General features: G+C 41.1%; 8 protein-coding genes across 14 annotated transcripts in view; 5 read left to right on the top strand and 3 right to left on the bottom strand.

Annotated features, from left to right (window-relative positions):
- The first annotated feature begins 10122 nt into the window (after positions 1 to 10122).
- On the top strand, positions 10123 to 16623 carry LOC117828374 (receptor-type tyrosine-protein phosphatase C-like). The gene is made up of 15 exons (XM_034705478.1): positions 10123 to 10129; positions 10234 to 10413; positions 10557 to 10703; positions 10869 to 10907; positions 11894 to 12163; positions 12260 to 12499; positions 12593 to 12706; positions 12913 to 13047; positions 13187 to 13333; positions 14820 to 14969; positions 15428 to 15636; positions 15744 to 15804; positions 15895 to 16003; positions 16184 to 16215; positions 16326 to 16623. Exons 1-15 carry the CDS (start codon positions 10123 to 10125, stop codon positions 16349 to 16351), a joined length of 1866 nt encoding a protein of 621 aa, XP_034561369.1. The 3' UTR covers positions 16352 to 16623.
- Positions 16624 to 37598: 20975 nt separating this feature from the next.
- LOC117831066 (receptor-type tyrosine-protein phosphatase C-like) lies at positions 37599 to 54067 on the top strand. The gene is made up of 10 exons (XM_034709547.1): positions 37599 to 37632; positions 50509 to 50628; positions 50836 to 50970; positions 51095 to 51241; positions 52381 to 52530; positions 53022 to 53230; positions 53338 to 53398; positions 53491 to 53599; positions 53780 to 53811; positions 53922 to 54067. The coding sequence occupies exons 2-10, from the start codon at positions 50547 to 50549 to the stop codon at positions 53945 to 53947; spliced, it is 951 nt and encodes a 316-aa protein (XP_034565438.1). The 5' UTR covers positions 37599 to 37632; positions 50509 to 50546; the 3' UTR covers positions 53948 to 54067.
- Positions 54068 to 60868: 6801 nt separating this feature from the next.
- On the top strand, positions 60869 to 91919 carry LOC117828370 (receptor-type tyrosine-protein phosphatase C-like). Its single transcript, XM_034705449.1, has 13 exons — positions 60869 to 61049; positions 61215 to 61253; positions 62240 to 62509; positions 62606 to 62845; positions 62939 to 63052; positions 63260 to 63394; positions 63519 to 63665; positions 65062 to 65211; positions 65719 to 65927; positions 66035 to 66095; positions 90973 to 91081; positions 91262 to 91293; positions 91404 to 91919. The coding sequence occupies exons 1-13, from the start codon at positions 60869 to 60871 to the stop codon at positions 91427 to 91429; spliced, it is 1713 nt and encodes a 570-aa protein (XP_034561340.1). The 3' UTR covers positions 91430 to 91919.
- Positions 68149 to 80484, top strand: LOC117831040. Of its 2 annotated transcripts, XM_034709506.1 has the most exons (11): positions 68149 to 68285; positions 71122 to 71139; positions 73168 to 73443; positions 73526 to 73765; positions 73852 to 73965; positions 75774 to 75914; positions 76035 to 76187; positions 76954 to 77097; positions 78411 to 78522; positions 79685 to 79722; positions 79863 to 80484. In XM_034709506.1, exons 1-11 carry the CDS (start codon positions 68189 to 68191, stop codon positions 79886 to 79888), a joined length of 1359 nt encoding a protein of 452 aa, XP_034565397.1. In that variant the 5' UTR covers positions 68149 to 68188; the 3' UTR covers positions 79889 to 80484. The 2 variants fall into 2 exon arrangements, with proteins under 2 accessions (XP_034565397.1, XP_034565406.1); XM_034709515.1 differs by lacking the exon at positions 71122 to 71139.
- A 5559-nt stretch (positions 91920 to 97478) lies between the features above and the next one.
- On the bottom strand, positions 97479 to 197161 carry nek7 (NIMA-related kinase 7). Of its 2 annotated transcripts, none has more exons than XM_034709536.1 (10): positions 196747 to 197161; positions 168178 to 168265; positions 154226 to 154366; positions 151496 to 151558; positions 146049 to 146159; positions 135974 to 136082; positions 133737 to 133844; positions 119098 to 119192; positions 103604 to 103717; positions 97479 to 98561 (listed from the first exon to the last, which is right to left on the bottom strand). In XM_034709536.1, the coding sequence occupies exons 2-10, from the start codon at positions 168235 to 168237 to the stop codon at positions 98451 to 98453; spliced, it is 912 nt and encodes a 303-aa protein (XP_034565427.1). In that variant the 5' UTR covers positions 168238 to 168265; positions 196747 to 197161; the 3' UTR covers positions 97479 to 98450. The 2 variants fall into 2 exon arrangements, with proteins under 2 accessions (XP_034565427.1, XP_034565419.1); XM_034709528.1 differs by lacking the exon at positions 97479 to 98561 and adding an exon at positions 100155 to 100389.
- A 9145-nt stretch (positions 197162 to 206306) lies between these two features.
- lhx9 (LIM homeobox 9) lies at positions 206307 to 217094 on the bottom strand. 4 transcript variants are annotated; one of them, XM_034677477.1, is made up of 5 exons: positions 216400 to 217094; positions 215388 to 215590; positions 214064 to 214419; positions 210356 to 210558; positions 206307 to 207271 (listed from the first exon to the last, which is right to left on the bottom strand). In XM_034677477.1, the coding sequence occupies exons 1-5, from the start codon at positions 216577 to 216579 to the stop codon at positions 207215 to 207217; spliced, it is 999 nt and encodes a 332-aa protein (XP_034533368.1). In that variant the 5' UTR covers positions 216580 to 217094; the 3' UTR covers positions 206307 to 207214. The 4 variants fall into 4 exon arrangements, with proteins under 4 accessions (XP_034533368.1, XP_034533376.1, XP_034533351.1 ...); XM_034677485.1 differs by having other exon boundaries at positions 214064 to 214416; XM_034677460.1 differs by lacking the exon at positions 206307 to 207271 and adding an exon at positions 207693 to 209805.
- A 10313-nt stretch (positions 217095 to 227407) lies between these two features.
- On the bottom strand, positions 227408 to 237379 carry c2h1orf53 (chromosome 2 C1orf53 homolog). The gene is made up of 3 exons (XM_034700093.1): positions 236904 to 237379; positions 231919 to 232020; positions 227408 to 227780 (listed from the first exon to the last, which is right to left on the bottom strand). The coding sequence occupies exons 1-3, from the start codon at positions 237144 to 237146 to the stop codon at positions 227709 to 227711; spliced, it is 417 nt and encodes a 138-aa protein (XP_034555984.1). The 5' UTR covers positions 237147 to 237379; the 3' UTR covers positions 227408 to 227708.
- A 5519-nt stretch (positions 237380 to 242898) lies between these two features.
- dennd1b (DENN/MADD domain containing 1B) overlaps positions 242899 to 288358 on the top strand; it is a 182549-nt gene continuing 137089 nt past the window's right edge. The window contains exons 1-2 of one of the 2 annotated variants that reach the window (XM_034675968.1): positions 242899 to 243217; positions 243753 to 243817. In XM_034675968.1, the coding sequence (XP_034531859.1) occupies positions 243201 to 243217; positions 243753 to 243817 (82 nt within the window). In that variant the 5' untranslated portion in view covers positions 242899 to 243200. The remainder of the gene's footprint in view (positions 243218 to 243752; positions 243818 to 288358) is intronic. The other variant, XM_034675967.1, reaches the window with a different exon arrangement.

Below are 288358 nucleotides of genomic sequence, written 5' to 3'. Positions count from 1 at the left end.
TACCTGAACTCACCCATCATGAATTGGTTATGAATTATCATGTAATAATTCCCAAGTGTCATGTCCAGTGTTGTGGTGTCTCCTATTATATTGTATCTTTTCTTTCCTATGTCTGTTATTGTTTTGTCTTGTGTCTCTGTGTGCTCTGTGCATTTCTGAAAAATCTAAATATAACTTAATGACCCTTTACAGTTTTTTTTTGTTATGCAGATATGTGTCTGATGTATAAACTAAATCATGATCAGGCCCCACCACCACTTAAACAACGTGTGTTACCCTGCAGGAACAATCTTAGGGAGACCAGGGCATCAGCAAGAGGAGACTGTTCAGCTAAACGTAGGAAGACTGCATTTGGACAGTCTGCATTTTCAGTCAGAGCAGCAGGAAAATGGAACTCAATCCCAACTCACATAAGAGACTGTGCAAGCCTCAGTGTTTTTAAAAGTACACTGAAATTATGGCTCAAGGAAAAACAATCATGTGATCATCTGAATGCATCAAACTAGAGACAATGAAATGTAATTTTAAATGTGTTGTTATTAGTGATGGACTGTGTTGAGTAGCCTATGTATTGTTTTAAATGCTATATGTTTTTTATCATTTGTATTGTACATTCATTTACATCTTCCTGCACAGGGACCACAGATTAAAATTAGCTTATAGCTAACTCTGGCTTGACAGTTTTTTGTTTTGCATGGCCCCTGTCAAATAAAGTACTAAATAAAAAAAAATAAAAAAAATAAAAACTCTATTTATCCATATGACTTCTAACCATATCTGATGTATATTCATAATTTCCACCTGCTGCTAAATCATTTCATCCACACGCTTCAGAAAGCTCCTGTCTGCTGCAGAGCGTCTTTTTTAAGGACTGCTGGGAAAACAAACTGCAGTGAAGACTTTCCACCACAAGATGGACTAAGGGATGCATGGATTTGAGATTTAAAGCAAACAAAAGGGAAAAGCTGCACTCTTTCAAATCCTATATCTCATCCTATAACCCAAAATGCAGGCCCTGTTCACGGCCGTGTGTAAAAATCTACACACCCTAAACAGAGAGGAGTCCACGGGAGAGGTGGAGCCCTAGCCAAACAACTTGTATATTAATTCCAGATATTTACTTTTGTTTGTTTTCACTGTGTTCAGGGCTCCATGGGAGCAATTTCAGCTGTGATGAAACTGAACAACAGTCCCTGTGGAGTTCATTACAGGGAGAGAGCCAGTGCCCACCCCCACTGCTCCCCGGCCAACAGGGATTTGGAGGACCCAGAGGGATGTTCTCAGTTTGGTGGTTGGAGTGGAGGGTGTAGCAGGAGGAAGAGAGGGAGGGGTACTCAAGGGAAGGAGACCATAAACACTCAGCTAATGACCTGAAACACACTAACAAGTCAGGAGAAATTAATGGAAGTGTACAAATGAAGAGATTCCCTCCTGGAGCAGAAGGAAGAGTGTTTTCTTTCTTTACGCTGGGAGAGAGAAGGAGAGAGGAGAAATCATCTCTCTTACACCTTCATTAAATGGGGCTCTACTCGAGTACATGGTCTGGTGTTCGTACTGTTTGTTGGCCTGTCAGGAGAGAGAGGGGGAGAGAGAGAGAGAGAGAGAGAGAGAGAGAGAGAGAGAGAGAGAGAGAGAGAGAGAGAGAGAGAGAGAGAGAGAGAGAAGTAAGTTGTGCTCTCGTTTCTGAGTCTGTTCAATCTCAGAGCCAAAAAAAAACCAGAACAAACATTGGTGCTAAATTAAACATTAAAGTGGAGCCTCGAAGTGTGCCAAGATCACCAAAACTTCCACTTCTTCAACTTTTTTTATTCTGTTTTTGTTTTTTTCTTATTAAAGTTTGATTTTTGAGTCTTTATTGGACAGAAAAGCTGAAGCTGTGAATACGGCACACGCTTAAACTGCTCAGCCAATGGCACTGCTTTCAGTCAGTTATTAACCAGCAGTTTACAGAGCAAGTCCAAAAATAAAAGCCAGTTATGGTGAGGACAAGATGTTTCACACTGATAGCACATGAGATTATTTGAGGACTCTTTATTTGAGGGTGAAGCTGAGCAGTAAAAAGAGGAATTAAAGGTTTCTTCATCTGTGAGTTAAAATCTTCTCATGGTCTCAAACATGAGATGAAGCTGCTGGAAAATATGTAACAGGGAGTTACTATTACCCAAAAAAGTAGACCACATCACTCCAGTTCTTAGATCTCTACACTGGCTTCCTGTCTGTCAGAGAATAGACTTTAAAATCCTGCTGATGGTTTATAAAGCACTGAATGGTTTAGGCCCAAAATACATTGCTGATCTGCTGCTGCTTTATAAACCACCTCGACCTCTGAGGTCCTCAGGTACTGGTCTGCTTTCAGTCCCAAGAGTCAGAATGAAACATGGTGAAGCAGCGTTTAGTCATTATGCTCCACATATCTGGAACACACTCCCTGAAAGCTGCAGGTCTGCTCCAACTCTCACCTCTTTTAAATCAATCACTAAGACTTTTTTTATCTGTTACTGCCTTCCTATCTTAGATTATTTTAACCCACTTTAAATTAAAATTGTAATGTCATTTTTAATATATTTCTAATTTTCCTTTTCGTTTCTGTTTTATTATATTTGTCATTTTAATCATGTTCTTTTTATGCCTGTCTGAATGTTTCCAAGGCTTTTAATGTTTTAATGTAAAGCACATTGAGTTGCCCTCATGTATGACATGTGCTATACAAATAAAGCTGCCTTGCCTTACTATTCACTATGCAGCCACTTATCTCTACAATGTCATGTAACAGGTCTAAACTCTGCAGGCCAGACACTGCAGTACCTTCAATGACCACTTGAGGCCGACTCCAAAAGTGAGCCAAAGATAGATATGTGACAACCTGAGGAGCTGCTGGACCCAAACCACCTCTGATGGGGGAAAGTGGGCTGCAGAGGCTGCTGGTGAGTTCCTCTCTAACGGCCAAATAGTGTCCGGTCCATCTCTGATCCGTCACAGCACCAGATCTGATAGGTTTCTATTCTAGTCAATGTGTTAACTTCCACTGGATTCACTCTGCTGCGTTCTGGCTGCGTCTCTGATCCGGCACAGTGTTACGCACACATGGCTGCGGTCACTGCAAAGCTCATCATAACTTTACAACATGCCCGCAACAGCGGGGCTTACAAGCATTACTACATTTTTTAGTCAATCAAACCAAGAGAACAAAAAAATAATAATAATAAAACAACACAAATTCAAAGCAGTTCAGCACCACGGATAGCAACCGCATCATTCTGACACCCACTTTAACTTTTTCAACTAATGTTGAATCCTCACTGTATCAACAGATATAACGTTTAGTAAAATTGGCACAGCGGCCCACATCTTCACATACAAACACAAAATCTATATGAAGTACTCGGCCTACTCACCACTGTCTGGACGAGCCTTAAGCTCCGCGGACTTGTCCACGATGCACTGTATGTCCTTTTTCTTTGATCTGTCATTCTCAATAAATAACATGACATGTCCACTCAGTCTCTCCTGTCCCATCGTGCTCATCAAGGGGTTTTTAGTTCGTTTTAACTTGGAGAATGAGCGCTCACTAAGCCGCCAGGCAGCTTGGTGTAACTCCTCATCTCGTGCTTGCAGCAGTGTGTTGGGGTGAATTGCCTCAAACATGTTCCCAGTTCCATTTAAGCTGGTGAATCTTTGGGACAGTTGCTGGATGATGATATCAGGAATTAAAAACGTTCACCCGAAAGTTGCTCTCTGGGACAGTGAGGCGACTGTCTTCATCCAAGTGACGCCTAACTTTTCTGGCCCTGGTTGTTTCAAAACTGCAGCTGACTTCCCAATTGAGAAGCTAGAGCAAGAGTGGCAGACTTAGCCTGATCAAAATGCTCTCTAAACTCCATCAAAACACTGATTGAGTTTTGAAGTAGAGTAGATGTGTTTATTTCATCGGCAGATCTTCTGTTTTTTCTCATAGCATTCACCTTTTCACAGATGGCCTCCCAGATGTCTCTGCTGGAGTTCATCGATACGTTTATTTCCCTCCTCCACAAAGATCTCCAACTCGATGGCTTCAAACTTCATTTATCGCTTAAAGGTGACATATCATGCTTTTTTCATCAATATATATTGGTCTAAGAGGTCCCCAAAACATGTCTTTAAAGTTTATGCTCAAAAAAACACTTTGAAATCAGATTTTGGTCTGCCTGAAAAACCCTCTTCTTCAGTCCTCCTCAGAACACTCTGTTTTCTCTCTGACCACGCCCCCTCAGGAAGTGGATGTGCCCTCGGCTCTCCAGCACGTTGATCTAATGTTTTCATGTTGGCTGAATATACACGGCTGCTCAGAGATCACGTTACTTCAACCCTCTGAATCTGATCCAGAATCTGATCCTGACGGAGAGGCGCCTGTAGCAGGACCTTTCTGAAGGATTGGTCACAGATTTAGTGTTTCTTGTTGTTTTATTTATCAGTATGTTGACGTGTGTCTTGGTACACAGCTACGAACATGTAGCTATGTGGCTATGCTAACTAGCGCTAGCACTCATCCATGATAAATAAAAATCATCCACTAGATCTTCAAATCTGCAGACGTGGGGAGCAAAACCGACCTTTGTGTTTATTAATACAGCCTACAACTAGCATGCCTCCCTCCTAAGCTCCTTGTTAGCACACATGTGTGCAGGTAATGAAAAACGGAGGAGGGATTCAGTATTATTTTATACAGTCTATGGGCTGAACAAGCTCCGAGCTCTGACTCCGTGACAGACCGGATATTGTTGTTACGTAACAAAAACACGGAAGTCTGAAACGGCTCGTTTCACACACATTTACAGAAAGGTGGAGAAATCAGAACAGGGGCAGAATGGATTTTTTTCATTCTCGGGGGGTTTGTAGACAGGGACACATATTTCAGGTAGAGAACCATTAAAAAGTCCATTTTGCATGATATGTCACCTTTAAGGCCACTCTGTTCTCTAAAACTCTCCATGGGGACAGCCGATAGCACATGCAAAATCCACGTAAAATAGGGCGGTCCGTTCCACTTTTGCACTTGTTATCATTTGCTCACGCAGTCTTAGTAGATCACCCGCAACACGCTCAGAAATAGCACGTGGAAAATTATTATTTTCACACACAAATTAGAGCTCGTTATTTGGGATCTTAGTAGATCCGGCCCTAAGTCTGCTAAACCATCACCCCTCAGAAACCAGCTCCAGTCTCTTCTTTTTGTTTACTTCATCCGAATGCCACACCGGAGAAACAAAAATGGCTGACATGAAACCAAGTAAAAACCTCCTGGGTTGATAAATGAAGCTAAGGAGGAAGAGTGAAAAACTTACAGCTTCTTGAGCGTCTGCTTAAGGTTCAAGGCAAAAATCCTGTGAAGTTCTCCAAGACACAAAAAAGAACAACAGATGTGTAGCTTGAGGATTTCCTGTTTGCAGAATCACACGAGCTTTGTGGTTTGGGTATAAATCAGCCATGTATATTAACTGCAAACACACACACACACACACACACACACTCTGTGAGATACGGCAGGTATGTGTGCTCTCAGGATCCTGCTGCTCTGCGTTGGAGTCATCACTTTGGCTGACTGTAAGTGTCTTTAACATCAGAGTCATGGTCTTTAAATTAATCAAAGTTAGTGTAGAGATGAAAAGGGGATTTTTAAACCCTGTCTTTAAGTCTGCCGTCTGCTTCTTTCTGTTTTTCCTAAAATATATCAGAAAACTTGGTTTGGTTGCAGCATATTGGTAATGAACCATTTGTTTTAGTATTTTAGTTTTGAACATTTAAAATCATTGTTTGAGATCAACTTAGTTTTCTTTTCTTTTTCTTGATCATTTTAATTTGTATTTATTTAAAGACACAGACGGTATTAATACTGTGAATTAAAAAATACCCAAGGGCCTGATTTAGATTTATCATTCAGAGAAAAAAACAACAAATATTTAGAGTTCAAGTATTTCAACTAGGTCCTCACAGTGTCGCAGCAATGCTATGGGACAGAGAGCGGATCAATGACCTCTTAAAGATCTCCTCTCATGATGCTGTTTCCAACACAAATTCAAATCATGTTTTTCTTGAGAGAAATTTCCATCAGAGGATCTCTCGGACAGATGTAACCGTTATCACTGCAGTGTCATGTTTTAAAATATTGTGCAGATCTGTCTGGTGTCTACGGAAGCATGCTGTATTCACATGAGAAAAGAAAATCTGCTCCGTGGGGACCAGTATTTATAGAGATTGTTGTATTTATTTTAATTATTGTAAACACTGTAGATTAATACCAAAGACATCAAACATATGAAAGAACATATATGGAATTATTTAATTTTTAAAAAAGTGTTAAACAAAGCAGAATATGTTTTATATTTTAGATTCTGTAAAGTAGCCCCCTTTTTCCTTCATGACAGCTTTGCACACTCTTGGTATTCTCTCAGTCTGCTTCATGAAGTGGTCTCCTGGAATGGTTTCTAATTAACATGAGCCTTGTCAAGAGTTCATTTGTAGAATGACTTGCCTTCTTAATGTGTTTGAGACCATCAGTTGTGTTGTTCAGAGGTAGGGTTAGTACACAATGGATAGTCCTATTTCACTACTGTTGTAATCCAGATTATGGCAAAACCAGATTATTTCATAGTTTAGATGTCTTCAGTATTAATCTACAATGTTGAAAATAATTAAGATAAATAAAAAACATTGAATGAGAAGGTGTGTCCAAACTTTTGACTGGTAGTGTAGATAAATAATAACAATACCATGTCTGTTACTTAAAGACACGAATATCTCCTAATGTCTTCAACCCAAAGTGAATAAAACTGGATCAAACTGAACAACCGGGGCATGTTTATGATACTTCCTCATGTGGCCTTGAGGTGCTGTTAGGTCTTAACTGTAGCCGTATGTCGTTAATTCAGAAAAACAGAGCCGAATGTTTTTGTAACAGGAAATATTTTCTTGGAATTCTGAAGTAATTTAGTCATTAATTCAGAAAAACTGATTTTTTTTTCTTCTTCCGCAGGTCTCCAGGTTTAGTTTTCAGTTTAACATTTCTGTGCAAAGTTTAGTAATTTGCATCGACTTTCATCCGAGCACATCAGTCCTGCACAATAAAATAAAACAATGAGCTGGAGATTAAAAATGAAACACTATTTTCCTGTGACGTATTTACACGCATGAGAAATCTAAAGAGGTGAAATTATAAAACTACTGAAAATGAAAAAAGTGACAAAAAAATGTTAAATTTTCATTAAAACTGTCAGAGGAATCCATCAAAAAACAAAAAGGACTTCAGGAGTTTAATAAAAACAAGTGAGTAAAAAGATGAATCAGCCTGATGTCTACTACTACTCTGAATACTCAGAGAAAAAAGGCTTGACTGATACTACGCTAAGTTTAACATTTCAAATAGTAATCTTCAAGTTGTTTTACCACAAACTTTATTTTTAAATGACCACAATCTTTAAAAAATAAAAAAATAAACCACAGAATAAATTATATGAAAGAAGTTTAATAATACGTGAAAAAGTGATTTTAAAATGACAGAAGAAATTCAAGCAAGTGCGTATCATTGATAAAGTGCTTCAAGTTGATTGGCCGCAGGTTCTGCCATCTAGTGTCAGAAGAAGTGCCAGGTTTGCTTTTTATAAGATAATGTAGCCACAGCTAATCACAACAAACAATTCAAGTCAACAATATAGTTCGACATTCATCAGCATTCAATATTCAGTGCTAAAGATTCAATAAGAGCTGGGTTTTAGTCCTTCTGATTCATTCTACCCCTGAGGACAAAGAGGAGAAGGGTCAGGTGAAGTGTCTAAGAGTTCCCTGAACAGTTGAGTCTTCAGACATCTCTTAAAAGTAGAAAGGGACTCTTACCTTTACAAATAAACAGATAAATAAATACATAAAAAATGCTGAATTAATTCTGTTATAATAAAAATAGTTTTAACAAACTCAAACAAATTAAAGTTAGTCTAAAAATGACTAAATATGTTTAATAATGCAGAATTTAACAGGAATCAATGCAAAGAAGCTCGTTTTTTCTCTGCCTTCAAACATCCCTGAAAAAATTAACTTTTAAATTACCTTGAGATGAGATAATAATAATTTAAGAGTAGCTACTGCACAACTGGACAACTTTTCTATACTTTTATTAATGTAGATTATATAACATAAAGGATCAGACGAGAAGGAAAAATAAATAGGGTGTCAGAAATAAGAAATCTGAAGCTGCAATGATTCACACTTTTTCTCTCTTGTGCTTTCCAGGTCAAGATGCATCAAGTGAGTAGAAATACACATTTATTCAACATTCATTATGATTTTCATTATTGGGATAAAAGAAATGTTTTGCGCTCAGCTGTACATTATTCTGTCTCTTAACATCTTAACCTCTGTAGCTTTGAGCTTGAAAACCAGCAACATGTCATGATGTGAGCTCCAGTGTTCTGTGCACAAATAAAACTGTCATATCTGTTTAATCTCTGAAGAAGATAAGCTAGTTAGCCAACGGTGCAACATAACTCTAACACCTCAACTCTGCAGCACCGCTACAATCTTGAGTTTGTGATCTTAATGCAAACTTGAAAAATGTACGCCAAAGAAATCAAACACTAGGATCTAACACAGGAAGTATTTGAGCTCATAGTGAGATGTAAAGCTCAACTTCTGTCCTTGTCATGTGAGTTAGCTCAATGCTGCTGAAGTAGTCATAGTTTGACAGTGTAGGGGCGGTGGTAGACAGACTGGTAGTGATGTTTGGTTTGACATGACTAATGATTTCTTGTAACGCAGATGATATAGCCACCTCACCTCCACTCAACACCATACACACTGCTCCACCTTCAGTCACCAGCTTACCTAGCACCGCCTCACCTCCACGCACCATGACAGCAGCTCCTGTCGCGTCTCCAGGCACCTCAGTTATTGCCACCGAACCTCCACTCACCCCACTCAACACAACCACCAAGCCTGGTAATGTAATCTGTTTACATCTGTGTCGGGAACATTAGCACAGATCAATATTCCTGTACTCTTTAAAGTGCAGTTTTTGAACTCACTAATGTCGGCTGATGTTCAACCACACCTTTTCATGTATTTAGCCTGTTGCTAATCTACGTCATATTCACACAGCGACCATTTTCCTGTGACGTCACACTCAGGGTGGGAAGCTCAAGTGTTGTTATCTGACATATTTTGATCCACTGCTCTTTAAGAAACCTGAGAGATAACGGATAAGAAAAAGAATACAGATAGACATCAGGACATTCAAGTTTAAAAACAGATTTTATAACTCATTAGCTACACTTGGACCATCGTTGCGCGCACGAGGCAGCTGGTCAGGTCTGTGTCTGGACTGACAATGCCCTGGCAACAGTCGGGAGGTCATTCAGTGGCAGTGATCCTCCAACTGAGCCACCGGCGAATGAAGAGGGAGGGGAGAGCACAGGAGATAAACGTTCATTACGCACAGGTGGACACGCCGGCACTAACTGCGATGGTGCGCTGGAATCATCCAGACGCAAGAAAATGCAGTGTTGTAATGAGTTTTTCAATAGGAGATATTGCATGGCTCCTTTTTGTGACTGGCTCCAAATCAGCCCTTACTTAGGTCATCCAGCAGCTCAAAAATGGCATTGCTGAATAGATGATATGTCTCTATTATTTTTATTTCTGACAGTCCAAATATGCTGACACGTGCACAGAAGATTCTCTCGCTCCATCGTCTGTCATTGCATTTATCCCTCCTTCTCAGGTGACCGCAGACATTTGTGCATAACGCTGTGCCAGTTTGCACCTGCCTTTCAAACGTGCAAAATACAGACGCAAAAACACCGCCCGCTATCTGCTTCAGGTTTGATAAATCACATTGCATGTGCTAAATGATTACACTTGCATCTCCTCCTCCCAGTGTTTTGCATGTTCTGATAATCTGTATATATTCTGCATATTCATGACGGCAAGCACGCTAAATGGATTGCGCGTACTATTTTGCTCATTTGACAGACGCATATCCTTGGTTTACCCAGTTAGTACATCAACTTTCGAGTTTGCACATGTTTTTATACACGCAAACCTTTAGTAGATCAGGCCCTGAGTTTGACATCACCAGAAAATAAAGGCCATATGAATATGATCCGTAGAGTCCATCCATCACTCTGAGTAGAAAAGAGCTACGTTTAACTACTGTCAGAACTGTAGTGACATTGTGTTTAGCTTGACTAATGCTTTCTCTTAATGCAGATGATAAATCCGACTTACTTCAAGGCAACACCACACACACTGCTCCACCTTCAGTCACCAGCTTACCTAGCACCACTTCACCTCCACGCACCGTGACAGCAGCTCCTTTCACGTCTTCAGGTACCTCAGTTATTACCACCAAACCTCCACTTATCACACCCATCACAACCATCAAGCCTGGTAATGTAATCTGTTTACATCTGTGTTGGGAACATTAACAGTGAAGTCATCCTGAAACTGTTCTTAGACGTTATATCAGGTAAGACTGTTGGCAGAAAAATGTGTCCATATGAAGGTGACTCCTTCTGCTCTCCATCCTGCAGCCATTCCTCCTGCAAACACCTGGCCCACACTCAATCCAACCACCAAGAGCACTGACCCTAAGACAAGCACCTCTCTCAATGAGACCTTACCAACAAGCTACAATCCCATAGTCACCAAAGGTTGGAATTACTACTACTACTACTATGGTAAGACTGTATTTCTCTTGTGTGAGTATAAACAGAGGCACCAACACTGGAGGAAACTAATAAGTCCAGTAGCTTTCTCTTCTCCAAGTTTGGCAGAATATTTTTTACAATCACATATTAACATTTTGTTGATTTCTTCTCTGATCTCAAATTAATCTTCTCCAGTCACCATGAAACCAACTCCACCACCGGCTCTGATTCAATGTGAGTACTGGTGTTTTTCTCCCCAATATAAAACAACACTTAAAGTCTTCTTTCTTGATTTAAGCTCATGTTTATCAGTAGATCTGTCTCTGAGTTGGGCTTTGTTGGCAGTGACGTGATTCTGGATGTTGAAGTGTTGTTTATGATTCTACTCAGATTAAGTTCTCCTCTAGTGTTTCAGTGGGCTTTGGGAAAACTGTTGATACAGAGTGTAATGTAACCTTGGATCCCACTGAACAATAACTGAAGACCATTTATCTTTTATTTACCTTTACAAACAGAAATCTGTCTGAAATGAAGCCAACAATCTGCTCTTATGAGTACTCTCTCAATATCCACTTCACTTCTCTAGAAGCTAGTCGGATTTAAATAATGTCAACAAACAGAAAAGAAGGTTTCGGTTGGAAGTCCTTCATAACCAACAGCTAGCAACAACACAAGTCTCTGCAAACTGAATATGGCTCCCAGAGTCCCAGATCTACAGCTGGAGGTGTGTTAGAGCTTAGTGTTGTCCCAAAGTGTGTGAGGGCTCTCAACTCCAAATGAAACACCTTCAGTAAGTCCTGACTAAATGTGAGGAAGTGTTTGTAGAGGATAACATAAGATAGATTCAGAAAAATGGGATATAAACAAAGCAAACTCTCTACATGACGACATGTCGTTCATCACTTCTGTGGTTGACTTTTTGATGAGGTCTACAAACTGAAGTCAGCTTTTTACTCTTCTTCTTAACAACTGATTTCTTTCAAGGTAAGTGTGATGTCATCATAGGGTCGTCCATTCCTCATTTTTACACCAAGCCCTCACATACTCACACACTGCATCTCTTTAAAGTCTGTGAGGGTTCAGTGTTCAGGTTCGAGGTGAGGACTGGGACAAGGCTGCTGTGTTGTCTGCGACTGACGATGGTTTCTGAAATACAGCTGAAGTAGATTCATCAGAGTTTACAAACATTCATTTAGTAACTCTGTTGTTGTTTTGTGCAGGTTCTTACGATGTCTCGACCATCAAGTTTGGCCTTCAGATAGACATAACAAGCTCTACTGATGGTTTCTACCACATGACCATCACTGAAGAGGCACAACCTGAGAAGACTGTCCAGTTTAATCACTCCAACCAAACCTCGTCACATGACTTCAAACATCTGAAGCCTTGTACTCAGTATGAGCATGCCGTGAAGTTTATCCATGATGATGGCACAGTAACGTCCTGTTACCACACCAGTAATGTAATTACTGTAGTCACAGAAGAAATGAGTGAGTTAAAATAACAACTACAGTCTAACTGTATCTTACATTCTTTCTTTATTTGAGAGTTTGGAGAGACGTTCATGCATCACTTTTCTGTTTCAGATCGAGGAGACGTTGAAGAAGGTCGCTGTGTCTCAGGACATGTTTGTTACAGGAGTGATTGGGACATCGGCTCTTTGATGTCAGCGTCCAATAATGTTAAAGCGAAGCAATGCCGCAATGACTCTACAGTGTTCTGTATCAAACCTGGTATCAACGACTTTTGCACAACCTTGACTACGACCTTCACTTCAACAAACTGTTCAACGTCCTCCTTCAACAGCTCTAAATACATCCCTGTTGGTGAGTTCAACACAGCCGTACGACAGACTTCAACATGCTGAGCAGATCTTGTTGCTTCATGTTTAATATTTGTCATACTTTTTGTTTTTACAGAGTCTTTGGATGCAAGTGACATAAAACAAAAGGTCCTGATGGAACTTCCTGCTAAAATAGAAGCAACATTACCTCCAAACTGTGATAAACTCCCCATCGATTACACCTGTCTGGGTGAGTTTACATGAATGGTGGGAATAAGGAGCCGTAAGAGGAAGTGGAGGTGTAGCTTTAAGCCCTCTGTGATGAGTTTTAATAGAAGACTGTTCAGTGCAGTGAATGTGTCCATGTTTGAAACTGTTCTCAACCCAAAGATAAATGCTCACAGAGACTCAAACACCAGCTGATGAGGAAATGTTGTCAATCGTTTGTATCCTCAGAAAATGGAAACACCAGCAACCCCAAGACTCTGTCTGAGGTGGAGCCGTTCACAGACTACAGCTGTACGGGTCAGATCAACAAAAACAATGTTAACATAACAACCACACCTGCTGTCAATGTCTACATAGACTGTGGTAAGTTAAATTCTCTGAAGTTAGATTCACTCTGCTTCAGTTTAGTCAGAAGAACAGCTCGTATGTAGAGATAGCTCAAGATGAAGGACACCACCAGAGAATGAGTTCAGTGTCACAGATATTTAATGTGTTCTCACAGATGTTACAACAAGAATCACACCTGAGAGGGTGACCAACACTTCCATTCATCTGAGCTGGACCTCAACCAGCCTGAGCTGTAAAGATGCTCTTTACAACTATCCAAAGTTTGGTTTTGTCTGCAGTTGTGTCCCTCCACCGAAACACGGTACGTAAAGATGCTTGAAGTGTCTCAGCACAATCCACTCTTCATTTTTCAAACACACTGAACTTCTATAAAGGTTTTACAAATCCTCAGACCGGTCTGTTTACCTGAAGCTCTCAGGACCAGAGCTGTTCACTATCAGGGATAATGATTATTGATACAAAAACATAACCAACAAACCAATCTGCTGTAGTGTCATTCTTTAATTCATATCAGCTGCTTTATCTTTCAAACACAACAACCAGTTCAATAGGGAGAGAGAGGTTCATGAGTTACAGATAAATATGTCTCTGTAGTTAAAGTTCCTCACCTGTGGTCACGAGCTGTGGGTAGTGACTGAAAGAACAATATCGCGAATACAGGTGGCCGAAGTGAGCTTTCTCTGCAGGGTGTCCGGGCTCAGCCGTAGAGAGAGGGTCAGGAGATCAGATATCAGGGAGAGGCTCAAAGTAGAGAGGATGGATAGATAGATGGATAGATGGATGGATGGATGGATGGATGGATGGATGGATGGATGTTTGGATGGATGGATGGGTGGATGGGTGGATGGATAGATAGATAGATGGATGGATGGATGGATGGATGGATGGATGGATGGATGGATGGATGGATGGATGGATGTTTGGATGGATGGATGGGTGGATGGGTGGATGGATAGATAGATAGATGGATGGATGGATGGATAGATGGATGGATGGATGGATAGATGGATGGATGGATGGATGGGTGGGTGGGTGGGTGGATGGATAGATAGATGGATAGATAGATGGATAGATGGATGGATGGAGGAATGGATGGATGGATGGATGGATGGATGTTTGGATGGATGGATGGATGGATGGATGTTTGGATGGATGGATGGGTGGATGGGTGGATGGATGGATAGATAGATAGATGGATAGATAAATGGATAGATGGATGGATGGATGGATGGATGGATGGATGGATGGATGGATGGATGGATGGATGGATGGATGGATGGATGTTTGGATGGATGGATGGGTGGATGGGTGGATGGATAGATAGATGGATAGATGGATGGATGGATGGATGGATGGATGGATGGATGGATGGATGGATGGATAGATAGATAGATAGATAGATGGATGGATGGATGGATGGATGGATGGATGGATGGATGGATGGATGGATGGATGGATGTCTCTGACAGAGATGATGTGTTACTGAATTATTGTCAGAGTCTCTTTAGAGGTGGATGATTGTGCGTAATGAGAGCATGAATGAACCGCAGGAAGAGAAAGTCATATTGAAAAAGACAGCAGTCCTATGATAGGCTAACCATGGGGGTGTGCTGCAGTGTCATTGGATAGATGTAACCTGGTGATGAGAGCAGCTGATGACCACAGGTGATATTAGTGAGCCTGTGTGGAGGAGTGAATACAACAAAGTGACAATAAGTCAGCGAGCAGGATGAAGATTTCCTGACTGAACTTCTATTAAAGCTTCAATTGATGAAACTGTGTTTCAGGCTCAGGACGGACATCTTCAAAAAGAAGAGGAACATGTCAAATTCGTGACCTGAAACCAGACACTGACTATAAGTGTGAAGTCCAACCTGTCTATGATGGCATGAATGTTGGCAGTCCAGCCTCAGTTACAAAAAGGACCGACATCGGCAGTAAGTATCCACAAAGCGTCTCTTAGAGAAAAAGAGAGAGCAACATAAAGGAAACAAAACAGTCTGTCCTGTTTGTGTGTTTGTTCAAGATGTTGTTGTTTGTTTGCATTTTTAAATATTATGTTATGATGTGTGTGTGTGTGTGTGTGTGTGTGTGTGTGTGTGTGTGTCAGTTAAAGTTAATGTCTGTCTGAGAGTCAAGCTGACTCTTTCACAGGCAGTATGCTAACTTCATTAATAAAAGAAGCATGATTATTAAGGATGCTAAGTTATCTAGCATTGATGGTTTCAGTTACAGTGGAGCTCCAGTGATCAGTGAAGTAGGGGTCATGTACAGAATAAGAACACACATGGATTACAGCCTTCTTACTAAACAACAGTGGTCACAGTCATTGTTCTCCTCTGTGTGACGCTGAGAGTGTGGTGTGTTACTGAAAACATGTTTTTAATCTTCACAGCACCAGAAGATATCCGTTCCCTGTCTGTGACTGTTCAAGAGCATAATGTGATAAAAGTAACCTGCGAACGTATAACACAATTCAATGGACCTGACGGGAAATACATCGCTCATCTCAGTCATGGTGGGACCACAGTGAAACATGTAAATGACAGGGAGTGCAAGTTTGAATTCAGAGACCTGAGCTACTCTACAACATACCGCCTGGAGGTTTGTTTAATCCTAATATTTGCTTTCAGAAGATTATTTGCAAACTTGATTTCTCCTGTTTCTTCAGATATTGTATTTCTTGATGAAGAGTTTTACTTTGATTCCAGGTGGCTGCTTTCAATGGGAAACATACAGGCAAACCGGAGAGAAAAGAAGTCGACACTCTCTGTATGAGCTGCTTTCAATCAATACAACATGAGTTATTATGTTATCTGCATTTCAAACATAACTGTGTCTATTTTTTTTATGTCACCTCAGACAATGACAAAGCTGTCATTGGGTTCCTGATCTTCCTCATCATCCTCACCTCTGTGGCCCTTCTGTTGGTCGTCTATAAGATGTTCATCCTGAAGTGCAGACAGTCTCAGTAAGGATGTTTCTGTGTATTTGACTCTTACATCACTTTGAAACATTTTCTTGTGCTTCAGTTTGACTACAACTTTCTTCCCCCTTATCATTAGTCACCTCATGAATCTTCAGTATTTAAATGTCTTATTGAATTTACATCTGACGTTGAATGAATTCTATTTCCTGGATTCTTCTGCAGTGTTGGAGACATGGTGCTTGACGAAAATGCAAGTGAGTATGCTTTTGTTGTCTCTGCATAACTGCTGCAAACGTAGAGTTATTAAGCACTTCTTTTTGACAAGCTCTACTTTGCACTTCTTCCTGTTTTTGTATCTTTGTAGTTTATATGAACATGCCTAGATCCTGATGCTGCCATGAAGAAGCTCTGATGAAGAAGGCCTGATGAAACGTCGCTCCACATCATCAGATTTACATTCGTTTGTACGCCATTGAGTCAAATCCTTATCAAAGCAGTGTTGTAAATGTTCCTCATGTGTCCCTAAACTTTGAACTCTCTGGACTTCAAGACAACAAGTGTTTTTTAAAAGTAATCTTAAGACTTACCCTTTTTATCTGGCTTTTAACTTGGAGTAATTTCATTTAAACCCTGGACTGCATTATTACCATGAAGACCAATGTTTTAGCACGTTTTGATTTGATCTCTTATTACATCTTATTTTATTGTATTTTTTTTATGGAAAGGATTAAAAAAAAATCTATATATATATACATACATATATATTGGCATTTTTGCCTGTATTGATAGGACAGCTGAAGAGAGAGACAGGAAGGATGGGGAGTAGAGAGTGGGGGATGACATGAAGCAAATGGTCGAGGTCAGAAATGGAACCAGCGACGAGGTCTATAGCCTCTGAATATGGGGCGCGCTTAAACCGCTAGGCCACCGGCACCCTGATTTTATTGAAATGATTTTCATTTAATTTCCTTTTATTAAAAGGATTTTAATGTATTAATTTTATCTTCATGATTTTATTTTATTTGAATGATTTTATTTACATTTTATTTTATTGATTTTATTTTTATTTTTGAGTCTTTATTGGACAGAAAAGCTGAAGCTGTAAATACGGCACACGCTGAAACTGCTCAGCCAATGGCACTGCTTTTAGTCAGTTATTAACCAGCAGTTCACAGAGCAAGTCCAAAAATAAAAGCCAGTTATGGTGAGGACAAGATGTTTTACACTGATAGCACATGAGATTATTTGAGGACTCTTTATTTGAGGGTGAAGCTGAGCAGTAAAAAGAGGAATTAAAGGTTCTTCATCTGTGAGTTAAAATCTTCTCATGGTCTCAAACATGAGATGAAGCTGCTGGAAAATATGTAACAGGGGGTTACTATTACCCAAAAAAGTAGACCACATCACTCCAGTTCTTAGATCCCTACACTGGCTTCCTGTCTGTCAGAGAATAGACTTTAAAATCCTGCTGTTGGTTTATAAAGCACTGAATGATTTAGGCCCAAAATACATTGCTGATCTGCTGCTGCTTTATAAACCACCTCAACCTCTGAGGTCATCAGGTACTGGTCTGCTTTCAGTCCCAAGAGTCAGAATGAAACATGGTGAAGCAGCGTTTAGTCATTATGCACCACATATCTGGAACATACTCCCTGAAAGCTGCAGGTCTGCTCCAACTCTCACCTCTTTTAAATCAAAGACTAAGAACTTTTTTTCTGTTACTGCCTTCTTATCTTAGATTATTTTAACCCACTTTAAATTAAAATTGTCATGTCATTTTTAGTATATTTCTAATTTTCCTTTTCTTTTCTGTTTTATTATATTTGTCATTTTAATTATGTTCTTTTATGCCTGTCTGAATGTTTCCAATGCTTTTAATGTTTTAATGTAAAGCACATTGAGTTGCCCTCATGTATGACATGTGCTATACAAATAAAGCTGCCTTGCCTTGCCTTACTATTCACTATGCAGCCACTTATCTCTACAATGTCATGTAACAGGTCTAAACTCTGCAGGCCAGACACTGCAGTACCTTCAGTGACCACTTGGGGCCGACTCCAAAAGTGGTCAAATTCAAACAGATCCATGTCCGATCCATCTCCGACCTGTCACAGCACCAGATCTGATAGGTTTCTATTCTAGTCAATGTGTTAACTTCCACTGGAGCCGCTCCAGATCCAGCAGGTCGGAATGCAACGGATCAGATACACAAGACTTCTGTTTTTGCAGGATGCCGGAGCACGATGCATCAATCTCAACAGAGCAGACGGAGCGGGACAGGAAGTCAGGTTTCACCAAAACAAAATGAAAACACCCGGTTAATTTCAGAATAAAACACTCTGTGTTATCACCAGATCGTTTATGAAAACTGAACGAGGGTTGAGTTTCTATATAAGCTGCTGTTTTGAAGTCTTAAAGTAACGGGATGCGGTCACAGGTAGAGACTGTTGGCTCTCTGATAAACATCAACACAAAAACCAGAAGAACAAACCTTCAGGTCCTCTTAATTGAAACCACTCAGTCATTGTGTACATTATATTGAGTGGCAGTTCAAAATAATACACAAACAAAAAAGAACAACAGATGTGTAGCTTGAGGATTTCCTGTTTGCAGAATCACATGAGCTTTGTGGTTTGGGTATAAATCAGCCACATATATTAACTGCAAACACACACACACACACACACACACTCTGTGAGATACGGCAGGTATGTGTGCTCTCAGGATCCTGCTGCTCTGCGTTGGAGTCATCACTTTGGCTGACTGTAAGTGTCTTTAACATCAGAGTCACGGTCTTTAAATTAATCAAAGTTAGTGTAGAGATGAAAAGGGGATTTTTTAAACCCTGTCTTTAAGTCTGCCGTCTGCTTCTTTCTGTTTTTCTTGAAATATCACATCAGAAAACTTGGTTTGGTTGCAGCATATTGGTAATGAACCATTTGTTTTAGTATTTTAGTTTTGAACATTTAAAATCATTGTTTGAGATCAACTTAGTTTTCTTTTCTTTTCTTGATCATTTTAATTTGTATTTATTTGAAGACACAGACAGTATTAATACTGTGAATTAAAAAATACCCAAGGGCCTGATTTAGATTTATCATTCAGAGAAAAAAACAACAAATATTTAGAGTTCAAGTATTTCAACTAGGTCCTCACAGTGTCGCAGCAATGCTATGGGACAGAGATCGGATCAACGACCTCTTAAAGATCTCCTCTCATGATGCTGTTTCCAACACAAATTCAAATCATGTTTTTCTTGAGAGAAATTTCCATCAGAGGATCTCTCGGACAGATGTAACCGTTATCACTGCAGTGTCATGTTTTAAAATATTGTGCAGATCTGTCTGGTGTCTACGGAAGCATGCTGTATTCACATGAGAAAAGAAAATCTGCTCCGTGGGGACCAGTATTTATAGAGATTGTTGTATTTATTTTAATTATTGTAAACACTGTAGATTAATACCAAAGACATCAAACATATGAAAGAACATATATGGAATTATTTAATTTTTTAAAAAGTGTTAAACAAAGCAGAATATGTTTTATATTTTAGATTCTGTAAGTAGCCCCCTTTTCCCTTCATGACAGCTTTGCACACTCTTGGTATTCTCTCAGTCTGCTTCATGAAGTGGTCTCCTGGAATGGTTTCTAATTAACATGAGCCTTGTCAAGAGTTCATTTGTAGAATGACTTGCCTTCTTAATGTGTTTGAGACCATCAGTTGTGTTGTTCAGAGGTAGGGTTAGTACACAATGGATAGCCCTATTTGACTACTGTTGTAATCCACATTATGGCAAAACCAGATTATTTCATAGTTTTGATAGCTTCAGTATTAAACTACAATGTTGAAAATAATTAGAATGAATAAAAACCATTGAATGAGAAGGTGTGTCCAAACTTTTGACTGGTAGTGTAGATAAATAATAACAATCACATTTCTGTTACTTAAAGACATGAATATCTCCTAATGTCTTCAACCCAAAGTGAATAAAACTGGATCAAACTGAACAACCGGGGCATGTTTATGATACTTCCTCATGTGGCCTTGAGGTGCTGTTAGGTCTTAACTGTAGCCGTATGTCGTTAATTCAGAAAAACAGAGCCGAATGTTTTTGTAACAGGAAATATTTTCTCGGAATTCTGAAGTAATTCAGTCATTAATTCAGAAAAACTGAATTTTTTTTCTTCTTCCACAGGTCTCCAGGTTTAGTTTTCAGTTAAACATTTCTGTGCAAAGTTTAGTAATTTGCATCGACTTTCATCCGAGCACATCAGTCCTGCACAATAAAATAAAACAACGAGCTGGAGATGAAAAATGAAACACTATTTTTTTACTGTGACGTATTTACATGCATGAGAAATCTAAAGAGGTGAAATGATGCGAAATAATTAAACTACTGAAAATGGAAAAAAGGGACTAAAAATGTTAAATTTTCATTAAAACTATAAGAGGACTCTGTCACAAAACAAAAAGGACTTCAGGAGTTTAATAAAACCAAAGGATTAAAAAGATGAATCAGCCTGATGTCTACTACTCCTCTGTATACTCAGAGAAAAAAGGCTTGATTGATACTACGCTAAGTTTAACATTTCAAATAGTAATCTTCAAGTTGTTTTACAGCTATCTTATTTTTAAATGACCGCAATCACTAAAAATAATAAAGGAAACACAGATTAAATACATTAAAGTAGTTGAATAATATTTGAAAAAATGGAAATGAAAACATATTAAAATAACTGCAGACTTAACAGTTTAACTGAAACGTTATGATCTGTAAGACAAAAATATTTCATTTTAAAATGACAGAATAAATTCAAAGTGCGTATCATTGATAAAAATACTGATTGTTTTTTTGAGCTGCAACACTGAAAGACACATAAAGAGGATTTTGTCTTGTTTTCTAATCTGTAAAATGATTGTGTTTTATCTTTCTCTTCATCAGAGAGTATCTCTTTTATTTTATATTACACAGGTTACTTCAGTAGAAGTGTTTTTCAATGGTTATCACGTATACAGAGGCCACAGTCCTCGTTGCAGCGGTTGCAGGTTCAACATCCAGCCTCGACCATTTGCTGCATGTCCTCCCCCGCTCTCTACTCCCCACATGTTCTATCTCTCTCCAGCTTTACTTTACAATAAAGACAAAAATGCCCCAAAATATAACTTAAAAAAAGAAGAAAAGGGATTTCTGTATTTTTATTGTGTATACTAATCGATTAGTTCAACACCTTCATAATAAAAACCTTTAATATCTCAAAATGTCATATAAAGCTAAGAGGACAACAAAAAGGGACACACCATCTCACATTTCACATGATATATTTAAGATAGTAACTCTTCTAACTGTCAAATTATGGAGAGAGAATGCTCTGCACATTTAAGGAAGCATAGCCGTGAGACTAGTTACTCTGTCGACCACAGTTCACATCTTCAGTGTATCAAATAAACCACAGTTCAGCACTGTGAGAAACGGGAAGGGGTTTGGTAGATGATTTTTAATTATGTTCAGCCACAGTACTGCACCGCGATCAATGCATCCCAGCAGCACTGACGGTCCACTTCAACACTTCAAGTGAACACGCATAGAGGGCTTTGTGCCTTACAGAGCCAGTAAAGCTGATAAAGAAACACGATGTTCTACAGTTCTACAATTTCATTTAGCAGACGCTTTTGTCCAAAGCGACGTACAACACAAGCAAGAATTTAGACTGGAGGGAAAAACCTTAGTAAGTGTGACAAAGTGCTTCAAGTTGATTGGCCACAGGTTCTGCCATCTAGTGTCAGAAGAAGTACCAGGTTTGCTTTTTATAAAGATAGTGTAGCCACAGCTAATCACAACAAACAATTCAAGTCAACAATATCGTTCGACATTCAACAGCATCAATAATAAGTGCTAAAGATTCAATAAGAGCTGGGTTTTAGACCTTCTGATTCATTCTACCCCTGAGGACAAAGAGGAGAAGGGTCAGGTGAAGTGCCTAAGAGTTCCCTGAACAGTTGAGTCTTCAGACATCTCTTAAAAGTAGAAAGGGACTCTTACCTTTACAAATAAACAGATAAATAAATACATAAAAAATACTGAATTAATTCTGTTATAATAATAATAATTTGAACAAACTCAAACAAATTAAAGTTAGTCTAAAAATGACTAATATGTTTAATAATGCAGAATTTAACAGGAATCAATGCAAAGAAGCTCATTTTTTCTCTGCCTTCAAACATCAGTCAGGAAAAAATAAACTTTTAAATTACCTTGAGATGACAGAAGTCAAGTCAAGTTTTATTTATAGAGCACATTTTAAAGAAAACGCTGTTGACCCAAGTGCTGTACAAGCTTAAAAACACAATCAATAAAAACAAATAGTTTAAATAATAACAATAATAATTTAAAAGAGTATCTACTGCACTACTGGACAACTTTTCTGTTCCTTTATTAATGTAGATTATATAAAAATAAAGGATCAGACAAGGGGGGAAAAAATAGGGTGTTAGAAATAAGAAATGTAAATATTTGAAATATTTGAATCTCAAGCTGCAATGATTCACACTTTTTCTCTGTTTGTGCTTTCCAGGTCAATATAGATCAAGTGAGTAGAAATACACATTTATTCAACATTCATAATGATTTTCATTATTGCAATAAAATAAATGTTTGGCTTTCACTTTGTCAGCAGATGAACATTATTCTGTCTCTTTACCTTGAAAACCAGCATCATGTCATGATGTGAGCTCCAGTGTTCTGTGCACAATAAAACTGTCATATCTGTTTAATCTCTGAAGAAGATAAGCTAGTTAGCCAATGGTGCAACATTCCTCTAACACTTCATCTCTGCTGCAGCACGGATACAATCTTGTTGAGTTTGTGATCTTAATGCAAACTTAAAAAATGTACGCCAAAGAAATCAAACACTAGGATCTAACACAGGAAGTATCTGAGCTCATAGTGAGATGTAAAGCTCAACTTTTGTCCTTGTCATGTGAGTTAGCTCAATGCTGCTGAAGTAGTCATAGTCTTAAATGTGTAGGGACTGTGGTAGTGATATTGTGTTTAGCTTGACTAATGCTAATCCATCTCACCTCCACTCATCACCACACACACTGCTCCACCTTCAGTCACCAGCTTACCTAGCACCTCCTCACCTCCACGCACCGTGACAGCAGCTCCTTTCACGTCTTCAGGTACCTCAGTTATTACCACCAAACCTCCACTTATCACACCCATCACAACCACCAAGCCTGGTAATGTAATCTGTTTACATCTGTGTTGGAACATTAGCAGTGAAGTCATCCTGAAACTGTTCTTAGACGTTATATCAGGTAAGACTGTTGGCAGCAAAATGTGTCCATATGAAGGTGACTCCTTCTGCTCTCCATCCTGCAGCCACTCCTCCTGCAAACACCTGGCCCACACTCAATCCAACCACCAACAGCACTGACCCTAAGACAAACACCTCTCTCAATGAGACCTTACCAACAAGCTACAATCCCATAGTCACCAAAGGTTGGAATTACTACTACTACTACTATGGTAAGACTGTATTTCTCTTGTGTGAGTATAAACAGAGCCACCAACACTGGAGGAAACTAATAAGTCCAGTAGCTTTCTCTTCTCCAAGTTTGGCAGAATATTTTTTACAATCACATATTAACATTTTGTTGCTTTCTTCTCTGATCTCAAATTAATCTTCTCCAGTCACCATGAAACCAACTCCACCACCGGCTCTGATTCAATGTGAGTACTGGTGTTTTTCTCCCCAATATAAAACAACACTTAAAGTCTTCTTTCTTGATTTAAGCTCATGTTTATCAGTAGATCTGTCTCTGAGTTGGGCTTTGTTGGCAGTGACGTGATTCTGGATGTTGACGTGTTGTTTATGATTCTACTCAGATTAAGTTCTCCTCTAGTGTTTCAGTGGGCTTTGGGAAAACTGTTGATACAGAGTGTAATGTAACCTTGGATCCCACTGAAGAATAACTGAAGACCATTTATCTTTTATTTACCTTTACAAACAGAAATCTGTCTGAAATGAAGCCAACAATCTGCTCTTATGAGTACTCTCTCAATATCCACTTCACTTCTCTAGAAGCTAGTCAGATTTAAATAATGTCAACAAACAGAAAAGAAAGTCTCGGTTGGAAGTCCTTCATAACCAACAGCTAGCAACATCGCATGCAACCTTAAACTGAATATGGCTCCCAGAGTCACAGATTTACAGCTGGAGGTGTGTTAGAGCTTAGTGTTGTCCCAAAGTGTGCGAGGGATCTCAACTCCAAATGAAACACCTTCAGTAAGTCCTGACTAAATGTGAGGAAGTGTTTGTAGAGGATAACATAAGATAGATTTAGAAAAATGGGAAATAAACAAAGCAAACTCTCTACATGACGACATGTCGTTCATCACTTCTGTGGTTGACTTTTTGATGAGGTCTACAAACTGAAGTCAGCTTTTTACTCTTCTTCTTAACAACTGATTTCTTTCAAGGTAAGTGTGATGTCATCATAGGGTCGTCCATTCCTCATTTTTACACCAAGCCCTCACATACTCACACACTGCACGTCTTAAAGTCTGTGAGGGTTCAGTGTTCAGGTTCGAGGTGAGGACTGGGACAAGGCTGCTGTGTTGTCTGCGACTGACGATGGTTTCTGAAATACAGCTGAAGTAGATTCATCAGAGTTTACAAACATTCATTTAGTAACTCTGTGTTGTTTTGTGCAGGTTCTTACGATGTCTCGACCATCAAGTTTGGCCTTCAGATAGACATAACAAGCTCTACTGATGGTTTCTACCACATGACCATCACTGAAGAGGCACAACCTGAGAAGACTGTCCAGTTTAATCACTCCAACCAAACCTCGTCAACATGACTTCAAACATCTGAAGCCTTGTACTAAGTATGAGCATGCCGTGAAGTTTATCCATGATGATGGCACAGTGACGTCCTGTTACCACACCAGTAATGTAACTACTGTAGTCACAGAAGAAATGAGTGAGTTAAAATAACAACTACAGTCTAACTGTATCTTACATTCTTTCTTATTTGAGAGTTTGGAGAGACGTCATGCATCACTTTTCTGTTTCAGATCGAGGAGACGTTGAGAGGTAGCTGTGTCTCAGGACATGTTTGTTACAGGAGTGATTGGGACATCGGCTCTTTGATGTCAGCGTCCAATAATGTTAACAGCGAAGCAATGCCCCAATGACCCTACAGTGTTCTGTATCAAACCTGGTAATCAACGACTTTTGCACAACCTTGACTACGACCTTCACTTCAACAAACTGTCCAAACTCCTCCTTCAACAGCTCCAAATACATCCCTGTTGGTGAGTTCAACACAGCCGTACGACAGATTTCAACATGCTGAGCAGATCTTGTTGCTTCATGTTTAATATTTGTCAAACAGTTTGTTTTTACAGAGTCTTTGGATAAAAGTGACATAAAACAAAAGGTCCTGATGGGACTTCCTGCTAAAATAAATGCAACATTACCTCCAAACTGTGAGAATCTCAATCTCCCCATCGATTACACCTGTCTGGGTGAGTTTACATCATGGGTGGGAATAAGGAGCCGTAAGAGGAAGTGGAGGTGTAGCTTTAAGCCCTCTGTGATGAGTTTTAATAGAAGACTGTTCAGTGCAGTGAATGTGTCCATGTTTGAAACTGTTCTCAACCCAAAGATAAATGCTCACAGAGACTCAAACACCAGCTGATGAGGAAATGTTGTCAATCGTTTGTATCCTCAGAAAATGGAAACACCAGCAACCCAAGACTCTGTCTGAGGTGGAGCGTTCACAGACTACAGCTGTACGGGTCGGATCGACAAAAACAATGTTAACGTACAACCACACCTGCTGTCAATGTCTACATAGACTGTGGTAAGTTAAATTCACTCTGCTTCAGTTTAGTCAGAAGAACAGCTCGTATGTAGAGATAGCTCAAGATGAAGGACACCGACAGAGAATGAGTTCAGTGTCACAGATATTTAATGTGTTCTCACAGATGTTACAACAAGAATCACACCTGAGAGGGTGACCAACACTTCCATTCATCTGAGCTGGACCTCAACCAGCCTGAGATGTAAAGATGCTCTTTACAACTATCCAAAGTTTGGTTTGTCTGCAGTTGTGTCCCTCCACCGAAACACGGTACGTAAAGATGCTTTAAGTGTCTCAGCACATCCACTCTTCATTTTTCAAACACACTGAACTTCTATAAAGGTTTTACAAATCCTCAGACCGGTCTGTTTACCTGAAGCTCTCAGGACCAGAGCTGTTCACTATCAGGGATAATGATTATTGATACAAAAACATAACCAACAAACCAATCTGCTGTAGTGTCATTCTTTAATTCATATCAGCTGCTTTATCTTTCAAACACAACAACCAGTTCAATCAGGAGAGAGAGGGTCATGAGTTACAGATAAATATGTCTCTTTAGTTAAAGTTCCTCACCTGTGGTCACGAGCTGTGGGTAGTGACTGAAAGAACAAGATCGTGGATACAGGCGGCCGAAGTGAGCTTTCTCTGGCAGGGTGTCCGGCTCAGCCTTAGAGAGAGGGTCAGGAGATCAGACATCAGGGAGAGGCTCAAAGTAGAGCTGCTGCTCCTCCACATCCAGAGGAGCCAGATGAGGTGATTTGGGCATCTGGTAAGGATGCCTCCCGGGGCGTCTCCCTGGGGAGGTGTTTCAGTCTGGGAGGAGACAACGAGGCAGACCCAGGACATGCTGATGAGATTGTATCTCTCAGCTGGCCTGGGTACACCTCGGTATCCTCTCAGAGGAGCTGGTGGAAAGTGCCGGGGAGAGGAGTGTCCTGGGCTTCCCTGCTGAGACTGCTGTCCCCCAACCTGTACTCGGATAAGCAGAGGAAGATGGATGGATGGATGGATGGATGGATGGATGGATGGATGGATGGATGGATGGATGATGGATGGATGGATGGATGGATGGATTTCTCTGACAGAGATGATGTGATACTGAATTATTGTCAGAGTCTCTTTAGAGGTGGATGATTGTGCGTAACGAGAGCATGAATGAACCGCAGGAAGAGAAAGTCATACTGAAAAAGACAGCAGTCCTATGATAGGCTAACCATGGGGGGTGGCTGCAGTGTCATTGGATAGAGGTAACCTGGTGATGAGAGCAGCTGATGGACCACAGGTGATATTAGTGAGCCTGTGTGGAGGAGTGAATACAACAAAGTGACAATAAGTCAGCGAACAGGATGAAGATTTCCTGACTGAACTTCTACTAAAGCTTCATTTAATGAAACTGTGTTTCAGGCTCAAGACGGACATCTTCAAAAAGAGAGGAACATGTGAAATTCGTGACCTGAAACCAGACACTGACTATGAGTGTGAAGTCCAACCTGTCTATGCTTACAGGCCTGTTGGCAGTCCAGACTCAGTTACAAAAAGGAACCGACATCGGCAGTAAGTATCCACAAAGCGTCTCTTAGAGAAAAAGAGAGAGCAACATAAAGGAAACAAAAAACAGTCTGTCCTGTTGTGTGTTTTGTTCAAGATGTTTGTTGTTTGTTTGCATTTTAAATATTATGTTATGATGTGTGTGTGTGTTGTGGTGTGTGTGTGTGTGTGTGTGTGTGTGTGTGTGTGTGTGTGTGTGTGTGTCAGTTAAAGTTAATGTCTGTCTGAGAGTCAAACTGACTCTTTACAGGCAGTATGCTAACTTCATTAATAAAAGAAGCATGATTATTAAGGATGCTAAGTTATCTAGCATTGATGATTTCAGTTACAGTGGAGCTCCAGTGATCAGTGAAGTAGGGGTCATGTACAGAATAAGAACACACATGGATTACAGCCTTCTTACTAACAACAGTGGTCACAGTCATTGTTCTCCTCTGTGTGACGCTGAGAGTGTGGTGTGTTACTGAAAACTTGTTTTTAATCTTCACAGCACCAGAAGATATCCGTTCCCTGTCTGTGACTGTTCAAGAGCATAATGTGATAAAAGGAACCTGTGACATTCAGGAATATTCAATGGACCTGACGGGAAATACATCGCTCATCTCCGTCATGGTGGGACCGCAGTGAAACATGTAGATGACAGGGGAGTGCAAGTTTGAATTCAGAGACCTGAGCTACTCTACAACATACCACCTGGAGGTTTGTTTAATCCTAATATTTGCTTTCAGAAGATTATTTGCAACCTTGATTTCTCCTGTTTCTCCAGATATTGTATTTCTTGATGAAGAGTTTTACTTTGATTCCAGGTGGCTGCTGCCAACAGGTTAAAACAGGCAAACTGGAGAAAAAAGAAGTCGACACTCTCTGTATGAGCTGCTTTGACTCAATACAACATGAGTTATTAGGTTATCTGCATTTAAACATAACTGTGTCTATTTTTTTATGTCACCTCACAGACAATGACAAAGCTGTCATTGGGTTCCTGATCTTCCTCATCATCCTCACCTCTGTGGCCCTTCTGTTGGTCGTCTATAAGATGTTCATCCTGAAGTGCAGACAGTCTCAGTAAGGATGTTTCTGTGTATTTGACTCTTCCATCACTTTGAAACATTTTCTGTTGCTTCAGTTTGACTACAACTTCTATCCCCTATCATTAGTCACCTCATGAATCTTCAGTATTTAAATGTCTATTGAATTTACATCTGAACTTTGAATGAATTCTATTTCCTGGATTCTTCTGCAGTGTTGGAGACATGATGCTTGACGAAATGCAAGTGAGTATGCTTTTGTTTGTCTCTGCATAACTGCTGCAAATGTAGAGTTATCAAGCCTTCTTTTGACAAGCTCTACTTTGCACTTCTTCCTGTTTTGTATCTTTGTAGTTTATATGAACATGCCTAGATCCTGATGCTGCCATGAAGAAGCTCTGATGAAGAAGGCCTGATGAAACGTCGCTCCACATCATCAGATTTACATTCGTTTGTACGCCACGGAGTCAAATCATAATCAAGCAGTGTTGTAAATGTTCCCTCATGTGTCCCTAAACTTTGAACTCAATGGACATCAAGACAACAAGTGTTTTTTAAAAGTAATCTTAAGACTTACCCTTTTAATCTGGCTTTTAACTTGGGGTAATTTCATTTAAACCTGGACTGCATTATTACCATTAAGACCAATGTTTTAGCATGTTTTGATTTTATCTCTTATTACATCTTGTTTTATTGTATTTTTTTATGGAAAGGATTAAAAAAAAATCTATCTATATATACATATATTGGCATTTTTGCCTGTATTGATAGGACAGCTGAAGAGAGGAGAGAGGAAGGATGGGGAGTAGAGAGTGGGGATGACATGAAGCAAATGGTCGAGGTCAGAAATGGAACCAGCGACGAGGTCTATAGCCTCTGAATATGGGCGCGCTTAGACCACTAGGCCACCGGCACCCTGATTTTATTGAAAGGATTTTCATTTAATTTCCTTTTATTGTAAGGATTTTAATGTATTAATTTTATCTTCATGATTTTATTTTATTTGAATGATTTTATTTATTTGAATTATTTTAATTTTATTGATTTTATTTTTATTTTTGAGTCTTTATTGGACAGAAAAGCTGAAGCTGTAAATACGGCACACGCTTAAACTGCTCAGCCAATGGCACTGCTTTTAGTCAGTTATTAACCAGCAGTTCACAGAGCAAGTCCAAAAATAAAAGCCAGTTATGGTGAGGACAAGATGTTTTACACTGATAGCACATGAGATTATTTGAGGACTCTTATTTGAGGGTGAAGCTGAGCAGTAAAAGAGGAATTAAAGGTTCTTCATCTGTGAGTTAAAATCTTCTCATGGTCTCAAACATGAGATGAAGCTGCTGGAAAATATGTAACAGGGGAGTTACTATTACCCAAAAAAGTAGACCACATCACTCCAGTTCTTAGATCCCTACACTGGCTTCCTGTCTGTCAGAGAATAGACTTTAAAATCCTGCTGATGGTTTATAAAGCCTGAATGGTTTTAGGCCCAAAATACATTGCTGATCTGCTACTGCTTTATAAACAACCTCAACCTCTGAGGTCATCAGGTACTGGTCTGCTTTCAGTCCCAAGAGTCAGAAGGAAACATGGTGAAGCAGCGTTTAGTCATTATGCACCACATATCTGGAACACACTCCCTGAAAGCTGCAGGTCTGCTCCAACTCTCACCTCTTTTAAATCAAAGACTAAGACCTTTTTATCTGTTACTGCCTTTCTATCTTAGATTATTTTAACTCACATTAAATTAAAATTGTAATGTCATTTTTAATATATTTCTAATTTTCCTTTTCTTTTCTGTTTTATTATATTTGTCATTTTAATTATGTTCTTTTATGCCTGTCTGAATGTTTCCAAGGCTTTTAATGTTTTAATGTAAAGCACATTGAGTTGCCCTCATGTATGACATGTGCTATACAAATAAAGCTGCCTTGCCTTGCCTTACTATTCACTATGCAGCCACTTATCTCTACAATGTCATGTAACAGGTCTAAACTCTGCAGGCCAGACACTGCAGTACCTTCAGTGACCACTTGGGGCCGACTCCAAAAGTGGTCAAATTCAAACAGATCCATGTCCGATCCATCTCCGACCTGTCACAGCACCAGATCTGATAGTTTCTATTCTAGTCAATGTGTTAACTTCCACTGGAGCCGCTCCAGATCCAGCAGGTCGGAATGCAATGGATCAGATACACAAGACTTCTGTTTTTGCAGGATGCCGGAGCACGACGCATCAATCTCAACAGAGCAGACGGAGCGGTACAGGAAGTCAGGTTTCACCAAACAAAATGAAAACACCTCGGTTAATTTTCAGAATAAAACACTCTGTGTTATCACCAGATCGTTTATGAAAACTGAACGAGGGTTGAGTTTCTATATAAGCTGCTGTTTTGAAGTCTTAAAGTAACGGGATGCGGTCACAGGTAGAGACTGTTGGCTCTCTGATAAACATCAACACAAAAACCAGAAGAACAAACCTTCAGGTCCTCTGAATTGAAACCACTCAGTCATTGTGTACATTATATTGAGTGGCAGTTCAAAATAATACACAAACAAAAAGAACAACAGATGTGTAGCTTGAGGATTTCCTGTTTGCAGAATCACATGAGCTTTGTGGTTTGGGTATAAATCAGCCACATATATTAACTGCAAACACACACACACACACACACTCTCACTGTGAGATACGGCAGGTATGTGTGCTCTCAGGATCCTGCTGCTCTGCGTTGGAGTCATCACTTTGGCTGACTGTAAGTGTCTTTAACATCAGAGTCACGGTCTTTAAATTAATCAAAGTTAGTGTAGAGATGAAAAGGGGATTTTTTAAAACCTGTCTTTAAGTCTGCCGTCTGCTTCTTTCTGTTTTTCTTGAAATATCACATCAGAAAACTTGGTTTGGTTGCAGCATATTGGTAATGAACCATTTGTTTTAGTGTTTTAGTTTTGAACATTTAAAATCATTGTTTGAGATCAACTTAGTTTTCTTTTCTTTTCTTGATCATTTTAATTTGTATTTATTTGAAGACACAGACAGAATTAATACTGTGAATTAAAAAATACCCAAGGGCCTGATTTAGATTTATCATTCAGAGAAAAAAACAAAAATATTTAGAGTTCAAGTATTTCAACTAGGTCCTCACAGTGTCGCAGCAATGCTATGGGACAGAGTGCGGTTCCACGACCTCTTAAAGATCTCCTCTCATGATGCTGTTTCCAACACAAATTCAAATCATGTTTTTCTTGAGAGAAATTTCCATCAGAGGATCTCTCTGACAGATGTAACCGTTATCACTGCAGTGTCATGTTTTAAAATATTGTGCAGATCTGTCTGGTGTCTAAGGAAGCATGCTGTATTCACATGAGAAAAGAAAATCTGCTCCGTGGGGACCAGTATTTATAGAGATTGTTGTATTTATTTTAATTATTGTAAACACTGTAGATTAATACCAAAGACATCAAAACTATGAAAGAACATATATGGAATTATTTAATTTTTAAAAAAGTGTTAAACAAAGCAGAATCTGTTTTATATTTTAGATTCTGTAAAGTAGCCCCCTTTTCCTTCATGACAGCTTTGCACACTCTTGGTATTCTCTCAGTCTGCTTCCTGAAGTGGTCTCCTGGAATGGTTTCTAATGAACATGAGCCTTGTCAAGAGTTCATTTGTAGAATGACTTGCCTTCTTAATGTGTTTGAGACCATCAGTTGTGTTGTTCAGAGGTAGGGTTAGTACACAATGGATAGTCCTATTGACTACTGTTGTAATCCAGATTATGGCAAAACCAGATTATTTCATAGTTTTGATGTCTTCAGTATTAATCTACAATGTTGGAAATAATTAAAATAAATAAAAACAATTGAATGAGAAGGTGTGTCCAAACTTTTGACTGGTAGTGTAGATAAATAATAACAATCACATGTCTGTTACTTAAAGACATGAATATCTCCTAATGTCTTCAACCCAAAGTGAATAAAACTGGATCAAACTTAACAACCGGGGCATGTTTATGATACTTCCTCATGTGGCCTTGAGGTGCTGTTAGGACTTTATTGTAGCTGTATGTCGTTAATTCAGAAAAACAGAGCTGAATGTTTTGTAACAGGAAATATCCTTTTATTTCTAAAATAACTTTCCTCGTAATTCTGAGATAATTTAGTTGTTAATTCAGAAAAACTGCATTTTTTTTCTGCTTCCGCAGGTCTCCAGGTTTAATTTTCAGTTTAACATTTCTGTGCAAAGTTTAGTAATTTGCATCGACTTTCATCCGCACAACAGTCCTGCACAATAAAATAAAACAATGAGCTGGAGATGAAAAATGAAACACTATTTTCCTGTGACGCATTTTTGAATTAAAAAGGGACAAAAAATTAAAATTCTCATTAAAACTGTAAGAGGACTCCACCCCAGTAACAAAACAAAGAAGACTTCAGGAGTTTAATAGAAACAAGTGAGTAAAAAGACAAAAATGAATCAGCATGTCTATACTACTCTTTATACTCAGAGAAAAAAGGCTTGATTGATACTACGCTAAGTTTAACATTTCAAATATTAATCTTCAAGTTGTTTTACAGCAATCTCTAAAAAGGAAAAAAAAGGAAACACAGAATAAAATACATTAAAGAAGTTGAATAATATCTGAAAAAATGGAAATGAAAACATATTAAAATAACTGCAGACTTAACAGTTTAACTGAAACGTTATGATCTGTAAGACAAAATATTTCATTTTAAAATGACAGAATAAATTCAATCAACGTGCGTATCATTGATAAAAATACTGACTGTTTTTTAAGCTGCAACACTGAAAGAGGATTTTGTCTTGTTTTCTAATCTGTAAAATGATTGTGTTTTATCTTTCCCTTCATCAGAGAGTATCTCTTTTATTTTATATTACACAGGTTACTTCAGTAGAAGTGTTTTTCAATGGTTATCACGTATACAGAGGCCACAGTCCTCGTTGCAGCGGTTGCAGGTTCAACATCCAGCCTCAAACATTTGCATGTCCTCCCCCGCTCTCCACTCCCCACATGTTCTGTTCTCTCCAGCTTTACGTTACACTAAAGGCAGAAATGCCCCAAAATATAACTTAAAAAAAAGAAGAAAAGGGATTTCTGTATTTTATTGTGTATACTAATCGATTAGTTCAACACCTTCATAATAAAAACCTTTAATATCTCAAAATGTCATATAAAGCTAAGAGGACCATAAAGGGACACACCATCTCACATTTCACATGATATATTTTAAGATAGTAACTCTTCTAACTGTCAAATTATGGAGAGAGAATGCTCTGCACATTTAAGGAAGCATAGCCGTGAGACTAGTTACTCTGTCGACCACAGTTCACATCTTCAGTGTTTCAAATAAACCACAGTTCAGCACTGTGAGAAACGGGAAGGGGTTTGGTAGATGATTTTAATTATGTTCAGCCACAGTACTGCACCGCGATCAATGCATCCCAGCAGCACTGACGGTCCACTTCAACACTTCAAGTGAACACCATAGAGGGCTTTGTGCCTTACAGAGCCAGTAAAGCTGATAAAGAAACACGATGTTCTACAGTTCTACAATTTCATTTAGCAGACGCTTTTGTCCAAAGCAACGTACAACACAAGCAAGAATTTAGACTGGAGGGAAAAACCTTAGTAAGTGTGACAAAGTGCTTCAAGTTGATTGGCCACAGGTTCTGCCATCTAGTGTCAGAAGAAGTGCCAGGTTTGCTTTTTATAAAGATAGTGTAGCCACAGCTAATCACAACAAACAATTCAAGTCAACAATATCGTTCGACATTCAACAGCATCAATAATAAGTGCTAAAGATTCAATAAGAGCTGGGTTTTAGACCTTCTGATTCATTCTACCCCTGAGGACAAAGAGGAGAAGGGTCAGGTGAAGTGCCTAAGAGTTCCCTGAACAGTTGAGTCTTCAGACATCTCTTAAAAGTAGAAAGGGACTCTGACCTTTACAAATAAACAGATAAATAAATACATAAAAAATGCTGAATTAATTATGTTATAATAAAAATAATTTGAACAAACTCAAACAAATAAAGTTAGTCTAAAAATGACTAAATATGTTTGATAATGCAGAATTTAACAGGACTCAATGCAAAGAAGCTTGTTATTTCTCTGCCTTCAAACATCAGTCAGGAAAAAATAAACTTTTAAATTACCTTGAGATGACAGAAGTCAAGTCAAATTTTTTATAGAGCACATTTTAAAGAAAACACTGTTGACCCAAGTGCTGTACAAGCTTAAAAACACAATCAATAAAAACAAATAGTTTAAATAATAACAATAATAATTTAAAAGAGTATCTACTGCACTACTGGACAACTTTTCTGTTCCTTTATTAATGTAGATTATATAAAAATAAAGGATCAGACAAGACGGAAAAGAAATAGGGTGTTAGACAGAAATAAGAAATCTAAATATTTGAAATATTTGAATAATCAAGCTGCAATGATTCACACTTATTCTCTCTTTTGTGCTTTCCAGGTCAATATGGATCATGTGAGTAGAAATACACATTTATTCAACATTCATTATGTTTCATTATTGCAATGAAATAAATGTTTGGCTTTCACTTTGTCAGCAGATGAACATTATTCTGTCTCTTTACCTTAAAAAACCAGCAACATGTCATGATGTGAGCTCCAGTGTTCTGTGCACAAATAAAACTGTCATATCTGTTTAATCTCTGAAGAAGATAAGCTAGTTAGCCAATGGTGCAACATTACTCTAACACTCAACTCTGCAGCACCGATACAATCTTGTTGAGTTTGTAATCTTAATGCAAACTGGAAAAATGTACGCTAAAGAAATCAAACACTAGGATCTAACACAGGAAGTATTTGAGCTCATAGTGAGATGTAAAGCTCAACTTTTGTCCTTGTCATGTGAGTTAGCTCAATGCTGCTGAAGTAGTCATGGACTGTGGTAGTGATATTGTGTTTAGCTTGACTAATGCTAATCCATCTCACCTCCACTCATCACCACACACACTGCTCCACCTTCAGTCACCAGCTTACCTAGCACCACTTCACCTCCACGCACCGTGACAGCAGCTCCTTTCACGTCTTCAGGTACCTCAGTTATTACCACCAAACCTCCACTTATCACACCACAACCACCAAGCCTGGTAATGTAATCTGTTTACATCTGTGTTGGGAACATTAGCAGTGAAGTCATCCTGAAACTGTTCTTAGACGTTATATCAGGTAAGACTGTTGGCAGCAAAATGTGTCCATATGAAGGTGACTCCTTCTGCTCTCCATCCTGCAGCCACTCCTCCTGCAAACACCTGGCCCACACTCAATCCAACCACCAAGAGCACTGACCCTAAGACAAACACCTCTCTCAATGAGACCTTACCAACAAGCTACAATCCCATAGTCACCAAAGGTTGGAATTACTACTACTACTATGGTAAGACTGTATTTCTCTTGTGAGTATAAACAGAGCCACCAACACTGGAGGAAACTAATAAGTCCAGTAGCTTTCTCTTCTCCAAGTTTGGCAGAATATTTTTACAATCACATATTAACATTTTGTTGCTTTCTTCTCTGATCTCAAATTAATCTTCTACAGTCACCATGAAACCAACTCCACCACCGGCTCCGATTCAATGTGAGTACTGGTGTTTTTCTCCCCAATAAAAACAACACTTAAAGTCTTCTTTCTTGATTTAAGCTCATGTTTATCAGGAGGATCTGTCTCTGAGTTGGGCTTTGTTGGCAGTGATGTGATTCTGGATGTTGAAGTGTTGTTTATGATTCTACTCAGATTAAGTTCTCCTCTAGTGTTTCAGTGGGCTTTGGGAAAACTGTTGATACAGAGTGTAATGTAACCTTGGATCCCACTGAACAATAACTGAAGACCATTTATCTTTTATTTACCTTTACAAACAGAAATCTGTCTGAAATGAAGCCAACATCTGCTCTTATGAGGACTCTCTCAATATCCACTTCACTTCTCTAGAAGCTAGTCGGATTTAAATAATGTCAACAAACAGAAAAGAAGGTCTCGGTTGGAAGTCCTTCATAACCAACAGCTAGCAACAACACAAGTCTCTGTAAACTGAATATGGCTCCCAGAGTCCCAGATCTACAGCTGGAGGTGTGTTAGAGCTTAGTGTTGTCCCAAAGTGTGTGAGGGATCTCAACTCCAAATGAAACACCTTCAGTAAGTCCTGACTAAATGTGAGGAAGTGTTTGTGGAGGATAACATAAGATAGATTTAGAAAAATGGGATATAAACAAAGCAAACTCTTCTACATGAACGACATGTCGTTCATCACTTCTGTGGTTGACTTTTTGATGAGGTCTACAAACTGAAGTCAGCTTTTTACTCTTCTTCTTAACAACTGATTTCTTTCAAGGTAAGTGTGAGGTCATCATAGGGTCGTCCATTCCTCATTTTTACACCAAGCCCTCACATACTCACACACTGCATCTCTTAAGTCTGTGAGGGTTCAGTGTTCAGGTTCGAGGTGAGGACTGGGACAAGGCTGCTGTGTTGTCTGCGACTGACGATGGTTTCTGAAATACAGCTGAAGTAGATTCATCAGAGTTTACAAACATTCATTTAGTAACTCTGTTGTTGTTTTGTGCAGGTTCTTACGATGTCTCGACCATCAAGTTTGGCCTTTCAGATAGACATAACAAGCTCTACTGATGGTTTCTACCACATGACCATCACTGAAGAGGCACAACCTGAGAAGACTGTCCAGTTTAATCACTCCAACCAAACCTCGTCACATGACTTCAAACATCTGAAGCCTTGTACTCAGTATGAGCATGCCGTGAAGTTTATCATGATGATGGCACAGTAACGTCCTGTTACCACACCAGTAATGTAATTACTGTAGTCACAGAAGAAATGAGTGAGGTTAAAATAACAACTACAGTCTAACTGTATCTTACATTCTTTCTTTATTTGAGAGTTTGGAGAGACGTTCATGCATCACTTTTCTGTTTCAGATCGAGGAGACGTTGAAGAAGGTCGCTGTGTCTCAGGACATGTTTGTTACAGGAGTGATTGGGACATCGGCTCTTTGATGTCAGCGTCCAATAATGGTTAAGCGAAGCAATGCCGCAATGACTCTACAGTGTTCTGTATCAAACCTGGTATCAACGACTTTTGCACAACCTTGACTACGACCTTCATTCAACAACTGTTCAACGTCCTCCTTCAACAGCTCTAAATACATCCCTGTTGGTGAGTTCAACACAGCCGTACGACAGACTTCACATGCTGAGCAGATCTTGTTGCTTCATGTTTAATATTGTCATACTTTTTGTTTTTACAGAGTCTTTGGATGCAAGTGACATAAAACAAAAGGTCCTGATGGAACTTCCTGCTAAAATAGAAGCAACATTACCTCCAAACTGTGATAAACTCCCCATCGATTACACCTGTCTGGGTGAGTTTACATGAATGGTGGGAATAAGGAGCCGTAAGAGGAAGTGGAGGTGTAGCTTTAAGCCCTCTGTGATGAGTTTTAATAGAAGGACTGTTCAGTGCAGTGAATGTGTCCATGTTTGAAACTGTTCTCAACCCAAAGATAAATGCTCACAGAGACCTCAAACACCAGCTGATGAGGAAATGTTGTCCAATCGTTTGTATCCTCAGAAAATGGAAACACCAGCAACCCCAAGACTCTGTCTGAGGTGGAGCCGTTCACAGACTACAGCTGTACGGGTCAGATCAACAAAAACAATGTTACATAACAACCACACCTGCTGTCAATGTCTACATAGACTGTGGTAAGTTAAATTCTCTGAAGTTAGATTCACTCTGCTTCAGTTTAGTCAGAAGAACAGCTCGTATGTAGAGATAGCTCAAGATGAAGGACACCACCAGAGAATGAGTTCAGTGTCACAGATATTTAATGTGTTCTCACAGATGTTACAACAAGAATCACACCTGAGAGGGTGACCAACACTTCCAATTCATCTGAGCTGGACCTCAACCAGCCTGAGCTGTAAAGATGCTCTTTACAACTATCCAAAGTTTGGTTTTGTCTGCAGTTGTGTCCCTCCACCGAAACACGGTACGTAAAGATGCTTGAAGTGTCTCAGCACAATCCACTCTTCATTTTTCAACACACTGAACTTCGATAAAGGTTTTACAAATCCTGCAGACCGGTCTGTTTACCTGAAGCTCTCAGGACCAGAGCTGTTCACTATCAGGGGATAATGATTATTTGATACAAAAACATAACCACCAAAACCATCTGCTGTAGTGTCATTCTTTAATTCATATCAGCTGCTTTATCTTTCAACACAACACCATTCAATAGGGAGAGAGAGGTTCATGAGTACAGATACATATGTCTTCTGTAGTAAAGTGTCCTCACCTTGGTCACGAGCTTGGGTATGACTGAAAGAACCATATCGCGAATACAGGTGGCCGAAGTGAGCTTTCTCTGCAGGTGTTCCGGGCTCAGCCGTAGAGAGAGGGTCAGGAGATCAGATATCAGGGAGAGGCTCAAGTATGAGAGATGGATAGATAGATGGATAGATGGATGGATGTTGGATGTTGGATGGATGGATGGATGTTGGATGGATGGATGGATGTTGGATGGATGGATAGATAGATAGATGGATGGATGGATGGATGGATGGATGGATGGATGGATGGATGGATGGATGGATGGATGTTTGGATGGATGGATGGGTGGATGGGTGGATGGATAGATAGATAGATGGATGGATGGATGGATAGATGGATGGATGGATGGATAGATGGATGGATGGATGGATGGGTGGGTGGGTGGGTGGATGGATAGATAGATGGATAGATAGATGGATAGATGGATGGATGGAGGAATGGATGGATGGATGGATGGATGGATGTTTGGATGGATGGATGGATGGATGGATGTTTGGATGGATGGATGGGTGGATGGGTGGATGGATGGATAGATAGATAGATGGATAGATAAATGGATAGATGGATGGATGGATGGATGGATGGATGGATGGATGGATGGATGGATGGATGGATGGATGGATGGATGGATGATGTTTGGATGGATGGATGGGTGGATGGGTGGATGGATAGATAGATGGATAGATGGATGGATGGATGGATGGATGGATGGATGGATGGATGGATGGATGGATAGATAGATAGATAGATAGATGGATGGATGGATGGATGGATGGATGGATGGATGGATGGATGGATGGATGGATGGATGTCTCTGACAGAGATGATGTGTTACTGAATTATTGTCAGAGTCTCTTTAGAGGTGGATGATTGTGCGTAATGAGAGCATGAATGAACCGCAGGAAGAGAAAGTCATATTGAAAAAGACAGCAGTCCTATGATAGGCTAACCATGGGGGTGTGCTGCAGTGTCATTGGATAGATGTAACCTGGTGATGAGAGCAGCTGATGACCACAGGTGATATTAGTGAGCCTGTGTGGAGGAGTGAATACAACAAAGTGACAATAAGTCAGCGAGCAGGATGAAGATTTCCTGACTGAACTTCTATTAAAGCTTCAATTGATGAAACTGTGTTTCAGGCTCAGGACGGACATCTTCAAAAAGAAGAGGAACATGTCAAATTCGTGACCTGAAACCAGACACTGACTATAAGTGTGAAGTCCAACCTGTCTATGATGGCATGAATGTTGGCAGTCCAGCCTCAGTTACAAAAAGGACCGACATCGGCAGTAAGTATCCACAAAGCGTCTCTTAGAGAAAAAGAGAGAGCAACATAAAGGAAACAAAAACAGTCTGTCCTGTTTGTGTGTTTGTTCAAGATGTTGTTGTTTGTTTGCATTTTTAAATATTATGTTATGATGTGTGTGTGTGTGTGTGTGTGTGTGTGTGTGTGTGTGTGTCAGTTAAAGTTAATGTCTGTCTGAGAGTCAAGCTGACTCTTTCACAGGCAGTATGCTAACTTCATTAATAAAAGAAGCATGATTATTAAGGATGCTAAGTTATCTAGCATTGATGGTTTCAGTTACAGTGGAGCTCCAGTGATCAGTGAAGTAGGGGTCATGTACAGAATAAGAACACACATGGATTACAGCCTTCTTACTAAACAACAGTGGTCACAGTCATTGTTCTCCTCTGTGTGACGCTGAGAGTGTGGTGTGTTACTGAAAACATGTTTTTAATCTTCACAGCACCAGAAGATATCCGTTCCCTGTCTGTGACTGTTCAAGAGCATAATGTGATAAAAGTAACCTGCGAACGTATAACACAATTCAATGGACCTGACGGGAAATACATCGCTCATCTCAGTCATGGTGGGACCACAGTGAAACATGTAAATGACAGGGAGTGCAAGTTTGAATTCAGAGACCTGAGCTACTCTACAACATACCGCCTGGAGGTTTGTTTAATCCTAATATTTGCTTTCAGAAGATTATTTGCAAACTTGATTTCTCCTGTTTCTTCAGATATTGTATTTCTTGATGAAGAGTTTTACTTTGATTCCAGGTGGCTGCTTTCAATGGGAAACATACAGGCAAACCGGAGAGAAAAGAAGTCGACACTCTCTGTATGAGCTGCTTTCAATCAATACAACATGAGTTATTATGTTATCTGCATTTCAAACATAACTGTGTCTATTTTTTTATGTCACCTCAGACAATGACAAAGCTGTCATTGGGTTCCTGATCTTCCTCATCATCCTCACCTCTGTGGCCCTTCTGTTGGTCGTCTATAAGATGTTCATCCTGAAGTGCAGACAGTCTCAGTAAGGATGTTTCTGTGTATTTGACTCTTACATCACTTTGAAACATTTTCTTGTGCTTCAGTTTGACTACAACTTTCTTCCCCCTTATCATTAGTCACCTCATGAATCTTCAGTATTTAAATGTCTTATTGAATTTACATCTGACGTTGAATGAATTCTATTTCCTGGATTCTTCTGCAGTGTTGGAGACATGGTGCTTGACGAAATGCAAGTGAGTATGCTTTTGTTGTCTCTGCATAACTGCTGCAAACGTAGAGTTATTAAGCACTTCTTTTGACAAGCTCTACTTTGCACTTCTTCCTGTTTTTGTATCTTTGTAGTTTATATGAACATGCCTAGATCCTGATGCTGCCATGAAGAAGCTCTGATGAAGAAGGCCTGATGAAACGTCGCTCCACATCATCAGATTTACATTCGTTTGTACGCCATTGAGTCAAATCCTTATCAAAGCAGTGTTGTAAATGTTCCTCATGTGTCCCTAAACTTTGAACTCTCTGGACTTCAAGACAACAAGTGTTTTTTAAAAGTAATCTTAAGACTTACCCTTTTTATCTGGCTTTTAACTTGGAGTAATTTCATTAAACCCTGGACTGCATTATTACCATGAAGACCAATGTTTTTAGCACGTTTTGATTTGATCTCTTATTACATCTTATTTTATTGTATTTTTTTATGGAAAGGATTAAAAAAAAATCTATATATATATACATACATATATATTGGCATTTTTGCCTGTATTGATAGGACAGCTGAAGAGAGAGACAGGAAGGATGGGGAGTAGAGAGTGGGGGATGACATGAAGCAAATGGTCGAGGTCAGAAATGGAACCAGCGACGAGGTCTATAGCCTCTGAATATGGGGCGCGCTTAAAACCGCTAGGCCACCGGCACCCTGATTTTATTGAAATGATTTTCATTTAATTTCCTTTTATTAAAAGGATTTTAATGTATTAATTTTATCTTCATGATTTTATTTATTTGAATGATTTTATTTACATTTTATTTTATTGATTTTATTTTTATTTTTGAGTCTTTATTGGACAGAAAAGCTGAAGCTGTAAATACGGCACACGCTGAAACTGCTCAGCCAATGGCACTGCTTTAGTCAGTTATTAACCAGCAGTTCACAGAGCAAGTCCAAAAATAAAAGCCAGTTATGGTGAGGACAAGAGTTTTACACTGATAGCACATGAGATTATTTGAGGACTCTTTATTTGAGGGTGAAGCTGAGCAGTAAAAAGAGGAATTAAAGGTTCTTCATCTGTGAGTTAAAATCTTCTCATGGTCTCAAACATGAGATGAAGCGCTGGGAAAATATGTAACAGGGGGTTACTATTACCCAAAAAGTAGACCACATCACTCCAGTTCTTAGATCCCTACACTGGCTTCCTGTCTGTCAGAGAATAGACTTTAAAATCCTGCTGTTGGTTTATAAAGCACTGAATGATTTAGGCCCAAAATACATTGCTGATCTGCTGCTGCTTTATAAACCACCTCAACCTCTGAGGTCATCAGGTACTGGTCTGCTTTCAGTCCCAAGAGTCAGAATGAAACATGGTGAAGCAGCGTTTAGTCATTATGCACCACATATCTGGAACATACTCCCTGAAAGCTGCAGGTCTGCTCCAACTCTCACCTCTTTTAAATCAAAGACTAAGAACTTTTTTTCTGTTACTGCCTTCTTATCTTAGATTATTTTAACCCACTTTAAATTAAAATTGTCATGTCATTTTTAGTATATTTCTAATTTTCCTTTTCTTTTCTGTTTTATTATATTTGTCATTTTAATTATGTTCTTTTATGCCTGTCTGAATGTTCCAATGCTTTTAATGTTTTAATGTAAAGCACATTGAGTTGCCCTCATGTATGACATGTGCTATACAAATAAAGCTGCCTTGCCTTGCCTTACTATTCACTATGCAGCCACTTATCTCTACAAGTCATGTAACAGGTCTAAACTCTGCAGGCCAGACACTGCAGTACCTTCAGTGACCACTTGGGGCCGACTCCAAAAGTGGTCAAATTCAAACAGATCCATGTCCGATCCATCTCCGACCTGTCACAGCACCAGATCTGATAGGTTTCTATTCTAGTCAATGTGTTAACTTCCACTGGAGCCGCTCCAGATCCAGCAGGTCGGAATGCAACGGATCAGATACACAAGACTTCTGTTTTTGCAGGATGCCGGAGCACGATGCATCAATCTCAACAGAGCAGACGGAGCGGGACAGGAAGTCAGGTTTCACCAAAACAAAATGAAAACACCCGGTTAATTTCAGAATAAAACACTCTGTGTTATCACCAGATCGTTTATGAAAACTGAACGAGGGTTGAGTTTCTATATAAGCTGCTGTTTTGAAGTCTTAAAGTAACGGGATGCGGTCACAGGTAGAGACTGTTGGCTCTCTGATAAACATCAACACAAAAACCAGAAGAACAAACCTTCAGGTCCTCTTAATTGAAACCACTCAGTCATTGTGTACATTATATTGAGTGGCAGTTCAAAATAATACACAAACAAAAAAGAACAACAGATGTGTAGCTTGAGGATTTCCTGTTTGCAGAATCACATGAGCTTTGTGGTTTGGGTATAAATCAGCCACATATATTAACTGCAAACACACACACACACACACACACACTCTGTGAGATACGGCAGGTATGTGTGCTCTCAGGATCCTGCTGCTCTGCGTTGGAGTCATCACTTTGGCTGACTGTAAGTGTCTTTAACATCAGAGTCACGGTCTTTAAATTAATCAAAGTTAGTGTAGAGATGAAAAGGGGATTTTTTAAACCCTGTCTTTAAGTCTGCCGTCTGCTTCTTTCTGTTTTTCTTGAAATATCACATCAGAAAACTTGGTTTGGTTGCAGCATATTGGTAATGAACCATTTGTTTTAGTATTTTAGTTTTGAACATTTAAAATCATTGTTTGAGATCAACTTAGTTTTCTTTTCTTTTCTTGATCATTTTAATTTGTATTTATTTGAAGACACAGACAGTATTAATACTGTGAATTAAAAAATACCCAAGGGCCTGATTTAGATTTATCATTCAGAGAAAAAAACAACAAATATTTAGAGTTCAAGTATTTCAACTAGGTCCTCACAGTGTCGCAGCAATGCTATGGGACAGAGATCGGATCAACGACCTCTTAAAGATCTCCTCTCATGATGCTGTTTCCAACACAAATTCAAATCATGTTTTTCTTGAGAGAAATTTCCATCAGAGGATCTCTCGGACAGATGTAACCGTTATCACTGCAGTGTCATGTTTTAAAATATTGTGCAGATCTGTCTGGTGTCTACGGAAGCATGCTGTATTCACATGAGAAAAGAAAATCTGCTCCGTGGGGACCAGTATTTATAGAGATTGTTGTATTTATTTTAATTATTGTAAACACTGTAGATTAATACCAAAGACATCAAACATATGAAAGAACATATATGGAATTATTTAATTTTTTAAAAAGTGTTAAACAAAGCAGAATATGTTTTATATTTTAGATTCTGTAAAGTAGCCCCCTTTTCCCTTCATGACAGCTTTGCACACTCTTGGTATTCTCTCAGTCTGCTTCATGAAGTGGTCTCCTGGAATGGTTTCTAATTAACATGAGCCTTGTCAAGAGTTCATTTGTAGAATGACTTGCCTTCTTAATGTGTTTGAGACCATCAGTTGTGTTGTTCAGAGGTAGGGTTAGTACACAATGGATAGCCCTATTTGACTACTGTTGTAATCCAGATTATGGCAAAACCAGATTATTTCATAGTTTTGATAGCTTCAGTATTAAACTACAATGTTGAAAATAATTAGAATGAATAAAAACCATTGAATGAGAAGGTGTGTCCAAACTTTTGACTGGTAGTGTAGATAAATAATAACAATCACATTTCTGTTACTTAAAGACATGAATATCTCCTAATGTCTTCAACCCAAAGTGAATAAAACTGGATCAAACTGAACAACCGGGGCATGTTTATGATACTTCCTCATGTGGCCTTGAGGTGCTGTTAGGTCTTAACTGTAGCCGTATGTCGTTAATTCAGAAAAACAGAGCCGAATGTTTTTGTAACAGGAAATATTTTCTCGGAATTCTGAAGTAATTCAGTCATTAATTCAGAAAAACTGAATTTTTTTTCTTCTTCCACAGGTCTCCAGGTTTAGTTTTCAGTTAAACATTTCTGTGCAAAGTTTAGTAATTTGCATCGACTTTCATCCGAGCACATCAGTCCTGCACAATAAAATAAAACAACGAGCTGGAGATGAAAAATGAAACACTATTTTTTTACTGTGACGTATTTACATGCATGAGAAATCTAAAGAGGTGAAATGATGCGAAATAATTAAACTACTGAAAATGGAAAAAAGGGACTAAAAATGTTAAATTTTCATTAAAACTATAAGAGGACTCTGTCACAAAACAAAAAGGACTTCAGGAGTTTAATAAAACCAAAGGATTAAAAAGATGAATCAGCCTGATGTCTACTACTCCTCTGTATACTCAGAGAAAAAAGGCTTGATTGATACTACGCTAAGTTTAACATTTCAAATAGTAATCTTCAAGTTGTTTTACAGCTATCTTTATTTTTAAATGACCGCAATCACTAAAAAATAATAAAGGAAACACAGATTAAAATACATTAAAGTAGTTGAATAATATTTGAAAAAATGGAAATGAAAACATATTAAAATAACTGCAGACTTAACAGTTTAACTGAAACGTTATGATCTGTAAGACAAAAATATTTCATTTTAAAATGACAGAATAAATTCAAAGTGCGTATCATTGATAAAAATACTGATTGTTTTTTTGAGCTGCAACACTGAAAGACACATAAAGAGGATTTTGTCTTGTTTTCTAATCTGTAAAATGATTGTGTTTTATCTTTCTCTTCATCAGAGAGTATCTCTTTTATTTTATATTACACAGGTTACTTCAGTAGAAGTGTTTTTCAATGGTTATCACGTATACAGAGGCCACAGTCCTCGTTGCAGCGGTTGCAGGTTCAACATCCAGCCTCGACCATTTGCTGCATGTCCTCCCCCGCTCTCTACTCCCCACATGTTCTATCTCTCTCCAGCTTTACTTTACAATAAAGACAAAAATGCCCCAAAATATAACTTAAAAAAAAGAAGAAAAGGGATTTCTGTATTTTTATTGTGTATACTAATCGATTAGTTCAACACCTTCATAATAAAAACCTTTAATATCTCAAAATGTCATATAAAGCTAAGAGGACAACAAAAAGGGACACACCATCTCACATTTCACATGATATATTTTAAGATAGTAACTCTTCTAACTGTCAAATTATGGAGAGAGAATGCTCTGCACATTTAAGGAAGCATAGCCGTGAGACTAGTTACTCTGTCGACCACAGTTCACATCTTCAGTGTATCAAATAAACCACAGTTCAGCACTGTGAGAAACGGGAAGGGGTTTGGTAGATGATTTTTAATTATGTTCAGCCACAGTACTGCACCGCGATCAATGCATCCCAGCAGCACTGACGGTCCACTTCAACACTTCAAGTGAACACGCATAGAGGGCTTTGTGCCTTACAGAGCCAGTAAAGCTGATAAAGAAACACGATGTTCTACAGTTCTACAATTTCATTTAGCAGACGCTTTTGTCCAAAGCGACGTACAACACAAGCAAGAATTTAGACTGGAGGGAAAAACCTTAGTAAGTGTGACAAAGTGCTTCAAGTTGATTGGCCACAGGTTCTGCCATCTAGTGTCAGAAGAAGTACCAGGTTTGCTTTTTATAAAGATAGTGTAGCCACAGCTAATCACAACAAACAATTCAAGTCAACAATATCGTTCGACATTCAACAGCATCAATAATAAGTGCTAAAGATTCAATAAGAGCTGGGTTTTAGACCTTCTGATTCATTCTACCCCTGAGGACAAAGAGGAGAAGGGTCAGGTGAAGTGCCTAAGAGTTCCCTGAACAGTTGAGTCTTCAGACATCTCTTAAAAGTAGAAAGGGACTCTTACCTTTACAAATAAACAGATAAATAAATACATAAAAAATACTGAATTAATTCTGTTATAATAATAATAATTTGAACAAACTCAAACAAATTAAAGTTAGTCTAAAAATGACTAAATATGTTTAATAATGCAGAATTTAACAGGAATCAATGCAAAGAAGCTCATTTTTTCTCTGCCTTCAAACATCAGTCAGGAAAAAATAAACTTTTAAATTACCTTGAGATGACAGAAGTCAAGTCAAGTTTTATTTATAGAGCACATTTTAAAGAAAACGCTGTTGACCCAAGTGCTGAACAAGCTTAAAAACACAATCAATAAAAACAAATAGTTTAAATAATAACAATAATAATTTAAAAGAGTATCTACTGCACTACTGGACAACTTTTCTGTTCCTTTATTAATGTAGATTATATAAAAATAAAGGATCAGACAAGGGGGGAAAAAATAGGGTGTTAGAAATAAGAAATGTAAATATTTGAAATATTTGAATCTCAAGCTGCAATGATTCACACTTTTTCTCTGTTTGTGCTTTCCAGGTCAATATAGATCAAGTGAGTAGAAATACACATTTATTCAACATTCATAATGATTTTCATTATTGCAATAAAATAAATGTTTGGCTTTCACTTTGTCAGCAGATGAACATTATTCTGTCTCTTTACCTTGAAAACCAGCATCATGTCATGATGTGAGCTCCAGTGTTCTGTGCACAAATAAAACTGTCATATCTGTTTAATCTCTGAAGAAGATAAGCTAGTTAGCCAATGGTGCAACATTCCTCTAACACTTCATCTCTGCTGCAGCACGGATACAATCTTGTTGAGTTTGTGATCTTAATGCAAACTTAAAAAATGTACGCCAAAGAAATCAAACACTAGGATCTAACACAGGAAGTATCTGAGCTCATAGTGAGATGTAAAGCTCAACTTTTGTCCTTGTCATGTGAGTTAGCTCAATGCTGCTGAAGTAGTCATAGTCTTAAATGTGTAGGGACTGTGGTAGTGATATTGTGTTTAGCTTGACTAATGCTAATCCATCTCACCTCCACTCATCACCACACACACTGCTCCACCTTCAGTCACCAGCTTACCTAGCACCTCCTCACCTCCACGCACCGTGACAGCAGCTCCTTTCACGTCTTCAGGTACCTCAGTTATTACCACCAAACCTCCACTTATCACACCCATCACAACCACCAAGCCTGGTAATGTAATCTGTTTACATCTGTGTTGGGAACATTAGCAGTGAAGTCATCCTGAAACTGTTCTTAGACGTTATATCAGGTAAGACTGTTGGCAGCAAAATGTGTCCATATGAAGGTGACTCCTTCTGCTCTCCATCCTGCAGCCACTCCTCCTGCAAACACCTGGCCCACACTCAATCCAACCACCAACAGCACTGACCCTAAGACAAACACCTCTCTCAATGAGACCTTACCAACAAGCTACAATCCCATAGTCACCAAAGGTTGGAATTACTACTACTACTACTATGGTAAGACTGTATTTCTCTTGTGTGAGTATAAACAGAGCCACCAACACTGGAGGAAACTAATAAGTCCAGTAGCTTTCTCTTCTCCAAGTTTGGCAGAATATTTTTTACAATCACATATTAACATTTTGTTGCTTTCTTCTCTGATCTCAAATTAATCTTCTCCAGTCACCATGAAACCAACTCCACCACCGGCTCTGATTCAATGTGAGTACTGGTGTTTTTCTCCCCAATATAAAACAACACTTAAAGTCTTCTTTCTTGATTTAAGCTCATGTTTATCAGTAGATCTGTCTCTGAGTTGGGCTTTGTTGGCAGTGACGTGATTCTGGATGTTGACGTGTTGTTTATGATTCTACTCAGATTAAGTTCTCCTCTAGTGTTTCAGTGGGCTTTGGGAAAACTGTTGATACAGAGTGTAATGTAACCTTGGATCCCACTGAAGAATAACTGAAGACCATTTATCTTTTATTTACCTTTACAAACAGAAATCTGTCTGAAATGAAGCCAACAATCTGCTCTTATGAGTACTCTCTCAATATCCACTTCACTTCTCTAGAAGCTAGTCAGATTTAAATAATGTCAACAAACAGAAAAGAAAGTCTCGGTTGGAAGTCCTTCATAACCAACAGCTAGCAACATCGCATGCAACCTTAAACTGAATATGGCTCCCAGAGTCACAGATTTACAGCTGGAGGTGTGTTAGAGCTTAGTGTTGTCCCAAAGTGTGCGAGGGATCTCAACTCCAAATGAAACACCTTCAGTAAGTCCTGACTAAATGTGAGGAAGTGTTTGTAGAGGATAACATAAGATAGATTTAGAAAAATGGGAAATAAACAAAGCAAACTCTCTACATGACGACATGTCGTTCATCACTTCTGTGGTTGACTTTTTGATGAGGTCTACAAACTGAAGTCAGCTTTTTACTCTTCTTCTTAACAACTGATTTCTTTCAAGGTAAGTGTGATGTCATCATAGGGTCGTCCATTCCTCATTTTTACACCAAGCCCTCACATACTCACACACTGCACGTCTTTAAAGTCTGTGAGGGTTCAGTGTTCAGGTTCGAGGTGAGGACTGGGACAAGGCTGCTGTGTTGTCTGCGACTGACGATGGTTTCTGAAATACAGCTGAAGTAGATTCATCAGAGTTTACAAACATTCATTTAGTAACTCTGTTGTTGTTTTGTGCAGGTTCTTACGATGTCTCGACCATCAAGTTTGGCCTTCAGATAGACATAACAAGCTCTACTGATGGTTTCTACCACATGACCATCACTGAAGAGGCACAACCTGAGAAGACTGTCCAGTTTAATCACTCCAACCAAACCTCGTCACATGACTTCAAACATCTGAAGCCTTGTACTAAGTATGAGCATGCCGTGAAGTTTATCCATGATGATGGCACAGTGACGTCCTGTTACCACACCAGTAATGTAACTACTGTAGTCACAGAAGAAATGAGTGAGTTAAAATAACAACTACAGTCTAACTGTATCTTACATTCTTTCTTTATTTGAGAGTTTGGAGAGACGTTCATGCATCACTTTTCTGTTTCAGATCGAGGAGACGTTGAAGAAGGTAGCTGTGTCTCAGGACATGTTTGTTACAGGAGTGATTGGGACATCGGCTCTTTGATGTCAGCGTCCAATAATGTTAACGCGAAGCAATGCCCCAATGACCCTACAGTGTTCTGTATCAAACCTGGTATCAACGACTTTTGCACAACCTTGACTACGACCTTCACTTCAACAAACTGTCCAAACTCCTCCTTCAACAGCTCCAAATACATCCCTGTTGGTGAGTTCAACACAGCCGTACGACAGATTTCAACATGCTGAGCAGATCTTGTTGCTTCATGTTTAATATTTGTCAAACATTTTGTTTTTACAGAGTCTTTGGATAAAAGTGACATAAAACAAAAGGTCCTGATGGGACTTCCTGCTAAAATAAATGCAACATTACCTCCAAACTGTGAGAATCTCAATCTCCCCATCGATTACACCTGTCTGGGTGAGTTTACATCAGTGGGTGGGAATAAGGAGCCGTAAGAGGAAGTGGAGGTGTAGCTTTAAGCCCTCTGTGATGAGTTTTAATAGAAGACTGTTCAGTGCAGTGAATGTGTCCATGTTTGAAACTGTTCTCAACCCAAAGATAAATGCTCACAGAGACTCAAACACCAGCTGATGAGGAAATGTTGTCAATCGTTTGTATCCTCAGAAAATGGAAACACCAGCAACCCCAAGACTCTGTCTGAGGTGGAGCCGTTCACAGACTACAGCTGTACGGGTCGGATCGACAAAAACAATGTTAACGTAACAACCACACCTGCTGTCAATGTCTACATAGACTGTGGTAAGTTAAATTCACTCTGCTTCAGTTTAGTCAGAAGAACAGCTCGTATGTAGAGATAGCTCAAGATGAAGGACACCGACAGAGAATGAGTTCAGTGTCACAGATATTTAATGTGTTCTCACAGATGTTACAACAAGAATCACACCTGAGAGGGTGACCAACACTTCCATTCATCTGAGCTGGACCTCAACCAGCCTGAGATGTAAAGATGCTCTTTACAACTATCCAAAGTTTGGTTTTGTCTGCAGTTGTGTCCCTCCACCGAAACACGGTACGTAAAGATGCTTTAAGTGTCTCAGCACAATCCACTCTTCATTTTTCAAACACACTGAACTTCTATAAAGGTTTTACAAATCCTCAGACCGGTCTGTTTACCTGAAGCTCTCAGGACCAGAGCTGTTCACTATCAGGGATAATGATTATTGATACAAAAACATAACCAACAAACCAATCTGCTGTAGTGTCATTCTTTAATTCATATCAGCTGCTTTATCTTTCAAACACAACAACCAGTTCAATCAGGAGAGAGAGGGTCATGAGTTACAGATAAATATGTCTCTTTAGTTAAAGTTCCTCACCTGTGGTCACGAGCTGTGGGTAGTGACTGAAAGAACAAGATCGTGGATACAGGCGGCCGAAGTGAGCTTTCTCTGCAGGGTGTCCGGGCTCAGCCTTAGAGAGAGGGTCAGGAGATCAGACATCAGGGAGAGGCTCAAAGTAGAGCTGCTGCTCCTCCACATCCAGAGGAGCCAGATGAGGTGATTTGGGCATCTGGTAAGGATGCCTCCCGGGGCGTCTCCCTGGGGAGGTGTTTTCAGTCTGGGAGGAGACAACGAGGCAGACCCAGGACATGCTGATGAGATTGTATCTCTCAGCTGGCCTGGGTACACCTCGGTATCCTCTCAGAGGAGCTGGTGGAAGTGGCCGGGGAGAGGAGTGTCTGGGCTTCCCTGCTGAGACTGCTGTCCCCCAACCTGTACTCGGATAAGCAGAGGAAGATGGATGGATGGATGGATGGATGGATGGATGGATGGATGGATGGATGGATGGATGGATGGATGGATGGATGGATGGATGGATTTCTCTGACAGAGATGATGTGATACTGAATTATTGTCAGAGTCTCTTTAGAGGTGGATGATTGTGCGTAACGAGAGCATGAATGAACCGCAGGAAGAGAAAGTCATACTGAAAAAGACAGCAGTCCTATGATAGGCTAACCATGGGGGGTGGGCTGCAGTGTCATTGGATAGATGTAACCTGGTGATGAGAGCAGCTGATGACCACAGGTGATATTAGTGAGCCTGTGTGGAGGAGTGAATACAACAAAGTGACAATAAGTCAGCGAACAGGATGAAGATTTCCTGACTGAACTTCTACTAAAGCTTCATTTAATGAAACTGTGTTTCAGGCTCAAGACGGACATCTTCAAAAAGAAGAGGAACATGTGAAATTCGTGACCTGAAACCAGACACTGACTATGAGTGTGAAGTCCAACCTGTCTATGCTTACAGGCCTGTTGGCAGTCCAGACTCAGTTACAAAAAGGACCGACATCGGCAGTAAGTATCCACAAAGCGTCTCTTAGAGAAAAAGAGAGAGCAACATAAATGAAACAAAAACAGTCTGTCCTGTTTGTGTGTTTGTTCAAGATGTTGTTGTTTGTTTGCATTTTTAAATATTATGTTATGATGTGTGTGTGTGTGTGTGTGTGTGTGTGTGTGTGTGTGTGTGTGTGTGTGTGTGTGTGTGTGTGTGTGTGTGTCAGTTAAAGTTAATGTCTGTCTGAGAGTCAAACTGACTCTTTTACAGGCAGTATGCTAACTTCATTAATAAAAGAAGCATGATTATTAAGGATGCTAAGTTATCTAGCATTGATGATTTCAGTTACAGTGGAGCTCCAGTGATCAGTGAAGTAGGGGTCATGTACAGAATAAGAACACACATGGATTACAGCCTTCTTACTAAACAACAGTGGTCACAGTCATTGTTCTCCTCTGTGTGACGCTGAGAGTGTGGTGTGTTACTGAAAACTTGTTTTTAATCTTCACAGCACCAGAAGATATCCGTTCCCTGTCTGTGACTGTTCAAGAGCATAATGTGATAAAAGTAACCTGTGAACATTCAGGAATATTCAATGGACCTGACGGGAAATACATCGCTCATCTCCGTCATGGTGGGACCGCAGTGAAACATGTAGATGACAGGGAGTGCAAGTTTGAATTCAGAGACCTGAGCTACTCTACAACATACCACCTGGAGGTTTGTTTAATCCTAATATTTGCTTTCAGAAGATTATTTGCAAACTTGATTTCTCCTGTTTCTCCAGATATTGTATTTCTTGATGAAGAGTTTTACTTTGATTCCAGGTGGCTGCTGCCAACAGGGTTAAAACAGGCAAACTGGAGAAAAAAGAAGTCGACACTCTCTGTATGAGCTGCTTTGACTCAATACAACATGAGTTATTATGTTATCTGCATTTTAAACATAACTGTGTCTATTTTTTTTATGTCACCTCACAGACAATGACAAAGCTGTCATTGGGTTCCTGATCTTCCTCATCATCCTCACCTCTGTGGCCCTTCTGTTGGTCGTCTATAAGATGTTCATCCTGAAGTGCAGACAGTCTCAGTAAGGATGTTTCTGTGTATTTGACTCTTCCATCACTTTGAAACATTTTCTTGTGCTTCAGTTTGACTACAACTTTCTTCCCCCTTATCATTAGTCACCTCATGAATCTTCAGTATTTAAATGTCTTATTGAATTTACATCTGACTTTGAATGAATTCTATTTCCTGGATTCTTCTGCAGTGTTGGAGACATGATGCTTGACGAAAATGCAAGTGAGTATGCTTTTGTTGTCTCTGCATAACTGCTGCAAATGTAGAGTTATCAAGCACTTCTTTTTGACAAGCTCTACTTTGCACTTCTTCCTGTTTTTGTATCTTTGTAGTTTATATGAACATGCCTAGATCCTGATGCTGCCATGAAGAAGCTCTGATGAAGAAGGCCTGATGAAACGTCGCTCCACATCATCAGATTTACATTCGTTTGTACGCCACGGAGTCAAATCATAATCAAAGCAGTGTTGTAAATGTTCCCTCATGTGTCCCTAAACTTTGAACTCAATGGACATCAAGACAACAAGTGTTTTTTAAAAGTAATCTTAAGACTTACCCTTTTAATCTGGCTTTTAACTTGGGGTAATTTCATTTAAACCCTGGACTGCATTATTACCATTAAGACCAATGTTTTAGCATGTTTTGATTTTATCTCTTATTACATCTTGTTTTATTGTATTTTTTTTATGGAAAGGATTAAAAAAAAATCTATCTATATATACATATATATTGGCATTTTTGCCTGTATTGATAGGACAGCTGAAGAGAGAGAGAGAGGAAGGATGGGGAGTAGAGAGTGGGGGATGACATGAAGCAAATGGTCGAGGTCAGAAATGGAACCAGCGACGAGGTCTATAGCCTCTGAATATGGGGCGCGCTTAGACCACTAGGCCACCGGCACCCTGATTTTATTGAAAGGATTTTCATTTAATTTCCTTTTATTGTAAGGATTTTAATGTATTAATTTTATCTTCATGATTTTATTTTATTTGAATGATTTTATTTTATTTGAATGGTTTTATTTTAATTTTATTGATTTTATTTTTATTTTTGAGTCTTTATTGGACAGAAAAGCTGAAGCTGTAAATACGGCACACGCTTAAACTGCTCAGCCAATGGCACTGCTTTTAGTCAGTTATTAACCAGCAGTTCACAGAGCAAGTCCAAAAATAAAAGCCAGTTATGGTGAGGACAAGATGTTTTACACTGATAGCACATGAGATTATTTGAGGACTCTTTATTTGAGGGTGAAGCTGAGCAGTAAAAAGAGGAATTAAAGGTTCTTCATCTGTGAGTTAAAATCTTCTCATGGTCTCAAACATGAGATGAAGCTGCTGGAAAATATGTAACAGGGAGTTACTATTACCCAAAAAAGTAGACCACATCACTCCAGTTCTTAGATCCCTACACTGGCTTCCTGTCTGTCAGAGAATAGACTTTAAAATCCTGCTGATGGTTTATAAAGCACTGAATGGTTTTAGGCCCAAAATACATTGCTGATCTGCTACTGCTTTATAAACCACCTCAACCTCTGAGGTCATCAGGTACTGGTCTGCTTTCAGTCCCAAGAGTCAGAAGGAAACATGGTGAAGCAGCGTTTAGTCATTATGCACCACATATCTGGAACACACTCCCTGAAAGCTGCAGGTCTGCTCCAACTCTCACCTCTTTTAAATCAAAGACTAAGACCTTTTTATCTGTTACTGCCTTTCTATCTTAGATTATTTTAACTCACATTAAATTAAAATTGTAATGTCATTTTTAATATATTTCTAATTTTCCTTTTCTTTTCTGTTTTATTATATTTGTCATTTTAATTATGTTCTTTTATGCCTGTCTGAATGTTTCCAAGGCTTTTAATGTTTTAATGTAAAGCACATTGAGTTGCCCTCATGTATGACATGTGCTATACAAATAAAGCTGCCTTGCCTTGCCTTACTATTCACTATGCAGCCACTTATCTCTACAATGTCATGTAACAGGTCTAAACTCTGCAGGCCAGACACTGCAGTACCTTCAGTGACCACTTGGGGCCGACTCCAAAAGTGGTCAAATTCAAACAGATCCATGTCCGATCCATCTCCGACCTGTCACAGCACCAGATCTGATAGGTTTCTATTCTAGTCAATGTGTTAACTTCCACTGGAGCCGCTCCAGATCCAGCAGGTCGGAATGCAATGGATCAGATACACAAGACTTCTGTTTTTGCAGGATGCCGGAGCACGACGCATCAATCTCAACAGAGCAGACGGAGCGGTACAGGAAGTCAGGTTTCACCAAAACAAAATGAAAACACCCGGTTAATTTTCAGAATAAAACACTCTGTGTTATCACCAGATCGTTTATGAAAACTGAACGAGGGTTGAGTTTCTATATAAGCTGCTGTTTTGAAGTCTTAAAGTAACGGGATGCGGTCACAGGTAGAGACTGTTGGCTCTCTGATAAACATCAACACAAAAACCAGAAGAACAAACCTTCAGGTCCTCTGAATTGAAACCACTCAGTCATTGTGTACATTATATTGAGTGGCAGTTCAAAATAATACACAAACAAAAAAGAACAACAGATGTGTAGCTTGAGGATTTCCTGTTTGCAGAATCACATGAGCTTTGTGGTTTGGGTATAAATCAGCCACATATATTAACTGCAAACACACACACACACACACACACTCTCACTGTGAGATACGGCAGGTATGTGTGCTCTCAGGATCCTGCTGCTCTGCGTTGGAGTCATCACTTTGGCTGACTGTAAGTGTCTTTAACATCAGAGTCACGGTCTTTAAATTAATCAAAGTTAGTGTAGAGATGAAAAGGGGATTTTTTAAAACCTGTCTTTAAGTCTGCCGTCTGCTTCTTTCTGTTTTTCTTGAAATATCACATCAGAAAACTTGGTTTGGTTGCAGCATATTGGTAATGAACCATTTGTTTTAGTGTTTTAGTTTTGAACATTTAAAATCATTGTTTGAGATCAACTTAGTTTTCTTTTCTTTTTCTTGATCATTTTAATTTGTATTTATTTGAAGACACAGACAGAATTAATACTGTGAATTAAAAAATACCCAAGGGCCTGATTTAGATTTATCATTCAGAGAAAAAAACAACTAATATTTAGAGTTCAAGTATTTCAACTAGGTCCTCACAGTGTCGCAGCAATGCTATGGGACAGAGTGCGGTTCCACGACCTCTTAAAGATCTCCTCTCATGATGCTGTTTCCAACACAAATTCAAATCATGTTTTTCTTGAGAGAAATTTCCATCAGAGGATCTCTCTGACAGATGTAACCGTTATCACTGCAGTGTCATGTTTTAAAATATTGTGCAGATCTGTCTGGTGTCTAAGGAAGCATGCTGTATTCACATGAGAAAAGAAAATCTGCTCCGTGGGGACCAGTATTTATAGAGATTGTTGTATTTATTTTAATTATTGTAAACACTGTAGATTAATACCAAAGACATCAAAACTATGAAAGAACATATATGGAATTATTTAATTTTTAAAAAAGTGTTAAACAAAGCAGAATCTGTTTTATATTTTAGATTCTGTAAAGTAGCCCCCTTTTCCCTTCATGACAGCTTTGCACACTCTTGGTATTCTCTCAGTCTGCTTCCTGAAGTGGTCTCCTGGAATGGTTTCTAATGAACATGAGCCTTGTCAAGAGTTCATTTGTAGAATGACTTGCCTTCTTAATGTGTTTGAGACCATCAGTTGTGTTGTTCAGAGGTAGGGTTAGTACACAATGGATAGTCCTATTTGACTACTGTTGTAATCCAGATTATGGCAAAACCAGATTATTTCATAGTTTTGATGTCTTCAGTATTAATCTACAATGTTGGAAATAATTAAAATAAATAAAAACAATTGAATGAGAAGGTGTGTCCAAACTTTTGACTGGTAGTGTAGATAAATAATAACAATCACATGTCTGTTACTTAAAGACATGAATATCTCCTAATGTCTTCAACCCAAAGTGAATAAAACTGGATCAAACTTAACAACCGGGGCATGTTTATGATACTTCCTCATGTGGCCTTGAGGTGCTGTTAGGACTTTATTGTAGCTGTATGTCGTTAATTCAGAAAAACAGAGCTGAATGTTTTTGTAACAGGAAATATCCTTTTATTTCTAAAATAACTTTCCTCGTAATTCTGAGATAATTTAGTTGTTAATTCAGAAAAACTGCATTTTTTTTCTGCTTCCGCAGGTCTCCAGGTTTAATTTTCAGTTTAACATTTCTGTGCAAAGTTTAGTAATTTGCATCGACTTTCATCCGAGCACAACAGTCCTGCACAATAAAATAAAACAATGAGCTGGAGATGAAAAATGAAACACTATTTTCCTGTGACGCATTTTTGAATTAAAAAGGGACAAAAAAATTAAAATTCTCATTAAAACTGTAAGAGGACTCCACCCCAGTAACAAAACAAAGAAGACTTCAGGAGTTTAATAGAAACAAGTGAGTAAAAAGACAAAAATGAATCAGCATGTCTACTACTACTCTTTATACTCAGAGAAAAAAGGCTTGATTGATACTACGCTAAGTTTAACATTTCAAATATTAATCTTCAAGTTGTTTTACAGCAATCTCTAAAAAGGAAAAAAAAAGGAAACACAGAATAAAATACATTAAAGAAGTTGAATAATATCTGAAAAAATGGAAATGAAAACATATTAAAATAACTGCAGACTTAACAGTTTAACTGAAACGTTATGATCTGTAAGACAAAAATATTTCATTTTAAAATGACAGAATAAATTCAATCAACGTGCGTATCATTGATAAAAATACTGACTGTTTTTTTAAGCTGCAACACTGAAAGAGGATTTTGTCTTGTTTTCTAATCTGTAAAATGATTGTGTTTTATCTTTCCCTTCATCAGAGAGTATCTCTTTTATTTTATATTACACAGGTTACTTCAGTAGAAGTGTTTTTCAATGGTTATCACGTATACAGAGGCCACAGTCCTCGTTGCAGCGGTTGCAGGTTCAACATCCAGCCTCAAACATTTGCTGCATGTCCTCCCCCGCTCTCCACTCCCCACATGTTCTGTCTCTCTCCAGCTTTACGTTACACTAAAGGCAGAAATGCCCCAAAATATAACTTAAAAAAAAGAAGAAAAGGGATTTCTGTATTTTTATTGTGTATACTAATCGATTAGTTCAACACCTTCATAATAAAAACCTTTAATATCTCAAAATGTCATATAAAGCTAAGAGGACAACATAAAGGGACACACCATCTCACATTTCACATGATATATTTTAAGATAGTAACTCTTCTAACTGTCAAATTATGGAGAGAGAATGCTCTGCACATTTAAGGAAGCATAGCCGTGAGACTAGTTACTCTGTCGACCACAGTTCACATCTTCAGTGTTTCAAATAAACCACAGTTCAGCACTGTGAGAAACGGGAAGGGGTTTGGTAGATGATTTTTAATTATGTTCAGCCACAGTACTGCACCGCGATCAATGCATCCCAGCAGCACTGACGGTCCACTTCAACACTTCAAGTGAACACACATAGAGGGCTTTGTGCCTTACAGAGCCAGTAAAGCTGATAAAGAAACACGATGTTCTACAGTTCTACAATTTCATTTAGCAGACGCTTTTGTCCAAAGCAACGTACAACACAAGCAAGAATTTAGACTGGAGGGAAAAACCTTAGTAAGTGTGACAAAGTGCTTCAAGTTGATTGGCCACAGGTTCTGCCATCTAGTGTCAGAAGAAGTGCCAGGTTTGCTTTTTATAAAGATAGTGTAGCCACAGCTAATCACAACAAACAATTCAAGTCAACAATATCGTTCGACATTCAACAGCATCAATAATAAGTGCTAAAGATTCAATAAGAGCTGGGTTTTAGACCTTCTGATTCATTCTACCCCTGAGGACAAAGAGGAGAAGGGTCAGGTGAAGTGCCTAAGAGTTCCCTGAACAGTTGAGTCTTCAGACATCTCTTAAAAGTAGAAAGGGACTCTGACCTTTACAAATAAACAGATAAATAAATACATAAAAAATGCTGAATTAATTATGTTATAATAAAAATAATTTGAACAAACTCAAACAAATAAAGTTAGTCTAAAAATGACTAAATATGTTTGATAATGCAGAATTTAACAGGACTCAATGCAAAGAAGCTTGTTATTTCTCTGCCTTCAAACATCAGTCAGGAAAAAATAAACTTTTAAATTACCTTGAGATGACAGAAGTCAAGTCAAATTTTATTTATAGAGCACATTTTAAAGAAAACACTGTTGACCCAAGTGCTGTACAAGCTTAAAAACACAATCAATAAAAACAAATAGTTTAAATAATAACAATAATAATTTAAAAGAGTATCTACTGCACTACTGGACAACTTTTCTGTTCCTTTATTAATGTAGATTATATAAAAATAAAGGATCAGACAAGACGGAAAAAGAAATAGGGTGTTAGACAGAAATAAGAAATCTAAATATTTGAAATATTTGAATAATCAAGCTGCAATGATTCACACTTATTCTCTCTTTTGTGCTTTCCAGGTCAATATGGATCATGTGAGTAGAAATACACATTTATTCAACATTCATTATGATTTTCATTATTGCAATGAAATAAATGTTTGGCTTTCACTTTGTCAGCAGATGAACATTATTCTGTCTCTTTACCTTAAAAAACCAGCAACATGTCATGATGTGAGCTCCAGTGTTCTGTGCACAAATAAAACTGTCATATCTGTTTAATCTCTGAAGAAGATAAGCTAGTTAGCCAATGGTGCAACATTACTCTAACACCTCAACTCTGCAGCACCGATACAATCTTGTTGAGTTTGTAATCTTAATGCAAACTGGAAAAATGTACGCTAAAGAAATCAAACACTAGGATCTAACACAGGAAGTATTTGAGCTCATAGTGAGATGTAAAGCTCAACTTTTGTCCTTGTCATGTGAGTTAGCTCAATGCTGCTGAAGTAGTCATGGACTGTGGTAGTGATATTGTGTTTAGCTTGACTAATGCTAATCCATCTCACCTCCACTCATCACCACACACACTGCTCCACCTTCAGTCACCAGCTTACCTAGCACCACTTCACCTCCACGCACCGTGACAGCAGCTCCTTTCACGTCTTCAGGTACCTCAGTTATTACCACCAAACCTCCACTTATCACACCCATCATAACCACCAAGCCTGGTAATGTAATCTGTTTACATCTGTGTTGGGAACATTAGCAGTGAAGTCATCCTGAAACTGTTCTTAGACGTTATATCAGGTAAGACTGTTGGCAGCAAAATGTGTCCATATGAAGGTGACTCCTTCTGCTCTCCATCCTGCAGCCACTCCTCCTGCAAACACCTGGCCCACACTCAATCCAACCACCAAGAGCACTGACCCTAAGACAAACACCTCTCTCAATGAGACCTTACCAACAAGCTACAATCCCATAGTCACCAAAGGTTGGAATTACTACTACTACTACTATGGTAAGACTGTATTTCTCTTGTGTGAGTATAAACAGAGCCACCAACACTGGAGGAAACTAATAAGTCCAGTAGCTTTCTCTTCTCCAAGTTTGGCAGAATATTTTTTACAATCACATATTAACATTTTGTTGCTTTCTTCTCTGATCTCAAATTAATCTTCTACAGTCACCATGAAACCAACTCCACCACCGGCTCCGATTCAATGTGAGTACTGGTGTTTTTCTCCCCAATATAAAACAACACTTAAAGTCTTCTTTCTTGATTTAAGCTCATGTTTATCAGGAGGATCTGTCTCTGAGTTGGGCTTTGTTGGCAGTGATGTGATTCTGGATGTTGAAGTGTTGTTTATGATTCTACTCAGATTAAGTTCTCCTCTAGTGTTTCAGTGGGCTTTGGGAAAACTGTTGATACAGAGTGTAATGTAACCTTGGATCCCACTGAACAATAACTGAAGACCATTTATCTTTTATTTACCTTTACAAACAGAAATCTGTCTGAAATGAAGCCAACAATCTGCTCTTATGAGGACTCTCTCAATATCCACTTCACTTCTCTAGAAGCTAGTCGGATTTAAATAATGTCAACAAACAGAAAAGAAGGTCTCGGTTGGAAGTCCTTCATAACCAACAGCTAGCAACAACACAAGTCTCTGTAAACTGAATATGGCTCCCAGAGTCCCAGATCTACAGCTGGAGGTGTGTTAGAGCTTAGTGTTGTCCCAAAGTGTGTGAGGGATCTCAACTCCAAATGAAACACCTTCAGTAAGTCCTGACTAAATGTGAGGAAGTGTTTGTGGAGGATAACATAAGATAGATTTAGAAAAATGGAATATAAACAAAGCAAACTCTCTACGTGACGACATGTCGTTCATCACTTTGTGGTTGACTTTTTGATGAGGTCTACAAACTGAAGTTAGCTTTTTACTCTTCTACTTAACAACTGATTTCTTTCAAGGTAAGTGTGATGTCATCATAGGGTCGTCCATTCCTCATTTTTACACCAAGCCCTCACATACTCACACACTGCACATCTTTAAAGTCTGTGAGGGTTCAGTGTTCAGGTTCGAGGTGAAGACTGGGACAAGGCTGCTGTGTTGTCTGCGGCTGACGATGGTTTCTGAAATACAGCTGAAGTAGATTCATCAGAGTTTACAAACATTCATTTAGTAACTCTGTTGTTGTTTTGTGCAGGTTCTTACAATGTCTCGACCATCAAGTTTGGCCTTCAGATAGACATAACAAGCTCTACAGATGGTTTCTACAACATAACCATCACTGAAGAGGCACAACCTGAGAAGACTGTCCGGTTTAATCACTCCAACCAAACCTCGTCACATGACTTCAAACATCTGAAGCCTTGTACTGAGTATGAGCATGCCGTGGAGTTTATCCATGATGATGGCACAGTAACGTTCTGTAACCACATCAGTAATGTAACTACTGTAGTCACAGAAGAAATGAGTGAGTTAAAATAACAACTACAGTCTAACTGTATCTTACATTCTTTCTTTATTTGAGAGTTTGGAGAGACGTTCATGCATCACTTTTCTGTTTCAGATCGAGGAGACATTAAAGACGGTCGCTGCGTCTCAGAACATGTTTGTTACAGGAGTGATTGGGACATCGGCTCTTTGATGTCAGCTTCCAATAATGTTAAAGCAAAGCAATGCCACAATAACTCTACAGTGTTCTGTATCAAACCTGGTATCAACGACTTTTGCACAACCTTGAATATGACCTTCACTTCAACAAACTGTCCAAACTCCTCCTTCAGTCACTCTAAAGTCATCCCTGTTGGTGAGTTCAACACAGCCGTACGACAGATTTCAACATGCTGAGCAGATCTTGTTGCTTCATGTTTAATATTTGTCAAACTTTTTGTTTTTACAGAGTCTTTGGATGCAAGTGACATAAAACTAAAAGTCCTGATGGAACTTCCTGCTAAAATAGAAGCAACATTACCTCCAAACTGTGAGAATCTCCCCATCGATTACACCTGTCTGGGTGAGTTTACATCAGTGGGTGGGAATAAGGAGCCGTAAGAGGAAGTGGAGGTGTAGCTTTAAGCCCTCTGTGATGAGTTTTAATAGAAGACTGTTCAGTGCAGTGAATGTGTCCATGTTTGAAACTGTTCTCAACCCAAAGATAAATGCTCACAGAGACTCAAACACCAGCTGATGAGGAAATGTTGTCAATCGTTTGTATCCTCAGAAAATGGAAACGCCAACAACCCCAAGAATCTGTCTGAGGTGGAGCCGTTCACAGACTACAGCTGTACGGGTCAGATCAACAAAAACAATGTTACCATAACAACCACACCTGCTGTCAATGTCTACATAGACTGTGGTAAGTTAAATTCACTCTGCTTCAGTTTAGTCAGAAGAACAGCTCGTATGTAGAGATAGCTGAAGATGAAGGACACCACCAGAGAATGAGTTCAGTGTCACAGATATTTAATGTGTTCTCACAGATGTTACAACAAAAATCACACCTGAGAGGGTGACCAACACTTCCATTCATCTGAGCTGGACCTCAACCAGCCTGAGATGTAAAGATGCCCTTTACAGCAATCCAAAGTTTGATTTTGACTGCAGTTGTGTCCCTCCACCGAAACACGGTATGTAAAGATGCTTTAAGTGTCTCAGCACAATCCACTCTTCATTTTTCAAACACACTGAACTTCTACAGTTGTGCTCATAAGTTTACATACCCTGGGAGAATTTATGATTTCTTGGGTAGTTTCTGTTGTCTTTATGACATAAAAAGAGTGAACATAGTTGTTTGATAAAAAATTTGCTTCACCCAACCACTAACCATGAGTGAAAATAAAATGTTTCTCTTATCATTCATATTCTCTGAAAAATGGCTGAAAAAAATCACAAATTCTGCCAGGGTATGTAAACTTATGAGCACAACTGTATAAAGGTTTTACAAATCCTCAGACCGGTCTGTTTACCTGAAGCTCTCAGGACCAGAGCTGTTCACTATCAGGGATAATGATTGTTGATACAAAAACATAACCAACAAACCAATCTGCTGTAGTGTCATTCTTTAATTCATATCAGCTGCTTTTTCTTTCAAACACAACAACCAGTTCAATCAGGAGAGAGAGGGTCATGAGTTACAGATAAATATGTCTCTGTAGTTAAAGTTCCTCACCTGTGGTCACGAGCTGTGGGTAGTGACCGAAAGAACAAGATCGCGGATACAGGCGGCCGAAGTGAGCTTTCTCTGCAGGGTGTCCGGGCTCAGCCTTGGAGAGAGGGTCAGGAGATCAGACATCAGGGAGAGGCTCAAAGTAGAGCTGCTGCTCCTCCACATCCAGAGGAGCCAGATGAGGTGATTTGGGCATCTGGTAAGGATGCCTCCCGGGGCGTCTCCCTGGGGAGGTTTTTCGAGTTTGTCCGTCTAGGAGGAGACCACGGACAAGCTGACGAGATTATATCTCTCAGCTGGCCTGGGAACGCCTCTCTGGATGGTGACCGACCGACTGACCGACCGACCAACGGAAGGACAGACGGACAGATGGATGGGTGGAGGGATGGATGGATGGGTGGGTGGACGGATGGATGGATGGATGGATGGATGGATGGATGGATGGATGGATGGATGGGTGGGTGGACGGACGGACGGACGGATGGATGGATGGATGGATGGATGGATGGATGGATGGATGGATGGATGGATGGATGGATGGATGTCTCTGACAGAGATGATGTGATGAGTCTCTTTAGAGGTGGATGATTGTGCGTAACGAGAGCATGAATGAACCGTAGGAAGAGAAAGCCATATTGAAAAAGACAGCAGTCCTATGATAGGCTAACCATGGGGGTGTGCTGCAGTGTCATTGGATAGATGTAACCTGGGGATGAGAGCAGCTGATGACCACAGGTGATATTAGTGAGCCTGTGTGGAGGAGTGAATACAACAAAGTGACAATAAGTCAGCGAGCAGGATGAAGATTTCCCGACTGAACTTCTATTAAAGCTTCAATTGATGAAACTGTGTTTCAGGCTCAGGACGGACACCTTCAAAAAGAAGAGGAACATGTGAAATTCGTGACCTGAAACCAGACACTGACTATAAGTGTGAAGTCCAACCTGTCTATGATGGCATGAATGTTGGCAGTCCAGACTCACGTACAATAAAGACCGACATCGGCAGTAAGTATCAACAAAGCGTCTCTTTGAGAGAAAAAGAGAGAGCAACATAAAGGAAATAAAAACAGTCTGTCCTGTTTGTGTGTTTGTTCAGGATGTTGTTGTTTGTGTGCATTTTTAAATATTCAATATATAAGTTATGATGTGTGTGTGTGTGTGTGTGTGTGTGTGTGTGTGTGTGTGTGTGTGTGTGTGTGTGTGTGTGTGTGTGTGTGTGTGTGTCAGTTAAAGTTAATGTCTGTCTGAGAGTCAAGCTGACTCTTTTACAGGCAGTATGCTAACTTCATTAATAAAAGAAGCATGATTATTAAGGATGCTAAGTTATCTAGCATTGATGATTTCAGTTACAGTGGAGCTCCAGTGATCAGTGAAGTAGGGGTCATGTACAGAATAAGAACACACATGGATTACAGCCTTCTTACTAAACAACAGTGGTCACAGTCAGTGTTCTCCTCTGTGTGACGCTGAGAGTGTGGTGTGTTACTGAAAACATGTTTTTAATCTTCACAGCACCAGAAGATATCCGTTCCCTGTCTGTGACTGTTCAAGAGCATAATGTGATAAAAGTAACCTGCGAACATTCAGGAATATTCAATGGACCGGGAGAGAAATACATCGCTCATCTCCGTCATGGTGGGACCACAGTGAAACATGTAGATGACACGAAGTGCAAGTTTGAATTCAGAGACCTGAGCTACTCTACAACATACCGCCTGGAGGTTTGTTTAATCCTAATATTTGCTTTCAGAAGATTATTTGCAAACTTGATTTCTCCTGTTTCTTCAGATATTGTATTTCTTGATGAAGAGTTTTACTTTGATTCCAGGTGGCTGCTTTCAATGGGAAACATACAGGCAAACCGGAGAGAAAAGAAGTCGACACTCTCTGTATGAACTGCTTTGAATCAATACTTACTTAACCACGACATTTTGACACATAATGATCAGACACAGTAAATAATTGTGTTTAAAACGCCCTGACTCTAACATTCTTGTCATAACTGTCATTGGACAGACAATTACACTGCAGTTATTTGTCTGCTCATCTTCTTCATCGTCTTGTTGGTGGTCGTTCCTGTGGTCGTCTACAAAGTCAGTGTTCTGAGGAGGAGAAGGCTCGAAATGTAAACAACACTTTGAAACATTTTCTTGTGCTTCAGTTTGACTACAACTTTCTTCCCCCTTATCATTAGTCACCTCATGAATCTTCAGTATTTAAATGTCTTATTGAATTTAAATCTGACTTTGAATGAATTCTATTTCCTGGATTCTTCTGCAGTGTTGGAGACATGGTGCTTGACGAAAATGCAAGTGAGTATGCTTTAGTTGTCTCTGCATAACTGCTGCAAATGTAGAGTTATTAAGCACTTCTTTTTGACAAGCTCTACTTTGCACTTCTTCCTGTTTTTGTATCTTTGTAGTTTATATGAACATGCCTAGATCCTGATGCTGCCATGAAGAAGCTCTGATGAAGAAGGCCTGATGAAACGTCACTCCACATCATCAGATTTACATTCGTTTGTACGCCACTGAGTCAAATCATAATCAAAGCAGTGTTGTAAATGTTCCTCATGTGTCCCTAAACTTTGAACTCAATGGACATCAAGACAACAAGTGTTTTTTAAAAGTAATCTTAAGACTTACCCTTTTAATCTGGCTTTTAACTTGGAGTAATTTCATTTAAACCCTGGACTGCATTATTACCATTAAGACCAATGTTTTAGCATGTTTTGATTTTATCTCTTATTACATCTTATTTTATTGTATTTTTTTTATGGAAAGGATTAAAAAAAATATATACATATATATTGGCATTTTTGCCTGTATTGATAGGACAGCTGAAGAGAGAGACAGGAAGGATGGGGAGTAGAGAGTGGGGAAAGACATGCAGCAAATGGTCGAGGTCAGAAATGGAACCAGCGACCGCTGCAACGAGGTCTATAGCCTCTGAATATGGGGCGCACTTAGACCACTAGGCCACCGGCACCCTGATTGTATTGAAATGATTTTATTTTAATTTTATTTTATTGTATTGAAAGGATTACATTTTATTTGATTTTATTGTAAGGATTTGAATGCATTAATTTTATCTTCATGATTTTATTTTATTTAAATGATTTTATTTTAATTTCCTTTTATTGATTTTAACGTCATGATTTTATTTCATTTTCCCAACAATTTCTCAGATTTTAATGTATCTATTTTATTGTTATGATTTCATTAGATTTTTCTGATAATTTATCTAATTCTATTTTATTGATTTTTTCTAATTGATTTGATTTTTCTGATCATTTCTCTGATTTTATATTATTGATTTTTGTCATAATGATTTGATTTTAATTATCTGATTTTACTGATTCAAATTTTCTAATATTTTCTCTGATTTTATTTTGTTAATTTTATTGTTATGATTTTTTTCTGATATTTACCTGATTTTTTAATTGATTTTATTTCATTTTTAATTATTTCATATCACTTTCCTCTATCTTGTTTTAGCCTTGTATCATTGTATCTATTGCTGTTGTTTTCTGTCTCTCTGTTATTTTGTGAAGCACTTTGGGCTGCATGCTTGAATGTATGAAATGTGTTATATAAATTAAAATGAGTTACAACAGTTTTAAGTTGAGTAAACTGCTGCTGTGAAGCACGGCTTTCAAATAATCACATCCCTTTTTATTGATATGTTGTGATTTTAATTCAGAGGAAATGTGAGCGTGCATCTTAAAGGAGAAAATAAGAGACATCTTCAGCTGTAACATCAAACTGAGGTAAACCTGTAGATATTAGCGAACGGCAACTTCTTCATGAAGAGAAAAGATGCCACACTGTTTAGTTTCCTGTTTGCAGCATTATTGCACAAGTGACGGCTTTCCTGTTACCAAGAAAAGATAAGGATACATTTCTTGTGAAACTTCACATCCAAATTCAGAGTGAAGGAAGGACGGAGTGGTGTGTAGTAATCTGCCATTATATTCTCCTGTATGAGCGAAGCTGCAAACACTCAATCCAGAGATATGGCAGGTGTGTGTGCTCTCAGGATGCTGCTGCTCTGCACTGGAATCTTCGCTTTGACCGACAGTAAGTGACCGACTTTCACATCAGAGTCCGGGTCTGTAACATCAGAGTCCGGGTCTGTAACGTCAGAGTCCGGGTCTGTAACGTCAGAGTCCGGGTCTGTAACGTCAGAGTCCAGGTCTGTAACATCAGAGGCCAGGTCTGTAACATCAGGGTCCAGGTCTGTAACATCAGAGTCCAGGTCTGTAACGTCAGAGTTCAGGTCTTTCACATCAGGGTCCAGGTCTGTAACGTCAGAGTCCAGGTCTGTAACGTCAGAGTTCAGGTCTTTCACATCAGGGTCCAGGTCTGTAACATCAGAGTCTGGGTCTGTAACGTCAGAGTCCAGGTCTGTAACGTCAGAGTCCGGGTCTGTAACGTCAGAGTCTGGGTCTGTAACATCAGAGTCCGGGTCTGTAACATCAGAGTCTGGGTCTGTAAAGTCAGAGTCCTGGTCTTTCTTTTATTAAAAATACAGACGTGCTCTTTAGGTCCTCAGGGTTTCAGTGTTGTATGGAACAAATTTCTCTTCTGATTTCTAAGAAAATGCTAAAACTGAGATTAGGTTAGGAGCTTTACTCTTTAATCAGCTGTTGCTTTAAGTTGTTCTTCTTAAGTTTGTATGTCTTGCTAGTTTAAAATGTCCCTGTCTTGACTTGTTGAGTTTTTTATGATGTAAAGCACTTTATAACGTCTGTTTTAGTAAAGGCTATATAAATAAAATAAACTCTATTACATAAAAAAATTATAAACTGTACTAAAAAAATAAAAAATAAAAAAACTTAATCAGATAAAAGATAAATAAAACTTTATTAAATAAAAGATAAACATTATTAAATACACTTTAATAAAGGTTATTAAATAAAAATTAAATAAACTTATCAGATAAGAGATAAAAAAATTTAATAGAAGATAAATTAACGTTATTAAATAAAAAATAAATCAACTTTATAAAAAAAAATATATATTAAATAAAAAATAATACACTATCAGTTAACAGTTGTTGAAAGAGTTCCTACTTGAAATGTGAAAACACTTTAAAGGTAAATACCCTTTTCAATTTAACATTTCTAAGTTAATATCCAACCAATTCAATTTAACTAGCACATCACCTCTTCACAATCTGTGAAACGATGAGCTGGAGATGAAAAATCAAAAACACTACATTCCCCTTGATGGATTTACACTCATCTGGATTCTGAAGTAGTTTTAAAAAGATTTTTTTTAACATGAATTAAAAAGAATTGAACAAGTGATAAAGAAAAAATGCTTTAAAAAAAGGAATTTAGCTTGTTATCAAAACTGTCAGTGTCTGTCCTCCATCAGAAAACAAAGAGCTTTAAATAAAAATAAGACAAGTTATTCAAAGACTTTTCTGACTCTGAGTGAGGACGAGGCTTTATACTCGTTATTAAGAGCTCTCCATGGACAGTGATCATATTTACTCTATATTCATTCCTGAAAACTTTAGGGTAACACTTTACAATAAGGGTCCCTTAATTAGCGTTAGTTAATGCATTATTAAGCATTAATTAACAGTTAATAATAGTTTAATAATCGTTATAATGTATTACCTAACATTAACTAACACATTAGTTAGTGCATTAATAAGCAGTTAATTAATGTCCACTGCTCAGAGTTAATTAATACATTATTAAGCATTAATAAAAGTTACAAAACTTAATTAGTTAACCATTAGTGAATGCTTTCTGGACCCTTATTGTAAAGTGTAACACATGCGTCAATTAAGTAACACATTATAAATGCTAAGCTGCCTCATTAGCATAAGCATAGGCGTGTGCATCACTTTTAAGTGTCCTCTGGAAACACTTGTGTTGTGTTGCTGTCTATTTGCAGCACGTTTTTCTAATGTATTGTGTTGTGGTCTTTGCATCGCGTTTTCTAAATTCTGCGCATGTGTTGTCAAATTGATGAAGATGTTTTCTTAATTTGCTTGTGTTTTGTCTTTTTGCATGAGTTTTCTTAAGTTGCAGTGCTGTGAGCTCTCAGGGCCAGATGTTATCTGTGATTATCTGTTTTATTCTAAATAAAATGTGTTGAATTCTGTATATGTGTTGCTTCAACTACATTTCAACTAATTTTGCTTCAGCCTATGTGTTACCTAAGGGATACATGTGTTACACTTTACAATAAGGGTCCAAAAAGCATTCACTAATGCCTAATTATGGTTAAGTAATGCTTATGAGGAAGTTTAGCATTTATAATGTGTTACTTAAGTGATGCATGTGTTACACTTTACAATAAAGGTCCAGAAAGCATTCACTGATGGTTAACTAATTAAGTTTTGTAACTTTTATTAATGCTTAATAATGTATTAATTAACTCTGAGTAGTGGACATTAATTAACTGCTTATTAATGCATTAAATAATGTGTTAGTTAATGTTAGGTAATACATTATAACGATTATTAAACTATTATTAAACTGTTAATTAATGCTTAACAATGCATTAACTAACGCTAATTAAGGGACCCTTTTTGTAAAGTGTTACCCTTTAGTTAAGACTTAAAGTTAAAACACACTACACCAGAAATCGTCATACAGACCTCCAGCCTGTTATTCAAATATCCTTGAAATGCAGAATTTTAAAAAGTGACCGGGTTAGAGGATTTAAGTAATTCAATTTTAAATGTCAAATTTCTGCTGGTTTGTACACTAAATGCCTTTTCCAACTTTTGATCAGGTCAAATATCACTTCACATCATTTCAGTTCAAAGCCTTCCTCAGTGTAAAAATAATCTTGATCCACAGAGTGTTTATTGTTTGGTGTACGATGCTGCTGAAACAGATGATTGTTGTCCTGCTCTCTATAACCTCCACAATGTGATTTTGTGTTCTAGCCGTCCTTCCTCTATCATGTGAGTATCTCTTCATTTTTAATACACTGTTTATTTCTTTTACAAATGTAATTTTTTTTAATCATTTAACAAATCAATCAATCTTTATTTATAACGCACCAAATCACAACAAATGTTATCTGAAGACTTACAAACACAGCAGGTCTAGACCGCTATGAAAGCGGTTAGTTATCTTAAAATCACTTCTAAAACGTAGAGGAAGCCAGAGGGGAGGAACAAGGACAGGAGTGATGTGATGTCGTCTGGTAAAACCAGTTCAGTCAGACAACTCACGTTTAAATTTTTTATTGTAGCAGCAAATACATATTCACGTTTGGCGCCCAGGCTCCGGCCTCATCACTCCCTGCAGATAAGTTTACATGCAGACTTTGAGGAGTGATGAGCAAAACATACTAAACACCCCCGGAGCCTGCAGGTGGATGCTGGGGAGGCGGCGGGGAAGAAGAAAATATCAGCAATGGCATGCAGCAGCAGAGTTGTTGACAGGCAGAGGGAGATATGGGAGATTTTTTCCCAGTTTAAATAGACCGCCAATTTGAGAGGCAGAGGGCAGGATTGGATGATGGATAAGAGAGTGGGACATGTGACGTGTATGGCATTGCAGCTCGAGTTGTCTGCCTGAACTAGCTCGCAGGCGTCGCTCCATTAATGTGACATATCTGTAATCTGTTGTTTTATATGATGTTTTATCCTCTGTGCAGCGTCTTTGAGTCTTTAGAAAGGTGCTTAGTAGTTTTTTGTTGTTTTGGGGGGGTGTTACTACTATACTTTAATCACTATTCAATTGTGATGGCGTGCTAAACGCAGCCTGGCCTTTTTTCTTTTTTATAAAAACTGAACTGTATAACTGATTGTTTGTGTCCTGTTGTTTTTTTTTGTTTGTTTTTTGGTCTACTTGACTAACTGATCATTACCTTATCGTTTGTAACTATTCTGTGGCTATTTCTTTCTGTATGTCAATTGTCATGTGCTTTTGTGTTTTGTCATGAGTGTTGTTGTTCAAAAAAAGACCATTGAAAAAAAAGAAAGAAAAAAAAAGAAAGGCGCTTAATAAATAAAACGTATTATTATTATTATTATTATTAATCCGGCAGGCGCTACAGATCACTGTGCGCCAAAACAACCCGCCATAAGAACAGTTTCTTCCCCCAGGCTGTCACTCTGATGAACACTAAACCATAACAGTGTCATACCTGTCAGATCAATACTCTCTGTAAATATACATGTAAACACACAATGCAACACTTCTCCAAGCAGAATTCCATATTTCTATCTTTTGTACTATTTAACTACTATTTTATAATGTAAAACTACCTCTGCAACTCACCACTGCACTTTATCATATTATTTTAGCCTGTACATATTAGTCAAGCCTATTTGTTGTTCTTTTGTATTTATAGCTAAGGTTATTGTTATTATATTTTTATTTTATTTTTTATTGCAGTTCTTATTCTTATTCTTATTCTAATGCCTTGTACAAAGAGAGCACAGTTTACTTAAGTCAAATTCCTTGTGTGTCCAAGCATACTTTGCGAATAAAGCTGATTCTGATTATGAAATATCAGCAGAAAAGGAACACACACACACACACACTTCCTTCAAAGGAAAAACACACTCTACTGTGAGTCAGCCATAAGACTGACACAACATGGTCTTAACCATGATGACTCTTCTTGCACTGCGTCGTGACAGTCTGGGTTGCATCGTGAATGTGTTTGTGCAGATTGTGCAAGTTGATCTTTTGCTCTTAAGTTGTGTATCAGATTTCATCACAATCAGATAGCAGTTCATGTTTCCTGTTCATAAAATAAGGTGGCAACACTCGTGACATGGAAGAAAACAGACCTGAGGTTTATGAACATACTTTGGGCATTAACGTAGAATTAAAAACTAGGCTTTGCACATTTAAAGCACAAGCTCGTGGTCTACTGGGTTTGGCTTTTTGCAGTATAAGCATCAAGGTATCTGTGTTGGTTGTGTTGATGAAATGTTGTATTTACTGATGCTCACACTTGATTTCATGTGAAGGTTCTTACGCTGTCTCAACCATCAAGTTTGGCTTCAAGATAGACGTGACAAAGTCCCCCGCTGGTCTTTACCGCATAAACATTACCGAAGAGGCACAACCTGCGAGCCGAAGGGAATACTACTTCCAGCACACACGTCCAAAGACATCATATAAGATGGAGCATCTAAAGCCCTGTACTGAGTACAAGCATGCTGTGGCACATGTTGATAAAACTGGTGAAGAAACGCTCTGCAAGCATGCTGGACAGAAACCGACTGAACTCACTACTGCAGTGAGTGAGTAAAATGAATATTGCATCCTCGTTATTTGAGAGCTGAGTTTGGAGAGATGTTCATTCATCACTATATTTTGTTCCAGATAAAGAAGACGTTGAAGAAGGTCGCTGCGTCTCAGGACATGCTTGTTACAGGAGTGATTGGGACATCGGCTCTTTGATGTCAGCGTCCAATAATGTCCCAGCAAAGCAATGCCGCAATGACCCCAAGGTGTTCTGTATCAAACCGGGTATCAACGACTTTTGCACAACCTTGACTACGACCTTCACTTCAACAAACTGTCCAAAATCTTCCTTCAGTGTCAAAAAAAGCTTCTCTGTTGGTTTGTAAAGAATGTCCAGTATGTTGAAACACATGTTGTGTAAATGTTGTTGTAATGTGTGTAATGAATGCATTTCTTTTATACAGATTACCTAAATGGAAAAGAAATCAAACAGAAAATCCCGACTGAACTTGTTGCAAAAATAGAACCAAGTTTACCTCCAAGCTGTGATGATCTCACCATCAATTACGTCTGTCACGGTAAGTGGAAATATATAATTGCTGTCGGGCAAAAACCTTGTATCTCCAAATTTTGTCTTTTAAAAAATAAATAAATTCATAAATCATTTGTTAGCCTCCAAATCTGTTAATGGTCCATACATTTTTTTAACCAATGAAAAGTATGAAAAAAAACCTTGTGACTTAAAGCTGGGGTTGGTAATCAGATTTAGATCCACTTTTTGTCATACTGGTTAAAATGATCTTTATGTCCTGATGGTAATCAATACATGATGTGTTCTTAAAAAAGAGTGAAAAAAAGCTGCTATCTACAGCCGGAGTAAACCTGGGAAAACACCAACCAATCACCGTTTTTGGGGTGCCAAAATTTAAAACCATTCAAATCCCGTCCTGCCGTTCTGCCCTCCTCCTGCGCGTACATTTCCCCGGCGTTCACTCTCCGTCTCCTGCCTCTGCTTCCCCTGACTCTACTGACTGCCCCTCTCGCTCCACCTCGGGCCTGTCCCCTCTGACCTGATGAGGGGCTTTGCTCAGGACTGTAGTCCGGATCAGAGTCTAAAAAGCTCTCACCACGGGGGCTCTGACAAGCAGAAGAATGAAGGACATTTACTAACTCCTACAGAAATGTAGATGTATTGTAGCGTCCGTCGCTGTAGGGATGACGAGCCGATTGGTGAACACGTTGATCTTTAATAACCGGTCACTGTCGGCCGTTACCACGCCAACCAACAAAGCAACAATCAATGTTTGAATGAATGTAGAACTTCTCCTCTTGTCTCTCCTCTCTCCCACTCACACACTCTACACCTCTCCTGATGCCTTCACTGACTGTCAACACTGTAGGAATTAAGAACATCTACACTGAACATGTTTATCAAACAGTAGAGCTGTTACAGTATTATATATGTGTTATAACTTTTCTCCTGATATCGTGTCACCAGTACAACTGGATAATGCTAGCATGATAGTTGTGAGTGCTAACAGCAGCCATGTTTGTTTGTGTTTTTAACTTTCACTATGAAAATGTTTTGGTGAGGACCAGTTTTGAATCAGTCACGATCATATGGTCGCAAGTCAGCGGCGCTCGTGCATGTGAGCGGGGGGACGTCGTTTTGGAGGAGCTCTGAGGGAGGAGGGGAGGGGTTAGACGGAGTCATGAGGAAATGCTACATTCAAATTCATGCTAGTTTTCCGAGACTACCAACCTCACCTTTAATCCTGTAATTCCATTTACCCGGTGCACTTTGAAATCAGTTTTTAATAGCAGGCTATTGTCGTGTCTTAATGTGCAGATGTAGAATGAACCTCGTGACACTGGCCAGCTTGAATAGTAATTCGATTTATTACAATCAAACAGCATCAGTATCAGTAACAAGCTTCGCGACTGCTTGGAGGACGACCGAGCCAGATGAAGTCGCCTCGCTTCTGTCTCCACGTTCTGGCTTAAATACTATGAAGGTGCACTCAAATTAGAATGAGGGTGTCCTCCAAACTTGCACATATATGGACTCTTCAGTACAAGTTTCACGTTAGCTGCTATTTCACTCCATTTATGAAAACCTTGTTCTGAGTATTGACAGAGACGTCAGCTGTCACTGTCAATCATATATTTGCCTAGGTCAAAGGTGATCTTTTTGCAGCCCTCCCTAGAGACTTCTGGAGCCATGCTACTGTAACTCATTCTTGTGGGCCCCTGAACTTATTTTAAACAACACAGACTAGCAACATATACTTAATCTCATGTGGTTGAATATCAGATACTTCACTATTTTCCAGTGAAGTGAGCGTGTCTGTGTTGATGAAGAAATATCATTCTTCTTTATTCTCAGAAAATGGAAAATTCAACCCCATGCCCCCGATGGGTCTGTCTGGGCTGGAGCCATTCACAAACTACAGCTGTACGGGTCAGGTCAACAAAAACAATGTCACCATAACAAACACACCTGTTATCCAGTTCAACATAGACTGTGGTAAGTTGATATTTACTGTTCTTCTGTTCAATTGGATTAAAAATGTTCTTATACGCAGAGCCAAACTGAGATAGATGTGACCAATGTCAGTTTTACAGATGCCTGAATGTGTTTCTACAGATCTTACAATAAAAATCACTGGCATAGAAGTGACCGACACTTCCATGGAGGTGACCTGGACCACAACCAGTCAGAGATGTAAAGATATTTTCCTCTTTTATCCAAAGTTTTCCTACACGTACAGCTGTGTCCCTAATTTCAAACACAATCACAGTGAGTAAAGGTATTTCAAGTCTCTCTTTCAGAAAATGTGATGAGTAATAACATGTACTTATGCAAGTCCTCTGAGATGATGACTTGAATTAAAGAGTGAAGTCATGAGCCATGTTTTGAAATACCACTGAACTGTCAGAACTAAGACAGTCATTTTGAAATGCTTCTGTTGAAATCATGTCAGTTAATATTTTACGTAACATCAAATGAACAACATTTTGACTGAGGTAATGTCACACAGTAAGAAGCCTTCAAATTTATTTTGCACCACTAAGGGAACTTAGTGGGTGTTAGATGTGAACAATTAGGTGCCGTGTCCACTAATACGATATCATTATTCAAATTAGCTAGATAGATCTTTATTTGTCCTTAATAAGGAGATTTGTTGCCACCATCTGTACAGGAATACATGTATGAACACAATAAACAATAAACATCCACCCAGCCTCACAACAATGTGATTCAGCGTCCTCAGCACAAAAAAAGCCCTCAGGGTCAGCTGATTTATGTCACAGCACTCTCAGTTGAAAGCCATATTTATACTTCTGCGTCAAATCGCGTAGCCTACCAACGTAGGTCCACGTAGCTCCTGTACCTACGCATAGGCCTACACAGGTAGTGGACGCACACCTCCTCCAAAATGTAACTACGCCTTGAATCAACCCGTACCGCAAGCTAAAGTTAAGCTCACAGGTGCAGAGCTGGTAAATTTTCAATGACAAATGTTCTAACAAACACAACTAAACAATATGAAACTCTGTTGCAGGTCTCATTTTTGGGAGTCCAGAAGGAGGAGCATGTATAGTTGATCAACTAGAACCGTACACGGACTATAGATGTGAAGTTCAACCTACCTACGCTGGCATACCTGTCAGCAGACCAACGTCAGTTTCAAAAAAGGCCAACAGGGGTAAGGCAGTGATTTCTCCTTTGGGATTGATATAAGCCTACAACCCAATCACAGAAAAGTTGGGACACCATGAAAAATGTTGATAAACACAGAATCGGATGCAAATAATTCAAACCTAATGATGCCTAGACACCTCCCTCACTAACACCCCAAGTGGGGGACTTTAAGTATCTCAGGGTCTTGTTTGCGATCGACAGACGGATTGGTGCAGCATCAGCAGTTATGCAGACATTATACCGGATCATTGTGGTGAAGAGGGAGCTGAGCCGGAAGGCAAAGCTTTTAATTTACCAGTCGGTCTACATTCCAACCCTCACCTATGGTCATGAGCTGTGGGTCTTGACCGGAAGAATAAGATCTCGGATACAAGCGGCTGAAATTAGTTTCCTCTGAAGGGTGTCTGGGCTCAGCCTTAGAGAGAGGGTCAAGAGTACAGCCCCTGCTCCTTCGCATCGAAAGGAGTCAGCTGAGGTAGTTTAGGCATTTGATAAGGATGCCTCCCGGATGCCTCTCTTTAGAGGTGTTCCGGGCACGTCAAACTGGGAGAAGGTCCCAGGGAAGATCCAGAACTTGGTGGAGGGATTAGATATCGCGCCTGGTCTGGAGCTGGAAAGTGTTGAGTGTTGGGAGAGGAATGTCTGGGTCAATTTGCTTGGACTGCTACCTCCGTGACCCGAACCCAGATAAGCAGAAGAAAATGGATGGATGGATGCAAAGACGACATATAAAGCAATATGCTCATTTAAATTTTGATGCCAGCAACATCTTTAAAAAATAGTTGGGACAGGGACAACAAAACACATTTAAAAAGTTGTTTTAATGCTAAAGAACACAGGGAGGAACATCCTCCACCTAATAAAGTCGATTTGTGACAGGTCAGTAACATGACTGGTGTAACTCGGCTGATGAAAGTGGAGAGAGCTAGCAGTCTTAGCAGTTGCTAGTCGACCTATGATGGCACCGTACCATCAGAAAGCTTCAAGATGACAGAGTGGGGAATCGCCACACGGGAGTTTATTCTACAGAAATGAACAGTCGACCTTATAATGCCAGGTCTCCACGGCGCTATGTTCATATATCACACATGACAAACAGAAAACAGACACAGCTTGCACCAACTCGTCACTACATGAGAGTCTTCTCTCAATCATTACGTAACAACAACTGCGATCTCAGAGAGTAGCAACTTCTCTGTGTAATGAGACCAAAACAGAAAGGTGGCACCAAACTGTGGCACTATCTGGTATTGCAGCAGTATTACAACATAAATTTAACATTAATTGATTGGCATTCTTTCAACCATCATTCAACAGAAAACTACAACATTTTCCATATCCGTCTGGTCATCTTCATCCTCCTCCTCACGGGGATGGTCACTGCTGTCGTGGTCTCCAACATCTACGCTCGGAAGAGAAGGTCCAAAGGGTAATGATCATTTTAAACCCACTCTTTGAAGGTTACATTGTTCCTGGTCATCCCTACAGTTGATCTGTGATTTTTAGTACTACTCAGTCAATCAATCAGTCTTTATCTATATAACGCCAAATCCCAACAAGCGTTATCTCAAGATGCTATTACAAACAGAGCAGGTCTAGACCGTACTCTATGTTCTATTATTAACAAAGAACCAACATCAAGACCGGATAAGATCCAGTCCCATCTTACAGACAGGACTCAGTCTGATCTCATCTTAATCCACCATGAGCAGAGCACTTTGCAGCATTTAGCAAGTTACAGTGGCAAGGACAAACTTCCTTTAACAGGCAGAAACCTCCAGCAGGACCAGACTCATGTTAGACACACATCTGCTGAGACCGTGTTGGAGAGAGGGATAGATGGAGATGAAGAGAGAGAGAGATGATAGTGATGAGACAGATAGTAGTAGTTGTAGCAGCTGGAGTCTGGCACGTCCACAGCAGCAGAGATCCAGAGGAACCTACGAGACAAGGGAGCTCAGGGACTCCTGGAAGGTCTATGGTTAGTAACTTTAATGGGACAGGAAGTGTTAAAGTAAGTGAGGGGGGGAAATAGGTCAGTTTCTCTGGCAGTCTAAGCCTATAGCAGCATAACTAAGAGCTGATCAAAGCCTGATCCAGCTCTAACTATAAGCTTTATCAAAAAGGAAAGTTTGAAGCCTACTCTTAAAAGTAGAGAGGGTGTCTGCCTCCCAGACACTGGCTGGTAGATGATTCCAAAGGAGAGGTGCCTGATCACTGAAAGTTCGACCTCCCATACTACTTTTAGACACTTCAGGTACAATGAGCAGGCCTGACTAGAGTGGTAAAAGGGTGATATGAGCTCTTTCAGGTACGAAGGTGTCTGACAATTAAGAGCTTTGTAGGTTAGCAGACTGATTTCAAATTCTATTCTAGAGAGGACAAAGGACAGGTGCTCTCTTTCCTACTTCTAGTCAGTCCTCAGGCTGCAGTGTTTTGGACCAGCTGAGCAGTCTTCAGTGACTTCTGTTGCAGCTGTCTGTGAATCCAATTAGCCAGGTCAAATAAAGAAATGTAATGTGGTCATAATTCACATACTCTTCAGTGTTTATTTCTTATTCAAGCTATGTATTTCACTTCGTCTTCCACAGTGATGTGAACGGAGATATGGTGCTGGAGGAAATTGCAAGTGAGTACACTTCTGTTTAACTGCTGCAAACGTACAGCTCCAAAGTAACTCAGATAAATCTCTTGCTTGGTTATTGAGCACATCTGTTTGACGAGTCCTCAGCTATAATTTGACTATTTCCTGTTTTTTTTTCTTTGTAGCTTACGAGAGTTTGCCTCAATCTTAACGCCGCCTTAAAGAAGCGCTGATGAAAAACCGCCTGATGCATCCATCCACATCGACAGATTAATTTGTCCTTCATGTGCACGTTTACACCGCCACATAACCTGTTTCTTGAAGTCTCTTGTATTGAAGTATTTTTTTCTCCTAATATTGAGTCGCCTTCCTGCCTGCTGTGGTGCCGTTTTCTTGTGTGAGCTCTTTTCATTTCTTCTCTATCCTGGTCCTGATCCTGTGCTGCAGCTGTCCACCACTGATTGGACAGGAGCTTACGACGTGCCTTTCAAATTGTGGGACTCGCCTTCTACCTCAGGTTAAACATGTTGGTATAGTTTGTGCGAGTGTGACTTTGTGAATGATGGACAGTTTCTGCAGCTCTCATCTTGTCAGGGTTAAATCAAAGCAGCGGTAGGATAGAGAGGCCTTCCCTTTAGTATATCTGTTTTCTCCTGTTGTTCAGTCAGGGAGTTCGGTACATTTTGGTCTTTCCTTTTGTTTAAGGAGAGAAAGTTTTGTTTGTTATTTGGGCATTTACATGTACTCTACCTGAAGTTTTGTTAATCCACCTTGTGTGTTAAAATAAATTGAAACTTTTGAACTGCAGATATTTGTCTGTTCGGTCGTCCTTGGGAGTGAGGAAGGAGAGGGTCACCTATATGTTGCGCTCTAGTTAGCTGGGAATAATGCTTACAGCTGTCTAATCTAACGCAGGACTTCCACCAGATCCATGTCCGGTCCGTGTCTGGTCCGTCTCCGATCCGCTGCGCCATCCACATGAAAGTTAATTTCTTAAATGAACTATGAACTTAAATTAGTTCATTTTTTGTGTGATCTCGCATGGTAAAATGATATTAAAGGTGACATATTTTGCTCTTTTTCATCAATATATATTGGTCTAAGAGGTCCCCAAAACATGTCTTTAAAGTTTATGCTCATAAAAACACTTTGAAATCAGATTTGGGTCTGCCTGTAAACCCCTCTTTTTCAGCCCTGCTCAGAACAGGCTGTTTTCTGTGTCTGTGCCTTTAAATGAGAATGAGCTCTCTGACCACGCCCCCTCAGGAAGTGGGTGTGGCCTCATGGTCTCAAACATGAGCTGGAGCTGCTGGAAAATATGCAACAGGGAGTTACTATTACTATTCACTAGGCAGCCACTTATCTATACAATGGCATGTAATCCAAACAGGTCTAAACTCTGCAGGCCAGACACTGCAGTACCTTCAGTGACCACTTGGGACCGACTCCAAAAGTGAGCCAAAGATAGATATGTGACAACCTGAGGAGCTGCTGGATCCAAACCAGCTCTGATGAGGGAAAGTGGGCTGCAGAGGCTGCTGGTGAGTTCCTCTCTAACGGCCAAATTCCAACAGATCCGCGTCCGGTCCGTCTCCGATCCGTAACAGCACCAGATCTGATAGGTTTCTATTCTAGTCAATGTGTTAACTTCCACTGGATCCGCTCCGATGCGTTCCAGCTGCGTCTCTGATCCAGTGGGTCGGAATGCAACGGATCAGATACACAAGACTTCTGTTTTTGCAGGATGCTGGAGCACGACGCATCAATCTGAACAGAGCAGACGGAGCGGGACAGGAAGTCAGGTTTCAACAAAACAAAATGAAAACACCCGGTTAATTTCAGAATAAGACACTCTGTGTTATCACCAGATCGTTTATGAAAACTGAACGAGGGTTGAGTTTCTATATAAGCTGCTGTTTTAAAGCCTTAAAGTAACGGGATGCGGTCACAGGTAGAGACTGTTGGCTCTCTGATAAACATCAACACAAAAACCAGAAGAACAAACCTTCAGGTCCTCTGAATTGAAACCACTCAGTCATTGTGTACATTATATTGAGTGGCAGTTCAAAATAATACACAAACAAAAAAGAACAGATGTGTAGCTTGAGGATTTCCTGTTTGAGAATCACATGAGCTTTGTGGTTTGGGTATAAATCAGCCACATATATTAACTGCAAACACACACACACACACACTCTCACTGTGAGATACGGCAGGTATGTGTGCTCTCAGGATCCTGCTGCTCTGCGTTGGAGTCATCACTTTGGCTGACTGTAAGTGTCTTTAACATCAGAGTCACGGTCTTTACATTAATCAAAGTTAGTGTAGAGATGAAAAGGGGATTTTTTAAACCCTGTCTTTAAGTCTGCCGTCTGCTTCTTTCTGTTTTTCTTGAAATATCACATCAGAAAACTTGGTTTGGTTGCAGCATATTGGTAATGAACCATTTGTTTTAGTATTTTAGTTTTGAACATTTAAAATCATTGTTTGAGATCAACTTAGTTTTCTTTTCTTTTCTTGATCATTTTAATTTGTATTTATTTAAAGACACAGACGGTATTAATACTGTGAATTAAAAAATACCCAAGGGCCTGATTTAGATTTATCATTCAGAGAAAAAAACAACAAATATTTAGAGTTCAAGTATTTCAACTAGGTCCTCACAGTGTCGCAGCGATGCTATGGGACAGAGAGCGGTTCCACGACCTCTTAAAGATCTCCTCTCATGATGCCGTTTCCAACACAAATTCAAATCATGTTTTTAACTCCTGAGAGAAATTTCCATCAGAGGATCTCTCGGACAGATGTAACAACACTCCCTTTATCACTGCAGTGTCATGTTTTAAAATATTGTGCAGATCTGTCTGGTGTCTACAGAAGCATGCTGTATTCACATGAGAAAAGAAAATCTGCTCCGTGGGGACCAGTATTTATAGAGATTGTTGTATTTATTTTAATTATTGTAAACACTGTAGATTAATACTGAAGACATCAAAACTATGAAAGAACATATATGGAATTATTACATTTTTTAAAAAGTGTTAAACAAAGCAGAATATGTTTTATATTTTAGATTCTGTAAAGTAGCCCCCTTTTTCCTTCATGACAGCTTTGCACACTCTTGGTATTCTCTCAGTCTGCTTCATGAAGTGGTCTCCTGGAATGGTTTCTCTCAGTCTGCTTCATGAAGTGGTCTCCTGGAATGGTTTCTAATTAACATGAGCCTTGTCAAGAGTTCATTTGTAGAATGACTTGCCTTCTTAATGTGTTTGAGACCATCAGTTGTGTTGTTCAGAGGTAGGGTTAGTACACAATGGATAGTCCTATTTGACTACTGTTGTAATCCAGATTATGGCAAAACCAGATTATTTCATAGTTTTGATGTCTTCAGTATTAATCTACAATGTTGAAAATAATTCAAACAAATAAAAACCATTGAATTAGAAGGTGTGTCCAAACTTTTGACTGGTAGTGTTTATAAATGAAGCATGCCTTATTTGCTCAGCGGATGCTGAAGAAATGCTGCATCGTGCATCAGATCAGAACGAGCCTTACATCTAAACAACTGCAGAGCTCTCTGCGCAAAGATGACTAATAACAATACCATGTCTGTTACTTAAAGACTCTTAAAGTCTCCTAATGTCTTCAACCCAAAGTGAATAAAACTGGATCAAACTGAACAACCGGGGCATGTTTATGATACTTCCTCATGTGGCCTTGAGGTGCTGTTAGGACTTTATTGTAGCTGTATGTCGTTAATTCAGAAAAACAGAGCTGAAGGTTTTTGTAACAGGAAATATTTTCTGGTAATTCTGAGATAATTTATTCTGTAATTTCGAAAAATTGCATTTTTTTTCTCATGTGAATGCTTCCACAGGTCTCCAGTTTTAGTTTTCAGTTTAACATTTCTGTGCAAAGTTTAGTTATTTGCATCGACTTTCATCCGAGCACATCAGTCCTGCACAATAAAATAAAACAATGAGCTGGAGATGAAAAATGAAACACTACTTTCCTGTGACGCATTTTCTAATTAAAAAGTGACAAAAAAATGTTAAATTCTCAGGACTCCGTCACAAAACAAAGAAGATTTTAGGAGTTTAATAAAAACAAGTGATTAAAAAGACTACTATAAATCAGCCTGATGTCTACTACTACTCTTTATACTCAGAGAAAAAAGGCTTGATTGATACTACAATAAGTTTAACATTTCAAATAGTAATCTTCAAGTTGTTTTACAGCAATCTCTAAAAAGTAAAAAAAAAGGAAACACAGAATAAAATACATTAAAGAAGTTCAATGATATGTGAAAAATAGAAATGAAAACATATTAAAATAACTGCAGACTTAATAACAGTTTAACTGAAACGTTATGATCTGTAAGACAAAAATATTTCATTTTAAAATGACAGAATAAATTCAATCAAAGTGCGTATCATTGATAAAAATACTGATTGTTTTTTAAGCTGCAACACTGAAAGATGATTTTGTCTTGTTTTCTAATCTGTAAAATGATTGTGTTTTATCTTTCTCTTCATCAGAGAGAATCTCTTTTATTTTATATTACACAGGTTACTTCAGTAGAAGTGTTTTTCAATGGTTATCACGTATACAGAGGCCACAGTCCTCGTTGCAGCGGTTGCAGGTTCAACATCCAGCCTCAAACATTTGCTGCATGTCCTCCCCCGCTCTCCACTCCCCACATGTTCTGTCTCTCTCCAGCTTTACTTTACAATAAAGGCAGAAATGCCCCAAAATATAAGTTAAAAAAAGAAAAGAAGAAAAAGTATTTCTGTATTTTTATTGTCAAATTATGGAGAGAGAATGCTCTGCACATTTAAGGAAGCATAGCCGTGAGACTAGTTACTCTGTCGACCACAGTTCACATCTTCAGTGTTTCAAATAAACCACAGTTCAGCACTGTGAGAAACAGGAAGGAGTTTGGTAGATGATTTTTAATTATGTTCAGCCACAGTACTGCACCACGATCAATGCATCCCAGCAGCACTGACGGCCCACTTCAACACTTCAAGTGAACACACATAGGGCCCCATCTACTAAAGGTTTGCGTGTATAAAAATACGTGCAAACTTGATAGCTGACATACTAACCGGGAGCATCGAGGATTGCATCCTTCAAATGAGCAAAATAGCACTCGCAAATCATTTAGCGTGTTTGCCTTCATGAATATGCAGAAAACATGTAGATCATCAGAACGCGCAAAATACTGGGAGGAGTGTGGTGTTGGTGTATGTTGACAAATGACAGTTGTGGTCTTGAATGTCACTTGTAGTTGATGCATACTGTGAAGGTATGCTGAATGGTTATGGACCAATGGGATGAGGCCAAGGGGGTCATGTGATGTAGGTGGGGAAACCTTACAGTTGTTCAATAAAGGATGTTAACACGTTAGCTCACAGTTTGTCCCGCGCGAATCTTTATTAAAACATAAAGACACGACAAGGAGGAGATGCAAATGTAATCATTTAGCACACGCAATGTGATCTATCAAACCAGAAGCAGATAGCGTGCGCTGTATTTGCGTCTATATTTAGCACGTTTGAAAGGCAGGTGCAAACTGGCACAGCGTTACGCACACTTGGCTGCGGTCACTGTAAAGCTCATCATAACATCGCTTTACAACAATCCCGCAAAAGCTGGGCTTACAAGCATTATTAAATGTTTTAGTCAATCAAACCAAGAGAACAAAATAATAATAATAAAACAACACAAATTCAAAGCAGTTCAGCACCATGGATAGCGACCGCATCATTCTGACACCCACTTTAACTTTTTTAACTAATGAGAGCACAGTAGGTCACTGTATCAACAGATATAACGTTTAGTCAAATTGGCACAGCGGCACACATCTTCACATACAAACAAAAAATCTATATGAAGTACTCGGCCTACTCACCACTGTTTGGACGAGCCTTAAGCTCCGCGGACTTGTCCACGATGCACTGTATGTCCATTTTCTTTGATCTGTCATTCTCAATAGATAACATGACATGTCCACTCAGTCTCTCCTGTCCCATCGTGCTCATCAAGGGGTTTTTAGTTCGTTTTAACTTGGAGAATGAGCGCTCACTGAGCTGCGCCAGGCAGCTCTGCCTAACTCCTCATCTCGTGCTTGCAGCAGTGTGTTGGGGTGAATTGACTCAAACATGTTCACAGTTCCATTTAAGCTGGTGAATCTTTGGGACAGTTGCTGGATGATGATATCAGGAATTAAAAACGTTCACCCGAAAGTTGCTCCCTGGGACAGTGAGGCGACTGTCTTCATCCAAGTGACGCCTAACTTTTCTAGAGCAAGAGTGGCAGACTAAGCCTCATCAAATTGCTCTCTAAACTCCATCAAAACACTGAATGCGTTTTGGAGAAGAGTAGATGCGTTTATTTCATCGGCAGATCTTCTGTTTTTTCTCACATCATTCACCTTTTCACAGATGGCCTCCCAAATCGCGTTTCTAACGCTGAGATGTCTCTGCTGGAGTTCACCGATGTGTTTATTTCCCTCCTCCACTAAAACCTCCAACTCCATGTCTTCAAACTTCATTTATCGCTTAAGACCACTCTGTTCTCTCAAACTCTCCATGGTGACAGCCGATAGCACACGCAAAATCCTCATTAAAATAGGGTGGTCCGCACCACTTTTGCACTCGTTATCATTTGTGCACGCAGTCTTAGTAGATCACCCGCAACACTGATTGATGGATGCAATCAGGCTAAGAACATCACTTTATTTTAACATGACTCAGTGTATTGAACACCTCTTACAACGAGATCTCACCAACAAGCACCAAGTCCAACATCACAGTGGCTCCTAACACCGCAGGTTGGAATTACTTCATTTAAAAGCTCCCTGTATGTTCTTATATAGGACTATGGTAAGACTGTATTTCTCTTGTGTGAGTATAAACAGAGCCACCAACACTGGAGGAAACTAATAAGTCCAGTAGCTTTCTCTTTTCTAAGTTTGACAGAATATTTCAACGTTTTTACAATCACATATTAACATTTTGTTGCTTTCTTCTCTGATCTCAAATTAATCTTCTCCAGTCCCCACGAAACCATCTACACCACCTCAACCACCTCCACCACCTCCACCACCGGCTCCGATTCAATGTGAGTACTGGTGTTTTTCTCCCAATATAAAACAACACTTCTCTCAACTTCTGTGGTTGACTTTTTGATGAGGTCTACAAACTGAAGTTAGCTTTTTACTCTTCTTCTTAACAACTGATTTCTTTCAAGGTAAGTGTGATGTCATCATAGGGTCGTCCATTCCTCATTTTTACACCAAGCCCTCACATACTCACACCCTGCACATCTTTAAAGTCTGTGAGGGTTCAGTGTTCAGGTCTGAGGTGAGGACTGGGACAAGGCTGCTGTGTTGTCTGCGACTGACGATGGTTTCTGAAATACAGCTAAAGTAGATTCATCAGAGTTTACAAACATTCTTTTAGTAACTCTGTTGGTTGTTTTTGTGCAGGTTCTTACGATGTCTCGACCATCAAGTTTGGCCTTCAGATAGACATATCAAGCTCTACTGATGGTTTCTACAGCATGACCATCACTGAAGAGGCACAACCTGAGAAGACTGTCCAGTTTCCTCACTCCAAACCAACCTCGTCACATGACTTCAAACATCTGAAGCCTTGTACTAAGTATGAGCATGCCGTGGAGTTTATCCATGTTGATGGCACAGTAACGTCCTGTTACCACACCAGTAATGTAACTACTGTAGTCACAGAAGAAATGAGTGAGTGAAAATAACAACTATAGTCTAACTGTATCTTACATTCTTTCTTTATTTGAGAGTTTGGAGAGACGTTCATGCATCACTTTTCTGTTTCAGATCAAGGAGACATTAAAGAAGGTCGCTGTGTCTCAGGACATGTTTGTTACAGGAGTGATTGGGACATCAGCTCTTTGATGTCAGTTTCCAATAATGTTAAAGCGAAGCAATGCCACAATGACCCCACAGAGTTCTGTATCAAACCTGGTATCAACGACTTTTGCACAACCTTGACTACGACCTTCACTTCAACAAACTGTCCAAACTCCTCCTTCAGCCTCACTAAAGTCATCCCTGTTGGTGAGTTCAACACAGCGGTACGACAGATTTCAACATGCTGAGCAGATCTTGTTGCTTCATGTTTAATATTTGTCAAACATTTTGTTTTTACAGAGTCTTTGGATGCAAGTGACATAAAACTAAAAGTCCTGATGGAACTTCCTGCTAAAATAGAAGCAACATTACCTCCAAACTGTGAGAATCTCCCCATCGATTACACCTGTCTGGGTGAGTTTACATCAGTGGGTGGGAATAAGGAGCCGAAAGAGGAAGTGGAGGTGTAGCTTTAAGCCCTCTGTGATGAGTTTTAATAGAAGACTGTTCAGTGCAGTGAATGTGTCCATGTTTGAAACTGTTCTCAACCCAAAGATAAATGCTCACAGAGACTCAAACACCAGCTGATGAGGAAATGTTGTCAATCGTTTGTATCCTCAGAAAATGGAAACACCAGCAACCCCAAGACTCTGTCTGAGGTGGAGCCGTTCACAGACTACAGCTGTACGGGTCGGATCAACACAAACAATGTTACCATAACAACCACACCTGCTGTCAATGTCTACATAGACTGTGGTAAGTTAAATTCTCTCTGCTTCAGTTTAGTCAGAAGAACAGCTCATATGTAGAGATAGCTCAAGATGAAGGACACCACCAGAGAATGAGTTCAGTGTCACAGATATTTAATGTGTTCTCACAGATGTTACAACAAGAATCACACCTGAGAGGGTGACCGACACTTCCATTCATCTGAGCTGGACCTCAACCAGCCTGAGATGTAAAGATGCTCTTTACAACTATACAAAGTTTGGTTTTGTCTGCAGTTGTATCCCTCGATGGAAACACGGTACGTAAAGATGCTTTAAGTGTCTCAGCACAATCCACTCTTCATTTTTCAAACACACTGAACTTCTATAAAGGTTTTACAAATCCTCAGACCGGTCTGTTTACCTGAAGCTCTCAGGACCAGAGCTGTTCACTATCAGGGATAATGATTATTGATACAAAAACATAACCAACAAACCAATCTGCTGTAGTGTCATTCTTTAATTCATATCAGCTGCTTTATCTTTCAAACACAACAACCAGTTCAATCAGGAGAGAGAGGGTCATGAGTTACAGATAAATATGTCTCTGTAGTTAAAGTTCCTCACCTGTGGTCACGAGCTGTGGGTAGTGACTGAAAGAACAAGATCACGGATACAGGTGGCCGAAGTGAGCTTTCTCTGCTGGGTGTCCGGGCTCAGCCTTAGAGAGAGGGTCAGGAGATCAGACATCAGGGAGAGGCTAAAAGTAGAGCTGCTGCTCCTCCACATCCAGAGGAGCCAGATGAGGTGGTTCGGGCATCTAGTAAGGATGCCTCCCGGGCGTCTCCCTGTGGATGTTTTTCAAGCATGTCCATCTTGGGGGAGACCACGGGGCAGACCCAGGACACGTTGACGAGATCATATCTCTCAGCTGGCCTGGGAACACCTCGGTATCCTCTCGGAGGAGCTGGTGGAAGTGGCCGGGGAGAGGAGTGTCTGGGCTTCCCTGCTGAGACTGCTGCCCCCCAAACACGGACTCGGATAAGCGGAGGAAGATGGATGGATGGATGGATGGATGGATGGATGGATGGGTGGATGGGTGGATGGATAGATAGATGGATAGAAAGATGGAGGGATGGATGGATGGATGGATGGATGGATAGATGGATGGATGGATGGATGGATGGATGGATGGATGGATGGATGGATGGATGGATGGATGGATGGATGGATGGATGGATGGATGTCTCTGACAGAGATGATGTGATACTGAATTATTGTCAGAGTCTCTTTAGAGGTGGATGATTGTGCGTAACGAGAGCATGAATGAACTGCAGGAAGAGAAAGTCATATTGAAAAAGACAGCAGTCCTATGATAGGCTAACCATGGGGGTGTGCTGCAGTGTCATTGGATAGATGTAACCTGGTGATGAGAGCCGCTGATGACCACAGGTGATATTAGTGAGCCTGTGTGGAGGAGTGAATACAACAAAGTGACAATAAGTCAGCGAGCAGGATGAAGTTTTCCTGACTGAACTTCTATTAAAGCTTCATTTAATGAAACTGTGTTTCAGACCCAAGAAGGACATCTTTACAAAGAGGAAGAACATGTGAAATTCGTGACCTGAAATCAGACACTGACTATAAGTGTGAAGTCCAACCTGTCTATGCTGACATGAATGTTGGCAGTCCAGACTCAGTTACAAAAAGGGCCGACATCGGCAGTAAGTATCCACAAAGCGTCTCTTTGAGAGAAAAAGAGAGAGCAACATAAAGGAAACAAAAACAGTCTGTCCTGTTTGTGTGTTTGTTCAGGATGTTGTTGTTTGTGTGCATTTTTAAATATTAAGTTATGATGTGTGTGTGTGTGTGTGTGTGTGTGTGTGTGTGTGTGTGTGTGTGTGTGTGTGTGTGTGTGTGTGTGTGTGTGTGTGTGTGTGTCAGTTAAAGTTAATGTCTGTCTGAGAGTCAAGCTGACTCTTTCACAGGCAGTATGCTAACTTCATTAATAAAAGAAGCATGATTATTAAGGATGCTAAGTTATCTAGCATTGATGATTTCAGTTACAGTGGAGCTCCAGTGATCAGTGAAGTAGGGGTCATGTACAGAATAAGAACACACATGGATTACAGCCTTCTTACTAAACAACAGTGGTCACAGTCATTGTTCTCCTCTGTGTGACGCTGAGAGTGTGGTGTGTTACTGAAAACATGTTTTTAATCTTCACAGCACCAGAAGATATCCGTTCCCTGTCTGTGACTGTTCAAGAGCATAATGTGATAAAAGTAAACTGCGAACGTATAACACAATTCAATGGACCGGGAGAGAAATACATTGCTTATCTTAGTCATGGTGGGACCACAGTGAAACAAGTAAATGACAGGGAGTGCAAGTTTGAATTCAGAGACCTGAGCTACTCTACAACATACCACCTGGAGGTTTGTTTAATCCTAATATTTGCTTTCAGAAGATTATTTGCAAACTTGATTTCTCCTGTTTCTTCAGATATTGTATTTCTTGATGAAGAGTTTTACTTTGATTCCAGATGGCTGCTGCCAACAAGATACATAGGGGCAAACTGGAGAGAAAAGAAGTCGACACTCTCTGTATGAGCTGCTTTGAATCAATACAACATGAGTTATTATGTTATCTGCATTTTAAACATAACTGTGTCTACTTTCTTATGTCACCTCACAGACAATGACAAAGCTGTCATTGGGTTCCTGATCTTCCTCATCATCCTCACCTCTGTGGCCCTTCTGTTGGTCGTCTATAAGATTTTCATCCTGAAGTGCAGACAGTCTCAGTAAGGATGTTTCTGTGTATTTGACTCTTACAACACTTTGAAACATTTTCTTGTGCTTCCGTTTGACTGCAACTTTCTTCCCCCTTATCATTAGTCACCTCATGAATCTTCAGTATTTAAATGTCTTATTGAATTTATATCTGACTTTGAATGAATTCTATTTCCTGGATTCTTCTGCAGTGTTGGAGACATGATGCTTTACGAAAATGCAAGTGAGTATGCTTTTGTTGTCTCTGCATAACTGCTGCAAATGTAGAGTTATCAAGCACTTCTTTTTGACAAGCTCTACTTTGCACTTCTTCCTGTTTTTGTATCTTTGTAGTTTATATGAACGTGCCTAGATCCTGATGCTGCCATGAAGAAGCTCTGATGAAGAAAGCCTGATGAAACGTCACTCCACATCCACGGAGTCAAATCATAATCAAAGCAGTGTTGTAAATGTTTCTCATGTGTCCCTAAACTCTGAACTCTCTGCCTCTGGACTTCAAGACGGCGAATGTTTTGACTTACCTTTTTAATCTGGCTTTTAACTTGGAGTAATTTCATTTAATGCTAGGACTGCATTATTACCAGTAAGACCAATGTTTTAGCACGTTTTGATTTTTTTAATCTCATTACATCTTATTTTATGGAAAGGATTTTATATATATATATATATATATTGGCATTTTTGCCTGTATAGATAGGAACGCTGAAGAGAGAGACAGGACGGGTGGGGAGTAATGAGCGGGGAAATACATGCATCAAATGGTAGAGGTTGGAAGTGGAACCAGCGACCAGCGACCTCCTGCGACGAGGACAATAGCCTCTGTATAAAGGGTGCGCTTAGACCACTAGGCCACCGGCACCAAATTTTATTTTATTGATTTTATTTTATTGTTATTTTATTTTAAATGTATTTTATTGTAATTATTTTATTTTAATTGCATTTTATTGTCATGATTTTATTTTAATTCCAATAAAATTTAGTATAATTATAGTAATACCATTTATAGAAACAGACAAGTAATGATAAAAGCTTAACAATAATAACATTTAAAATAAAAGATGTCAAACATTTAACTTTTTAACATTTCAATAACTTGCAGAATCTCCAAAGTTAATCGCCACAAAATTCCACTATTTTGCATCTCAAAGCAATTTTGATGACCATTAGTGTTAGTAGTGTTGAACTAGTGATAATAAGGGGGAGAATTATTATATCATGTTGTTAATCAGAACAATAGAAAGATATATAAATATACTTACCATTCATCTGGTATCCTAGCTAGTCCTCCATCAAAGTGAAATGTCCGAACGCTTATTGTAAATTTAGGCGACAAACAGCAATACCTGATCTGATATTTAGACATGATGTAACTCACTTTAATATCCAAACAAAAACTGAAAGCTTTATTACAATGTTTGACATACAAGGCGTTTGAGACGGGGGTTTTAATTTTGACATGAAAGGTTCAGAAAAGGAAAAAAAAGAACATCAAAATCAAAAAACATCATTTTCAGTTTGTTATTTTCTGGAGACAAAATGTGACTGTTCATCCAAAGTGTCATCAGAGAGCGTATGGACATGTAAACTGAGCCACGGTAAGGATACACACCCCGGATCAAGACACTGCATGTGTGTTTTAAACAAACCTCACTGTGACGGGTGGATCCACATTTCTGTGCATGAAGAGAAACCATTACTGCGTAGATGTCGTGTGAGGCAATGCAACCTGACCTTCCACTAAATGTTCTTACCAAGGGGAAGGATGTAAACAGGATGTGTATTTGATTCATGATACACTTACATCCATTTCATATCATCACATCTGTTCTCAAACATTTTCCTTGAATCTGAAAACGGTGCTTTGGTCTCATGATAAGATATCGATTTAATCTTTGAGTTAAATTGAATACTTTGTCTATGAAGTAAGGGTGTAATGATTCATTTACTACATCGATGTATCAATTTATATTCCTATGATCCGACTACATCGATCTGTGCTCGGCAAGTTGGCCTTCCAGACGACATATATCGATCTAACATCGTTTTAAAAGGTAATAAATTGATCGTATTGATACTAGGAAATAACACATTGGATTTAAGCACGGCAGACTTTATAGGGATGTGTTTCTTTTTTCACTTTTAATGATAAAGACATTAAACATTTCTCAATTCAGGCTGCCTGTCTGTGATGTCATCACCACGCGCCAATCAGACAACAAAACATAGCATGGTGGACGGCAGAGGAGGAGCCGGCGAGCGAGAAATGATCACGCCACCATTGCGGTCCAGCGTGTGGAAACACTTTGGCTTTTGTAAAGACGGAGATGTTCGAAAAAAGTCGCTCGCTGTTTGTAGGATATTTAAAGGTCAAGTAAAGAACCGCGGCAACACCACAAATCTATCCAACCACCTACTACTATTTTTTTGTTGCTAAGCGCCGCTCGAGTGGCTGCTTGTTGCAGCAGCTCTCTCTCTTCGTTGTTATTTTTCGACTGTTTTTCATATCTGTTTAGTTCTCTTTGTATTTGGAGCCTGTCATGACTTTTAATGACTCATTTGTTGGCCATAGACACCAAACTGACTACATCTGTGTGTGTCTGGATATCTTGTACTGTACACCTTCTTGTTTGCTGCTGTAACTCCATGAATTTCCACGTTGTGGGACGAATAAAGGAGTATCTTATCTTATCTTATCTAACGCCGCAGCTCGAGTATTGACTAAAACTAGGAAGAGGGAGCACATTTCTCCAGTGCTAGCTTCTCTACACTGGCTCCCAATAAAATATAGAATAGAATTTAAAATCCTTCTTTTAACCTATAAAGCCCTTAAAAATCAGGCACCCTCGTATCTTAAAGAGCTCATAGTGCCCTATTACCCCTCTAGAACTCTACGCTCCCAACATGCAGGCTTGCTAGTTGTACCTAAAATCTCTAAAAGTAGTGTGGGAGCACTGGCGCACTGACACACTGGGATCCTTGCTCACCCCCTTCCCCCCAACCCCCTCATCACTTACTTTAACTCTGCCTGTCCCATTAAAGTTACTAACCATAGACCTTTCTGGAGTCTCTGAGCTCCCTTGTCTCGTAGATTCCTCTGAGCTGCCGTAGACGTCCTCCTGCTGCGGACGATCTGGACTCCAGCTGGTACGGACGTGCTGGACTCCAGCGGCAACAGCTTCTACGACTCGTCTCATCACTATCACCTCTCTCTCTTACTCCCCTCTATCTGTCTTTCCAGACCCAACTCGGTCGAGGCATGATGGCTGTCTAACATGAGTCTGGTCCTGCTGGAGGTTTCTACCTGTTAAAAGGAAGTTTTTCCTCACCACTGTAACTAGCTAAATACTGCGATGTGCAATGCTCATGATGGATTAAGGTAGGGTCAGACTGAGTCTTACCCTGTCTTGAAGTTGGGTCTCTGTTCATAATTTGACATAGAGTGGTCTAGACCTCCTATGTTTGTAAAAGCGTCTTGAGATAACGTTTGTTGTGATTTGGCGCTATACAAATAAAGATTGATTGATTGATTGATTGATTATCTAAGGCGCCATGGGATCTCACACAATGCCAACCGTCCAGGCACCTCTAGCAGCGTTCGTCAAGGTAACATCAGCTCTGCAGAAGCCTCTGGCCTCGCCAGCATGTTTAGTAAGAGACAAGGACAAAACTCTGTTGTTTACTTCTTTGTTTATATCCATAATTAATTTATACCCGATTCCCTTACATGAAACAACAGGAATCAAGGACTGTCCAGTATCAAGGGATTTATTTCACAGTCACACACTGGTTGAACTTTTGGCTAAAAAGTTACTGAATCGATTTCAAGTCACTGAATCGTTTTGGATCGTATCGTTCTAAATGAACCAATATCGTACTTTAATTGAATCATGATACGAATCAAACGTTAAAAAGAATCGTTACACCCCTACCATGTAGCAACAAATCTAAATCTAAAAAGTGCTTTAGAGCATCACTAAGTTTGGTGCTTTAAGGACGGTCTTGTTACGAGGGCGTAGAGAGAAAGAGAATAACTGGAATAGAAAAAGAGTGATACAAAGGCAGAGAGAAGCAACAACAAGGACAAGGTGCACAATTGCAAACAAAAATTGCAAACAATGTATTTGCAAGTCTCAAATAACTACTATTAACACACTGTTGACCAGAACAAAATAACTTACATTTTTTTTACTTGCATCTAAAAGCTTTAATTTTCTATATATAACACATGTTGTTATATGTTAATAAAAAACATAAGAAAAACGTGTACAATACTTTGATTGACAGTTAACACACTGTTTGATAATGATGATAATTCATAAGGCACTGAAATACAGAGCGATCCATAACTGTTCACTTACTCCACCTTCCATGTGTTCTGTGTTATAATGTAAACCAGTGGTAGTCAGTGCTGGTCGTCTGTGACCCCCCGGTGTAAACCTATTAACTGTACAGAGAACACATATACGTTTATACACTGTATTTTCATCCACTGCTTCCTTTCGCTTAAAGAATTAAAGGCTGCACAGTCTCCCAACTACAGGAACTCTTTTTGTTATTTACAGTAAAACAAAGTTAGTCCCAGTCTTCTTTTTTTTACAGAACAGTCTTTGGTTTATTTTCTTTCTAAACTCCTCAAAAAATATATATTTATCCCCTTTAATAAAACCAAGTGGTGTTATATTTTAAATCTTTGGAAAGCCTGATTAGTCACCTTTTTAACGGGGAACATCTTGTAAGGATTGGATATTCATGGAATGAGGAACACCCAAAAACAGGTGCCACACACCCCTGCAATATTCACTCTTGTTTTAAGCTTCAAGTGTATGATTGGAACCTGATACCTCCAGAATCAGGGACCTAACTCCATCCTCTGTATGACAACACTCTCCCCCACAGAACGGGGATTCTCACAGAGTACCTCCAGAATTTGGGAGTGGAGAGGAATGGAATGGTCTGTCGTAAGTCCAGACCAAACGGCAACCTCCGGTCTCAAAATATGAAGCATGAAGTGTAATAAACTGCAGTTCCTCAAGTGTCCACTAGAGGCTGGCTGCAGAAACACCGGAAACCACATACACACCCATTCTAAGAAGACAATCTTTTGTGTTTACAACCTGGTTAAAAAAAATGGCTTGGGTCTACGTAGGTAATCTCTCTATCGGCACACACTGTACGGGGGTTGAATTTTTTTCTAACGCGACGGTTCGGAAGATATTAAGATTACAAGTTTTTGCCCAAATAAGGACATGACTGACTTGACTGAAAGGTGGGAACACATGTTGGCTAGGAGGCTCAAACCCCGCCTTTTTACCTCACACTAAGTTAAGTTGAGTTCAGCATTTCCAATATGGCTCCTGCCAACGATTGGCTTCAAAACAGCGCGATGGGTGATGTCACGAATGTTACGTCCATTATTTATACAGTCTATGGTCTTGAACAAGCGGCAACCTCTAGCCGCAAGAATTGAAGCCAATGCTGAAGAGTTAAATACTGCAGTTCCTCGAGTGTCCACTTGAGGCTGGCTCTGGAAGTACCAGAAACCAGAAATAGCTCATTTTTCTATCGGGCAGGAACACTGTAGCTGTTAGCTAGGAGGCTTAAAGCCCGCCTCTTTACCTCACACTAGCTCAACAGAAGTTAGGTTGAGCTTAGTATTTCCAATATGGCACCCGCTGGGTGACGTCATGGATACTACGTCTATTTATTATAGTCTATGGTTGACCTTCAACATCTCCAGGTTGAGGAATAGGACGCCATCCCACAGCTAAATGTGACCAGGCTGGTGACCAGCATGAGGAGGAGGTGCTGGGTATGGATCATCCACACACTACTGAGGACCCTGATAGTGTAACAGGAATAAAAATGGCCGATATGTGTTGTTTATTCCTGATTAATGTGGGGGAATGCAATCATCCAATCCACCAAGCAACTCAGAACAAGAGTCAACACCAACAGGAGAATACTGCAGGGGATTTGGCACAGTTTTTTGGGGCGCCACCCACACGTTTATCTATGTTGCTCATTCCACAAATGCCCAATCCTTACAAGTTATACCTCGTTGTAAAGGTGAGTAATCAGGATGTATAATACAACATTAATTGGTTTTATTAAAGGGAGAAATAATAGACCAAATAACTTTTCTTAAGGAGTTATTATTAAAATGCTATTTGTGAGTTTTCTCTTTGGTATCTCAGCCGAGGACAGGAGTTACTGTAGGTAGTAAAGCTGTAGATATTCATGACATGGACGGCTGCACAAAGAAAGGATCTGCTTACTCTCCAACATAACTGTTACTTAAAAAGACAACTGGACTGCAAACCTACAGAGCAACACAAGAATAACATTGCTTCCCTCTCTGGTGGGTCAAATGCATCCACTGCACCGTTATTAGAACTTTTTAAACTCAGATTTTTCTCTTCCTGTGGTTTTATTGTGTGGAGAAAAAAAAAGTGTGACAATAGCAATAAGTCTAACCATGAAGGAAACATTTTGGTGTCAGTGAGGAAGGTAAACAGCAGATGTAAAACTGCCTTTCTTAGAGCTTCTTCTCCTTCTAGGCTGTCAAGAAAGAGTAATTCTGAATCTTTAAAGACAATACATAGGTGTCAAAATGACTTACATTCAAAGTGTTGTGGAGACATTTGCCCATGTTCTCCCCCCAGCACGTCTCTAGTCTACCCTCTAAATAATCCTTCCTTTCCTTATACATTCATTAGACATTTACACCCTGCCAGCCTTCCAGTACCAGGGTAAAAAGTGCAACACAACAAAGCGTCAACCATCAAACACTCTGTAACGTCTCTCAGGTTTCCTGCCATTGAGTGAACATTTCCTCACTCTCACTGAACCGTTGTGTTCAAAGTGTTCCTGCTCTTTTTGTGTCGTTTATTGTCCGTAGGTCTAACCAGATCCACCAAAGACCTGCAGGGTGATTGTAAATGTTGATTGCACTTTATTGAGAAAGGTAACACTAAACTTTGCTTTTTTTCTCTCATAATTTCGCAGTTTTCCAGAATATAAATCTTCTGTAGGATCTTATTAACACAGCTGCTTAAGAGCGTCTCACTTCTCCCACATCAGTGAGTTATGATACGTTGATTTCAGTAACATTATTAAAGTCTGAGGACATGGAGGTTTAGTGATTCTCTTTATCTTTGGGCGGATAAGGTTTGGTGTCTGAGTCACATTCTGGACGGTACCGTCACCTTCGTAATACAAATTCGTAACAAATTCAACAAGGGGGGGGGGGGGGGGGGGGGGGGTGGGTACTCTGAAGTAAGTTATTGTACAGAAGCTGATAGATGTGTACGAGTCCAGCATCAGAAGCAAAGTGGAGAGTTGGAGAGAGTTCTGCGAGCTAATGCGTGTGTAACTCCGGGCTTAGCTGCCCTGTGTCAGGTTCTGCATGTGTTTGGCAATGTCGTACACGTAGGTGATGTCCGGCCTCTTCTCCGGGTCAGGGTTGATGCACATATCTACCAAGTTCCTCAGCTGGGGAGAGGGACGGGGGAGAGGGTCAGGGGAGGGGGACGGGGGAGGGGGGGGGGGGATGAGAGAGGGACGGGGTGAAGAGAAAAATACAAATGTCAGTGACAAAGTAGTGAAATTTAACTGTGGATGTAAGAAAGACAGTTCCATGAATGAACCATTTACTGCATATCAAGATGGACGACATGACAGCTCCACAAAAGTGAAGCCAAAAACATTCAGAGCTCCCCCTACTGACTGGCAGCAGTAGAAATCATAAAGCCCACCTGCTCCAAGTCAAACTTGCGTTCATTTTTCTGGGAGGTAATTTCCGAATGCTTGAATATCCGTTCACTTAGGAAAAATTGAAGGGAATTTTAATATTATCTCATTTTAAAAGTACTATCTTTCATTGTTTTTACTAGTGCCTTGTTGTAATATGGTATTCCCACCAGGTGGTGGCGATAGAGTGTCTTACAGCTGTTAGCTAACCGCATTGAGTAACAGGTGGAGAGCAATGCTAACTGCATTAAATAGCAAAAGAAGGGGATAACATTAGCAACGGTTGCTGACGTGTGTAGTGGTTTAAGATTCAGAAACGGAGAAAATTGCAGACTGAGCCTGGCTGTAACATGTAACCATACACGCCACGGTGTTGCTCGCTACTAGCAGCATCTCGTCCTGGCGCTGGTTAACGTGACTGCCACACAAACGGACCAATAACGAGTGTTTATGTTAACTGTCTGCACCTGCAGAAGTGTTGTGTGAGTCGCTGTTAACATTTCCAAGGAACGATCACAAAAATACTTGAAATTTGCTTCCCTAATATATACACAACAATACTCCATTAACCCCCGCTACTAGCTTCTTATTCATAAGAATATACTTAGCGAAGAGAAGAAAATATTGCAACACCAGTTTTAATCACTATTCATTAGCCCTAGTCTGCATTGAGGTTTTTTTGTTGGGGTTTTGGGGTCGATTACTAATGATCGATGAATAGATGTCAGTGACTTTCGAGCAGGGCTGCACGGTGATGCAGTGGGTAGCGCTGTTGCCTCACAGCTAGAAGGTTCCTGGTTTGAATCCCCGGCCGGGCAGGTGCCTTTCTGTGTGGAGTTTGCATGTTCTCCTCGTGCATGCGTGGGTTCTCTCTGGGTTCTCTGGCTTCCTCCCACAATCCAAAAACATGCTCAGATTGATTGATCACTCTAAATTGCCCGTAGGTGTGAGTGTGTGCATGAATGGTTGTCTGTCTCTCTGTGTTAGCCCTGTGATAGGTTGGCGACCTGTCCAGGGTGTACCCTGCCTTCCGCTCGAAGCCAGCTGGGATAGGCTCCAGCCCCCCGTGACCCCTAACAGGATAAACGGTCCAGATAATGGATGGATGGATGGACTATCGAGCAGTATTCTGGCTTTAAATACCCGTCCCTAAAATGTAGTTTTAATCGGTTATCTGATGCTTTAAAGGGGTAACATCATGGTTGATTACTCTGTTTACAAAGGCAGCTCTTGCAATGCTGTACAGAGTAGAGGAGGAACAGCAAGATGAGCCTTGAAAAACACTAACGCAAGAGTCATCAAACTTCCTGAGTGTCTGCTTCAGACAGACGCATTTTAATCTTTGCTGTTTAGTCGATTAGTTGAACGTGTGTTCGGTCTGTGCAGAGGGAGGGACATCAATATCCCAGCTCCACCAGCTGATCCCTTCTGCACAGACTCTAGCCCCCAAAAAGTCGCCAGCACGATATATCAGCTCCGACTGCAGAGGTTTGGTTTCACTTTTGAAGGGGGGAGTGTGTTGTCCATCTTTATATACATAAACATGCTTCTCTTTTAATGTTTTCTCTCTCTGTCAAAACAAAGCAACAAGTGATGGAGGTGAGTCACAAACAGGTGATAAGTTAGAGCACTAATTGCTTAATGGTCTGCTGAGTCCACCTTTACCTGAGGCCCACACACACACACACACACACACACACACACACACACAGAGGCACACCCACCCGCATGCACACAGTGCTGCCACTCCACAGCCATCCAGAGACAGAGCTTACACTTTAAGCAGAGGGAAGCGGCTGATTGGAGCAGATAGATAGACGGGCTCGCAGGCGGAACAGCCACCGCCATCATTAAAAAGAGGAAGAGAATAAAAGATGGAGAGAAAAGAAAAAAAAATTACATCTACGCAAGGTCGCTATGGTAACCGTCTGCCGACTTCATGGCCGCTGTTGCATGGCACCAGCTTGGACGAGTTCTCGTCAGTCGCTGTGTTTATATATGTGTGTGTGCGTGTGTGTGTGTGTGTGTGTGTGTGTGTGTGCCTGAGTGAGAGAAAGTGGGAGAAAGATGCAAATTCAGACAGTCTGAGAATTAGTCCCACAGAATAGAGACGGAGGGGGGGGAAGAGAAGAGATGCAGATATGTAAAATATTCATGCGCTTCTTTGCATGGCGAGTGGGGTGGGGGTGTCAGGTGGAGGAGGGGAGATGGGGGGGGAGTAGGAGTTAGTGAAGGGAGGCGTTGGGGAGGGGGGGCATAGACGGAGATGGTTAAATGACACAACAAAGATGAGCAGCTGACAGTTTGCTGCCGATCCTTCAGGAGCATTGTTTACATCCAGACAGGCGCTGCAGGCACCCCCCTCATCTCCATCTCTCCATCGCCCTGTCTCTCGCTCTATCATTCCCTCTCTCTTTCACTTTGTCTCCCTTTCTCCTGGATGGGGGTGACATGTGGGGCAATGCACAAGCTCGGTGTGGTGGTGTGTGTGTGTGCGTGTGGGGAGAAAGGGGAGCTGTTGTAACAAAATACACACTTGCACAATTACTGCACACACACCGGTTCATATTCTTAATTCACGACACAATTAGCCTGAGTCGACCTAATGAAGTAAACTCTACTGTACAATAAGAGACTCTCTCTTCCTCTGGGTTTAATATTTGACTGAGGAGGTACAGTGTATTTAAGGAGGGCCTCTTCTTACAAGCCTCTTTGGACCTGTGTGTAAATACACTGATAGTAAAGTGAAGGCACATGCATGCTGTACACTACCAGTCAGAAGTTTGGAAACACCTTCTCATTCAAGGGTTTGTATTTACTTTAATTATTTGAAACAAAGACATCTAAACTATGAAAGAACATATATGGAATTATTGAATGAACACAAAAGTGTTAAACAAAGCAGAATCTGTTTTATATTTTAGATTCTGTAAAGTAGCCCCCTTTTTCCTTCATGGCAGCTTTGCACACTCTTGGTATTCTCTCAGTCTGCTTCATGAAGTGGTCTCCTGGAATGGTTTCTAATGAACATGAGCCTTGTCAAGAGTTCATTTGTAGAAGGACTTGCCTTCTTAATGTGTTTGAGACCATCAGTTGTGTTGTTCAGAGGTAGGGTTAGCACACAATGGATAGCCCTATTTGACTGCTGTTGTAATCCAGATTATGGCAAAACCAGATTATTTCATAGTTTTCATGTCTTCGGTATTAAAATAATTAAAATAAATGAAACACATTGAATGAGAAGGTGTGCCCAAACTTTTGACTGGTAGTGTATAATTTGGCTATCATACCTTAAACATACAGAAGAGGAATCAGAAGCTGCAGCATGGTTTGCAAAGAAGTAAAAATTGCCCTTAAATTTAAAATGTTTCAATAAGTTTAAGACATATTTAATAAATTCCATAAAACAGCAGACATCTCCTGGGTTCAGGCCCTTAAATGTGGCTGTTTTTTCTTCTCAGATTCAGATTTTTTGGATTTCTATCCTTTTTTTTTAAATTGAAAACTGAAGAAAGAGATCTAGAAATGCAGCTTTTATCTTGTTGAGCTCCTCTCTGATTTTATTAGATTAGATAAGATTAGAGAACTTTATTGATCCCCTGTGGAGGAAATTTATATGCCACAAGGGTCTGTTCCCAGAATCAACAAACAATAAGACAATACAGTCACATAAATGTATGTGCTCAACATCGTATCAGAACATCAGAACCAAAATATCTATTTATTCCCACTGTATTTGGACTGAAAAGAACCCTGGTGTGTTCCTTATAATGCCTCATACATGAGAGGACAAAGCATCAACATGCTGCTTTGTCATTAATAAGTCATCGTTAATATGAAGGAATTTCTCTCTGCTAATTGTTTGTTGATTTGTTTCTTTCTTTCTTTTGTCTTAGCTAATCTTAATTTTTACATGTGTCATGTCTTTTTGAGTCAAAGGTCTGTTGTTATTATTATTATTATAACTTAATTTATTTATAATTCTTTCTTTTCTGTGCTTGGGGGAAGGGGTGACAGTGCATATCTTTGTCTGAAAACCTGCTTTGTACAAAAAAGGAGCCTTGAATTTTATTGTTTTGTTTTGAAAATGAAAAATAATAAAAACAAAAATAAATAAATAAAATATGAAGGAATTAAAAAAAAACCAGTGTCATTGTTAAACGTATCTCATACCTGCATGTACACCTGGGATTCCGTGTCATGAGTTTCTACATGTGTGTGTGTGTGTGTGTGACTTCATGTATTTACAAGAGCAGAAATGTTAGAAACAAAGACGCCACCCACACAAAGAGGGCATGCAAACACAAAGCCATGTGCATTCATACACACGTCACCACCAATCAGCAGCGAGGCGATCTTTAACCACAGCACGACTACATTTCAGTTCTGTGCACGGGTAAGTCTGCGCAGAAATTACAGCAGATGATTTAACATTTAGTAAGGGGAACATGACACTCCAGCCAATTTTGTTTCAGACCACTTTGTAGCACGGCCAGATGCTTTTGATATGTGCATTTCATTTTCAAACGGTTAAAATCATAGCCGGCCTTTTGATCACACTGAAAGATTTCGTTGTACTGTGGCTCAGACAGTTGGGCGGATTTCACTTGCATATAAAAAAAATTAATTCAATAGGCAACACAAGTAAAATCAGCAAACTGGCACAGAGAGAGAGAGAAAGAAATGCCTTTGCAAAGTTTTAAAAAGAGAAGTCTGGACTAGAGTCACTGAGACGATCCATAACTTCTCAGTTCAGACGTAAAGGAAGCTGACGGAGTACTTACCTCCTCTGAGTAGTGATCTGAGGGAAGAGGGGGGTAGTCACACTGTTCTATCTTCTTACAAAGGGAATAAAGGTTCATCTTATCCCCGTAGAACGGACTCTGTAAGGCTGCCATCTGAAAGACAAAGATGTAAAGACACGGGTCAAGGGACTGTCGAGGAAACAAGAGAGAGGAGAAACAAAACAGAGGGTACATTTCAACAGGTCCAGCATCGTCAATGCTGCACTGGATGCAGAAGAAGAACCTGCAAAGATTACTGCAGTGGAGGTGGACGACATATTCATTCAAAGAGAGACAAAAGGTGCATTTCAACCAAGAGTTCCAGGGTCTTTTAGCCCCTAGAACCACTTTACCCGGAACTAAAAGGTTCCTGTGCCCCCATTGTTGTCACGGCTAGATTGTGCAAATCAGGCCAATGAGGTATGGAGTAAAAAAAATCAAAGTAAATGCACTACACCACCAGACCAGTAGAGGGCAGTAAAACAAAGACGAATGCCATTCATCACAGATGACACAATCGAAGCAGACGGACAGGCAGGTATCATTATGAGAAACACAACAGTTAGCCTGTTAGCATGAAGAGACTCAGCTGGTGCTGTTTTAGATAGTGCTATATTTCATCACAGATGGATTCACTGAATCAACCAAGTGAGAGGAGGTAAGCGCGAGTAGCAAAGGCGTTTCAACACAGCTTTAAAATCCTTTTGAAACATTTTTTTAAAAAGTTTTGAAAAAAAAGTTTTGAAAAAAAAGTTTTGAAAAAAAATCTTTGAAAAAAAAGTTTTGAAAAAAAAAATTTGAATAGAAAGTTTTGAAAAAAAGTTTTGAAAAGAAAGTTTTGAAAAAAAAAATTTTGAAAAAAAAATTTTGAAAAAAAAAAAAAATGATAAATAAGTTGACCCGGAGCCTGTCGAAAAAATACATTTTCCTGAAATTTGAAATTGTGCTCCAAAATTAGAAAAACATGAAAAAAGTGAATATTTTGCGACTGTGGTTAAAAACATGGTAAAGCAATGAATGAATCAACACGTGAGAGGAGATAAGCGCGAGTAGCAAAGACGTTTCAACACTCAAAAAGCTGTGGCAGAGATCGGCCGGTGTTTTGGTTTAAACAGCGACCCTGTTAACTGGAGACTCTCAGCCGGATGCATCCCTCATAAACGTCTTTAGACGATCATTAAATATCTGATGAGGATATTTTGAAATCTTAATAAAAAACTAATCTAGTTTGCATTCCCAGGAACTCCCTCTGTGTTTCAACAGCTGTGTAAACTCCACAAACACTGACACGTTCAGCTGAAGGTCTCCAGTTTGCAGGGTCACTTTTAAAACCGGAACACCGGGAGAGACGCATTCATGGTGGGCTGAGTGAAGACTACTGTTAAAAGCTGCTAAATCAAGAGAATCACAGCTTCTTCTTTTGAAAAGTACACACACATACAAAAAAGATAGAACAAATAAAAACTAATGAAAGAAAGAGAAATCAAGTGAATCACAGATGGAGAAACAATGACTGGGAATTTTTTTGGGAAAAATTTGACAAAAAACATTTGACAAAAATAAAACTGACAAAAAAAAAAAAAAGAAAAAAAAAATTTGAATTTTTTTTTTGAAAAAAAAGTTTTGAAATTTAAAAAAAAAAAAAAAAAAATTTGACAAAAAGTTCAAACAAAAAAAATTTGACAAAAAAAATGTGATAAAAAAAATTGACCCGGAGCCCTTGAAAAAATAAATTTTCCTGAAATTTGAAATTGTGCTCCAATTTTTGAACACTGACACGTTCAGCTGAAGGTCTCCAGTTTACAGGGTCACTTTTAAAACTGTAACACCGGGAGAGACGCATTCGCAGTGGGCCCTGTCCCTCGAAAGCCCCGGGACCTTTGAAAAGTACTACCCCCCTAGCAGGGGCTTTAAGAGGGGAGATTATCTACCCCTGAACTAAATTTAGACCCTGGGTCCACCGGTAACGAAACGCACGTAGTTCCGGGGTAAAGTTCCTCCAATCAAAAAAGCCTAAATTACACCAGACAACAAATCTACATGTCCTACGTTTGGTGCAACAAAAAATCACAAAACCCTCCTTAAAAATATGTTTGCATTGGATTGAGTGATGGTTAAAATGTAAAGTTAACCACAGCATGTTTATTTATGCTGATAAATAAACATGCTTTGAGTTTCTGTCCGTGTTGATGACCCGGTGATGCTCTGAGGGGTTGCAGGTTGCTGACTTTGCTTCCTTTATTAAATATAAAGGTTACATAGGAGGAGGTCAGATGCAGTACATTTGTAAATAAATGATATCACAGGAGTTTCTCAGCGGGCAGAAAAAGGCCTTCTCTTATGCAAAAAGAAATCAAACATTATACAGTAGGAGTAATCTATATTCCAAGTTCATACCCTGCACTTGCTTTAGGCCAGAGTGCATCTCTAAGCACCTTGAAATGATGCTGCACATCTCAATGACTTTCAGGAGGAAGACGGCGATAAGAAATGCTGCGCAGGATTAAGAAGCATCAATAAAACGTCAAAAGCTTCCGTGCAGCAAATTAAATGTGATCTAGATTAATGTTGTTAAGATGTAAATGTGCTAAATGATAGAAAAAAAATCAAAACAAGGTGTAAGCATTGCTGCAAAAGGACAAGGAAAACAGCAAGTCCTTTATAATGTAGCGTTAAATTTAGCCACATGTTACTATCTGTCCTTTTTTTGCAGAACATGACAACCTGTTAATTAGTAGTGAGCAAAAACAATCTGTCTCCATATTAATGCAAGTGGAATAATCCCATACAGACAACAGTGAATCAGTGTGAATGTGCAACTGTCCACAATATCTTGAGATGAAAAAATACATATATATTTTCAAAACTGCTGAGTTATGAAAAAGTTCACCCCTCATACAGTTTGTGCCGATAGAGAAATGAGCTCTTCAGACTCAACTCTTTTTTTGTACCAGGCTGTAAACATGTTTATTTCTGCTATAAATATGGTCTTTTTTGAATTGGTGTGTATGTGATTCCCGGTACTTCCAGAGTCAGCCTCTAGTGGACACTCGAGGAACTGCAGTTTTTAGCACTTCCTCATTGGCTTCAATTCTCACGGCATGACTCCACCAGGTCAATTCTCAGCATTCGTGTTAAAGTGGTTGCCTACTTTGGGACTGCATTAGAAGCTAATTTTATGGTTAATGTATGTCTAAACTGGCTTCTTATTTAGCTCACTTGAAAAGTAATTTCTAAAACATGTTGATGAATGGAAAATGTCCCAGTTTGGTTCACATCCCTCAAATTTGGCATTGCCTCATATGTTCCAAGATCATCACAAACTTTAAGGCTACTATCCTGTCATGCATTGGTGTTGCATGAACAGAAAGATCTCCCCCATAAAGGACTGAGCCTTGGTCACAGCCTCCAGTGGACTATCCCTCAGCACATATATAATCAACTGATCACAACTACTCATGATATTCTACAAGAAACAAACTGAGCAAAGAGGATCTCCCTCTCTGTGTTTCCTTGGACACCCCCAGCCCCCCCCCCCCTCTCTCTCTGTCTCTCTCTGCTCCAACAATGAACTGACACAGCAGGAGGCCGACAGTGATGAGCTGTGTGAGGAAATGTGCATCCCTGTGTGTGCCAGTAATGATGCACCTCCATCAGCAACAACACCTCCAACCTGAATCCAGAGATTTCAGACTGATTCTGTGAACACAAACAAACGATGCTCGGACAAATGAACACAGAGCAATGGTGCATGTTTGAAGATGCATACACAGGATCAGCACAGATGGATTCTCTTAAAGGGGTACTGACTCAGCGTTTCGTGCACCACAGTTAACATAGAGGCGCTTACATCTCAGATCTTGGCTACTGAACAGGAAGAGTTAGAAAGAGTCAGCAGAAAACGGTCTGTTCTGTTAGATTGTTGAGTCACTGTAAATGTAAAGTAGGAGTCTGGGTGAGGCTTTTGTTTTTCTCACTACTTTTGAGTTTTTGGATGGTTTCTCTTCTTAATTCAACTCATTTTTATCTATATAGAAACTTTCATACATTCAAGCATGCAGCCCAAAGTGCTTCATGAAAAAACAGAGACAGAAAAAAACAGCTATAGGTAAAATGATACAAGACTAAAACAAGATAAAGGAAAGTGATATGAAATACTTAAAAATAAAATAATTTCAATACAATCAAAATAAAATCAGATAAATGCCTGAAAATATAAATATAAAAAATAAGATAGAATTAAATAAAAGGAAAAATGATGCTTAAACTATGGTAATAATGGTAATAATGCAGTCAAGGGCAAAAGATTAATTATCTCTTTGTATATATTTATTTTTCAGATTTTTTATTGTTTCCATTTGCTGTCTTTTATTTTTTTTTCTTATATATTTGTGTTTGTTTTGTATTGAAAAAAATTAAGTGAAAGTCTTAGCACAAAAAAGGTTGCATTTTTTCAGAGCTCTGATATCAACATTTTGAATTAATAAAAAAGAGGTAGCATCCCTTCATACCAAAGAGACATTTCAGAGTGAACGTTAAGCATGCATTGTTTTTGTTTGTATGCTAAAACACATAAACACATTAGTGCATTAGTTAAGGCCGATAATTTAACTCATTACTTCTTTTTAACTGTGTGTCGAAGTTGAGCTGCAGCAGGATCTTCCTGTTCTCTGCTGCTGCAGACACGGGTAAGAATTGTGTTACACTGTTAAGTTTTAGTTTCTTTCCCAAAGCCATCAGAACATTAAACAACAAATAAGGTGGCGTGGATTTACCATAATGGTTAAATTGTGCGCCCATATAGCAGGTGGTCCGGGTTAGATTCCAGCCTGCGATCCCTCTCCTACATTACCCCTTCTCTTGTTTATAATTAAAGGTGTAAAGGAATAAAAATATAACTTATTAAACCACAAAAAATCCAATAAGGTTAACCACTGCTATCGTCTTTTATATTTATTCTATGACACTTTATTTATTTAAATGTTCTATTATGGAATGTCTCTGTGGTTTTATTGATCCTGTGTGTGTGTTTGTTTCTGTCTGGGAGTGCCTCTCTTGAGTGTCAATATTAATCTTGTTGTATTCTTACAATGACAAGAAAAGCTTCTGATTCTGATTAATATGGAATTAAAAACTGCTCTGTAATGCAAAATAACATGATGATAAAAATGTGATTAGCTTTTAAACTTCAGAGATGAATCGTCCTACATTTAAGTAAAGCTAAAAATAGAATGATTGCACAAAACTAACTCAGCAGAATCATGATCTAAGACTTCAATATGCATCCAGCATGTCACTCATAACATGTAATCTAGATTAGACTTCTCTGGTTGATTTTCTTACATTAAAAGAGAAATCAAGACACCAAGACAAAAAACAGAAAACGCAGGGAGACACATTTCAAACAATTAGTCCACTATCCTCTAAAGCTACCTGTTACATTATAGTACCTGATTTGACTGCTTTAATTACATCACCAGCTCATTACCTATTCCCAGCTACAGCCTATACTTCATCAGCCTATTTAACACAAAGGTTAAAGGTCATCTTGTGCCTTGATTTCAGAAATACAATAAGGGAGCTCTTTAACTGGAGGGCTCAGCTGAGTATAAAAAAAGTGCTGACTGCTTTAAAAGTTACATTTCAAAGACTCTGAAAGGAAAATGTGTGAAAGCTCTGTTAATGATCTTATAACAAATATTTAAACATCTTTAAGTTCTGTATGACAGAAGGTGGGGGGGGGGTCCTCTTTCAAACTCAAAATTCTCAATGAGTGAGAGAACATCAGGGAGGGAGACGGAGGCAGCCGGTTACAGACCCCGGGAGGCGAAGGGTTAAACAAGACCCCGTCGTATTTTCATGCATCTTCTGCTTTTGACAGATGAAAAATGTCAACTGTCCTGTTTGTATTTGGGAGTTTTTGCACTATTCATCTGCTTCATTAGTGCCTGCTGCTCCCAGCCCCTGACAGCTGCCGGCCCCCTGCTCTCTCAAACACACACACACACATACATACACATACACACACACACACACACACACACTTACTCCTCTCTCTTTTTTTTCCAGAGTGTGTCGTCGCAATGGGTTAGATGATTGACTCACTCTCTGACCTCTGAGGCCCCGGTGTGAGTATAAGACTGTGTGTGTGTATGTGTGTGTGTGTGTGTGTGTGTGTGTGTGTGTGTGTGTGTGTGTGTGTGTGTGTGTGTGTGTGTGTATGGTTCATTGATATTCGAGAGACATACAATGCACACGCATGCCTGCTGTCTGTCTGAGGGGTGTGAGCTGCTGGTGGCAGAACATACACACACCCCTGCAAACACAGAGTCCGGCACACACACACATACAGACCCACACACACACACTCTCTCCCTCCTTTGTTCCTGGGCTCGTCTTCAGCTGGCCGGGCTGCGCTCTCTCCCCGGCTCAGGCATGTAAAGCCAGGATCCCTGTCCGTGAAAAAGGTCTGGATTTGGCCTTCCAGCTTAATTAAAACCGATCTCTCTCTCTCTCTCTCCAGCTTCCCTCCCTGTACGCCAATTAAAGGAGCTGCGAGAGGATCCAGTTCCTCCCTAACACCCCCCTCTGTCCCTGGAGTCTTAACATCTTGGGACCAGAGGGCTCCTCACTAGATCTCACTCATTCTGAACACACACACACACAGAGTGATAGCTACATCAAAATAAACACCTAAACGCTGACACACACACACATGTGAAACTTGATTTTTTTGTATTTCTCCCCCTCTCTCATCCTCTCTCATCCTCTCTCATCCTCTCTCATCCTCTCTCATCCTCTCTCATCCTCTCTCATTCACACACAGACACTCAGAGTGAGGGAAGCATGACTTTTTTATGTGCTCGTTGGACCTTCATGTGCTTTTATGATGATATATTAATCAAGGCAATAAGTCAAACTGTAGGGACAGTCATTAAAAATATACCTACACCCAGTGGAGTCATGACTGCTCTACTTCAAGACACTAAAAGAGGAGAGGGAGGAGAGAAGATGAAGAATGGAGGGATGAAATCAAAGAGAGGAGATTGTTCTAGTGGTTTGATTTCTGAGGAGGAATGAGAGGAGATGTGTTTTAATAAGGCTCCGTCTCTCGGCACTTCAACTTAGAATTGTTTCTTTGATAGTTCAGGATCTTTAGGTATGAAGATGATTCATCTCCTGCTGAGGGTTTAATGAGAGAGTCGATACTTCTGTACATTAAATATGAAGCTGAGAAGAAAAATAGAAAACTATTTTTAGTACCTTTTTTTAAAAGTTATATATTTTTGCATTTTCGCCTTTTTGGAAGGAGGGAGACAGGGGGAGCAGAGAGCAGGGGAAGGACATGCAGCAAATGGTTGCAGCCGGAAGATGAACCTGCGATTTCTGCAAAGTGGATCTCTGTATGTGGGGCGCACTTGGACTGCTTAGCCACCAGCGCCACACTAGTTAAGTTTTCTATAAAAAGCACAAATAGGTGATTCATCTCAGGGTATAACTCCAGGTCTCAGCTAAAAAGTCCAACTAGGGATGTAAATTTCAAGTATTTTCCGTGATTGATCTTTGGAAATGTTAACGATCAATTATTGATTAATCATTAAAAAAAACGTAAAAGTTTTCATGTAAAAAACAATGCCAAATGCGTTTTTCCCCTGATTCAAGTTTTCTTTCACAACACAATGTATGTAACTGACAGTATTGAATATCTACGGATCGTATTGTGGTGTTCAAAATGTTAAACACTCCTGGAATGGTTTCTAATTAACATGAGCCTTGTCAAGAGTTCATTTGTAGAATGACTTGCCTTCTTAATGTGTTTGAGACCATCAGTTGTGTTGTTCAGAGGTAGGGTTAGTACACAATGGATAGCCCTGTTTGACTACTGTTGTAATCCAGATTATGGCAAAACCAGATTATTTCATAGTTTTGATGTCTTCAGTATTAATCTACAATGTTGAAAATAATTAAAATAAATAAAGATATTGAATGAGAAGGTGTGGGAGTATATATCATATCACTGCAACAGCCCAAACATGATAACTACTTTTTATTCTGCTCCCAGTCTTTTTTGAATGATAATAAAATAATTTGATGGTTGTTTGTCTGTCGTGTATTTTTAGGGGGTCAGCCTCTTAGGTCCTGAGAAATGTCTAACCAGCTCGACGGACAGTGGGGGTCACCACTCTCCTGCACGGTTGTTTTGGGGGTTGCAGGCTGAATAGCTTGGGGAGCCCCTGGTTTAGATAACTCTCCAGATCTGGCACAGCGTGAAACAGACAGCAGTAACAGGAACACGTATAGTATGTTAACACTTTAAAAACACACAGCTACTGCATGAAGTAGATAAAGGATACAAAGCAGCAGGCCTCCAAAAAGCCTCGCTCACTTTTTTTCAAGAGCGTTCAGAGAGCTAGCCACAGGGCCAACTCATCACATGCAAACACCAGCTGCTGAGAGCCGAGCATTTCTGGGCCTCGTAAAACCAACAGCAAAACAAGAGAGGAGGGAGAGGCATAAAGCAGGAGGCATGAGACACGGGCACAGTCAGAGGCATGGATGGCTGGGCTCCTGCAGGAGAGAGACACATTCCCGTAAAGCTTTTCAAGATATTCCCCTCTGCTGCTAACCTTTCTACAAAACATCTGCACACGCCGGGGACCTGCAGTGTGTGTAAAACGCATCTATTTTAAATACAGAGTTAGGGAAGGAATGCAAATATGTTTCGACTTTGAGACCTCATCCACGGGCATTAGGGTTGCAAAATTCTGGGAATTTTCAAAGTTGGAAACTTTTCATGGGAATAAACCAGGAATTTACTAAATTGAAGGTTGGCTCTTAATAGGGAACTTAAATATAGTTGGGGAAAATATATTTTAGCATAATCCTGATTAAAACAACCAGATTTCAATGCTATTCCTCAGTCACATGCACATAGCACACTGCTTACTGCAGGACTACTGAGACCACGCCCCCTACATGTGTGCACTGTGCATTCCTCCATCACATGAAGCACAGATGATCTCTAGAATCCTGCAGAGGCTTGAGAAGCTTGAGGGAAGATGCTTTTTTATTTGCATGTTGAATGGGACTTTGTTGGAGGTAGAGCTGCTCTTTTCATTTAACATTTTGAACAGGACTTTATTGGGATTGCATTTTTGTAAATTTTTGAATGGGTTGGATCGGGGGGATGAGTAATATTTAACTCAACATTCATGTTTTTGTTCTTCAATTAAAGAATTGATTGTTGAATAAAATATATAACACTTGATAAAGTTCTACTTACAAATAAATCTGATTTAATTGTATTATTTTGGATGGATGTCTCAAGGTTCAAGGTTTCTTTATTATCCCTGGGGGACAATTTGTCTTTCAGTCAGCGGTGACAAACAAAACAGTGCAACAAGTCACACCAACATCAAAACATTCAAAACGGTAACAACAGTAACAACATGGAAACAACAGTTCTGCGGCATCATTAAGCAGGCTAGCTGCTATCGGTGCAAAAAAGTTTATTTTCATTTTCGTCCTGCTTTTCGGCATCGCGAAAAGCAGGACCCGTGGCACGGGTCAGCCACGATGGACCAGGCCTTGCTGAAGGTCCTGGCTCGGTGAAGGCTTGACATGTCAGGCAGGGGTGTGCCCGCAACCCTGCTGCATATCTTCACTACAGCCTGCAGTCTATTTTTATTTTTTAGACTTGTCTGCTTATAACAAAACATATTTATGCTTGGATATGATACCTTTTTAAATTACCCTCAATTCACAGTTAATTCCAAGCGGCAACCTCCAGTCTCAAACTATGAAGCCCATGGGGAAGTGTTATAAACTGCAGTTCATCAATAATCCACTTGAGGCTGGCTGCAGAAACACGGGAAACCACATACACACCAATTCAAAAAAGACGATCTTTGCAGCAGAAATAAACATGTTTACAGCCTGGATCAAAAAACAGCTCGGCTCTACGTCACTAATTTCTCTATCGGCACACACTGTACGGGGTAGTGTTCATTTTGGCGGCTATTTTAGGTTCAGTCTTAGTCTTATATATGCCTGTTAGTTTTAGTCACATTTTAGTCTTTGATTTTTGCCAAATCATTTTCTCTCTTTAAAATAATTCATGTAGTTGATCAGATATCAGTATCAGGGTTACCAAGTGTTCAAATAGTCAACATTTCACTCTTTTAACACTTTTGTGTAATATCTGAAGTTAAATGATTTAGCCTCTAACTGCTAAAAAAAAAAAAGTAAAAAGAAAACATTCTTGATGTGAACACTATGAAGATATTTTGATTCTCTTGATTCAAATAAAAATGCCATGAACACAATATAAGGGCTGTCTTGCACTTTTACAACGGTCCCTGAATGCACCTGCACTGGATAGACAGTCAGTTCACGGCACTCTGAAATGCATCTGCATCTTTGATGACAAGTTGATCCAAACTTACTAAATGTGTCTGATGTTTCACCAAACTGGAACACATCAAGCTGTACATGCAGAGCTTTTTGTGATTTTTTTTCTAAGGTGACGGTTCAGAAGATGTTAAGATTACGAGATTTTGCCCAAATAAGGACATGACCGACTGGACTCCCGGTTGGGAACGCATAGCTGTTGGCTCGGAGGTTCAAACTCCACTTCTTTACGTCACACTCTGCCTGATTGAGTTCTGCATTTCCAATATGGCTGCCGCCGTTGATTGGCTTCAAAACAGCGCTCAGGAACAGATGGGTGACGTCACGGATACTACGTCCATACTTATACAGTCTATGGTTATCCATCCATCCATTATCTTGACCGCTTATCCCGTTAGGGGTCACGGGGGGCTGGAGCCTATCCCAGCTGGCTTCGGGCGGAAGGCAGGGTACACCCTGGACAGGTCGCCAACCTATCACAGGGCTAACACAGAGAGACAGACAACCATTCATGCACACACTCACACCTACGGGCAATTTAGAGTGATCAATCAACCTGAGCATGTTTTTGGATTGTGGGAGGAAGCCGGAGAACCCGGAAAGAACCCACGCATGCACGGGGAGAACATGCAAACTCCACACAGAAAGGCACATGCCCGGCCGGGGATCCGAACCAGGAACCTTCTAGCTGTGGGGCAACAGCGCTACCCACTGCACCACCGTGCAGTCTATGGTTAATTCCCATTAATTCCCATGGAAAGTTTCCAATCTGGAATATTTCCAAAATTCCCCAGCTAAACTTTCCATGGAAACTTACTGGAAATTTTCCACCTCTTTGCAACCTTAATGGGCATACGACTAAACCCCGTCCTTCTTTCCTGCTCACCCTGGGAGACAACCTCAGCGACTCGCAGCATCCCTGCTCTCCACGGTGTATGGGGTTTGTGTGCGGGGCACCGGGCAGGGTCAGGTGATGTAATGAGTTTGGACTTGTAGAGAAAGGGATCAAACGGAATGAAAGATAAAGATAGACGCAGATACAATGACCAGGTATTGACGGGCGGACCCTTCGGACCCTTTCCCAACCCCCGGGCACCAGAATAAAAAAAGGCAGCCCGCTCTCAAATGGAGCTGTTTCTCACACAAGGAACCAAACTCCCTGGGATGCAGGCGCGCACACATTGACGAACACACACACAAAAAACATACCGCAGCACAATCCTCAGCGCCGACTGTATGTTCAGTGAAATCAATGAGTACCACAGGGATCAGGCGTGGATTTCTATGTGAATTCCTTCTGCCTGAAGGTTAAGTGAGGAAAAGGGAGGCATATGGAGGGAAACATAGCAGAGGGGAGGAGAAAGTGGAGCGAGTTTGTCTGAGAAACAGGTAAGTTTCCTGACATAGAATGCACTGCGGAGCCCTCTCACCACAAGAAGAGGGGAAACTGAGAGTCTGCTCTTCAAAGAGAATATGCATGGCGCGCTGAGCACGGCTCTGGTAACAATGAGGTTGTAAAATCTTTATCTCCACAGGCTCGTTGCATGGCTCACCTTGACCTAATGGCTGGAGTTCTGTCTCTGCTCTTGTACCTGCAGTACTTTCTCTCTGACTAAACAACCCCCTCCATCTTTCTCTTCTCTCCAGCAATCTATAACCCTGCTCTCACTTTTTGTTATTTTCCCTCTCCAGTCCTTCCCCTCTGCTCTCTCTCTCTAACCTTCTATCTGATACTTCTTTTCATTCCCTCTGAAGACTTTTAATGCATATCCCCTTCCCCTCCTCTAGCTTCCTATATTCTTCCTATATAGATTCCTTAACTTTTTCACCCCACATTTTTATTCCCTGCCTCCTCAGCAGCAAGCCCTCCTCTTTATTTTCACTCTGGCTCTCTTGTTCTGTCCTTCCCTCCTCTCACCTCTGGCCTCCATCTTGCTTTCACAGTATTCAGTCCAGACTCTGACCCCTGGCAGTTTTTCCTGAGAGTAGTAGTCATAAAAGATCAATGGACTGCTCCCTTTCTAGCACTGGGAAACATCCAAGGCTGTGCAAGAAATACTGTGACAACTTTTAAATACATAGACTCAGAGACAAAACATCTTCAGCTTCATTTTGAACCAAGAAAACTGTTAAATAAACGTGAACATCTCTGCTGTCAGAGTCAAATTTAGGGACAAAGTGCTGCAGTACATGTCACTAAACCTGCCTCCTCCGTGTAAGCAGAAAACAGGGTCTGTTTTAAAGTAAAACAGCATGTTTTCAAAGATAATTCTCATCATACTGACTTGAGTCCAAGTGTTCATTCTTCTGAGATGTTCAGTTTTAATGAGTTACTTGATGCTAACATTGGGTACAACACCAAAACGTGGCAGGATGTCAATACAATAGCCAAGCGGCAACATCCAGCCATGAGACTTGAGGCCAATATGGAAGTAATTAAAACTGCAGTTCCTCGAGTGTCCACTAGAGGCTGGCTCAAAAGTACCAGAAACCACATATCCCCCTTTTCGACCAACGCAAACCTGGTTCTAGTTCCGGGCTGGTACTCGTGCTGGTTCGGAGCTTGTTCAACTTGTGAACCAACTCGGCACCAGTTTGTTTTTCCACCCGCTCGAGCCCGTGGAAAAGCCACGTCATGACGTCACTTCTACGTGACCGCTTTTCACAGCAGCGCTAGCGCAAACTTTCCCTCACAATAACAACAATGGCGGACAATCCATTCTCTTCTAAAAGGGATTTAGTCCTGGTCGATCCCTCCAGCTTGTTTTGGATCTCCTGCAAGGACCAAACCGCAAGGAGGCCGCTTGTTTCCTCGACCGACCACTGCTTAGCCTTGGAATCCATTAGCTTCGTCTTTGTTATTTTTTCGCTGCAGGAAAATGGTGGAAACTCGTTTGGTTTTTCTTTCTGGTCACGACAACCCCGCCCCTCACTCTGACTCAAGCAGTTCGCGTTTCTAGACCAGGAAATAGTTGGTGCCGCTCTGGAACCTGTTTTCTTGCAGTCGAAACACAAACAATGGTTCTCAATTGAGCACCGGTTCTGATCCGGCCCTGAAACTGCCTCGTGGAAAAAGGGTAATACACACCCATTCAAACAAGCCGATCTTTACAGCAGAAATAAACATGTTTACAGCCTGGTTCATAAAATGATATTAGTCTGAATAGCTAATTTCTCTATCGGGGTGAATTTTGTCATGACTCAGCAGTTTCAAAGATAGTAAGATTACGAGTTTTGCATAATTAGAATACTTGATTGACAGGCGGGAACACTGTAGCTGTTAGGGAGGAGGCTCAAAGTCCACCTCTTTACCTCACACTGGGTCAACAGAAGTTAGGTTGAGTTTGGCATTTCCAATATGGCTCCTGCGTACGATATGCTTCAAAACAGATGGGTGACGTCACAAACACTAGGTCCATTTATTTTATGTTGGTCCATGTTTATTTGAACCCAACTTAATGCACTTACTTGCACTTTTGTATAACTTATATATGCTCCTGTGATATATTGATATATTTTTATTGTCATTCTATCATGATGTGTTGTTTCCACCTGTTATTTATCTTGATTGTTTGTTATGAACTCTGTTTTGACCTCTGTTTTGGACTACGGATAAAAATTAGCCTTATGACTAACTCTGGTATATTAACATGGATGCAACACTGAAATGTTCATTAATATGCACTGTCCCTTTAAATAAATAAATCAATTATACAGTCTGTCTGCACAGGAGGTTGATCATTCCTGTACAGACTCCGACTCCAAATGTGAAACATGTGACCGCTCATCAAAGGGGTATTTTGGCTTCCCTTTTGTACATCTTGTTATAGAGGTTAATGGTCCAAATCTATAGCAATTAGTTAGGGGAAGCTGTGGCTTAGTGGTAGAGTGGGTTGTCTCTTAACTGGAAGATGGTGGTGGAAGACTAGAAAAGTGCTTTGTCAGTACAGTCCATTCACCGTTTAGCTTTACCTCAAATGAAAAGAAACCTGGACCAAACTCAATCCAGATAAATCAACCACATTTAAAAGAGCTCAATGAAGTAATCCTTTGCAGTGCTGCCTCGATGAAGAAGTCGTGATACCTGCAGACACTCAGCACAATGAATAACAAACTAGAGAAATCTGCTTTGTATCACCCTCCATGTGAAAAACACATAAGTAGCAGACATTAAAAAAAAAAAAGGTATGAAAACAGAATGTGACCTACAGCACCTGCCGCTCTCAGCCAACCACAGCCGAGCGTTTCTGCGGTGCATTGTGGGAAACTAATTAGCATGAAGGACTGCGGTCTCTGAGCAACCATGACCTGCAAGCTGAGCTAAAACTTCTTCCTCATGCATTCTCCACCTCTCTGCCCGAGGCGCTGTGGAGAAGCTGTAGTCGCTGGTGCGTTGAAATGCAGCCCAAGTGATCAGCAGCTCAGGGGAGTTGGGCGAGAGGAGGGGAGGAAAATGTGGGTGTTTCCTCGGCCGACAGTGTGTCTCAGGAAAATGTGTGTGTGCATGTGAAGGTTGGCAAGGTGAAACATCAGATTGACTGCTATCATCCATGTCTATCACCGCTCTACTCCTCTCTTTTTTTCCCTGCTCTTTGTTCCCTCCTCCTGGGCTTGTTTCCACTCAGTGTGGTCTGCAGCGAAGGCCTGTGGTGTTTCGCTCCTGACTAATCAAACTAGTCAGTGTCACTGGGCGGCCTTATCTAAAACACATGGCCATGTCAGTTCCCTTCACCTCTCTGCTTTTCAACATTTAGCAGGTTCTCAGGCAGAGTCTCTTTCACTGAAGGAGTCTGAAGGTCTGCAGCTCAGCAGAGAACACAGATATAACAGGTAGCAGCAGCGCACATCAATCTATTATGACTTTAAGAGAGTGTTATTAATTCTTTACAAATTATGACTCATCGTTGACGTGGATGTAAATGCAGCACACACAAAGCCTGAGAGTGCAGGTGTTGTATTACTCCATTATCTGCAGGATTGAGGATAGTTTGTTTGTTTGTGTGTGTCTGAGCCGATGTGTTCGCACGTCACTCCCACAGTCGACTGCTAAGGTGACAGCGTGTGCACATATTCCCGTAGTTTACCTCGTAGAGCAGGCATCCTAGCGACCAGATGTCAGATTTGAAGTTGTAGCCGTTTTCATGTATCCTCTCCGGTGACATGTAGTAAGGAGTACCCACTGGAACACAGAGGGAAAGGGAGAGGGAGAGGGAGGAGAGGGGGTGAGAGAGGGGAGAGGAATAGGAAGACAGATGTAGAGAGAGAGAGGTGGAAAAGGACAAAGAGAGAGTGAGCTTTAACATTTTGCATCGGGTAGCACACAGTTCATCAAAAGGGTTAAAACAGCACATATAGGTACACAGGGGAGGCATCATGTTAAAGCCTCTGGGAACTTAACTTTGAATATTTAAAATTCATATAGAAACAAAATGTAATGTGTCATTAAACATCAACAAAAATGAGTGAAAATAAACATCAATAACTATTCTGTTCAAAAGCAGCTAATTTTCCAGTTCAGACCGTTTCTCAGGACTGTGTGGGCGTGGCTAACTTTTTCTAAAGGCTGATTTGTACTTCTGCGTCGAATCAACTGCATAGCCTACGCCGGAGTTCTGGGGAGCTCCCGTACCTACGCAGAGGCCTACGCACGTAGCTGACGAGCACCTCCTCCAAAATGTAACTACGCGTAGAATCGACGTGGACTGCAAGCCCTGTGATTGGTCGGCTCGGTGGTATTGTATTTCCTAGGGATGCACTGATCCTACTTTTTAGGTCCCGATATCGATACCTGGGCTTTGGTATCTGCTGATACCGATACTAGCTGATCCGATCCTGGTTTTGATTTAACGATCTCTATTCTTTAATGTGAGGATGGAATCATGTTTTGGTAACTTCAGGCTTTTCTGACTTGATGGTGAACTGTACCTGGGTTCCAAGTGCTAAACCAGAGGCTGGAATCCCTTCATTTGAAGGATCTTGAACAATTAAATCCAACAACCTGTGCGTGTTTTCACACTTTGAATCCATTATTAGAAGGCTTCTTGCATTTTTGCAGTAGGCTACAGCTCACAGTCACTAATGTAGTTATCCATCACGCTCCTCTGGGCAAAAATGCACAGACCGGTCGGCGCTGATGACGTAGGAGACGCACATGGCTGTTGTAAACACAGAAAAGCATAGAACTGAGATGAATAGATCTGCCATATGGATCAGCACTATATATCGGCCCTTTGTCACCGATATCCGATCTAGCTTTTTGAGTCCGATCTAGCCGATATCCAATACCAAGATCGGATCGGTGCATCCCTAGTATTTCCCGCATTTACAGCACTTCCGGGATCCCCGCTCATCGGCCGTGTATTTAATCTCCTCCTCTCTATTCTTCATGTAATCATGTTTCAGCTGTAGATTAACAGAACACGCTCTGAATCTCTGTGGAAAAGGAAACAGAGATCGTAGCGGGGCCGGAAGCAGGCGACCGGCTATCAGAGAGACCGCACTGCCCTCAAGCGTTTCGGCGGAGAATTCCTGCGTGACACGGACACACCGACGCACAAGTATGTGGTGCTAATGGGGATGCAGAAGTATTGACCAGCGTTAAACCATGGCAACACTCACAACACAACATGGAGCAGCACAGAGAGAGTGTTCAAAGCCTGCACGACTCTGAATCTGACAAAAACTGAAATCTGAAAGTTATTTATTATAAATGGTCTCTGAGTGCTGAGTTTCAAAATAAGTATTTGGTTTATCACTTTTATTACGTTGTAGTCTCCATGTTCGGGACATCAGGAGCATGTGATGTGCAGGAAGGCAGAGTCTGGCTACACTCTGAGCTTCTTGGGGAAAGTTAGTGAGGGTAGAGTTTTCGGGACTAAACCAACATTAAACCGGGACCCGCTGTTTCCCCAAATCCATCCCAGTTGGGAAATAGAAGAATGACAACAAGCGGTCATCTTCAATGGTGGATGTGCAGCGAGGGACATCTCACACGATCACAGCAGTGCAGACGGTCTATGATTAGCAAACAAGCTAACAGAGAGGAGTTCACTCTGGCATTAGGAGACGGTCTGAGCAGGAGCGGAGTAGTTTTGTTGAACATGTGGGCGTGACTTCGTGTTTTCTTTATGATTGGTTAGATATTTATTTCGTCATAAATATCCAAGTATTGGTGCGCTGGTGGCCTAGCGGTCTAAGCGACCCACATACAGAGGCTATAGTCCTCGTTGCAGAGGTCGCCGACTCGACTCCTGACCGCGACCATTTCCTGCATGTCTTCCCCCGCTCTCTACTCCCCATGGTTCCTGTCTCTCTTCAGCTGTCCTATCAAATAAAGGCAAAAAATAATAATAATGATAATAAAAAATGAATCAATAAATATCAAAGTAAGCCCCGCCCACTTTAACCTAGTGTCAAAACATTATGAAAAGCTCCACTCATAATATTTAAAAAATGGAATAAAGTCAAGTTCTGATATTTGTATATATATAATAGTTTGTACATACAACAATAAACATCATAGTTAGAAAGTTTCTATCGGGGCGCTGGTGGCCTAGCGGTCTAAGCACCCCACATACAGAGGCTACAGTCCTCGTCACAGGGGTAGCCAATTCAATTCCCGGCCTTGACCATTTCCTGCATGTCTTCCCCCACTCTCTACTCCCTATGTTTCCTGTCTATCTTCAGCTGTCCTATCTAATAAAGGCAAAAAAGCCAAAAATATTAAAAAAAAAAAAGAAAAAAAGAAAGTTTCTGTTGATTTTGGTTTCCAGAGGCTTTAAAAGTGGACACACTCAGAGTCCGGGACTCTACAGTCTGAAAACAAAACCTAAAGTCAGACTTTAAATTGATTTGTCCCGAGCAGGCTGCAGTAAGATGATATTTAATCACGTTATATATCATCATGTACATCAATACAGTGCATGCAATTCTACTAGCACCACAAAGTTGCATGCTCATGTACAGCAGACACACTCTAACACACAAACTATACATGAATCAGTTTTGATTACTGAGGCCGGGTAATGATCTGAAACAGTAGTCAGAGAATACGCCCAGGGAGCAGCCGTGGAGCCTTAAAACTTGGCCCGCTCCTGGTTCTGGTTTGGAAACTCAAGAATCCCCACACTGCCACGGCGGCTGGCAGCGCTCCAGAGAATCAGTCCTTCACCCAAACTGGACGCAGAGATGAACCGCAGCTCAGCGTTGACTCCATCGCGCGCTGCAGGAAGCCTCGGATATTTGCTGCTTTCCTAACCGAGTCTGACTGGCTGCTTTTTTCATTTGCTTTCTGTTTGCTGTGATTTCCCATATAAAAGTCTATCAAGCACATCCAGCAGAGGTTTTATATTAATCACATATGGTTAAAGGATGGAAATTTTAGCAGGCCTCTAACCTGTGCTGAGCAGCTCTCAGACTCTGCTCACTCCCTGTCCTCTGAGGCTCACTGGGATATGCAGATGACAGCTGTACGCAGGCTCTGCTGAGTTGGTGTGCAACGTCCATCAGCAGGATTGTTGCATACGAGTACACGACAATGTGGGCAGGCCTCACTGCACAGCTTCTGCTATTCATGTCACAATAATCAACATCTTCTTGCTTCCTGCTCGGGATTCATACTGCTCCATATTAACCTGAAAACTGATTTGCTATGCTACGATATTCAACCTTGATTGCTCATTATGTTTCTTATGTTTCAACAGTTTCAGTGACATCAGCTGAACTGCAAGTCTGACTACAATACTAGACCGATGACCTAACTCTGGATCTTTCTTTTATATCTCCAATGCTTCGTGCCAAATGTTCCTCTGAGCCTGTGGTGTAATGTAACAAGCAAAGTTAAGCTTCTCAGGTTTTCAGTGGAATCAAACAGAAAAGTCTGCCTGGAGCACTGAATGGTTTACAGCAAAGATACATTTCTGGTCTTCTGTTGAGATTAAAACGATCCGAAATCTGTCCTAGGAGTCAGAACCAAACAGAGAGTATCAACGTACGTTCTAACCCTCCATTTATCTGGAAAAAACGTCCAAAAAATTCCACATCTGTGAAACTTTGTTCTTCAAATCAAGGCTGAAGAATCTCCTGTTTCCATCTGCATTCAACTATTTTGGGAAAAGGGTTTTAATCGTCATTTTTTTGTAACCCTACACTCTTTAATTTAATACCTTCATGTTATAAGCTGTGTTTTTATTCAAGGGCTGCAGCCTTCAAAAGCTTTGAGGGCTGTCCCATTTCAAAGGCTCCAATATGGCCCACAAATGTGTCCTACCTGGTCTGCATTGGATGCAACTGGAGTATCCCATAATTCTTAGCACCACAGTCCAAAGGCAATGGTGGTTGGGTAATACGCTGTTTACTTGCTATTAGTTTCAACTCAATAGCGAGCTGTATGAATGTTATCATCTTTGAAATGTTGATGATGGTTGCATAAGTTAGTGGTGCCAGGTAGTTAGCCACATTAGCTAGCTACCTTCCAATTGCTATGCGACAGGGTTGGCGCAATATGATGCCAGCATACAGGCAGTAGCGGTCGATGAGATAAATAGAAAATTCTTGGTCTGGACTGGGACACAGCTATAGTTTTTTCTGCTTTAGCTGTTTATATTCTAACGGCTTGTTTTTAAAGCTCCTGTAATGAACTTTCTGATTGTCACTTTTGGCGCCCACTTGTGGACAAAGCAGTACTTCTTACACCTTTGCTGGTTTTGTCCTGAGCATGTGTAAGTTGTGTTTTCTGACAAAGAAATGTCATCTTGCTTTCTTTTAACGGTGAAATGTATCACTCTTTAAATATTTGCAATGGAAAGAGGTTTTTTTTTTTTAAAAAAGACTGCTTCATCAGTCTCCTTCAAGCGGCAACCTCCCGCCGGGAGAATTGAAGCAAATGCGAAGTGTTAAAAACTGCAGTTCATCGAGGATCCACTTGAGGCTGGCTCCAGAAGTACTGGAAACCACATACACACCAATTCAAAAAAGCCGATCTTTACAGTAGAAATAAACATTTTTACAGCCTGGTTCAAAAAACGAGTGTAGTCTGGATAGCTCATTTCTTGGCACACACTGTACGGGGGGTGAATTTTATCATAACACAGCAATTTCGAAGATATTAAGATTACGAGTCTTGCAATGAGAGGCACAGCTGACTTGATTGACAGGCGGAAACACTGTAGCTGTTGGCTAGGAGGCTCAAAGCCCGCCTCTTTACGTCACACTCGCGCAAAAGTAGTTATGTTGGGTTCAACATTTCCAATATGGCTGCCGCCGACAAAAGAAACAGCACTTCAGAAACAGATGGGTGACATCATTGATACTACGTCCATTTATTATACAGTCTGTGGTCTCCTCTGACACCTACCCCCTCAGAGTCTTTACAGGCACTAATAAAATCACACTATAAAGCTGTCAGTGTTGTTGTTGATGGTCCTGTTTGCTTTTGTAGGCCATAAAGAGGAATCAATGTTAACTTCAGTGTGTTTCCTCACTGGTATAAAAAAAATCCTCACAGGAGCTTTAAGTTTGAAATACCCTCTTCTGATGTGCGTCTTTTGTCCTTTGGAGAGATGTGTTGCCGAACTTTACCTCAAGAAACGGGTGTGTTTGTGTTTAGGACATATATTAAATGCATATATGGAAAAACTTGCATGAATAATGTTCTTTTTTAAAACTTTTTAACCCCCCTGTTATCCTTTGGGTCAATTTGACCCCATTCAATGTTTAACGTCTCTAAAAAATATGTTTAATATATTTTTTTTGTTTCATATTTCATGACGTTTCCTAATTCAAAGGGGACAACTGGGTAAATAGAAAAAATGTATATGATGATATGTTCTAATTTCCTCCACACATTTAATAGGCATCCGTGTTCATTGGGGTCAATTTGACCCCTGGCTGTTTTTGCTGTTTAAAACATAAAATATCTACTTTTTACACGTATTTATTTGGTTGTTTTCGGATGATACTGAGGTCCATATAACATACAATTTTATCATCTACAAAAACCTTCCTCTGCTTTAGGGGAGCATCACCCTACCTGTCGAACGAGAACTTCTGATAGGTCAAACAACATTGGACGGGGGGACATTTCTTTCCCATGAGAACATTGATATTTGCTTTACTGTGGGGTGGGAAATATTGTCCTGTGAGGCATTGATGATTCACTCAACACAGGGGTGGAGCTGCCGTAGACGTGCTCCTGCTGCAGACGATCTGGACTCCAGCTGATACGGACGTGCTGGACTCCAGCGGCAACAGCTTCTACTACTCGTCTCATCACTATCACTTCTCTCTCTTACTCCCCTCTATCTGTCTTTCCAGACCCAACTGGGTCGAGGCATGATGGCTGTCTAACATGAGTCTGGTCCTGCCTGAGGCTGTAAAGATCAGCTTTTTTGAATTGGTGTGTATGTGGTTTCAGTACTTCTGGAGCCAGCCTCAAGTGGACACTTGATGAACTGCAGTTTTTAACATTTCTGCACTGGCTTCAATTCTCCCGGCGGGAGGTTGCCGCTTGAAGGAGACTGATGAAGCAGTCTTTTTTTTAAAAAACTCTTTCCACTGAAAATATTTAAAGAGTGATACATTTCACCGTTAAAAGAAAGCAAGATGAGATTTCCTTGTCAGAAAACACAACTTACACATGCTCAGGACAAAAACAGCAAAGGTGTAAGAAGTAATGCTTTGTCCACAGGGGGGCGCCAAAAGTGACAATCAGAAAGTTCATTACAGGAGCTTTAAAAACAAGCCGTTAGAATATAAACAGCTAAAGCAGAAGCCACACTAAAGCTGTGTCCCAATCCAGACCGAGAATTCTCTGATTCTCCTGCCTGTACGCCGGCGTCACATAGCACCAACCCTGTAGCCTAACAATGGGTAGGTAGCTAGCTAATGTGGCTAACTGCCTGTTAAAAGGAAGTTTTTCCTCACCACTGTAACTAGCTAAATACTGCGATGTGCAATGCTCATGATGGATTAAGGTGGGGTCAGACTGAGTCTTACCCTGTCTTGAAGTTGGGTCTCTGTTCATAATTTGACATGGAGTGGTCTAGACCTCCTATGTTTGTAAAAGCATCTTGAGATAACGTTTGCTGTGATTTGGCGCTTTACAAATAAAGATTGATTGATTGATTGATATAGAAGAATGCACAGCTCAGTCAAATTTGAGGATAACAGGAGGGTTAAGTGAAAGAAAGTTCAGGCGAATGTCTAAAAGAAAGAAGTTTGAAAGGGGGAGGAGCTTGTTGTAAACGGTAACTGGTCACTAAGCTCAGCACAAACAGCAGTGAACGTTAGCTTGGTAGGTTAGAACAGCTTACACATGGAAAGGAGGAAGCAGCAAAGTCAGCCTGCAGGAGAATGGTAAAAAAGGAAAACATAACCTCTCACACTCACAAACACACACACACACACACACACACTCCTAATCCAGTCTGCATATTAGCAGGTCGGAAGAAACTCAACTAATGTAATTGCAATTAAGGAAACTATTACAGAGGGAGCTATTATATTTGAAGTCTATGGGAACTGAAATGAAAGCTAGCACTTTCTAATTTCGTTGCGGATCTAATTGGGTCGAGAAAACACACTTTTATCTTAAATGTGCTGTTTTGAATAATGAAGTGTTACCTGTCATTCCAAAAATAATCAGCATCTGCACAGGCAGCCGAGACGCAGGAGAGAGAGTGTGAGAGAGAGAGAGAGAGAGAGAGAGAGAGAGAGAGAGAGAGAAGAAGAAGAAACCGAGGACTGGGGATTGCTGTTTTAATTGGTCATCAGGTTGGTATCGAGGTTTGTGCGTGTGCGTGTGTGTGTGTGTGTGTGTGAGGTCTCATGGTGAGGTCTGAACAAGCTCCCCTAACATTCATTATTAGTTGATTAAAGAGAATCAGCCTCTCTTATGCTAATAGTTGCATTAAAAAAAAAGGCAGCAGCAGCGGCGGCGGCGGCGGGCTCAGGCTCCGTCAGCATGCTAAATTAAGGGCACATTACTTATTCATGCAAATAAATTGAGAGTCATGTTGGGATTGATTTCCATTATTGTGAATGGCGGTGACAACACTGTGTTCTCTGTGAAACAGGCTAATCGTTGTTGTATAGGAGGTGAGATGCCAACCAGAATAAAGAAGCACACGCTCCTAACCTTCTGCTGGATGTTCTGTTGAATCAACCTTTCAGGTGTTCTTTTAAATACGTGTATTCATTTGTGCAGACTTGGAGTTCATTTAATGCCTGTTTTAGATTTCTACATGTGAACAGTGATGAATCTTAAACACAAAGAGGTGATTTCCCCTCCACATCCCAGGCAGAGAGTTTGGGAAACCCTCCTCTATCTCCCAGACGATGAATTGTAAAACGTGCAGCAGCAGCCGCAGCAGCTGAGCCAGAACGGACTCAGCCTCATAGTCAGGAGTCGTCATTCTTCGGTTTCCCTTATAGTCCCATTATGTTTTCATGGTTTTCTATATGTCCTGCTGAGCCCTCGCCCTCTATTTGGCTCCCCGCCTACCCCTCTCCGTTTCACGACTCGCTTCCTCTCCTTTATAAGATAACCGAGTCTTTAAATGCAAGTTGAAATCCTCATGATTATTTCCAACATCACCCTCCCTGAAGTCGTTCTGTTTCTTGTTCTCCCTCTTCCTCTCTTCGTTCCTTTTCCCCCGGTGCTCATCGTTAACACCTCTCTCATTACAGGTGTTAATTGCAGGTATATTATACTACTTGTTTCTGCCAATTGGCTACTCTCTCATTCCTCTAATGATTGCATCAGCTTTCCACGCTCAACCATTCTTTTCTGTGCAATGTAACTTTTTTCTCTTACCCTGCAAACCTATCCTAGCATCGGAAAACATGCAAGTGTGTGTGTGTATGTGAGACAGAGTGTGTGTGTGTATTTATGTCAGTCTCAGGTCCCAGAGTGTGAATGTATATGTGTCACTTGTAGGAGTGTGTGCATGTATATTTGAGCCTGAATTCGAGCACATATGGATGTGCACATGGGTCATGATGCATACATACATCTGTATAGGAGACAAAGAGTCTGAGTGACTCAGTGTGCAGGAGTGTGTGTACGAGACAAAAAGTGTGTGTGCGTGTGTGTGTGCATGCGTGTGCGTGTGTGTGCATGCGTGTGCGTGTGTGTGTGTGTAAATGTGACTGCAGGCTGCTGAGCGACTGAGTTGAAAGCCTGGGAGCTGACAGGCTGTATGCCTGGACCTCCATCTCATCTCCACCACCCTGCTCCACTGTTCAGCTGGGTGGCTGGGCTCATTACAGACCCACGCTGGCACGCAATTGCACGCACACACACACTCTCACACACACACCCCACTATTCCTCACATTCTTTCAATCCCTTTCAATTGCTTCCCTGTTTTTCCTTTATTTTTGCAGAGACAGTCTGATTCTCTCTTCCTCCTGCTTCCTTCGTTTTCTGTTTTGTCATCGTCTCTCACACTCGCAACATTCCACCTTTCTTATTTCTCTTCTATGTCTCATGCTCCCTTCTTTTCCTGACATATTGCTTACACCCCCACCACCACCCCTCCCCTCAATTCTCCAACTCTGGTTTTCTCACACCTTCCATCTCTCTCCAACCTTTTCATTCACCTCCACCTTTGTGTGCCTCTCCGGCTGAAAGTCAGCATACCGGAGGGCTCGAGAGCAGATGAAAATACAAAGAGGACAAGTTTGACAGAAGAGCGGGAGCAGGAGTGAAGGACAGGGGGACAGAGAAAGACAGACAGGAAGTCTGCTCTTTAAACAAAGCACAAAATGTCAGAGGAAATCCATGAAGCCTTCTGAGTCCCGGGTGTCAGCCGGCCATGCTCACCCAGGAATAGAACCTGATTTTTCAGTACTCCATCATCTACTGAAAACCTTCAACAAGAATGTGGTCATACAGAATATAATATATATGACTACAAATCCTCAAATGCTCTTATTTGAGGGGTTGATTTCATGTTTTAAGGCCAAACTAACACTCCTGCATCAAATGTATCTGCACTGGAAGAAGTGTGACACTGTGATTTGGACGTCAACAAAGCCGTCTTGTTTGCTTCAGATTAACGATGAGAGCGTTCCAGCTGACCCCTCTGTGCGTGTGGAGCTGCCTCTCCTCCGTCGGCCTAAAGAGGGTGCTGTGGACTCAACATTTAATGAGCAATCACAGCCGCTTTCACCCAGCTCTCCTGGCACTGCAGGCTGCTCAGTTGATAGGGCTTCTGCTGAGTTGATCATGTGATTCACACTTTTCTCAAAGGCTGGGCTGCTGCTGCTGCCGTGGTACAGGGGCTGAGAATAGCGCTCTGTTTCTGGTAAAAACAGCTTGACATGGGGAAGTGAGACAGCGCGAATGGCAGCGTTTATATTTGTCCATGGGATTCATTTTTCTTCATTTCCCATCATGAAGCAGCTAAAACTGCAGAGGGGACGGCGGGTGTCACATTCTCATGTGCCCCCATGGGCCGGGTCAAACCATCTCCACTGCTGTGTCATAGCTTTCTGTGTAAGACCGGACATGGAGCCGCTGAGGCACATTGTGAAATCAGGAGAGAATTTTTTATACTTTGACTAAAGACAAGCAAAAAGGACGGATGAAGGAGCTAAAAGTGTAACAACAAAAATCCAAAGAGTGAGGGTTTTCTTGTGTGATATGACAACAAGACACAAGATCACATTAACCTAAATCACAAGGAGCTGATTGCTTCTGTTGTGTTGCTGTTACTAGATTACCTTTACCAAAATAAAGGAGGAAATGTTGACGTGTTGAAAAATGACGAGGTCTTGATTTTTTTCAACCATGACACGGTTCTTTAAGACACTTCTTAAAAAATCTGATATAAAACTTGTAAGTGTTTGATATACAGTATAATGATTTTTGTATATCATGCTCAATATTTTATTCCTAATAATCATGTCAAACACTATTTCTATCCCAGCTCATCACGTACCAAGTTTTAAAACTTCTTTGAAGGCTTCTCTCATGTGTCCATGCACGTAGTTCCTCAGGTTCTTCTTCTCTTTTCCCGGCCCTGTTTCCTCCGAGACACATTAACCCTTAAAGACCTAGACCATTTTGAATATGCTGAATGAGACAATGTGGTATCAATGGAAAGCAGAGAATGTCCGCTGTAACTAGGGATGGGTACCTTTCACATTTGAACCGATACGGTACTGATACCCGGTACCTGGGAATCAGTACCGGTACTCAACGGTACCAATTTTTGGTACTTGTGTGTGTTTATGTGGTAATAAATGTTAATTTGTTTAATAATAAAATCTCAACATTTTTAAATTTAACATATTTATTTCATTCAACATGAATTGAACAGAAACAGGATTATATAGGTGATTAGATATATTAGCTGACACGTGCTCGTGGCGTCTAATCGCTCTTTAGGGAGTTTATCAATGAACACACTTTAATGCCTGCGGACGGGTAAAAGTCAGTTCTCTGTCTCTTTATAATAACAGGACACACAACTTACTTGTTGGGCATTCACGCACACAGGAACGGTTATAAACAGAGCAGGTAGTCGGAGCGAGAGGGTCCGTCTCAAACATAGACTGTAAATAAAAAGGTCTCAACCTGGTCTCAATTTAATCCTCATGCAGCTCTGCCTGCGGTGAGTGCGCGCGCCCGTCAGCTGTAGGCTCCGTTTGGCGCGCTCACGCGTAGATGCAGAGAGCAGAGCGCAGTGAGCAGAGACGTCCACCCGGTCAGTCTCAAACTTTATTACAGGGCGAAAGTATAAAAAATCGCCTTCTCTTCCACTCCCTCACGGTCACGAGGATGTGTTCAGGTACCGAAACATGGTACTGTTTGATTTTACGTGAGTCGGTACTCGGTAGTACCGACGGAATTCGGTCTGTACCTATAAAAGTACTGAATTCGGTCCCCATCCCTAGCTGTAACTGAGTTTTTAAAGCTTGTTGATGGGATTAGCGGTTCAAAGGTTATCAAACATGCAAGAACAAGTAGCCGCCGCTGGCTGTCCAGGTCTTTGAGGGCAACGAACTTTGGGATGCTCGGTGACACAGTCATCTCAAAGCTACTTCTGGTTTAACGCAGGACTGAACTGATATTAATTGAGAGTTTTGGGATGCAGGGCAATCATTGTTTTCATTGTTCTTCCTCTTATGAAGACACCACAGCGGCAACAAACTCTGAGGCTGCTTCGAGATCTGACCTCCGCCACGACGTACCAGCTTGATTTTATTTGATTCCTCTCCATCATAAAACATTTGTTAGTCCCACTAGTTAGTGAAAATATAAACACACTACACATAATATCACATGTGATGGCTGTTTTCTTTTATGCTGATACGTCATATTTTGCCCTGTTGAAGCAATCTTTAAATCTCCTCTTTACATTATTAGATTTTTTTGTGTTTTTGTTTTTTATTTTTTATTTTTTATTCTATTTCAAACATCTTTTTTTTTTTTTTTAAGTTATATTTTTTTGCCTTTTTTTTGCCTTTATTGTTTAGGACAGCTGAAGAGAGACAGGAAATGTGGGGAGTAGAGAGTGGGGGAAGACATGCAGGAAATGGTCGACCGGCTGGGAATCGAACCGGCGACCCCTGCGTCGAGGACTGTAGCCTCTGTATGTGGGGCGCTTAGACCCCTAGGCCACCACTGCTCCTCTATTTCAAACATCTTGAAAGACAAATTTTGATTTGATATGTCATAACACGTGATCCTAGTAACATAAGTGATCATTCAGGTGATGTTTAGTGTTTATTAAATGTGAATGTGTACATTCTGTGTGTGCACAGTGAAAGTTAAAACATGAATTTACTTGTTACTGTGGTTTTGTGTTGACATTTGCCAAATTAATGTGCGATTTGTTTATCTTTGTATCTTATTTGTAATTCATTATGAGGAGCTGTTTTTTGTTTTTGTTTTTGTTTTGTGGTTGTTTGTCTTGTTTTGCTGACTGTGTGTTAAGGCTGATTTATACTTCTGCGTCTCCCCTACGCAGCAGGGGCTGACGCGGACATGAGCACCACATACTTGTGCGTCGGTGTGTCCGTGTCGCGCAGCAATTCTCCGCCGAAACGCCTGAGGGCAGTGCGGTCTCTCTGATAGCCGGTCGCCTGCTTCCGGTCCCGCTACGATCTCTGTTTACTTTTCCACAGAGTTTCAGAGCGTGTTATGTTAATCTACAGCTGATACATGTTGCTGTTTATCATACAGACATGATTACATGAAGAATAGAGAGGAGGAGATGAAATACACGGCCGATGTGCGGTCGATGTCCGGGATCCCGGAAGTGTTGTAAATGCAAAGACAAAGCCGCCGAGCGGACCAATCACAGAGCTTGCGGTCCGCGTCGGCTCTACGGGGAGTTACATTTTGGAGGAGGTGCACGTCAGCTACGTGCGTAGGCCTTGGCGTAGGTACGGGAGCTACACCGACCCCCGGTGTAGGGTACACCGTTGATTCAACGCAGAAGTTTAAATCAGCCTTTAGTGTGCATGATTGCATATGTGTTGGACCCCAGGAAGAGTAGCCGATGCTAATGCTTGTGCTAATGGGGATCCTAATAAAGAAAGAAAGAAAGAAAGAAAGAAATTAAAAAGAATGAAGATTAAAAAAAATATACACTACCAGTCAAAAGTTTGGACACACCTTCTCATTCAATGTTTTTTTTAATTTTAATTATTTCAACATTGTAGATCAATACTACAATGAGGAAGTTGTTGATTTTTTACTGTGTAGATAATTTGAATCATTTTGAAGTCGACCAGATCCTTACATTTCAGTGTTTTCAGTTTGATGAAGAGTGGGTTTGTTTGTTCTCTGTAAAATGTTCTACTTATAGTTCTTTGGCTCTTTTCTGTAGGATGAAGATCGGGTCTGTGACAGTTCAAAACAATAAACTCATCAGTCCTCTTTCTTTACTTTGCATGGTAGCTCAACGATGAAAAGATGGAACTTAGGACGACAGGTTGTGCTTTTCACAGCAGGATACCCCTAGAAAAGAGGTAAATTGGTGTATTTGAGTCTCCCCCTCTTCCTTCATATTCCTAAAGCCCTTCTCCTACAAAGTGAGGGACAGTAGTGATTTTTTTAAAAGGCTCAAAGTGAGGCATTTGTCCTTTTATAAATACTCTGTGTTGTTGACTCTCCTCTTAAAGCTGCTTCAAGTCTTCAAACACCTGTTTGTAAAGGTGACATTTCAGCACATTGAACCTTCCCGTCTGAACTCTCACACTTCATTTTTGATCCAACCCGAGCCAAGCGGATATCATTGTTGTTGCAGTTTTGAGCTCAAATTCTCACTTCTTTGAAAAAAAAAAAAAGAAAGCGTTATATGATTTCATTTCCTTCTTGTGACAAACGCACCAATCAATGCCAACAATAACCCTGATTGTAAAGTTGGCTGGCTTGTTTTATGGCGCGCAGTCACAACCGAGAGCTGTGTGTGTGTGTGTGTGTGTGTGGAAGTTCTCGGGCCCAGTCTTCATCTGTGTTGGGTTTAAAGGTCAAGGCAACAGGAAGTGGCTAAGTGGCCTATGAAGGGGCTGGGCACAGGCGGCATGACGGCGTGACACATGGCTCTGGACTCACCGTGCCTAATGAAACACATCCAGTGCCGGGTGATTACTGGGAGGCCGCTGTGCGTCTAAGTGTCTGTGTGAGCGTTTGTGTGTTCGTAAAGGAAGAGTGTGTGTAAAGTGTGTGTGTGTGTGTGTACAGGTATGTAGAGGCTGTTGTGAATTACCTAGCGAGTGAGCGGCGGTTGTTTTGGAGCTGAAGAATCGTCCCAGTCCCAAGTCTCCTAGTTTGACGACTCCTGTAGCTGTGATGAATACATTGGCTGGCTTGATATCTGGAGAGGAGGAGGAGGGGAGAGGAGGATGAGCATCAACAGAGCCTCTAGTTACAGCCTCAGATAAATATATTTCCTCTGTGATTGAAGACCATTTGTAAGAATTTTGTTTTTGCCCTCGTCTCTGGAAACATGACTGTAAATCCTTCAGTTTTCAGGTAACGTGCGTGTTAGCAAACCGTTTCTGTTGCTTCTTCTAAAATAACGTTAATGTGTCCAGCGTCAGCCTTTGAAATTTACTGCGACAATATAATTGTAAGCGGCTTTTGAACAGGCGGTCTCTGCTAAGTGGTCATTAAAGCCCAGAGCTCAGGGTTCATTAGTGTCCCTCTGCCATAATCAGAGTCAGTCCAACGGAAGTACACCACCTGTAGCCGTGTGTGTGTATGCATGCGTGTGTATGCATGTGTGTGTGTGAGAGAGTACATTAATATTGCAGTCTGACACATGAGTCCAAGTCTTGATTCGACTAAGGCCCTACTCAAAGTATATGTGCACATAAACACGGTGTTCTCTGTGTTCTTTAACACCCTCACTTAAGTTTCCTGTCAAATGCAACAAAGTTATTCACGCTGAAGAAAATGTTCTGACTTTATGTTCTGATTGGAGAGGTGGTGGATTTAGCAGTGCTGCACATTTATGTCAAAGACACCCATCTGTTTCACTTTAATTAAGTGTGCTATTTATTAACACAGACGAGTTTACTCTTTTGAGACTGATAATTCAGAGCAGCAAACCTCTGTCTGGTAACACTTGTCCCTCATCTCTGTTTTTCTGGAGCTCTGAACCCATTGCAGTCTGACTCATCACTTGTTCAGGTAGTTCTTTTTGGTACTTGTCAAAATGAGCTTGATGCTTATCTCTTCTGTGTCTCATATGTTACGCAAACTAAGAGCTTTTCATTGTATACATATATAAAAAGAAGTACATGTGTTATAGGTGAATTTAGAGTCTCTTAAAGTTAAATTTCCCTTCATAATAAGTAGATAAGATTAAAAATGAATTAATCCCCATTAGAGAAAATTTTGTGTTACAGCAGTTTACAGCAAGAGACAGGGGAGTATGATAATATACTTACAAAGTTAAAATAAAATAATAACTCAAAAAGGAATAAAATAAAATAAAATAACAAAACAAAATAAAATAAAATAAAATAAAATAAAATAAAATAAAATGAAATGGAATAAAATTTGATTAAATTAAATTAAATTAAATTAAATTAAATTTGATTAAATTAAATTAAATTAAATTAAATTAAATTAAACTAAATTAAATTAAATTAAATTAAATTAAATTAATACACATTATGAAATTAATTAAACAACAAAAACCAACCTGAACAAAATGGGAGTTTAAAATTTGGACAAAAATCTGTCACTTTAGAGTTTCTCATTATTTGCATACTTTGAGGCATTGTTCACTTGCTTTATTATTTCCTTATGGTTTTATCACAAGCTATATTTGAGAGGAGTTAGCCCTAATATCAGAATAAAATTCAGTGTATAAGACGCACTTTTAATACCTTTCCTGCCATCTAAAAAGTAAGCTGCATCCACGATTATCTCTCTTTTTTTATTTAAAAAAAAAAAATATTTATTTATTTGTATTATCATGATCCTTTTTTTTATTTCCATCTGTTGGCTTGTCATTTTGTTTATTCTGTTTATTCCTCTTCCTGAATCTCCTTCATTGCTCTGTATTTAGGGTGTGCTCTTGGTCAAGGGGGGTGGGGGGGTGGTGTTAATGTGGGGTATTGTCTGTACAAGTTCAGTATGTCGGTATGTGTGTGTTTATATGTTGCATAAACTCAAAACTTCATAAATAAAGTTTTTTAAAAAAGGAGTAAGCTGCATCCTATAAAATGGTGCAACTAATAAACCTGCATATAATGTAGTCCTTAGAAGAAAGCATGTTCACAAACTCATTCGATGAGTCTCCTCCTTTAGAATTTCCTATTAACAGTTCTGTAAAATCTTGCAGCTCGTTGTTGCTCAATTTCTAAAGCACAGAAATGTCCAGATTGAAGAGATTCATTGTTGTTTTTTTACTTCTGCTGTGCACATAAGCCAGATATTTGTGGTTGTATGTCTATGTTAAGGTGTTTGTGTGTGTGCATTTATCAATGTTACCTCTGTGCATGACCCTCCGAGAGTGCATGTGTTCGAGCGCGCTGCAGAGCTGGACGAAGTACTTCCACACTGTTCTCTCTGGGATAAGCCTCCTCTGCTTCTTAAAGTGCTGCAGAGAAAACACAAACACACACACAGACAATCAAAACAATTTTACAATACCCAAATGAGGCAACAATCGAAATATCTCACAGTAAATGGAAAAAAAGGTCTTGTTTGGCACAGATTATAAGATGGTAGCAAAATGTTTATTCGTCTGTTTGTACGGCATCCATCTCCAGACCGAGTCCCCAGCCCCTGACTCCACCGTTAATGCAACCCAGACCCTTTTCCTCTCAGTCTGTCCTTCTCCTAACCAAACCCTGTCTCGTTTTCTCGATGGTCCACAATGGAAAGCACATGCAGTCTCAGGAACAGAGAGAAGAAATCTGTGGTACCTTCCAAAACTCTCCCATCTGGCACGCAGCTCGTTTGTTAGGCACAGCTTTCAGTGGCACGGGGCTTCCAGTTGTTTTTAGTTCATATATTCATACTGAGTCAGTTATTCTAGGTCATCAAAAAAGGTGAAGCAAATCCAGAGGGGTCACGATGACGACAGGGCTTTAAATTAGGCAGAGAGGCTGTTTGATCCGCCACGACGGAAATCAAGAAGAGATGGGAAGTCATCCTCGAACAGCAGCGAGAAAACATGAGAAGTTTGGCCGTCTGCGGGAATCTCTTAGCAAGGAACAAAGCATGGACGCTAACAGATTCATTACGATTTATACATTTAGCATCGGCTCTTTAATATACATTAAGAGCAGCAGCAAAAAAGTGAACATTTCTGGGGCATTCAACGGGAGGAACAACTTGCATCATACCCTACAACGATGAAATGTTCAAACCAAGCCAGAAACCTTGGTGTAATCTTAGACTCAGACCTTAATTTCAGCAGCCACATTAAGACAATTACAAAGTCCGCCTACTATCACCTTTAGAATATATCAAGGATTAAAGGACTTATGTCTCAGCAGGATGCAGAAAAACTGGTCCATGCATTTATCTTTAGCAGACTAGACTACTGTAACGGGGTCTTTACAGGACTCCCTAAAAAGTCCATCAGACGGCTGCAGCTCATACAGAATGCTGCTGCTCGAGTCCGAACAAGGACCAAAAAAGTAGACCACATTACTCCAGTTCTTAGATCCCTACACTGGCTTCCTGTCTGTCAGAGGATAGACTTTAAAATCCTGCTGATGGTTTATAAAGCACTGAATGGTTTAGGCCCAAAATACATTGCTGATCTGCTGCTGCTTTATAAACCACCTCGACCTCTGAGGTCATCAGGTACTGGTCTGCTTTCAGTCCCAAGAGTCAGAATGAAACATGGTGAAGCAGCGTTTAGTCATTATGCACCACATATCTGGAACACACTCCCTGAAAGCTGCAGGTCTGCTCCAACTCTCACCTCTTTTAAATCAAAGATTAAGACTTTTTTATTTGCCACTGCCTTCCTATCTTAGCTCATTTTAACTCACTTTAAATGCAAATTTTGAATTTACTTGTAATGTATTTCTAATTTTCCTTTTCTTTTCTGTTTTATTATATTTGTCATTTTAATTATGTTCTTTTATGCCTGTCTGAAGGTTTCCAATGCTTTTAATGTTTTAATGTAAAGCACATTGAGTTGCCCTTGTGTATGAAATGCGCTATACAAATAAAGCTGCCTTTCCTTGCCTTGCCTTACAATACAAGTGAACAAGTGATAGTAATTTATAGGGTATGTCAGGCTGGTTGTCTAGACCGATAATGTATGTTTGTACTGTATGCATTACATTTTGCATACCATCTGTACATTCATATTTACACACAATCTGTTTGAACTGCTGGTAATTATCTAAACTATGCAAAACATGACAACCCTATAAGGACCTTTAAGGTATTCCTATCACCTTGTCCTGTGCATATTTGTCTGACTGTACCGCTCTCTGTATGCATTTATTCACAAGGAAGAAAGAGCACATCTCACATGTTTTAGCTTCTCTACTCTGGCTCCTCATAAAATCTAGAATATAATTTAAAACCCTTCTTCTGAATGGTCTGACACCTACGCATCTTAAAGAGCTCATAGTGTCCTATTACCCCTCTAGAACCAAGCTCCAAACATGCAGGCATGCTCCTTGTACCTAAAGTCTCTAAAAGTAGTATGGGAGGTAGAGCCTTCAGTTATCAGGCACCTCTCCTTTGGAATCATCTAATAGTCAGGGTCTGGGAGGCAGACACCCTCTCTACTTTTAAGAGTAGGCTTCAAACTTTCTTTTTTGATCAAGCTTATAGTTAGAGCTGGATCAGGCTTGGACCAGCTCTTAGTTATGCTTCCTTTAACTCTTCCTGTCCCATTAAAGTTACTAACCATAGACCTTTCTGGAGTCCCTGAGCTCCCTTGTCTCGTAGGTTCCCTTGGATCTCTGCTGCTGTGGACGTGCCAGACTCCAGCTGCTACAACTACTACTATCCGTCTCTCCACTATCATCTCTCTCTCTTCATCTCCATCTATCCCTCTCTCCAACACGGTCTCAGCAGATGTGTGTCTAACATGAGTCTGGTCCTGCTGGAGGTTTCTGCCTGTTAAAGGAATTTGTCCTTGCCACTGTAACTTGCTAAATGCTGCAAAGTGCTCTGCTCATGGTGGATTAAGATGAGATCAGACTGAGTCCTGTCTGTAAGATGGGACTGGATCTGATCCTGTCTTGATGTTGGGTCTTTGTTAATAATAGAACATAGAGTACGGTCTAGATCAGCTCTGTTTGGAAAGAGTCTTCAGGTAACATTTGTTGTGATTTGGCGCTATATAGATAAAGACCACTGGATTCATGGCAGTACTGTAAGGATCATGTGTATTAGGGGGATTTATCTCATATAAAAATAGACTTTTGTTTCCAGTCAGGTCAGGTGACAATCAGGGGAAATGACAGGACTGTAAAAATCACAGCTCCAAAGCTCTTCTCGACTTTATAAGAAAGAGTCAAAAAGTGACAGAATGAGAAGAAAGAAGGAGGGAGAGAGAGAGAGAGCTGGATGAGGAGACTGCAAATAGTGGAAGGAAGCGAAGGAAAGAAAGGTGAGAGATGTGTTAAATGATGGAGGGTGTGAGAGAAAAAGAGAGGGGGATAGATTGAGAGAGGGAGGGATAGACCTTGGCCTACATCCAAACAAAGCCTTATTGAGGAGCCATTCTTCCCGTGCCCTCCCATTTCCATATCAGAGGACCGTTTGATGTCAATGGGGGAGCACATAGACACCCACAAACACCACCACCACCACCCCCACCACCACCCTCTCCTCCATGCCTTCTACAGCAAACACCGCACATGCAATATTCTGTAAGTGCATGCAAATCAAGGACCATTTGATTTCATTTGAATTCTGAGATGGTCAGAGAGAGAGAGAGAGAGAGAGAGAGAGAGAGAGAGAAACGATGAATGAGGGAGCGAGAGAGAAAGGAGGAGAGAGCGGCGTGAAGGGCGAGAAATCAAAAAGAATAAAAAATGTTAAATTCATGCATCGGGGGGGGTTCTGTTTTACATATGGCACACTGTACGAATGTGTTTACTTCACATTACGGCCTGAGGAGGAGGAGAAGGAGGAAGAGGAAGAGGAGGAGGAGGAGGAAGGGGGTGCTAATCCATGGCACGCACCTCTGGACTGCTACTGTTGTATTTGAAAAACAAATCATTTAGAACAGAGTAAGAGACAAATGATGCAGAGGAGGGGTGTAAGACCGGAGCCATAAGGAGTCGACACATGTTCCAGCGTCCTCTGTAGCGTAGCAAAGAGAGCAGTGACACTCAGAGGTTCGTTTCGTACCTCTCCAGGCTGCCACGGTACATCTTCGCAAAGCGTATCCATCAACATTTGTGTGAGAGAGCGTGGATACACATTCTGAGCTCACAGAGTATAACCCTATGAAAGTATTCAGTGTCAGTGTGTGTGTGTGTGTGTGTGGGATATATAACTGTGGTGTATGTGTGTGTGCCGAGCCTGCCATGTTCACTCTCTTGTACCACTAATCCTCGCCTCTCCTAATTTGCTGTGTTGAACTGTGCAGATGTGGAGCTGCTGAGTATGACTGCAAACAGCTTGTCGAGCTCTGCCGATACAACGCTGCGGCATCATTTATGCATGGGAGAAGACCGGGCTTTTTACATGCACACCACTAATTTGATATACTGGCAGGTTTTTATAATAACTGCTGCTTCGGTCTAACTCAAAGCTGAATAACAGGGTGAGTCTGGGATGTAATCGCTTTCACTTTGGAAGAACCCTGTTCTTTCTTCTGCTCCAATCTCAACAACATCCACCCACCAAAAACACACAGTTGATCTGGGTTTAAGACATGATCAACTTTACACATCCCTGGGCTCAAAGCCGAGCATTAAGTGCTTTATTTTAGAAATACATTTGCTTTTATTTTGCCTCAGTGTTGATTTTGCGGGTGAAATCTAACAGCTCTTTTCTGAAGGGGAGCAAGCAAGATGTAAACGCTGGGCCGACTTTCCATTAAGACACATTGGGCCCGATCTACTAAAGGTTTGCGTGTATAAAAACACGTGCAAACTTGATCGCGCGCGCAAAGCTGACGTACTAACCGGGAGCACCGAGGATTGCGTCTGTCAAATGAGCAAAATAGCACTCGCAAATCATTTAGCGTGTTTGCCTTCATGAATATGCAGAATACATGTAGATCATCAGAACGCGCAAAATACTGGGAGGAGGAGATGCAAATGTAATCATTTAGCACACGCAATGTGATCTATCAAACCTGAAGCAGATAGCGTGCGCTGCATTTGCGTCTATATTTAGCACGTTTGAAAGGCAGGTGCAAACTGGCACAGCGTTACGCACTCTTGGCTGCGGTCACTGTAAAGCTCATCATAACATCGCTTTACAACATGCCCGCAAAAGCTGGGCTTACAAGCATTATTAAATGTTTTAGTCAATCAAACCAAGAGAACAAAATAATAATAATAAAACAACACAAATTCAAAGCAGTTCAGCACCACGGATAGCGCCCGCATCATTCTGACACCCACTTTAACTTTTTCAACTAATGAGAGCACAGTAGGTCACTGTATCAACAGATATAAAGTTTAGTCAAATTGGCACAGCGGCCCACATCTTCACATATAAACAAAAAATCAGCATGAAGTACTCGGCCTACTCACCACTGTCTGGACGAGCCTTAAGCTCCGCGGACTTGTCCACGATGCACTATATGTCCATTTTCTTTGATCTGTCATTCTCAATAGATAACATGACATGTCCACTCAGTCTCTCCTGTCCCATCGTGCTCATCAAGGGGTTTTTAGTTCGTTTTAACGTGAATGAGCGCTCACTAAGCCGCCAGGCAGCTTGGTGTAACTCCTCATCTCGTGCTTGCAGCAGTGTGTTGGGGTGAATTGCCTCAAACATGTTCCCAGTTCCATTTAAGCTGGTGAATCTTTGGGACAGTTGCTGGATGATGATATCAGGCATTGAAAACGTTCACCCGAAAGTTGCTCCCTGGGACAGTGAGGCGACTGTCTTCATCCAAGTGACGCCTAACTTTTCTAGAGCAAGAGTGGCAGACTAGGCCTCATCAAATCGCTCTCTAAACTCCATCAAAACACTGATTGTGTTTTGGAGTAGAGTAGATGTGTTTATTTCATCGGCAGATCTTCTGTTTTTTCTCACATCATTCACCTTTTCACAGATGGCCTCCCAAAACGCGTTTCTAACGCTGAGATGTCTCTGCTGGAGTTCACCGATGTGTTTATTTCCCTCCTCCACTAAAACCTCCAACTCCATGTCTTCAAACTTCATTTATCGCTTAAGACCACTCTGTTCTCTCAAACTCTACATGGTGACAGCCGATAGCACACGCAAAATCCTCATTAAAATAGGGCGGTCCGCACCACTTTTGCACTCGTTATCATTTGCGCACGCAGTCTTAGTAGATCACCCGCAACACGCCCAGAAATAACACGTGCAAAATTATTATTTGCACACGCAAATTAGCGCTCGTTATTTGGGATCTTAGTAGATCAGGCCCATTGTGAGAGTAAGCAAGTAAGTAAGTACATTTTATTTAGTATAGCACCTTTCACAGAATAAAATCACAAAGTGCTTCACAGGAAAATATCCAACACATTAAAAGAAACAGACCATAGCATAAATAGAACGTTAGTCTGAACACAGTGAGTCAAAGGCCTGTTTCAATAAATGTGTCTTCACAAGTTTTTTAAAGGCGACAACAGAGACAGCTGAACGAACATTAACAGGAAGAGCGTTCCACAATGTCGGTGCCACAACTTCAAAAGCACGGTCACCTTTTGTTCTTAAACGAGCTCGAGGGACAACCAGCAAGCCCTGGTCAGAAGACCTAAGTGGCCTACTGGTGAGGTAGGGGTGGAGCAGGTCGGCGATGTATTCAGGAGCCTGACCATGCAGAGCTCTGTACACGAAAACGAGAACTTTAAAATGAATCCTAAATTTTACTGGAAGCCAGTGTAGGGAAGATAGAATCGGAGTGATGTGGGTTGTCCGGCTGGACTTGGTCAACAGCCTTGCAGCAGCGTTCTGGTATTGAGTATTGAGGCGAGAAACAGCAACACATGTAGAGGAGGAATAGACCAAATGATCCCCAAGTTTATCAAAAATGTCCCTTAAAATAACAGCTTCTGTTAAAAAAGCTCACCTTGAGTTTTTAATATACACTACCAGTCAAAAGTTTGGAAACACCTTCTCATTCGAGGGTTTGTATTTATTTTAATTATTTGAAACACTGTAGATTAATACTGAAGACATCAAAACTAATCTTAATTCACGACACAATTAGCCTGAGTCGACCTAATGAAGAAAACTCTTCTGTACAATAAGAGACTCTCTCTTCCTCTGGGTTTAATATTTGACTGAGGAGGTACGGTATATATAAGGAGGGTCTCTTCTTACAAGCCTCTGTAGACATGTGTGTAAATACACTGATAGTAAAGTGAAGGCACATGCATACCTACACTACCAGTCTGATGTTTGGAAACACCTTCTGATTCAAGGGTTTGTATTTATTTCAATTATTGTAAACACTGTAGATTAATACTGAAGACATCAAAACTATGAAAGAACATATATGGAATTATTTAAAGAACAAAAAAGTGTTAAACAAAGCAGAATATGTTTTAGATTTGAGATTCTGTAAAGTAGCCCCCTTTTTCCTTCATGACAGCTTTACACACTCTTGGTATTCTCTCAGTCTGCTTCATGAAGTGGTCTCCTGGAATGGTTTCTAATTAACATGAGCCTTGTCAAGAGTTCATTTGTAGAATGACTTGCCTTCTTAATGTGTTTGAGACCATCAGTTGTGTTGTTCAGAGGTAGGGTTAGTACACAATGGATAGCCCTATTTGACTACTGTTGTAATCCAGATTATGGCAAAACCAGATTATTTCATAGTTTTGATGTCTTCAGTATTAATCTACAATGTTGAAAATAATTAAAATAAGTAAAAAGCATTTAATGAGAAGGTGTTCAAACCTTATTGTATAAAGGACAAGAGATAAATGTTAGATTGAAGCTAGAAAGCTGAGCTCAGTGTCTGTTTCACACACGACACATGCTGCAACTTTATGACCATTAATCATTCCTTCATTCTTTACAGCTTCCCTTTCACAGCCCAGGCATGTCAACACAGACTACAGGGATTAAAGGGAGTTTGCAGGAGGCCTTATATTAGTTGGTTTTTGGTTGCAGTATGGGAAGGATGATTCAGATCGACTCAGTGTCCAGATTGTCAAATTCCAGTAACAGCTACAAACCGCAGACCTCCAGCTGGCCGTTCCTGCACTTATAAAAGACCATGTCAGCAGTTTCTTTGCTCTATGATGTATTCCTTTGACGCCAAGTGTGTGTTACGGTTTGGACCGGCTTTAAGTTTGTCAGTAAATGTTTAAAGAATTTTCTCGGAAATAATAAAACACTGGATGTTGATATTTCTGATAAACCAAAGTGCCGTTCACACGTGCACGAAAATCCTGAAAATTCCAGACATCAACCAAGTAGGCTGCATGTGTAAACGTAAACAGACTAATTTTAAACCCTGAGCCAGACTCCAGCTGCTACAACTATCTGACCACTATCATCTCTCTTTATTCATCTCCTCTATCCCTCTCTCCAGCACTCATAAAGAGCTCATAGTGTCCTATTACCCCTTCAGGACGCTACGCTCGAAACATTCAGGCCTAGTCCTTATACCTATAGTCTCCAGAAGTAGTATGGGAGGTAGAGCCTTCAGTTATCAGGCCCCTCTCCTTTGGAATCATCTAACAGTCAGGGTCTAGGAGGCAGACAACCTCTCTACTTTTAATAGTAGGCTTCAAACTTTCCTTTTTGATGAAGCTTATAGTTAAGCTGGCTCAGGCTTGGACCAGCTCTTAGTTATGCTGCTATAGGCTTAGACTGCCATACTGGGATCCTGTCTTTCCCTCTCTCTGACTATCACATACTTTAATTCTTCCTGTCCCATTAAAGTGACTAACCATAGACCTTTCTGGAGTCCCTGAGCTCCCTTGTCTCGTAGGTTCCTCTGGATCTCTGCTGCTGTAGACGTGCCAGACTCCAGCTGCTACAACTACTACTATCTGTCTCCCCACTATCATCTCTCTCTCTCTCTTCATCTCCCTCTATCCCTCTCTCCAACACGGTCTCAGCAGATGTGTGTCTAACATGAGTCTGGTCCTGCTGGAGGTTTCTGCCTGTTAAAGGAAGTTTGTCCTTGCCACTGTAACTTGCTAAATGCTGCAAAGTGCTCTGCTCATGGTGGATTAAGATGAGATCAGACTGAGTCCTGTCTGTAAGATGGGACTGGATCTGATCCTGTCTTGATGTTGGGTCTTTGTTGATAATAGAACATAGGGTACGGTCTAGACCTGCTCTGTTTGGAAAGAGTCTGAGGAGAAGATGTGTTGTGATTTGGTGCTTTATAAATAAAGACTGATTGAATTCTGGTTCAAGCTTCTAAAATGTGAGAATGAATTTCACTTATTTTTTTAAGTTTAGTTTAAAAAAGCGTCTGCTTTGTTTTGATGATTAAAAAAAGTGAACTAATTTTAAGATATTTGGTTAAATAATCAACACTGAAAAAGAGGTGCAGCCCTACTTCACCTGAAGAACTTAAAGCTCATGTACATGGATCAGATCTGATGTGGGTCACTGTGTTATCTGAGTTGCTCGTCTCTCTCTGAGGGTTTAAAAACAGAATGTTTGTTCTGCAGGATAAAGTTTTACAAGTTCAGTTTCCTTTTTTCTGAGATTTTTCCACTTAAAAAAAAAAGAAGAAGAAGAATATGTGTTGATTGCTCTGGTTCATTGTGTTCTCTTACATCCTCTGTAGGTGTGGTGACCCTCTGTCTGGTGCCCCCACCTATTGTTAATAATAGAACATAGAGTACGGTCTAGACCTGCTCTGTTTGGAAAGAGTCTGAGGATAACATTTGTTGTGATTTGGTGCTTTATAAATAAAGATTGATTGAGTCAATGTGTGAGTGCAGAAGGTAGAAGTCTGGAGGATTATATGCTCCTCCTATAGAGGAGGATGCTACAGAGTGATGATGTCGTTCACATTCTGCAGAGTTTCTCTTGTCTGGATGTGGTTTTCCCCCGGTCCCTAAACGTCCTCATACATGTTGTAGTAATACGAACACAGACACAGTCACCATTATGGAAGACGACGATGACTGCTCTTCACTGGCGACCCTGCCGCCCCCTCAACAACCGGGTTAATGGAGTATTTCAAAATGTGAGAGAGGTGCATGTGTGAACGGCAAGTTCCCCAAAACATCAGGGTCTGGGTGTCCTGAAATTATGTAGAAAATGTCAGGAGTTCATGCGCGAAAGGGGCTGAAGACTCGGTATATATTTATATTTTCTAGTCCGTCTTTACGGCTATTTCCGTTGACATGTTCTCAGAAAACTTCTAGACCACATAAACAAATAAATTGCACTTTCAGCAACCTGGGCAATGCTGTTAGCGGCTGGGTTTTTGCTGTTGTGGAGAGTGCCGTACCTTGATCATACGTGAGAGGTCCCCCGCATCTGCCAGCTCCAGGACTATGTTCAGCTCATTGTCCTCGATAAAAGATGCGTGGTATTTTATCACATTGGGGTGGTTCAATTGCTGTGGGAGGAAGAGAAAAAAAAAACAGACATGTCATGGAGAAACAAGCGAACAGAAGACATGTCGGTGGCACTTGTCACATTAAGAGCCTCCGTGGTCACACTACCTAATCCAAGAGTGGGAAGCAGTCCTTGTGGAAGCTACACATAGACGCTTACTTGTTAAAAAGCAGAATATAAACAATCTTATTAGCTGATAATAGCAGAAGTTTATGTCATTAGTTGTGCATTCCACTCTACTTTCACCACCAATTAAAAAATATATATATATGAATCCACATTTGGGAAGTGTGGACCTAATGAGACGGTTTTGTCCTCCAGTGTGACAAAGCTGGGTGATATGTCACAACAACCCCTCTGTCTGTGATGACAACAACCCATGTGTGACACACACACGCACACACACACACGCACATGCACACACAAACACGCATGACAGGCTGACATGGCTGGCAGTCAGAAAAACAAGCATCCCAGACTCATCTCTGGCTGAGATTTCTTCCTGTTGGTTGGTCAATAAGGCAGGAACAGCATTCCCCGTAGTAAACAAAAAGTCTCTATCCATCCAGAGTAAGAGGGGGGAGAGAGGAGGGAGGGAGAGAGAGAGGAGGGAGGGAGGTGCAATGAAGGGAAAGAAACAAATGACACAGTGACACAGACAAGCAAAAGGAATGATGGAGACAGGGGTGAGAGGAAGGAGGGGAGAACAAAGGTGAGAGAGGGGGAGAAAAAAAAAACGGAGACTGCTAAGGTGAGTAAGAGAAACGGGGGGAGGGGGCAGGGGAAAGAGGGGATACGTGGAGAGCAGGAGACATGGAGCTGTGCGGTGTGGCGGTGTGGATATGTGGATGGGAGGGGGGTGATGTGAGCAGACGGAGCAGTGTGACACGCGTCCTCCACTCGGCTCCGCTCTGCTTTCTCTGCTGTGATTAAAGAAATGTTCATGCTACCGGATGATGCCGAGAAGAGGGGAAAGGAGAGCGCAGTACAGTAGAGTACGCAACACTACACTCTCCACTCCATCTCTGCATCCCCTCCACAATCTCCCCTCATCCTCGCTCCTTCTCTCTTTCCCTGCCTCATGTCTCCATCTTTCCTTCTCCCTCCCCTTGTCCTCTCTCTCTCTCTTGCCAGATGTATTTTTGGCTCGGAGTGGCAGTTCTGCACGGCTCCACACTGTAGCACACCCAGAGAGTGATGACAACCCCCCCTCCCTCCCCACCTCCCTCCCCGCCACATAGCCCACCCCTCTCTCTTCCACAAATCGAACCTCAGGCGGAGGATACAGAGAAATAAAGAGATATGCTTACATGCAGATGTTTATATAAATGATGGATGGGAGCCTACTGCAACAACAATCACTCATTGGGAAATATCACACAGAGGCTTGCGTGGTTATGTAATTACACACCAGCCTGTGTAATTACTTAATCATGCAAGAACCAATGTGATATATTTAGTTAGCTGATGATCTGTTTCAATGAAGAACAAGATACTGACGGATGCTATCTGATGGTAAATTAAGCATGATAATAAATTAGGTTACAGTGTATTTATAAAGGGAATAACAGGCTCATGGGGAAGCTGGCAGGAAGGAGAAGTGTAGCTATAAAAAGGAGGAGGATTTAGGGTCGATCCAGGAGGAGCTGACGCCTTATGTAGCATGACATATCTGTACTTTACAATTTACTGACTGAGAATGTGAGGACTTGCTTCTAAGGCAGATCTATGTGCGAACTGAACCTGCAAAACAACTATATTACAGATAAAGGCGCCTAAAGAGGACAGGGAAGATATACGGAGGGTATCAGGGGAAATGAAGCCACTCGCTAAAGGTTCTCTGTCTTATCACTGAAGTCTGATAAGGAGCAAGCGGCAACCTCCGGTCTTAAAATATGAAGCCCATGTGGAAGTGTTAAAAGCTGCAGTTCATTGGGGTGCTGGTGGCCTAGCAGTCTAAGCGCCCCACTTATAAAGGCTACAGTCCTCAACGCAGAGGTGGCCAGTTCCACTCCCAGCCGGTCAACTATCTATTGCATGTCTTCCCCGACTCTCTACTCCCCACATTTCCTGTCTCCCTTCAGCTGATGTAACTTAAAAAAAAAAAACCTGCAGTTCATCAAGCGTCCACTAGAGGCTGGCTGCAGAAACACCGGAAACCACATACACACCCATTCAAAGAAGACGATCTTTACTGCAGAAATAAACATGTTTACTGCCTGGTTCAAAAAACAGTTTAGGTCTGAGCAGCTAATTTCTCTGTATTAGGGCGAACTTTTTCATAACTCATCATTTTTGAAGATATTAAACTTATGAGTTTTGCCCAAATAAGGGCATGGCTGACTTGATTGACAGGCAGGTACCCTGTAGCTGTTAAGGCTGATTTATACTTCTGCGTCTCCCCTACGCAGCAGGGGCTGACGCGGACATGAGCACCACATACTTGTGCGTCGGTGTGTCCGTGTCGCGCAGCAATTCTCCGCCGAAAAGCCTGAGAGCAGTGCGGTCTCTCTGATAACCGGCCGCCTGCTTCCAGTCCCGCTACGATCTCTGTTTACTTTTCCACAGAGATTCAGAGCGTGTTTTGTTAATCTACAGCTGATACATGTTGCTGTTTATCATACAGACATGATTACATGAAGAATAGAGAGGAGGAGATGAAATACGCGGCCGATGTGCGGCCGATGTCCGGGATCCCGGAAGTGTTGTAAATGCGGGAAAGACAAAGCCGCCGAGCGGACCAATCACAGAGCTTGCGGTCCGCGCCGGCTCTACGGGGAGTTACATTTTGGAGGAGGTGCACGTCAGCTACGTGCGTAGGCCACGGCGTAGGTACGGGAGCTACGGGGACCCCCCGCGTAGGGTACGCCGTTGATTCAACGCAGAAGTATAAATCAGCCTTTAGTGTTAAGGCTCAAAGCCCGCCTCTTTACCTCACACTAAGTTTGGTTGAGTTCAGCATTTCCAATATGGCTCCCGCAGACGATTGGCTTCAAAGCAGCACTTCAAAAACAGATGGGTGACAACCATAGACTGTTTAAATAATGGATGTAGTATCAGTGACGTCACCCATCTGTTTCTGAGGCGCTGTTTGGAAGCCAATCATTGGCAGGTGACATATTGGAAATGCTGAACTCAACCAAACTTGGTGTGACGTAAAGAGGCGGGGTTTGAACCTCCTAGCCAACAGCTACAATGTTCCCACCTGTCAATGAAGTCAGTCATGTCCTTATTTGGGCAAAACTCATAATCTTAATATCTTCTGAAACTTCACCTCCCGTACAATGTGTGCCTATAGAGATATTAGCTACGTAGACCCAAGCTGTTTTTTTAACCAGGCTGTAAACATGTTTATTTCTGCTGTTATGATCGTCTTCTTTGAATGGGTGTGTATGTGGTTTCTGGTGTTTCTGCAGCCAGCCTCAAGTGGACGCTCAATGAACTGCAGTTTATAACACTTCCGTATGGGCTTCATATTTTGAGACCGGAGGTTGCCGCTTGGTGTCAACACGGATACTACATCCGTTTATTTTACAATCTATGAAACGGAGCCAAGACATGCACTTTTTATTTTTTTTTAAAGATAAAAAACACAAAGAAGCAAACACAAATACATCGTTACAGCGTTTCTCTGCTGATTAGGACAGATCCTTAGTCTTCAGGATACAACCTAGCTAACCACAGTAAGACACACAAACAGCTGTAGGATTTCAGCAATGGTGAAACTAGCAGACTGGCAGGGAGCAGGCTATTTCCTGAAACCAACATTTAGACCAAAGAGCAGAGAGAGGAGTTCTCAAGTTGAAATCATGATGCCAGAACAGGAGAGTACAGATGAATGAGCAGACATAAACACGGAGAGACAAACAAACAAATAGGCAGACTGTTGAAAGGCCATGACTGACTAAGTGTGTGTGTGTGCGCGAGTGTGTGTGTGCATGTGATCACACGCCAGTATGTGTGTCATTCCAGTCGGTCCATGCCAGTGTGCCTCTCATTATTCTGATTTGGCTGTGTCTCCTGTTGGCCTGTCTAGCGGGGGATCAGGCAGAGGGGCTGTCTCTCTCTCACACTCGGCCCGTTATTATCAGGCTGGCTGGGCAGCGCGGGGCCCCGGCGTAACTTCCATGTTCACTTGCAATCAGCTTACAGGATGAAAGGAAGTGAACAAAAAGCTCCGTAGGGGGGGAAGACGAACGAGAGAAGGGGGAAGAGGATGGATGAGACATAGCATCTGGGTGAATAAGGTAGAGACAGAAGAGAAGGGAGTAAGAGGAGAAGACAGGAGCGTGGAGGAGGAGAGGAAGAAAGAAAATCTTGGAGACAAACAAAATATTGTGAATTACACCTGGTGGAGTGTGACCTTTAACCCTTGTGTGACCCCTTTTAGGAGGTCAGATACAGATCAAGGCGAACACTGCTGTCTCGTGCCGTCAAGTGCATGATCTGCGACTCAGATTACCGGGTCTTGCCTGCAACTAAGTATCGTCTTTGATTGGCTTGTGGAGCTGGAGGGCTCCAATGGTGTATTTGAAGGAAACTAATTGGTTTAGTTTTCTCTCCCTTATGCGCACATGTGAGCATTCATATGTGTACAAACTGCCTCAAGTGCACACGCATGCGCAGGTCGGCTTCACGTATGGAAGGCGGCTGGACGAGGCTTGCATGATCGCACCCACAAACCACAAGCACACACAACTCTGACATGCGTGAGGTGTTGCAGACAGGAGCACATATCGGATCTGTCATTAGTTTGTTCATTAGTATTTGAGAGGAGCCCCTCTGACACGTGTTTATGGTACTTTGAGAAGTGAAACCGCACCGCTGGAAAAAAAAAAAAAAGCAGGAATGAGGAAAGATAGGAGGTAAAACATCAAGAGGCACATGTGGGAGACAGCTAAATTTCCATGCCGATGCTCTGAAGACCGGCTCTAAACATTACAAAAAAAGATAAAAACAATAGCTTTGGCATTAAAAAAAGAGAGTCAATGTGAGCCTGGGGGGATGTAACACTGCTGCACCCCTACACACACACAAACACACACACACACACAAGCCCAGGAATCCAAAGAGACTGTAATACACATGTACTGTACAGTCACACACAAACTCATTCATATTCTCACTTGTGTGCACAAAAACTCAAACAACCCCCTGCACATTCATATCCATGCAAGCAGGCGTGCACAGGCATGCACGTGCCCACACACTCACACACAAACCCAGAGCCGTCTGCAGCAGATCAATTGTTTTCCTGTGGTGGAAGGTCTCAGCTGAGGCACCTTAAGAGAAAAGAGCGCAGCACATGACGCCGTCTCTCCCTCTCTGGTTCTTTACCTTAAGGAGATCTATCTCTTTGATGCAATCTTGCCGAGCTTTGGCATCCATCAAGTCGAATATCTATCAAGAGATCAAAAGAAGAGGGAGAGAGAGAGGAGAGGGAGGAGAGAGAGGACAAGAGAGGGTGTTATGACAAATTCAAGAAATGGTAAGATTGAGAAACGGAGTGAAAAAACACTAAACAGAAAACATGGTTGCTGTTATCTGGAGGGTGGCGTTGGAGTGACTACAGGTGTTTCACATCTGAGCTACACACACATACACATACACAAACACACACACGTCCTTGTGTAAGGTTTGAGGTGTGTGTGAGTGAGTCTTTGTGTGCACATGCTCTAGTTGAGCCTCATATCCTCCTGGTGGTGTGTATACGTGTTCAAACTAGTGTCTCCTGTATTTACTGACTGTGCACGTTTCCTCTTTAGTGCACGTCCACCAAGAGAGCAGAGTCAGTGTGTGGAGGTAGATCAGCCTCAACACACACACTCACACACTCTACTGTACCACAATAGAAATCATGCACAGTGAGAGTTAAACTAGTGTGGTAGGACTGGAGTAGAAGTCCATCAGACGGCTGCAGCTCATACAGAATGCTGCTGCTCGAGTCCTAACAAGGACCAACAAAGTAGACCACATCACTCCAGTTCTTAGATCCCTACACTGGCTTCCTGTCTGTCAGAGAATAGACTTTAAAATCCTTCTGATGGTTTATAAAGCACTGTATGGCTTAGGCTGATCTGCTGCTACTTTATGATCCACCTCGACCTCTGAGGTCATCAGGTACTGGTCTGATTTCAGTCTTTAGAGTCAGAACGAAACATGGTGAAGCAGCGTTTAGTCATTATGCTCCACATATCTGGAACACACTCCCTGGAAGCTGCAGGTCTGCTCCAACTCTCACCTCTTTTAAATCAAAGACTAAGACCTTTTTATTTGACACTGCCTTCCTATCTTAGATTATTTTAACTTTTTAACTTTTTAATATATTTCTAATTTTCCTTTTCTTTTCTGTTTTATTATATTTGTCATTTTAATTGTGTTCTTTTATGCTTGTCTGAATGTCTCCAGTGCTTTTAATGTTTTAATGTAAAGCACATTGAGTTGCCCTTGTGTATGAAATGTGCTATACAAATAAAGTTGCCTTGCCTTACAGTCGATTAGAGCGGTGTGTAGTGTTTGAATAATGTTTCTGTTTTGAAATGGCAGAGAACATTTAAGAATCTGAGAACTTTTTTCCTACATTTTTCAATCTTTACATCCGTTTCAGAACACTTTTCTGACTCTGATGAGATGCATTGATTTTGCAGTGATGATTCATGACTTTCTGCAGAATGCTCTACGGTCCAGACTGAGAACCAAACGTGATAAGGCTTCTGCTGTTTGAGAATCTAGACTTTGAAACAGGCGGCCAGAGGAGATCAGATGTGCAGAGTCAGTCTCTTGTTTTATTTCACTATTTCAGAGACAATTGGATTCTGTGATTTTATTTCAAACTTTGAATTGATTTGTGTTTGTTTATTGCAATTATCTCTGCTTTCATGTTTGTTTTCTTTTTCTTTAAAGCTAGGGTTGGTAGTCTCGGTAAACTAGCATGAATTTGAATGCAGCTTTTCCTCATGACTCCGTCTAACCCCTCCCCTCCTCCCTCGGAGCTCCTCCAAAACGACGCCCCCCCCCGCTCACATGCACGAGCGCCGCTGATTCTCGACCATACGATCGTGACTGATTCAAAACCGGTCCTCACCAAAACATTATCATAGTGAAAGTTAAAAACACAAACAAACATGGCTGCTGTTAGCACTCACAACTGTCATGCTAGCATTATCCAGTTGTACCGGTGACACGATATCAGGAGAAAAGTTATAACACATATATAATACTGTAACAACTCTACTGTTTGATAAACATGTTCAGTGTAGATGTTCTTAATTCCTACAGTGTTGACGGTCAGTGAAGGCATCAGGAGAGGTGTAGAGTGTGTGAGCGGGAGAGAGGAGAGACAAGAGGAGAAGTTCTTCATTCATTCAAACATTGATTGTTGCTTTGTTGGTTGGCGTGGTAACGGCCGACAGTGACCGGTTATTAAAACTCAACGTGTTCACGAATCGGCTCGTCATCACTACAGCGTCCAGACGGACGCTACAATAAATATATATTTTCTGGAGGACTTACTGAACGTCATTAATTATTCTGCTTGTTGGTGAGAGCTTTTTAGACTCTGATCCGGACTACAGTCCTGAGCAAAGCACCTCATCAGGTCAGAGGGGACAGGCCCGAGGACGAGCGAGAGGGGCAGTAAATAGAGTCAGGGGAAGTAGAGGCAGGAGACGGGGACTCGGAGGAGTGCACGCCGGGGAAATGTACGCGCAGGAGGAGGGCAGAACGGCTGGACAGGATTTGATTGGTTTAAAATTTGGGGAGTCAAAAAACGGTGATTGGTTAGTGTTTTCCCAGGTTTACTCCGGCTGTTGATAGCAGTTTTTTTCACTCTTTTTTAGGAACACATCATGTATTGATTGCCATCAGGACATAAAGATCATTTTAACCAGTATGACAAAAAGTGTATCTAAATCTGACTACCAACCCCAGCTTTAAATTTCCTTCAAGTTTCAGGGAAGGGTGAGGAATTCATAAGAACCTCAAAGAAGCATGACGAAAGATGACAAAAGGATAACAGAGAATAGTTATCATACACTGGCTTCATGTTCCTGAGATTATGTCTCTTACCTGGACTTTCTTCAGAGCCACTGACGTGTTGTCTAACAGGTATCTCGCCCGGTACACCTCACTGAACTGTCCACGTCCGATCTTCTTCTCAATCTGGAAGTTCGCCAGAGAGTTGTGACCCATATCTGGCTGCAACGGTTTCTGTAAGAGAGAGAAAAAAAAAACAACACCTGCATTAAAAAAATATGTTCCAGATTAGCAGACAGATTTGTGGAAACCATGTAAGTGCATGTACGTCCACCTGAGTGGCAGAGGGGAGGATGAGGGCTGAAGGATGCGGGTGAAACTGAGGTGAGGACACAGCTTCAGTAGTTTGTTTTGCTGAGAGGCTGCTTGAGGCTGCTGATGGTTTGACTGGCATTAGGCTGATGTGTCATGCTGTGAGAGGTCTCCAGGAATGTGTGCACGCTCAACTGCAGCACCTCCTCACCTCCTCACCTCCCTGAAACCAGTTCATGAAGGACTGTCTTTTTCCTGTTATTTACTACCCAAAGAGCACCAAGGGGTTTGGACCCAATGATGGGTTTTTTTTTATTACAATAATTTAAAGGTGTGAAGTTGCAAATGTAAAGTCAACATGCTACCTGATTTACATTTTATGTGCAGCAGGACAGCACACCACCACAGCCTGGCAGTGATGTGTCTGAGAGGTCACCCTGCTGGCACCGTGTTTTAAATCTTATCCAACACACTTTAAACTGTGTGGTCAGATATTTATACTTTTATTGACAGTTTTCCTGTGTAATGAATCAAGTAAGGGATAATGTTTGGCTATCAGGTAGTTATTGGACATGGTGAGACAAGATCCTGATGCAAAGTGGTATGCAGTTTTTATAAAATAGTCCCAGTGATTCCTCGTCAGTTATCGTTCCATGGTGATGGATTCTGATCTGCCTGTTGCGGTGGATTTAACATGAACCTGTTCTCATTCAGCTCTCCTTCTTCTCTGAGCTCTGCGGTTCACACACCTTTACAAATAAACGACGCATATGTCTCAAAAAGGGATGTAAACAATTAATCAAGTATCAGTATTAATTAGGGGTGCAACGGATCAGAAAAAACTCACGGTTCGGATCGGATCACGGTTTTGAGTCACGGATCGGATCATTTTTCGGATCAGCAAAAAAAAAAAAAAAAAAAGACAAATACAACTTTGTCCCTCCATTTATTTTGTAAAACACTTTTAAACTTTTGCCAATAAAATAAAAACAAGATTCAACTCAAAATGTACTGCTTGTGCAAAGCATCCTATCTGTGGGCCCAGTCCTGCCTCATTCACTGCATTTCATGGCATGGCAAGTGAAGGAGAAGAGGAACTTCAAAAGTTTCACTCTATTCTTCTTTCAATCGTTGATTTTCACCGTCCACTTTTCTTTGAGCTGCAAACTTGGAACACACTGTTTTCGTGCATTCTAGGGTCCTACAGCTGGCAAAGTGCCAATATGTGAACTGCTCCATAAACCAAAGTGAAAGTTAAAGATTTCACTCACAGCATTGAACTCTAAGTGACCCATTAACAGCCTGTCTGCGTATCGTTGACATGGAGACAAGTCCCGGTAAACACGAGGTGACCCGACCAAAACACAGAGTGAAGGAATAACAGTTCGGGGGCCACAAATAGGCGGCCGGACGCGGCCCGCGGCCCGCGGCCCGCGTATTGACGGCCTCTGGTCTAGTGGGTGCGCGACTGAATTCCATAACGTGGCTCAATCACATTCAGCATTCACTGTATTTCACAGGGAAACCAAAATGCTCCCATACATGTGACAGAACAGATGCAGGAGGGTTTTCAAGTTCCTCTGCTCCTTCACTTGCCATGACTACCGCTGCGCTTGATGAGTGAGTGTGGATTGAACATGCGGTCATCACGTGAACGCGCGCAACTTTTTTCATCAACCGATCCGCGGACCACATCCGTGCCGAACCGTGGAGAGGCATCCGTACGGATCACGGATCAACGATGATCCGTTGCACCACTAGTATTAATTGATTGTTAAGAACTTACTCGCTGTGCACAACTGCCGCCAACAACGACACGAAGGTTGACAACTTTAAACAGGACAGTTCCCAACCTTTAGATACAAAGCCAACAGACTGGTGGGAATTGCTAGTGCACTATGTTTGTAGACCTGCACCATCAGAGCCGTATGAGCTTTTCTGCTGCTGCACTGATTATGAACCGGGTTGCGCTCCCGGCTGACACCTGACCGCGTACACATGCCTATTTTTCTCAATAAGAACGAGTAGACAGAAAACTGGACACTGTGAGTCTGAAGTACTTTTCTGTTAAGGTCTCTCGTTGCAGCAAAACCACATAAGACCATGTCCGCTGGGAATATTTTTATGAGCCTGATTGTTGGTATTTAGTGTGTTAAACATGTTGTACCCGTATTCAATGTTGTCAGTTATATCAATCAATCAATCAATCAAGCTTTATTTATAGAGCACCTTTCATACAAATCAAATGCAACCCAAAGTGCTTTACAGCGATTGAAAACAAGAAAGAAGCAGAAATGAAACAATGGCAAGACATATTAGTGGAAGATAATAATAATGATAATAATAAGAATAATAAGAATACAAATTAAAAATAAGAACAACATAAAATAAAATAGAGACTAATGCACGCCAAAATAAAATATGTGTAATTAAAATAAGTTAAAGCATCAAAATTAAGAATAAAAATAGTTAAAATAAATAGATTTAAAAAGGTAAGGATAAGAGTTGAAAAATAAAACTAAGGCTAAAAATATCAATAAAACTGAGTAGATAAATAAAATTTAATAAATGAATGAATAAATACATAAAAATAGAATAAGATAACAGTTAAAATTACTAAAATAATAAAGCAACATTTAAATCAATATTACAGTAAAAGGTAGGTAATAAAATTGTTAAAGGGGACATATCACGCTTTTTTCATCAATATATATTGGTCTAAGAGGTCCCCAAAACATGTCTTTAAAGTTTATGCTCAAAAAAACACTTTGAAATCAGATTTTGACATTCCTGAAAAGTCCTCTTCTTCATTCCTCATCAGAACACTCTGTTTTCCCTCTGACCACGCCCCCTCCGGAAGTGGATGTGCCTCAGCTCTCCAGCACGTTGATCTAATGTTTACATGTTGGCTGAATATACACGGCTGCTCAGAGATCACGTTACTTCAACCCTCTGAATCTGATCCTGACGGAGAGGCGCCTGCAGCAGGACCTTTCTGAAGGATTGGTCATAGATTTAGTGTTTCTTGTTGTTTTATTTGTCAGTATGTAGATGTGTGTCTTGGTACACAGCTACGAACATGTAGCTATGTGGCTATGCTAACTAGCGCTAGCACTTATCCATGATAAATAAACATCATCCACTAGATCTTCCAATCTGCAGACGTGGGGAGTCAAACCGACCTCTGCCAGAAAGGCAGCAGGACCTTTCTGAAGGATTGGTCACAGATTTAGTGTTTCTTGTTGTTTTATTTGTCAGTATGTCGACGTGTGTCTTGGTACACAGCTACAGCTACAGCTACAGCTATGAACATATAGCTATGTGGCTATGCTAATTAGCGCTAGCAATTATCCATGACAAATAAAAATCATCCACTAGATCTTCAAATCTGCAGACGTGGGGAGTCAAACCGACCTTTGTGTTTATTAAGACAGCCTACAACTAGCATGCCTCCCTCCTAAGCTCCTTGTTAGCACACATGTGTGCAGGTAATGAAAAACGGAGGAGGGGTTGAGTTGTATTTTATACAGTCTATGGGCTGAACAAGCTCCGAGCTCTGACTCCGTGACAGACCAGATATTGTTGTTACGTAACAAAAACACTGAAGTCTGAAACGGCTCGTTTCACACACGTTTACAGAAAGGTGGAGAAATCAAAACAGGGGCAGAATGGATTTTTTTCATTCTCGGGGGGTTTGTAGACATGCCAGGGACACATATTTCAGGTAAAGAACCATTATAAAGTCAATTTTGCATGATATGTCACCTTTAAACCCTATATAAAAGCCAGACTGAATAAATACGTTTTTAGTTTACGTTTAAAAGTCTCAATATCTCTATCAGCGCCTCTCAGATCCTCCGGCAGGCTGTTCCATAGTTTGGGAGCGTAGTGGCTAAAAGCAGCGTCACCAAATGTTTCAGTTCTGCTCTTAGGAACAGCTGGTTTATATACTAAAAGCATCTCTGAGATGTAGTCTGGTGCAAGGCCATGCAGTGCCTTAAAAACTAGTACAAGAATTTTAAAATCAATACGAAAAGCAACAGGCAGCCAATGTAAAGATTTTAAAACAGGCGTAACGTGTGCTCTCCTTCTGGTCCTCGTTAAAACTCTAGCTGCTGCATTTTGTATTAACTGCAGTTTGTTTATTGTGTTCTTTGGAAGACCAGAGAGGAGATAATTGCAGTAGTCCAGCAGTTATATGGATTGTGTTGCTGTGGAAAATATAATTTAGGGGAAAAACAACATAATTGGCATTGTTTTTGACTGGAGAAAACTCAATGTTTTTTTATTGATTAATCAATAATTGATCAGTAACATTTCCAAAGATAGATCACAGAGAATACTTAAAATGTACATCCCTTGTCTCAACTTTGAACCCTGCTGCTATCATCACCACCGCTCATGGTTTAAGTTTCTTTGTAGAGATCACTAACCTAAAGTTTCTCTCACCTGCTCCACTCCTTCATCATATTGATAGACAGGATCCAATATGAGAATGTCTGTAGCCTGACGATTTAGCATGCTAACCGAAACTAATGTTTTAGCTACATTGGTTCGATGCTAACGGAAGCTAACGGTTTTACCTCACCTTATGGTCTATGGTGTCAACAAGCAGAAGCTAAATGTGTCTGAACTCTTTTCTGTGGATTGATTTGACATGATGTGTGATCAGTTTGTCTCTGGTGTTGCTCATGTTAGTGAAAGTTAATAACCATTGTCAATGGGTTTTGGCCAATCAGAATCAAGCATCTTACACAGCCAGAAGATGAGTAAGAAAGCCAGGTTATAAACTTAGTCAGATACATGTTTGTAGCTTAAGTAGAATTCTGTCCTCTGTTAGGGGAGATTAAAAATATAATTCCGTACAGTGACAGATTACATATCATACTAGATAATTACTGCCTTCACCAGAACCGTAAATGCTCTTCCTTCCTTCCTTCCCTCCTTCGTCTGCCAAGTGAGATCACTGATAGTCTGGCACTGGGCCACAGTCGACAGGACTCCCGCGTCTCCTCACCACACGACTGGCTGTGCAGGCTGAGACACTCACCTTCCTCAATTAAAAAAAATAAACAAATAAATAAAAAAGTCCAAAATAATCCCAAACGACCCCCTTGGATATTCAAAGCGTGAAAAAAAGCAGCAGAGAGCAGGCTGCTTGACCTTTCAAGCCTTTTGGTAAACTTGTACGAGGCGTCAGAGGGAGCAAACAGAAGGTGACAGATATCAGAATGCCACATGTCACCAGCGCTGCTGCCAATGTGGCGGTGGGAGCAGCTCGGGGGCAAGCGACTTAGGACGGAGGAGAGGAAGACTAGCAGGGAGAGAAGGTCAAAAATACATCTCCTCAGCACTTGAACGTGCAGCATGTTCACAGCAACTCCGCCTCCGTCTTCATCTCACTTATTTAGCCGAAAGATATTCAAATTAAAGAGCAGTTTGGAGCATCAACTCATCTTCTGATAGATCAACACACTCATTGTCTCAGCATTACAGGTCAACAGCTTCGGTTCAGCCGTCATAACGACCTGAGGAAGCAACCAGGAAAACATGTGTTCACTCACAATAAAGTAAAGTCATTTCAGAGAGCAGCGGTCTTTTTTTCTATATGCATGTTCCTGCAACCGACCGGCACCTGATAACGTAAGTTGGCTGTGCATGGAGAGCCCTGTTTTAGGGAAGCCCTAAAAGTACACGATTAAATACTCTTCTCTCTGTTTTCTCGAGATCACTACTTATTGTTCTGAAGCTTTGTTTTCTCAAGATAATGAGAAAAATAAGACGAGATGACAGGCTGAAATTTGATCACCAGGTTAGTTCAGTTGTTAAAAACAGCTTTTATCATTTGAGGATTTTATCAAAAGTAAAGGGGTCCCTGCCACAGAGAGATCTTGAGACTGTAATCCATGCTTTTATCAACACACAACTGGATTACTGCAACTCGCTGTATTTCGGCCTGGACCACTCACTCTTGCACCGCCTGCAGCTGGTACAAAACGCAGCTGCCCATCTCCTTACTGGTAAATGCATGCTTGACCACATATCCCCTGTCCTAGCTTCACTGCACTGGCTCCTGGTTGCCTTTATAATAGATTTCAAAATGTTGTTGTTTGTCTTTAAAGCTCTTAATGGCCTAGCCCCCCAGTACCTGACCAAGCTTCCCCATTATCATGTCCCTGCTAGAACACTGAGATCGCCTTTGTGGCGGACTGCCCCTCAGCTCTGGAACAACCTGCCCTGGCAGATAAAGGACAAACTTCCTTTTAACAGGCAGAAACCTCCAGCAGGACCAGACTTACTGTATGTTAGACACACATCTGCCTCAAACGAGCTTCGTTCACTGGATAAAAGGAGATAAATGATCCCATTATCAGGAGAAAAATAAGTTGAGATCTCGAGATAACATCAAAATTAATTTATTATCTTGTAGAAATAAAACCTATGTTATGATGTTGTTTCAGGGATTCTGTACTGTTTAACGTTAGCACCTAGTATGTATGTGTTTGCACACAGATGTTGGCGTCTAGGGAGTTTGGGGGATCAGGGGGTGTGGAGGGATGTATGTTTTGTTGTGCTCTGTTATCACTTCATCAAGAATCAGGTAAATTCAATGTGAACTAAAATAACTTCATTAACAAACGTAAAAAAGGCAAGCATGGCTAAAAGGTATAAGGAGGGCTGTGCGGGTGAAAGGAAGCATGGTATTGTTTTTAAAGTTTAAAGTTGACAGCCGAAAAAAGAGAGGCGTGAACCAGTTAGATGCCCTGTCCAATTAACACTTAACACCACCGAGGTGTGTGCGTTTTTCAGCACGACACCACCGGAGTCGATCTGACAGAGAGCAGAACACACCTCAGCAGCTCGCTGTTCAAAAATATACAGCAGCTTTTAAAAAGCTGCTAAACTTCTTTTGTTAATAGACACCTCTTCATGCTTTCATAATACAAGCTTCTTGTTCCATCGTGGACCAACACACGGGGAAGACGAATCACAAAGAGCTTCAAGGTGTCTGACATGGAAAATGTGGCCAAAGCGTGCGGTGAATCGTCATTAATGGTGACAGGAGCGTTTGTGCACAGATGAAAGATGGACAAGTAAGAGAGAGAAAGGTAGAAAAGAGAGGGAGAGTGAGAGAAAGAGAGAGAGAGGACAAGAGGGCATTGCTTTCATTCGCTGCGTGGTAGCTTGACAAATGTTAGCATGAGCCTCTAAAGCGCTGTGACAACCGCCTGCTGAGAGCACAGTCTCGCTAATGTGTCCTGGCATGCCAGCCCCGTAATCACACATTTACATATGCAATGACCTACATTTGCATGTCAGATCGCACACTGTCCGGCATGATTAACAGTGGGCACCTCCCCATGTGGAGTCGCCCTGGGTGGCAGCAGAGGCCATGCGAGGGCGGAATAGAGGGCTGGAGGGAGGGCGGCTTTTTTGGCAGCCAAGGGGCCGGGCTGCCAGGCAGGATTATGTCAGCCGGCGGCCCCGGCATTAGACACTTCATTAGAGCTAATCTGTTTAGCAGTGGGCAGTGTATGTAAACTTCACAGGCCATTTGCGGCACCTCTTCGCCCCCTGGCCTGGCCTTCAAAGGGCAGCCAGGCCAAGGCTGACTGACAGGCCGTCTCATCTGCCGCACACGGGTGTCACACAATCAGGGGCTCCCAGCTGAAGCACAAGGGCCCTACAAACACACACACACACACACACACTCTCACAGAGTAATGACCCTGAATGACGCAGGGGTCAGTGTCTGAGCAAGAGTGGGAGGGAGAGGTTAGAAAGACGACTGCTAGTGAGGATCATAAGGTGTACTTCAAAATAAGAGTCCTGTTGTATGAATGGGATTGAATGGCATGAAGGCTTCTCAGGATCCTGGATCAAGTCTGTGAGTGTCAATTCTTTAAAAAGAGGAATTCAGACTTGAAAGACGGGGTCAGATGTCAAGAGTCAGAGATGATTCCAGGGTTAGAAAACAAGGAGTGTTTGTCCATCGATCATTTCGTCCAAGAAAATAATTCCTCCATCTTTGATGTACATTTCTGTGCCGTACCGTGTGGTGTGCTTTCTCTGTTTTACTCATCACTCTGCCTGGTGATGTGGACAAGCTGCAGGGGATGGGGATTAAGTGGCAGCCGTGCAAGGCATTATGGGAAACGTCTGTGAGGGACAGCGTGTCTTGGGTATAAAGGTGACATACAAGCGCCACGGGCGAGTCACTGGCAGGGGGATTGAAAGAGAAAGAAGACGGAGAGCGAGAGACAGAGGCAGAGCAGACAGACAGCTCGTCGGAGGAGGAGGAAGTGTGATACGGGCTGCCCAATAATGACACCGTTGCCAAACACAACTGACAAGACACATGGAGAGCCGAGGAGGGAATGCGGAAGACAGGGAGAGGGAGAGAGAGTGAGAGGGACAGAGGGGGGGAGACAAGCAACAGAGGGGAGAAGGTGTGATGTGACAGCCCAGCAGTGCCAACGGCTGCCACAGAAAGGCCAGCGGCGGCACAGAGGTGCCGTCTCCCATGGAGAGAAAGAGGAAGGGATGCAGAGAGAGAGTGAGAGAGAGAGAGAGGAACTCAGGACATGTCCACCCTTAACCAGCGACGAAAAAACATCTCTTTATTTTGGCACAATGCTCGCTTTACACAAACACTGAAGCGACCAGAATCAGTGCACAACAAAGATCGTCTGCAGGAGGGAATCTAAAACCACCAGGGTCTGTTTTGGAGTGAATGGAGAATTATACAATTAACCAATAAGGTGGCATAGTGATGTGGTTTGTGTGAGCCTCTGGCCTTTGAATCCCTGAACCTTCATCATACTAAAGTCAATCCTGCTGCATTAGACTGCTCATTGGCTGTATTTGTGTTTTCTAGCAGATGGAATTAGTCATTACACAATCATTAACATTAAGTGCAGATCCTTAGAATACTGGCGTCCAAACTTCTTATGACATTCCCATTTAAAGGTAGTGTGTAGAAATGCTAATATTTAGCCATACTGCTAACCCTTCCTACACTCAATAAAAGCAACATGGGTGTCTGTTTTATCAACATAAGTATAACATGTGGCTTCTATCATATTAATTCATGTTTAGTGGTTAAACATTTTGAAATCATGTAGTTTTAACATGACATGCAAAATCCTTAAAACCTAATGGGTTTAGGTAATCCCATCTGCAATACCTCTCCAGAGCAGAAGGTGGCAGTAACGTGCGACACGCCATATTCATCAGCCAAGGTGGCGTGCTTCTGGCAAAGAAGAGCCATGACGGGGAGTTGGGAGAGATCGCCTGTGACTGACTGCAAATGGGGCGCTGGTGGCCTCGCGGTCTAAGCGCCCCACGTATAGAGGCTATAGTAGAGCTATATAGAGGTTGCTGGTTCGACTCCCCGCCGGTTGACCATTTCCTGCATGTCTTCCCCCGCTCTCTACTCCTCATGTTTTCTGTCTCTCTTCAGCTGTCCTGTCAATAAAGGCGAAAAAAGCCCCAAAAATATAGGAAATGGAAATGTTTGGTGACACATAGGACGTTAATTTTGAAAAGTCGGAGGTGTTGTGTTTGTGTATGTACCTTGACGTGAAGTAGACAAGCAGCCATAAAAGGAAACATCTATGTTTTTAGATTAATTGATAACTGATCAGTAATGTTTCCAAAAATTGATCAAGAAGAATACTTATAATTTGCATCCGGAAAAAGTAACTTATAGAATAAATAAAAATGAAAAACTGTTTGAAAAAAAGATGGATGTCTTTTCAGGCAAGGACAGAATATGAATAAATGTAATGTTATGTGTCTGTATGAGTATATAGAAATAAAGAAGCCTATGTTTCTTTTCTTTTTTTTCCGTTTATTTATACATTTATTCATGTATTTTTTAATTTTATTTTTTTTAATCTTAATTCTTATTATAATTAAACCTTTTTTCTCATTTTCTTTTGCTTTTCTTCTATCTCCTTTATTCATTTGTTATCTTTTTTATATAATTTACTTGCTGACTTTGTATGGGTGGAGGGTCAAAAATGTTAAACAGAATGTACCTGTAAGAAATGTATCTCATGTATAATATTGACACAATACAGTGTTCAAGAAAGAAGAAAAAAAAAAGAAAATTTGCATCCGTAATTGACATTTTATTGTATTTTTTAAAAATATTTTTACTATTTTGATTTTGCATAATTATAAATAACTTCATGAAATTTGCATAACTTGTTATTTTCAAATGAACGTTGAAATACATCCATCATTATATACTGTATTACATCAATGTAAGCCCCTTGCAGTACTCGCAGTACCTCTACCAGAGGATGAACCAGCTGAGATCCAGACAGGCAGCTGTACCAGTCTCTGTTATCCAGATGTCGCCTGTGATGCAGATTTGTTTGTTTTCTGACTGAAGCAGGATGAAGAAGACTTTGGTCATTTGCATTGTTTTGTCCTTCTATTATTTAATACAAGCGGGGATCTCCTCGATAACAAGTACTTTAAAACTTAAGTGTCAAAACCAATCTGTTTCCACATGTGCACAGTGTTCGTGGGATTACTGTGGATGGAGTCTCAAAGAGAGGCAGAGAGGGATACAAGGAGAGACAGAGAGGAACTGGCAGGCAGGGGGGCTCCCTCTCCCACCCTCACCAGTCACCTGCCCCCTTGAGCAGGGTACCATGCAATATTCATCCTCAGCCAGTCAGCCAGTGAGCCAGCCATGCAGTCAAACTGGCAGCATTCACCCCAAAGGTGCTTCTCGTTCTTCTCCTCTCAATCTGCTCCACAGCCGCAGCGCCGCTTACAGACAGATCCGTGTCTGTCAAACTTTGCAGCGACTATCAAAATCTGATCTGAGGGGGGCCTCCTCGCAATCCCTCCCACTCACTCAAAGAGCAAATGCGCCATTAAAAATGCACATCTTAGCAGCTCATCTCGTTTACCTAATGCATATGCATCATACCTCGGGGACCAAGAGAAATGATATTGCAAGCGATACAGAACATCCTTCATCAGATATACAATTCAGATTTCTCCAGGAGAAGGCTGAGGCTTTTTTCCCTCCCTGTGCTCGCGAGCAGACTGAACCTTGGGAAAGAGTGAAAAAGATGCAGGACTTGTTGAAAGATACCCATCTGGATGCTGGTTAGACAGCCATCTTCATACTCTCACTGACTCTCTCCATCTCCCACTAAATGTGAAATCAGCTCAGACATTCTCTGTGAGAGTAAAAAAAAAAAACCTGATGCAACACGGAAAGTTCGCTGTGCTACCAGTAGACCGCGCAGAGAGCGGCTCTGGAATTAACACTGATGTAAACTGCTGGAAATAGATTGAAAAACAGAGAGGGGGGGATCATTACGCCTGAACAATAACACATAATCAACTGGTGGGAGATGAGTGGAAGATCTGGAGTCTGTGTTTGCGTGGGGGGGCACTCTGTAAGTGAATTTAATCATTAGAGCTTTTATCCGACTTTCTTCTGTGGGCTCCCCAATTATCTTTAATTTTGCAATTACACATCTTGGGATAAATTAACCCCCTTGGCAATTCCAGTGTGGATGTTGCAGTGCCCTTGCATACACAAGAAAAACAACAACTGGAAGAACAGACCTATTTTTAGTGATGTGTGAAAAAAAATCCAAATTTACTCAGGGGCATATGGATGATCCTCTTTGTTTAAAGTCTATTCAATAGTTATGGAGGCAAAAACATCCTTCTGGAAAGAAATCAATGGGCCTGATGTTGGAGGGCGGTATTAAAATCCAACAGTGACCACAGATCTGCGCAGAGCCAACCTGAGGTGTATCGAACCGAGAGAGGCATGCAGGGAGGCCAGGCTCTGTCAGCCTCCAGAGCTCTGATCAATAGAAACAACTCAACATTCATCCTCTGCTGTCTGTCTCACACACACACACACACACACACACACACAGGCTGCAGCGGTCTGAAGGAGGCTCGGACCTGCACCTTCTGATTGACACAGCAAAAAGGAGGAAATGCAGAAGATTTAGGGTTTAAAATTTAAAGAAGGACGGGGACAATTGCTTTTAATGAATGAATGAATATATGAATGTGGTGCAACATTAATTATTCAAACTTCCTCCTCATGTGTGGATCTGTAGGACAGCATATTATCATATCACAACCCCTATTGTTAAACCATGCTAATGCTGTGTGAAAGAAATGAAATAAAGGAATGACTGAAATGCAACATCTTTTATGCTATTCATCTTCTAATTATTATTAAAATTATATTTATAGCTTTACCAAAAAATCTGGATAAATTCTATCAGGGAAAAAAAATGAATCCAGGTGAAATAAAATAAAATAAAATAAAATAAAGTAAAATAAAATAAAATAAAATAAAGTAAAATAAAATAAAATAAAATAAAGTAAAATAAAATAAATATAATAAAATAAAATAAAGGAAATTAAAATACAATAAAATAAGATAAAATAAAATATCCATGATGCATAATTCTGATGCAACAATAAAAATACCATTAAGCAGGCCTGCTGTATGTTGAGCAGATTCCTTATAATATCCTATAAAGATTCAACATTTCTTCTATTTGTTTTGTTTACTTTTAATCCTCCTCTACTTTTCCAGGAGTCCCTGGATGTTTTCTTTTAGGGGTTACTGGTCCAGACAATCCTTCTCATGCTTTGTGAAAGAAACTAAATGAGGGTTTAACTGAAATGCAACATCTTTTACATTATTCAACTCCTAATCATTTTTAAGAAGACATTTTTAGTTTTACCAAAAAATCTGGATAAATTATATCAGGGAAAATAAAATACAATTTAATACAATTTAAAAAAAAAGAGTTTATAAATAAATAATTGTTTACATTTGTATGATCCAGAAACATCTGCAAAATCCATGCTGCATAACATTGATGAAACAACAAAAATGCCATCAAGCAGGCATGCTGGATGTTGAGTAGATACCTTATAACATCCTATAAAGATTAAATATTTCTTCTATTTTATTTGTTTTGTTTACTTTTAATCCTCCTCTAGTTTTCCTGGAGTCCCTGGATGTTTTCTTTCAGGGGTTACTGGTCCAGACAATCATTCTCATGCTTTGTGAAAGAAACTAAATGAGGGTTTAACTGAAATGCAACATCTTTTATGTTATTCATCTTCTAATCATTTTTAAGAAGACATTTTTAGTTTTACAAAAAAATCTGGATAAATTCTATTGGGGAAAATAAAATCAAATAAATCCCAAAAAAATTGTTTATAAATAAATACTTGTATACAGAAACATCTGCAAAATCCATGCTGCATAATTTTGATGCAACAATAAAAATACCATTTAGCAGGCCTGCTGGTTGTTTTGCAGATTCTTTATAACATCCTAATAAAGATTCAATATTTCTTCTATTCTATTTGTTTTTGTTTACTTTTAATCCTCCTCTAGTTTTCCAGGAGTTCCTGGATGTTTTCTTTTAGGGGTTACTGGTCCAGACAGCAGCCCAGCAGCAAAGTAGTTTCATATTCAAAAAACAATTCTGCAAACACAATAAAAAAACAAAATCACAACACATGGGAAATGAGGACGGAACGCACGAAGGCAGACAGACTGGCTATACGAGGTACTGTATGTTCCCACACCTTAAAAAAGCTCTAGCTTCAGCTGTTGGAAATCCAAATCCTCACTCTCTATACCATCTTACTTCCCACCCCTCATCAGAACTCTTGTTGCTTCTGTTCATGTGTGTGTGTGTGTTTTCTACCTGGGGTTGAAAGACGGGCACTGCTGCTTGCTGTCCCTGTGGCTGCGTGTCCATGTCCATGGTGTCAGGCGCTTGATCCTCTGCACCTCTGAGAATCAAACACAAAACAGAAGCTCAGGTTAGCGAGCGTGTTGTTGACCATCATACAAAGAAGAAAACACCAAACAAAAATAACATCACAGCAGGAAAGGAATAACCTCAGTACACTGGATAGCTGCTCTCTGTTGTTCAGAACCAAACTATGGAGGGCTTGTTGCTGCCTGAGTGTCCTGTTTCAGCAGAACTGGATCCTACGTCATGCATGTGGATTTGACACTCTTTGTCTCGGTCCCTCTCGGGTTGCAGCGTGGCTAAGCTACAGCAGGCAGTGATATTAATCTGAACAAAGCCGAGGTAATGCCATTCTGTACTTCCCTGGCATTCCTCCAAGGAATCTTTCCTGGGAATTACTGGTTAGACCAGCGTTTAAGCAGCTCCACGTCCTTTTCTGTTTTCTGAGAAATATAGGTCACACAGAGGTGAGCGTGTTGGGTATGGGTGTATGCCACGGTGTTGTTTAATTGCATGTTCTGGCATGTAGCCTAGAAGCAAGCTAATTGCATAAGAAACTCCACTATTAGTTGCTTGGCTTTTTGCCGCACTTAAAACAGACAGTGCCATAATGTGAAATGTTACCTGAATGAATAATTTACACCAATCTTTGAAAAAAAAAAAAAAGTATGATGCAAAAATTATATTCACACATGCAATTAGCTTATGATTTCAGAGCCTCCACTCAGCACATGTATGTGGGAAGAAGTCTGAGTCTGACAGATGCTCTATGATCACACCGCAATGCACATAAGACGGTTACATAGTTCAACAATTAACACACTGATTACTTTCAATTAACATGCATCCACAATCTAACACACATGAGGTGCGGTATCACAAATATGTAATATCATGTATTGAATGAAAGGTGAGCAACATGCAAAAATAAACTGCAGAGATGTTAGAGTGTGTGTTGCAGGCAGATGTACACATCCACTTGGACACACTCTGTATCATGACAGAGAAAAGGACATCTCTGTTGCTGGAAAGCATTGGAGGCTGAAAGCCTTCGACATTCAGAAGCTGTGTATAAAAGTGATGGGCAATGATTTTCAAATATATGAATATTAGTACAAGTTTTTACCGTGTTGACCGGTGCCTGGTTGTGATACAGTACTCCCGCCAGACGGTGGCTATAGAGCGTCTTCAAGCTGTTTGCTGACCGCATTAGCAAACAGAAGAAGAAGAATGCTAACTGCATTAAAGCTGCGGTTGGTAGTCAGATTTAGATACACTTTTTGTTATACTGCTTAAAATGATCTTTATGTTCCGATGGCAATCAACACATAATGTGTTCTTAAAAAGGAGGTAAAAAAAGCTGCTATCTACAGCCGGAGTAAACCTGGGAAAACACCAACCAATCCCTGCCATCAGGAGCCAAATTATGGAACCAATCAAATCCTGTCCTGCCGTTCTGCCCGCCTCCTGCGCGTACATTTCCAAGGCGTGCACTCCCCGTCCCCTGCCTCTATTTACTGCCCCTCTCACTCGACCTCGGGCCTGTCCCCTCTGACCCTTTAGTGTTAGATTAGTTTTAAGATATTTTGGTATGGTTTGCACATCAAGTAGTTTGTTCTGTCTGACATCTATCTTGTAATTTTGCAATGACCTAACATATCACTGGCTGCAAAACAAGTTTACCTACGGGTACAAATAAAGTAACCTGAACCTGAACCAATGAGACGCTTTGCTCAGGACTGTAGTCCGGATCAGAGTCTTAAAAGCTCTCATCACTCATCGCTCCGACAAGCAAAAGAATGAATGACATCTAGTAAGTCCTACAGAAAATGTGTTATATGTATTATAGCTTTTCTCCTAATATCGTGTCACAGGTACAACCGGATACTGCTAGCATGACAGTTGTGAGTACGAACAGCAGCCATGTTTGTTTGTGTTTTTAACTTCCTCATGAGAATGTTTTGGTGTTTTCTTACCGCTGAGTGAGACATGAGTTGACGTAGTGCAAAACACAAACGATGTGCTGAGGACCGCTTTGGAATCAGTCACCATCATATGGCGCTCGTGCATGTGAGCGGGGGCGTCGTTTTGGAGGAGCTCCGAGGGGAGGGGGGGAGGGGTCGAACGGAGTCCTGAGGAAATGCTACATTCAAATTCATGCTAGTTTTCTGTGACTGCCAACCCTAGCTTTAAATAGCAAAGGAAGATGAAAACATTGGCGATTGTCTCCGTTTTCTGAATCTCACACTACTACACACGTATTTCCAGAGACTGAGCATGGCTGTAAAATGTAAACACAAACCACGCCGTGTCACAGAAACACAGATTTAAAGATCAAGACAGGCGCTACTAGCAGCACCTCGTCCTGCTGCTGGTTGACGTGACTGCCACACAAAAGGGCTGATAATGGGACAGGTGTGTGTATGTGTGTGTCTGTATGTGTGTGTGTGTGGGGGGGGGGGGGGGGATTATTCGAATAATAGTCGAATAGATGCCAATGATTATTGAATAGTATTTCGGCTTGAAATGCCCATCCCTAACACACATTATTGTAGAGATGTTAGAGTGTGTGTTGCAGGCAGATGTACACATCCACTTGCACACACTCTGTATCACATCCACTTGCACACACTCTGTATCATTACAGAGGAAAGGAAATGTCTGTTGCTGGAAAGCATTAGAGGTCAAAAGCCTTCTACATGCAGACGCTGTGTTTAAAGAAGGGGTGTACAGAGAAATGACTTCTTCTGCACATGCTTGGTCTTCTAATCCAGATTACAGGGTGGAGATTTCAGACTCACCCTCTCTATTCAAACTCCTACTGTCTTATTTGAATCCTGTACATGTGTGGACATAAACACAGTGGAGTGGTACACAAAGGAAAAGGGACACAACAGACTTCACAGTGGGACATTTGCATGTTTTTCCACTAGAGTGAAGGCCGTCTGTCTGAGGACCTGTCAGTCTGTCATTTGTGTATTACTAACTGTCTCTGGTCTCTGTTGCCTCCCCGGCCAATTAAAAATCCCCTGGTACAATAGAGAGGAGAATGGCACCGAGGAGCCGTCTCTCTGCTCGTGTCCTCAGTCCCATTCACTAAAGGCTAATGATGCTAATTAGACATCTGCCAAAGAAATACATAGATATGCATGGCACAGTGGGTGCATGTTTGTGTATGAGGTGGGGGGGGCTTTATCATGTGCATGTAAGCAGGCATGTTTCAGTGTGTGCATGAACAGGCATGTATTTTGCATACACTGTGGTTGTTTATTTTAGATGAGTTCAGCTCTTTTTGCGGGCGTTCGCTGGCCTTTGAGTGAGCTTTGAAGATCATTAAAATAAGTGTTTGCACAACACTGACTCTCCTGGGATTACATCCATATTGGGAATATTATTTTCTTAAATTAACATTCAAACAAGTTTAAATCAATTCAAATGTAAAAAAGAATGTTTACAGATAATAACAGCACCCACTGCTTGAGGCAAAAAGGCAGGCTGGAAAAACATTGTTAAATATCCCATACTGAAGCTTTGTGCGTCTTGATTTTAACTTCATGAACTCGATAAGAAACGGCTTTTCTTAAAGTCAGGAGTGGTTATCTCTTCTTTGGATGTCTAAGATGATCACATCCTCACCATGTTCATGCGTTTTGATGTTACCAGTAAAAGGATCTGTAAGGTTATCTTTGGTTGCACATCCATAATACTATAATAGATGGATTCTGTTACCTTGGTACAGTGTATGCAGAGATATGTGACTATCATATGAGCAGGTGTGTTTGCAGACTGAAAACAATTAGAGATAAACAGAATTAAAACCATTACTCATAACACTGAGGACATAAATTAACCCTTTCTAACCCAAAGAACATGAGAGGTCATCACCTCGCCCTTTAATACAGTTACTGTTTCAAGAATATGACATAATAAGTGTTTTTTTTTGTTAACAACCATTCTATATATCAAATATTTATCCAATTACATATGACTGCATGAAGGGCATGGGGAAGGTAATGTCATATGAGCAGTTTCCCTTAGATTCATGTGCTGTCTGGTTCACATTTGTCTGGATGATCAGCTTTACAAAGGAAACCAGTGGTTCAAAATAACCTTGTGTTAGAAAAGAAGAAGTAGAAGAAGTAGAAGAAGTAGAAGAAGTAGAAGAAGTAAGAAGAAGAAGAAAGAAGAAGAAGAAGAAGAAGAAGAAGAAGAAGAAGAGAAGAAGAAAAGAAGAAGAAGAAAGAAGAAGAAGAAGAGAAGAAGAGAAGAAGAAGAAGAAGAAGAAGAAGAAGAAGAAGAAGAAGAAGAAAGAAGAAGAAGAAGAAGAAGAAGAAGAAGAAATACTACTACTACTACTAATAATAATAATAAAAATAACTAATAATAATATTTCTTTATATATAGCACTTTTCAGAACAGAGTTACAAAGTGCTTTACAATAATATTTTTTTTTAAAGACAATAAAAGAGAATGTGAGGAAGATGAATAAATGGTAATAAAACATTTGGGAAGAATAAAAACAACAAAAGATAAGGGATTAAAACAATACAAAAAAAATCAGAAATCTCATTTTAAAAATATAAAAAATAAACATATAAAATATAAAAATATAGAATAAATTGATAAAATCCTGCCAGTGTTAAAGCCACCGTAGTATACGAACAGTGGAGACAGGACCATAACAGGGACAGTTTTGCTTCCTGTGGGAGTAATTTGGAGTGTATAAAATCTAAACACAGCAGCCCAACAAATGAGGAATCACTGTAGCCTTTAATATTTATACCTTTCCTATGTTCTCCTTTCAATTCAGATCCGACTAAGACAATCCAGGGACATCCTGAATCTGCATGGGGATTTTGTTACCACGTGAAGCTGGAGCCCATTAGTGAGGCTGACTGACTGGCTGACTGGATGGCTGACTGGATGGCTGACTGGCTGGCTGTTGTGGCATTTTGATTTCAGTATCACAGGGGACGTAACAAGTCATCCACCCGGGCGCCCTCCCTGCCTCTCGCTGTGATTCTTTGCACTTCAGCCTCGTGTTTTGTTAGATTGGTGCTGGCACCCTCGCTCCTCTCCCCTAACCCTCTTGTGTTTCTGAGTGTCTACGTGTCAAAATAACCAGGGGGCATCCAAAGCTCCCTGACGTTGTATCGCCCTCCCACATCCCACGTTAACGAGATCAATTAAGACTGCCACGTCAGATTAACACACGCCAGGGAAACAGCACAATTAACGCAGCTAACTCAATCAAACGAGGCTGGGTCACACTCTCAGGGCTCCCATTCACACGCAGTTCAACCAATCAAAAGTAGAGGCTTGTCCTAGGTTAGGAGGTTAGGAGGAAATGCACAGATTGATTTAAACTTTCATCATTTGAACTTTAAATCCACTAAACCTCTCGCTCCTCTGTTTCTTTGATTGTCTCTGATCCACTGAAGGTCCTTCTCTCACAGCACGGAGGGATTTTTGACTTATGAAACATTTGGCACAAACAGAAACTCAAGGTACCAAGCTGCCCGCCTTCCTGTCACGGAAACAAGAAATGTTGGCTGGCTACCTGGCTGGGATTTTGGCAACAATGGGGGTGGAGTAGCTGAAAGAATCTCTGTGCTATTCATAGATGCATGAACGACTCATTCAGAGCTTTGGTCTGATACACAAAAGGACAGACTCGTGTTTGGACAAAGGTATGAAGATTTCACACAAAGGAACAAAGGGGATAAACGTCTCATAGCTGCAGTGACAAACTATTAAAATTGAACTTAAAAACAAGAAGAAGTCGACAAATTATCCACAACCGCTCTCATAACAGTGAAGCTGTCTGTGTGATAGATCATTTCTTTGCAGCTAAAAACCTGCTGGATCCTCAGTGTGAGCTAGCAAGAGTAGCATTTATCTCCCTGACAAACTGATGGCTGTTTTTCTGTTGAGGAAAAGAGAGAAAAAAACATTCCCCACTCAGACCACCAACCACTCAGTGTAAACAAACCCAGTTTTCTGACTGTGTTCCATCTAATGTGAGACTGCAGGCTGACATTCTCACAGCAGGCCCAATCACACGTAGGTAATTATACGATACAGGAGGGAAGGGAGAGACAATGAGGCAGAACAAGAGGAGGGAAGAAAAGGATATTAACTATTCAGCAGTCTTCTTTGTTCTCACATTTCCAGCGCACTTCTCATTTGTTAATTTAGTTTTTTTCCTTCCACTTACTTAGGACACATCTCCATCGCTCACCTTCTTCAATCACACTCCTCTCAAATCTGTACTTTCTTTTTCGTTCAGTGTTCCTGCGACACATGCTCAATCATCTATCTTACGTGTTTAACTGTCTGCCTTCTGCTCGACAAGAAATAGAGTTTGGGAGGGCGTCACTAAGCTGCAGTTCCTCTGGTGATCATGACATGTAAACTGTAGTTACAGAGAGTGCACAGAGGTTAGATGATGTAGTATTGTATTGTTGTGCTGCCTGTTAGACAATCATGCCATCAAACTTTGAAATGTGTTGTAAATTCCACGCCTTCCTCATATTTACAGCCTTCATCGCTTCCTAATGTTTCAAAATAACACAGGCCAGAATCTATTAACTTCCTGTTGTATAAATCCCCTTTTATTTTGAAGGAGACATAATATCAAGGAGGGATGAAGGAAAACGTCCTCACCCTTCTTAGTCAGCACCAGAGTTCCTAGTTTGAAATGCAGGTCACATGTTGTGTCTAAGTGGTAGTCTAGCTATCCACCACTAGCCCTGGCTGTAGGTCTGTTTTATGGCAATTACCGTAATGCTCTACTATCTGGATGTAAACAAGCCCAGCTGACAGATGGCATCCCATACCGCAGTCACAGGCTGTATAATAAATGGACGTACCATCCGCGATGTCACCCATCTGTTTCCAAAGCGCTGTTTTGAAGCCGATCGTCGGTGGGTGCCATATTGGAAATGCTGAACTCAACTTAACTTCTGTGGAGCTAGTGTGAGGTAAAGAGGCAGGCTTTGAGCCTCCTACAGGGTGCCCGCCTGTTAATCAAGTCAGCCACGCCCTTATTAAGACACATTTTTTGAACCAGGCTGCAAGCATGTTTATTTCTGCTGCAAAGATCGTCTTTTTCCTAATGTGTGTGTATGTGGTTTCCGGTGTTTCTGCAGCCAGTGTCAAGTGGACGCTCGATGAACTGCAGTTTGTAACACTTCATATGGGCTTTACATGGAAAACTTTTTGTGACTTGGTTATGTCCAACATTTGTGAAATTTAGTTGAACTTTTTATGAAATCCTGGTGGCCCTAAATGCACAAAGGGGAGATTAAACCGAGAATCACTCCGCATCCCGTTCTGCTGTACAGCCACTGGTTGTGGTTGTTTTTGATGTCACAATGTGTTATTTATTTCCTTTACTGTATATTTTGTAAAATGGACGGGTTGACTGTAAAACTGAATTGCCCTTCTGGGACTAATAAAGTATTCTGAATCTGAATCTGAATCTGCTTCTTTACAATGACGGTGTTCGGTTATCCCAAGTGTCCTTTAGTCGATAGCTTTTGTTTGTTTTTGTTGGTGTTGTTCAGTTTCCTAATGAGAGAATTGTTCTTTCTGCATACGACTCTATGGGTTTACAGATTTCACTACATGTATTATTTTCAATGATCTGAGTTATCCATACCTTCTGCAGATATTCTGATGCAAGACGAGTGGATATAAGTGTGTTACTTGGGACCGACAACTTGGACGTGCATGATGAGACTGGTCTCAGTCAGGCTTGGTGCACTCTGTAAGTTTGAGTCAAAGAGTTGATTGTAGATAATTCCGACATTGGAGATAAGTCCGTCTTAGTTTACAGGCAGGTGGTGTACTCAGCCCCTTGACTCGTCTTTGCTTGAGGTTATGAAAGTGACACTATCGAGGAAACCCAGGATTTCTACAGAGTCTGTTACTACATAACCAACAGTGGAAACACAAGACTTAAAGGGACCACTGATGATGATCTGTTTAATGAATCCTCCTTAGTTCCTACAGATTTATGCTGCAATTGACAGGCTATCTTTCACCACCAGTTTACATTTAAGGACTAAACTTGCAGTGTGCAATAAGTAAAGGGGCTGTTTGTTGACCTACGTTGTCCAAAATTTATTCCACAGACAGCTTCTTGTTTTTGATGTTATGGTTTACTTATTCCTGGACCATAAAAGGCGCCCTAAAAAAGTATGAACAAGTTGACCTTTAAGAAAATGGTGGACAATATATCGTTCAATGTCGATATGAAAGAGAAAATCTTCAGTCAACTGGGGCAAAACTGAGTGGGAGAAGGCTTAAGAGAGGACAGCGCAGCAGGGATGGAGTAGGACAGAGTGGGACAGATGCAGAACTGAGGAAAAAATGCCAAGAGAGGAAAAAAAAAAGGAGAAGCTTGTTAGCCCTGATGTGTTCGTGGTCCTGCGAGAGACGGTGTGGAGCTGTGCACCACAGAAACTGGCACTGGCTTTAGCTCCTCTTTAATCCCCATTTCCTCCCTTCTGCATTATTCATTTAAAACAGAAGAAGAGAAAAAACAAAGAGAGGGAGCCGATTATGAAAAAGGTGGATCAATGCGCAGTGGAGGGAGAGGAGGAGGGGGGGTTGAATGGGGAAGTAAAGGGGAAGGGTCCTGGAATGAAGCGGCCCCAAAGAGAAGAGTGCTAAATCAGGTCTCAGTCCGACGACAATAAATATGAGCACAGACTGATGAGCTCGGGTGTAGGAAGAAGGAGAAGAGAGGGGTGAGAAAGGAGGTGAAGAGAGAGGTTGGTGGGGGAGTTAAAAAGCGGAGAGGAAAAATATAATGTGACACTATCTGGCCCGGATGTAAGATGTGAGGGAATCAAAGGCACCTTTGAGGAGCCAGAAGACGACAGTGAAAGTGCTAGAAGAGTGGTGTCCATGATTACAAGAAGTGGGGAAATCTTTGAGTCTGTGCTCATGAAAGCCCACCCCGGGCCTCGTCTGAAAGCCCCGCTCAGCTAACGCCGATGATACACAGAGAGGAAAAAAGGCAGAGAGGAAGAGAAGCGCTAATGATGGAGGGGTCTGGATACTACAGAAGCAGGGCACTCTACAATTCATTTTAATCACTATTCAAAATCATTAGCCCAAATGTGCGAGCACTCCACTTCGGTGGACCACGAGCAGAGAGAGAGAGAGTAAGAGAGAGAGAGACGACCAACTACACCTCAGCGTGTGAGCCGCTCTTTGAGCTCTTTGAATAAGACGGTCCAAGACTTGATGGAATAGGAAATGAAAAGAGGAAACTTTATTGTCCTGCAATCTAAAAAGGAAAAAACACAACATGAAGACGAAGAGAGAAGTCTTTGAAAAGAAGCTTTGAAAAGCCTGCCAAACACACTTCAGAGTCAAACCATTTAGACTTTGACCATTCACCAAGTCTGGTTTTCAAAAGTGTGAAGTTAATCAGGGTGGAGATCAGCACGAGAATTACAGGATCTGAAACGGTCCGACAGACGTCCCAAACAACAACAGTGTCATCAGACAGGATTCATTATTCCACAGGCTGAACATGGACGGATTCATGACTTCATCTATCTCAAGACTTTAAAATCTACAAGTCACGCTTCAATCAATGAATCTGATCGAACTCAGTGCAGCTTTTACAGAGATAGCCACCCGGGTTTTATCCCTAACCCTAACCACCCTGGTTTTATCTCTAACCCTAACCACCCTGGTTTTATCCCTAACCCTAACCACTCAGGTTTTATCTCTAACCCTAACCACCCGGGTTTTATCTCTAACCCTAACCACCCTGGTTTTATCTCTAACCCTAACCACCCTGGTTTTATCCCTAACCCTAACCACTCAGGTTTTATCTCTAACCCTAACCACCCGGGTTTTATCTCTAACCCTAACCACCCGGCTTTTATTTCTGACCACCCAGCTTTTATCCCTAACCCTAACCCTCTTGTTTTATCCCCAACCCTAACCACCCGGGTTTTATCTCTAACCCTAACCACCCAGGTTTTATCCCCAACCACTCTGGTTTTATTCCTATCCCTAACCATCCGGGTTTTATCCCTGACCCTAACCACTCGGGTTTTATCCCTAACCTTAACCACCCGGGTTTTATCTCCAACCCTAACCACCCGTGTTTTATCTCTACCCCTTACCACTAGGGTTTTTCTCTGACCCTAACCTTGGACAGTGGTTGATTGATTTGTTTACACATCAAACTGCAATGCACAAGCTCCAACTGGTACACTCATCATGCATCCATTCTAGTTACTAGTGAAGGGGCAGAGCTGACCACAAGTACCTCATACAACTAAGCTTAAAACAAAAAGAACTATCCCTTTTAGGCAACTTCAACTTTAGCCTCATCAAGGATTTTTTAAGCTCACCACAGATGTCAATATTATCAAACCTGATAAAAAATAATGTGTTTCCTGTTGCCCATATTGTAACCACAGAGGATATGTAAATATGTTTTATATGGATGCATTACGTTTATTAAAGAATGTAACTAAGTCATGTACATGGCAGGATATTTTACCTTTGAGAAATCCACTGACATGTTTTCAATGACATCAAACTGATCTGTTGTGGATGCAGTTTCGTGTTTCTTGTCGAAGGCGACTAACAGATACAGATGTTCTTGCAATTAACTTAAATTTGTCAGTTTATCAATCCATGAGGACTCGTCCTGGCTGTTTTTGGAGTTTGATTTAAAAAGGAAGAAATAGAGAAAGAATAAAGACTAAAGCAGGATCTGAAGGATGTGTGTATGTTTGTGTGTGATATCTAACTCAGACCTTCACCCTCTCCCGAGTGGAGGAAACACAGCAAAATGATAAAAAAGGGAATTAAGACAAAGAAAACCGCTGAGGTCCATGGGGACACTACAAGGCCAGTGATCCATAATGCTGCTTGCTAACTATTTATAGTCCTCCTTTACATTTTTCACTTTCACATTTTTATAGGCTAATGATTATTTCCCTGCAGAAGTAAATAGCACAGCACAAACACCCTGTGCTTCATGTGAGGCCCAAATTGATTTATTTCCCAACAATCCAAGTAAAAGTAGCGCAGTGCTCTGCTCTGGTGTGCTCACATTTCACCCGCTGCAGCCTCTATAACACATCTGCACAATCACCTGACCCTCCATGAGCCAGTACTCACATTAACCACAATGCATCCTCCTCTGTCTTCATCTGTGTGTGCGTCTTTCCCTCTGTGCACACACCTGCACGTTTGTTTTCTCTCTACCTCTGTTATCCTTTCACATTTCCAGCCCCTATGTAAAGTAAACATGTCCACCATTGAGGGAAGAGCTCAAGCACATGCAGGTGTCAGCCCTTTCTCATTCTCCCTCTCTCTCATCCTCTCCTCTGCTTCTCCTATGTGGTGTCGACACGAGCTGGCACGTGCCTAAAAGCCTAGGCCACCTCTGCTGTATTGTCCTGCCCACTCAACAGCGGTACTGACGGCTCTCCTGTGTCAAAGGGCCTTTTGTTGCCAGCCTGTCACTTCAGCAGGTGCCTTACAGCAAAAGGCATCAGCCAGCCAGCTAACCAGCCAGCCAGCTCGTGCCGCTTCGTTAGCGCCATGCTCGTTTGATGTGCTCATTTCATCAGCCGGGAGACGGCAGCCAAGGAGGATGCTAATAATCACTTGAAAAACAAAAACATTCCACTCAAGCTTGTAAAAGATAAACTCCAATTTCAATGATAAAAGAAGAGTGACAGACAGCCATGGTACCAGGCACAAAAAGACCGGCAGACACGGCTATCCCTCTTTCTTTTTTCCTTCAGCACCTTCTTCTTTGTAGGTGAAACCAATTCATTCTGTCAATCACGGAGAATAAACAAGGTTTATTGACAAATTGCTGACTGTGTAAGTAAAAACAAAATCATGTGGGCATCAAGTATGCAAAAAAAAACAGAGCTGCATTTAAGACAGCTGTGTGATCCCTTTAGAAACCAGCTTAGTGTGTGAAGACGCAGGTTGTGTGAAGAGCAGAACCCCCCCAGGCGTTCAGCAGAGGGGACCCTGGGGGTTTGGGCTATGCTTGCACACCCTCACTACATTCACAGAGATTCAGAATGTCACATCACCATCGCACCTGAGCTTGAACAGAACCTGAATGCATAAAAGGAGTGAAGACCGCTTCATTTAGGTCTCATTTGAGTAATGATGCGGCAAGATTTTAGGATGTTTCAAGGACGTTAAGGTTGATTAAGAGACCTTAGGGGGTCACATTAAGATAATTAATATAAAGGAAATCTATACGGGTAACAGAGTAAGGATCAACACTAGAGGTGTGTGGGTTAACGATTCAATGTCCTTGTCCTTAGCCTTATTCATTGGTTAATTGTATCATTATTACAATATTGTAGGCCCCTTATTCCAGTCATATGTTGAATCTAAGTTGCAATGCAGCCACCCGACAGTAGCACAGGCTTTAGCTATGGTCAATAGCTACTGCCATAATGCTATAACGCTCTACAACCCCAATGTAAACAAGCACAGATGATATTGATAGCATCTAGTAACATGGGGCACTGTTGGCCTAGCGGGTTATGTGTGCCCCATAATATACAGAGGCTATTTTCCTTCATCAATCTACTTATTATTTTAGCAAAAACACAATCTCGTGTTTAGCCACGTTACAGAGATTGTGCTCAATCTCAACTGAATTCATACCTTTGGATTTGTTGGTTAGTCTGAACTTTAATTTGTGTATTTAAACAAATAGAAATGAGTTTGAAACACCATTAATTGCTGAGAAAATAAAAAGGTGCCTTATTGTAGATGCTAAATCAAGGAGCCCAGAGCATCTTGGTCTCAGCAGATGTGTGTCTAACATGAGTCTGGTCCTGCTGGAGGTTTCTGCCTGTTAAAGGAAGTTTGTCCTTGCCACTGTACTTGCTAAATGCTGCAAAGTGCTCTGCTCATGGTGGATTAAGATGAGATCAGACTGAGTCCTGTCTGTAAGATGGGACTGGATCTGATCCGGTCTTGATGTTGGGTCTTTGTTAGTAATAGAACATAGAGTACGGTCTAGACCTGCTCTGTTTGGAAGGAGTCTTCAGATAATGTTTGTTGCGATTTGGCGCTATACAAATAAAGATTGATTGATTGAATGTGATGTCATGAAAAGTCTCATTTTGTCCAAATAATGGCTCAGGAAAACATTCAATTCACTTCAAAATAGTCGGTATAGCATCCATCAAAATGCTATATTACTATTATTGTGAGGGGAAACAGTGGCGCAACTTAGGAGGATGCTCAGATGTTGAAATTCAACAGAGAAACTGTGTCAGTAAAGACCATTTAGTGTGATTCACCACATCACTGTAAAGCACCACACAGTGGGTCCTCCTTTACTTCAGGGCGACTACATTGAAATACATTTTTGAAGTAAGCCACCAGACATTATCTGAATAAAAGAGAAAGCTAAAGATAGTCCTGTCTGTGTTTTTTGGTTTTATTAAAGCAGCTTTTTAGGGTATTTTCAGGAGCTCACCTCTCAGTTCATCTGAACCTTTGAACTAAATCTCCACACCCAGAATTACGCACTACTGCATGACGAACCTCCAGAGGCTTTAGGTTGCATTAGAGCCCTGTGGCAATAACTCCTGCTCTTTCACAATGCAAAACGGAGCAGTGCACACACAGCAGAGCAAAGCGGCACAGAGCAGCCCCCACTTGCTCCAGGACCAATAAGGGCTTTGTTTGTTAGCCATGTCACTTACTGACCACCAAATTAGCTTCATCACCTCTGGCACCAGGATATAGGATGTGACATTCTGTACCACCGGGGCTGGGGCTCTCTCTGTCTGCATAGCTACAGGGCTTATTAAGACATCAAATATGAACAAATGGGGGGATTTTGTATAAAATTAAGCAGAAAGTAACTTTTTTGCTCTGATTTGAATAAAGGTTTGTTTTAAACTGCATTTCCATGAAAGCGTCTGGTCTTCCTCACTCGCAGCAGCACAGCTTTGTTTCCTGAAGCCAAACCTCGTGATCAGACTTACAGGAGACAACAGATGAGAGCATCATCATCTGGGCAGTGCTCGGATTCTGAAATTACATTACCACGCTGCCTCTTTTGTCCTATTAATATCTATAAAGGAGGAGACGGAGCTGCAAGAGAGAGGAGGTCTCTTGACGTGGCCTGTGTGAACTAAAAATTGCACAAAAGCAAAGAACCAGTGTTTACAGAAACTTGTATATAATGTGGTTAGAGAACAAACAGGACGGGGCAGAACAAGCATTACAAAGAAGTTTAATGCGTCATTTGTTGTTTAGACAAGAGATTTAAACACTAAAGGAGTACAGAAGGAGACCACAAAGCCTCAAAACCAAACACGATGGAAGGTGTTTTCATTCTCAAACAGCCTAGGTGTCTTCTACCCAGCATGCATTTCTGGTTTTGACTGGGTTGTAGGATAGCTATGATAAAGCAGAAACTGCTGACCCATCCCTGTGTTGTTTGGAGATGATGAGGCCTGTCATTTGAGTTTCTCATGTATGAAACAACCATCAAAAAACATCTGGTGAATGTAGTTTATTTTCCCTTCACACAGAAACCAGCGGTCTCTCGTTCTCTCTTCAAGCAGGTTTTTTCTCCCCACTTCTCCCTGGATAGTTTGAAGCAGTTACCCTGCGTCAGCATCGGAGTTAGACTAAGAGGAAATGACAAGAGCAAGATGTCCAAATCATTAGTAATGTGAGAGGAGCAGTTCCCAGGCATGTCTCGTTACATAGCTGAGTGCTAACGTGAGGGCTGAGGGCTCACGTTGGGGCTGTTCTGGACCTGAGCCTTCTTATGTGCAGAGGGACTGGGGTAGGGGACCCCAGCCCAACAGCATCTCCTAGTTAGTGGTGGGAACATCCCATGGACTGTGAACCTGAAACAACCTCAGTGCTTAACAAGGAAAAAAAGAAACACAGACAAACCTAGTGTTGTCGACACGGCATCACAGATAAGGGCTACATCAGTCGTTGTTGCTCTGATTGAAACGCAGACACACAGATTCATGCAAACGTGGACGCTTGTACTGGACGCATACTAATAGTAGCCCCATGAGAACCCGGCTCCACAAAAATCAAGATCGGCTGTGGCTCTGGTTCGGTTTCAGACTGCTGTGGCTTCTGCGGTGGGCCCTGCTGGCTGCCGCACACACACACACACACACACACACACACACACACACACACACACACAACACACACACAACACACACAACACACACAAACACGGTTTTCTAACCAGATCCAGAGCTGTACCACTCAATCAGAGGTCAAATACAGGACCTACACTGTGTATAAGTATACATGTTCACCCAAATGGTTGTTATACTGCCAAGGCAATGACTCTTTAAAATGAAATCATCAATAATGCATCTATTTCTCGGCCTATCACGTCGCAGCTGATGGCTGTCCACCAATGAGTCTGGTTGGGCTTGAGGTTTCTGCCTGATGAAAGGCAGTTTGTCTTTTCCCCTCTTGCCAAGCGCTCTGTCCCAGCTGATTAATATTTGTTCACTGCAAAATGATTACTATAGACGCTTTTCAACCAGAAGTACCAGGAACTTTCTGGAGCTATCAGGCTCAAAGAAGACGAATGATAAGGAGGTATTAAACCAAGTGAGTCACAGTTGTGTGTGATGTTATTGTGGACTGCGGATTATAAGAAAAACACTTTGGGTACTCTACCGATTGGAAACATTTAGCATTGCAAGCCCCGTCCCCAAAAGTTCCTGGACCTTTGGGAAGTACTACCCAAAGCAGGGACTTTTCAGGAGGGAGATTAACTACCCCAGAATTAAATTAAGACCCTGGTCCTGCTGTCAAAACACAAAGAGTTCCTCAAAAGGACCCTAGTTCCTAGGTACAGTTCCTACTGTCCCAACATGCATCGTTCCTCAAAAGTTCCCTAGTTCATGGAGAAAGTTCCTGATGTCAAAACATGCGGAGTTCTTCAAAGGGACCCTAATTCCTAGAAAAGTTCCTGATGTAAAAACATGCAGAGTTCTTCAAAGGGACCCTAGTTCCTCAAAAGGTCCCTCGTTCATGGGGAAAGTTCCTGCTGTCAAAACATGCAACATTCCTCTGAAGGTCGCTATTTTTGGGTGAAAGTTCCTGCTGTCAAAGCACACACAGTTCCTGAAAAGTTCCCTAATGCCTGGATGAAGTTCCTGCTGTCAAAACAAGCAGAGGTCCTCAACAGTTCCCTAGTTCTTGGGGGAAGTTCCTGCTGTCAATGCAAGCATAGTTCCTCTAAAAGATCCCTAGTTCATTGGGAACATTCCTGCTGTTAATACACAGAGTTCCTCAACAGGTCCCTAGTTCCTGGTGAAAAGTCCTGCTATCAAAAAGCACAGAGTTCCTCAAAGGGACCCTAGTTCCTAGGTTAAGTTCCTACTATCAAAACATGCATCGCTCCTCAACAGTTCCCTCGTTCATTGGGAAAGTTCCTGCTGTCAAAACATGCATAGTACTTCAAAAGGTTCCTATTTTCTTGGGAGAGTTCCTGCTGTCAAAACAGACAGGGTTCCTCAAAAGGGAAAGTTTCTGCAATCCAAAAAAAACCTTTATAGCATAGTCTAGCCCTGCTATGTATGGACAGTGCAATCAGACAACTTTGGCATGAATGAAATTGATATTTTATCTGATTTAAGGAGCACAATATCTTCTTGTTTAATATCATATCAAGTCATAGAGATGATATTGACTTCAGTGACAATTGTGAATCCATTAATTAGCAGCTGAAGTAGAAGGTTATTTTGAAGATTTTGAATTTGTTTTAAAAAATAGAAACTGTGTGATGATTTATAAGAAGGGCTGCGGCAGGCATGCATCGTTCATTTGTAGACATATGGCTCTGTCTGAAGAGTAGGTGTATGTTTGAGGAAAAACTTGGGCTGGAAATAAATCAGAAGAAAGCAACTTTAAAAAAAGACAGTCGACATTTTTGGTTCAGGAAGAAATGAAACCTGCTGCTTTTTATGTCTTTACCAAACACTACACACAATTTTTAAGAAGAATATCTTAAGTCTATTTTCTGTGCACATCTGATTAGTCCATACCTCCACACTGCGCCGAAATCTTAAAACAAATTAAGTAACAAGCATGTGAACACAACACATGCATAGGCAGACACACAAACGCACACACAATGAGTTCAATGTTTATTTTTATTCCTCAGGCACTCATCCTTCTTTGCATGAGTGCATCATCCGACACACCGACAGAGTCTTAGTATGTGTGCGAGCGTGTGTGTAAGGAGCTGACGATCGGAGAATAAGGCTGCCCCTAAGGGGTCGCACCTCTCTTCGCTCTCACCACCCTCCCCCCCCCCGCCCCGCCTCCTCCCCTATCCCTCCTCTCCACCCTGTGCCTGCAGGGATTTCCCTTTTCAGTTCAGGAGAGATGTCAGACCTGTTCCACCATCCCTCACACAGAGGCTGGACTCTGCCCCCTCTGCACATAACATCTGTAAAAGTCGACAAATCAGGATTATTTCTAGATACGAGGGCAAAGAGGAGCTCAAGGCCACAGCTGAATCAGAACGTCTTCAACTCGTCTCTAAAAGCAGCATTTCTTCTTTTTGAACCGATGGAGGGATTATGATACTAGAATTATTAATTTACATAGAATACTAGAAATATAACAAAACAATATTGATACTACAGAAACAAAATTTAAACTCCTCTGCAACCAAAACTGGTTCATTTTGTTCTTTTTGATTTCCAACCTGCACATCACCGTCTCTCTCCTCTCAGTCTGCCCGCAGAAGACATAAACATGTGTCTTTAGTAGAAGCTAAACCGAACAAACCGCAGCTAACCTTTAAAAGAGGAGAGTTAGCAGTGTAGTGGCTGTGACGGAGGGCGGAGCAGAGACACACAGAAGAAGGGCGACTTCAACAGCAAGCAGAACCAAATCCAGCTCAAACCTGCATGTGTTTTCTAAATGTGTTTTTGAGTTATTTAGAGCATAACTTCTGCAAAACAATCAGAATAACTAGGAGATAAGAGGAGAGTTGTTGGTGTAGTGGCTGTGACGGAGGGCGGAGCAGAGACACGCATCAAACAGGGAGAAGGGCGACTTCAACAGCCAGCAGAACCGAATCCAGCAGAATCCTGCATGTGATTGTTGAACGTGTTTTGGAGTTCTTTAGAGCAAAACTGCTGTAAAACAATCATAGAATAACTAGGAGATAAAGAGGATCAAACCTGCATGTGTTTTCTAAATGTGTTTTTGAGTTATTTAGAGCATAACTGCTGTAAAACAATCAGAGAATAACTAGGAGATAAAGAGGAGAGTTGTTGGTGTAGTGGCTGTGACGGAGGGCGGAGCAGAGACACACAGCAAGCAGGAAGAAGGGCGACTTCAACAGCCAGCAGAACCAAATCCAGCTCAATCCTGCATGTGTTTTCTAAACGTGTTTTTGAGTTCTTGAGAGCATAACTTCTGCAAAACAATCAGAGAATAACTAGGAGATAAAGAGGAGAGTTGTTGGTGTAGTGGCTGTGATGGAGGGCGGAGCAGAGACACACAGCAAGCAGGGAGAAGGCCGACTTCAACAGCAAGCAGAACCAAATCCAGCTCAAACCTGCATGTGTTCTCTAAATGTGTTTTGGAGTTCTTTAGAGCATAACTGCTGGAAAACAATCAGAGAATAACTAGGAGATAAGGAGGAGAGTTGTTGGTGTAGTGGCTGTGACGGAGGGCGGAGCAGAGACACGCATCAAACAGGAAGAAGGGCGACTTCAACAGCCAGCAGAACCAAATCCAGCACAATCCTGCATGTTTTTTGAGTTCTTCAGAGCAGGGGTTCCCAAACTTTTCAGGCTGCGACCCACATAATATAAACTGTTCCTCAAAGTGATTAAATGTAGCTTTATACTTCATTTAACTGGTGTGCAGAAAATGTGCCACCTACATGCAGCTGTGTTTCCTGTGCTGTTATGAATTTACTGCTGATGCTTTTGTCATTTTTAACTAACCCGAACTCCAGACCGAACCATAGGAGTCATCTATTAACAAAGAAAGGCAGAAAACTAATGAAAAAATGTGTATTTATAATATTTTTTTTCAATATTTTTACTGTAGGCCTAATGGACAAAATATGACACTTTATATTACTTTGAAAAAAAATCTAGTGACCCCTCCATTAGTAATCGTGACTCCCCTGGGGGTCTCAACCCACACTTTGGGCACCCCTGCTTTAGAGCAAAACCACTGTAAAACAATCCAAAAATAACAACTTATATTGCAATATCACTGCTTTGCTTTCTTTACCTCCGCTATCTCCCTCATTGCTTCATCTCTATGTTGATCGACCACTGCTGCTCTCTCTCCTTTTCTCCTTTTTTGCTCAGGGCTGCTTCAGGTCAAAAATATGAATGTAGATCCTTTTTTTTCCATAAGCTTCAGTGCTTTTTATTATTATCTAACCTTAAAATAACAGACTGTATTCATTTAAAGCACAAGATATGGACATTATTGAAGTGTCAAAACTCAAATGTATACAAATGACTGTTATATTGATTTCAGGTGGACATTTAGATGAAGAATCACCAACTAGAATTATAAATAAAAAGGTATGAAAATAATGACCATACTTTTATATTTTTTACAGATATTGTAACCTTGGTTATTACACAGGACTCCAAAGAGGGTTGACAATAATCAGAAAATGAAGACACATTGTAAATGCAGAGAGAGAGGAAACACAAAAAGCAGAGAAGAGAAAGAGAGAAAATATCTCCACAACAGGAGTTGAAAGCAGCTAAATCAGATAGGTCTTCCCTGCCTCCTGCACATATTAGAATATTAATATTAATGAAACTTCCTGTCCCCCCCCTCCTCCCTCGCTCCCTCCCTCCCTCGCTCCCTCCCTCTGTTTTCCCCCTCAGACGATTTGAACATGAAAAACTTAAAAAGCGAAAAATTCCAGGAGTTGCGTATCACAGTTTGACCCGGAGCCACACAGCAGACACCAACCATGACAGACTCGCTGTTCAAAGCAAGCGGGAGCTGCTTTCATCAGGGGATCCTGGTGTTTTTTTACAGTGTGACACCACCAGCCAGTGCCATCTGCCTTTTTCTAAAATCGGAACTTCAAGATGTGCTTCCTGCGTGTGCGTTGTTTTTAGGTGGGCCCAGCGTCACGCAGGCTTTTGCTGCTCTGCTGTTTGCTGACTGCTGTTTACAGCCAAACCCCGCAGTGTGGCGCAGAGTTAAATATTCACTGTTAAACTGTCAAGCCAGAACTGGTTGGGAACCCAGCCAGGCTTTCACAGTACAGTAACACTGGATGCTCCCCTTCTTTAAACCAAGCCAAGCTGAATCAATCACATCTCCTCCAGCCAATCCAGACTCAGAGCAGCCTCATGCATGTCCCGCCTCCTGGCACACGCCCACTTCCTGAAACGCCATGAGTCCTTAGGACTTCATTAAGTCCCTCTCCTTCATTCATTCTTAAAGTCTTTATCATCTATGCTATGCAAAAAACATAACTATTCACATCGTTTGCACTTAAAAGACACCTCTGCTCCAGGCCGGAGTAAGCCACTGCTGACTCCTGATTTCTGCCTTCAGACATCTGCAAAATATTTTTATTCTGTGCCCCAATACCGCACTGGCAAAGGTCTCTCATCCTTGGCTTGGCAGGACTTCTGACAGAGCCAGCCGGCAGCGCCATACAGGCCTAACCCCTGCTGCTGCAGCTTCCTGCTGCTCCGAGGGAGTCAGGCTGCCTGCCTCCCGTTGATTGTGGGCCAGGCTGGGCAGAGAGGAGGAGGCTGAGGGGAGGCTGCGGGTAGAGAGAACCCCCCCTGGAGAGGGGAGCAGAGGCGAGAATGGGGGACAGACTGAGAGTCACAGAGGTTGAGGGATGGAAAGAGAGAAGAAGAGGTGAGGAGGGGGGGGGCCTGGTAAGCAAGAGGAGGTCTAAGACGAGAAGCAGGAGAACAGGGAGAGAAGAGATGGGTGGCATGGATGTGGAATGGGAGCGAGACAAAGGGGCTGGAGGGCAGGTTAGGCAGCAGGAGCTGAGGGGAGCTTCTCATTATGACTCCTCTTCCTTCCTCATGCCCCCAGGCCTTGACCATAACCTCAAAGCCCTGAGCCGAACCAAGAGACCAGGGGGACCAAGGAACAGCGCTGTGAGTCAGGGTACAAACACAGACGGAGGAGGGGAGGGGGAGGAAGACGTCCACTGCACCCAAACGAGGCAGCGTGACATCAAGTAAAAGAAACGGGGGTTTAACAAATGAAGGGTTTTGCTCCTGCTCAAAGTCATTTAAGTGGTTTTTACTGCTGCCAAGACCGAGCTCATACTTAGACTCTCTGCACAGCACAAGTTAGAAGTCATATATCTAACAGCTGAATAGCACTGCAAGGAAATATATGCAAAAAAAACAGCCTCTCCATTTGTAGCTTCTTATGTACAGTGTCACATATGCTTCTGCGTGAAATTCACAGAGAGCTAATGTGTGTCGCACTGTGGAACATATGGGAAATAGGGACAGGTATAGTTTGAGTATTGCCTTGAGGTGCCTCAGCTGACCTTTAACTTATAATCCCACAAAAAAAGAAACAGAAAAAGAAACAAAAGTGAAAAGAGAGAGTGAAACGTCCCCAGCATTTCTCACCGAGAGGAGGGAGGGTAAAACCGACAGTCTGTCAAAACAAAATGCTCTCATACAAATTTGTTATCTTCTGCAGCAAATCCCGTGTGAAACATTAAGGCTCATTTGTGATGAGGCTGGAACAAACGCCCATAGCACAGTCAGCAACACACACACACACACACACACACACACACACACATAAAAAAAAAACAACATCCTCCCTTTTTCTGTTCATGAGTGCAAATTCATTCTGCTTTTGTCTCATCTCATGACAAATGCATACTGTCACTGTCACTGATGTGATGTTTACAGTGGCACATAGCATCTTGTAATTATTCTGTGAAAGTGGATTTGTATCCTGAGGGACTTGGAGTTTTGCGTGTGGATAATCAAAGCGGATAGAGATGGAGAGAGGCCGATTGGAGAGTGATCTCTAATATTAAAAAATAAAAAGGAGGGAGATGCTGCTGGAGAGTCATCTTTCCAGCACAGTTCACAACATGCCAACGTGGATTTGGTAGCTTTGGTTAGATGGTAACAAACAGCTGGATGAGCCAAAACTAAAGGCACAGTTTAGATTGTATAGATGGGAGAGATCTGAAGTATAATGCATCCAGAATTATTCCTAAAATAGCATTAATACATGGCTCTGAATATGAACAACTTAAAAATACTGCTCTCAAAAAAGGACCAAACTTCTCATCATGGCATTACACTCCAGATATTTAGCTATCTTATTTAATTTTGGGGGGTTTGTATTTATTTATACATATTTCTCATTTATTAATTTAATCATTTATTTATTTATTTATTTATTTATTTATTTTTTACATATTACTAATTTATTAATTTATCAATTTAATCATTTATTAATTAATTAATTAATTTATACATATTTTTCATTTTTTATGTATTTGTATGTATGTATACATATTTCTAATTTATTAATTCAATTATTTTTTATTTAAGTATAAATACTTTTAATTGATTTATTATTTGTTTAAATGCATTTATTTATGTATGTATTTATTTGTTTTTATTTGTTTATTTTAACATATTTCTAATTTATTTATTTAGTTATTTTGATTTTATTATTATTAATATAATTTTATATTCATGTATTTATCACTTTCTTGTCTTGTTTTATAGCTTTTGCAGGTGTTGTCTGGTTTGAGGGATGATGGGATGAACATGTATGTTTGTTCATGTACTTACTTGTTCGAACATTCAGATAAATTATAAATAAAGTTTTTTTTTTCATTAAAAGGACAAATCCATCATAAAACTGTGCAAAATGACTAAAAGAGTCAGTGTAAGACATTCACAGCTTAATGAGAATAATAAGCTGCTATTGGTAAAGTCTGTCTTTCTGCACAGGGCGTTCCATTTCTCAATAAAACACAGATTTCTGTTGATTTATTGATATATTGCATTATTTTCACCTGTTCAGAATGCTCTTAGTAAAGGGAGACATATTAGAGCAATTTATTTCTTCATCTTTTACTTGAGAAGAGCTTTTGAGTTGGAAAAAATGCCTTTAATGGTATTACTGTAATTCACTCTTTAATGGGTTCATAACTTTATTAAATCCAAATACTTTTATTCTTACAGAGCACGATAAGAGAGCCAAAGACAAGACCATGTTGTAATAAAGAAAAAGAAGAAGAAGAGAAACTCACAGGCCTTTTTTCAGTGAAATAAACCACTGATACTGTGCGGTCGTGGCATGAGCTGACCCGGGGGCACTCAAAGCGTTTCATAAACTTTAAACAGGGTCCTAGGTCAGTAATTTTTTGTGTTTGCATGTCTTTGTAGTCTGTTTCCCCCCTGAGCACTTCAGAGCCCATTGAGAAAAGGCATCAATGCCACAGTGAAATTGAGAACTTTCACGTGACATGGGCAGCCGCGAGGCATCCTCCAAGGATATCTGAATGCGTGAAACATCAGTGACCCTTCATAAGAAAGAGAGGAGATGGATATGAAAAATATTGACTGGCTGGCTGTTTGAGAGGAGCAGAAGAAGCTGCTTAGACAGCCCACTCTCATTGCCAAAGACCTTACTCTAAACTCTAACCAAACTGAGCCTGGAAAGGAAAGACTCAATTCCTAATTCTTCTGGGGGAGGCTCCAAGCTGCTATTTTATTTCTCTAGCTTTTTAATATTGATAATAAAACAACTAATGACAAGAAAAGTGCATCAAAGTAGCCGTTATTCTACGCAGTGGTCGTCTACCTTTGCCGGCTTCATGTCTGTACAATGCCTGGCCTTGCTCTTTGACATCATGCAACAGACAGTGTTTAATGTAGCTCAAAAATGGCCTTAGGAAGCATCTTCCTTCAAATAGGCTTTGTGCAAGAAAAAGATATGAGTTAACATTTTTTGTTCTTTGTGAAACCCAAAGGCAAGATGACTGTTAAAGTGGTCAGATGACAAATGTCTCATCTGATCTTTAATGCAGCGGAGGGGCCAGCTCCAGGGCTCAAACAGGAAACTCTCACAGAATAGAGCGGTTTGGTAAATTCCACAGCGCTAAATCACTGCTCTGGGTGCTGTGGATTCCTGCGCACCAATGAAAGGCATTTTAGGTCTCACTCTGAATGCCTCTGTGGTTGGAGGTCTTCCTGCCATTAAATCTGAAGCTGATAAAGATATGACAAGCTGAGGCCGATACGTGTGTGCATGTGAGCCAGTGTTCTAAAAGAGGAAAATCCTGGCAACACAAGATTTTACTGACTTTTCTTGGCATATTGCTGAAGCCTTAAATGTTGCATTTTGTGTAGAGTGTGGTGTTAATATTTTCTGGTTCTTTTTTTGTTATTATTATTATTTTTTATTATTATTTATTTATATTTTTTTTACCCTTTGTATTTATTTATTTATTCATTAATTCTGTTTGTTTTTGTTATTATTAGTATTTTCACCATTTGTATTTATCTATTTATTTACTTATTAACAAATATTAAAATATTTATTTTATTGCATTTTCACTTTTTTTCTCATTTTTTTATTTTTATTTTTATTCATTGTTGTTATTTATTATTATTGTTGTTTATTTCATTAACTAATTTATTCACATATCTACTTTTTTTGTTTTCTTGTACAAGAAAAAAAAACACTTGCCTACATGTTTTACATTGATCCTCTGTATATAATGAGTTAAAATTAAAATAAACATCTTTAAAAAAAAACTAACTTAGAGGAATTATTCTAATCCAACTACATGAGCTTTTTAAAATTGCAAAAATAGTTGCAACTATGGTTAATCTTTGAAATCATCCCAAAAAAGGCTCATCATATTGTCAAAAGGTTTTTAAAAATGTACCTGGGAGGTATTCTCTGAACCACTGGCGTCTTTTAAAGCTGCAAATAATTCAAAATAGCAAACAGGAAGTTCAAAGTAGAGAATATTAGTGAGAATTATGCAAAGAGAATCAATGCAGTATTCATTACATTAACTCAGGTATACTCTTTCTTTAGCTGCTCCACCTGTTAAACCAGTAAGAGACGAGGAGGATTAGAATCTGTACAATACGGTATAATGCCTCTTTGAGATCAGTGCAAACACACATACATCAGGTACACACAGAGTCTGTGGTTGGGTGATATTTGATATTTATGTCCTACAATAAATCAAATTAATAGAGAAGCTTCCTGCTCCCAATAAATGAATGATCCAGTAAAATATCTGAAATGGAAACAGTCTCTTTTCTATACGTTTGTATTTACACGAGTTGTCCACTCATCACCTCTCTGATCAAATCCAAACAATAAAACCAGGCAACACAATTAAGTTTTGCCAAGGTCTGTCAAAAGTCTCCCTCCTCTCATCAGCTGAGATTCAAAGCGGGGCGTACTGGCAGAAATCCCTCATCACCGCAGAGACTGATGCAAACATTTGGCAGCCATTTGCTGATCATCCGGTTCGTGACACATTCCTTGATAGTCAACTTCACAGAGCCAGCCGGTGTTCGTCTCCATCACCTGATGACGCTGGCAGACTCCAGCCTGTTGTCTTTGACGATGATCGAACGAGGCAACACAGAAGTGAGTAATAATTGGGTCAACAAGGTATGTCAGTTCCCACTAACTCTCGTCTGAATCATCTCTCTGCAGCGGAGCCAAATGTGATGGTATGACGCCGGAGATATTTGGCTGTGATAGGCAGCGACAGCAGCATGGCATGAGATACTGTTTTTCAACCTATGTGGAAGTCCCAAAATGTTACAGCCCAGGAGGGACGGAGCTCTGTCAGCACACCTGAACAGATCAGCTCAGATTCTTACTTGTTTTGATTTAATTTGAGTTGTTAACTTCAAATGTTTGGCAGTAAATCTGACTATTTCAAAGAAGAGCGATTACAAACTGTCCCACTCAAGTCTGAACTTGCCTCTTAATGCAATCACTGTATAGAGATTTTGCAACAACCTTCCTGACGCACAGAAACAGCAATGAGTCACACCAGGATGAAAAAAAACGAACTTCTTGATTTATTTTTCTTTCAAATAAATCATCCTCCGTTACTCTCCTCCAAATAAACTTGGTATACCATGCTATAACTCTTACAGCGTTAAACAGCTGGAGGCAGCACTTCAGCCAAGACCTGCTCCAGACTTCCAAAAACCATACACACTCTGAGTGCGTGTGCATATTTATACGATTTCCACAAATGAAAATAGACGGACAAAAATATGCTCAGTATTAACAGCTGTTAAAGGTTTAGAAGAAATACAGGTCTACCCGTTCAGAATTAGTCTTAAGTAATAATCTTAAAATGTACCACCATAGCTGAAACTTGTGGAACAAACACATTATAGAAAAGAAATCCAGGATTTTAAGACATTTGCTGAAGAAATTGAATTGCTGCTACCATGTGATTTTATTTCAAATATCTGCAGCACTATAATGGAGCAGAGCGTGATGTATGCCACTCATCACCAACATTAGGAAAGGTGTTAAGAACTATTTTGTATCCATGTGATGTTGTGCCCATAATCCTACACCAATCTAGTAGACTCTTATGTTTCTCCAACAACTGAGACACTACAATGCCTCTGGAGTAGGGCTGGGCGATTAAACAAAACCATAATTATCATGATGTTATTTTTCTCAATATAAATATAGCAAATGCACGTGCTAGTGTGTCTTAAACACTAGTTCCTACCAAGCGGCAACCACCGGTCTTAAAATATGAAGCCAATGCAGAAGTGTTATAAACTGCAATTCATTGAGAATCCTGCTTGAAGCTGGCTGCAGAAACACCAGGAAACCACATACACACCCATTCAAAGAAGACGATCTTTGCAGCTATAACAAACATGTTTACAGCCTGGTTCAAAAAACGGCTTGGGTCTACATGGCTAATTTCTCTATCGGCACACGCTGTACGGGGAGTGGATTTTTTTTATAACGCGACAGTTCAGAAGATTTGTGCCATGTTTGGCAGAAAAGTCATAACACTCATCAACGGCCATCAATACATGAGGTATTTTGAGATTATGGCGAGATATCTGGGTTTTCCTCTGCCTCTGTATCCAGCAATCTGAAAATTCCAATCGCTCCAGTCAGCTCTGACCAATCAGAGCCACTTATTGGTCCTAATTGGTCCCCCTAAATTGTCCTGATTGAGCGTGCTCTACAGTCTGTTTGTGGGCAGGGCTTACAGGAGCAGAGAGGGGTGTAGTGAGAGGGAAATCTGGTGTGGAGGGGTAGTGTTCACATTCAAAAGCTCTCCCTGAACTGATGTTTATTCCAGGACTACCAACAGCAGCTTTAAGAGTATTTGTATCCCTTTTAAAGTTACCCACACTAGCTGTTTATGTTTTTTGTATGTCATTACATTACTTATCCTATCTTTCATACACAGAAACAGGACGCTATCACTTGAATAGATCATAAAAAAACAGCCTGGACAGCAAAGTGATCATTCAGTAGATGATCATTCAGTTATCATCTGGTATGATAGTCTAAAGGAAGCAGATTTAGTGTTTGGGTATACAATACAGATGCTCCTGAAAGTTTCCACTTAATTTATAACCTCAATCTGAGAAAAGTATGAGAACAAAGTGTGATGTTTGTTTAAATAATCCTTATGATATTGTAAAACAGGTGAAAGGTTTAGATGTAGGTATGAGTCTAGGTGCTATTTTCAAATATGCATTAACTTTTCTTAATATAGTTGCATTCAAATTTACAATGCATAATCAATCTAAGACACAATAAGCTTGTGCAACTGATAATATCTCATATATTTGTATTAAATATCAATGCTCTGCAGGTCTACTATCTCTGCAGATGAGATGCTGCAAAGACAAATGCACTGTAAGCTGTATCAGTTTTACAAGACACATTAAAACAGACTAGTTCTGCTGTGTCTCGTAGTTTCTTCTTAGAAAGTAGAAGCTACACATGCACAGGTATGGCCTTAAAAGGGAGTCATTAAACAGTATATATATGTGCTATAACGTTATTATAATGCTACAGCATGACATGAGTGAGTTAGCACGTTTAATACCAGCTTTAACTCCACAGCTTTGACTCTGTTAAGATATAATAAAGTCACTTTGGATCCTCATTGTTGTGTTTGAATGGTCACAGAAGATGACTAAGTGACTTACAGGGAGTGAAAGTTAGCACAGCAGCTAGCTAGCAGGCTAACAAGCTAGCTAACTCTGCTAGCTTGCGAACTTCGTAGAAACTTTTAAAAGTGTGTCAGCTTCACTTTGGAGGGACATATCGATCATATTTAAGATGTTTGTGAGTCAATACACTCCTAATAAAGTCCATTATGAGTTATAAGCTGTTAATAAGTGGTTTGTTAGCTAACCAGGGAAGCGTTAGTGAAGTTTCATGAGTTTGCTGTCAGCTAACTTAACGGTGACTTACCAGGAAGTGGAGCCTGTTGCTGAGATATTCCTCCTTCTTCTTCTTCTTCTTCTTCACGGTGAGAGTTTCTGCTGATGGTTTATGGCGCTTGTCTTCCTTTTGACTTTCCCTTTCTTTTCCAAGGTCGCTAAAGTTGTCTCTGCGGGCCTCCTTTCTTGCGTGGCAGTGTTCCCCGAGTGTTAGAGACGGATTCACGCAGAGGAGAGACAGACAGAGAGACAGACAGAGAGAGACTGTGCTGCTGTGGAGCCAGTCGAGATGTGTGTACGTGTTTTCAGATGGTCTCGTCTCCACTGGCTAGGCCCCTCTCATCACCACACTCCTGACCCGTGTGCCAGTAATGTAAACAAGCCAGCATTCCCGGAGAGCAGAGGAAGGAGGGGCGAGTGTCAGAGACTGGAGGAGAGAGCTGTCAAATACCGCGAGATTCAACAGAGGAACTCAAACTCACATCACAACAACTCTCTCTTTCTACTTTAGAACCATTCACATCAACATTTCTCTCCTTTGGAATCCTCTACCAGTCAGGGTCCGGGAGGCAGACACCCTCTCTACTTTTAAGAGTTGACTTCAAACTTTCCTTTTTGATGAAGCTTATAGTTAGAGCTGGATCAGGCTTGGACTAGGTCCTAGTTATGCTGCTATAGGCTTTGACTACTAAGAGAACTGCTGCTGTGGTCCTCCCTGACTTCAAATGTATGGGAGTTAGAGCCTTCAGTTATCAGACTCCTCTCCTTTGGAATCCTCTACCAGTCAGGGTCCGGGAGGCAGACACCCTCTCTACTTTTAAGAGTTGGCTTCAAACTTTCCTTTTTGATGAAGCTTATAGTTAGAGCTGGATCAGGCTTGGACCAGCTTTTGTTATGCTGCTATAGGCTTAGACTGCAGGGGGAACTGGCGCACTGACACACTGGGATCCTAGCTCACCTCCTTCTCCCCCAACCCCTTCATCACTTACTTTAACTCTTCCTGTCCCATTGAAAGTTACTAACCATAGACCTTTCTGGAGTCCCTGAGCTCCCTTGTCTCGTAGGTTCCTCTGAGCTGCCGTAGACGTCCTCCTGCTGATACGGACGTGCTGGACTCCAGCTGATACGGACGTGCTGGACTCCAGCGGCAACAGCTTCTACTACTCATCTCATCACTATCACCTCTCTCTCTTACTCCCCTCTGTCTGTCTTTCCAGACCCAACTCGGTCGAGGCAGATGGCTGTTTAACATGAGTCTGGTCCTGCCTGAGGTTTCTGCCTGTTAAAGGGAAGTTTTTCCTCGCCAATGTAACTAGCTAAATACTGTGAGGTGCAATGCTCATGATGGATTAAGGTGGGGTCAGACTGAATCTTACCCTGTCTTGAAGTTGGGTCTCTGTTCATAATTTGACATAGAGTGGTCTAGACCTCCTCTGTTTGTAAAGGGTCTTGAGATAACGTTTGTTGTGATTTGGTGCTATACAAATAAAGATTGATTGATTGATTGATTGAACATGCCTGAGCTGTTTACAAGATATTAGGAGAGAAAGGATGTGATAGTAAGGTTGGAAGTGGATTCAAGAGAAGAACTTTACAGTCCAGGGCACAAGGTGAGGTCCTTCAACACAGGGGTTCCCGAACTTTTCAGCCCCAGACCCCCAAAATATTGGTGCCAAAGTCTTGTGACCCCCACTGTCCCTCAAAGTGATTTAATGTGGCTTCATTTCGCTAGTCTGCAGAAAGTTAGCCTACTGTCGTAAATTGCTGCCCGTGATGTGTAGATGTAGAAGGAATCTTTGTGTCACCGGCTTGCTTGCATAGTAATGTGTTTATTACAAGAATGAAAACCAGTATCGAACAAGCACCCTGAATGCTTTGGAGAACAGCTCTGCAAATCTGCTGACTCCCAGAAGGCTGTTGACCAACACCCTTTATAGATCTGAGAGCCAGTGACATAGCCTACTACAGAGCACAAACTTATCTTAACATCTGGTCTGTTATTGTACTGTCCTTCAGCTATAGCTGCTGACTTAAGGGTCGCAAAAACTTGTCCCTGAGAGTCTGAAACAACATAGACTTCTCCTTGACTGGTTTTATGTCAGATACTTATTTTATGTCAGATACTTCACTACCTATATGAGCATGTGGCTGCGTTTCCTGTGCCTTTATGAATTAACTTACTGCTACTGATGCTTTCAATAATAAACTGTTCACTAACCCTAAATTTAGGAGTCATCTGACAAAAAGAAAGGCAGAAAACTCATTACATTTTCTATTTTCAAGGTTTTATTTCAAGGTTAGCTACTTTCACTTTCATTTTACATTCGGGAAGACATCTCACGACCCCCCATTTGTGTTTCACGACCCCCCAAGGGGTCCCGAACCACACTTTGGGAACCCCTGCTTTAGAAGTTGGCTTCTTAGAATTGTATATCATTGATGAGTTGGATGAACAAAATGTTATTATGGGGCTTTTAAGGCACAGTGAGGCTGGGGTATGTACACAAGAATGACCGGTGCTGTCCCCCTTGATATGTGATTGGCCATCCCAAAATCCTGAACTGTGATTGGGATTTTAAGAGGTCTGATTTTTGTTGAAATCAACTATGTGAGCTGTGTTGCAACAATAGACTGTATAATTAATGGGCGTTGTATCCGTGACATCACCCATCTGTTTCTGAAGCGCTGTTTTAAAGCCAATCATCGGCGGAGCCATACTGGAACTCAACCAAACTTCTGTTGAGCTAGTCAGAGGTAAAGAGGCGGGCTTTAAGGCTCCTCCCAACAGCTACAGTGTTCCCACCACATGGCCCAGAGTTACAATAGTGTCAAGATACAATGATTCTGTGATAATAAATTACGATATAACCAAATGATGATGCATCACAATATCTGATTAACTGAAGACTACAAAATACCCCCAAAAGGTGCAGGATCAAGACATGAGCACCACATATTTTATATTCGGCTTTGGCACCATGTGAGTGCATGCATACTTAATGTCATACCTGCATGAGTCAGTGCCCCAGCTGGGCCACCTCAGATATTCTGGACACACCCCTGCTTATGTATGGGAAGTTGGCAGGTGTGTGCAGCATGGTTTGTAGCACCTTTTTTTGTCATTGGTGGCTGATTAAGATGAAGCCAATATAACTTCTTCATGCATTTTAGTTTGACCTTGCATCTAATAGTTTGTGAATCTTCAAATTATAACTCGGTTTGAAAAGTAAAGTATTTCCCACTTGTTGTATAGATTGGCATGTACTGTAAATTACACTGCAGCATCACACAATTAATCTGAAGTTTAGCTTATGAGTAAATATACTGAGTTATTCTCAATCCCTGAGGAGACAAATATTTGAATCCACTAAAAAACTGGATGGATCTGTTGTTCTGACTTCGTTTGTTCTGAACATGCATGGTGATTCGTTGAGGGAGAGAGACAGAGGCAGCCGAGTCTTAATGGATTCTCCTGAGCACACATAATAACCTGCACACAGTCTTGCTCGTTGTCATTACACACATAGAGACTGCAGACTACCCACACATCCCATGACACACACACACACACACACACAATCTGTACTTGTGAATATCATGAGAGTTGATTGACAAAAAATGGTATTGCAGATTGACTCGCATGGACAGCGAGAGCATCTGGAATTGATCAGCTTACTTTGCTTTGATAAAAGCTTCAGCGCTGATTTCAGACTGACAATTCAAACACTGCTGATACACAGGAAACACATCTGTCTGCTTCCCATCCCCATTGTTAATAATCAACAAGTTAGGTGGGGTTGTGTTTTTTCTGCCTACTTCAATAGCCTTTTTTGTTAACCTCACTGCAAATATGGAAAAGGGAGAGATGCCTGGAGTGTAGGATTTTTCCCCCTTTTTCTTCAACAACAGTTGAAGATTAAAAGAAACGTCTCACAGAAATCTGTCAATTCTGTATGTGAATAATGCTGTGTGGAATTTAATGGCATGAGTTATATTGGGTTTCCTCTACACCCACATTTTCTTTCAATAAGATCAATGGCGCTCAGTGACAGATAGGGACGGTCTTTTGTATCTTCAAATTTCAGGTTTCTGAGGGAATAATTAGATGGATGGATGAAAAGTAATGCATCAGTCTGCGGAGGGAGCTGCACCCAGAGATCCTCTAGTTCAGCACATGCATGCCTCCACGTCTGTTTGGTGGAAAACTGTTTAATAATCGTGCAGAGGATCCATTGTTCTAAAAGTGGCTCTCTGCACTGATCTGCTGCTTTAAACCAATAGCAAACTTTTTGTGTTCTTTTTGCTGATACTGTTTATTTTAAAGGGAGGATTTCCTTTTGATTCGCAGGGAGATTTTTTTTTGAGCATGAAGAGAGTATTGTCATCTTTTTCACTTTTTTCCCCTTCAAACTTTCCCGTGTCGCTTGCAGGTAACCAGAATGGAAAAGGTTCTCCCTCCAGGGGAAATGTAGAAGGTTGAAGCGCTGGATTTATGGAGGTGCTTTAGACGTTTTACTGTAAACGTGAAATTTAACTCTGATGTGTTGGAGAGAATCTTGTCTTTTTTGCACCCGCAAATTAAAACTGTGACAAATATCAATCAACACAAAGTGTGATGACGAGTATTTTTTTAATTATTTACTAAACATCAACATCTTTTGCTGATTAATATGAAGAGAGACAGCGAAACACACCCTGATGAAACACGTCTATAAGTCTGGAATAAGAGCTAATTTTAGATCACATTGAGGCTGTAAACTCAAGTGATTCAGACTGCAGAGCAGCTCTATCAAGGCCTGTAATATTCTTCTATGACATGCTCCATTTTCCTGTTTTCTTCAACATACAAATTTTGCTGCATTTCTACCTGTGTTTTTCATTGCTAAATATGCAGAAATTTTGCACCCAGGGGCTGAAAGCACATTTTAAGACACTTGAAAAGAAAAAAATGTTGATGTTTTCACTCATGTCTTTTTTATTTCACTCTGTGTTGTTGATCTGGCTCAGGGGTGAGGTACGACTGCAGCGTGGTAGAGACAGAAGCTGCAGTCAAAGCTCCTGTGATCGGGTGCACACTTCATAGAGACCAGCAGATGGAGGGGAGAGAGGGAGCTGCGTGCATCCTGAAGGTTTAGCAAGAACTGAGAGGTTACACTCCACCAGTACAAAGCTGACCTGTCACACGCTGAAACATGCCGTATATCAATGCAGAAGAGCTTCCTGTTTATGTACCTCGCTGAGCACAGCTATCAGAGGAAAAGAGAGAGGGATTACAGATGAAAATATGTAGGAAATGTTCTCTCGCTCTCTCTCTCCTCACAAACCAAGGCAAACTTGGAGGCAGCATGCACGTGACGCCTGCATTTCCATTTTCGACGCTAATTAATGTTGCTTTGTCTTCAAAGTGCAATTGCAACCGGTAGTTATCAGCCTTGATCGCAGCATTTTCAAGGTTGTCTAGATGTGAGCCGTCACACAACAAATACCTGTAAATATAGAAAAGAGGCACAACAGAGAAATAAAGGGATTATGGCGTGTGGAGAGCTCTGCGCAAATGAGGCACAGGAGAGATAGTCTGTGATAATGTGAAGGACAAAACTGACAAAACAGCATATTATTTCTGCCTAGATCACTCTATAAAATCTGCTTTTCTGTTTTTGTGCGTCTGTGTTGTGATGTGGAGTGTGTACATGCATGTGTTTGTGTGTTTCTTGTCTTGGCGCGCACCCAGCTCAGAGGATCTCTCCACCTGCTCTGTATCAACCAGCAGGGCAGGCCTCGGTCTCTCACACACACACGTACAGGAAAACACACACATGTACACACACATCACAGTTTAGCTGTGTCTCATTCACATCGTCACCCCTCTGACATCTGCCCGAGTGCGTGTGTGTGTGTGTTTATGTCTGTGTGTGTTCCAGTGCTGCTGTGTGTTAGTGTTAGCAGACCGGGTTGGTGTGTGAGGTGAGGTTAAGTAGGTGCCTAGCAATGAGAAGAGGGAACTGAGGCGGAACTGGCAGAATATCACACACACACACACACACACAGAGAGACACGCACACATGCTAACACACAAGCAGTGACCATAGAAACAACACAATCAGAGCAACGTGTAAACTGCAGGTGTGGCCTATGCCTCAGTGATCATCCCATACTTTGTTTTGACCCTGTCGCCTGTCACTGTGTGTGTATAATGTGTGGTAATGCCCGTGCGACCATGTGTGTGTGTCTCCACAGATCTTGTAGAGCATATTCAGCAGTGTGTGTAAACTACAGTCATCTGGCTGCCGTTCGTGTCCACACACACGTTGGGATTCGAGCCATAGTTTTGATACCTCCATGATGTTGGCTGTCACTGAGCAGTATATGATGTCATTAGAACCAAGATAAGATAAGATGTATTGATCCCCTGTTATGTGGATTAACTTGATACAACCGCTGAAAACTTAGAGAAACATAATATCGATGGGAATAAAAACTTAGATCAATAGAAATTAATTTTGGAAACTATTTACACTGTAAAAAAAATCACTAATTTTAGGTTGAATGTTCAGAAAAATGCACAAATTGATATTTTTATTTATTTTTAGGGCTGTTAGTTAATTGCTTAGGGCAGCTGCAGAGAGACACAGAAATGTGTGAAGTACAGAGCAGACGAAGACATGCCAGAAAGGGTCCATACCAGGAGTCAAACCTGCACTCACTGCATCAAGAGCCATACCCTCCTTGCATGGGGCTTCAACCACTAAACCAAACCAGCACACCTTGTATCTTAATTGAAAGGCCCAAATGGAAATTTTCTTCTGTATTTTCTGTAATGAAAGGTACATTTGAGTGCTTATCTTAGCAGGGGCGTGTCCAGAGATGTGCCCACAGTGGTGGCATTGCCCGTACTTGAAATCTGATTAGCCACCGCAGGGGTCAACCCAAAATCCTAACTGATGAGTGGCTGTTGTTGTTCCTGTCAGAGGGAGAATTGATGTTAAAATTAACCATTAGGACAGTGTTGCATGTGTGCTGTGTGATGCTAGTAGTGTTGTGAATTTAGTAGCATGTGCAGGAGTTTATTTGATAGGCCAGCTGAAGAGAGACAGGAAATGTGGGGAGCAGAGAGAGGGGGAAGGCATGCTGCAAATTGTTGAAGCTGGGAGTCGAACCCACGACCGCTGCAACAAGGACTATAGCCCCTGTATATGGGGTGCGCACTTGAACTGCTAAACTACAGCGCCCCATTTCTTAAGTTATTTTTGGAGCTGTTAGTTGATTGGTTAGGGCAGTTACAGAAAGACAGGAAATGTGGGGAGTAGAGAGCGGGGGAAGACGTGCAGTTAATGGTCGAGGTCGGGACTTGAACCAACGACTCCTGCAATGCAGACTATAGCCTCTGTACATGGGGTGCACTTAAACTGCTAAACTAGTGTTGCCCCATTTTTTAAGTTATTTTTGGAGCCGTTAGTTAATTGGTTAGGGCAGCTACAGAGAGACAGGAAATGTGGGATGTACAGTACAGAGCAGGGGAAGACATGCCGTAAAGGGTCCAGACCAGGAGTCAAACCCATGACTGCTGCAACAGTGTATCTGGCACGCGCTTAAACCATTAGGATAACAGCACCCCATTGCATTACTTTAAAAATATATTCATATATACTGTATAAATTGCCATTTTCACCTGAAGGGAGACAGGAACTGTTGGGTGTAGAAGCGGGGGAAGACATTCAGCAAATAGTCGAGGCCGGGAGTCAAACCCATGATCGCTGCTACAAGGAGTATAGCCACTGTAAATGGGGTGCATGCTAAACCACTAGGCTAATGGCGCCCCATTGCATTACTTTTTAAAATTATGTTATTGGGAATCTTCACCTTTATTGATAGGACAGCTGAAGAGAGACAGGAACTGTCAGGAGTAGAGAGCGGGGGAAGACATGGAACAAATGGTCGAGGCCGGGAGTCAAACCAACAACCTATGCAATGAGGGCTACAGTCTCTGTATATGTGGTGTGTGCTTAAACCACAAGGCTAATGGTACCCCGATGCATTACTTCTTAAGGTTAAAAAGTCATACATAGGAACAAAACATCAGCATGATACTTCAATGTAAGAAATAAAAGTAGATTTGAGAAGTGGAGACAGTGAGGGCAAATTACTGTTCCTTACTTATGTCCGTTTGCACACATACTTCACACCAACCCTGCACAAATGAGTTCCTGAGTTTGGTCACCCCAGTCAAAAGTCTGGACACGCCCCCAGGAAAGGCAGGCCTTGCTGAAGAGAATGGCCTCAGTTTGTAGGAACCTGAACCTGATACACTTGGATGTACCTGGGTCACAAACTAGATCGATCACAGAGGTAGTTCCTCTGTCGTTGCACTTCATCTAATCGACATAGATTGGATGTTGTTTTATAATTATCTTTTTCATTCATGCAACTTTTTGTTTAAAGCTTCTGGTGTGTTATGTTGGATTGTGTTTTTCTTCCCCATGATGCAGTCTGTTAAAAAGAGTCAGCACCGTTGGAACTGTTTTTGTACAGTCACTGAGCATGACGAGGTAATACTGAAAGCTGAGGAGGATGCTGATTGGCTGAATCAGCCGTCCTTTCTTACCTGTTGGAGTCTCTTCTCACACACAATGACATCAACTCTTACAGTATGCATCATGTAAGAGTAAGAGCTGCAGGATGGTGTTAGGGTTCATCCGGGTATGATACATATTAATATTAGGGTCTTACAGGAAGTCAGCGGTGATGCTTAAATTCATGGAGGCAACAAAGACCATCATTCATCCTTGTGTGTTTTCATTATTCCAACTCTTGAATATGTTGTAAATAAAAACCTGGAGTAAGGTGAAGGAAGGAGGTGTCTGGTCAACCCTGCTTACACAAACAAACACACACACACATTATGCCGATAAGATGCATTCCAGCTCAGCAGCAAACCCCTGAAATTCTTGTCAACACGAGGCCGTGATGTTGTCCAGAATTTTTTATCCTGCAGCTCCAAAAAATCTGAGCAGGGCCGGCTGTTTGTTTGTGTCTCCGCTCTGGTCCTGCTTCCTGTAGCTCTCTGTGGTGTCAACCCGCCCACCGCCGCCGTCCTCCCATCAGACCCGGAGAAACACGGTCCTGCTGCCACAGCCGCGCACGCCACCCTGGCGACTGAGGTTTCTTCTTGGACTGACTGAAGTGTTTGCTGTTTCCCACATTGTTGGAATTCAACACCAGCCTGTTTACTGGTCCCCATGTGGCTTCAGTCTCCCTCTCTCCCTCCCCTCTTCCCTCTCTCTTTTTTCTGCCTCCAGAATACACCTTTTTAAAATTTTTTACATGGCATACATACCCAGCATTCATATCAACTAATGAGACAGAACTCTGCCAAACACCTCACTCAATCAGTGTTTTTTGCCATGATTGGGTACATATGTGTTATATACGACTCCACCTGGTCATTGCTTGAGTTTCTTTAAACCTTTAATGTGTGGCTACTCTTCAACTGTCTTCCTGTGTCAGAGAATCCATGAGATTTGTTGCAGACTATAAATAGTTGTAATCTATAGGAGCGTTTTTCCACTGTGAGGCACTATATGGGCATCAGGGACATTGTTTCATATACTTTATTTTGCAGCTGACAGTGAATCATACAATGAATCAAAGGAAATCATATACATCTCAAGGAAAAATGTTAACAAGATGATGAGGCGCATGCAAAATGAGAATCTCTTCTTTATCTGCTTTGTTTTTTTTTTCACTTCCTTCCCTCGGTACAGCCAGATGGCAAAGCTCCAGCTCTGCAGTCCTCTTCATACACTCATCACATTTGATGGGCGTCCTGCTGCCGAGTTTCAAGGAGGCCATGTGTTTACGAAATGACACTTGTGACAAAAGAAAACTTCTATTTAGCAAGCTGATTCTAGGGTGGGGTGCATGGGGGCAGCAGCGTGTGTGCGGTGTGTGTGTGTCAATGTGTGTGTGTGTGTGGACAAAGATTGAGGGAATGTGCTGTATATGTTGGTATTACATAGGAGCAAGGCAGTGGGAGAAGGGATATATATGTAGTAAGTGTGTGTAAGTGTGTGTAAGTGTGTGTAAGTGTGTGTGTGTTCATACCAATAAAATCCATACCGTCTCTGTTTCCCTGTTGGATTCCTGCTGTCTTTTCACCACATCCTGTACCTTTGTGTGTTTTTTTTTTTAACTATAATACAATACATCTTATTTTCATTGTTATTCATTTATCATTCCAATACAGTCGTTTGTTTGTTTGTTTGTTCCACATTGATCTCATATCATACACCGTGGGTTCTCCTCCGCTGATGGATTCAAACATTCAGGACAAACTTTTGTTTTAAAAAGAAAAAATCATCTGTTGTACATTTTGTGACTAAAACAGGATTTCTCTCGTCTGTTGTTTATTTGTTCTCAATATGCTATCATCTTATCCTAATATTGTCTTTGTCTTCAATGGTGAGGATTTCCCATCAAAGTTTTCCCCTTCTCTTAATACTTTAGGGAATTTTCAAACGTCGGGATGTATGGCTGTAATGCCCCAAGATTTGTTCTCCCTGAAAGAAACGATAGAGTAAGAATATATTAACTACAGAGCAACCTGGCTTTACGGGGTCTGCATTTAACTCTTAATTCATTTTAGGTTTACCAATATGCTATGCATAAATATATATACTATAAATGTATATAGATATATATATCAATATATGCTTTGAAGCATTCCTTTGATTTAGATTTTAAAGGCATGTTCATGCATTAAAAAGCAAATTTTTGACTGCAGGGTTTAGATGCAAATCCATGGGGCATTACGTTAAAAACCATAAACATCATAAAATAGGAAATAGAAATTAAAAATGGAGGCAAAAATGAGGACGTCTAACTGGTCATTAATAACTGAAAGCTTTCTCATTTGTTGATGTGATAAACGATTTAAGAGAGAACACAAAAAATGGCAAGTGTAATGAAAAATAAAACCCATTTAAAGCAAAGTATTTTTATTCACACAAATTTAATAAGATATATAACAACCGTTTGGTCCATAAATATTTAAGGGGAAATAGTTTCTATACACCATCTTTATCAAGAAACAGGGAAACATGGACAATCTTGATAGAACACTTACTGTACTCAACTATTAACACGAAGATCAATATATAAGGTTCTTGGATTACCCAACTATATCTGAAAGAGTGCACAAATGCTTTCTATGACATCGCTGCCCCCTTTTTAACAGGATACACCATAAAAAGATCTTCGGAAATAAGATGCAAAACAGTACAAAACTAGTGAGGCGTCAAAAGGATGTGAATCAGTTAACAAAGAACACATAGATCCTGAATTTCACAAACTTTCTCCCAAGTTATAGCATAAGGCACATAGTAGAACTGAGTTAGGCATCTACTTCAATAAGTAGATTTAGAGAACCACTTTGTTCTACAATAGAACAAATTGTGACGCTCACAATGAAATGTTGAAGATTTCTTTCTTTTCTCTCTATCTTTCAGCCAGAAGAAACATGTTTTTGGTCTGTTCAGTGGCAAGTGTCTTTAAAGAAAGTATAAATATGGCCAAAAAGGAGAACACATGGACGATGATTTCCCACTGGCTGCCTCTCACTGTACGACTCCACCTTTCTGAGGTCATTTGAATGTTCATGTCAGCTCTACAAATCTAATCTGCAGCGTCGCAACCGTTTAACGTCTAACCTCGACTCCTTTCCCTTTTAAAATCACATTGTTACCCTGAGCAACATGATAAAAACAATAATGCACTTTTCACTGGGCAGTATATTGTCACTGTGCAATTGAGTTTAGCTGTGGATCTATGGATATGTTTGCTAGGATTCATCCATTAGACTATGGTTAATCTATGAGGCCAACAAATCTGAAAAAGTGCTCTGTCATGAAAAAAAAATCCATGACAACAGTGTCCAGTAACCAATTTCCAATCTGGCCGATTTATGATTTTCAGATTCCATCAATATGACTGCATTATATGTTGAACAGTTACCACTGTACAGAATATTTTCCTCTTAATCACAGTAGATTTATTAATCAAGACATAAACGTATGTTGTTAGCATCTACCTGCCATGAAAGCTGCAATGGTTCGATGCTCATAATGCAATTTAGACGCTTTCATGAGATATTTGAATGCCTGATTCCATCCAACTCAGACTGAAACATTCAGAAATAATTAAAGCCTGTTTTCTGGAGTTACCCATGTACAGAACATTCTACAAGTTTATTCCCAAATTATTCCAAAACAGAAACATAAATATATAAATCGTTAAGTTGGATAGTGCGAACACAGTGCATACACATACAGGATTCTGAGGGCAAAATATTTGTGTAATTTTAAATTTACCAATTATCCATAAATTAGAAAGGGCTTGTTTTTCATCATAATTCAATACAAATGTACAAATCAAGTCAAATCAAATATTAAATCTAGTTTTCCAGACAAGCTTCAAGTTAAGTTATATTTTTTTTCTGGTAAATTGGTTGTGGAATCCGTTTGACTTCAGAAATGTCCCGTTCAAAATCAATCTCTGCAAACTGTAACTCAACTACAGACACGGCTGCCATGTGGTTTCAGATGCTACACATTAAAATGATTTCCATGTGTTTTAATGTGGTCGCTGCTGTTCTTGCTCTTGTTGTTCTTGTTTGTGTACACAGTACAGCACTTTCTGTTCCAAGGAGCTGTCTCTGGTAGATTTAAAGGTGTCACTTAAAAAAATAAAATGTAGATCGACAAAAAAAAAAAAGAAAAAAGAAAAAAAAAACAAAACAAACAAATCAGATAAAAAAAATCAGTCTGCTAGAGACAGCGTGTTAGAAAAGGTTTGTCAAGGTAGTTTGTGAAGGGCTCCCCGAATCATGGCTGTCCAAACTAGATGTGACGGAGGTCACTACAGTGATAGAGGGGTTTGTCAGGTCTGTTAGTGTGGCCGCGCTGGAGGGGGGGGTCAGGGCCCCACTGTCAGATGAGGGTGCAGGGAGTGAGGTGCCATCAGCCTTATCAACACCTCCATTCTCCTGTCGCAAAACGTTCCTTCTGAATTTGGCTCTTGCGTTTTGGAACCAAACCTGCAAACCAATCCCAGTGTGGCTTTTACTTTTTGAGTTTACGATTAATTTACCAAAAGATATCAAGACATCGTTATCACAGCTAATACGGCATCAAGGTGCCCTCTCTTTAAGTATAGAAATCTTAATATTGCAGTTGTCAATACATTAGTTTGAGCTTATAGGGCAAATAACAATGAAGCAGTTAGCTCCTGAACACTGAGTATAATTATGTGGATTTAGTAGAAAATGAAACAATAATTCTTCTACTGTTTTCTCTGAGCGAGCTGAATTACTCCCTCCTTTGTTCCACAAACACAACATGTGCACTCAGATAATCAAACAGAGAAACTAGAGTTTTAAAATTAAGTTGGACTGCTCTCCTTTCTGCACCTATTAAAATAACATTTTTAGATAACACCCCGTGGATATACATCTAATGACTACATGGACCAAACAAAATCAAAGATGACTTGAATGGTAATACTGGATTGAAATGAGAGGGCAGGGTGCATGCACAGGTGTGGTGGGGGTGATCAGATAAATAGGGAACAAATGCCTCTCTGCTTACCTGTAGAACTCTCTTTGTCAGGCCTGTTTTCTGGGCCAGCTGCTTTAAGTCCTTGGCATCTGGGTTGTGGTTGATGGCAAAGTAGGATTTCATTGTCCGCAGCTGATGGTGCTTGAAGGAGGTCCGCATGCGTTTGGTCTTCTGCGCTGGAGGGTAGGACTGCTGGTCCCGGTCCAAGTGATCCGTGTCGTTCTCGTTACAGCCTGAGAGGGCAGAGAGCAGAGCACAGGAGGGCGTTAGGGTCGGAGAGAGAGAACTGCAACAACATTTAGCTGTGATTTCTCTCCCTAAAAATGAGCCTTTTGTGTGACAATTAGATTTCACTTTTCATCAGTGACGGTGATAATAAAGCGGATTGACTCCACTATCAAGATTACATTATTCAAATCAGGAAAGTGCTTCAATCTGATAATACACATTCGCTTTAAGGCCAAACTTTAAACCTCATATCTTACATAATCAGGTTTCAGAAAACAGTATTTAGCATGTATGATTAGGGCTTTTGCAAAATGATTACTTCTCCAATGATGTGCTGTGCGGACAGATTTTATATGCCAGATTATCAATTACCAAACATCAAGGAAGTTATTGAAATGACGGCGTTAAAATTAATCTGGAAATTGCAGCATGTTCCAAATTGAGTAATAATAATCTGTGTTTTTAGATTTTAAAAAAGAAGCACAATATTGTGTTTTAGCATGAATGGGCGCCATTTTTTAACAGCTTGTAACTTCAGTTGTAAAACATTAAAAGATAGTGAAATGCAAAAATGTATGCACTTCCTTAAAACCATATTTGGCTAATTATTACAGCTGAAACCTTTACTGACTGCAGGTATTTAAAAAAAACACTTATTTTATTACAATTAATTCTAATTGTTCCTTAATTTTGAAGTGCTGTGACAGAGGAAATTCGGACGCCGAATTAATACTTGAAAGTTAAATCAGCAGGTGATTGTTATGCACAGCACAATGATCATGATTTAGCTTTTTCTGAATAGTCTACCCAAAGTGGATCAGCTTTAATGCAACTTATTTTACATAAATGCAAATAAGAGAGAGGGAAAAAAAAGACAGCAAATACTGAGCATAATATTTCTTATTATAGAGTAAACTGTGTCTCTGTCAAACTGAAACAATGACCTGTTGTTATTCTCTGACTGACATCAAGTTAATAAAGCATCATTTTACATTGGGGATATAACAAATCATTCTAAATAAAGCAGATTTGTAAAACTGTATTTTCTCTGTTTTATGTATTGTGGCATGAATCCTGTTTTTTGTTTCATGAGATTTCTTTTTTGTTACATCCACACACACCATTAATAATCAATCACTGTCATGTGTGTTTTTTTCCTGTTCCAGCCCTTCCCTAGATTGTGTTTCACTTGATATTACCCACTAGGGGTCTCTGTATCCAAACAAGACCAAACTTCACCGAGTGGTGTGCAATACTCGGTGGACCCACACCTTTTCCCCTGTGAAAACAAACATGAATGTGCTCGCTAAAGCAGAAACAAAACCTCAAACAAAACCTCCGTCTATTTGTCAGGAATATGAGCCTCCTGATGTGCAGAACGAGACATTAACCCTCGCCGTCTGAGAGAGCCGTGAGAAGGGAGGAAGGGTTGTTTGGGATATTTTTACAGAAACAGAAATAAGAAGAAGAAGATAATACTCACACTGATCTTTTATTTTTATCCTATGATTCAAATGTTTACCTTCTATTAAGTTGACTGTTTTACTTTGTGTAATGTAATTAATTAATTGTATGATTAAAAGGGTATTTAACATTTAAAACTTAAATGTGTTGAATTATTTTCTGTTGTTTTAAAAACACAAATGAAAATGTAATAATTCCTCTGGGACTCTGTAGTGTTTGGCAATAAGACTGGGAGCACATCTTATATTATTTAACTGCACAAACAAAGGTCTGACTTTTCTTTGTTTTTACCTGATGGCTGCATTTTATTCCTATACTCTGTTATACTGGATTAAAAAAGAACTCACATATCTACAATACTTACTTCCACATTAAAGCATCCATGAGAATTTAATTATTTGCATAATCTCTTGGAATAGTGTTTGCAAAAAAAAAACAACCAACAACCAAAGGCCATTGAGCCGGAGTGCATGTACAGTGCTGTGCTCCCTGCAGCAGGCCCCCTGTGCACGGCTCTGTGTGTATCCCTGCATGAGAACTGTGCTGACCAGCGCTCAGGAGGCCACAGATTCCAACGTCACCTTTAATTAACGCAGAACAATTAACGCGCAGATTACCCTTATTCCTCCCTATTCACCGGGAACACAGGAAACTTGGCGCACAATGACAAACTTTCTCAACCGCACACTAATCCACAGAAAGCAACAACAAAATGGGGACGCTGCGGGGGGGTGGGGGGGTCGGGTTATAACACAGAGATTCAATGCATGATTGTAGATGAAACCTACTTTTTAAAACAGGGAGGGTTTGTGGAAACACTTTTGCTGTCCTACAATAAATACGCACTTTGTTATTTTGTATTAAATGGACTCTAATTCTAAATATAAGTGCACTCCCAAACTGCATTTATATTTATTTTTTGACCTGAATTACTCTAAATTATAAAAGTCGATTGGCACGTTGGAGGCGAGGTCAGATTTCGATCAACACACGCCTCAGTTTAAAGCACGGTGCGTTCAAGGCGCGTGGACAGGAGCTGAAGATCAATTAGCCCACGGCTGCAGGCTGCAGTCACACTCAGGCAATAATGCTCACCTACATTTGCATTGCCAACAGGACAGATGGATTCACATCAGACATGTAAGATAGAGTTGAGGCACTGAAGCAGGCGCGTGCACTACAACAACGAGGCAGGAAAAGAACGCTTCATTTCTAATTTTTAAAAATTACATTTGTTCATTTTTTGACTTAATTTGTGTTTTAAAACTTTAATCGGTCATGTCGTCGATTTTTTATAATTTAAAATCAATATAATGATTTGAAAATTGCAAGAACTATGGGCCTGTAGCCTATAAGAGAAGAATATAGACCATAGGTTTGAAAACAAGGTTCAAACATGGTAATTAAAAGGATTTAAAATGAGAACTACATTGAAAAACGTGATTCATTATTTAAAAGTACAGTACAAGATCCTCCTCAGCCCTCCATAATCTAGCTCCCTCCTGCATCACCGACCTTCTGCAGGAATACAATCCCACCCGCAACCTCCTCACCCATCTCCCCAAACCCAAGCACCGAACCTGGGGGGGTCAGGGCCTTCTCTGTTGCTGCCCCCACCCTCTGGAACTCTCTCCCCCAACACCCCAGACTCTCTCCCTCACTCATGATACTCAAATCCGGATTCAAAACCCACCAAGAAAGGCTCTCAATGTATAATTGATTTTAAAGAATGTCTCTGTGTTTTTATTTATATACTGTAATTGCATATTGTATAATTTATTCAGTGTAAAGTGTCTTAGAGAAACTTTTAATTCTCTTTTATAAATTAAATGTATTATTATTATTCTGATTATTATTATTATTAAAAGGTAAATAATAAGCTTGGTGTATTAGCTGTCACTGACATTGGGCCCATCTGCACACAATGGGGCCAAAAGTTAAATCTTTCAGCTACTTTTGCACCAAACAAAACATAAAGTTGGTCAACAGTTTAAATGAAATGTGTAACGTGTGTGTTTCCCTGCTGTAACCAGCACGCTGTCCCACCTGTGTAGCTCGGTATATCTATCCCCATGGCCGGGCTCTTCCTCTTCCTCGGCCTCCCCTTCTGTGCTGTCCCGGTCCCGTTGAAGTAGGGCAGGGTGAGGCCGCCTCCCTTGGCTGCCAGCTCGGCGAAATTGAGCTGGGGGTGGTAGTCCGGTCCCTGTACCAGCGTCTCGAAGTGGAGCCGGCAGTACACCAGGCTGTCCTTCATGCCGAAGTGGTCTCCCGTGGTCAGGGTTTTGTTGCAAGTGGTGCAAGTGAAGCAGCTCAGGTGGTACACGGAGTCTCGGGCGCGCATCACCATCTCCGAGGCCGATATCCCGAGGTGGCAGCGTGCGCACCTCTGCACGGAGAACCTTCTGGAACAGACAAATCGTCAAGACTCCTCAAACATGAAGCAGGTGATAAACAAAGAGAGGAAGGCCTGGACAGAAACTGCAGAGTCACAAGCTATATTAGAGGTTCTGGCACATATTGTGTCCTGTCTGACTTAAATTTAATGCCAAAACAAATCTAATCATTCAATAATATTCCAAGCAAATAAAGACACACATGACATCCAACAAGGCGTGAACAGGCCACATTTTTTATATCTAATTTTTGCACAATAATTGCAAAAAGTCACAATTTCTTCTACATTCAGTAATTATGTTTGTCAGTGTACTCAGCATTAAATATAAAGGTTGTCAGATAAACTAAAACTGGACCTGAAGTTTAAAAATGGTGGGAGAGCTAACCACCTTTTACAACACACAGCTGCATTTTTTAATATTGCTATTATATCATATTTTAAATGACATTTTGACACATGCGTGGTTTGCATAATCTGTATCAAATTGAGGACGATATGTTTTGACTTTACAGGATTTTTCCAGTGGTTGATTTTTATATCCGGGCATGCTGAGCCACTGTAGCATACCTGCAGTATAGGCTTTGTTTTGGAGTGAGTGACTATAACCCCCATTCTGTTATTTATCTTACACTGAGAGGTAAAGACACTATTGTAGCTGAAACACACATGAATGAATGGGTGTAGTACTTTTTTTTTAATATCATACCTTCTTTTCAATTAAAGCCATGCAGGGGGGCCTTGACTGACTGGTATGATTTTATACAGACTGGGAAAGGCCTAATTGGATTAGAAGGGTTCAACATAATTCCAGCTGAACAGACACAGCCTGTTGAACCAGGACTAACAATGGATGAACACAAGTTCAGTCCAAACAATAAATAAGACATTAAGTATTTAAATATCTTCCTAGAATGGGTGGGTTTTACGCGCGTCGTGCATGTGTGCGTAAAAGACATGAACCTTCATTTTTCTTACCTGTAGTAATCCTCCTTGCAATAGATACTCCCATCCTTGGCAAAACACGTTAGCTCCGACTCCAACGCGAGTTTACATTCACAGCATTTGAGACACCGCAGGTGCCACTGTTTGTCCACGGCCAGGAGGTAGTATCTGTCCGAAATCTTTCCCCCGCAGCCGGCGCACAGAGCAGGCTTCTCCGGGCTCATGGAAGGCATGGTCTGAGGCAGGGAGAGACAGGAGAGCTCAGGGACACTGGACTTGCCTGGAGGATATCTTATAATGCAGACTGAAATAGAGGCCTTGAGTTGTTTTCTGGACATGGAATTAAACTTTGTGTTGGAGGCCTTTTTGAAGAGACTTTAAACACGCCGGTTCGGTGTGTTCTCATGCAGGGGCCCTGAAGGAGGACCACCATCCCTGACACAGCTGGGTTTAAGAAATTAACTTTTAAGAAACATGCTACAGCTAACCTAGCAGTTTAATATTTTAAAACCCTCTTTAAAGTGAGGTAGTAAATTAAATAGGCCTGAGTTAAATAAAGGTAATTTAAATGAGCTTATTCCAATAATTAAGAGATATAATTTATCAGATAAAATAAGGGGAGGGAGTAATAATATAAAACAGAATTATTAATTCAGATTATTTTCTTCTGCAGTGATTTGAAGATATTTTACATTAAGAAATAAGACAGCTCAATTGTAAGATGTTTTATTATCCAGGAAAATTCTAAATAAATGTGTTTTTAAGTATTTTTTCAGACTAATTTAGCAGATTTGGAAATATATGTCTAAATCAATTTTAATACAAAATTCTTCATCCAAGAGAAAATGTTGGATTTGGACAAAGATTTAGACTGACATATTTTTCCATGATTCTACACAAAGACATAACTCCTCACTGGGTTCCTACTCACCCCCACACAGCAGTTCTCCCCTGTTTTAGTTCTCGGTGCCACAGTCGTCGTTTAAAGACGTTCCTGGCACTTTTAACATGAAATCAACCACAGCTCGACCACCACGGCTCTTACCGACTCTCTCCCGTTCAGCTGCATGCCCTTCGCCAGGCGCGACTCCGTTTTCGACCTCCTCTCCATCTCCTCCATGATCCCTTGGATGTGATCCCCGGAGATCCCGTGGAAAAGCATGGCTCCCGGTCCTGGACGCAACTTGCAACTGCCTGCCTCTGTTTTGCAGCCCACAACTTCCATATACTGTACTGCAGCGCTGCGCCCCGCTCTCTCAGCGCATCCAAACGGGGCTCTTAGAGAGGACAACACACCACCACCACCAACAGCAGCAGCAGCAGCACGACCCCAGAGACTCAGACCAGCTCCTCCACACAGTGCAAAGGCAACTGGAAGAAAGGGAAAACGAAGAAGAAAAAGCTACAGCATGTGGTGGGACGAGAGGTTCAGTGCAGCTGGTGGTATAGGGGTGCACCAGCTTTTTCCTTGTGCCCGTGAATGCCTCTCCTCTCCTCCAGGAAAAAAGATATAGTCCAACTGATGCGACCAACCCGGTGTGGAAGTGGAAATAAAGTAGTGGTGGTGGGGTAGGGAGGAGGGGAGAGGGGAGGGGGGGCTACAGTGTGAACACTCGCCAAAAATAATGACACAAAGTTTTTGTTGTTTCTTTTTTTTTTAAAGTGATTTCTCTCTCTCCCGGTTTTTCCCAGTCAGGGTTCCGTGGTGCTCGGAGGTCAGGTTGGGACTGCCTGGATTTGAGAACCGTGTCCTATTTGTGAGGAGCCCGCAAAGCCTGCCCAGTCTGAATAATTTGGTAGGAGGAGTTCCCCTCTCCCTCTCTCTCCCTCCTCTCCCTCTCTCTCACTCACACACTCTCTCTCTCTGTCTCCATCGCCACTGATTTCTATTCACCAACAAAGAGCTGTCACTCTTCCCTCAAAAACTCCAGATCCGTGCTGCGAGAAGGACCACTATTTTATGGTATTGACATTTTCATTACTTTTAATCCCCTCTTTACAAGAGAGGAGCTCTGACACGCACTGGAGAGGACTCAGACTAATTTTAAGTGAAATATTTGATTTATTTAACAAGACTTTTCAACAAACACTCATGTGTACCTTGTGCAATAAAAGCATTTAGAGGTTTATTTAAAAAAAAGGGTGATATATATAATCCTCATTCAGGGCTCAGATTAATTTTGAGGTTTATATTTTAAAATCTTTAAGAGTCTTTAATTAATTTTTGAAGTGTTTGGTAATCCTTAAATACCAAAATTACTGTGCGTAATTGCACGTGTGTGTATGTGTGTGTATAAATGTATTATTAAGGGCGGGGCAGTGATCAGTGATAGAGGGGCGGGGACACATTACATTAAACAATCCACACTTTTTTTTTTTAAACACAGAAATGACATTTTGTTTAACAAAATAAAAGCACCAAACTCGATTCAAAACCTCCTTCTATTTATAATAATCACATAACAGATATTTATCCTGCTTCTCTGATAACCTTAATTTAAAGAGGTGACAAAGCAAGCTCTCATTTAGATAAATAAGAGGCTAAACAGACCTCTCAGTGCAATTTTCTCTTCATTAAATGCGTATTAAACTGGGGATATTCACTGGGGGCCTTTTATTGACAGTCCCTCTGCTTTTTCTCTCTCTCTCAGGAATGAGGCCAAGGTCTCGTTTACCCAAACGAGAATTGATCTGACACTAACAGCAGAAAAAAAAAGATCCCAGATTTCAAGATATTTATTTTATTCTAAGCGAATATGCAAAAAAGCAGATAAATGCAAACTACATTTAAATAAAATGGGAGTTATTTTATTCTAAATTGGCCTGTTTTTATAAATTCAATGATTTGATATAATGTGTGTTATGGAGGCTGCACTAAAGATGTGTGTCGGATTTAAAGGGTGTGAAAACTCGTATAAAAACGTGCACACTCAAAGGCTTCACTGTCCTGCACACACAAGCCAAATCTGGTGACAACAAACCAGAATCAGAGCAGCTGAAGATCTGCACACACACACTCACACACACACACACACTCTCTCACACACACGCACACACGTTTTGACTTTAAACTCCAGATAACGAGCTCGATATTCTCCTTAAAACAATAGACACACTGGCTGAAGCTGTGACGCGGCTCTGCTCCCATTAATAGATTTAGTGAGACTCAGGGGGGGGGGGAGGAGGGAGGGATAGGGGGGTGCAGGTGTGGATGCTTCATCTCAAGACGTGTTACATTATCATGTGTACCCTCCACCAGCAGCATCACCATCACCATCACCACCACCAGCAGAAGCAACCCCTCCATCCCTCCACCCCCCCTAACCATGAAGTTGTGTTGACTTTAATTGGAGGCCCCTTGATAACAGCGCTATGAGACGAGGCTTGAACCCTCCTTCCTTCCTTCCTCCCCTCCTGCACGGACGGACTGCTGGACCTGCAGCTGTTCTGGGAGAAAAACGGATCCCTCATTTGCACCCCAGAGCGTCAAAAAGAGACGCCAGGAAAAAAATAAAAGGACACACGGATTTGAATTCACCTGGACAAAAGACGCCCTGAGAGGCTGAGAGAGGAGCTGAGAGAGGAGAGATCAACTCACGCAGCAGCTCTGTGTGATATTTAATCCGTTCCTTCTCGACTTGTGATTTGTAAAAAAAAAAAGTGGGGTTTTTATTGTAGTGTTAAAGGTGCATTTATTAAACCGTTAATGTCAATAAGAGTTGTGTTTTGACCCGTCGCCTCCAGCAGTGACATTTCATTTGACTGAAGAGGCTTTAACACTGTGTCAGTGCACACCGAGGGGCTGAGGGAATCTTCTCTTTTGTGTTCTCGCTTTGTTTTCTTCCCTTTTATCTAATTAGGATAATACCTGCTGCTAAATGTAACATTATTTTTCAGCTATTTCAACACATTTTCAAGTGATTAAAAAAAAAAAGTACAAATTCACAAAATCATGCTTTAAAAAAAAACAAAATATGTGATGTTATTAATTTTATGAAGAAAATAGATATTTTATATTCTGCTTATTTTACTGAAATTTAGCAGAATTGTAGTTTTTATCACATGATGTGTTGGATTAGACGCGTAATAAGATGCTTTCTGTTAATTCTATCATTTTTCGTTGCCTTATAGAGAATGATTACCTCCAGGTTTTAAATGTATGATATTGTTTGTGCAAATAAAGGCTTTAAAAATGCTCCATCATGGCTGCGGATGTTATTGCATTAAATTGAGCTTCCCTTCAGAATTTAGACGCTTAAAAAAAATCACACAGAGGCGTCGTTAACAGCCATGTTTAAAATGGCGTGTTTGGCTAAAAGGTGGCTGAATATGCCACTGACTTGTGACCGAAAAAAAAATGTAAATGTTAACATTTCTTAGCAAAAATGCAAACAAACAATCCGACCGATATTTTGTAAGAGACGCCTTTTTTTCTTTTTTTGTATTTTCCTTATAATAAATTGGATTTTAATATAATATACAAACTCCCAGTATATGTGTGCGTGTAAATAAAAAAGGAAAAAAATTCTAAACATTCTGTTCATAAAGAAAAATCTGAATAAGGATGCATAAAGGCTCCCCTTCGATCCACATCCCTCAGTCTGAGGGTTTTACCTGTCCCTGTAATTATTCTGCAGCAGATCCGTCGCGCATTGCTTCACTCAACACTTTCCCTTTCCTTCATTCTCCTCCTAAAACATACACTAAACATTCATATATTCCATAAGAAGACGCACAGAAAACGGGGGTCTAACTTACCTGAGGCTGTGTGAGATCCCTGTGCCGCGTGCAGGCTGAGCAGCTCCGGACTGCGCGCGCGGTGCGGAGGAGAGACTGCCGGTAGATGGGGGCTGTTCCTCGTTTCTGAGCTCACACTTGGAGTCGGAGCGTCAATTAAAACACAAGACATTTAAATATTCCTCTCCCGTATGCAGGCAGGGCTCGGCTCAGCACAGCTCAGCACAGAGCAGAGCAGAGCGCGCACAATAACGCACAGAGGAACGGAGAGGCACGAACCAATGGCCTCCTCCAGCATGTAGGTTATTCTGCGTGATGGAAATTAAAGAGGGATTAACTAATCTGGAGTCCATCATCGACAATTTTCAATATTTTTCCAGCATATTTCAATAAAATCAGACATTTCCTTTTTACGCATTGGGTCTCCATTTGGCCCCTTTTTCATTTCTAATAATCCATGATTCCAGATTTATTTCAAAACCAGAAAAAGACGACGTAATCCTAATTTATGAACCAGATTACGCGTCATATTAAACGCATTTATGTCTTAAAATGACACAGAAACAAAACATTTTCCAGCATATCACATTTATTTACATGACTACTGCACGATTCACACTGCTGTGAGAGCTGAGGCTCATGTGCATAAATAATTACAGATGTCTACAGTTAAACTATATCAATGAGTGTGGGTCAGATCTGAAGCACTGTAACACAAAGCATGGAGGAATTGAAACCACAGTTTAAAAAAGTGCTAAATAATGTGTATTTTTTATGCATTTCAGCCGTTTTTACTTCATGTTTTAGCATTTTAAGGCAAATTCAACTTCCTTATAATAAACTTATTAGAACTACAAATGTAAAAATGTGTAGAATAAAGAATGATACACGTGTGTTTAATTTAATCCATATTTTTTTTGGTTTGTCATCCATTTTTCACCTAAAGTGGGAACATTTTAATAATCTGATATTTAATCTGCACCTGGATATGATGTGTTTTCAGTGTTGCTCACCTGTAGTCACACTTCACACATAAATGCAAAGTAGCATTTAGCTAGCTTTGATTGTAAACACATTATTATAACACTAATTATTTGACTAAATCACCTTAACTCAATAGGGTTCAATTTTCATCAAATATTGCTCATTTTTAAACTGTGAAATTATTCATTTGTACTCAGCCTTTAATGGAAGTGTGTTTATTTCATTGACCAGTTATACATTCCCTTATAAAACAATGTTCATGTATTAATTTCAGTGTGCATCACTGGGTTATTTTCCACCAGACAGGCTTCAAACGATTAAAAGTGCATGGTGCTCCTGTTTGAATTTAATAATCCCAGTTAACACCACAGAGACAGGTCATCCAGAATACAACACCCTGAAGTACAGACGGACGGATTCAAATTGACAAGCGGTGAATAGAACAGTGTGTGAGTGAGCACCAGGGATGAGAGCAAAAAAGGGGGTGACAATTAATTACACCTCTGTACTGCCTGCATAAATGATACCCAGCCATACTGCTAACAGTCATTTTGCTTTGCTGCTTCCGCCTGGGCTGACATCACAATGTATCTCATCAATAATGCAGCGGCACTGAGATCCATTTCACTGTGTACCGCCACACGTACCCATGCACACAGCGTTCTGCGAGCATGATACCCGCATGCATGCTTCAGCAGTGGAACCACAGACAGAGCATCATACTGGGATGCCTGCCTGCCTGCCTGCCTCCTAGGGCATGCTGGGTAGATTACCACACATCCCGGGTTCATCTGGAGTTATCATTTCTGGGTCACCTCAAGTGACACTCAGGAAGCTCTCAGTCACTCCCACAGCAAGGCCAGAAAAGAAGCAGAGGAGGAGGAGAGGCAGAGGAAGAAGAAGGAGGAGGAGGAGGAGGAAGAAGATCCACTGTGGTACGGGGAACCACGGGCTAAACACTGACAGAATGAAGGAGAGGAGTGGGAAGGGAAGGGAGAAGGGGAAAAGAGGAGCGAGGAGGGGGAGGAGGAGCAGAGGGAGGAGTGAAGCACTGTAAAAAGCCCAATCTTAGTCACATGAGCCGGGCAGGGGCGGGTGGGTGTGTGAGAGGATGGTGAGACATCCTGGAAATATTTACAAACACACTAAGGACAGAATTATTGGTGGAAAGGAATTATCAAAAAATACACAAGCAAGGGTGAAATATGGCACCTGCTATTAAAACGTCTGAAAGTGATTTAGAAAAATTATAATGGAGGAGAATAAGACTCTAAATAGATTTCCTAAGGCGGCTCAATCTTCCATGTATCCTGTTTTTTGGTTTCCATCCTCACTTTTTCCCCTCTCCTCCTCCACTTCCCCTTCTCTGTCTCTTCCAACCAACGTTCCCCCTCCTCCACTTCACCCCCCTATCCTTTACCTCCCTCCCTTCCTCCTCCACCCTCCCTCCCTCCCTCCTTCGATCTCCTCCCTGCTCTGCTCTGCTGGAGCTCAAATCACAGCCTCGGTCCCTGGCAGATGGAGGATAGGAGAGAGAAGCTCTTAACTAGCCAGCCTGAGCCTCTGCTCCCTGCACACCAACTGCTGCCTGCCTCCCCTCCCTGCCTCCAGAGCGGCTCCGACAGCACACTGCTACCTCCACACACCCTCCCCACACCCCTCCATCCTTCCATCTCCTCTGGGGACAGCGTATCCTCCTGGGGAATGGTGTTCGTATTAGTCCATATCTGGCCACACTAGAAAGGACATGGAAACATAATAGATGGATGTTCTTTAACGCTATATAACCTTACAGGGCAAGAGCAGCTTTTAGTGAGCAAACAGCCTGCTTTAGGTGATGTTGTGTTTTCAAACAGGAATCCATTACAGGCAGCAGGGGACACAATTTGAGGAAAGTTTGAGGTTAAAGAGCTTAAAAAGGAAAGTATTTCATCACTTTCCTGCAAATGTAGGAGAATTACAGATACGTCTGCTTTGACGTGAAACCAGGAGGGACATAAACAGGCCAGAGTGATTCTTAAAGGTGCTGGGTTCTGTCCCCGACTCTCCTTTAATCTGGGCTCATCTGGCGACCTCAGCTTGGCCTGGCATGAGCCTGACCACCAGTTGCGGTCTGAAGGAGAAAGTGCTCCTCTGTGCTATTTGCAGCCATGTCTGTCCAAAGGAATCTGCCGCCCTGACTGTCACTCAGCGGCCGTGTGTGTTTTTTATCACTAATTCTACCACAGGGATCTGGTTGTCCATATGACCACTATGGAGGCTGCTGCCCTGAGGCGAGCTGACATTGTCTGTGTACAAAGACCAGACGTTGATGTAGGGGCTGCTCAAATGCTGCTTGAATATCAAGACACACACGCGCAAGTTTTCCGCACGTGCACGCACGCACACACACTCCGCAGAGCTGTGCCCGGCCAATTGCTGAGACTGATGTTCCTTTCAGCCATCATACGGCTGACACTCAAGTTGTTTTTTTTCCCCGCCAACTCTCTTCTGTCAGCTCCTGGCTGGTCTGGCCAGCAGTGATGGAGACACTGTAACTGACTGTGGTTGGGGCCATTGGCCGCAGGGCTGCTGCGCCTGTATGAGACAGAGGGGAGGGGAGGGGAGTGGAGGGAGGGAGGGGAGGGGAGAGGAGAGGGCTGCTTGGCCTGTCAACTGGTCGTGGCTCGAGCCTGTCTGGTCACAGATCCAAACTGGACAGCTCTCTCTTTCTCTGCGGCTAGTGGCATCATCCTGCAGAAAGGCACACGGTGTATAGCTGCCACTCTGCTCCAGCTCAGCATATGTTACAGCTGAAGGTCAGAGATGTTCAGTCCAAAATGCCTGAAATAAACACCTCACATGTCTGATGTGCTGTACAGGCTCGAGGCACATCTAATCCACAGAGGGAATACAAGTGTCTATGTGTGTGTGTTGCTTTTTACTGATGCAGGGAACTTTAAATATTTTAGTAATTCAACAATAAAGCAACAAAATTATTTCATTTTTTGGGGCACTGGTGGCCTAGCGGTTTAAGTGCCTCACATACAGAGGCTACAGTCCTCGTCGCAGAGGTCGCCGGTTCGATTCCCGGCCACTACCATTTCCTGCATGTCTTCCCCCACTCTCTACTCCCCACATTACCTGCCTCTCTTCAGCCTCAAACTTTTTGGGGCCAGGGACCCCTCACAGTTGGGAACATCTTCCAAGGACCCCCTCATAATTATAACATCGATTAAGCACATGCTTGCTACCATTCTCACTCTTAGATGCATTTTGAACTATTTGTATCGTAAAACTTATCAATGTAAACACTTCAGACCTGTTCCAGAGTGATAAACAGAAAACACTTCACCATGTGTGTTTTATTGTGGATGTATTCCTCAATGTTTCACTGGAAAAAGTCTTTAGTGATGTCCTTATACTCCAGGTAATCAGATGTCGCTTTAGCTTGGCTGGCTTCATAGCTTTGTTTGCTAGCACCCGAAGACACATGACGCATTTTGGTCTCCTGTCACTGTTCTCAATAAAACCCAAACTCTATATACCTGTCATCATATTGTCTTAAAGGTGACATATCATGCTAAATGGACTTTTTAATGGTTCTCTACCTGAAATATGTGTCCCTGGCATAATCCATTCTGTCCCTGTTCTGATTTCTCCACCTTTCTGTAAATGTGTGCTGAAACCAGCCGTTTCAGTTTTCAGTGTTTTTCATACGTCACAACGCCATCCGGTCTGTAACAGGAAGTCAGAGCTCGGAGCTTGTTCAGCCCATAGACTGTATAAAATACAACTCAACCCCTCCTCTGTTTTTCATTCCCTGCACACATGTGTGCTAACAAGGAGCTTAGGAGGGAGGCATGCTAGTTGTAGGCTGTCTTAATAAACACAAAGGTCGGTTTTACTCCCCACGTCTGCAAATTTGAAGATCTAGTGAATGATTTTTATTTTTCATGGATAAGTGCTAGCGCTAGTTAGCATAGCCACATAGCTACATGTTCGTAGCTGTGTACCAAGACACACGTCGACATACTGACAAATAAAACAACAAGAAACACTAAATCTATGACCAATCCTTCAGAAAGGTCCTGCTGCAGGCGCCTCTCCGTCAGGATCAGATTCTGGATCAGATTCAGAGGGTTGAAGTAACGCGGGTCTGTGAGCAGCCGTGTATATTCAGCCAACATGTAAACATTAGATCAATGTGCTGGAGAGCCGAGGCACATCCACTTCCTGAGGGGGCGTGGTCAGAGAGCTCATTCTCATTTAAAGGCACAGACACAGAAAACAGCCTGTTCTGAGCAGGGCTGAAAAAGAGGGGTTTACATGCAGACCAGAATCTGATTTCAAAGTGTTTTTTTGAGCATAAACTTTAAAGACATGTTTTGGGGACCTCTTAGACCAATATATTTTGATAAAAAAGAGTATAATATGTCACCTTTAATTTAGCTAGCTTGGTGTTAGCATCACTTGACGATGTGAACTGATTTAGGAATGTCTCCATGCTTGCGAGGTAGTAAGCAAAGCTAAGTAGTAGCAGGAACAGTTGTGACCGGAGTGAAGTGTGTATGAGTGATATAATTATTTCACGGACCCCCAGGGGTCCTAGAACCGCACTTTGAGAACCACTGTCCTATGGAATAAAGGCAAAAAGCCCAAAAATACAACTTAAAAAAGTCAGCTTCCATGTTATAGAACTAAAAGAAGCTGAAATGAACAAAAGACTGTAAGAAGAAGAGATAAGAGAGAGATGTAGATGATGAGACTTTTTGTTAAATGGTCTCTTATTGTTAAAGTGCATGACATATATGAGGGTACTATTCTTGAAATGTGCTTATGGGGCTTCCTGTCCCTAAACATACTTCAAAATGATGATTGACCTGTCGGCTGGTGGAAGGCAGGCTCTATTTTTAAGTAAATTTCTCCATAAATCTGCCAAAGGCATAGCTGTGCTGTTTGTGTCTCCGTCACCAACTGCTCGGGCAAGAACATGCTTAAAAAAAAAACCATTTCAAACTGTGCCATCACTGGATTGGGAAGACGTGGAGGGATGAGGCAGACATGAAAGTTGGCCTATTTCATGGTCAGGCTGCGGGACCGCCGAGGCCCTGAATGGCAATGCATCTACTTTAATGTGACAGACAAGTCCCTAGGCAAAATCCCGCAGAGCTGCGGCAGGCGAGCGGGCCCAGGTACTTGATGAGTGTGACACCTTCTCCGTCCCGCTGTAGAAATGTTGCTGCCGCACGCTCCGCTGCCTCGGTTTAGAATACCACCAAATAAATTCGCCTCTCATCCCACCTGACGATGCGTCCCCAAGAACCTGTCCTCCCCAGCACTGTTGAGATCATGAATCTCCTTGTAGCCGCTCACAGGGCTTTGCTCCGATCACTAAGCACTTGCCTTTGGGACCCACCTGCCGAGGAAAATTGTGGCCGCGCCGGTAGGCGGCTGCAACAGAATTCAGCGGCAGACACATCCTCTCATCCCGACGCTGTTTGCCCAATCAGGCAGGAGATGGGCGAGTGTGTGTGGCAGGTTCAGAGCCAGAGCCTGAAGGCATCGCGCTGTCTACCCACATGCACTCACAAATCACAAATCAAGTGGCGCATCTTTCCTGAACAGCTCTTGCACGCACAGGTAGAGCTGCATGAGCGCTTGACCTTACCTTGTGCTATTACTGTGGGCTACAAAGTGCAGCGTTTAGTGCAACCTTTATTCTATATTGGCCTATTAGGAGCCACAGGGTGTTGTGATGGAGTAAGACTGCCTGTATGCATGTGTGCGTCTAAGCATGCTGGAGAACATGAGCTGATGTATTGCAGGGCTGGGAGAAGAGGGCCCAGGAGTTCATTAGGCTGCAGCTCAGGAGAGCAGCCGCAGGGAGAGCTTGCTGTAGCCAAGTGTTGCCAGGAGGCTGAGCTGCGTGTCCGGTGGGGAGGGCTGCTGTTGATGTCCACGGCATGTTTGTTAACAGCCTGATTCCATCAAGTGGTGTAAAAAGCAGCGCAGCCAAGTGTATGGGCTGACCCCTGGCCCCCGCCTATTTTTAACAACACAGCTTTTCAGTCAAAGGTAGACAGTTAAGTCGAGCACTTGTGGAGTGTAAATGATGCTAATATGCATGCAGTTGTACATTTGGGAGAAAAAAATAACAAGAGATGCAAAGCAAGAGAGCACAAGACTCCATCTGACTATCTGCAGCTACTTTCCCTCATATGCCCTTTATCTGGAGGGCGAAGATCTAAAATGCTCTTTCAGTTTTCATCTCCATACTCCCACCACCCTTATAAATGCATCAGAGGAGCAGAATACCACAAAATATTAAATAGTCGTAAAGAGAAACCAGAAAAGGAGCTCAAGGCATTTCATTGGACATTTGAGAAATATATCAGAAAAAAACCAGCAAAATCACAATTTGATAAAAGACTACTTTACATGGAGTTCTAGTGAAAGGATCCTCCTACCTTCCAGTCTTAGAATGAAAACAATCCGAGGAACAGTGATTCATATGAGGTAGGTATTGCACAGATGCTACCCATATTTCATCATTTAGTACACTGCTAAAAATGACTCTCAAGTAGTCCAAATGAGGATAGGCTGAAGACAAGGAACCACTCCAAACAGGGGTTTACCTTGGTCACATCAGGCCTATACATAAAACAGAGAGTTAAAGTGTTTCTTCATGGCGGGGTCCTTCACGTTGACTTGGCCATATGGACACTAGAGGGGGGAAAATGAAATAATTAAATGGTGCTAAACGGCAGCATGTGGAGCAGAACATCCGTCACACAGAGAACAAGACACGGACATGTGTAGAGAGCAACAGCAGACCAGAGGAGCAGGAGTGGACGAGGAGAGACACGACGGGACGGGATGGATGATATGACACGGCTGGGGCAGGACAGGGAGGTGAAAGTGAGCAGAACAGAGCCCTGTTTCCCAAAGTGTCTTCAGAATGAGTGGATCGTGAAATCACTGCAGCGTCTATCTTCAGGTGTTTACCAAAAACCATCAAGACAAGCTTCAGTTTGATTCTCTGTAACTTTTAAAAGGTATCATCTTGGTGGCCTAGCGGTCTAGGCGCCCCACGTGTGGAGGCTGTGGTCCTCGTCGCAGGGGTTGCCGGTTCGATTCCCGGCTGGTCGACCATTTCCTGCATGTCTTCCCCCCTCTCTGCTCCCCACATTTCCTGTCTCTCTTCACTATCCTATCAAATAAAGGCAAAAAGCCCCAAAAATATAACTTTAAAAGGTATCATCTTACAAAGTAATACCTGGAGGATTATGTGTGAGCTATTAAACAACTTTAAAAAGTTTTATTCCTACCCTGTTTGAAACTAAAGCCAGTATCGTAAAGGGCAAATCATAAACCTATTCTTCTCCCTGGTGATAAACTCAGTGTTTGGTTCAGGAAGAAAAAAACAAGCCGTTTGTTCTGCAGACCTGGTCTGGTTTATACCGCAGTGAGAAAAGTTTCCCAGTGGTTAATACACTCGTAAAGCCCCGGTGTTACCGATTACACCAGATATTTTACAAGGTTTAGCATCATCAGCATCATTGTCTGTGCAGCACGTATTACTGCATCCACACGGACTTCAGCAGATGGTAGAAAACAAACCAGATGTCATTCCAGGGTAAAAGAGCCGGGCGCTAGAAGTAGGTGAGGCCTGGAGAGTACAGCGACGGCACCGATGGATGAAAATGCTCCAAAGTTAAAACAGTTTAATTTTGCTGAGCTCCAAAGGATTTAAAGAATCTCAAACCTGTTATGTGATTCTCCTTCATGAGGAGCGATCACAGGTCATGTGAACAAAAGGAGGATCAGTTTGAGTCATGCCATCATGTTGGGCTGTTTGTCCGTCTACTGTCTAGCTCTATGTTAAAAACATGACTCTCCCTTATGTTACATCCTCTGCCATCATGTTGTCAGTCAAATACTAGACTAACATTGTTGTCTGAGTCCTAATATGCTTAATAAAAACATATTGGTGAGGGTAGTGAACAGCACTAATGGTGTACGTCTAGTAGTGGTGCAACGGATCATCGTTGATCCGTGATCCGTACGGATGCCTCTCCACGGCTTGGCACGGACGTGGTCCGCGGATCGGTTGATGAAAAAAGTTGCGCGTGTTCACGTGATGACCGCATGTAGAATCCACACTCACTCGTGAAGCGCAGCGGTAGTCATGGCAAGTGAAGGAGCAGAGGGACTTGAAAACCCTCCTGCATCTTGTAAGTCACATGTATGGGAGCATTTTGGTTTCCCTGTGAAATACAGTCAATGCTGAATGTGCTTTAGCCACGTTATGAAATTCCGTCGTGCACCCACTAGACCAGAGGCCGTCAATACGCGGCCCGCGGACCACATCCGGCCGCCTATTTGTGGCCCCCCGAACTGTTATTCCTTCACTCTGTGTTTTGGTCGGGTCACTGGTGTTTACCAGGACTTGTCTCCATGTCAACAATACGCCGACAGGCTGTTACTGGGTCACTAAAGCCCAAGATCCACAGGATGCGTCGCGTTACGTTACGGCTGCGCCGCGCACGTCGCAGCAAATAGGTTCCCATTCAAGTCAATGCTCTAGAGTCCACAGGGCGCGCTGCGGCGCGTCTCAGCTCCGTCTCTGGAGCGTTCCGCCGCGCCGCTCTGCCAGAGATACGCGGGGAGTCTATTTTCGCCGCTCCCCGCGCCCAGCACGCGTCAATCGACACAGAAATGATCGAACTATCCCGGAAGTCAGGCACGAGGATCGTATGCAACATTCGCTCACTTTCAAAATAAACACCATGTGCAAACACAAGATCGTAAATTTCACCACTTCTTCAACATTACGTCATAACCTGTGGCATCGGGCCAGACGTCAGTCTCAAAAGATATCCGACACCATGGACGAGGAAAAGTTTATACTGTGTTGTTCTCGCGCGTTTTGGAGTTCTCAAAGGATCTTGAGTTTCCTGCTCCGGAGTGCGCCCCGCTCCAAACACGCATCCTATGGACCAGGGCGAAAGCCCCGGGACGGAGCAGAGCTGTGTCGCAGCCGTAACGCGGCGCACACGCATCCTGTGGATTCCCCGAGTTAGAGTCCAATGCTGCAAGTGCAATTTTTAACTTTCACTTTCGTTTTTAGAGCAGTTCGCATGTTGGCACTTTGCCAGCTGTAGGACCCTAGAATAAAACGGTGTGTTCCAAGTTTGCAGCTCAAAGAAAAGTGGACGGTGAAAATCAGCGATTGAAAGAAGAATAGAGTGAACCTTTTGAAGTTCCTCTGCTCCTTCACTTGCCATGCCATGAAATGCAGTGAATGAGGCAGGACTGGGTCCACAGATAGGGTGCTTTGCACATGCAGTACATTTTGAGTTGAATGTTGTTTTTATTTAATGGGCAAAGTGTTTTACAAAATAAATGGAGGGACAAAGTTATATTTGTCTTGTCTTCTTTTTTTTTTTTTTCTTTTTTTTTTTGCTGATCCGAAAAATGATCCGATCCGTGACTCAAAACCGTGATCCGATCCGAACCGTGAGTTTTTTGATCCGTTGCACCCCTACTAATTACTAGGAATGGGCATTTCAAACCCAAATACTCTCAATAATCATTGACATCTATTCGCCGATTATACGAAAATCTATGCCTACCCCTACTAATTACAGTTATTATGTGCCCTTCATCACCAGCACCTGCATCATCAGTCCCTCCAGGAAGTTGCGATTTCGCGATCGCAACTATCAACGCAAATTCAACCAATCAGCGCGATTTTTTCGCGGCCCTGCAATTTTTTACAATCACCGCAACTTTCCCGCAAATTTGACCAATCACCTCAATCTCAGCCCCTGAACGTCATCGGTTTTGTCATCAATTTGACTTCCTTGGAACATAAACGTAAGTCCTCACTTGATCGGCACTTTTCAACATAAAACAGGCACAGAGAACGGGTGAAGAGAGAGAGGACAGCAGGCAGGACGAGTGACCATGACAACGTTGTTATTTATAGATTGAGGGGCTCAGTGTTAGCTTGGTCTCTACCTGCAGCAGGTGTGCTTTATGAACCAGCTCTCCTCACCTCCATGCATCTGTCTCATCTTCATTGATGATTTTTACCCCCGGTATGTGTTAGTGACAAAGACACAACCGGGGGACGTCTGTTTACTATTTGATGTTTGACGTTGTTGCCGTGGTTACCGTAAAAAGCTCCTCGTCTACAGCTTGATTTAATCCAGTTTGGTGAAACATCAGACACATTTAGTAAGTTTGAATCAACTCATAGTCATCAAAGATGCAGATTAATTTCAGAGTGCCGTGAACTGACTGTACATCAGTCGCTGCGAGGTGCATTCAGGGACCGTCGTAAATGTGCAATACAGTCCTTTCATGGCATTTTTCTGTGAATCAAGAGAATCAAAATACAGTCAGTGGCCACATCAAGAATGCTTTCTAAAAACAACTGTAATTTAGTGTATTTACTTGCCCCTGAGATGTTATTGGGGGAAAAAAGCAAAAAAAAAAATTGCAACTTTCACCACAATTTTTTCAAAAAGCTGTCGCAAAATCAGGCTTTTTGGGGACGCAACAATCACAAAAAATCCTGCGAAATCCTGGAGGGACTGATTATGCCAGTGGATTGTAAATGTTTGTATTTGACCATTCCATAAAAATATCACTTCACCATCCTTTCCTTATGATGCATGTAAACTTGTTTCAACGTGAAGTCCGGGGTCTAAAAGAAACACTTTGAACACTTTTGGGAAACAGGGTCAGAACAGAAAGGAGGAAGGGACAGGATGAAACTGAACGACGGAGACAAAAACAGAATAAAAACAGAGAAACACACAACCTGTTAAAAGAGAAAAAACAAAGTGCTCACATGTCTGCACGCGCTGCCACAGCACTTCCCTCTCTGAAGGTGGGCATACTCTGTGAACACCTTGTACCCACTGGAAGGGTCGACATACATCTGCTTCTTTGCCTGAACATAATGAAGGTATTATTATTTAATTAGCATGACATACAAACCGGTACGGCGGTGTGTGACCCCCGCATATACAGCACATTTACACACCCAGACACAAAGCACAATGCTGAATGTGAATGTATACATGCAGACAGATTGCTGTGGGTCAGGGAAAGAGGGAATGCATGACCTGTATGCATAGAAACAGATGTAAGACCGCCTCACTCTGATAATGTTTCTTATTAATTAGTGCTCTTTTGTGCATCATTCTGTGGGTGAGGATCTGCAATGATTAATCAACTGGTAGCATTGTTTTTTATATTTCATATGCTTAAAAACGACACAATCATTCTTTTATTCTGACTAATTACTCATTTTGTGTAAAAACAAAAACACCTTCTGAACGAGAAAAACACTTAACTCCCCGTGCCATCCCTCAGGAAGTTAGGAAATGTCACCTCTCAGTCTGTTTCAAATTGAGAGCCCACTAGTTGGTGAGCTCTGACAGGCCACAAAGGGGAAAAAAGCCCCGGGCTCTTTGGTGACACAGCCTGTCATTTCACATGGCATTCCAGGACCACATAGTGAAGCTGGCAGAGCCGGGCCCCCTCTCTGTATTGTGCTTTTCCCACCCAGGCCCTACCGCTCTCCTTAAGTCGCGGCCAACTTGCTTCAGTTTCACCCACACTCAGAAGCACAATATTTACAACAGATACGCCCAAAGGCATGCAGATGACACCTACGTACTACTGTGATCAGAACAGAGCTCGCTGTCTCCGCTTGATGGAGGCGCAAGAAAGGATTGGGTGGATGTGAAGGATCTGACAAAAGCCTATTTGACAGTTATATTGAGTAAAAAAGGAACGCTTCTCAGTAGAATTCGAACCTACTACATTTACAGTATTTAAATTGATTTAGCCTAAACAGCTTCAAGCTTTAATTTCAGAGTCCTTCTTATACGTGAGGAGGTTTGAATCAAAAGAATTAAAGCATGTCTCCAACAATAATCCTCACCGCTGTAATTAAACCCAAAGTAAAATATCACTCTGACAAGGACCCATGGGGAACCTTGCCCTGGAGACAAGCTGGCTCTGGAGATGTATAACAGCTGGTGTATTATCATACTGCCACTGATATCAGCCGAGGTAAACAGGAGTTGTGCCGGTGTGATGTTATTTGTACTGATGATATTTGGCCTATGTGGAGTTTGTTTTTCCAAGGAGCATGTCACTTCCTGAAAATATTGAATACTGGTGCAAGTTACTAAAACCCTTGTATTGAACGTTGTGTGTTGATATTTTGTTTGGTACGTGTAATGTAGATTCTTCAGCTAGTTCAAAACGCCGCAGCTCGAGTATTGACTAGAACTAGGAAGAGGGAGCACATTTCTCCAGTGCTAGCTTCTCTACACTGGCTCCCAATAAAATGTAGAATAGAATTTAAAATCCTTCTTTTAACCTACAAAGCCCTTAAAAATCAGGCACCCTCGTATCTTAAAGAGCTCATAGTGCCCTATTACCCCTCTAGAACTCTACGCTCCCAACATGGAGGCTTGCTAGTTGTACCTAAAATCTCTAAAAAGTAGTATGGGAGGTAGAACCTTCAGTTATCAGGCCCCTCTCCTTTGGAATCATCTACCAGTCAGGGTCCGGGAGGCAGACACCCTCTCCACTTTTAAGAGTAGGCTTCAAACTTTCCTTTTTGACAAAGCTTATAGTTAGAGCTGGATCAGGCTTGGACCAGCTTTTGTCATGCTGTTATAGGCTTAGACTGCCGGGGGAACTGGCACACTGACACACTGGGATCCTAGCTCACCCCCTTCCCCCCAACCCCCTCATCACTTACTTTAACTCTGCCTGTCCCATTAAAGTTACTAACCATAGACCTCTCTGGAGTCCCTGAGCTCCCTTGTCTCGTAGGTTCCTCTGAGCTGCCGTAGACGTCCTCCTGCTGCGGACGATCTGGACTCCAGCGGCAACAGCTTCTACGACTCGTCTCATCACTATCACCTCTCTCTCTTACTCCCCTCTATCTGTCTTTCCAGACCCAACTTGGTCGAGGCATGATGGCTGTCTAACATGAGTCTGGTTCTGTTGGAGGTTTCTGCCTGTTAAAAGGAAGTTTTTCCTCTCCACTGTAACTAGCTAAATACTGCGAGGTGCAATGCTCATGATGGATTAAGGTGGGGTCAGACTGAGTCTTACCCTGTCTTGAAGTTGGGTCTTTGTTCATAATTTGACATAGAGTGGTCTAGACCTCCTGTGTTTGTCAAAGCGTCTTGAGATAACGTTTGTTGTGATTTGGCGCTATACAAATAAAGATTGATTGATTGATTGATTGAATGTCCAGTTACATGTCACTTCTAAATGTCAGATTTAATTTTGTGTTAGGTCCTTTTATAAAGCACTTAAAGCTGCAGTTGGTAGGATTGGGGTAGAAAAAAAACCTACTTATTTTGTGCTGTGTTTGGCAAAAACTCATCAACAGCCATCAATAAATGAGGTATTTTGAAATTATGGCGAGACCTCTGTTTTCCTCTGCCTCTGTATCCAGCAATCTATAACTTCCAATCGCTCCCATCAGCGCTGACCAATCAGAGCCACTCTCCTGACTGGTCCTCCTACATTGTCCTGATTGAGCGTGCACTACGATATGTTTGTGGGCGGGGCTTACAGGAGCAGAGGGGTGTAGTGAGAGGGAAATCTGGTGTGGAGGAGTAGTGTTGACATTCAAAATCTCTCCCTGAACTGATGTTTATTCAAGGACTACCAACAGCAGCTTTAATCACTTTGATTAAGATTTTAAACACAAAGATATCATCATGAAAACGTAATGTCATGAATTTGATTTCCTTGTGTTTCATGCTTTGGTTCCTCCCCGTGTTTATTCTGTTATAAGTTATCTTTTGTCTCCCTTGTGTTTAGTGATCCATGTCTTGTGTTGTAGTCCTGATTTTATTTTGTAGTTCTTGATCCCTGTGTTTCCAGCATAGCTTAACTTCCTATCCTTGTGTGTTTCCCTCCCTTTTGATTTACCTGATTAGTTTCACCTGTGTTCACACCTGTGTTAATTACTGTGTATTTAGTTTCTCTGTTTCCTGTGTTTCCTGTGATGTCTGCGTGTCAGTCTTCCTTGTGTTCCCTGTGTTATTTTGGACTTTTGGTTATGTTTGTTAGAGTAACAGGTTCAGTTATGTATCTATACATTTCAGTTCCTTTACTTTTATAATTACACAATAAATACCTGATGTTTAATTACTTGTATGACCTCGGACTTTGTTGATGTGCAGCTCCTCCTTCCTGTGAATTTCTTCTTCTGTGGTTATTTCTTTATATTTGTTTTCCTGCCTTCCCTCTCCCCTTAGTATTGGGTCTCTATTGTTATTATTGTAATCTATCTTAGTTATTTAATTGTTTTGTGTGTACCTATGTTCCCAAATATATTACAATGTGTTATATTTTCTGTAGGTAACCTGAGTTAATTCTAATGTCATGTAGAGACTTTTATTTTCTTGTAATATTTTAAGAGCTAGCTAACGTGCACGGCAGACTGTGCTAAGTTACGTGCACGGGATGTGATGTGATTTTGTTTATGTAGAAGATGGAGCAGGCTGCCTTTTACATGGAGGTCTATTTGTCTTTTGTGTCAGGAATAAACGGAGATGCAGAATCCTGGTGTCACAGTTATCACACAACACAACGCAGGAGTAAACCGGTCACATTAGACATTTCAGTAGTTCTGTCTGTACCATAGACTGTAAAAAATATGGACGTAGTATCCGTGACGTCACCCATCTGTTCCTGAGAGCTGTTTTGAAGCAAATCGACGGCAGCATCCATATTGGTAATGCGGAACTCAACTAGGCAGAGTGTGACGTAGTGTGAGTCTCTTAGCCAATGGCTGTGTGTTCCCGACCGGGAGTCACGTCAGTCATGTCCTTATTTGGGCAAAACTCATAATCTTAATATCTTCTTAACCGTCACGTTAGAAAAAAATTCACCCCCCGTACAGTGTATGCCATTAGAGAGATTAGCGTTGTAGGGCCAAGCCGTTTTTTGAACCAGGCTGTAAACATGTTTATTAATGCTGCAAAGATCGTCTTTTTCCCATTCATATCTATGTAGTTTCCGGTGTTTCTGCAGCCAGCCTCAAGCGGATTTTCGATGTATTGCAGTTTATATCACTTCCGCATTGGCTTCATCGTTTGAGACCGGAGTTTGCCGCTTGGTCTGTACCTTATTAATACCTTTTTATTTTTAAATCTGGTCTTAAGTCCTCCTTCAGTCTTCCCCCCTACGTGACACATACAGTTCTTTGAGATATAAAACAGTAAGTAATTTGGGGTACCATCAGGTCAACATTAAAAGTTAAACATGCATTATTAAATATTATGACAGGACACAAAAAATATGTAATGATTAGAGCTCTAAAAGTGGTCATAATATTTGCAAATGATGCCCAATTTTTACTTTATTAGTGTTTCTTTGGACTTGTGCATGGTGCATTTTTATATTTACATATGCTTTAAAGCCAGAGGTTCCCAAACTTAATTACTTAATATAGCTAGTCTGCAGAAAATTAGCTTATCTACAAGCACATGTGGTTGTGTTTCCTGTGCTGTTATGAATTAACCTGCTGCTACTGATGCTTTTGTCAATATATTAACAATGGGTAAAATATGAAATAATAGATTATTTAAACTTTTTTTAAAATTTCTGCAAGACTTCTCAGGACCCCCCTTTAGTGTCTCGCGACCCTCAATGGGGTCCCGACCCCCACTTTGGGAACCCCTGCTTTAAGCTATTTTATTGGAAATTATATCAACATCTCATTTCAGGAAAAGAAAGCATGCAGAACATTCACCCAGAGACACACAGCTCTGATTTGATTCCAGTTACCTCACAAGCCTCTGTGTGGGCTCTGTGGATGTCCCTCTCCTCCTCTGTGATCTCTGCTGCACCCCGGTCGTTGCTCGTCTTCAGGTCTGGTCCTCTCCGGTCTGCACTGACCTGCAGACTGCTCCTGGTCCTCTCCTCGGACAGACTCGGGACTGACATTGTTAAGAGTCTCGTGTTTAACTTGACCTGGAGGAGGATCAGTCTGCTGATGAAGGCTTTGCTCGGGTAGTGTTTGTGAAACATGCTCCTGTAAAAGTGACTCCGCTGGTTTAAAAACAGAGTCAGAGTTGTTCTCCTTTAGAGAACATGTTTCTGACTGTGTAAGCTCGAGCAGAGACTTAGAGACACACATGTAAACACTCCATGTTCTACTAACAAACTGCTCCTGATACTTCTCCAACTTTCTCTTTCCTCCTCTCATGTGTTCCCTGCACAGAGATGTTGTACTTCCGCCTTTGCGACGTCACACAAGTGACGACATGTGACCTATGTCGTAAGACTGATCTACTCGCGCACACAGCGCCCCTGCTGTCTCACACCAGCCAACAGAGAGTGAGCTTACCTCACTAAAGGGTACAAACATGCTGCATGCATTCATGAATAAATACTGATGCATAAATAACAACAGATAAACAAGTCTTCATGGAGCATTCTTATTATTGAATTATTAAACTGGATTGTGCAACATAAGCAAGCTAATGGAATCTATCTATCTATCTATCTATCTATCTATCTATCTATCTATCTATCTATCTATCTATCTATCTATCTATCTATCTATCTATCTATCTATCTATATTAAATTAGATATACTTTATTGATCCTTCATTGGGAGAAATGATTGTATTCCAGCAGCTTACAACACTGTACAGGAGGATACAACAATGTATTTACATGGTTAAGAATATAACAATGATTATAATGATAATAATCATAATAATTAAAATCATAATAAAAAAATGCATGTTTAAAAATTAGATAAATAAATATTTAGAAAATAAATAAATAAATAAATACTACTACTAATAATAATAATGATAGTGACAACAGCTATAATAGTAATAATAATAATAATAATAATAATAATAATAATAATAATAAAAATAAATTCAAATAAAAGAAAACATAAATAGATAATAAAAAAATAATAATAATAATAATAATAATAATGATATTGATACTGTTTTTAATAATAATAATCATATATATATATATATAAAATATACATAATAATAATAATGATAATAATAGTAATAATTCAGGTAAAATAAAATATAGCAAATATTACAGATTTATGCACTATGTACATCTTATGAATAGATAGTAAGGTAAGTTATTACAGAGAAAATTGCACCAGGTTATTGAAAACATACACAGTGGGATCTATCTATCTATCTATCTATCTATCTATCTATCTATCTATCTATCTATCTATCTATCTATCTATCTATCTATCTATCTATCTATCTATCTATCTATCTATCTATCCATCTATCTATCTATCTATCTATCTATCTATCTATCTATCTATCTATCTATCTATCTATCTATCTATTGATGCTATGTTTAAATGCATATAATTCTATAACTATAAACAGGGCTTCATCACACTCCCCCTGTATAAGTCAGACCTTATTCTCCTTCACTGCACTACCACTGCAGAGCAAACAATGACACCTTCCTGCAGAGTTTAAGTGCATACATTATATATTACAGTCAAATAGTGTCTTGGACAAAACACTGCAAGGTTGATGAGTGGACATTAATGAGTCCTTTCAAGGTTATCCACTGCTGTAAGCCACCTCTGATGATGTGTCTGCTAAGAATTCTGGGTAATGAGACCTGACAAGTGTCTTTTGACTGACATTGTGAGGTCAATTTACCCAAAGACAAATTACACATCGCTGGAGAAAAATTATATGCCGCTATATACGAACTGAAGCTGAAATATCAACTCCATTAAGTCTGAAAAATGCAGATATTTTGAAGATTTACATTTCAGGAGACCCAGGGAGGTCTGGTGCTCGCGACTTTGAGGCTCAGTCAAGGTTATGTAGTGTTTTTGTTGTGAGATTTTAATCCAAGCAGCTCAATGATGTGGACTTCATCTGACTGAGACAAACTTTATAACGCGGTCTGATAGTTTCAAGGCCTCAGACGGACAATGAGGCACTTTATAATTTTTAGTATCAGTTTCAGGGACAACTCCTGTTTACAGATATTTGCCATGTGGAGCTCTCACCAGCTTCCAGAGCCCGACACTCATGGGAGCTTTATTTGTGTTTCTTTGTGTGTCTGTGTGTCATTTTGTGTTGTTATTTTTTTACGTTAAGGCAGCAACCCTGCCATTATCATTTCATACGGATGCCTGAAACAGCATGCCCCACTCTGCTGCCACTTAATTACCTTGCAGTGAGCCTGAAGAAATCTGGCTCTGATCCAGTCAGACTCTCTGGAGAGGGGAGAGAAGTAACTCTGAGCCAGTGGTTTCAATTTACCATGGGACAAACATTGCTTAAACATGCAAACAATAAGAGGATAATTCACCTAAAGAGGAATTAAAACCAACTAAATATCAGTCGTTTCACCAATTAATGAACATTGTATCATGTTGGTGTATTTCCCCATTAAAAAGCTGAGTCTGCATGTTTTTGTGTTTGGCTCAGACTGTTTTTAGTAATCCCCAAATTTATGTAATCGAATAATGTGTTGCAATTTCAGCATTTATTACATGCATGGGCTGCAGTGTGATTACAGTAAGTAGCATTTACACATGACTCACTATAATTATGGAGGCTTAAATTAAGATTATACTATTCTTCTACTGTCCACCACAGTCTAATGTCATCAATCTTACTTACACTGATTACTCTGCAACTTCATGCTTTTTGCAGTCTGCTCCCACAAGCTCAACGCTTTGTTATTGTTGTTTTTTGTTCTTGTTAAACTTCACTTATAATTTTTTTTGAATGCTTGAATAAGGAGGTTCAAGTACAAACACATACACGTACATCCCCATCACCCCCTGAATCACCTGACACCCTGAAAAGCTATAAAACAAGACAGGAAAGTGATAAATAAAGATCAGTAAAGATAAGATAATTGATAATAATAATAATAGTAATAAAATAATAATAATGATGATAATGACATTAATAAATAAATGAGAAATATGTCACAATACATAAATAAATAAATAAATAAATAAATAAATAAATAAATAAATAAAAGGTTCCAGAGAAGGTGTCCAGAGTTTGATAAACTGGGATCATGACTAGCCTTACTAGTAATAGTAGTAAGGCCAGAAAACAGAATCTGCAGTTTGACTCCTGTTGACCTCCAAAGGCAAATACTTCCCTCTGTGCGTTGTGTATTTACCCCGTCACCTCCATGTGCACACAGCAGGCAACACGTGGCAGCTTCTGTCTGAGCAGAGAGGCCTCCTGTGCTGGAATAATGCAACAAATGTCAGGTGTTAAACTCAATCTGGACTGGACCTTTTAGGGGGAAATTTTACAAAGATAGTTGCATTTGATTAAGCTAAGTGAAAACAGATTTACCTCACTACTATAGGAACTTAAGGCCCTTGCAAAGATATTGCTTGCGTTGCCCAACTGTTGTAAGGGCTCATCTCTGTACATCATGCAGCTCTATGGTTCCAGTTCTACTACTCAATTTAACTTCTATAATCTTCTATATCTAGCTGCAGACTCTTCCTGTTGTGTGTTGGGTGGTGGGGGCTTCTAGGTGCCAGGTGCAAGAGCAGATAGTATCTGTGTTGTCACTACCCGGAGCTTGCTTTATGGAGCCTGGGCCTTGAACGTGGCAGTACTGTATGGGTTATTAAATTGGGGTGGTCTGCTGGTGGATATCATGGACAGTGGGACGCCTATCTGGGACGCCAGAGTTAACTGTTTAGCCTCTCCGAGGTGTCGTAGGCCGAACTCAAAGAAACATCAGTGAAGAGAGGAGCCCACTTGATAACTCCAGTGATGTGCTGGCTCTCACTACTTATCTGTCCTTTCTATCTCAGGCTTTGGGGGACATCAGGAGCCATGGCATATTCACTCTGATGACCACTCTTCACTGCACTGTACCTTATCCTGCTCATTTTACTTGTTTCTTTACACTGAATCATGTCTTGTTGATTTTATCAGACTAATTTGATATTGTTCTCTTTTATAAACTCTGCCCTGTGTGGTGACCTTCAGTGCTCTGAAAGGCGCCTTTAAATACAATATAGAATAATCATTATTATTAGTTATTATATATAATGATGAAAACTACAGCATCCAACGTTCTCAACACTGCCATAATAAGACTCCAGACCACCAGAGTGTCCTCTTCCTGATCTCCGGGGACTTCAACCATGTATTTTTCACATAGCTTATTTTGTCTTCTGTACATACTTTTGTTATCATTGTTTTCATTGTATTTGTATTTATATATTATTAGTTACTTTCTTATCTTAATGTTATTTGATATTCTTATTTATTGAGTATAGGAGCAACTGTAATGACTGAATTCCCCCCGGGAAAAATAAAGTATTTCTGATTCTGATTCTGATTCTGATTTTGGGGTAGGCTACTAAACTTATCATCAGTAAAGGGTACAGTGGGGTGGGTTTCTTCACTGAAGCACTCATCCTTTCTTTCAGCATAAGTACCTTGTGTTTATCTAAAAAAATTGGGCCTGAAAGAGTAAATGTTGACATTATATTTCTCAGAAAGCAAGAAAAGTTTCATCACATGAATGTTAAACTTATTTTTTTTCAAGATTTGTTTTTTAATGGCAAAACGCAAGCTTTACAATACAGGTCCAGTATTTCAAACTTATTTCATGTTTACATACATACATACATACATACATACATACATACATACATACATACATACATACATACATACATACATACATACATACATACATACATACATACATACATACATACACACATACACACAAATAAATAGATATAAAAGATTATAATGTTAAATAAAATAATTGTATATATGTACTTCTAATGAGTAAACAGGTAAGTAGCTGAATAAAGCAATGAATATAACAATGATAATCAAAATAAGAGAAATAATAGTAAGTTATAAGATAAGAAAAAAAAAGTAGATTCAAAGTAGTAATTTAAGAATCGTGAAGATAAAATAAAATGGCATATAAACAAATGTACTTAACACACATATCTAGCTTGAGTTTGAATTATCTAATGCATGCGTCAACTGCAATCATGTGAAGAAATGAAATAAAATAAAATGCTGCTTTAACACCCACTCCCCCCACCCACCCATTACCCACCCTCTACCCTTGTATGGCTCTTTCAATTGTTTGTTTTTCATGTTTGCACCTACATTCATCCAAACATACTTCAGCTGGTGGTCTTTATGTTGGTCCAGGAAGAGCTGCACTTTTGCTAGCTTGCCCCAGAGATGGCAAAATATTAAGGAAGGGATCCCAAATTTTATTAAAGGTTTCAGGTTTTTTTCTTATGTTATACAGTATCTTTTCAGGCATGCAGTAAGACATTAGTTCATTTATCCAATGCCTTGGTGATGGTGAGTCATGAATGTTGAAGGTACTCCATATCTTCTGGATGGATACATATGCCACAGTTTGCACTCGAATTCAGTATAAACATCATAGGATGATAGCATGATGTGTTTGTAGGTTGTTCATAAGTTCCCATGTGGCTCAAATGAAAAATTAACACTGGTTAAACCTATTTCTCAATTTGGCAGCCCTCACAAGGACCCCTCATATCATCCCACTTAGGGAGTCAATGCTAACAGCTGACGCTTCCGTAATTGCTGCAGTACTAATGCAGTCTCATTGGGAAACACGCCTTTATATGATAGGCATGAATCACGCGCTCAGGTCTTCTGTGTGTTGCATTGTGTGTGTTACTCAGGGAAAGACGCTCGAAGGCAGAAGCAGCAGCAGCAGCAGCAGCAGCAAGGTGCGCGTCTGACGGTCTGACGCGCTGACGTCACCAGATCTTTGACAGCACTTCCTGGAGTGTGTTTGTTGTGGGAAATAACACCGTGCTGCTGCTGAGCTGGGGCATTCAAGATTCATTACCGGGGGCAGGACGGCGCAGACTACCACCACTACTACCCCCATCTACGAGCATGCAGCCGGGGCAGCTTCCCACCGGTGTGAGATAGACCAGGAGGAGGAGGGAGGGTTGGAGGGACTCAGCGAGGACGAGGGGGGATAAACCCGGACAGCCAGCAGAGCAGCAGAGCAGCAGACAGCAACGAGTTGTCGCGATGTTGTAGCTAAAACATGGACAGCAGAATAAAGTAAGACTCTGAGTTTTCTCTCTTATTGGTACAGAGCTGTCGTGGTGCCTTTACGCGTTGACGCGTCCCTGATATGTGGAGGTATGCTCGGCGTAACGCGAGCCATCTCCAGCAGTGGATTTAACAGCCAGGCCAGCTGGCTTCACAGCATTTGGGTCAGTCTGTTGCTCTGTCTACTAGCTGACCAGCACTTAGCAGCTCGGCTAGCCCAGCAGGCAGCTTTAAATAGGTTACATGTGGACACGACACCGACTGACCGAGTCCTGGGACCTGAAGGGAGTCCACATATTAGAAATGTGACCATTGTTACTCTGCAGCACTGTCAGCTGCAGCTGAGCTAGGAGTTACTGACAGTTTGCACACTTAGAAATAAGGCATGCATGCTACCAAAATTATACTGAGATACTTAAAATGACACCAAACACACACACACACACACACACACACACACACACACACACACACACACACACACACACACACACTTGTTGCCCATGATAGTGTAAACTAAGAGTCTCTTTTTTTTTCTCATCAGGGAAAATCCAGACAGAACATTTGATCTGGTTGTACAGGTGGCATGTCCAACATCTGAAAATGAAGGTATGTGATGTCATTATTTCTGATCTAATTATTGTCATGTATGTATTTAAAAACAAAATAAAACAGGAACAAGTTAGAGTTCAAACATTTAGACCATCAATTTATATTTTGAGAGATGATTTGCACACCATACTATAACCAACGTGCCTATGATTAACTTATTCCTTCTTTATGAATGAATTATTAATCAATCAATCAATCAATCAATCAATCAATCAATCAATCAAGCTTTATTTATAAAGCACCTTTCATTCAAATCAAATGCAATTCAAAGTGCTTCACAGCGATTGACAACAAGAAAGAAGCAGAAGTAAAATAATAGCAAGACATTAAAAAACAGAAATGGATTTTAAAATAGAGACTAATGCACAACCAGCAACAATAAAATATGTCATTAAAATTAGTTAAATCATCATATAAACAATAAGAATATAAGTGCTTAAAATAAAAGGTAGATAAATAAAAAACAAATTGTCAAAATGAACAAAATAATAAATAAACATTAAGAATATAAGTAGTTCAAATAAATGAATAAATAAAAAAGGGTAAGGATGAGAGTTGAAGATAGATAAATAAAAAACAAATTATCAAAATGAACAAAATAGTAAATAAACATTAAGAATATAAGTAGTTAAAATAAATGAATAATTAAATAATCAAAAAAAGGGTAAGGATGAGAGTTGAAGATAAAGTAATGCCTAAAAAGATCAATACAATTGAGTAGATAAATAAAACAACAAATAGTTAAAATGAACAAAATAATAAATAAACATTAAAGTAAGACAATTGTTGAACCCTACATAAAAGCCAGACTGAATAAATACGTTATTAGTTTACATTTAAAAGTCTCAAAATCTCCATCTCCTTATCTTTGAAGACACTGACGCTTTCAGGTATTCATGAATCAGTTGCATATAGTCAGATACACCCCAAATTAAGCTTTTTCATATTTGTTTAAATAGTAGATTGCTGGGGTGCAGATTTAGCCCAATGGTAAAATTGCGTGCCCATAAAGCGGTTGGTTCAATTCCAGCCTGCAGCCCCTTACCTGCATGTCATTCCCCCACTCTCTCCAGGTTTACAATGCTATCCACTGTCCTCTCCACTATTAATAAAGGTGTAAAAGTCCACAAATATAACTAGATTTCTACATCTATCAGTGCTGAAACTATTATATATCTGGTCATCATAAGAGAGGTTTTGAATCAGTCATTAAATTTGAAATATTTTAGCTTCAAAGCACTTCAAAAGCAGCTTTTCACAGTTTAAAATCTGTGGATTTAATATATGAGTTGTGGCTATTTTAAAGGCTTAGCTTCATGTGAATGTCTCTTCATGCTGTTGGACATTCTTATTTGAATTTCTCAAAATGTTCCTACTTTAATAAACTAACCAATTAGCCAAATATAAACATTGTCACATAATTATCACTGAGGCCCTACGATCCATCTTGAGAGAATAGTTTTGTGTGTTTCTGTGTAAGTTGTGTTTTGGTAGCGCTGACTGTTTGTCGTGTAATGACAGTAATAATACGGCTGCACAGCAAAGATGTCATGTCACACAGGCAGCTGTGTTTACCGAATGCACGGTCAAAGTATCCGAAGTCACTAAACTACACTGCATGACGAGTTCAGACTGAAACAATGAAAGCAATCATTATGTCTGAGGTGTTCTTGTGTGTGCGTGTGTGTGTGTGTGTGTGTGTGTGTGCTGTTGAGACCCTGTGGACTGGAGAAGGTCAGCAGTGAGTTCTCTCTGAAGTGGTCAGGGGTATCAGCTGCTGTGAGATCTTTTCTCACCATGTCATGCGTTCATTTATTTGACTGATTTCCACTCTTAAATATTCTGCTATCACAGCTGAGCAGAAGTGAGCAGGTGTGGGTGTTCCTCTTGTATCTATAGCCCCACAAAGATTGTTTAAGAAAGCTGTTGCAGTTTGGGGTGGTCAAAAACTCCAGCACACACACTGTCCCAGGAAATGACTGCGGCCGCTGAAGAACAGCACTTCTACCTTTATGAATATGGGAAGTATAGCCTCCTATATATTTCCCATCAATATCTAGTGTCAGCCACAAGTCAAATATCATGTAAAAACATTTTCCCTGCACATTACAGCAGCTGTCTTCTCTTGCCCGCTCACTTTTGACGTTAAGGAGGTGTTATGTGGACGGTTTCACCCGTGCAGCTGCCGAGCTAACCAGACGAGACCCAAAAGTTGTCCTTGGATGTAGTTTCTGATATTGGATTTTAAACCCAACTCATAAACCACCGGCCTGCGCTATAATAACTGACTTCCCCCCACGTATGATCCAGGGTCAGACTCATATCCGGACTCTCGCTCCCTGGAGCACGGCTCCGGAGCAACGTGTGCACAGCCCTCAGGTCAAATGGAACATTCACATTCTGTGCAGTCATTTCTGCAAAGTGGTCTCCCTCTGCCCCACGCTGGGCCCTGATTGGATGTAGGAAAGTCCCTGTTATGGTATAGATGGATACTGGCTGACTTAGAGGGGTGGTTTCAGATAACCATGTGAGGAATGAACCACTTCTCTCTGAATCTCATTAGTTTCTGTTTCTCTGACTTCTGTATCGAATGCTTCTTTCTCACAAAACCTCCTGAACACACTGTTTCTTTGCGACTTCATCTTGAATTTCATGCTCGTGTTCACCCCTAAAACTGTACCTGACATATTTCAATGCAAGCATCCATCCCCCTTCTTTCATTAGGAGCTGAAAGGGTTAATGCAATGACTCATTTCACGGCTGCTTCGGCCAGCACAGACGCTCACCACAAACTAGAGCTGTTTCTCCTGCAGCCAAACATTTAGGTAGTGGGCCAAAAAGCATCACTACACATTAACACATTATCTTCCCACTGCCTCGCAGAGACAAACAAACAATAGACAGCCATGATAGACTATAATTAAATTGTCATAGCAACATGGTGCGTTAAAAAAAAAATCTGAGCATTTGGAGAAGTGGTGGAGGTTTCAGTCCGCTCGTATTCCTCACGTCTCCTCACAGTTTAGGGAATAAGAAGTGTAATTTTAGATTGATTTTGGCTGCAGTTCAGTTGTTATGCACACTTCACTTTGCATTAGCATGCTGTACAGTGACTGAAAGGGTTTCCTCTTTGACTGACTGGAAAGCTTGGTGTGTGTGTAGGTTTTTTTTTTTTTTGTGCTGATGCCGCACTGCTGCTATGCCACTCACCACATCCTGGTCCTGCTGGTTTGAAACTAGATCCATGTGCAGCAGTCTGACATGATAGCATTTTTAGCGTCGAGGGCAGTTTCCTCTGTTAAAAGTCATCAAGATCAAACAGCAGAGGAGCCCGAACTGTTAGTTAGACAAAAATAACTGGGGCCCTTTATAGATGGTCATAACACCTGTCCCTCAACTTCCTGTGTTAACTGAGTTTCACACCTTTTGTAGTCAGCTCTGTGTGTGCAGATGACACCCACATGTTTGCAGACAGGCCTGCAGTAGGGCGTTCTCTTTTTATTAAGTTGTGACCTTTCAAAGCACTGGTTTTGGAATAGACGACTTACTCATTATAAAGTTAACATTTGGACTCAGAAACTGTGCAAAGCTTCTGTGTGTGGCCTAATTTGTTGAAGCGTACTCATGTTAAGCCATTAAAGATGAATGAGTAATTCATCCGAGATCAAATACAACAACTGAGAAAGTGCAAACTTTGCTGGGAGGACTGAGATGCTGTCATCATGTGACATCATGCACCGCAGGGTAGAAGGTGTTGTTTGCCTTCATGACTTACTGAATTTGACCTGACCCGAACTGAACTAAGCAGCTACTGCTCTTCCTTTGGTGATAGTTGAGCTGAGCAGCAGCAAAACCTACATGGTCATGTTTACTTACATGCAAGTAAAAGGAACTGATCGTCTACGGGGAGTTTCTCATGGTTAGTGTACAGTGCCGGTGTTTTAGCTGTTTGAAGGGTCTCCTTAAAGACCATCAGTTGTGTTGTTACACAATGGATAGTCCTATTTGACTACTGTTGTAATCCAGATTATGGTGATGTAGTTTTGATGTCTTCAGTATTAATCTACAATGTTGAAAATAATTAAGATTAATAAAAACCATTGAATGAGAAGGTGTGTCCACACTTTTCACTGGTCGTGTATATATTTAAATATAACATAAATAATGAAATAAATTAATAAATACAATAATCCTGACAGCCAAAATAAGATGAAAAAAATGACAACTTAATAAAAACAATAAATAAAAAAATATGTTGATCAAGGAGCTCTCCCTTTCGTCACAGCTCATAAGGCCACCAGGCGTTGCTGAGTAATTGGTCAGAGGTCAATAAATGGCTTCCATGTTTTCAAAACTACGCCCCCCTTTATGCTTTAAAGCCACCAGTCCACTTGCCGAACTTCGTCCATACTGGGACTCCAACCGGCGACCTTTTGGTCCCTATGGAAACCGAAGTGTCGCCGGTTGGAGTCCCAGTATGGACGAAGTAGACTGGTGGCTGGAGAGGTGCTGGTTCACTTGCATGGGTACTGCCGAGGTGCCCTTGAGCAAGGCACCAAGCCCCCAACTGCTTAGGGTGCGTTGATGGCAGCATCCTCACTCTGACATCTCTCCCTAAGTGCATGTTCACTGCATGTGTGTGCATTTGTATGTATATACCAAAAACTGTGTGTGTAGCATGACCGAAAAATAACACGAGTGAAAAAATTGAATTTCCCTCCTGGGGATTAATAAAGTACGTTCTTCTTCTTCTTCTTCTTCTTCTTCTTCTTCTTCTTCTTCTTCTTCTTCTTCTTCTTCTTCTTCTTCTTCTTCTTCTTCTTCTTCTTCTTCTTCTTCTTCTTCTTCTTCTTCTTCTTCTTCTTCTTCTTCTTCTTCTTCTTCTTCTTCTTCTTCTTCTTCTTCTTCTTCTTCTTCTTCTTCTTCTTCTGATTCCAATTAAGCAGAATGCATTTCTTTGCTATATAAGACATTATTCTGATCCTCTATGTGGATACTGGATCCAGCACAGTGTCCAGCTCTGTACTGTAAAGGTACCAGTGGTAATTCCAAAACCTGAACAGTCAGGTTTGGGGATGCACTGAAATGAAAACTCTTTGCTGAAACCGAAAACCGAAAATGAGGAAACCAAAGCCGAAAACCAAAACACCGAAAGAATAGTTATGCCAATTATTAGTACCATTGTATTTATGGCTATGACACTTTTGGGACATTTTCGGCCGAAAATTCTCGGTGCATCCCTAGTCAGGTTGTGTACTTTCCTCCAAAACAATTTCAAATATCTGCGTCCCCAAAAAACATGAATAATCAATCAATCAATCTTTATTTGTATAACGCCAAATCACAACAAAGGTTATCTCAAGACCCTTTTACAAACATAGGAGGTCTAGACCACTCTATGTCAAATTATGAACAGAGACCCAACTTCAAGACAGGGTAAGACTCAGTCTGACCCCACCTTAATCCATCATGAGCATTGCACATCGCAGTATTTAGCTAGTTAGAGCGGTGAGGAAAAACTTCCTTTTAACAGGCAGAAACCTCCAGCAGGACCAGACTCATGTTAGACACACATCTACCTGGACCGAGTTGGGTCTGGAAAGAGGGATAGCAGAGAATAGTGATAGTGATGAGACGAGTAGTAGAAGTCCAGCACGTCCGTATCAGCTGGAGTCTGGAGGACGTCTAAAGCAGCTTTAAACATTTACATCTGTGACATTAAAGATGAGTGAGGATACATTTTACTCAAGCAGAGAGGAGTGAGGTCCATCCTGTGCACACATTTATAATTCTGTTCAGTTTTCCTCATCACAGTGAGGTGAAGAGTAATTTTGAGCAGCACTAATTCAGAATGCGTGAATAAATCCTCACTGTGCCTTTAAATAAATCACTCGTCCATGCTTTGTTGTTGTTCGCTCACACTGTACAGATTTGTGGCGAGTACACCGCTGTCAGCAAGGTCTCATTAGTTTCCTGAACATGTGATATTTAGCCAAAAAGGCCATTCAAGTGGTCTGACTGACGGGCTTTGCTGTTATAATGTGACCTTTCAGCCTTAACAACAAGTCTCACTCTCAGATATTCAGATTCAAGTTTTTGTTCCACTGTTTTCAGTCGCACCGCTCCGAGCTCGTCATTTAGAGTCCGCTCCTCTGCCAGTGCTCTGAGTTTGTTCCTGTTGGGTGAGGGCCCATCATTATTCCCAGGGGTCGGTTTGATTCTCCTCTTTTTTTTGGCAAACACTAGTGGTAACAACAGAACATCAGTGGTGCAGGTAAGAACAGAAAAGCCCATCACCTTACAGATTTTGTGCGGTATACAGAGATACAGTGTTCTCAGTAGATGTAGAGCATCAGCATTCCACAACACAAGTGTTGCTGGGGAGAAAAACAAGAAAAATAAAGCTCACAGCTCCAATGATGGCAGGTTTCATATCTGGACTCGGCCCCACACTTCTAACCGTGGATGTGTGGAGAGATGACAGACACTGGCCCTTTTTCCTCATGCAGGTCCACGGAGACCTGGCCTCCCTGTTCAGCTCGCGCTCAGTTCCGCTTAGCTCTGTTGGCTCGGTGCTCTGTGGATGCTCCGGCTGCGAGCGAGCGTTGCCTGAGAGCGTGACTGGCATGCTAGCTACTAGCGGCCCTGGCTACATAAAGCCATATTGATGTGCTTCCAAGATGCTGCCAAAGCTAGCAGATGACGCTAACGCTGCCAAGGCGGTAGGTGGGGACAGATGCTACCTGTCCTCGCCCGCTCCCTGCAGCCAGATTGTTGCCAGTAACAAAGCAATAAACTTAACAGATCAGCATATCAGTTTTATTGCAACATTCATGCTGCAATTAGGGGGGAGATTTATAGTGTTTAAAATTTAAAAGTCAATGCATGCATCCTGGTATGCATATTTGGCTCAGAGGTCCTGAGTTCACAGCCTGTGTAGCTCATGCTTTTACAGCATTCCTCCCGAGCTCAGACTTGCAGGTCAGGTGATTTTAGATCTTTAAGTTAAATAAATGATCATATTTTTCCATGCCTTACAACAGGCTGACATTCTTTATGATCTGTGCAACATTTAAATCAAATCAGCTTTATTTATATAGCACTTTACAACACAGAACAGTTGATCCAAAGTGCTTTACAATGAAGAAAAGAAAGAGAAAATGAAATAAAAACACACAAACAGAGGAAGAGAGAGGGAAAGAAGAGTGGTAAGAGAGCAATATAATTAAAAATGAAATTAACAGTAATAATAACAACAGTAATGACAAGAAGTAATAATAATTTATTCTATTTTATGTAACCTTTATTTAACCAGATGAGACCCATTGAGATCAAGACCTCATTTTCAAGGGCGACCCGGCCAAGAGGTCAGCAGCACACGTCAACATAAATAGCACAACTCGACAGCATGGAGCATATATACAGACAGTATGTAGAAGCAATCAATAATTTAAAAGTGCATAATACAGTGGCCCTATTGGGAAACAAGATAGATGGAGTAACATCCACAGAATTACAACACTTGATCACGTTAGCATTTCTATCTGTGAAACGAACAATTTTAATGAATTGGAAAGTAAGAAAGGCTAAATGTTTTGATGTGGACAGCTGGCTTACAGATTATTTGGAACTGATCTCTATGGAGCAAGCAGCATCAGCACTTGTAGATCCAGGCAGTGGCCACAGAGGCTCTTGGAATTTTATTTTGTCAGTGATAGATAAAAGGCCTTGATGGCTCCTAGTGATACTTGAGTTTTAAACCCCATCTATTTTTGAATGAACATGAATGTATACATTTTTTTAATTTTATTTATTATTTCTTCAATTTTCCATCTCTTTATCTATACACTAAACAATATTCAGCTCCACCCCTTGCTCCCATGTCTTGTCCTGTTGTAGGTTATCACGTTTATTTGTTTGTTTGTTTAGACCTTGTCCAGTCAGAGTTGTGTTGTTGTATTCTAATTTTGTGTAATAAAAATAAATAAAAGTGCAAATAATAATAATTTTATTTGTAGAGCTCTTTTCAAAACCAGGTTACAAAGGGCTTAACATGGGCAGCAAAATAAAACATATTTTAAAAGACATAAAATTCCCCTAAAAGAACTTTAAAGGAATACAATTATTTTAAAGGGGACATATCACGCTTTTTTCATCAACATATATTGGTCTAAGAGGTCCCCAAAACATGTCTTTAAAGTTTATGCTCAAAAAAACACTTTGAAATCAGATTTTGGTCTGCCTGAAAAACCCTCTTCTTCATTCCTCATCAGAACACTCTGTTTCCTCTCTGACCACGCCCCCTCCGGAAGTGGATGTGCCTCGGCTCTCCAGCACGTTGATCTAATGTTTACATGTTGGCTGAATACACACGGCTGCTCAGAGATCGCGTTACTTCAACCCTCTGAATCTGATCCTGATGGAGAGGCGCCTGTAGCAGGACCTTTCTGAAGGATTGGTCATAGATTTAGTGTTTCTTGTTGTTTTATTGATCAGTATGTAGACGTGTGTCTTGGTACACAGCTACGAACATGTAGCTATGTGGCTATGCTAACTAGCGCTAGCACTTATCCATGATAAATAAAAATCATCCACTAGATCTTCAAATCTGCAGACGTGGGGAGTAAAACCGACCTCTACCAGAAAGGCAGCAGGACCTTTTCTGAAGGATTGGTCACAGATTTAGTGTTTCTTGTTGTTTTATTTGTCAGTATGTCGACGTGTGTCTTGGTACACAGCTACAGCTACAGCTACAGCTACAGCTACAGCTACGAACATATAGCTATGTGGCTATGCTAATTAGCGCTAGCACTTATCCATGACAAATAAAAATCATCCACTAGATCTTCAAATCTGCAGACGTGGGGAGTAAAACCGACCTCTGTGTTTATTAAGACAGCCTACAACTAGCATGCCTCCCTCCTAAGCTCCTTGTTAGCACACATGTGTGCAGGTAATGAAAAACTGAGGGGGGATTCAGTATTATTTTATACAGTCTATGGGCTGAACAAGCTCCGAGCTCTGACTCCGTGACAGACCGGATATTGTTGTTACGTAACAAAAACACTGAAGTCTGAAACGGCTCGTTTCACACACATTTACAGAAAGGTGGAGAAATCAGAACAGGGGCAGAATGGATTTTTTTCATTCTCGGGGGGTTTGTAGACAGGGACACATATTTCAGGTAGAGAACCATTAAAAAGTCAATTTTGCATGATATGTCACCTTTAAAATATATTTTTTAGGACACTATTAAATACAATTAACAGTGCAGTGAGTATCTGAGCCAGTGTGGTTAGGGGCAGTTAAAAGCTAATGAATGAAAGAGCGTCTTGAGACAACTTTTAAAAGTCTCCACCATAGACTGTTTAAATAATGGACGTAGTATCCGTGACGTCACCCATCTGTTTCTGAAGAGCTGTTTTGAGGCCAGTCAGCGGCGGCAGCCATATTGCTACTGGTGAGCGATTGTGACATAAAGAGGCGGGCTTTGAGCCTCCTATTATTATTATTATTATTATTATTATTATTATTATTATTATTATTATTATTATTATTATTATTATTATAACCTTTATTTAAAATTTAAACATCTCTTTTCCAAGAGACTCTTGGCCAAGATAGGCAGCAGCACAATTACAGAGTTACAATTTTACAATAGACATATATACAAATAGCAGACGCATACAACAGCTACACAACAGATACCTCCAGAAAAACAGCATGTCACATTGAAACAAAACATCTACAGGCAGATGCTTCAGCCTCCAAGTCGTTTAAGGACCGCTTAAAATAATTCAAAGATATCATATCAGACAGTTTTAGATCCTTTTGTAAAGTATTCCAGGTCGAGGGAGCAGCAAACCTGAAGGCCTTTTTCCCATGTTCAGTCCTGACCATAGACTGTATAAAATATGGACGTAGTATCCGTGACGTCACCCATCTGTTCCTGAGAGCTGTTTTGAAGCAAATCGACGGCAGCAGCCATATTGGTAATGCGGAACTCAACCAGGCAGAGTGTGACGTAGTGTGAGCCTCTTAGCCAATGGCTGTGTGTTCCTGACCGGGAGTCACGTCAGTCATGTCCTTATTTGGGCAAAACTCGTAATCCTAATATCTTCTGAACCGTCACGTTAGAAAAAAATTCACTCCCCGTACAGTGTATGCCATTAGAGAGATTAGCTTTGTAGGGCCAAGCCGTTTTTTGAACCAGGCTGTAAACATTTTTATTAATGCTGCAAAGATCGTCTTTTTCCCATTCATATCTATGTGGTTTCCGGTGTTTCTGCAGCCAGCCTCAAGCGGATTTTCGATGTATTGCTGTTTATAGCACTTCCGCATTGGCTTCATAGTTTGAGACCGGAGTTTGCCGCTTGGTCCTGACCCTCGGAACAGATAGTAATAAAAGATCCTGAGATCGAAGATCCTAGCCAACAGCTACAGTGTTCCCGCCTGTCCATCAAGTCAGCTGTGCCTCTCATTGGAAGACTCGTAATCTCAATATCTTTGAAATAACCGTGTTATGAAAAAAAATCACCCCCTGTACAGTGTGTGCCGATCGAGAAATGAGCTATCCAGACTACACTTGTCTTTTGTACCAGGCTGTAAACATGTTTTTTTCTGCTGTAAAGATCGGCTTTTTTGAGTTAGTGTGTATGTGGTTTCCGGTACTTCCAGATCCAGCCTCAAGCGGATCCTCCATGAACTGCAGTTTTTAGCCCTTCTGCATTGGACTCATATTTTTAGACCGGAGGTTGCCGCTTGGCAAGGGCTTAGGTTTGATTTTGACATTGGTGGGGACATAGCCACAGAAACAATGTTTTGCATTCATTAGCGGTTGCCTATGAAGAGGGACTATTTTCCTCTGGTGACTCACACTTTGTTTGTTGAAATAGCTTCTCATGTCCATCTTTATTTTCTTGCCTGCCGACATCCTCAGACATGAGCGCACCGTCAACACTGGCGAAACCAGCAAGCGAAACGGCCTACAGGGAGCTAAGCCAATCAAAAAACAGACCGGTCTCAAAGACGTATTTTGGAGGCGGTGCCGAAGTGGAAAAGGTTTAAACCACAGTTTTGGGGCACAGATGGAGAAGGCCATGTCCCCATATCTCTTTGTCCTTGCTGTGTGGACAGACAGGAGGTTTTGTTGTGATGATCTGAGTGCTCTGAAAGAGTGATACGGAGACAGGAGCTCTGAGATGTAAGTTGGGGCCAAACCATGAAGTGCTTTTGGATTTTGAAATGAATTCTGTAGCTGACTGAAAGCTAGTGTAGGGAGGCAAGAATTGGTGTTATGTGGTCTTTCTTTTTTGACCTTGTCAGGATCCTGGCTGCTGCATGTTGAACTATTTGAAGGCAGGATAATGAGGATTGAGTGATGCCAAAGTGCAAGGAGTTACAGTAATCGATGCGTGATGATATTAACACCCTACAGCCACAAAGGAAGGATAAAGAAACCCTGTTGTTACCTTGTTTCCATCTCATGTTTGTGTCTGTCAGTTGTATACTACTGTGCATGTCTTTTTTTTCTGTCTGAGATAAGAGATCAGTCGTCACCCTCAGAAAATCAAGATAACTCCTTGCCGGTGTTGAAAAAAAGCGCTGCAGGAGGTTTAGCTGTCAAAATATAACTGCACTTGCATAGGTTTTGGCTCCTCCTTCAGATACACGGAAAGGTGAAACCAAAAAGAGAAGACACATTTTACCCTTTGATTCACGTGGCCTCATCGCTTCACTTTGTCCAACTATGAAAAGTTACTTTTGTTCTTCATCCTCTGAACATTTTTGCAGAGACCTGGAGGTCTCAAAGTGTCATCTACTGTTCTGTAGTTAGTCATCTACCTGCTTCTTTCTCTGCTGTAGCCCCCTCCAGCAGCTCTATGAAGCTCTGTTTTTTTTTCCTTTGGCTTTTACCTCTTCCTGTTTCCCTCCGTATCTGCAGAGCAAAACTCCCGTGTATTAGAACTTTTAGAAAAGGTTGAATGTTGACATTCTGCAAAATGTCAGAATTGCTCCTTGACCCGAGCTTCGCCGGATCTGCAGTCTGATTGGATTCCGGCTGCGTGTCGAGTTCACGGTGGGCTCACACTCAGACGGGAGGCCATTGGAGTACTAACAGATGCCATGGCAGTAAGGAGGGTGTTGATTGGTCATTAGAGAGGCCACACTCCTCCACTCACGCTCCTGAGAGGACCCCAGGGTCTCACACTTTGTTTATCTCACAGCCCTTCTGCCTTTGTCTTCTGTCTCACCCATATGACTTTGTTAAATTGGCTCTCTTAAACCGAATCAGATCTCCAACCCTCCTTTGTTTTCTTTGAGCTGTTTCCTCTGCAGCCGATTGAGGAAGTCTCTTTACTTCTCTTCTCCTTTAGGATGATGTCCACAGTGTGAATGAACTTGAGAAAATCCCTTCCCACTCTTTGTCCTCTGAGTGATCACGACTGAAATAATTTTTCATGGGATGACACATTTAGAGAATTAGACATTTAGTAGGTACCGCTGAAATGCTGCAGTGTTTGTCTTTTTGTGAAACTGCATCATCTGACCAGACATCACTGAATTAATAAAGAGTTTAAAGACTTCAAGACTGCTGATCAAAGAAATGAAAAGGTATGCATATAAACTGATTTGAACTGCAGTAAGCTTGTTGGATTTGTGTGTATGGATTACATTACATTACATCATGAAGTGAAAAGGGAAACTGTGTCTTTGTGAGCTAAACCTATAATTTGCAACTTTGGCTAAACATTAGAAACTTGCTTTACTTTTGTGCAACTGCAACATGTTCACAAATCAAGATTAGATCTTGGCTTCAGATCAGTGTTGAAACTGAGGCAATGTGGGAGTGTTAAATACTGCAGTTCTTCAAGTGACCACCTGAGGCCGGCTCTGAAAGCTCCATTAGAGCCCATTTTAAATAACAATGTTATCCTCACTCTTTCCAAACAGAGCAGGTCTAGACCGTACTCTATGTTCTATTATCAACAAAGACCAGACATCAAGACCGGATAAGATCCAGTCCCTTCTTACAGACAGGACTCAGTCTGATCACATCTTAATCCACCATGAGCAGAGCACTTTGCAGCATTTAGCAAGTTACAGTGGCAAGGACAAACTTCCTTTAACAGGCAGAAACCTCCAGCAGGACCAGACTCATGTTAGACACACATCTGCTGAGACCGTGTTGGAGAGAGGGATAGAGGGACATGAAGAGAGAGAGATGGTAGTGGAGAGACGGATAGTAGTAGTTGTAGCAGCTGGAGTCTGGCACGTCCACAGCAGCAACTCAGAGGAACCTACGAGACAAGGGAGCTCAGGGACTCCAGAAAGGTCTATGGTTAGTAACTTTAATGGGACAGGAAGAGAGAGGGTAAGGACAGTCAGTTCCCCCAGCAGTCTAAGCCTATAGCAGCATAACTAAGAGCTGTTCCAAGCCTGATCCAGCTCTAACTATAAGCTTTATCAAAACGAACTACTCTTAAAAGTAGAGAGGGTGTCTGCCTCCTGCACTCTGACTGGTAGATGATTCCAAAGGAGAGTTGCCTGATAACTGAAGGCTTGACCTCCCATACTATTTTTAGAGACCTTAGGTGGACAACAAGCTGTCAGACGTAGCTGATTTGATTGACAGGTGTGAATGTTGTGGCTGTTCTACGACTTCAACTCTACCTCTTTGCAGAGTTTGAGATCAGCGCTTCAGAAACAACAAAGTGACTTCACAGAGAGGACATCCATGTTTTATACAGTCCAGGCTGGTGCATCTTCCCCTCTTTTAATACCATGTGTTTTTGTTTCCTGCAAATCCTCCACTGTGAGACTGAAACTGAAGCCATGTTTGTTTTATGATATTGGGAGTCCAGAGTTGGCCGGCCTCGTGCTCCTCACAGCGCTCTGCAGCCTCGTTCTTTTGTTGCTGTCTTGAGTCATTTGTCGCTCCCTGAGCACGGTCACTCATCCATTCACTGAGTGTGTCGCGGCCTGCTGCTTACCGAGTTTAGCGCCAACTCTTTTCTTATTTAAAAGAGAGGGTCGTGAGAGAGTGTTGACTTAACATGTCTCTGTGGCCACTTTTGGTTTGAGGTATATATAGTGAGTCTCAAACTAAATCACATTTATAGACTGTTTCATTTTGATTCTTTTCCCTCTCTGTGTTTCTGTAAGTTGAAGTCTTGGTATAAAAGGACACATTTTAATTTCTCCCATTTTTTATCGTGCATTCAACATTGTGTGAAAAAACCTATTAAAGGCCCTGGAGATGTAAATGGAATATTTAAAATTCACAAAGAATATCAAAATGAAATGTGCAATCAAGCTTCAACAAAAATCTGAGTGAAAATAAACATCCATAACTCTGAAAAAACTCTGATCAAAAACATCTTATTCTACAGGTCAGAGCATTTCTCAGGACTGTGTGGGCGTGGCCTAACTCTTTGATTGACAGGTCAAGAGAGAGTTCAGAGCCTGCATGTTTGAGCCGTCTGACTCTGAAACTAAAGACATCAAAACTCCAGAACCTGAAAATTATTCATTTCAAATGGTCTCTGAGTGCTGAGTCACAAAATACTTCAGAATCAGGACTTCTATCATTTATTAGTTTTATCACTCCGTAGTCTCCGGGGCATCAGGACCATGGGACGCCCGGAGCAGAGGAGGCTGAAGGGTAGTATGTGCACGCAGAGGAGCTCGGCTCCGGGTGTCAGACGGAGCTGTTTGTCTAAACTCTGAGCTGTTTGGGGAAAGTTAGTGAACCGGTCCTGGGGACAGTTAGTGAACCGGTCCTGGGGAAAGTTAGTGAACCGGTCCTGGGGAAAGTTAGTGAACCGGTCCTGGGGAAAGTTAGTGTACCGGTCCTGAGGAAAGTGAGTGGACCGGTCCTGGGGAAAGTTAATGAACCGGTCCTGGGGAAAGTTAGTGGACCGGTCCTGGGGAAAGTTAGTGAACCGGTCCTGGGGACAGTTAGTGAACCGGTCCTGGGGAAAACTAGTGAACCGGTCCTGGTGGAAAGTTAGTGGAACGGTCCTGGGGAAAGTTAGTGAACCGGTCCTGGGGACAGTTAGTGAACCGGTCCTGGGGAAAGTTAGTGAACCGGTCCTGGGGAAAGTTAGTGAACCGGTCCTGGGGAAAGTTAGTGTACCGGTCCTGAGGAAAGTGAGTGGACCGGTCCTGGGGAAAGTTAATGAACCGGTCCTGGGGAAAGTTAGTGGACCGGTCCTGGGGAAAGTTAGTGAACCGGTCCTGGGGACAGTTAGTGAACCGGTCCTGGGGAAAACTAGTGAACCGGTCCTGGTGGAAAGTTAGTGGAACGGTCCTGGGGAAAGTTAGTGAACCGGTCCTGGGGACAGTTAGTGAACCGGTCCTGGGGACAGTTAGTGAACCGGTCCTGGGGAAAACTAGTGAACCGGTCCTGGTGGAAAGTTAGTGAACCAGTCCTGGGGAAAGTTAGTGGACCGGTCCTGGGGAAAGTTAGTGAACTGGTCCTGGGGACAGTTAGTGAAACGGTCCTGGGGAAAACTAGTGAACCGGTCCTGGGGAAAGTTAGTGAACTGGTCCTGGGGACAGTTAGTGAACCGGTCCTGGGAAAAGTTAGTGGACCGGTCCTGGGGAAATGAGTGAAGCAAATGCAGGACTGCTTTGGCCACTCGGCCGCGGCTCAACTCAACCGCGTCCCAAAATTTCCCCAAATCCCAGCAGTTAGGAAAATAAAAGAATGAAAACAAGCTGTCATCTTCACGGTGGATGTGCAGACAGGGACACACGAGCACAGCGGTGCAAAGAGCAGAGAAACAGCTATACAGACAGATTACAGGCAGTACGTGATTAGCAAACAAGCTAACAGCTAACACTGAGGGGAGCTTGCTGAGACGTCAGGAGACGGTCTGAGTAGGAGCTTGACTCAGTGTTTCATTTCTGATTGGTTGGATATTTATTACGTCATAAATATCAGGTTAAACCAGCCCCCTTAAAACCCAGTGTGAGAACATGTAATTGAACATATTTGAAAATGGATGGAAGTTGAGTTCTAATATTTTTACATAGTTTTTAGTATTTACATGTGGTCTGAATATCATAGGTAGAATGTTTTTGTTGATTTGTGTTCTCAGGGCCTTTAATGTGCACATTGTCTTTTATTGTTCTGCAGCAGAGTTTCAAAGTAACGTCTCTGCCGTGACACAAGACTCCTTGTTGTCGTCTTTCCCGTGTTTACTCATTCTGCCTTCTTCACACATCCACATCTCGCATCTCCTGTCTCTACCTCTTCTTCCTCTTGCATATCAACTTTTCCTCCGTGTGATCACACGCTTTTTGCAGCGTCACAAACAAGGTGCTATCCTTCTCGCTCCCGTTTCTGACTATTACTCGATGTGACAGGGACAGACGGGCCCTACAGGAAGATACCAGAGAGGGAACAGGTCAGTGGAACATTCCAGGTGGTGCTTTGTGACCTGTTTTACAAACAACCACAGACGAGCATCCAGCAGCGCCATCAGGACAGCTGTGAGGGGACTGTTTCTTTAGAGCATGGGGTATTATTAGCCAAAGCATGTAGAAGAAGGGTACAATGAAGCAGGGAGGAGGGGGAGAGGGAGAGGAAGAGGGGGGGAAGCGAGTGGTGGATATGCTGATGGCAGGAGTGTATAAACTGAAAGGTGAGATACTGTGGAGGTTGCCGGCTGAGCGTTCACACTCACTGATGCTGTACTGAAGCTCCAGGGGCAAACTGTCATTTGTGTGTGTGTGATAGCAGGTACATGTTTCAGTGTATGGTGTGCATATGTGGGGTTGTGTATATGCATGTGCATGTGCATGGTTGTGTGACTGCATGAGAATGAGACAGAGAGGCTGTGAGGAGCTGCAGGAGGCTCATCTGAATTCACTAATGCTGCCAGACCGGGAGAACATGGAAAGACTTCTAGGCACTGACGCTCACAGGCTATTTTTAGACTTCCCCTTTCCACGGCAGAAAAAGTGGGGAAAAAGTAGAGACCCGATCAATGATTTAAAATGAGATGAATCTGATGAATGCAGACGACTTCCATCACATCACCTTCACTTGCAGCCTTGTGGCATTGTCGTCAGTGGCTTGTTTTTTTTAGTGTGTGTGTGTGTGCATGAGCTTTGCGTCTTGTGTGATGGCAGATGAATGTGTTCCCCTGTGACCACTCTTAAGTTCTGCTGCAGACAGCTGTGGGAATGTTATGTGTTTAAAAATAAAATAGCATGAAGAAGCAAAGGCTAGGATAATGTCCAGCTGTATTTGTCCTCCAAAAACTGCAAGTTTCATCTCAGAGCTTAGCTTCTCTTACGTGTATCATGTCCAAGCATGAACGTATATGTTCAGCACAGCAGATGGCACAAGCATGGACCACCAAAAATGCACACAAACCCCCCCCCCCCCCCAAACAAAAACCCACACAACCAATTATTATGAGTCAAAGAACAATGATTGGCTAGTTCTTCTGCATGTAATACCAATGTGGCCTAGTTTAGCCCACAAACGAACAGGATTAGTGCAGCTCCTGCTTTAATGTAGCTTTAGTGATGGTAATCTGTCCTAGTCTGGCTAATTGGATTTCATAAAAAAAAGCTGTGCTGAAGAATATGTTGACTTTTAGGACTGTCATGCAGGGCAGATTTTATGATGACAGGGTTTTAACAAGATTTGGGGTTTGATTACATCGCCCAGCCGTCCGCTCTTGTTGCATGCAAAGTGAATGATGCCTCAAAGCCTATCAGGATTTTCTTGTGAAGGAGTCCAACCGCATTAGGTCTACCACGTCAGACAGAAGCAGCAACCTCCGGCTGAGAGAGTTGAAGCCAATGCAGAAGTTTTAAAAACTGCAGTTCCTGGAGTGACCACTCGAGGCTGGTTGCAGAAGGACCGGAAACATACACACTCATTCAAAGAAGACGATCTTTACAGCAGGAATAAACATGTTTACAGCCTGGTTCAAAAAATGAGTTCAGTCTGAATAGCTCATTTAATTAGTGACCGAAAGAACAAGATCATACAAGCTGCCGAAATGAGCTTTCACTGCAGGGTGTCTGGGCTCAGCCGTAGAGATAGGGTCAGGAGCTCAGAGAGGCTCAAAGTAGAGCCGCTGCTCCTCCGCATCAAGAGGAGCCAGATGAGGTGGTTAGGGCATCTAGTAAGGATGCCTCCCGGGCGTCTCCCTAGGGAGGTGTTTTCCGTCTGGGAGGAGGCAACGGGGAAGACCCAGGACATGCTGGCGTGATTATATCTCTCATCTGGCCTGGGAACGCCTCGGTATCCTCCCAGAAGAGCTTGTGGAAGTGGCCGGGGAGAGGAGTGTCTGGGCTTCAGTGCTGAGACTGCTGCCCCCGCGACCCGGACCCATATAAGTCCGGTTTAAACAGACACAGCCTACAAACAACTCTAACTCCATTTTCTAGTTACTTATAGTTAACAAATACTGCCTAACCGCGCCTAGAAGCCATCTGTTTTCTGCGATTGTTTACATCCGGGTAGTAGAGTATTATAGTATTATACAGTAGCCATTTTTATCTGGAGCTACATTGCAGAGTAGTGGTGGGAGGCTTCACTACAGCTTAGATATAATACACAAGTGGCATTTTAGGACTTAAATAATACAAAAAATCGTAATTTGTTTAACCAACTGTAATTCTGGTGACAGCTAGCCAACTGCTTAGTCAACAAAACATCCACATCCCTAATCTTTTGACATCCAATAGGACATGAGCATGCTCTATAAAGAGTTTTTTATTCATTTTTATTTTTTTATTAAAGTTATATTTTTTGGCTTTTTGCCCCTATTGACAGGACAGCTGAAGAGAGACAGGAAACGGGGGGTGTTACTCCCTCCAGTCAAGACACGGACACAAGGCGTTCCTTTTCTTACGGGCATTTATTTTGCACAATCTGTGCCTTTGAGCATGCCGTGAGAACTGTAATAAAAATCATAAAATCAGCTTAATAAAGCTTCAACACAAATTACATATACACATAACACACTACTTATAAAATCAAATCAATATACACAGAAACTATATGCTGTTTAACTTATAATCACATCAAAGAAAAGAATTCGGCCACACAAACAAACTTTAACACATACCTCATTGGCCCCATAAACTGAAAGGGAGTAAAAATGAAATATCTGGCTTCCCAGGTCTTCCAATGTGCAGCAGCTTCCTCCTCTCTGCATTAACCTTGCTGCATGGCAAGCATGAGGTGCATCCTGCTAAGCCCCGCCCCTTTCTCATGTTCGGGAAGCTTTCAGTTTCTATGTGGAACAATTCTTATTAACTTATATTACACAGCTAAATATTTTAACCTTAAATTATTCTAGTTTTTAACTTTTATTACTATATGAGTTTTTTTTTTCAATATTTTATTTATAGTTTTTCGTTTTTACAAAGTGAAGTATGTCGTAAACAGAGCACCATACAATACAAAGTGAAACACCTAAGTAAACAAACAAACAAAGAGTATGGTACTGATAAGTATTAGCAGAGAGAAAATAAACAAAAACAACCAAAGAAGAACAAAACAAAAACAGTGCTGCCAGTTCACAGAGATACATAAATAGTGTTTCATAATTTTTATCACTAAAGTAACAACTCAGCAATAAGGTAAGGCGACATGAATAGTTGGTGGAAAGAGGTTTAAGGGCTCACCAATTCCCTCCTATATTGACGGGTCAATGTGACATTGTGCCAAAAAAGGTCCCCAAACTTTCTCAAATTTACTCTGTGTGTTGGGTTTGTGCAAACGCAGCTTTTCCATTTGTAAAACATATAGCATGTCCTTAAGCCAGTGCAAGAAACAGGGTGGTGAGGTGGACTTCCATGTAAGGAGAATAAGTTTTTTAGCAACCACCATCCCCAAGTGCAAAGCAGTCTGCATATCATATGACCACTTGAAAGTCTCTGCAGAGCATCCAAAGATGGCCAGGTTGTGGTCGGGTTGAATGTCTCTGGAATAGGCTTTTGTATTACTATATGAGTTGAAATGAAATAAATCTGTAAACTTTAATCACTGGCTGCTACAGGGGGAGTAGAGAGTGGGGGGAGACATGAAGTGAATGGTTGACTGGCCGGGAGTTGAACCGAAGACCTCTGCAACGAGGACTATAGCCTCTACACATGTGGCTGCTTAGACCGCTAGGCCACCAGCATTCATTCAGATTCATTTTTATACTACACTGTATTTCATGCTATCATAATTTAGCATGTTTAATAGAAGCGTTTCTTTGTGACAGTGATGATACTCCGAAACTCTTATGGCGACCACCTAAAGGAAGGAGTAGGGGTCTGTTCAAGTGATGTACAATCAAGTGTTTCCTCTATTTCATAATAGTTTTACTCACAGGAAATGAGCTTTATGTATTTATTGAACATTGTGCGACACAAGCTGACAGAACCAGCTAGGTTAGAAACGAACACACTGATATCATCTGCATACAAACATATATTTTTGTGTTACATGACCATATAAATACATTTGAGCTAGAAACATTTTGTTAAAGAAATCACACTCTCTTAAAATCTCACACAGCTACCTTTACATGTTTTTGATCCAGAGAAATTGGATACATAAACAATGAATAATATCTTTGTGGGACTCGTGAGGTCAAAGATGAACTGAAGCGGCAGTAAAACCCAGAGAAAGGATGAAGTCCCAGTTTGTATCGTGGTCAGCCTTTGACTTGACGAGACTGCTGCCATGAAGACTGACGTAAAATAATCCAAAAGACGAAGGACGAAAAGACAGAAATGTGTTTTCCTCGGCAATTAAGGAAATCAACCTACTTATTGACATGATATGAGTACTGGTAACCTGACATGTAGACTGTTGTCCATTTAGACCTCAATTTTATGACCAAGGCCAGACCCAAGCCAAGCAGAACCAGCGGTACAAGCCTACTGTCTGTGCTGTCATTTCAGCTTCTATCCTCCCTATTTACATGTCAACAGCCGTGCCCCAAGGCTACGTCTCTCCATCCAGGGCGGCTCCTCTGTTGCCTAACACCACACAATTACTGTGAAGATGATGGCGTTTACATGCATGTTGTAGCCCTACTGGCCCCTAATTTGGGTTCTGGCCTATTTTTTTCAAGACGGAAAATATAGGTCAATCTTGATGTCTTTGTGAATGTCTGAGACCATTTATCATCACAAATCATGTAATTCATCCAAGAGGGCCTTTGTTTTCATTTAGACACACACACACACACACATTTATATTTCCCTCACCTTCCAAACATTTACATCTTGACCTTTTATATTGACTTCTATTGTTTAATGTATTTCCTGAATTTTAAGTATGCTCTAATTTATTTTGTAGGAGCTGGTTAAGGTAAAGCTTGGAGGTGTATAAACATCTGCATCACACTGCTGCAGGATTGACCCTGTTTGTGGTCAGAGTAAATAGACGTGTATTTTAAACCCAGACCTCAGGACCGGGGTATCACTGGCTTTCAAATTAAGTCAATTTTATTTATGTAGTTCAGGATCATGAATCACAAATTAGCCGCAAGGTGCTTTAATATCTATAATGCATGGGAGATCATCTTTCTGCAGAGCCTGGTCTTTGGTGCTCAAACTGTAAGCAGTATGGGAGTTACTGCAGGATCATTTAACCTTACAGTAGATATTCAGGTCAGCTGGATTTGTCAGTCTTAAAATGTGTTCCCTTTAATCTAGGAGACAAATTAAGACACTTAAATGTCCATCACAAACACAGCAGCATCCTTTTTCAGTGAACTGCAATTTAACAGCAAATATACAGCTCATATTCTGTCTCATGCAGACTTATTTAATTAATAGCTGTTTATAAATCAACTGTGAAAAATGGATGCCTGGTGGATTTTTGGTATCAAGCAGCTACAGCTTCTCAAATGTGGTCAACTTATGAGTCCATACCATTGTTTTTGTATTTAGATAGCAGTTTGTAATACAGAGTATTGAGATATAAAATAGATAATTGTGTTCATTTCCTCTGCAGTCCTCAGTTTTTAAAGATTGCTAGAACCTCTGGGAGACAATATGTATACGTTAGAGTGAGTCAGAAGTATTTCAGGGAACTGAAACACCCCCCCCCCCCACAAATATGCAAGTTGCTAAAGCCTGATTTATTCTGCTGCGTGGAATCGACGGCGAAGCCTATGGCGTAGCTCCCGTACCTACGCAGGTAGCTGACACGCACCTCCTCCAAAATGTTTCTACACATCAAATCAACGCGGACCAAAAGCCCTGTGAACGGTCCACTTAGCACCATTGTATTTCCTGCATTCACAGCACTTGCAGGATCCCCGTACATCCACCGTGTTCATCTCCTCGTCATGTAATCATTGCTGTATGATGAACAGCAACATGTATCAGCTCTAAATTGATTTAATACATTCTGAATCGCTGTGAAAAAGTAAACAGAATATGTAGCAGGGCCGGAAACAGGCGACCCGACTACCAGAGAGACAACACACTGCCCTTAAAGGTGACATATCACGCTTTTTTCATCAATATATATTGGTCTAAGAGGTCCCCAAAACATGTCTTTAAAGTTTATGCTCAAAAAAACACTTTGAAATCAGATTTTGGTCTGCCTGAAAAACCCTCTTCTTCAGTCCTCCTCAGAACACTCTGTTTTCTCTCTGACCACGCCCCCTCAGGAAGTGGGTGTGCCTCGGCTGTCCAGCACGTTGATCTAATGTTTACATGTTGGCTGAATATACACGGCTGCTCAGAGATCACGTTACTTCAACCCTCTGAATCTGATCCAGAATCTGATCCTGACGGAGAGGCACCTGCAGCAGGACCTTTCTGAAGGATTGGTCACAGATTTAGTGTTTCTTTTTGTTTTATTTATCAGTATGTCGACGTGTGTCTTGGTCCACAGCTATGAACATGTAGCAATGTGGCTATGCTAATTAGCGCTAGCACTTATCCATGATAAATAAAAATCATCCACTAGATCTTCAAATCTGCAGACGTGGGGAGTAAAACCGACCTCTACCAGAAAGGCAGCGGGACCTTTTCTGAAGGATTGGTCACAGATTTAGTGTTTCTTGTTGTTTTATTTGTAAGTATGTCGACGTGTGTCTTGGTACACAGCTACAGCTACGACATGTAGCTATGTGGCTATGCTAACTAGCACTAGCACTCATCCATGATAAATAAAAATCATCCACTAGATCTTCAAATCTGCAGACGTGGGGAGTCAAACCGACCTTTGTGTTTATTAAGACAGCCTACAACTAGCATGCCTCCCTCCTAAGCTCCTTGTTAGCACACATTTGTGCAGGGAATGAAAAACGGAGGAGGGGTTGAGTTGTATTTTATACAGTCTATGGGCTGAACAAGCTCCGAGCTCTGACTCCGTGACAGACCGGATATTGTTGTTACGTAACAAAAACACGGAAGTCTGAAACGGCTCGTTTCACACACATTTACAGAAAGGTGGAGAAATCAGAACAGGGGCAGAATGGATTATTTTCATTGTCGGGGGGTTTGTAGACATGCCAGGGAAACATATTTCAGGTAGAGAACCATTAAAAAGTCAATTTTGCATGATATGTCACCTTTAAGCATTTTGGCGTACTACCGAGAGCGACACGGACACAGCAACGCACAAGAATGTAGTGCCGACCGCTGTTCAGAAGGGTCGACGCAGAAGTATAAACAAGGCTTCAGACAAGACACCACAGGGGCCCTTGGATGATGTCATCCACGAATTCTGTCCGTAGGGTTTTTACATATTCAGTCCATTTGGTCCAGAGTTTGATAAATACACCATTCTGGAGTCACGACAGAAAGTTATACTTTCTATAACATTAATATAATTTACTATATCGATCCACTCCTGTATTGTGGGAGGTTCAGGAAGCAACAAGCACAACTCAAAATGCCAACACAGGTATTTATCTATAAGCCTAGTCTGAGTATCTACACCTCCCAAAACAATGTAAATTGCAGGGGCAGGTCAATGTTAAGTTTACTTTTTAATGTTCTGTGAAACTCTATCCAACACCTGGAACTCACAGAAGATATGCCTTGAAATCCACACAGCCTCCAACACTTTGAATCCCCTCCTGTAAAATGAGCTTTCTGCTGTGTGACAAAGAAAGGAGTCAAACACTTCCATCCATCCGAGTTTACACACATCTAACCAAACTTCATTTGGTATCAACAAATGACCCTCTTTCTCCTGTTTCTCTTTAACATATCCACTGGGTTTGTACTTTCTTTATCATAATCCCTTATACAGTTTAGAGATGAAACCCTTATTTGAGTCACTTTGGATCCATCCATCCATCCATCCATTATCTTGACCGCTTATCCCGTTAGGGGTCACGGGGGGCTGGAGCCTATCCCAGCTGGCTTTGGGCGGAAGGCAGGGTACACCCTGGACAGGTCGCCAACCTATCACAGGGCTAACACAGAGAGACAGACAACCATTCATGCACACACTCACACCTAAGGGCAATTTAGAGCGATCAATCAACCTGAGCATGTTTTTGGATTGTGGGAGGAAGCCGGAGAACCCGGAGAGAACCCACGCATGCACGGGGAGAACATGCAAACTCCACACAGAAAGGCACCCGCCCGGCCGGGGATTCGAACCAGGAACCTTCTAGCTGTGAGGCGACAGTGCTACCCACTGCACCACCGTGCAGCCCACTTTGGCTCATCAAAGTCATATATACATTTTTGATTTTGGCTTAATAATTTCAAGCTGTTGGAACATGTCACCTTTGACTCAAGATAAGATAATCATGATGTGCACATGTTTCCCCATAAATGTGTTGGGAATGCATTTACTCAAACTCAATTTATTTCATGTAATTTTCTGGTTAAGCCATTATCTCTGTTTGCTTTAGTTCTTGTTTTGGTTCCTGTGTGAACGTGGGTGACTCAGAATTAAAGTTGTAACGCACTCTAAAGAAATGTGTCCGTGTTTATGAACCGGCATGAATCACAGGTTAGGGTGGGAAAGTGTGCTCCACTTCTGCTGACATGTCTCAGCCCTGAATCACTCGCCTACTCTGCACTTTTCCTGATCTCTTTCAGACGAAGTGTGTGATTATTGACGTGGTCAAAGGTGACCTGCGTTCAGTGTGCTCACTGTTAGCTTACATGCGTGATTGCTGCAGGGAGAAATGAGCATCCAGAATCTCATTTACAAAGTTAAATCACCTTGTTGTGTGTTTAAAATATCGGCTTTGCAAACAGAGATGTATGACAGCTACTGTGGAGGCAGATTCCAGTAGATAAAACTGGACTTCAGTAAAGGATTGAAGATAATGGATGAACCAAACTTCCATTTTTCCCATTTTGACTCAAACCAAGAGTCTCCCTTTTGAAGTTTTAGCTCTCTGTAACCTTTCTTTCCTTCCTTTTTTTCCTCAGCCATATAAATTCTGGAGAAATATGTGTCAGACGGTGTTTGCCCAGTATTTTTCAGTAACAGTATTTCATTCGTCAGGCCAGCAGAGCAGTGAGACCCCTCTGAGTGTGTTTTGTATTAGGCACTATTGTACGTTTTTAACAGACACAGATGTATTGTCGTCCCTGTGGAAAGATTGTTGGCTGACTGACTGTCTGACTGCCTGACTGAGAGCTGTCTGTCTGTCAGCCTTTGCACGTAGACTTCAAATCACAGCTCGGCAGCACCGAGCTTGTAGCCGCCAAAGGCAAGGCTTTGCACTGTCATCAGCACCACGCGGCTGCCTCTGGGTGCTGTGCCATATGACATTAACTGAGATCGATCCTCTCCACACCTCAAGGAGCTGCTGTGCTACACAGTGTTTCCTCCGATGTTGCAACCCACCTCTTCAAAGGCGAGACATGGAACTCTCCCCAGAGCATCTGTGACTGAGTGACAATGACCTGATCACCAGCCTTCTAAACTTTACAAGTTGTACACCCCAAAAAAACTACGCTTTGACAGAATTATCAGAGCGCCGCTTCTGTCACGAGACAGAAACAAAAAGCTTGAGTTCCTTCTGGAAGGAAAGCCTCTTTAGAATGTGTTTTAAGACACTGTGGGGAGCTTTCACGTGCTGTGGTTTTGATTTTGGCGCCCCCTGTGGACAAAGTGGTACATGGTGTCTCTTTGTTGCTCTTGTCATGTGCATGTTAAAGGAGTGCTTTCTGAGGAAAAATCAAACCCACTCATTTTAACAGTGAAACAGTTTCTGCAGCAATATGCACAAAATATTTCAGCTGTTAAAACAAATAAAACATACGAATAATGGCAAATAAAAATGAATATTCCTCATATGTTCCAGGTTATATGCTACATGCACATTATGATAAACCCCAGCACTGTGTGCACTCTGTTCTATTATTAACAAAGACCCAACATCAAGACCGGATCAGATCCAGTCCCATCTTACAGACAGGACTCAGTCTGATCTCATCTTAATCCACCATGAGCAGAGCACTTTGCAGCATTTAGCAAGTTACAGTGGCAAGGACAAACTTCCTTTAACGGGCAGAAACCTCCAACAGGACCAGACTCATGTTAGACACACATCTGCTGAGACCGTGTTGGAGAGAGGGATAGAGGGAGATGAAGAGAGAGAGAGAGATGATAGTGGTGAGACGGATAGTAGTAGTTGTAGCAGCTGGAGTCTGACACGTCCACAGCAGCAGAGATCCAGAGGAACCTACGAGACAATGGAGCTCAGAGACTCCAGAAAGGTCTATGATTAGTAACTTTAATGGGACAGGAAGAGTTAAAGTGAACAACATATGCACAAACAGGGTCCTGTAGTAATGCACCAATGGAGAGATGTTGCAGGGAGATTGAGGGGGGCTGCACACACACAGGCGACCAGTTGGGGGTTTGGTGCCTTGCTCAAAGACACCTGGAAATTGCTGGGCACTCAACAAAGATAGTAAAGATGCAAGATGTCTCACTCCTTAGCAATTCAAATATTATGTCTGCAGACAGCATGGAAACACGTGTGATGATGTCACCAATGAGTCATCTGCCTTTTGATTTATCTGCAACTTACTATGTCATCAATTTCATTTGCTACGTCAACTGATCGTTACACCCCCTAGTGTTTAATGACTCTTTTTGCACTTGAACTGTGTGCAAGTTATAAATGGAATATAATATGGATATGAAATATCAATTTTGGGTGCCCAGGCGTTCTTTTTTTATAATTTTTTACTAGTATTATCAAAAAAAATCTGATATTATGTCAAATACTTTCTCTCCAAAACCCTTATTTAGGTGCACCTTCAGTGTGTCCTAAAACATCCCCAAACCAAAATAATATGAGCATATTCAACATTTCTTAATCAGTTAAATGTTAAGAACAGAATCAGCCCACATTCTGATTATCCAAACTTAATGTGCTCTTAATATAACATGTTTTCAAGGCGCCCTTGGCTTAGCAGTCTGGGGTGCGCCCCATGTACAGAGGCAGTGGTCTTAATCGTGGTGATCACAGGTTTGGACCATTTGCTGCTCCATCTGCTCTTTACATTTCTTGTCTCTCTTCAGCTCTCCTATCAAATAAAAGTAAGAATACCCCAAAAACACAACTTTAACGAAAATCAAATATAATATGGATATGAAATATCAATTTTTGGTGCCCAGGACTTAATTTTCTTTATCATTTTTTTATTTATTGGTTTGATATCGAATCAGGTGTTGATATTGTTTTATTTCTACTAGTGTTATCAAATTGAAAATTCTAGTATTGTGACAGCCCCCTTGTACACAGAGTTACTGCTGTCCCAAAACCTTTATTTTGCCGCTCCTTCTGTGTGTCCTAAAACATCCCAAAACCTGAATAATATGAGCATATGGAACATTTCCTAATCAGTTAAATGTTATGAACAGAATCAGCCCACATTCTGATTATCCAAACTTAACATTCTCTTAACATGACATGTTTTTAATCTGAAATGATGAGTGCAACTTTCATAAATACCCCTCGGCCAGTCATAAAGACAGCGTCAGGCTTCACTCCTTCATCATCTGAGCAGGGTTAAAGCTAACCTGTGACACTTTGGTACAGGTTGCGTCCATGTGTATTTATGCTTATCAGCCCAGTAACAGAGGTATTCAGTCACTGTGCTTATATAGATGTTGTTCTGATGGAGGCAGATGGTTGGACCATATGGAGAGAAGTAAGTGATGATGTGTAGAAATGTTGGTTTATCAGCCAACGAGCCAACATGCAGCGATGAAATCAGCACCATCAACTTGTGATGTGACTGAAACACTGCACTCTATCTGCCTCCCTCCCTTCTATTTGAAAACACATATCTGGGTCATATCTCAGATTTGATATTTCAGGTTCTACCTCAGATTTTAGGGCACATTACAGCTTTAAAACAAGCGCTTGATTTTATTATTCTGCGTGTACTGAACATCATACAGTGAATGAAAAGTTGGAGGGTAGTCTGTCTCCGGAGATGCCCGTTTGTTTTTCTTAGCTTCGGAGGCTAACAGCCCCCCCCCCCCCCCCCCCCCCCCCCATCAGACAAACAGACAGTCTGTGTTGTTGTGTTGAAGATGCAGTCATGCGGAGCCGCTGTTTGACATAATGTTGGACCAGTATGGAATCTGACTGGGAATATCAACGCTGATACGTGGTGATACACAGAGGCTGTCACAAAGGTTGCATCCATATGCTGTGCCACTCATTCGTGAAGCTGTGAAATTGGGTTGCATCCCAACTAGCCTGGAGACAGTATCGCTTTCACTCCTCTCTTTCTCCACCTCCTCCTCTCCCCTATCTCTCTCCATCTCTCCGCTCATCCCGCCGAAGCATTTTTCCGGGAAGACGGAACAACTAATGTGGCATTAATAGGGTCACATCATCTCCGAGCAGCTCTTCCTTTCTTCTCCTTCCAGTGGCTGAGGCTGTTGTTTATCTTTTTCAGATGAAGCTGTAGAAAATGGCTCAGAAATCCCCGAGGCCAGCATCTCTCACATGTGAAGCCTGCCAGTTGATTTATAATTTTTTGGCTGCTGATTCAGGCGCTACCTTTTAGAGGTTGTTTCTTTTTCTTTTATTCACATTTCCAAGCATTGGAATTAAAAATGAGCCTCTCCTTTGCAGATTTAGCCTTATTTCTAGACCTGATCTAAATCTACTCACTGCTACCTTTTATAAGAAATGATATATCCTTTAGAGCAGGGGTTCCCAAACTTTTCAGCCCATGACCCCCAAAATATAGGTACCACAGACTTGCGACTCCCGCTAACCCTCTAAGTGATTAAATGTTGTTACATTATTTTCATTTAGCTGGTCTGCAGAAAGTTAAGCTCCTACATGCACACCTGGCTGTATGTGATGCTGTGAATTAACTTGCTGCTACTGATGCTTTTATTAATTCATTGTTAACTCACCCTAACCTTAGGAGTAGGTTTGCAAAGCGGTGGAAAATTTCTGGTAAATTTCCATGGGAAGTTAAGCTGGGGAATTTTGGAAATATTCCAAATTGGAAACTTTCCATGGGAACTTTGGGAATTAATGGAAATGTATGGGAGTTAACTGTGAATTGAGGGTAATTTAATGGAAAGGTATCATATCCAAGCATAAATATGTTTTGTTATAAGCAGACATCCATCCAAAATAATACAATTAGAACAGATTTATTTGTAAGTAGAACTTTATCAAGTGTTAGAAAATGTTATTTAACAATCAATTCTTCATTGAAGAACAAAAACATGAATGTTAAGTTTAATATTACTCATCCCCCCGACCCAACCCATTCAAAAATTAACAAAATGCATTCAAAATGTTAAATGAAAAGAGCTGCTCTCCCTCCAATAAGTCCCATTCAACATGCAAATAAAAAAAGCATCGTCCCTCAAGCTTCTCAAGCCTCTGCAGGATTCTAGAAATCATCAGTGCTTCATGTGATGGAGGAATGCACAGTGCATGTAGGGGGTGTGGTCTCAATAGCCCTGCAGTGAGCAGTGTGCTATGTGCATGTGATGGAGGAATAGCAGAGATATTAAACTGTACTTGAATGTAATCTGGTTGTTTTAGTCAGGATTATGCTAAAATGTATTTTCCCCAACTATATTTAAGTTCCCTATGAAGAGCCAACCTTCAATTTAGTAAATTCCTGGTTTATTCCTGGAATACTTTTCAGCTCGTGACCCCCAAAATATAGGCAGTGTTAAATTCGTTAACGAAATTATGACAATAAATGTTTGTCAGCGACTCATTTTTCATGATGAAAACTAGACTATGACAAGCTAAAATCGATCACTGATAATAAAAACTCTGACGAACATATGTTTTGATTTTGTTAACGAGGCAATGACGAGACGAAATCTTTAGAAATAAAAGTGATGCATCCTGTGACAGGCTGAGTTATTATCTGAGGGGCTCAGTGTTAGCTTGGTCTCTACCTGCAGCAGGTGTGCTTTATAAACCAGCTCTCCTCACCTCCATGCATCTGTCTCATCTTCATTGAGGATTTGTACCCCCGGTGTGCGTTAGTGACAAAGACACAACCGGGGGACGTCTGTTTAATATTTGATATTTGCCATTTTTGCCGCCATTACCGTAAAAAGCTCTGCGACTACAGCTTGATTTAATCCAGTTTGGTGATCATCAGACACATTCAGTAAGTTTGGATCAACTCCTTGTTGTTCTTTCTAGAAGTTGTAAGACTTGTGAACTCTCTTTAGGTCTCTTCTATTTATTTATTTATTTGTAGAGTCTACTTTAGTTATCTATTCTGTATGCTGCTGGACCTGAGTAATGTGTTTCATTCCTTCATGTTTTTAAATATGACTGAATGACAATAAAATTAACCTTGAACCTTGAACCTCGAAAGATGCAGATGCATTTCTGCACTGTCTGTCCAGTGCGCCTGTCACTGCAGGTGCATTCAAGGACCGTCGTAAATGTGCAATACAGACCTTTAATGGCATTTTTCTGTGAATCAAGAGAATCAAAATACAGTCACAGTGGTCACATCAAGAATTTTTTCTTTTTGAATTTTTTGTAGGGACAGGCTGAATTATTTAAGATTTTTTGTTTTATTGAAAGTTATATTTTTTGGGCTTTTTGCCTTTATTATATAGGACAGCTGAAGAGAGACAGGAAATGTGGGGAGTAGAGAGCGGGGGAAGACATGCAGGAAATGGTCGATTGGTCGGGAATCGAACCGGCGACCCCTGCGATGAGGACTGTAGCCTCTGTACGTGGGGCGCTTAGACCACTAGTCCACCAGTGCCCCATTATTTAAGATATTACACAAGCAAAAGTGTTAAAGGAGTGAAATGTTTTGAGTTTTCGTCAACTAAAATTTTAAAGGGCTGAAAAGACTAAAATGTGACTAAAACTAAGAGGCATTTTCGTCTAAAGACTAAGACTAAATCTAAAATAGTCGCCAAAGTTAACACTGAATATAGGTGCCCAAGACTCGGGACCCCCACTGTCCCTCAAAGTGATTTAATGTGGCTTCATTTAGCTGGTCTGCAGAAAACTAGTCTACCTATATAAGCATGTGTCTGTGTTTCCTGTGCTGTTATGAATTAACCTACTGCTACTGATGCTTTAGATAATTAACTGTTCACTAACCCTAAACTTAGGAGTCATCTGGCAAAAAGAAAGGCAGAAAACTCATTACATTTTATATTTATAAGGTTTTATTTCAAGTTTAGCTACTATTTTTGTAAATATTTTTTGCTATAATGGGTGAAATAGGCAACTTCAGATCATTTAATAAAGAAAACAAATTCTTGAAGACATCTTGCGACCCCAAATTAGTGTCTCTTGACCCCCCAGGGGGTCCCGACCCACACTTTGGGAACCCCTGCTTTAGAGTGCTGAGCGTCAGAACACGCACTTTAATTTTAAACAGTTTGATATGAAACACAAACCCGTGTTAGTTATCCCACTACACAGAGGCTCCACTGGTTCCAGTCCCCAGGTTGTCGTCTGTAACAACAGTGTGACCAATCAGTATCAGTTAACTTAACGACCATATCATCGTTTAAGAAGTTTCTCTTTCTGGAAACCTCTGCTCACTAAATCAGCATGAAATGTAATGCCATTTTCAGCGAGCAGGCTGAGTCTCCTTAAAGAGGAAAAGCAGTTTTAAACGTCTGTGAGTGTGTTTTTCTTTCTGCTGGCCTTTTGAAAGACGCCAGTTAATCTGCTTACTCCTTTAATTGTGAGTGTAGGGGCTGGGCCTCCTCCCGGCCAGAATAAGGCTACTGATCCAGAAGTAAAACGATGACCACCGCAGTTATTCCTTCCTTTAGGTTGTGCAACCCCCCTAAGTCTTCTTTCGTCTCCTCCTCCTCCTCCTGCAGACCCTCCCTCTGAGGGAAGAAAGCTTCTTGTTCTGACAATAGACATTTTTTGCCATATGTTGGCTTGACATCTTCATCAGGTTCACAGCAGGTTACCTTAGTTAACTTTCACTCCACTGCCTGATGGGATTTTCTCCCTCTGTTTCTCCAATCGGCCCAGGCTCAAAGTCTAGACGGCCTCCGAGGCAGGGTCCTTCCAGCTACCGCGTCCACAATGGCCGTATTGTGGGCGCTTAGTAGCAGCAGCTTCCTCCCGTTACAGCGAGCAGGCTAGCGCTAAAACAATGCTTTTGTCCGAGGGCATGCGAGGGGGCCTAATCCACTACATACTGTGAAATAAATCTCTCTCAGAGATGAGAGAGCGAGCAGGAGAAGCGGAGTGAATGAAATCACTGCCAACGAGGTTAGAGTGCAGCAGTTTAACCCCTGGCCAAGAAAGAGGGAGGAGAGGAGGCAAAGGGAGCGAGAGAAAGGAGGAACAAGGAGAGGCAGGCGCTGCATCCCTTCATCTCCGGAGCACGGATGGAGGAGAGGGGCTGCCGGTGGCTTTCACAGCCTCTCTTCTCACCAGAGGAGCTGCTGTTCACCATATGGGATTTGGCCTCTCTTAACAAACAGGCCTCCTATTCACTCACAACACACATTCAGTCGTTTGTGGAATAAGGTGAAAAAAGTGCATTTTTTATGCCTTCAGAACACTAGATGGCCATGAGGGCTTGAAGTCTGTGTTTGATTCACATAGAATAGAGAATTATAAACAAGTGGCTTTCATCTAAATGTGTATTCACCATGGATTTAGGGTTAGGCCTTTTGGTGTTTTCTGGAATCTACGTCTGTTTCAGAGCCAGATTCATGCATTCAGGCCTGATACTGAGCTGTGGAGGTGATCCTATAGGAGCACAAACACAGGCCTCTGCACTGAGAGTCTGTTTCATGTCTCACACACTTCTTCCTCTAGTTTGCGAGGCTATTTTTACGGCACTTTCTGTCATTCAAAGTAAGCAAGTGAGTTGGATTGTACTTTTTTTTTTTTTAGCTGGGTGACAAAATGACTAAGAGTTGGATAAGTTGCCGTGCAGTGCTGGGCAGTGTGAGGGTTTCTGACACGCTGGTGTTGCGCGCCAACTTTTTTCTTTCAGCCAGCAGCATTAGGGCAGCATTAGGAATGACATCCTCTGCCAACAGCTTCTTTTTTAGCCTACTTGGAAGTCCCAAGAAGCGCAGATTTATGCCAAGAAGAAGATGCCAGCATTTCTCATTTTTTAGCCTACTTGGAAGTGCCAGTAGACATAGATTTATGCAGAGAATAGAAGAAATAAGAGATGAAGGGGTAGGCTTCATTTCTCTCATGTTTCGACACACACATATCTTGCTAATTTATTCTGTTTAATCCCTTCACGTTTAATGATCCACCTGAGTGAGGTAGGAAGGAAGTGGTGTCAGTCGAGAGAGGCAGCGGTCTACCTCCCACTCTGCAGCAAAATCCATCCATTCCCCTCCTTCCTCCTCTCACTCTTCCCCCTGTTGCCCTCCTCTCCATTCCCAGCACCCTTCACCTATTAACCCCCCTTCCTCCCCGCTCACTCCACTCCTCCGACTTTTTAAAGACAGGCGTCTCAGGAATAGCCAAAACATTGATTTCCTCCAGCACCAACACCGCCCCCCTCGTCTCTCCCCGGTATCTGTGTCACGGCTCAGGGGCTTCCTGCGTGTTGCCCCCATCGTGACTGCTGGAGGTCAGCCACGCTTGAAGCCCTCTGAGATCAATGGACATGCTACTGTACTGTAAATATTCACTCCTGAGCTTAGTATCCATCTGTAAACACGCATGTACTTGTAAAGGACACATTCACGACTGGTGGTCACTCTTTGCGCCTGTCATCACATTTTGCTCACCTCCATTTCCCGGGGTGTGAATGGAGGAATCTGACTCGGGATAGGTGATTTCAATTCAATTCTCACCCCACTGGATCTGTTTACACTCCACTAAGTAGAAAGAAGCTATAGGTTGTTTTCCCCCTCGCCACGTTTGCAGCCGCGGGCGTCAAATGGACTGTTTTTCTGCTGTTTGCGACAGCTCTTTGTAGATCTTATCAACTGTAGGAGAGACAATAAACACGTTTTGAGTTATGTGCATTTTTCACTTTGGAGATATGTGACAAAGAGGCTGGCGTCTGGAAAATCAATGCATTATGCAGGCAGACTTACAGAGCATATTATGACAGATCAGACAGATACACGGACGCCGATACTAGGATCATGTGACGATAACAAACACTGACAGTGCGGTGCTAACGGAGAGTGTTATGCTAATCAAGCTAGCAAAGTTTCATTGTTTTCTAATCATCAGAAGGGCTCTCAGGTTTAGTCCTTTGTCATTTTGTCCTTACAGATACAGATTCCAATAGTTAAACCTGAGTATCGGCTTATTCCAGTCACCCTCTGATAGAACTGCTCTTAAAGCTAGGGTTGGTAGTCTCGGAAAACCAGCATGAATTTGAATGTAGCTTTTCCTCATGACTCCGTCTAACCCCTCCCCTCCTCCCTCGGAGCTCCTCCAAAACGACGCCCCCCCGCTCACATGCACGAGCGCCGCTGATTCTCGACCATTTGATCGTGACCGATTCAAAACCGGTCCTCACCAAAACATTCTCATAGTGAAAGTTAAAAACACAAACAAACATGGCTGCTGTTAGTACTAACAACTATCATGCTAGCATTATCCAGTTTTACCGGTGACACGATATCAGGAGAAAAGTTATAACACATATATAATACTGTAACAGCTCTACTGTTTGATAAACATGTTCAGTGTAGATGCTCTTAATTCCTACAGTGTTGATGGTCAGTGAAGGCATCAGGAGAGGTGTAGAGTGTGTGAGTGGGAGAGAGGAGAGACAAGAGGAGAAGTTTTTCATTCATTCAAACGTTGATTGTTGTTTTGTTGGTTGGCGTGATCACGGCCGACAGTGACCGGTTATTAAAGATCAACGTGTTCACCAATCGGCTCGTCATCACTACAGCGTCCGGACAGACGCTACAGTACATATATATTTTCTGTAGGACTTACTGAACGTCATTAATTATTCTGCTTGTTGGTGAGAGCTTTTTAGACTCTGATCCGGACTACAGTCCTGAGCAAAGCACCTCATCAGGTCAGAGGGGACAGGCCTGAGGACGAGCGAGAGGGGCAGTAAATAGAGTCAGGGGAAGTAGAGGCAGGAGACGGGGACTCGGAGGAGTTTACGCCGGGGAAATGTACGCGCAGGAGGAGGGCAGAACGGCTGGACGGGATTTGATTGGTTTAAAATTTGGGGAGCCAAAAAACGGTGATTGGTTGGTGTTTTCCCAGGTTTACTCCGGCTGTACAGTAGATAGCAGCTTTTTTCACTCTTTTTTAGGAACACATCATGTATTGATTACCATCAGGACATAAAGATCATTTTAACCAGTATGACAAAAAGTGGATCTAAATCTGACTACCAACCCCAGCTTTAAGAAACAACACAAATTATCGGAATAAACACGACTGCTGATATTAGCAGTGCATTGACTGGTAACATGTCACTTAAAGCTGGGGTTGTTAGTCAGATTTAGATTCACTTTTTGTTATACTGGTTAAAATGATCTTTATGTCCTGATGGTAATCAATACATAATGTGTTCTTAAAAAAGAGGTAAAAAAAGCTGTCAGCCGGAGTAAACCTGGGAAAACACCAACCAATCCCTGCCATCAGGAGCCAAGTGATGAAACCAATTAAATCCTGTCCTGCCGTTCTGCCCGCCTCCTGCAAAGCGTACATTTCATGTTTGTTTGTATTTTTAACTTTCACTATGATAATGTTTTGGTGTTTTCTTACCACTGAGTGAGACATGAGTTGACGTAGTGCAAAACACAAACGATGTGCTGAGGACCGGTTTGGAATCAGCGGCGCTCGTGCATGTGAGCGGGGGCGTTGTTTTGGAGGAGCTCCGAGGAGGAGGAGAGGGATGATTAGGCCGAAATATACGGATTTGAAGTGCTCAAACTTTTAGGTACAGTGTGTAGAATATTTAGCGATATCTAGCGGTTAGATTATGGACTGAAACACTCCCTTGCTCACTCCTCCTGTTGGTGAAGCTCAACAAGCAATGCGTGCAGAGTATGATCCACCATTTGTCAAGTTTTTACCATCAAAAACTTTCCATCAATACCAATTCCTTTAAGTGCAACGACAGCAACTCTCTTCTTCGTGTTTCATTTTCTACATCAGAAGCTGCTCCAATGTGCATTTAATGAAAAATATGCCCATAACACCACCTGTGGTGATATTTGTGTTTATTTTTCATTAAATGCATTTTAAAGCAGCTTCTTGTGTGGACTTATCTACTTTTTACATTTGCTATCTCTGTCCAGCACCCAGTACACCAGGTTCTAACTCTCTCCTTGCTTGCATTCTACATCATCTCTGCATTTTTGAGGCCTCTCACTAAAAACAAAAACACATATGCCCCTTTAAAGTCGTCTATTCTGAGCTACTGTAGAAACATAGTGGTACAAGATGTCAGCCTCTGCAGAAGGGGCTCATTTCAAGTTCACAAAAATTTTTTATATATCAATTTTTTCAACACCTGTTCTGCTAAATACTGCAAACACTGTCCCTTTAATGCCCATGGATGCACTGTGTTTCAACCCTTGCAGTTCTGTAAGTGCGTGTCTGTGTTTTAAGTGCTCACACGTCCTGATGTTGTTGCTGTTGTCCTCTGTGTCTTTGACTTTGTTAGATTTTATCCTAAGTGACGGGGAACACTGTCTGCTGCATGCAGAATCTGATTTATGACCCTCTGAGCGAGCCAGAACGTTTACACAATGCAGCACTCCAATCTGCAGCCTTTGTTTTTAAAATGCAAGATCCCAACAAGTCCAAATCCACTGCATACATTTACTCTTGACTCATTCAGAGTCCGCCCCGCAGATCAATGGGATGTTTTGATTATTTAAATGCAGGAAGCGGTGTGCATGGACTCTGCTTTGTCATTATTTATAAGTGCAAACAGGAAGAAGCCTTTTGTTTGTAAGCCTGATAGCTAGAATTGGGATTGCAGTACCCAGAAATGTATATTTGAATCATTTTTGGTGAGTGTAATGAAGCTCCAGTATTTGTGTGTGTGTGTGTGTTTCTGAAGAAGGGAAGGGGGGATTAGCCGGTGCAGGATCTGTCATGGTGACATTTGTGTCCCCCGGCGGAGCAGCAGGGGTCCTCTTCACCTCCGTAACCTTCAACTTTCAGCCTTAACCCCCTTCAGGCCCCCTCTTGTGTCCACCACACGCCCAGCACGTCTGAAGGGAGGGGTGTACGAATGCAAGAGGGTGAGAAAAATAGAGAGAGGGAGGGAGGGAGGGAGGGAGAGAGGGGAGGGGGTGAAGCAGAAGTGAAGAGGACAGAGAGCTGCAGGGGAGGGTGGGATGAAGAAGAAAAAGAGAGAGGCTGTGGAAGAAGCAGAAAAAATGAGGCAAGCATGGGAAACAGAGAGAGGCTAAGAGGAGGAGGGCTGGAAATGAGGCAGAAACAGGCGGAAAAATGGAGAAGGATGTGTACAAGAGAAGAAAAAGCGTGAGGCGAAATGATTGGCAGAGAAATGTGGAGGTGGAGCAGAACAGACGGAATAAGAGCCTGCAGGATGGAAAGGAAAGTGCACACAGAATGCAGAGAAAAGAGGAGATGTGAATGATAAAGGAAGGTGTTTGGTACCGCTCTGAAGTTCTTGTATGTCCTCGGCTGCAAGAGAAAAGTATTCTTTCTGTGTGTTGTTCCAGCTCACTGTTTTCTGCCTCCTGTGCTCTCTTTCTTCCTGCTTCCTTCAGCTCTGCACCTCACTCCCTCTCTGCCACTCCGCTCTGGATTTATCACACGTATCAAATGTTTGATTTAAAGTCCATTTGGTTACACGACAGGTTATTTAATTATTTAGTCGAACCAACAGCCAAAAGTATTCAGTAGGAGACGTGGTGGAGCACAGCGGGGTGGGTGAGGAAGCTAGTTCGGCATGCCCGAGCTCCACGAAGCCTGTAGCCTGAGTTAGAGATAGACTGGATTCAAGAACCGGGTTATCCATGGTCTCTACTAACCTGGACTTTCTGCTTCATGCTCTGTCATAGACGAAGATGGATTAAACACTCCTTCTGCACAAAAAGAAATGACCCGTCTGCTTCAGTCAGACTTTTATAATAAGTGAGGATGAAAATAAAAAACAACACTGCTCCTCTGAAAATTTAAAAAGAGGAATCCTGCTGAAAATGTTGTTCCTCAAACCTTGCGCCCCTCTTGTTGATTGATGTGACATCTGCATTGTTCAGCTCTTGAACTTGAACAATTACTGTATTCACAAATGCACGAAACTCCTGATACTTCCTTATATTCTGCATGTGTGAAAGAAATCAACTTTACCTGTGCTTATTCTGCCAGCTTCCAATCAAATTTCCACACTAAGTTGGGGTGAGCTTGGAGAAAATAGCGACTGGTTCAAATCCTTAAGAGCAACACGTATCAGGATAATTAAAAATAATCAAAGTTGAAGAATAAGAATCATTGTCAAGTTGAGAACAGTGAAGATATAAGAAAAATGCAGAACTATGAAAATGCATGCTGATTTGGAAGTGGCTTAGGATTCCCTTTTTTTCTGTAGAATAGCCAGGAGCAACAGTTACGGCCAAATTCCACCAGATCTGTGTCCAGTCCTTCTATGATCCATCACAGCACCGGATCTGATAGGTTTCTATTCTAAACTATTTGTTAACTTCCACTGGATCCACTCCGTTGCGTTCCGGCTGCGTCTCTGATCCAGCAGGTCGGAGCCCTCTGGATCATTTGGTCTGCAAATGTAACAGTGTGATTCCAAATGTCACCTATGGGGAACATCATGGGGAAATAATCACTGTGGAGACAAGGCTTCTTTGCTGAGTTAAAGCTGGGGTTGGTAATCAGATTTAGATCCACTTTTTGTTATACTGGTTAAAATGATCTTTATGTCCTGATGGTAATCAATACATAATGTGTTCTTAAAAAAGAGCGAAGAAAAGCTGCTATCTGCAGCCGGAGTAAACCTGGGAAAACACCAACCAATCAGCCTTTTTTGGGTGCCAAAATTTGAAACCATTCAAATCCCGTCTTGCTGTTCTGCCCTCCTCCTGAACGTACATTTCCCCGGCGTGTACTCTGAGTCCCCGTCTCCTGCCGCTGCTTCCCCTGACTCTACTGACTGCCCCTCTCGCTCGACCTCGGGCCTGTCCCCTCTGACCCGATGAGGTGCTTTGCTCAGGACTGTAGTCCGGATCAGAGTCTAAAAAGCTCTCATCACGGGGGCTCTGACAAGCAGCAGAATTAATGACATTTACTAAGTCCTACAGAAATGTATATGTATTGTAGCGTCCATCCGGACGCTGTAGGGATGACGAGCCGGTTCGTGAACACGTTGAGTTTTACTAACCTGTCACTGTCGGCCGTGATCACGCCAACCAACAAAACAACAATCAATGTTTTGCGTCGTTTTGGAGGAGCTCTGAGGGAGGAGGGGAGGGGTTAGACGGAGTCCTGAGGAAATGCTACATTCAAATTCATGCTAGTTTTCCGAGACTGCCAACCCCAGCTTTAAAGCTGAAACTCTGAACATAACCTGGGGCCTCATGCACAAAGACTTGCATTGATTTCTTACTGGAACATGGCGTACGCTCAAATCTAGAAAACGTTGTACGCACAAAAATGTCCAGATGTATGAATCTGTGTGCAAGGATCAACAGTTGTAGAAACGTGCGTAACCCAGCCATGAGGTTGGCGTGAGGCACCGCACATTTCCACGGTCATTTCACTCTTGATACATCTGAACTTTGACGTGAAAAAGAGCGTACGCCACGTTTTTGTGCGTACGCACCCTTTGTACATGAGGCCCCAGGTCTTGGCTAGCTTACAGCATACCAGGCATTGGTCTATAGGTATGTGTATGGTATGATTATTTTGATTTATTTACCCTTTTCTAAAATATATTTTTTAAGTATTATTACTATTTTTAATTGTTTATATTTTTGTCTGTTCGATTTGGGATTATTTTTATTTATATATCCTCCTTTTTTAAACATTTTTTTAAGATTATTATTTCTATTTCTTTTAATTGTTTTATTGTTTTGTCATACATTTTTTGTACTTACTTGAATGTTTGTAACAACTCATACATTTCAATTCATAAAAGAAACACTAATATAAATGAACATGTTAGCTTAACCCTGAGCTGTCAACCTGGACCTGTTCCTCTGCCTTTCTTTTGTACCTTATAGTCTCACCCTGTCTGAGAAGCAGAGTATTACATACTATATTAGAGCAGCTATCCTTAAAATCAAGGCATTACATTTAGTTCACATTGAGAGGATTATTAAAGCCAGTTTAATACTCAGAAGTATAAAATGATAAGCCAAAGTTCTGAGGAATAAGTGATTGCATTTGACGTTAGCGTACAGCAGAAATCTACATCTCCTGGTGTGTGTGTTGCGTTCGTCACAGGAGATATTACGGCTTAGCAAAGCAGAGAAAGGACGCGTGTGATCACAATCAATCTGACTGGTTTTATTTAGCTGTTGTTTATGCTAGCTCTGGCACGGCTAACCCAGACTCCTGTGGGAATCAGGGCTGTCGTCAAAGGAAATATCAGCGCTGCTTTTCCTGCGTGACGAGTAACAAAAAGGTCAATTAGTGCTAATGTGCTGAAGAGAGCATCAGAAGTTAACCTCAAATTCAGGACTCACACTTTCCTGTTCATATGGAGCCTATTGGATCAGACAAAACATGGACACAGGCAAGGTAGGGACTATTAGAACGAGACTGGGCTTCAAAAAGATCCACACTTAGGACTCTTTGCCTTCTTTCTTCTTTTCCTCTGCCCTGGATCACACTCAAGCAGCAGTTCCCATCCTCTCACCCAGTAAATCAGCATAAAATAGCTCTAACTGTGGCAGATCATAGGGTAAGGAGGGGGGGGGGGGGGTTGTCCGAGTTGGGATGAAGAGCTTGAAACTCTGCTGCTTTCTCCTCTTTTTTGCGCCTCTCTTTTCAAGATGGGGCCCATGAAATTACCCAACAGGATTATGTAAGGCATGATGGATTCTGCTGCGTCCCGTCATCCGTTCGACCATTGTGTGCCTCCCTCTCTGTCAGGCAGCCTGGTGTGAGAGCCATGAAGCTACACTTCACTCTGTGTGAAATCGCATGTTCTGTAAAGTAGTGGTCTGTCCTCTGGTGTCATAACAGTCTGTACGATTTTCTACATCGAATATCTTTCAATTAAGCGTCCAATCAGCTTTAATGTTCATACCTGTTGATCTCATAATTATAGTTTGTCTGTCTCTCTATTAAAAGGTTTAGTTTTCCATGATACCGCTTTGTTTCAGCACTGGTGGGGGTGCGTTCACAAGCCTGTAGGTCTTTTGAATGTCCATGACAGTGAACCTGGCATGTGAGCCCTCGTCTCATCAAACCCTCGCTGTTTCAGCCGAGGTCACGGGCTGACCTCTGAGCTGTGGAAGCCATGTTTACCAGAGACCCCTGTGTTCACAGGATCAGTGGCTGCTTCCATTTAATTGCATGGTATAAGCCTGCTAAAATGGAGGCTAATTATTTATCTAGAAAGTTACATTTTTAAAGCTTTTTTTAATTTTAAATTATTATTATTATAATTATGTATTTATTTATTTACCTATCTATTTCTTTTCTTATATCTTTCCATAAATCACCCTTATAAGCCTCATCATCACAGAGTAACTCACACACACACACACACACACACACACACACACACACACACACACACACACACACACACACACACACACACACACACACACACACTCACACTTATACATTCACTAACATCTGACATCCTACAAACACAAGATGCACCTGTTTGCCCTGATCTCCCTGAATACTATATTTAAGTGGCCTGTAGTCTTTGTAGTGGTCTCCTCTCCTCATCTTTGGTATTTTGATATCTGTTTTGCAATAATAAGAATGAAAAAAAGTTAGATTTAAGAAATATACAAAAATGTTGCCAAAGTGACTCAAAAACAACATTTTTGGTTGAGACATCCTGAGTTTAGGGATGTTCTGACGCTATCTTCTGAGTCATTTAAAGGTCCATTAAAGTTCCAATTAACCAACTAGTCTAAAAGTAAGAAAACAACTTCCAAATTTAGCACAATTTATTGAACACATTGTCTGAAAGTACACAATGTCAAATTGGTTTGCAGAACGTGGCTAAAGCTTGCAGAGCTAGCACCACCAGCCTTCAGTCCTCCGTGCAGGTTAGCGTCCACATGCCTGCGCTGGTTACACATTGCTCTGGTTGAGTGGTTACATTCCAGTCTAACCAGACACAGCATACAAACATCATTACACTGCCAAACTGTGTCATGTTTCATCTGTGCTTGTGTAAATCCGGGTAGTAGAGCATTTAAGCATTATGAGAGCTATAGCATCGGCTACTGGCACAACATATGACTGCCCTTTTTGGTCTACAATAATAACAACATCAGTCATTACTTGAACTGAGTTATAATCCTGGTGCCGACTAACCAGGTTGACAACATTTAATCGTTTGGTCCTATGTAAGGTGAATTAAAGGGTTATTTCTTTACATTTAAACATGTTATATTGTTCTGAATGTCTGTGTTATTTTAGTATATTTGGCCAGTCTGGGAATATATTCTTTATCTTGTTTCCTGTTTATATAAAGCATTAGTTATCTTCAACTTAACGCTTAAAGGTGACATATCATGCAAAATTGACTTTTTAATGGTTCTCTACCTGAAATATGTGTCCCTGTCTACAAACCCCCCGAGAATGAAAAAAATCCATTCTGCCCCTGTTCTGATTTCACCACCTTTCTGTAAATGTGTGTGAAAACGAGCCGTTTCAGACTTCCGTGTTTTTGTTACGTAACAACAATATCCTGTCTGTCACGGAGTCAGAGCTCGGAGCTTGTTCAGCCCATAGACTGTATAAAATAATACTGAACCCCTCCTCCGTTTTTCATTCCCTGCACAAATGTGTGCTAACAAGGAGCTTAGGAGGGAGGCATGCTAGTTGTAGGCTGTCTTAATAAACACAAAGGTCGGTTTTACTCCCCACGTCTGCAGATTTGAAGATATAGTGGATGATTTTTATTTATCATGGAAAAGTGCTAGCGCTAGTTAGCATAGCTACATGTCGTAGCTGTAGCTGTAGCTGTGTACCAAGACACACGTCTACATACTGACAAATAAAACAACAAGAAACACTAAATCTGTGACCAATCCTTCAGAAAGGTCCTGCTGCCTTTCTGGCAGAGGTCGGTTTTACTCCCCACGTCTGCAGATTTGAAGATCTAGTGGATGATTTTTATTTGTCATGGATAAGTGCTAGCGCTAGTTAGCATAGCCACATGGCTACATGTTCGTAGCTGTGTACCAAGACACACGTCTACATACTGACAAATAAAACAACAAGAAACACTAAATCTGTGACCAATCCTTCAGAAAGGTCCTGCTACAGGCGCCTCTCCGTCAGGATCAGATTCTGGATCAGATTCAGAGGGTTGAAGTAACGCAGGTCTGTGAGCAGCCGTATATATTCAGCCAACATGTAAACATTAGATCAACGTGCTGGACAGCCGAGGCCACACCCACTTCCTGAGGGGGGCGTGGTCAGAGAGAAAACAGAGTGTTCTGAGGAGGACTGAAGAAGAGGGTTTTTCAGGCAGACCAAAATCTGATTTCAAAGTGTTTTTTTGAGCATAAACTTTAAAGACATGTTTTAGGGACCTCTTAGACCAATATATATTGATGAAAAAAGCGTGTTATGTCACCTTTAACATCTCACGACCCTCCATTTGTGTCTCGTGACCCCCCAGGGGTACCCGACCCACACTTTGGGAACCCCTGCCTTAGATCATTTGTGCTCTCAGCTGTTGGGTTTTTAAACAAGTTGTAGGGTTGTTGCCATTCCACATCGGATTGTGGTACCTTTGGTCTCATATGCAGAAAAAATGATGTCATCCACAGGAATTACGTAGTCATATATTTAAATTAAGTGTGTGAACTTGTTTGTTTATTGCTTGTGTGTATATAATGTGTGTGGGGACTACTGTTGCAAACCAAATTGCCCCTTGGGGACAATAAAGATTTTCCCAATCTAAATCCAAATGTTGATTCTCTACATAACCACTTTAAAGCACCTGTAAGGAACT

This window comes from Notolabrus celidotus, chromosome 2 (assembly GCF_009762535.1).
Source record: "Notolabrus celidotus isolate fNotCel1 chromosome 2, fNotCel1.pri, whole genome shotgun sequence".
Classification (NCBI taxonomy): Eukaryota; Metazoa; Chordata; class Actinopteri; order Labriformes; family Labridae; genus Notolabrus; species Notolabrus celidotus.
Note: the sequence above shows the minus strand (reverse complement) of the source record. Positions and strands in the feature narration are given on the sequence as shown.

Coding starts and splice junctions, on each gene's coding strand:
- LOC117828374 (XM_034705478.1), top strand. Junction 16,004..16,183: donor CTGAAGTGCAGACAGTCTCA/GTAAGGATGTTT, acceptor ATTCTTCTGCAG/TGTTGGAGACATGGTGCTTG. Junction 16,216..16,325: donor GGTGCTTGACGAAAATGCAA/GTGAGTATGCTT, acceptor GTATCTTTGTAG/TTTATATGAACATGCCTAGA.
- LOC117831066 (XM_034709547.1), top strand. CDS start 50,547: ATGGGACTTCCTGCTAAAATAAATGCAACATTACCTCCAAACTGTGAG. Junction 51,242..52,380: donor TGTCCCTCCACCGAAACACG/GTACGTAAAGAT, acceptor ACTGTGTTTCAG/GCTCAAGACGGACATCTTCA. Junction 52,531..53,021: donor AAAAAGGACCGACATCGGCA/GTAAGTATCCAC, acceptor TAATCTTCACAG/CACCAGAAGATATCCGTTCC.
- LOC117828370 (XM_034705449.1), top strand. CDS start 60,869: ATGAAGGTGACTCCTTCTGCTCTCCATCCTGCAGCCACTCCTCCTGCA. Junction 61,050..61,214: donor TTACTACTACTACTACTATG/GTAAGACTGTAT, acceptor AATCTTCTACAG/TCACCATGAAACCAACTCCA. Junction 63,053..63,259: donor CATCGATTACACCTGTCTGG/GTGAGTTTACAT, acceptor TTGTATCCTCAG/AAAATGGAAACGCCAACAAC.
- LOC117831040 (XM_034709506.1), top strand. CDS start 68,189: ATGAGCGAAGCTGCAAACACTCAATCCAGAGATATGGCAGGTGTGTGT. Junction 78,523..79,684: donor CGGAAGAGAAGGTCCAAAGG/GTAATGATCATT, acceptor CGTCTTCCACAG/TGATGTGAACGGAGATATGG. Junction 79,723..79,862: donor GGTGCTGGAGGAAATTGCAA/GTGAGTACACTT, acceptor TTTTCTTTGTAG/CTTACGAGAGTTTGCCTCAA.
- nek7 (XM_034709528.1), bottom strand. CDS start 168,237: ATGGACATGGACACGCAGCCACAGGGACAGCAAGCAGCAGTGCCCGTC. Junction 154,367..168,177: donor TGCCCGTCTTTCAACCCCAG/GTAGAAAACACA, acceptor TCTCTCTTACAG/AAACCGTTGCAGCCAGATAT. Junction 133,845..135,973: donor TCGGAGGGTCATGCACAGAG/GTAACATTGATA, acceptor CCTCCTCTCCAG/ATATCAAGCCAGCCAATGTA.
- lhx9 (XM_034677460.1), bottom strand. CDS start 216,579: ATGGAAGTTGTGGGCTGCAAAACAGAGGCAGGCAGTTGCAAGTTGCGT. Junction 214,420..215,387: donor TGCAAGGAGGATTACTACAG/GTAAGAAAAATG, acceptor TGTCTGTTCCAG/AAGGTTCTCCGTGCAGAGGT. Junction 210,559..214,063: donor AGATATACCGAGCTACACAG/GTGGGACAGCGT, acceptor CTGCCCTCTCAG/GCTGTAACGAGAACGACACG.
- c2h1orf53 (XM_034700093.1), bottom strand. CDS start 237,146: ATGTTTCACAAACACTACCCGAGCAAAGCCTTCATCAGCAGACTGATC. Junction 232,021..236,903: donor CCCACACAGAGGCTTGTGAG/GTAACTGGAATC, acceptor CATTATGTTCAG/GCAAAGAAGCAGATGTATGT. Junction 227,781..231,918: donor GTGGCAGCGCGTGCAGACAT/GTGAGCACTTTG, acceptor TCCCCCCTCTAG/TGTCCATATGGCCAAGTCAA.